Here is a 288,358-nt window from a genome sequence, read left to right on the forward strand (position 1 = left end):
AAAGCATGGGCGTGCACTATTGTACATGCGCGAGTGCCCACATCAATAATTCAATGCCTTGGAAGGGCAAAACAGCTTCCTATACCCGCTGGAGGCCCTTTGGAGGCTGGAAAGTTGTTTCCAAACTTCTGGTGGATCCAGTAGGCTCGTGTTTCACCCTCCCCAGGTTCCAAATCCTTCCCTGGAGCTGAGGGAAGGTTAAAAATGCCCTCTCCCATCCCCACAGAGACTCTCTGGAAACCAAACATGCCCTCCCAGAGTGTCTGTGTGAGACAAAAATATGCTGACCAGCACACACACACACATTGGAGCTGAGCTAGGACAACAGCTCGCGTGCCAGCAAATATGGCTCCACGTGCCACCTGTGGCACCCATGCCATAGGTTCACCATCACTGGTATAGCCCTTCGACTAGGCCACCCAAATCCAGTGACAAAATATTTTAATACATCCATTTTAACACTTTAAGCTCTGGGAACAAAAATAATTTTATGGTTGGCGGTCACCACAACCTGAGGAACTGTATTAAGGGGTTGCAGCATTAGAAAGGTTGAGAACATGCCAATAGTCACAATCTTTTTTTTTCCTGTTCAGTGACCAGCTTTCTCTGAAATTACTAGTGTATTGTAAGGATATTGTTTAAAGCACTTGTACTCAGTTCACATCATTCTTGATAGAGAGAAGGATTTAGGGGTAGTGATTTCTGACAGTCTCAAAATGAGTGAACAGTGCAGTCAGGCAGTAGGGAAAGCAAGTAGGATACTTGGCTGCATAGCTAGAGGTATAACAAGCAGGAAGAGGGAGATTATGATCCCGCTATATAGAGTGCTGGTGAGACCACATTTGGAATACTGTGTTCAGTTCTGGAGACCTCACCTACAAAAAGATATTGACAAAATTGAACGGGTCCAAAGACGGGCTACAAGAATGGTGGAAGGTCTTAAGCATAAAACGTATCAGGAAAGACTTAACTTAAAGAACTCAATCTGTATAGTCTGGAGGACAGAAGGAAAAGTGGGGACATGAGCGAAACATTTAAATATGTTAAAGGGTTAAATAAGGTCCAGGGAGGAAGTGTTTTTAATTGGAAAGTTAACATAAGAACAAGGGGAAGTTAGTTGGGGGAAAGATCAAAAGCAACATGAGAAAATATTATTTTACTGAAAGAGTAGTAGATCCTTGGAACAAACTTCCAGCAGACTTGGTTGGTAAATCCACAGTAACTGAATTTAAACATGCCTGGGATAAACATAGATCCATCCTAAGATAAAATACAGGAAATAGTATAAGGGCAGACTAGATGGACCATGATGTCTTTTTCTGCCCTCAGTCTTCTGTGTTTCTATGTTTCTATGATATGAATGTGGTATACAGGTAAGACCAAAACTGTTGCCTGCATGTGGTAACATTCAAAGATTGTTGAGATCAATAGATTTGAAATTTGTATTTGACTTTATTTTGAACATTTACGCCCTTCCTGTTTGACGAAGGATGTGCAGCACAAAGCTTTTATTATGCAATTCTTTTGTCTCTTTTGCAGTGTGTCTAAGTTCAGAGTTCTTACTTCCCTCCTGTTTTCCTATCGTCTTCTGCTATCTTATCTTTTTCTTTCCCCACTGGAAAAAATAATCAAAATGGGAAAAGTCGATAGCTAAAGGACGTCTTTTCACCAATAATGTTATGAGCGGTCCATCTGAAAAGACAGAGCTAATCACAGTGGTTAATGGTTGCATGGAAAGCAAAGCAGGATAATAAAATGATAAATACATTTATGGGGAATGGCTATAAGGTAAAGTGAGAACAAATTATTTCCATTTAGAATAAAGATTTGTGCCATCAGGGATTTAAAGAGAACCTTTGATAGCATGGCCAGTTTATATAACCAGTGTAGGATCAATTTTTGCCCCATTGTGGTGGGCTATGGGTATTTAAGAGGGAAAAGGCTTTATTTACTGGAACAAAGTAAATAAATACCATATTTTTCGGGGGTATAAGATGCACCTTAGTTTTTGGGGAGGAAAATAGAGAAAAGAATCTGCCTACCAGGTATTCATCTGGCTAGCGTCTTAGTTTGGTCAGCTTCAGCACATTATTTTATCCCCTGGTTAGGGCTTAAGAAAAACCTTATTCAGAGAGAGTAACAATGAAAGAGCTTGTAAGCCATTAAGAGCTAGGAACATCATTAGCATCTAGAAAGAAACAGTCAGAGCAAGTAGAGCAATGGGAAAAAAACCTGCAAAGACTCAGGGCTTGGAAAACATTCTTTGCAGACAGTAACAATGAAAGAACTGGCAAGTAGGTAAGAGCTGGGAACACCATTAGCACCTGGTTAGGGCAGTAAAGAAACATTTGGAGCAAGTGAGACCAATGGAAAAAACATCTACAAAGTCAGGGTTTGGAAAACATTATTGGCAGAGAGTAGCAATGAAAGAACTTGCAATCCCGTAAAAGCTGGGAACATTGTTAGCACCTGGTTAGAGTTGGAAAGAAACATTTGGAACAAATAGAGAATGAAAAAAAATCAAAGACAGGGTTTGGAAAATATTCCTCACAGAGAGTAACAGTGAAAGAGATTGCAAGTTGTAAGATCTGGGAACATTGTTAGCACCTGGTTAGAGCTGGAAAGAAACTTACTTGGAGCAAGTTAGAGCAATAAAAGAAAAACCCTGCAAAGACTTAAGGCTTGGAAAGCATTCTTCACAGAGAGAAACAATGAAAAGCCTACAAGGTAATAGCTGGGAAGATCATTAGCAGCTAGTCAGGGCTGGGTGGGGGAGCTACATTCAGAGTATAAGACACACCCAAATTATCAGCCTCTTTTAGGGAGGAAAATGGTACATCTTATACACCGAAAATACGGTAATAGTAAAAAAAACCACCCATATGTGGTCCCATCTACTCTAGGATCCTGCAAAAGAATTTAACGAAGCTCTTGGCCTCCCGGATATTACTTCACCTGATTTACAGTTTATATTATTATCCTGCATGAACCCCACAAATTACAAATTATTTTTCCATGTTGCAAAATTAAACAAACTGCAGGATGTACAAAGGCAAGCAACCCTGAAGCTGACATTTTAATGTGACAAAGGAAGATCTTAAAGTGAGCTGTTTGGTTAAGATGAACAGACAGTCTCCAGATAAAAGGGAGAAGACCTATTGTGGGCCTAAGGCAGTGATGGCGAACCTATGGCACCGGTGCCACAGGTGGCACGCAGACCCATATCTGCTGGTACATGAGCCATTGCCCTAGCTCAGCTCCAACATGCATGTGTGTGCCGGCCAGCTGATTTTTGGCTCACAAAGAGGCTCTAGGAGGGCGTTTTTGGCTTCCAGAGAGCCTCCAGGGCGGATGGGGGAGTGCGTTTTTACCCTTCCCTGGCTCCAGGAAAGCCTTTGGAGAGTGAAGAAGACGAAACCCAAGCCTACTGGGCCTAGCCTACAGATGTTTGGAAACAGGCCATTTCCAGCCTCCAGAGGGGTTGGGGAAGCTGTTTTCGCCCTCCCCGGGCATTGAACTATAGATGTGGACACTCGCACATGCATGCACACTCTTTCACCACCCGAGGAAAAAAGGTTTGCCAACACTGGCCAAAGGCTCTGCTATGAGAAATTCTTTCTTTAAAATCTCAAAATAAGTACTAGTTTTAAGGAGAAAAGGCAATGGTTTGTGTGTACGTAACAAGGTGCACTTCTTATTTCTAGAGATGTTACAACTACTAACCTCTACTTCCACCAGTCCTTTCTTTTTAAACCGCATGGTGTATTTTCAAGCTCTTGCTACACACTGTGTGGATGCCAGCTCACAATATGCAAAGCATGGATTGTGCGGATTAGTTTTTCCTTTAGTTGCTGGATAAAAACCACTGAATGTTCAAAATAGGAAGTTCCAAGCAAAGGAAGGAGAAAATGTTCCTCTTGTAAAAGAGCAATTGCCGAGAAGGCAAGCAAGTGCAGAGTTTTCTCAACAATGGTAAGTGAAGGATCTTATCTTTATTAATTTCACCGTAGCTGATTTTAAGAAGTAGAGAAAGTAAAAGAAGGGGAGTTTGACTGCGTGGCAAATTGTTCACAAATAGCTGGCACCTAAATTCGTTCAATTCAACCAGCCGCTACAGACTTTGAGCTGTTTCTTAATCTCACGGCTTTTGAACTTTGAAGCAAGTTGTGGAGAACTTCTCCCTGAGTATGTTAAATAATAGGACAATGACTAGGTTGCATTCAGCTTAAGTGACAGCAGCAATAGACAGAACTGGGAACAAACTGGTGGGAAGATCAATGTTTGGATTGCTATTAGAGGTGTCAACATTAAAATTCCTGGCTGCATTTAATTAATTAGATTTTTCAGTCTAATCTATCTTAGACCATTGCTGACAAGATAAAAATAGCAAACAATCATTCAAATTGCTTGAGGTTTTTGGAGGAAAAGTGAGTTTAAATGAAAACATTTTTTAAATTAGCAAAATTGTCACAGTTAATGAACTCAGTTATGACCTTTGGGAAATTGGTAGTTAAAAACAGTTGTAAGAGACAAAGACTACTGAAATATATTAAAATTATATCTGCACATCAATCTCTGCAATTTTCACATTGGGATGTCTCTCAGATGTTAGAATAGAATAGAATAGAATAGAATAGAATAGAATTTTATTGGCCAGGTGTGATTGGACACACAAGGAATTTGTCTTGGTGGATATGCTCTCAGCGTACATAAAATAAAATATACATTTGTCAAGAATCATGTGGTACGACACTTAATGATTGTCATAGGGGTCAAATAAGCAATAAAGAAGCAATATTAATAAAAATCTTAGGATATAAGCAACAAGTTAGTCATACAATCAACATAGGAGGAAATGGGTGATAGGAATGATGAGAAAAACTAGTAGAATAGAAGTGCAGATTTAGTAGAAAGTCTGACTGTTGAGGGAATTATTTGTTTAGTAGAGTGATGGCGTTCGGAAAAAACCTGTTCTTGTGTCTAGTTGTCTAGGAAGTTGAAAAAAGAATAGTAATCAACTGGTTGCATGATTTTGGTCTCTCTGCATTATGAGACCAAAATATGACTTCATCCTTTACGTAAGATAAATATTATTTTCAGTACAGTGGTACCTCTACGTAAGAACGACTCTACTTAAGAACTTTTCTAGATAAGAACTGGGTGTTCAAGATTTTTTTGCCTGTTTTCAAGACCCATTTTCTACTTAAGAACCCAAGCCTGGAAAAATTTCCCAGGAAATTTGAGAGCAGCACAAAGCCCCTGCCAGTTTCCTGCCATTCCCCCTTTAATCCCGGCCATCTTGGACTTTTCTGGGCTGCCAGGGGAGCCTTTTAGTGGCACTTAAGGAGGCTTTGGCAGCCCAGAGCGAACGGAGCGTTTTCCTTTCTCTGGGTGCTGTCTCAGGGTCCCTCTTTTTTCTTTTAAGCCTTAAAGTTTTGGATTTTTTTGATTCCCCTCACCTCGCTTTCTTGCTTCAGCAGCAACTATCTTCCTCTTCTTCCTCCTTCTCCTACCCAAATTCCAAGCTTTTATTTCTTTCCTACTAGGTTTGCATGCATTATTTGCTTTTACATTGATTCCTATGGGGAAAATTGCTTCTACTTAAGAACGTTTCTACTTAAGAACCTGGTCACAGAACGAATTAAGTTCTTAAGTAGAGGTACCACTATACTTTGTTACTGTATGTTATAGTCTTTTTTATACTCTATGCACTGGACAGAAGGAAGAAATCAAAAAGGGAAAAGTGATGATAGTTGGGGGGAAATCCTATTATCAAAATTACAACATAATTCTATACACATTTACTAAGTATGCCCCATTGATTTCACAGTAACTAATTTCCATATAAGTGGTCATAAAATTACAACTTTATTTTTTTTTAAAAAATTTTTTTTAATTTTCAGAATAAAATACATGACATGTCGAACAAACATAAAATAGACATATTTTATTTATTTATTTATTTATCAGATTTGTATGCCGCAACTCTCCGCAGACTCGGGGCGGCTCACAGCAATAATGATACAATGTAACAAATCTAATATTTAATTAATTAACATAACATAACATAACACATAACATAAAAAGGAGCTACAATTGCTCCGCTCAGTATTGAAGTCTTCTTAATACAAAAAGGGAAAACTAATTATAGTTTAGATCAATTCAGAAAAGTAAACTTTTCTAAAAATATATTTATATAATATATTCTATATAGTAAATTTAACAATTTAACTCTTTATTTTAACATCTTTAAGCATTTCTTTTATTCCACCAAGTATAGACCTTCTGCCAAGTTTTATACAATTTTGTTTCTACTTGGTTATTCAACCGCCTTGTCATCATATCTAATTCTGCGCATTCCCTAATCTTACTAAAAACCTCTTAATCTTTGGGGATTTCCATTTCTTTCCATCTTTGTGCGAAAACAATCCTTGCAGCTACTAAAATGTGAATTATTAGATAATATATTTCTTTTTTATATTTATTATTTGTGATACCTAATAAAAAAAATTCTGGAGTCTTCCTAATTTCTTGTTCTGTTATTTCTCTTAGCCATCTTTCCACCTTATTCCAAGATTATGATTATGATTATGATTATGGTTATGGTTATGGTTATGGTTATGGTTATGATTATGATTATGATTATGATTATGATTATGATTATGATTATGATTATGATTATGATTATGATTATGATTATGATTATGATTATGATTATGATTATGATTATGATTATGATTATGATTATGATTATGATTATGATTATGATTAATTAGATTTGTATGCCGCCCCTCTCCGAAGACTCGGGGCGGTTCACAACAGTAATACAAAAACAATATAACAGTGAGACAAATCTAATATTAAAATAAAACATATCTAAAACCCCTACAATTTAAAACCATACAACACATACATATCAAACATAAAATATAAAAGCCTGGGGGAGGATGTCTCAGTTCCCCCATGCCTGGCGATAAAGGTGGGTCTTGAGTAATTTGCGAAAAACAAGGAGGGTGGGGGCCGTTCTAATCTCTGGGGGGAGATGATTCCAGAGGGCCGGGGCCGCCACAGAGAAGGCTCTTCCCCTGGGGCCCACCAAACGACATTGTTTAGTCGACGGGACCGGAGAAGGCCAACTCTGTGGGACGTTATTGGCCGCTGGGATTCGTGCGACGGAAGGCGGTTCCGGATGTATTCTGGTCCAATGCCATGCAGGGCTTAAAAGTCATTACATGTCCACCATAAATGAAAATATGTACCAATTTCTTTTTTACATTGCCAACAATTGGGCGATGTACTTGGGAACATCTTTGAAATTCTATTAGGTGGCAAATGCCATCTACAAAACATCTTAATTTGATTTTCTTTAAAAGAAACCGATTTGGTTATTTTCCAATTGTATGTCCAGACCTATTCCCATGTATCTAAATCTATTTCTTTTCCTAAATTTTTACAACAACTAATCATATTGTCTTTTAAAATCCAACCTATCATCCTCTAATAAACTTTAATCAATTTACAGTTCTGCTGAGAACATTTTTTTAAAATGAAGTAAATGTATTGCTCTTTAATGTAAATTATCCAAACTTTAGATATGTGTGTGCAGGGGTGGTCTACTGCCAGGACCAGGGGGGAGGGACGCAGTGGGGTAGCAAAAATGGAGCTCCACCCCAGAGCACCCAATTTGTACTAAAAGATATTGAAGGAAAATGCAGGGTGTCCTGCATAAGCCGCGCCCAAAATGTGGTAGTAAAAATTTTGATAGCCCTTCACTGGGTGGGTGTTTTTGAGAGAGAGGAGGTAGGGAGGGAAAGAGGTCTGTAAAGCTAAGAAAAGCTGAATTAAGATCATAAACACAATCACAGTTTTGCAGTTCTACTTAACGACCTCTTTGTTTAACAACTGACTTGCTGTCCCAGTTGTGGACATATAACAAGGACTACTTGTAGATAGGTAGACTTTATACAAGCCATTTCAGTCCACCCCAATCTCATCAGTTGGCAAGAAATTCCAAGAACTGTAATCCCAGCATCAAAGAATGAGGAAAATGCTTCTCCTGATGCTGCTCAGCTGACCAATATTGAGCATGAGTTTAATTCCTGGAGTAAATAGGAGCAACTGAACTGATGCAAGACGATTGAATGCATCTATCAAAGATCTTATTCTTTTTTTCCTTCCTTTGAAAAATTCCAAACTGCATTCTCAGAATTTTTCAGCTGTTATTTTTAAACCTTGGGAATGCTATTCCTATGTCTAGTTTAGAGATGTTTTTGAACTTCTAGTAGAATTGTTAACATTTAGACAAAATAAAGAAACAAAATAGAATGTATATTCTGAAGAATAAAGTTGATTACATTTGCATTGGGTGTGGACTAAAAACTCCATTTTCATGCATTTGTATATGTATCTGGGAGCAGAGAGGAGAGGTTTTTCCTGTTCTTATCATCAACGTTGACCAATTGTTTGTGCTGTACAATAGATCAGGACATAGTCAAGTCCTGAATCAGAATAATCTAAACCAGGAGTCAAAGCTGGCTGAGGAACTCTGGGACTTGAAGTCCACAAGTCTTAAAGTTGCCAAGGTTGGAGACCCCTGATCTAAACTTCATTGCCAAAGTACATGCAGGGCCTTGCTCATGACCAAAAATAGATATGTTGTGGCTGAAGCTGAAGTAGTTGTTGACAGGTAGGACATTGTAGCAGACAATTTTGTGTACTATGCTTAGGTCGGACTGTAGGCGGTGTAGTTCCAGGTTGTCCAACCCCAACATTTCGAGCCTGGTGTCATAAGGAATCTAATTGTGGGCAAAGGAGTGAAGTACTCTTCTTATGAAATACCTCTGGATCTGCTCAATTGTATTAATATCTGATATTCAGCATGGATTCCAGGCAGATGAGCTATATTCAAGGATTGGTCTGGCAAAAGTTTTGTATGCCATAGTTTGCAGTACAATGTTACAGAGAAGAAGCTTCACAAAATTAATTTAACAATTCTTAATGCCTTTTTGGCAATGCTGTTTGAGATGAGTACTCCTAGGTCCTTGACAGAGTGAGGGTCGTCTACAAGGTCATATGCACCCAGCTTGTATTTGGTGTTATGATTTTTGTTGCCAATGTGTAAGACAGTGTTAGAATATTCATCTGGGAGAGCCAGTGTTAAGAAGGTCAGCCAATGAATAGGCATAGCAACTAAGTCAGCCAATGGGAGATAACCACTTCTGAGTCTGTGCAGAGAATCAAAACTAAAACTTAAGCTTAAGGCTGGGTATGGCTCCAGTCCTTTCCGTTCTCTCTCCTCTCTGTACTCTCTGCTGAAATGAAACTAACTCCTGTTTGTATTTACTTGAAGAAATAATCTGCTAAAGGTATTATAAATTCATTTGTTATTATGTTTATAAAGAAGTTATTGAATCCAGCTCAATCAATCATCTATATGCTTCTGGTTTTGATTTTGCAACAACTTTAATAGGTCATGAATCCATGGTCTATAGCACATGGAAAGACTGCATTGTGTTTTAAGAAGATCAAGGCAGAGAAAAATTGCAGGATGACTGCTGTTGAATTTAAAGAGTGCTCTGTGCCTCGTTTGGGGCAGAAGAACTATATAATTTGGGCTGCAAAGATGGAATTTGTCCTGAAGGATAAGAAGCTGCGGTACATGATAGAAAATCCACCACAAATTTTTGCAGCTGAAGATCAGAAAAATCATAATGAATGTAGCTGATTTAAAGACTGCAAATGAGGTCTTGCTAAAATTAAGAGCTGTGCATGTGAATATGCCAGTATGCAATATTCTGCAATTATCAAGCAAAAGATATGTCTGCAACCAGGTTAATCTGTGGAAAGACATTTATTGCAAATGCAAACTCTGTTCAGGGAATTGGAACAGTGTGGAATGAATATTCCTGAATCCCAAAAGGTGTTGTTAGTATTAAACAACCTGGGTGAAACCTTGGGTGTTGGAGGCCCAAGGAGCAGAGACAGAACAATGGACGTTTCCATAGATTGAAAATGTTCAGCCAAGGGATCAGATTACAGCATTGCTTCATTTGTGATGAAATGTCACATTTAAAGAATGATGTTTGGAAAGAAAAAGTTATTTGGAAAAAAAATTATTTGCAAGGTGGACAATATACTGATGGACAAATTGTTGCAAAAGTTGGTTACTGCAATAGCAGAGACAAATGGTTGATAGACAGTGGGGCAAGTCAACCTATTGTTAATAATTCTAAATTGTTGTTCAGAATAGTTCCAGCTGCTTGAGATGCAGTAGCCTTGGCAAATGGCCAGAAGGCTAAGGTCATTGTAAGAAGCACTGTGCAAATTCCATATCTGGAAATTGTGTTTAATGGTGTATTATGTCTGCCTGAAATGGAGCAAAATTTGCTGAGTGTCTCTAATTTAGACAAGCCAGGATTTGAGACCACATTTGTAAATGGGAGGTGTCTCATAAAGAGAGATGGGATTGTATGTCCACAGGGCATAAAAGAGGATAATCTTTTTGTGCACCTGCCACTGTTACTACCAGTTTGGAGAACCGAGCTGAACCAGGAGCAACCCATCACTGGTTATAACCTGACTGATTTTAAGATCAAGCCTGCATCATGTCTTTACAGTGGAATAGTGTCTGATAAGAGCCACTTTCCCTACCAGATACATTGAATTATAATTTCTGAATTATAATTGGTACGGAAGGTTTGCCTATTTGCCGATGACTCTAAAGTGTGCAATAGGGTTGATATTCCTGGAGGCGTCTGTAATATGGTAAATGATTTAGCTTTACTAGATAAATGGTCAAAGCAATGGAAACTGCAGTTTAATGTTTCCAAATGTAAAATAATGCACTTGGGGAAAAGGAATCCTCAGTCTGAGTATTGTATTGGCAGTTCTGTGTTAGCAAACACCTCAGAAGAGAAGGATTTAGGGGTAGTGATTTCTGACAGTCTCAAAATGGGTGAGCAGTGTGATCGGGCGGTAGGAAAAGCAAGTAGGATGCTTGGCTGCATAGCTAGAGGTATAACAAGCAGGAAGAGGGAGATTGCGATCCCGCTATATAGAGTACTGGTGAGACCACATTTGGAATACTGTGTTCAGTTCTGGAGACCTCACCTACAAAAAGATATTGATAAAATTGAAGGGGTCCCAAGCCAGGCTACAAAAATGGTGGAAGGTCTTAAGCATAAAACGTATCAGGAAAGACTTAATGAACTCAATCTGTATAGTCTGGAGGACAGAAGGAAAAGGAGGGACATGATCGAAACATTTAAATATGTTAAAGGGTTAAATAAGGTCCAGGAGGGAAGTGTTTTTAATAGGAAAGTGAACACAAGAACAAGGGGACACAATCTGAAGTTAGTTGGGGGAAAGATCAAAAGCAACATGAGAAAATATTATTTTACTGAAAGAGTAGTAGATCCTTGGAACAAACTTCCAGCAGACGTGGTAGATAAATCCACAGTAACTGAATTTAAACATGCCTGGGATAAACATATATCCATCCTAAGATAAAATACAGAAAATAGTATAAGGGCAGACTAGATGGACCATGAGGTCTTTTTCTGCCGTCAGACATCCATGTTTCTATGTTTCTATCTTATACTCTGAAAAATATGGTATGTTTAATTTCAACAAGTGATAAGTGTGGCATTTCAGTAAATGTGAAATGAGGAGCTGTACCTATTATCTCTGGAGAAAATCTTATGGTGAGCATACTACCTAGGTAAAATTTCTCAATTAAGTGGTTTCAGGCTCTGGTCTGACTGCACACTCTGCTTAACTGTTGGGAGTCATCTCCTTAAAAAGGAAGGTCCATAAGAGGTCTTCCTCCTTTAGTTGAGCCTTATGTAACTCATACAAAAGTGTACTTGCTTAACCTTTGTAAATCTTAATCCTGCTGGCTTGTCATCTCGATTTTTTGCCAACAGTTCAGCCCAAACAGGAGCATTTTGTTTGGTTCAAAGAATCATTTTGGATAGTCAGGTGGGCAGCAAATTAATTAATTAAACTGAACAGTTTTATTAACTATGGATTACTGACATCAAAGTTTAGGACAGGGGTCTCCAACTTTGGCCACTTTAAGACTTGTGGACTTCAACTCCCAGAACTCCTCAGCTAGCTTTTTCTGTGCAGTTGTCTGTACAGTGCTTTTTCTAATGCAGTTGCTGCAACCAATTCTTTAGGAAACAGTTTTCCCCACCCTGCTTCTAACAAACAGGAAAAAACAAGAAGGATTGGTTAAGTGACAATCAATTGTCTTGGAGAAGGGCGTGACCAATGCCACGGCACCATGGAGTTTCCCCTGGCTTCATAGGGGAACTCCACGTGCTGTTTGGAGACCTGGTTCATCCAGAACCAGGTCAGAACCACCCTGTAGAGGTAGGGAACAAAAAGAGCACTTGCCGGTGGACTGGGTGTGGAGGTGACATCCCCCCCACCCCAGGAGCTGGCTCAGTCTCCTCGGATGGTGGCAATGGAAGACAACTTTTAAATGTTGTCTTAGCTGCGGCAGTCACTTCAAAAGGGTTGAATTGAGTCAGGTACTGGAGAGGTGAAGAAACTGAGGCAGGTGAGTGACATTGCCAAATGGAAAGCTAAAAAAAGCATTTTATTATTATTATTATTATTATTATTATTATTATTATTATTATTAATTGGATTTATATGCCGCCCCTCTCCGCAGACTCGGGGCAGCTAACAACAATGATAAAAACAGCATGTAACAATCCAATTAATAAAACAACTAAAAACCCTTATTATAAGACCAAACATACACACAAACATACCATGCATAACTTGTAATGGCCTAGGGGTGAAGGAATATCTTAACTCCCCCATGCCTGGCGATAAAGGTGGGTCTTGAGTAATTTGCAAAAGACAAGGAGGGTGGGGGCTGTTCTAATCTCTGGGGGGAGTTGATGCCAGAGTGTCGGGGCCACCACAGAGAAGGCTCTTCCCCTGGGGCCCGCCAAATGACATTGTTTGTTTTAAGGGGAACAAAAGGACCGGAAATTAAGAAGCAGCTACTTAACACATGGATACAAAGGAGTAACGAGATTAAAGGGATCTACAACTAAACCCCAATTATCAAAGATTGGGAACTGTGTTTTAAAAGATTGGAGAAGGCATAAGAAATTTGGATGATAAAATTTGGAGGAAACAACTTGAAAATCAGACTTGATTTAAAAAATAATGGAAAAATTAAAACAGGAAAGGCAGAGCTGGGAGGTCGGAACAGAGGATACCATCTGGTGGTTAGAGGAATTACTGCAATGATTTAATAGCTTTATGGAGACTTGCCCAGCTGCTGACCTTGAAAGATTTGAAAGCCTAAAAATGGGGGAAATTTAAAAACAGATTTAAAGTTGTTATTGTTGGAGAGAAAATGATTGGAATGTTTTGGATAAGAATGGACTTGAATAGATATCGACAGCAAAAGGAACAGAAGGACTTGAATTTTTAACTGGATTTTTCTTTTTGATAAAAAGAAAATTTACAAACTATAAAAGGCTGTGGAATTGTTAGCAGCTGGATGGATTGTGACAATTTAGTGATTTGTGACTTGGAGGCATGGAGACAAGCTTGTAGTTTGTGTTCTGATTCCCCCCCCCCCAATGTGTAGGACAGAGCATTTGTTGGTTGAGATTTGGAGTTGCCAATTGTTTGGCCATTCTGGCACGTAGTCAAGATCTTTTTGTAGGGCAGAAACATTGTCTGTGGTGTTGAATAGTTTTACATCATGGACGAAGAGAGTGCAGTTGCTTCATGGATGTTTCACGTTTGTGCTTAGACGGAACATCTGCTTTGCTCCTACTCCCTCTTCACAAAAGATGCATCCCTATAGCAACAGTTCAAACACAGATGCACATTTTAGCTAAATACTTCCATATCTAAAGATCCAAACGCAGGTGTGCATTTTCAATGTCTTAAGTGCAATGCCAAAATCATAGGGGAAGGTTTGGTAGGGAAGGTTTGCCTATTTGCCGATGACTCTAAAGTGTGCAATAGGGTTGATATTCCTGGAGGCGTCTGTAATATGGTAAATGATTTAGCTTTACTAGATAAATGGTCAAAGCAATGGAAACTGCAGTTTAATGTTTCCAAATGTAAAATAATGCACTTGGGGAAAAGGAATCCTCAATCTGAGTATTGTATTGGCAGTTCTGTGTTAGCAAAAACCTCAGAAGAGAAGGATTTAGGGGTAGTGATTTCTGACAGTCTCAAAATGGGTGAGCAGTGTGATCGGGCGGTAGGAAAAGCAAGTAGGATGCTTGGCTGCATAGCTAGAGGTATAACAAGCAGGAAGAGGGAGATTGCGATCCCACTATATAGAGCACTGGTGAGACCACATTTGGAATACTGTGTTCAGTTCTGGATACCTCACTTACAAAAAGATATTGACAAAATTGAACGGGTCCAAACACAGGCTACAAGAATGGTGGAAGGTCTTAAGCATAAAACACATCAGGAAAGACTTAATGAACTCAATCAGTATAGTCTGGAGGACAGAAGGAAAAGGGGGGACATTATCGAAACATTTAAATATGTCAAAGGGTTAAATAAGGTTCGGGAGGGAAGTGTTTTTAATAGGAAAGTGAACACAAGAACAAGGGGACACAATCTGAAGTTAGTTGGGGGAAAGATCAAAAGCAACATGAGAAAATATTATTTTACTGAAAGAGTAGTAGATCCTTGGAACAAACTTCCAGCAGACATGGTTGGTAAATCCACAATAACTGAATTTAAACATGCCTGAGATAAACATAGATAACATCCTAAGATAAAATACAAAAAATAGTATAAGGGCAGACTAGATGGACCATGAGGTCTTTTTCTGCCGTCAGTCTTCTATGTTTCTATGTTTTTAAAATCAGATTTTACATTATCAAGCAGCTGCTGAGAAATACAGAAATGCAGTATATCCCACCGCTAACCCTTCCTTGCTGGTTTTGCTCCATGATCATTAGCTCTCTCCAAGCATAAAAGTACTCCATGCTGAGTTGGGACAAGAATTCAAGTGGAATCAATTACGTAAATATGTGCTTGTTTATATGAATACAGTATTATATGTTTGCCTTTAAGCTGGATTGCACTGACGTCATCCTGAAGAATGGAATTCTTGAGACATTGCCAATTGCCGCCTATCCGTGACTCATTGAATACAGAACCTATGCCTTGAGATTCAATGGTGTCTGTTCCAGTGAATTCTTATCTCTTCTTCCTTTCCAGTAAAGTCCAAGGACAGCAAAGTAGGAAACCAATCAGAGCTTTGGCATTCATAACAAAGCTGATATGTCTCATGGTAATGTTTTCACAATGTGAAGCATGCTCCTAGGTGTAGCAATCTCCAGTCCTTGAAAAGGAGCATGGGCGTCTATTTTTGTTCTGCTTGATTAACAGTTTTAATGGCTGGATGCCATAAATTAGAGCCCATTTCCATTTGCTGGAATTGTATGAAAAACACCTTAACTACAGACAGACTTTCTTTTTCTCTTCAGCTTGTCACATGCCAAACAATGAGGCTCTATGCAAAAGCTGGATGGCACACGCATTGTTTGCGACATAATGGCTATGTTGTTTTAACTGTAAAACAAACTGAGCTATGCAAAGTTATTACAATGGCAATCGCTAGGACGATGCAATATAGTTTGGCACTGAAAGATTCTGAATTTATGAAAGCAGAATAAAAGGCACAGAAAGGCTCTGTGACCTGCTGTGTATGTATCACAAATAAAAACACAGTGGTACCTCTACTTAAGAACTTAATTCGTTCCGTGACCAGGTTCTTAAGTAGAAACGTTCTTAATAATGGGGTTTTTAAAATGTTTTTTAAATTTATTAGATTTGTTGTGAATTGTTCTATTGTATGTTGTGAGCCACCCCAAGTCTACAGAGAGGGGCAGCACTCGTCATCTTCAGGCTGGTGTTTCTGTCCTTGTTCACCCTAGAACAAGGATAGAAACACCAGCCTGAAGATGACGAGTGGGACCTCGTCGAAATGTCGCCAGAAATTTCCAAATTTAAACCCAAATATACCAAGACCATCATATATATATATATATATAAACAAACAAACAAACAAACAAACAAAAGAAAAACATTTGGGTAGCCCTTCAATGAGTGCCGACATCCATAATGCAATACCCCTCCTTCATGTTCTGCCCCTTCATATATGCACATGACTCCCTGTGCATACACTCATGCCACCCCATTTTGGCATCACAACCAAAAATAGTGGTGGGAGGAGGAAAAAGCCTCCCATCCAGAGATGGGCAGCAGGCAGGACAGGGTGGAACGCAGTTCCACTGGCGGAAATGAAGATGCGCGTACAGCTCCAGCTGATCGGCGGCTGTCACTTCCTGGATTACTGGTCTCGGCTCAGTTCTCCTTTTTTTCTCTGCTGCTGCTTCTGTGGCGGCATCTGGGCTCCTTGCTTTTTCCTCTTTCCTCCTTCCTGGCCTCAGACGAACTTCTCTCTCTCCTGCCCATCTCCACTTCAGCCTCACGCAGTCACCTCCCGCCTGAGGTGCAAGAAGGTGCGGGCAGCATTTGTGTTTCTGGCAGCACTCGTTCACCTAGCTACCCAGCCTGAGGTGGGGGGGTGACCCAGGAAGGGGAGCGTGGGAAACACAAAGCAAATTATCACCCCAGCGAGTGACACTGGTAAGGTTATAAGTCGAGGACTTAAAAGTTCACTTGGACGATGATGATTGTTCAAGCCATTCCTACCCGATCACATGACCGGCAAGCCACTCCTACCCAGTCATATGACCATTAAGCCACACCCACAAAATAAGCTGCACCCACAGTGTGGCAATAAAAATTTTGGCTGCCCATTACTGCTCCCATCACCAAATGGAGGTGTGAGGGGAGAAGCCAAACAACACTGGGGCAGAATCTCCAGAGATCTGGGAAGGAAGGAGCCGCTGAAAGTGAGGAGAAAGCATGCTTGGGTCCAACCCAAAAATTAGCTGGCCAATGAGAGACATGCTTACATGCACAGTAGAGCTGAGCTGGTCAACGGCTCACATGCCTGCCAAGAGAGCTCTTCATGCCACCTATGCATGCCTGCCTGATTTTAGAGGGTTGGGGCTGCCACAGAGAAGGCTCTTCCCCTGGGTCCCACCAGATGGCAATAGCATCTAGACCAGTGGTTCTCAACCTGGGGGGCGGGACCCCTTTGGGGGTCCAACGACCGTTTCACAGTGGTCACCTAAGATCATGGGGAAAGACAAATGTCCCATGGTGTTAGGAACTAAAGCTTCTATTCTGGCACCTTGGAACATATTTTTACAATCCAACCAATCAGGTGTTTACAGTGGGCGTGTCCCTCTGACTTTCCTGCCAATCAATTTAAAGCTCTGTTGAAATAATTGGCGCTAGACTTATGGTTGGGGCCACCACAACACGAGGAACTGTATTAAGGGGTCGCGGCATTAAAAAGGTTGTGAACCGCTGATTTAGACTTATATACCACTTTATAGTGATTTTACAGCCCTCTCTAAGCAGTTTACAGAATCAGCATATTGCCCCCCGACAATCTGGGTCCTCATTTTACCCACCTCGGAAAGATGGAAGGCTGAGTTAACCTTGAGCCAGTGGGGAGATTTGAACTGCTGAACTACAGCTGGTAGTTAGCTGAAGTAGCCTACAGTGCTGCACTCTAACCACTGTGCCACCCTGCCATCACAGATCTAGAATGTATCCTCTTTTTTGGGGGACGCTTTCTACTTTGACAGTACAATTCTTTCTCCTCTCACTCTCTCTAACCGCAGCTTCCTGCTGGAAATGACAATTTTCAAGGTTTAACTGGTATTTTAAGACAGGGCGCCCAGAAAAGCTTCCTGTATAAAAACGTATTTGAAATGCTAGCTCTGGTTAGGGTCTTTTTCAGTCAGAACTATCCATATTTTATATACCTTTCTTAGTTTGATTTGGTGTTTTTTTTAAAATATATTTTTATTGTTTTTTGCACACTGAAATTAACATAAACAAACATAAAACGGTGCACAGTGCATGTGCCCATCACCCGACTGACAATTCTACCACCACCAATTGCGGAGGGTTCAAATATTACTAGTTTATATTCTTTTATTTCCTTAGCTCTACTTTGCATTTGTTCATTATTGAAAGAGTGATTGGAGTTTATTTTTCACATTTTCGTCACAAATTCTACTCAGCATATAATCTTTCACCTTATTCCATCGTACCATCAGCTTCTCCAATTTATTTTCGTCAAAATTGTTTAATCTTATTTCCATGATTTCAAAATGAATATGATCCACCATGTACCAGTACCAGTTCTGTAATGTCCATTTTATAGATTCTTTCCAACCCAATACCACTACCACTACCCACTATCGCTTGAGCGCTTTCCAATGCTGCAGTTTTTATTTCTTTGAAGTCTCTTAATTCTCTTTGTTTAACTAATATTGCTATTTCTTTTGTAATTATCCACTTAATATTTAACATTTTATTTATTTCATTCTGCACTTCCTTCCAAAATTTCTGAACTTCAACACACTCCCAGAACATATGCATGAAGATTCCTTTCTTTTGGCAACCATGCCAACAATTACCTTTCCCTTTCCTCTGGAAGTGTGAAAGTTGTGCTGGTGTATAGTGCCATTTATGTAAAATTTTCCTTCTCATCTCTTTAACTCTTGTATTCTTAGTTTTATATACATTTTCTACTATTTCTTTCATTTCTTTTTCATCGATTTGTAAATCATTTTGCCAGCATCTTGTCAAACCTTTTGTTACTCCCTCTTCTGCTTTCTTAGTTTGATTTGTTGAATGAATTGTTAATGGAAGTTTTTTTTTTAATTAGAATTTTTAAGGATTGTTTTTAATGTATATTAATTGGATTGTTTACTACTGTCGTTTTTATATGCTGTGAGCCGCCCCGAGTCCTCGGAGAGGGGAGGCATACAAATCCAATTAAACCTGAAACTTGAAACATGCCTTTTGCTCTATGAGTCAGCTGCAGCTGGTTGACTTATATGTAGTGATGGGCTCCTATGGGTACGGTCAGGTACATAGTACCGGTAGCAAAATTTTGGTTTATTTTTTTTTCTTTTTTTCCCTTCTGGGCTCTGGGTATGTTTTCCCTATCACAGTAAATGAGGTTGAATGTGTATAATTTTAGAAGAGCTGTGCGTGTGTGTGTGTGTGTGTACATACACTTTATATAGTAGGTAGTCAAGGGTGGGCTACTGCCCGGATGTGGGGGAACGCAGTGGGGTAGCGAAAATGGAGCCACCCAATTTGCACTGAAAGATGTTGAAAGAAAATGCATAAGCCGCGCCCACAGTAGTAAAAATTTGGTAGCCCATCACTGCCTTTAAGCCACCCTTGCCACATGATTGTCAAGCCACTCCCACCTGGTCACATGACCGGCAAGCCAGTCCTACCCGGTCATATGACCATCAAGCCATGCCCACAAAATAAGCCATGTCCATAGTGTGGTGGTAAAAATTTTGGTAGCCCATCACTGCTTACATGACATTTCTATCACCAGCTACCCGTGTAGTTTCACTGTACTTAGTTTCTTTAACAGATATACCAGTATAAACATGGGATTATTTTTTAAAATAAAAATTCAAAAAAACCCAAAACCAAATAAAAATACAGACCAAAATCTAGGACAGATTGTGAACCTTTTTTGGTTCGTGTGCCAAAAGAGATGTGTTTGGCTGTGCTAGCATGCGTGCATGTGGCCACACCCCTTCCCTCCCCCCCCCATGCATGTGCACACCCCCTGCACTGCTTCCCCCCCGCGAATATGCCTTAGGCCAGTGGTCCCCAACGTTTTTTCCACCAGGGACCAGTTTCAGCAAGACAATTTTTCTATGGCCCAGTGCGGGCGGAAAGGGGCATGGTTGGAGGCGGGATTAAGCATGGGGGTGCTGGTCCTCCCCGCCCCTCTTTCCCGCCATCGTCCTGTGGCCGGCAGAACCTGCCTCCCAGGCCCTCTTGCCCAGCGGGAGCTAAGCGCTGGAGAGAGGGGGTCAGGCTGGCCCTCCTGCCTCCCCCCAGCCAAAAACGCAAAAGCGCCCCACGGCAGAAGCCAAAAGAGGCTTGAGCCTCTCAGTCCTTCCCGCCCCTCTGTCCCATCCATCATCCTGTGGCCGGCAGAACCTGCCTCCCGAGGCCTCTTGCCCGGCGGGAGGCGAAGCGCTGGAGGGAGGGGGTGGCGGCATGAGGGCCAGCAGCTGCTGACTCCACGGACCGGTGCAACATGCCCCACGGCCCGGTACTGGTCCGCGGCCCGGTGGTTGGGGACCCCTGCCTTAGGCCATAGGCCTTTCTGAAGCCTGGTAGTTAGTCCAGAGAGCCCCATCGGTATGAACCAGGGTTGGGCAGCAGGCAGGACGGGATGGAACGCAGTTCCACTGGTGGAAATGAAGCTGTGTGTCCAGCTCCAGCTGACCATCCCCCACTCCCATCCTCCTCCTCCTCAGAAAGTGGCAGGGTGACCAGCACCTGCAGGAGTTATGGGGGGGGGCATTTCCTCCCCCCGCTTTTCTCAACAGCTGATTGGCACCCATTCACCTAGCTACCCAGCCTGAGGCAGAAGGCGACCCAGGAAGGAGAGCACGGAAAGGTCAAACATAATAGCAATAGCATATAGACCAGTGATGGAGAATCTTTCTTTCCTTGGGTGCCGAAAGGGTGTGCGTGCATGCTATTGTGCATGCATGAGTGCTCGCACACATAGTTCAATGCCTGGGGAGGGCGAAAACAGCTTCCCCCGCCCCCAGAGACCCTCCGTAGGCCAGAAGCGGCCTGTTTCCCAACTTCTGGTGTGCCCAGTAGGCTTGTGTTTTGCCCTCTCCAGGCTCAAAAGCTTTCTTAGAGCCGGGGGAGGGTAAAAACGCCCTCCCCCATCCCCCCGGAGGCTCTCGGGAAGCCAAAAACACACCTCGTGTGCCAGCAGTTATGGCTCCGCATGCCACCTGTGGCACCTGTGCCATAGGTTCGCCATCACTGATACAGACTTACATACCACTGTGCTTTAGAGCCCTCTCTAAGCAGTTTACAGAGAGTAAGCATATTGCCCCCAACAATCTGGGTCCTCATTTTACCGACCTTGGAAGGATGGAAGGCTGAGTCAACCTTGAGCTTACTGAGGTTCGATCTGGCAGCCGGTGATCAGCAAAAATAGCTTGCAGTGCTGCACCCTAACCACTGCACCGCCGAGGCTTTTAACCCTGATGTAGCCTTCAATTAAATCAAGTTTGATGCGGGGGTGGTGGTTAAAATTGAACTGAATTGTAACAAAAGCAATACATGAATCCATATTTGAGTTAAAATAACTAGCCAGTTGCTTAACATTTCACTTACTTCCCAAAGGGCTTTGTTACTCAAGCTGGTAGATAGAAAGTAGAACGAAAAGGAAGTTTCTCATTTGTCCTTTTTTAAACAGAAGTAATTTTTTTTTTAATCATTTCGTAGTTTGTGCTACTATAAAGCCAATGATAGGCAACTTCCTGAATAATTCAGTCCTGGGACATAGTCCTCAGCATGCAAAATAATTAAATGAAGAACAATAGCTGCTGCTTCTCCTTTCAGAGAAGTCACATGGGCCCAAAGTTTATTCCCAGGCTATCAAATTGCAAAGAGTTTACTTCCTTATTCTGTTCCCTTTCTTGCCATTCTTACCCAATACCTGCCAAATACAGTAACAGAGTCTCCCTTATCTCTGTGCCCTTAAAATTCACGACAGCAAATGGAAGTTTCGGTTTCAGAGAAATGGGGAATTTTATGCAAGATAATGCTTGCATAATACGTAGATTTTGACCATGGGAATGATCGAAACATTTAAATATGTTTAAAGGGTTAAATAAGGTCCAGGAGGGAAGTCTTTTTAATAGGAAAGTGAACACAAGAACAAGGGGGGCACAATCTGAGGTTAGTTGGGGGAAAGATTAGAAGTAACATGAGAAAATATTATTTTACTGAAAGAGTAGTAGATGCTTGGAACAAACTTCCAACAGACGTGTGGTGAATACACAGTAACTGAATTTAAACATGCCTGGGATAAACATATATCCATCCTAAGATAAAATACAAGAAATAGTCTCAGGGCAGACTAGCTGGACCATGAGGTCTTTTCCTGCCATCAATCTTCTATGTTTCTATGAAGTCCACACACAAGAATGTAAAATGTCGATGGTGTATGCTCTGTTTTCTCAAGAATGTACCTAAGAGAATTTACTTCCTTTATTCACAAATAAACTAAGAGAATAAAATGAAAGGAAAACAGCAGACAAACCTGTGAGTTTTATTAATCCATCAGTTACATCAGTTATTCTTTGGACTATATACTTACAACAGTTCATTTAGTGACCATCCAAAGTTACAACGGCACTGAAAAAAGGGACTATTTTTCACTGTGACAACCAGTAATGGGTTGCTACCCAGTAGGCGCAGTCAGTGAAGGGCTACCAAAATTTTTACTACCACATTGTGGCCGTGGCTTATGCAAATTGGGCAAATTGGGGGTTCTGAGCTCCATTTTCGCTATTCCACTGCGTTCCCAACCCCAACCTGGCAGTAGCACACCCCTGGTACCAGTAGTGAAAATGGAGCTGCTTGCGCAGTCCGGGTAACCAGCGAGTGGGTGCACACATCCAAGTGAGATTTGGCTTCTACGTATACGCAGGAAGTGAAATCTCACGAGAGTTATGCATGCACGTGTAAGATTTTGGTGATTTTCAGTGATTTTTTTTTTGCTTCCGTACATGCCGAAATTGCCAAAATATAACACAGCTGAAAAAATTGCCAAAATCTCACATGGCCTCATGGCCTCTCGTGAGATTTTGCTTCTATGCATGCGCACATCAGGGTGGGCAGCAGGCAGGATGGGATGAAGTGGAAATGAAGATGTGTGCACAGTTCCAGCTGATTGGCAGCTGTCACTTCCTGGATTACTGGTCTCGGCTTGGTTCTCCTTTTTTCCCCTGCTGCTGCTGCTGCGTCTGAGCTCCTTGCTTTTTCCCTCTTTCCTCCTTCCTGGCCTCGGACAAGATTCCCTCTCTCCTGCCCGGCTCCCCTCCAGCCTCACGCAGCCACCTCCTGCCTGAGGTGCAAGCAGAAGACATGGGTGGAAGCGTTGCTGGCAGCATTTATGCTTCTGGCAGCACCCGTTCGCCTAGCTACCCAGCTTGAGGTGGGGGGCGACCCAGGAAGGACAGCACAGGAAACATGAAGCAAATTGTCACCCCAGCGAGCGACACTGGTAGGATTGTAAGTTGAGGACTTAACAGTTCACCTGAACGATGATGATCATTCAAGCCATTCCGACCGGGTCACATGTTTGGCAAGCCACTCCTACCCAATCACATGAGCATTAAGCCACACTCACAAAATAAGCCACACCCACAGTGTGGCAGTAAAACCTTTGGCTGCCCATTACTTGCGCACATCACATCTGTAGCGTGCGGTAAGCACATTACGTCTGTATCATGCAGTAAGTTGACGACAACCCATCATAGTCTTGTGATCACAATTCAAGTGCTTGGCAACTGGTTCATGTTTATGACTGTTGTTCTGTCCCAGAGTCATGTGATCACTTTTGGCAACCTTTCGAGAAGCGCAGTCAATGGGGAAACCAGATTTACTTAACAACCATGTTGCTAACTTAACAACCGCAGCGATTCACTTAACAACTGTGGTAAGAAAAGTCGCAAAATGGGGCAAAACTCAATAACAAATGATCACTTAACAACAGAAATGTTGGGCTCACCTGTGGTCTTAAATTACCTGTACTATAGGTCCAACATAGTTAAGAAAGTTTAGTTCTAACTCCAGCATGATGTGCAGCCCCAGAAAACAGTGTTGTGGTTGGATCACAGCCAGCTCCTTTAATCACAGACTCTGAAGAGGAGAAACTGGGTCTGTCTGAGCATCAGAGGCCTGTGTGGCTATCAGAGGAGTCTGATAGTGAAGGTGAGGAAGGGATGGAGATTGAGGATCCTGCAGAGAATATAGAACACCCAGTTAGGGCTTTGTCTGGGTCTGATAAGGAAGGGGAGATTGTGGATCCTATTTTAGATGAACGGGTGAGAAGACTGCATGGGAGACAAGTGCAGTTACACAGATATAGAGGGAGGCCTTGAATACTGCTGTGCACAGTTTGTAAAAGGGGAGCAGACTGGGAGGTTCCCTTTGCAGGAAATCAATGTTTCTAATTACAAGAGGGAAAGAGCAGTTTTCCCCCTCTCAAATATTGCTGCAGTCTTGAAAAATAAATAGTTTTGAGAAGTCTGTGAGTATTTCTGCTTCAGCCAAGTTAAAGGTTTTAAGTTACAACTCTGTTTTGGAACAGTCTTTATCAGTTTTGCTGCTTGCTTTGAATTTTGACAGTCAACAGATTCTTTGCTTTAATTTGTGGTTTTCAACAAGTTTGCTTGTACAAAAGACTATTATACTCCCCAACTCTGTATTTGATGTTAAGTTGCTGTGAGAAGAGCAGCATAGAAATCAAATGAATGAATGAATGAATGAATGAATGAATGAATGAATGAATGAATGAATGAATGAAATGTAATTGCTGGCTGGTTGTCAAGTCAGACAGAACAAACAGGCCAGGTTAGAGGAGAGCAACTCCTTTAACACCAAAGTTAAAGTTCATTTATTATGAGTATTATGAGTAATCTCCACTTCGGTCTTAAAGGCTATCAAGTTATACATTGAGTTGTATAACAACTCAAACTAGAACTATTAAACGTTCGCTACATTTTCACAAGGAAGCTGTTAACATCTCTTTGGCAATGCAGCTAAAGCTACACTGATTAATGTGCACTGCAGGGCGTGCTTATTTTTGATGTGAGAAAGTTGCTTACCACTTCAGCCTTGAAATTCATTCTTATTTCACTTCTGAGCAAGCTTTGAGCAAAGCAGTTCAGACATTCCTTGGCACGGTCTCCTATTTCAATGAAAGGGCACGGAGGCAGTTAAGCCCAGGTATTAAGCATTAATATTCCAAGATTAGGTCATATTTTCTAGTCTTACAAAAAGAAAAAAAACATAAAGGTAGCATAAATTCATGGCTTATTATCAGGGCCAGTTCCAGAAAAGTGCTGGGTGTTTTCCATTTTTGGACCACCCTGAATCTCACTTCATTTACGCTGCTTCAGGTTGTGAAAACAACATCTTCATTTAACCTAAACCCAGCTGCTTAAACCACAGACTTCCAACCATGTTATTTTAAGGAATAAAAGCAATTTATCTTTTAAATTGCTTTTATCCCCTTGGTGCTGAAATAAACCTAGGCTATAGTACCAATCTTTCCAGATCAGAAATGTTCATCTCTAATATGCCATAGTTTGTTTTTTTTAATCCTAACATTCTGGCCATGGGCCTATACCCAAATAGGCAGATAAAGTGGTACCCCTACCTAAGAGCCCCTCTACTTACAAACTTTTCTAGATAAGAACCGGGTGTTCAAGATTTTTTGGCCTCTTCTCAAGAACCATTTTCCACTTACAAACCCAAGCCTCCAAAACTATAGCCGAAAAAGACAGGGAGAAGCCTCCGTGGGCCTCTCTAGGAATCTCTTGGGAGGAAACAGGGCTGGAAAAGGCGGGGGGAAGCCTCTGTGGGGCCTCTCTAGGAATCACCTGGGAGGAAACAGGGCTGGAAAAGGTGGGGAGAAGCCTCTGTGGGACCTCTCTAGGAATCTCCTGGGAGGAAACAGGGCCAGAAAAGTTGGGGAGAAGCCTCCATGGGGCCTCTCTAGGAATCTCCTAGGAGGAAACAGTGCCTCCACCCTCCCTGTGATTTCCCCAATCGCACACATTATTTGCTTTTACATTGATTCCTACAGGAAAAATTGCTTCTTCTTACAAACTTTTCTACTTAAGAACCTGGTCACAGAAAGAATTATGTTTGTAAGTAGAGGTACCACTGAAATCCTAAATTTATAGCCATAACGGAGCCTATCCATTGATAGTCACAATGGTATGTAACAAAAATCAGGTGACCGACCTAATTTTTATGACATTTTTGCAATGGTCATTAAAGGAGTCACTACGGTTATTAAGTGAATCCATAGTTGCTATAGATGTTAAACAAACCCATTGTTTGCTATGGGCATTTTTTCCAAAAAACCAGAAACAAATGCCAATCACTGGGTATCAAAAACTGACCCGATGATACTAATAATCAGGACTTATAACAATAATAACAACAACAGAGTTGCATGCATACATACTAGACCAGTGATGGCAAACCTATGGCACAGGTGCCACAGGTGGCATGCGGAGTCATATCTGCTGGCATGTGAGCTGTTGCCTTAGCTCAGTTCCAATGTGCATGTGTGTGCCAGCCAGCTGATTTTTGGCTCGGACAGAGGCTTTGGAAGGGCAAAAAGACTTATTTATAACCGATTTATTATAACGTATGGGAAAAATGGTATCAGTGGATTGAACTTAGAAAGAGAAAAAGGGAAAGTTTAAAAAAGCATAGAAAACTGTAAATATTGTAAATGTATTGTGAATGTAAACATGATGAATGAAATAAGATTAAATGTAATGTATTGATGTCTTAACGAAAGTTGAACGCTGTGACAATGTAGAAATGCTCAAAGATTTATTGTAACTGCTATTTTAAAGAAAAGATTTGAAAACCAATAAAATGTGTTTTTTAAAAAAAAAAAACACACCACTGTACAGTTCTGAGGTTGATAATTAAACATCTCATTGGTGCCAGTCCTCCCAAAAGTTTTGCAGCCATTCAATCTCCACGTCTTCTAGCATTACCAAGTCAGCAATTGCAGATATCAATGCAAGCCACTCCTTCCCCCTTTTATCTGATAACTCCACTGCATACATATGACTAGGAACTGCCTAGCTGGCTCAATACCAAGCAGTTGTTCTCAGCTAGTTGGAAGGTATGTACCAACTTTGTGTGTCTCATTCATTTGATTTCTATGCACAGTTTATGTGTCTGTATGATTGATTTGATTTGATTTGGTTTGATTTGATTTACTTACAGCAAGTATTTGTGCTTTATTTGATTTACTGTATACAGCTGCCCATCTTATACAAATGACTCTGCTTACAAAATTAAAACAAGCAAGATTTCTTCTCTGGTGGTTTGCTCTCCTTAGTTGCAAATACCGGTAGTCCTTGAGTTACAACAGTTCGTTTAGTGACCGTTCAAAGTTACAAAGTTATGATCATTTTTCACACTTATCATTGTTGTATGGTCAGGTGGTTTACATTTGGATGCTTGACAACTGGTTCGTATTTATGATGGTTGCAATGTCCAGGAGTCCTCTGATCAACCTTTGGGACTTTCTGACAAATAAGGTCAATGAGGAAGCCAGATCCAGATAACAACTGTGTTACTAATTTAACAGAGAAATCGTAAAAGGGGGCAAATCTCACTCAACAAAGTTCTCATTTAGCAACATAGATTCTGGCTCAATTGTAGTCATAAGTCTAGGACTACCTATAGTAAGTCCAAAATTTCCTGGAATTGATTTTTTCCAAGGAGATAACCTTCCTCCTCCTTGGTGCTATTACATCCCCTGCAGTAGGTAGGTAAGAGCTGGGGTAGTGGCATGGTTAGAGTGCAGCACTGCAGGCTACTTCAGCTAACTGCTAGCTGTAGTTCAGCAGTTCAAATCTCACCACCGGTTCAAGATTGACCCAGCCTTCCATCCTTCCGAGGTAGGCAAAATGAGGACCCAGATTGTTGGGGGCAATATGCAGATTCTGTAACCTGCTTAGAGAGGACTGTAAAAGCACTATGAAGCAGTATATAAGTCTAAAGGATTTTGCTATTGCCATTTTTTTCTGTAAAGTAACAATGGAGAAAATAGCTCAGGAATAAACGTGCACAATTTTAAAAATAAATCTCAGCCACTGTTATTTCTCATCTATACACCGCATTCCAATAAAATGAATATCCACACAACTTTATATTAAAAAAAAAATCCCTGACCACTCAACCCAATACAGCACAACCAACACAAACCCTAAACAGAATTACACTGCCACTCATAAAGAATATGTCAGAAACCACAGACTACTACAACCACATGGGATCAGTATAGCACACAACTAAAGCCCTTCAAAACATCCTAAACAGACCAAAAGACACAGCAACCTAAGAAGGGGTCCTGTACCATGTGCCCTGGCACTATGCCATCCTATTTAGGTACGTTTTCACACTACGTGCAAGCATGAGTAAAGTACATGCGCAGAAGGCCATGTGTTAGAATTTCACCTCTAAAATTAAATGAATACATCACCCCTGATGTACCATATACAATGTAAGAACTGCAACAACCATTATAGAACAGAACCGAATTATTTATTGGTCAAGTTGATTGGACACACAAGGAACTTGTCTTGGTGCATATGCTCTCAGTGTACATAAAAGAAAAGATACATTTGTGAGGTACAACACTTAATGATTGCCATAGGGGTCAAATAAGCAATGAGGAAACAATCAATCTTAATATGTAGAACAAACTGGAAGTTCAGAATGGAGACCACATTTGGAATACTGTGTTCAGTTCTGGAGACCTCACCTAAAAAAAGATATTGACAAAATTGAACGGGTCCAAAGACGGGCTACAAGAATGGTGGAAGGTCTTAAGCATAAAACGTATCAGGAAAGACTTCATGAACTCAATCTATATAGTCTGGAGGACAGAAGGAAAAGGGGGGACATGATCGAAACATTTAAATATGTTAAAGGGTTAAATAAGGTCCAGGAGGGAAGTGTTTTTAATAGGAAAGTGAACACAAGAACAAGGGAACACAATCTGAAGTTGGGGGAAAGATCAAAAGAAGCATGAGAAAATATTATTTTACTGAAAGAGTAGTAAATCCTTGGAACAAACTTCCAACAGATGTGGTTGGTAAATCCACAGTAACTGAATTTAAACATGCCTGAGATAAACATAGATCCATCCTAAGATAAAATACAGAAAATAGTATAAGGGCAGACTAGATGGACCATGAGGTCTTTTTCTGCCGTCAGTCTTCTATGTTTCTATGTTTCAGAAAACACACTTCTGGTTTGCCCATTGTGCTGTTTTTTGCATTCCGGGGCTTCAGGAAGCTTTACTGAACCCTCCGGAGTGGGGGGGGGGGAGAAGCACAATAGCAACCCGGAAGTGCATTTTTCCAAACTTCTGGTTTGTCCACTGGGGGATTTATTTGCCCCTGGGGCTTTCCCAAGGCCAAAAATCAGCTGGAGCTCCAGCACAGATGTACGCTGGAGCTGAAACATAGCAAAGTCTTGTATGCCCTCCGATATAGCTCCATGTGCCATTAACAATGCTAAGAGGAATAGCAAAACACAAAACCTATTCTCAAATGGGAGAGCTAGCAAATCTGCTTCCATGACCTCCTGAATATTTTTTATTTATTTATTTATTTATTTATTCATTTGTCCAATACACAATACATATGGAAGAGAATAGACATGAAGTAATATATATAAAGATAATATGTAAAAATAGAGGAGAAGATATATGAAAGGAAGAAAATATATATATGAGATAAAGGAAAGACAATTGGACAGGGGACGAAAGGCACACTAGTGCACTTATGTACGCCCCTTACTGACCTCTTAGAAACCTGGAGAGGTCAATCGTGGATAGTCTAAGGGAGAAATGTTGGGGGTTAGGGGTTGACACTATTGAGTCCGGTAATGAGTTCCACGCTTCGACAACTTGATTGTTAAAGTCATATTTTTTACAGTCAAGTTTGGAGCGGTTAATCTTAAGTTTGAATCTGTTGCGTGCTCTTGTGTTGTTGCGGTTGAAGCTGAAGTAGTCATTGACCGGTAGGACGTTGCAGCATATGATCTTGTGGGCAATACTTAAATCGTGTTTTAGGCGCTGTAGTTCTAAGCTTTCTAGCCACAACCCCCCTCCCCCCAAGAAAACCCTAACAGCCTAATATTGAATGCAATGCCTTCCATTGGAAGTCTTGTCTCCATTATCACTTTAGATTGCACTTCCTCAAAAAGAGAGAAACCCAGATCTCATACCAAAGCTCTTTGCTCATCTCTCCTGGAATGTCCCTACAATCAGAGTTTATATTTACATTTCGATAGTTCCTGAAAGGGAGTACTGAGGAAGAGTTCTTAATTATAACTCATCTTGACTTGACTGTAAAAAATATGACTTCGGTAACCCAGGTGTCAAAGCGTGGAACTCATTACCGGACTCCATAGTGTCATCCACAAACCCCCAACACTGTACCCTTAGATTATCTACGGTTGACCTATCCAGATTCCTAAGAGGTCAGTAAGGGGTGAGTACAAGTGCACTAGAGTGCCTTCCGTCCCCTGTCCTAGTGCTCTCCTATATCTCCTATACCTTTCTTCTATTCCTACATCTCTTCTTCTATTCTTTCATTGACATATTCTATTACTATATCTTCTCTTCTCTTCTTTCTTAGATATATTTTACTATGTGTATATATATACATATATATACATATATATATATATGTAGATTGTTCTGAGTTCGGGTTTTGCCCTGTGTAATATTTTGCATGTCTATTCGACGTTTCAGTGAAATCACATTCACCATCATCAGGCTGAAGTTTTAAGCTTCGTGTTGCTGTAAATATGGAATGTTTGTAACTGCCATTTCTTCCTTATATATAGTGTTGGAGGTGGAGATTTGGTTTGAATGTAGCAAATAGATTGGGTGACTATGTTTTAGTGATTTGATTGGTTGGTGGAATCACACTTACTTGAAAGATTGATATGGTGATTATTCTGATATGTTTTTTTGTTTAAGGCTGGTTTCTAAATCTCTGGTAGGCGGGACGTATCATCTCTTTTATTCATGCATAGGGGGCGTTTCTCAATCTCTCTCTCTATATATATACCCACTAAAACTCTCATTGTGTATTGGACAAAATAAATAAGTAAAAAATAAAAATAAATCTTCTGAAGCAGTTCAGCTGCAGAGGCTTTTAGTATACCACAAACTGATTACTGAATTGTGGAGTAAATGTGCAAGTGCAAGATATTTCAAACCTAATTCAACTACATCAGCAAAAAAAAAATGTGGCATGTTAGGGGAGGAGACAATAGCAAAGGAAGTGGAAAGTCTCTGGAGAGCAACCTACGCTTTTAAAGGTATATGGCATATTATTTTTCAGTCAGCCATGAGGTTTAAGTTTTGTAGGAAGTTAACAGCCACCCCTCACCTAGAAAATGAAATATTTTAGGAAATATTAAAAAGGCAGAATATTATGTTTCCTTGGATGGGAGAAACATTTTTCCAGGCAGGAATTAGATTCACTCTTAATAGCCCCCATCTTTGTCAATGGACCATTATGGACAGAACCCAGCTCACTCATTCACCCCAATGGGCAGACCGCACAAACCCCAGTGACCGGTTAGGTCCCACAAAGTGGGCCTCCTCCGGGTCCCATCAACAAAACAATGTCATTTGGTGGGGCCCAGGGGAAAAGCCTTCTCTGTGGTGGCCCCGGCCCTCTAGAACCAACTCCCCCCTGGAGATTAGAATTGCCCCCACCCTCCTTGCCTTTCGTAAGCTCCTTAAAACCCACCTCTGCTGTCAGGCATGGGGGAACTAAGATACACTTTTGCCCTAGGCCTTTACAATTCATGTATGGTATGTTTGTACGTATGGATGTTTGGTTTTACAATAAGGTTTTTTTTAGTTGTTTTAGTATTGGATTTACATGCTGTTTTTTGTTACTGTTGTTAAATTTTGAAAGGTGGTGATATACTGTATCACTTTTCCTTTACTTCCTATCACATACACACTCACACCTTTCCCCCCCTCCCTTATGTTCAATAATATGTGGTTCTTGGAGAGTGAGTGCACATATCCCTGCAGTATTTTGGCAAGTTTTTTTCAGAAATGGTTTGTTAGAGTTCCTAGGGTTGAGAGAAAATTTTTGGCCTCATGCAGTGACGGGCTGCCAAAATTTTTACTGACACACTGTGGGCGTGGCTTATTTGTGGGTGTGGCTTCCTGACCATGTGACTAGGGAAAGTGGCTTGACAATCATGGGATCAGGGGTGGCTTAAAAGTCATGTGACAGGGTGGGAGTGGCTTACCGACCAAGACAAGTTTTCAAATAGGTGCTTGGACTCTTTTTTAATTGATGAAGTCACATTATTTGAGTAGCCACAAAAAGGACAAATGATAGACAGCATTATTTGTTGAGGGGCACAGTAATATATAAGGTTTTGTACTGAATCCTCAAGGTTCCTTATGACAAAAGATTAGGCAAGTAGCTCAATTTTCTTCAATTGCTATAAAAGTTTAATTCTAGATAATGACATAGGCATAGAGATATAGACAGTGAAGGGCTACCAACATTTTACTACCACACTGGGTGTGGCTTATGCAGGAGGCTCTGCATTTTCTTTCAACATCTTTCAATGCAAATTGGGTGCTCTGGAGTGGAGCTCCATTTTTGCTACCCCACTGGGTCCCCCCCTGTCCGGGCATTAACCCAAACCTACATATACATATACATATACATATACATATACATATACATATACATATACATATACATATACATATACATATACATATACATATACATATACATATACATATACATATACATATACATATACATATACATATACATATACATATACATATACATATACATATACATATACATATACATATACATATACATATACATATACATATACATATACATATACATATACAATTCAATTTGTTAGATTTGTATGCTGCCCCTCTCCGAAGACTCAGGGCGGCTCACAACAACAATAAAAACAGTATAACAATGGAACAAATCTAATAATAAAATTACATTAAAAAACCCCAACAATTTAAAAACCATACAACACATACATACCAAACATAAAATATAAGAAAGCCTGGGGGAGATGTCTTAATTCCCCCATGCCTGGCGATATAGGTGGGTCTTGAGTAACTTGCGAAAGACAAGGAGGGTATACACATACACATACACATATACATATACATATACATCAATAATGTCTTAGCTTCAGTCTAAACCAGGGGTCACCAAACTTGGCTACTTTAAGACTTGTGGGCTTCAACTCCCAGAATTCTCCAGCCAGCTGTTCTATGCTGGCTGGAGAATTCTGGGAGTTGAAGTCCACAAGTATTAAAGTTGCCAAGTTTGGTGACCCCTGGTCTAAGCAGTGTTATATAGCACGTTCCGCAAATATAACAGGAAGAGTGAGATGTTACGGTAGACAAGGCAAGGAAAGATCTAGTCAGCAAAACGATACTTGTCTGCAATCAACGTCTTGAAATCCTCTATCACCACAAGTGTGAAGCAAAAAGTTGAACATTGTTAGCCATACAGGAAGCTGAGCACTGAGTTATCTCTAACCGGAGACCAGAAGCCTCAAACCAGGAAAGCCTTCAAATTAGCTGCAGCGTTTGTGAACGCTGCTGCAAAAAAGGACCTGCCTGAATCTGCTTTCTTTTTACTTTGTTTGCAGGATGGCAAGGCGAATGTGAAGTCCATCATGGCGAAGTTTAATAACAACGCAGCTGAGGATGTTCATTGCCATCAGGTCAGAACTGGGGGCCACCCTGCTTTGGCTAAAAAAGCAGCCTTTGAGAAGTTCGCCCAGCTTGAAAACGCTGGTCTGTCTTCCAAACCCAACAGCGTGTACAAGCCTTCATCGATTAAATTGCCTCCGACCACAAAACCTGGTGTCCATGATGCATCAGGCAAGGATTTTAAAACGCCGCTTTTGCAAAACAGCCCTGTGGCAAACAAGGTGAAGATGCTAGCCGAGGCTGCTAGCCGAGAAGCTAATGAAAAAACAACCTATCCAAAGCCTATGGTTCCCAGGATTTCCGAAGGACCAAGAGAAGAAACCAAGCCAGTGTTCCCAAAAATTCCTGAGAAGAAGCTAATTGGCCCTCCTCCTCCGAAGATTGAACCGAAGCCTTTAGAACAGAGAGGGTTCAAACCCGAACCCCGAGGAAGTGAAGCGAAACCTGTCTTTCCCACAGTGGCTGGTGCGAAAGAAAAATTCAACAGTGCTACGCAGGAAAGCAACTCCAAGCCTCCTTTTCCAAAGCCACCTTTTAAGCCAAAACCAACTCAAAGTTTTCCCCAAGGTGAAGACGTTTCCAACAAAATTGCTGGTTTCAATCAGGTGTCACCGGGTTCCAGTGGCCTCAAGCCGAAAGTTGGTTCCATCCGACCCCTCAAAGACCCACAGGACAAGAACAGAAATGAAATTAATCCCATCAGCCCTTTCCCACCTTTGAAATCTGTCAACAGCCAAAACAACCTGCCTCAAATCCCCCCTAAACCTACTGGGCAGCAGAACGAAGCGGTAAAACCAAAACCCATCAAGAATGTTTTCCTACAAAACAAACAAGAGGATTCTGGATCTGCTTCTGGTACCGTTGCTGCTAAATTGGCCAATTCATCTCGGACGGTTAAAGTAGGACCTTGGGCCAATAATACCGGAAAAGAAGAGAAAGACCAAGACAAAAATTTGCCCAGACGAAAAACACTACCTTCAACAATTACATTGGGACCAGCCCCACAAAAGCCTAACAGACCTCCAACAGTTGACCTGGAAAAATTCAAGAAACGTCACGGAGAAGGTGTGTAATGTTTCTGGATTTATAGTTGATTTTATGCTTGGCAAAATCTTTTCTGTGCTTAATGATCATCTGTGAGCTGGTCCTATGATTAGTCTGTCTGTCTGTCTGCCTGTCTGTCTGTCTGTCTGCCTGTCTGTCTGTCTGTCTGTCTGTCTGTCTATATTTTGTCTTGTCAGGTACGTATTGGTGGTATACAGAGATATAACAATATTTATATACATGATATTAGTAAAAAAAAAGCATTAGGACAGGCGATTGAAGGCATGCTGGTGCATTTATGCACGCCTCTTACTGACCTCTTAGGAATCAGGAGGGGTCAACAGTGGATAGTCTAAGGATAAAGTTTTATTTATTTTATTTATTTATTTATTCATTTGTCCAATACACAAATACATAGGAAGAAAAATAGACATGTAGTAATATATATAAGGGTAAAAGTAAACTTAGAAGAGAGGATATATGAAAGAAAGAAAATATATATAATAAGTGAGAGAAAGTAAATACAATTGGACAGGGGACGAAAGGCACACCAGTGCACTTATGTCTGGCCTCTTAGGAACCTGGAGAGGTCAATCGTGGAGAGTCTAAGGGAGAAATGTTGGGGGTTAGGGGTTGACACAATGAGTTCCACGCTTCGATAACTCGATTGTTGAAATCATATTTTTTACAGTCAAGTTTGGAGCGGTTCGTGTTAAGTTTGAATCTGTTGCGTGCTCTTGCGTTGTTGTGGTTGAAGCTGAAGTAGTCATTGACCGGTAGGACGTTGCAGCATATGATCTTGTGGGCAATACTCAAATCGTGTTTTAGGCGCCGTAGTTCTAGGCTTTCTAGGCCCAGGATTGTTAGTCTATTTTCGTAGGATATTCTGTTTCGAGTGGAGGAGTGAAGGGCTCTTCTGGTGAAATATCTTTGGACATTTTCAAGGGTGTTGATATCTGAGATGTGGTGTGGGTTCCAGACAGATGAGCAGTAGTGTAGGATGAGTCTGGCAAAAGTTTTGTAGGCTCTTGTGAGTAGTGTGAGATTGCCTGAGCAGAAGCTGCATAGGATCAGGTTAACAACTCTAGAAGCTTTGTTGGCGATATTGTTGCAGTGGGCTTTAGCACTTAGGTCATTCGATATTAGTATTCCAAGGATTAGTGATTATACTGCAGAGTCTGGTAGTGAGTTCCATGCAACGACTACTCGGTTACTAAAGTCGTATTTCCTGCAGTTGAGTTTAGAGCAGTTTACTTTAAGTTTGTATCTGTTGTGTGTTCGTGTGCTCTTGTGGTTGAAACTGAAATGGATTGTACATCTTCAGGATTTGCAGCCTTAAATATTTGAAGGCATGTGGTTGGGGTGATTATTATTTGCTATTAGATGCTGCTGGGATTCTGTTTCAACTTGTACTGAAATATGGACAAAGTTCAAGAAGTATGACAGTTTTGAGAAGGTCCAAGAAGATTTACAGAACTTAATGTTCTTCAACAGCCATTGTCTTCTCACAAGTCCTTCTTTCATTTTCCCTGCTCATTTTCTTGCTTTTTGAGCTCCGTTTCATAACCAAGTAATGTTATGAAGGTAACTTGGAGCAACAACAATGTGACCACAATGTTGCTAAGCATTTCCTTTTTTCTCCCACCCCACATTTTGTGAATGTCACAACATTGTTGTACTGAAAACTGGTTTACTGCTCCTACAGTAATAGTCCATATATTTATTTTATTTTATTTATTTTGTCAAGCATGTATAAGATAAGATTTTGTCAAGCATGTATAAGATAAGGAAATTTTGTCAAGCATGTATTTTCTCAAGCATGTATAAGATAAGGAAAGAAAATAGAATGCTTGGCTGCATAGATAGAGGTATAACAAGCAGGAAGAGGGAGATTGTGATCCCGCTGTATAGAGCGCTGGTGAGACCACATTTTGAATACTGTGTTCAGTTCCGGAGACGTCACCTACAAAAAGATATTGGCAAAATTGAATGGGTCCAAAGACGGGCTACAAAATTGGTGGAAGGTCTTAAGCATAAAACTTATCAGGAAAGACTTAATGAACTCAATCTGTATTGTTTGGAGGACAGAAGGGAAAATGGGGACATGATTGGAACATTTAAATATGTTAAAGGGTTAAATAAGGTTCAAGAGGATAGTGTTTTTAATAGGAAAGTGAACACAAGAACAAGGGGGCATAATCTGAGGTTAGTTGGGGGAAAGATTAGAAGTAACGTGAGAAAATATTATTTTACTGAAAAAGTAGTAGATGCGTGGAACAAACTTCCAGCCAGTTGGTAAATCCACAGTAACTGAATTTAAACATGCCTGGGATAAACATATATCCATCCTAAGACAAAATACAGGAAATAGTATAAGGGCAGACTAGATGGACCATGAGGTCTTTTTCGGCCGTCAATCTTCTATGTTTCTTTGTTTCTAAGATAATAGATTTAATTATAAACATGGTTATGAATTCCTGAATGGATACAAATAAATGCGAACATTAGGACAGGAATGGTAGGCATTTATGATTCTTGATGAACATCTTTTCTTTTATGTACACTGAGAGCATATGCACCAAGACAAATTCCTTGTGTGTCTAATCATACCTGGACAATAAAAAATTCTATTCTATTTTATTATTCTATTCTATTGTATTCTACTCTATTCTACTCTACTCTATTCTACTCTACTCGCACACCCCTTACAGATCTCTTAGGAATGAGGTGAGGTCAATAGTAGACACTCTAAGGTTAAAGTTGTGGGGGTTTGGGGAAGAAACCACAGAATCAGGTAGTGCATTCCAGGCATTGACCACTCTGTTGCTGAAGTCGAATTTTATGCAATCAAGTTTAGAGTGCTTTAACCTTAAGTTTGCATCTATAGTGTGCTTGTGTATTGTTATGGTTGAAGCTGAAGTAGTCATTGACAGATAGGACATTGCATTGAGATAATCTCTATTCTCAAGCACAGGTAGAAACTCCATCTGTACAATAGGGATAAATTTTATACCAAGAGAAGATGCAATGCCATGCTCACTTCCTCCTCTATTTTAGCAGTATGGGGAAATACATGGTAGGTTGCTCCCAGTTCGGCCCAGTTCTTAGAACCGGTAGTGCCAGGAGTGGGAGGCTCCACTTAACCACTCAGGATGTTTCTGCACATGCGCATGTGCACGCAAACACGCATGCAAACTAGTAATAATTTTATACGTCTGGAGGACAGAAGGGAAAGGGGGGACATGATCGAAACATTTAAATATGTTAAAGGGTTAAATAAAGTTCAGGAGGGAAGTGCATTTAATAGGACTGTGTTCAGTTCTGGAGACCTCACCTACAAAAAGATATTGATAAAATTGAAGGGGTCCCAAGCCAGGCTACAAAAATGGTGGAAGGTCTTAATCATAAAACTTATCAGGAAAGACTTAATGAACTCAATCTGTATAGTCTGGAGGACAGAAGGGAAAGGGGGGACATGATTGAAACATTTAAATATGTTAAAGGGTTAAATAAGTGTTTTTAATAGGGAGGCGAACACAAGAACAAGGGGACACAATCTGAGGTTAGTTGGGGGAAAGATCAGAAGCAACATGAGAAAATATTATTTTACTGAAAGAGTAGTAGATGCTTGGAACAAACTTCCAGCAGACGTGGTTGGTAAATCTACAGTAACTGAATTTAAACATACCTGGGATAAACATATATCCATCCTAAGATAAAATACAGGAAATAGTATAAGGGCAGACTAGATGGACCATGAAGTCTTTTTCTGCAATCAATCTTCTATGTTTCTAATAAAGGTTTTTAAAACCAGCTAATGCTATGATCCAGGGTTTGTGAAGAGTCTGACACAACTTAGCAACTGAATGACCATAATATAAGCATAGTAACAAGCTGTCAGAAGAGATATGGTTATCCCATTACGGTTTCTTAGCACCTCAGAGAAAGAGTTATATCTTTCTGGGGTCTTCTTTTCCCTAATTTGTAGTTTTAGACTTAATAAATGCATGACCACATACATACAGACTGACAAGTGGAAATTATATGTTCATCCCACTTTCACATGTTGGAGAATCTCCTTATTTTATCTTCCCGTTTCACATTCTGTGAGAGAGAGCCATATCTAAGATTATCCAGTGAACAATGGCAGGGTAAAAATTATTTTGTTTTTCCCATTCCCATTCTACATCTTAAATGCTACACCACAATTGATTTCTTGATACCAAAACAGTTTAGGGTTGCTGACAAGACTGGGAGAAAAAGGATTTGGGGGAGTTTATACTTTTTGCTTACATACCATCTTTTAAAAAAGCACATGCCTATATGCACTATATAATGATATACACTGTATCACTGTTAAACACATAATTATTGTCTAGATTTCACACTTTTAATGATTTTCAGTTAGAAAAAAATTGTGCCTCTCCTAAATATTTATTCAAATTTCATCTTTTCCTTCTCGGTTCTTTATTGCTTTTAGTTAATGCTATGGTTTTTATTATGATTTTGGTAGAAATTTTCTAAAATTTGGAAGTCCTCCAAGAGTTCAACCAAATAGCATGAGAAATATGTGTTTATTGGGTTCCAGTCTTAGGGAATTATGAAAATAGCAAGAGCTGGTACTGCTGCTACCTGCCTTTAGTAGGAGGGAGTCTCAACTTCATCTCCATACAAAATTTGCTCAAACACCATTCCGAGAGGACATGTCGCAAGAAAATAGCATGAACAATGAAGCTTATTCCTTGTTGCTATTTGTAAGCTTATAATTATAAAAATGTGACAGCATATTTTGTGCTCACATTTCATTTAATCCGGGTTCTGTGAAAACTGTTATGAAAGCTATGCTTTTTATTCCATTTGGGTGGTATTTTACTTTTCTGTGGTTCTGTTCCTCTTGTATTTTTAACATTTCTGCTTGCTAAAACTCTTTTCAATTGGGTCACATTGATTGATCATGCAGATAGTCCTCAGATTATGACCAAAATTGAACTCAAATCATCCAAAATGCAGCCATGTGAGTGGTTATGGGCCTTCCAAGGCATACCCATATTTCACCATCACTCCATGGACTGCACTGGCTGTCGATTAGTTTCCGGACACAAATCAAAGTGTTGGTAATGACCTACAAAGCCCTACATGGCATCGGGTCAGATTATCTCCGAGACCACCTTCTGCCACACAAATCCCAGCGACCGATTAGGTCCCACAGAGTTGGCCTTCTCCGGGTCCTGTCGACTAAGCAATGCCGTCTGGCGGAACCCAGGGGAAGAGCCTTCTCTGTGAGGGCCCCGGCCCTCTGAAATCATCTCCCCCCAGAGATTCGCACTGCTCCCACCCTCTTTGCCTTCCGAAAAAGTTTCCTATTTTCTAAAGACCTATTTATGCCATCAGGTCTGGGGCCATTAGATCCTAGCCCCCTGACCAATGAATGTTTTAGTGTATTTATGGAGTGAATGGTGATGAATGTTTTTAAAATTATATTGGAGTTTTTAAGTTCCTTTAGTCATATCAATTGGATCTTTTGACATGTATACTGTTTTATTTATTTATTTATTTATTTATTTATTTATTTATCTATTTATCTATCTATCTATCTATTTATTTGTTTGTTTGTTTGTTTATTTGTTTATTTGTTTATTTATATGCCACCCCTCTCTGCAGACTTTGGGGTGGCTCACAACAATAGCAAAAACAATGCATCACAAATCTAATATTAAAAAGTATCTAAAAACCCCTTATTTAAAAACACAAGACACACACACACACACACACAAACATACCATTCATAAATTATATAGGCCAGGGGGAGATATCTCAGTTCCCCCATGCCTGACGGCAGAGGTGGGTTTTGTACTTTTTGATGTGTTGTGAGCCGCCCCGAGTCCTTGGAGAGGGGTGGGATACAAATCCAATAAATAAATAAATAAACTCCTCTTTTTTTGCTGCTAAGTGAGATATTTTTTACGTGAGTTTTGCCCCATTTTACAACTTTTCTCGCCACAGTTGTGAAGTGAATCACTGCAGTTGTTAAATTAGTAACACAGTTGTTAAGCGAAACTACCTTCCCTAAGGACTTCGTCAGAAGGTTGCAAAAGGTAATGACATGACCCCAGGCCACTACGACAGTCATAAATACGTTGCCAAGCATCTGAGTATTGATCCCATGACCATGGGGATACCGCAACAGTCATAAGGGTGAAAATCGGGGGCAGATTGCTCCTACTGCTGCTACCAATCCACTGTGCGCACAACTTCAGGTGTCTTGCATGCGTGCACATTTCTCCCAGTGTGTTTTTGCTTCTGCGCATGTGCAGGAAGCAAAATTTTATGAGGGGACACGCATGTATGTGAGATCTTGTGCATGCATGTGTCCTCCCCACGAGAATTTGCTTCCTGCTCATGTGCAGAAACAAACATGCAACTCAAGACACCCAAAGATACATGCGCCATTGAACTTTTACTATTGGTGTGGCGTCCTTTACTGTTCCAGTAGCAACCTACTATTGGTGAAGATGGCTATATGTCACTTGTTCCAGTTACTTTCTAACTCTGAAGGTCATTAAATGAACCGTTAGGGTTAGAATTAGGGTTACTTGAGGACTATCTGCATTGTTAGTAATTTATTTGATGTAGATCTCATTTTTCCAACATAGAAGATTGTCTTTTAGATTTGCATGCTGCCCCGAATCTTCGGAGAGGGGCGGCATACAAATCTAATAAACTTAACTAAACTATATATATTTAATTGATTTTATTATATAAAACGTACACAGAACATATAACAAGTGCTCAGTGATTAGTGCCCACCATCAGACAACATTCATACCCCTAAACCAAAATGGGGCATATTTTGTATATACCATTTTAAATCAAGAGCAATATGTCTATCTACATATTATAAAGGGAATCACTTTACAGCAAAGAAGATTGTCAAAAAATGTTTACTTTGAACAAAAACCTATTATTTGAAAAAGATACCGTGTTTCCCCAAAAATAAGACCCTGTCTTATTTTATTTTTTATTTTGGAACCTTGAAATAAGTGCTTTGCCTTATAGCCATACACTCAAAAGCCCAATTGGGCTTATTATCAGGGGTTGTCTTATTTTGGGGGAAAACAGGGTAGTTTAAAAGCAAAGTTCATATAATACGGTATACTATGTGAATAGTTGTAGCCATGCATTAATCAGCTCAGGTTGTGTATTAAATATATTTGAGCATGGGTTTTCTTCATTGCTACACCATTTGGAAATTTTCAATCCACTCACACATGACGTATGGATAGATATTAAATTCGTTGTCACATCATGTGATGATAACATTGCCTCAGGGACCATTAAAGATTAAGCAGATTCATGCATCTATCCCATATATTTACAATTTGATAACTTTTTCAGGCTACACGTACCATCAAATATTGCAAATGTTTGGAACTGAACTGGAAAGGCCCAGGTTCAAGTCCGTTGTTGATCATAGAAATTTATTGACTGACCTCTTAGCCCAACCCACCATAGGGAGTTGTGGGGTGAAATAATAATAATAATAATAATAGTTAATAATGAATATGATCATCGACATCGTAATCCCAGGAGACAGCAGAATTGAGGAGAAGCAGCTAGTGAAATTTGCAAAATACAAAGATCTGAAAATCAAGCTGCAATGACTCTGTCATAGGTCAGTGAAAGTGGTCCCAGTGGACCTTGGCACACTGGACGCACTGCCAAAGGATCTCAGCGGACATTTGAAAACCATTGGAATTGACAAAATCTCCATGTGTCAATTGCAAAAGGCCGCTTTACTGGGATTGGCAAACATAATTCGCCGCTACATCACACAGTCCAAGGTACTTGGGAAGCACCCAACTGGTGATGAAATACGAAATCCACATAATGATCTCATTTGCTGTGTTGTATTGTTAACAACAACAACAACAACAACAACAACAATAGAGTTGGAAAGGACCTTGGAGGTCTTCTAGTCCAAACCCCTGCTTGGGCAGGAAACCCTACACTACTTCAGACAAATAAACAAATACAATCCCTTATAAGTCACCTCCTGGAGAAAAAGTTGGAAATAAATCTAACAAATATTGCGTGACCTTATGAAATGCCAGCCATTCTGGAGATTGTATTAATTTTATTTGAAATTAATGTTAGAACCTTTTCTAATAATTGGATAATTGGAAAAATATCCTTCCAAGATATTTAAAACATCATTATTCAAACATATACCCTTCCAGCTCCATTACTATTGATCATTGTAGAACAATTATGAATGGACTCCTTAACAGATAATTTGACCTTGTTTTCTTTCAAAGTGTCTGAGAGAAATCCTAAGAATAGGATAATTTATTTGCACACCCAAAACAACTTATAGTGAGTATCCAGTGAAGGGCTACCAATTTTTTTACTACCACACTGTGGGCATGGATTATGCAGGACGCCCTGCATTTTCTTTCAACATCTTTGAGTGCAAATTGGTAGCTCTTCATTGCTCTGGGATGGAGCTCCATTTTCGCTACCCCCCTGCATCCCCCCCCCCCCGTCCGGGTAGCAGCCCACCCCTGTGAATATCAGAGGCACACTATGCATTGTTCCTCATTCAGTAGTTCAGATCAAAAGAAAAACGTCTGATGGTGTGATATACTGTCAGCAAGTCATGGGGCTCTTATGTTATCATAGCCAAGATAGCTTAAGGCAATCATGTGTAAAAATGATAAAGTAGGAAGTGACTCTTGTTATGGAAGCTATTTGGAAACATTAAAAGAAACGAAAGAAAAGTACGATGTGGAAACAAATACCTTGTAATACACACAACTTGGCAATGTTTGTTAAATATCCTTGTTCAAAAGGAGCTGAAAGTAGGAATGAGATTCTGAAAGGAAATAGTTCTCATATAAGAGAAAGAGAGCAGATATCAAGTAACAAAAGAGGAGGATTTGAAGCCCAAGAAAGAAAGCTTGAGAAGAATAGAGATGCTTGGCAGTTAAAATGGTTAACTTGGACTTAGCTCATTCCAATGACAGTTAAAGATGAATGTTGGTTTCATTTTTAAGAAAACTTGGCTAGGCAAAGTTAAAGGTTCCCCTCGTATATGCTAATCATTCCTGACTATAGAATAGAATAGAATAGAATTTTATTGGCCAAGTGTGATTGGACACACAAGGATGTTGTCTTGGTGCATATGCTCTCAGTGTATATAAAAGAAAAAGATACATTTGTCAAGAATCATGTGGTACAACACTTAATGATTGTCAAAGGGGACAAATAAGCAATGAAGAAACAATCAATATTAATAAAAATCTTAGGATACAAGCAACAAGTTACAGTCATACAGTCCTAAGTGGGAGGAAAAGGATGATAGGAATGATGAGAAAAACTAGTAGAATAGAAGTGCAGATTTAGTAAAAAGTCTGACAGTGTTGAGGGAATTATTTGTTTAGTAGAGTGATGGCTCTAGGGGGAGGTGCTAATTTTTGTTTCAAAGCCGAAGAGCCAGTGTTGTCCAAAGACATCTCTGTGGTCATGTAGACAGCATGACTAAATGCCAAAGGTGCCTGTAACGCTGTTACCTTCCCACCAAAGATGTCCCTATTTTTCTACTCGCATTTTTAACATGCTTCCGAACTGCTAGATCGGCAGAAGCTGTGACAAGTAACATGAAGTCACTCCATTACGTGGCGCTGGGGATTTGAACTGCTGAACTGTCAATCTTTTGGATCGACAAGCTCAGCATTTTAGCCACTGAACTACTACATCCCTAAAACATGGCTAGTGATCCTAAAATGCATTTTTAGGCAGTGGTTCAAAGCATCTAAGTCCAAGCAAGAGTGTTGAAGGAGAAAAAGCTTGGCACAGTTTGTTATTTGTTCATTACAGGAAGTCTCAGTGGGGTTGAAAATGACAGGAAAGAAGATTAAAGGTTTTACTTGTCACAAGCACAGAGTAGATCAAGGCCAACCATGAGTTACCGGACTGATCCAGAGAAGGATGAAATCTTGCCTCTAATATCTGTAATTCTTTTCCTAATGAAAAGAAAGAGTACAGGCAGAATTAGAAAGTGTAGAGGCAGAGGTAAAATTAGAATAATGTATAGAAGTTGACCTTAGATCACACTCTCTCTCTTTGTTTATATATACACTTAGAGCTTACTAGAGCTGAAACTTGGAGTTCAGAAAAAAATACTTTCACTTGCACTTTTGACGCTCTGTGTTAAGTGAAGGGGAGGAAGAAACGGTCCCTGTCAGGAACTTGGATTTGACAAACTTGGATTTATTCTTGTAAGCGAAGAATTTATACTTGTAACCTTTAATGCTTTAATTTAAGAGAGTGGCAATTTTTTATGTGTGTCAATTTGTGCTACTTTGTGTAACTGATGTCTCAATCAGGTTTGTCTGTAGTTTTTGTTCCTATTTCTGATTAGCTTATTTGGATTAGTTTGCCTATATAATATTATCTTAGATTGTTCCTTCCAATTGTGTTTGGTTTTTGCTTATCTACATATTAACTGCTGGGTAACTGTATATCAAAGTTATCTCAAACCGCAGCAAGTTACTTCAACTGCAAGATGCTACAGTTGCCCACACAGAAATAAAATCCTTCCAGAGCGTCTTAAGCCAACCCAAAAATCCAACAACTAAAGAAGACCAAAGAGGATTTATTTAAAATTTACAAGGCAAGGACCATCGAAGGTACTAAATAGCACAAACAGGCAAAGGTTTAGCAGCGTGTGCCCAGGAATACCAGCAGCGTCTTGGGATTTATGTTGGAAATTATTTATCTTAGCAATATACAGTGGTACCTCTACTTAAGAATGCCTCTACTTAAGAACTTTTCTAGATAAGAACCGGGTGTTCAAGATTTTTTTGCCTCTTCTTAAGAACTATTTTCTACTTAAGAACCCGAGCCCAGAAAAATTTCCCAGGAAATTTGAGAGTGGCATGAAGGCCCGGCCAGTTTCCTGCCATTCCCCCCTTTAATCCAGGCCATCTCAGGCTTTTCTGGGCTGCCAGAGGCTTTAGCAGTACAGAGCAAACAAAGCATTTTCCTTTCTCTGGGCGCTTGGAGAGGGAATAAGCCTCTGCCAGCACCCAAAAAAACCCTTTGTTCTAGGCAGCGACTGTCCTCCTCTTCTTCTTCTTCCTCCTCCTCTCCCCACCCAAATTCTGAGCTTTTATTTCTTTCCTAATTTGTTTGCACACATTATTTGCTTTTGCATTGATTCCTATGGGAAAAATTGCTTCTACTTACAAACTTTTCTACTTAAGGACCTGGTCAGGGAACAAATTAAGCTCTTAAGTAGAGGTACCACTGTACTGTAATAACACAAATGTAACCACAAATTCAAGTAGGAAAGTGTAGTCATTTTAGGTCAAGCCAAATTCAAAACTACTAAAGATTTCCTATAAGCCTGGCATTCTGATCAGTATCAGTTTGCAGCTGGTGCAGTCCAATATGGCGTCCTGGTAGCGAAAATGGAACTGCGCGCACAGCTCTAGCTGGCTGGTGGGTGGGTGCATAAGTGTGAGATTCAGCTTCTGCACATGCACAGGAAGCCAAATCACATGTGAGAATGCATGCACAAACAAGACTTCACCAATTTTCACCATTTTTTTGCTTTTGCGCATGCGCAAAAATATCGGCAAACATTGGCAAAACCCACCAAAAAACTCATACAAAATTTGGCTTCCGGTGCATGTGCAGAAGCCAAATCTCACACCAATGCGCATGTGTCTACCACCGGCACATGCAGCCGTCACTGGGAGCATTTTGGTAGCGCCGGCGAAGAGGAACCCCCACCTGATTCTGATGGATCCGTCATTAGTAGTCACATACTGCAGAGATAGAGAATAGTTTGCCAACTCTTCCAACGAGCAAAGACTCAAGTTAAAGACAAACAGCATGAAGCACAGTCTCCCTTATCAGATGCCCAGCAATCAATAGGGAGATAAGCATTAACCAACACAATAAGTGGAAATAATCTACACTGAAACAGCGCAGTTAGCCAAACCAAGATAACTTGATCAGAAACGGGCACAGAAACCACAAGAAGAAAAATAGGGCAAGCTAAGACGGGCTACAAGAATGGTGGAAGGTCTTAAGCATAAAACGTATCAGGGAAGACTTAATGAACTCAATCTGTATAGTCTGGAAGACAGAAGGAAAAGGGGGGACATGATCAAAACATTTAAATATGTTAAAGGGTTAAATAAGGTTCAGGAGGGAAGTGTTTTTAATAGGAAAGTGAACACAAGAACAAGAATCTGAAGTTAGTTGGGGGAAAGATCAAAAGCAACATGAGAAAATATCATTTTACTGAAAGAGTAGTAGATCCTTGGAACAAACTTCCAGCAGACGTGGTTGGTAAATCCACAGTAACTGAATTTAAACATGCCTGGGATAAACATATATCCATTGTAAGATAAAATACAGGAAATAGTATAAGGGCATACTAGATGGACCATGAGGTCTTTTTCTGCCGTCAGTCTTCTATGTTTCTATGTTTCTAAGCTTTCGCCTATAAAAAGCCAGCAAACTCCACTTCCCTAAATTGAAGCACTGACAAAGTTCACCCCTGGTTTAGGGCAACAATGGAAGAGAGGTAACACAGACTTTTTATCCCTAGCTTCAGTGAAGGGTCTCTCATCTTTAGCACTATCGGTGCACCCTCCAAGGTCGTGGCAGTCATGTCTGATGGGCACATGCGCCCGTCAGTGCGATATTTGGCTTTGCATATGCACAGCAAGCAAAATCTTGTGTGAGGACAAGCACACAAGCAAGATTTTGGCAATTCTGTATGCGCAGAAGCAAATAACTGAGTTGGAGGGGATCTTAAAGGTCTTCCTGGCCAACCCTTGCTTAGGCAGGAAACCATATACAATTTCTGACAAACGGTTGTCCAATCTCTTCTTAAAAATTTGGAGCAGCCACAACTTCTGGAGGCAAGTCGTTCCACTGATTAATTGTTTTAACTGTCAGGAAATTTCTTCTTAGTTCTAGTGTCTTCTCTCCTTGATTAGTTTCCATCCATTGCTTTTTGTCCTGCTTTCAGGCCCTTTGGAGAATAGGTTGACCCCTTAACCCTAACCCCTATTCTTTGTGGCATCTCCTTAGATATTGGAACACTGCTATTATGTCTCCCCTGGTCCTTATTTTCATTAAATTAAACATACCCAATTCCAGCAACCGTTCTTCATATGCTTTAGCCTCCAGTCTCCTAATCATCTTTGTTGCTCTTCTCTGCACTCTTTCTAGAATTTGAACATCTTTTTTACATGTTTAAATTTTTGACAGAGATGCCAATATAATAGTTAAGGTGCCCTTCTGTTCTCCCATTTGTCCTCTTTTCCAATTGTCTGTGCCTTCCATTAATCATTCAGCTATCTGGTAAGCCAGCTGGAAATCTCATGAGGTTGCCAAATACAGTGGTACCTCTACTTAAGAACTTAATTTGTTCCATGACTAGGTTCTTAAGTAGAAAAGTTTGTAAGTAGAAGCAATTTTTTCCCATAGGAATCAATGTAAAAGTAAATAATGTGTGCAAACCCATTAGGAAAGAAATAAAAGCTTGGAATTTGGGTGGGAGGAAGAGGAGGAAGAAGAGGAGGAGGACTGTCGCTGCCCAGAGTGAAGGGAGTGTTTCTTTTCTCTGGGCGCTGGCAGAGGTTTATTCCATCTCCAAGTGCCCAGAGAAAGGAAAATGCTCCGTTCGCTCTGGACTGCCAAAGCCTCCTTAAGTGCCACCGAAAGGCTCCCCTGGCAGCCCAGAAAACCCGAGATGGCCGGGATTAAAGCGGGAATGGCAGGAACCTTCGTGCCGCTCTCAAATTTCCTGGGAAATTTTTCTGGGCTTGGGTTCTTAAGTAGAAAATGGTTCTTAAGAAGAGGCCAAAAAAATCTTGAACACCTGGTTCTTATCTAGAAAAGTTCTTAAGTAGAGGCATTCTTAGGTAGAGGTAACACAGTATATGATTTCATCATTGTCTTCGGAGAGGGGCGGCATACAAATGTAATAAATTATTATTATTATTATTGTTGTTGTTGTTATTGCTATTATTGTTTTGTTGTTATTGTTGTTATTGTTGTTATTGTTGTTTTGTTGTTTTGTTGTTTTGTTGTTTTGTTGTTTTGTGTTGTTTTGTTTTGTTGTTGTTGTTGTTGTTGTTATTATTATTATTATTATTATTATTATTATTATTGTCACCCTAAATCTTGTTTGCTATTTTTGCTATAATTATTGTTGGTTAGCATGATATATATTGCTAAAAAGCAATGAGTTTAGAAGGGACTCTAACAATTAAAATGTGCAGGAATATGTTATCTATTAAAGACAAAATGAATTATGATTAGAATCACTCAGGGAAAGGTTAAGAGGGAGAAGGAGGAAGTAGAAAGGCAAGGGAGAAAGGAAGGGGTGGGGGTAAGTTGGAAGGGGGAAAGAAAGAGAAAGAAGGGAGAAGGAAGGAATGGAGATAGAGGGAGAGGAGTGTAAAGAAAGGAGGAAAAACAGACTGATAAATAACAGTATAACATAGGTGTAAAAATAAAATATTGATTTAGGATAGATTGGATAAAAATGTATAATTGTGTTTTTGATACATTTTACGGTTTATGCACAGAGAAACTGCAGAGAAAAAATTAAAAAAAATATTTTAAAAATGATATCTATTGCTAACGCCTGATATAGCACAGTATAGTATAATACAGATGTTAATCTTGATATAAAGTGTTGCTAACCCCTGATATAGTATAGTGTGTAGTGCTATACAAAATGCTGTAAAAATTGGGACTCAAAAGGGATATCTCCCTTGTCTTGTTGATATTCCCTCCCCCTCAAATAATTACGAATGAAAGACTCTCTTAGCTAGATTTCTGTAATATTTACTAGGTTCCAGAAATATACATTTCTTTTCTCTTTCATTGTCAATTGTCAATTTGCAGTATGTATATGTATCTGTATCTGTATCTGTATATGCATCTGCATCTGCATCTGCATCTGCATATGCATATGTATATGTATATGTATATGTACTGTATGTGTATGTGTATGTATATGTGTGTGTGTGTGTTTTCTGTTGGATAAGTAAGGGTATGGCTAGCTGATGAGGCCAGAACAAGGCTGAAATAGCACTATCCCAGTCTCTCTTAATTTTAAAAATTCAGCAAAAACATGTGATGCATCTATCTATCTATCTATCTATCTATCTATCTATCTATCTATCTATCTTAATATATATATATATATATATATATATATATATATATATATATATATATATATATATATATCTCAAATTAACTGCCTTGAGATGGCCCTGGGTTGGGCCTAGAGGCAAAAAGGAGCTATGACGTTCCTTCAATATAGCAGGGTGATCCAACAGAAAAAACATATATATATAATGTTTTCAGAGTTTCTTTGCTTTCTGGTGTACAGGAAAGAATGAAAGCATGCATGAACATACACATGGTAAACTGTAATTATTAAAATATGGCCAGTTTATCCAAAGCAGAAGTTATGCAAAAACATAATGGATTAATCAGCAACTGACTTGATAAAAATATGTGCCACGCAGGCCGCAGAGCTAGAGTAGCAATATGGAAAGGAATTGTGGTGAGGATTTCATATACCTTTTATTTATTTGTTTGTTTGTTTTGTCAAGTATGTATTGGTGGTATACAAAGATATAATAATATTTATATACATGATACTAGTAAAAGAGAAACATTAGGACAGGGGACGGAAGTCACTCTGGTGCACTTATGCACGCCTCTTACTGACCTCTTAGGAATCGGGTGAGGTCAACAGTGGATAGTCTAAGGGTAATGTTTTGGGGGTTTGTTGTGATGACACGAGAGTCTGGCAGTGAGTTCCATGCATCAACTACTGGGTTATTAAAGTCGTATTTCCTGCAGTCGGGTTTAAAGCGGTTTACTTTAAGTTTGTGCTTGTATCTTGTTGTGGCTGAAGCTGAAGTAGTCGTTGACAGGAAGGACATTGTAGCAGATGATTTTATGAGCTATGCTTAGGTCGTGTTTAAGGTGCCATAGTTCTAAGCTTTCTAAACCTAGGATTGTAAGTCTAGTTGCATAGGCTATTCTGTTGCGAGTGGAGAGCTCTCAGTAAAGTATCTCTGGATATTTTCTAGAGTGTTTATGTCCGAAATGCAGTATGGGTTCCAGACAGATCAGCTGTATTCAAGGATTGGTCTGGTGAAAGTTTTGTATGTTCTGGTTAGTAGTGTGAGATTACTGGAGCAGAAGCTACGTAGGATTAGGTTAACAACTCTTGAAGTCTTTTTGGCAATGTTGTTGCAGTAGGCTTTGGCACTTAGGTCATTTGATACAAGTATTCCAAGGTCTTTTACGGAGTGAGGGCTGTCTGTAAGGTCTTGTTTATTCAGCTTGTATTTGGTGTTCTGAGTGTTTTTGCCAATGTGTAGGACAGAATATTTTTTTGGTTGAGATTTTGAGCTGCCAGATGCTTGACCATTCAGACACAAAGTCAAGGTCTTTTGGGAGGGTAGCTGGGTTATTGGTGGTGTTGAAAAGTTTTAAATTGTCATTAAGTGCCTCTTGTTTCTGTTCCAGGTTCCAGTTCATCCAATTCAGCGGGTTTGCCTCCCCCACTTCCACCACCCATTCATGCCACACAGCCAACAAATTTATCATCACCGTCCCCTCCTCCTCCCCCTCCTCCAGGTTTGCATCCATCAACACAAACTCCTGCTCTCCCCCCAAGGGGCAACATCCCATCCAAGCCTGATTTCAGGTACATAGTTATTATGAATTATAGTCATTCTATCATATTTTCTTTTTTTCTTAAAAAAATGAGATGAATCTCTATACAGTGATACCTCGTCTTATGAACCCCTCATCACACGAACGTTTCGAGATATGAACCTGGGGTTTGAGATTCTTTTGCCTCTTCTTACGAACTTTTTTTACCTTATGAACCCACTGCCGCTGGGATGCCCCGCTTCTGGACTTCCATTGCAAGTGAAGCACCCGTTTTTGCAATCCTGGGATTCCCCTGAGGCTCCCCTCCATGGGAAACCCCACCTCCGGACTTCTGTGTCTTTGCGATGCTCTAGGGGAATCCCAGGAGGGGAATCCCAGGATCGCAAAAACGGGCGCTTCGCTGGCAACGGAAGTCCAGAAATGGGTTTTCCCAGCGAGGGAAGCCTCAGCGAAATCGCAGCATTGCAAAACCATGGAAGTCCGGAGATGGGGTATCGCACGGTGAGTAGATGGATGGATGGGTGGGTGGGTGGATGGATGGATAGAGATAGATAGATGATAGATAGATAGATAGATAGATAGACAGACAGACAGACAGACAGACAGACAGACAGATAAAGACAGACAGGCAGACAGACTAACACAGACAGACAGACATGATAGGTAGGTAGGTAGGTAGGTAGGTAGATAGGAGATAGATAGTCAGTCAGTCAGACAGACAGACAGACAGATTTACCATCTTTCTTATTATAAATATTTCAAAGTGACAAACATATCGAATACTCTTTCCTCCCATTTTCTTATGACAACAACCCTTTGAGTTGGGTTGGCTGACAGAATGATACTGCTCCAAAGTCACCCAGCTGGCTTTTAGAACTAGAACCCATGGCCTCCTAATTTCAAAATGTCCTGTTATGTATAAAATATAAGGCTGGATGGATCTTGTTTCAGTGTGGCTACTATGGCAGGCAGAATTGCACTAAGCATATATTTTTTTAGCAAGGAAATAATATGTAAAGTACTCCTTGTTCAATTTTTGTAAGTGCAAGTGTTAAAAAACATGAGAATCCTTCTTAGAAGAAAGAACCACATACTGTGATTAAAACATAAAAGCAGATTGCAGAAATCTTAGCGTAATTCCCTCTCACACACCAAAATAAAGATTTCCTATAAAACAGAATGGACTTTCACTTTAAAAAGAAAATGCATTTCAGTGGGCTTTCTCCTTTTTCTCAACAAATTCATTTTTGTTGTTTTGTAGAGGCCAAGAAACTGAAGAAAATTATGATGATGTTGGATTTGGTTCAGAAGGTAAGAACACCTATTATCATAGACAGAGGGCAAGTGAGAAGCATGCATGGGATCCATAACATATGAGAAATAAGCAGGGGTGGGCAGCAGGCAGGATGGGGTGGAACACAGTTCCACCGGCGGAAATGAAGCTGTGTGCCCCCTCCTCCCATCCTCCTCCTCTTCCTCAGAAAGTGGCAGGGAGACCAGCACCAGCAGGAGTTGCAGAGGGGGGGGGGGTTCCTCCTGCCTCTTTTCTCAACAGCTGATCGACACCCATTTGCCTAGCTACCCAGCCCTGAACAGTTTGGTGATCCAGTTGTTGGAAGAAAGCATTAGGGCGGAGGACCAGTTGTTAAATTATTTGAATTCCACCACTGGATGAAGCTTTCATAGAATTGTTGTGGAATATATAAAGAATATAAGAAGTATAATTTAAAAAAATAGTGTCATAGAATTGTATCATAAGTCCATCTCACTGGGCCATGCATGGAACATCTCGAAGCAGATCAAAAGAGACACAATTTGCATGGCTTCATTGCTTATATACACCCATCCCCAGATTCCCTTCCTTCCCACCTTGCTGCCCCCCAACCTCCCCATACACCACTAGCTAACAATACCCATGGCTTGGTATTTTGATTGCTGGATTGCAAAATAATGTAATACAAGTGGCCTTCTCTGGGTCCTCTTGGCTAAACAGTATCGGTTGGCATGGCTGCCAGTCAGAATGTAAAATAAATAAAACTCCGAGTCCTTGTTTTAAGGTTCAAGAGTGAATTTATCAAAATCAGAACTAGATGCATTGAAAGAAAAGCAATGTCTGAGAAAATGGCGCGATACAAGCATATATCAAAACTCCTTTTCCACCCCCTTTAGGGATTATGCCCAATCCTCATTGTCCATATCCATCAGGTGGCACATGTTAGCCCCCACGTCACTCTTCAGGAATGGTCTCCTCCTGGTACCTAGGAAAACGAAACTTAACTCTCTTCCGGTGCTCTTCCCAACCCCCCTTCTTCCTAACCCACCCCGTAACTCTATGACAACCAAGCGAAAGATTGCAGCAGCATAGCAAAGGTTGACAGGCCTTCTCTGTGGTAGCAGCGGCTTTCTGGAACTAACTAGCTGTGGAGATCTGCACTGCCTCCATCTTACTTTCCAGAAAAAGCCCTAAAAACCTGACTTTGCTGGCAAGCCTGGGGCCATGATCGATCGACACATCTCTAGATCCAGCCTCAATAAGAATTGTATGACTGTATTAATTGGGGTTTAAAAAAAATTTACATTGTTTTTTAGCTGTTGTAAGCCGCCCAGAATCCTTCAGGAGTTGGGCAGCATACAAATTTAATAAATGGATGGATGGATGGATGGATGAATGAATAAATAAATAATAAAGTACTTTGCCTTTTTATCCATTAGATACTGGAAATGCCGATGAAGTAAGTACACTGCCATATATATATAAACTACAAGCTTAAGAAGATATTCACTTTTTGGTGTTCTATTTTTTTAAATTGGTAATGAAAGCAGTAGAGGAATATGAATAGGATGAATTAATAAAAACGTACTAAATGATAACACTGAGTATATTAATATAGTGGGAAAGCCCTCACCAACTCTTGGGTTACGGAAAACCTTACTACAAAAATGTAATTGTATATTTTATAAATTAAACTTAAGGATTCTGGTTCCATATATAAAATCTATTTTCATAAATCTTTATAAAAACAGGACATTTCAAAATTGCAAGTACAGCTTGTAAAATATCATTAATGATTGAATTCAGGTTTATTTTACTATCAGATCATGTATGCTGAGTAAATTCATTCAATATTACATATCTAGAAATGAACAGTTTATCCACATAGAACAAGCAATATCCTCTAAGACTGGAGGGAGCAAAAATCTACAAATGTGTGTGTCAGTGTATACACTTCACTATTCTTAATTTTCAGTAAAAACTAAAAAATATACACTTTTCGCTATTTTTAATGTTCAGTAAAAACTAAAAACTTTTTTTTCCCTTTTCCTAAAATCAGAACAGCGATGGAGAAATGTATGAAGACATAAATGAGATGAGGTATGAAAATAAAGATATACAAAGTGGGCCCCTGCTCATATTGTAATCATTTCAGGTATTATTAAATCCTGACCACAATTAAAAGTTATTTGCAAAAAAAAAAAATCCAAAATAAAATGTAAAGTTCCACTTGAGTCATTCTAGGCATGAATTCTGGTTAACAATGTCCAATATACTCTGATCATCCATGACTTTTCTTTTCCTGGACATTTTAGAGACTTGTGCTCTAACCATGGATAAGTCAATTTGCTTTTAGCTATGTCAATATTTCTTGAATTAGAAAAAGCTGGAAGGAATTACATTAAATGGGCAAAAATATAAACACTCTATTCGATTATTCATTATCCATTTTCAGGTTGCACCAGTATTGTTTACTTTTAAAAAAATTCAGGAGAATTCATTGCTTTGTGAGAAGATTGTCTGCAAGCAGACTAATTTTTCCTGGCTATAATCTGAATTTAGGTTTTGTAGTGGGGTCAGGTCAGGTCAGGAATTTCTATTTACAAATGGAGGGGAGGTAATGGTGGAGTGTGATGATATGTGGGAATGACCTTGGGGGATAGAAGAAAGAATTGCAGCTTGAACAATGGTCTGATAAGAGGGAACATGGTTTGCAAATGGGGGAAATCCCGATAAGTGTTTCAAAAGGGAACCCCTCTGGTTTTCTGGAGACTAAAAAGAGAGGAAAATCCATAGTCTTGCAAGACTTAAAAATAGCCCAGACAAGAACCACAATCATGAGTATTTTTAATGTAAAGTTACATTAAACGGAATATTGCAAAGTTCTCCCTTCCTATCTCTTTGTTAAGTGTTCCCTATTTGAGGAACAACAGCTTTAAAGCCGACTGGAGAACTTGGCAATTTTATCTCTGAAATTTGATAGTATAATCAGAAGATTTTGATTGGATTGGATTGGATTTGTATGCCGCCCCTCTCCGTAGACTCGGGGCGGCTAACAACAGTAGTAAAACAGCATATAACAATCCAATATCTAGTTAAAAAACCCTTATTGTAAAATCAAACATACATACAGACATACCATGCATAAAATTGTAAAGGCCTAGGGGGAAAGAGTATCTCAGTTCCCCCATGCCTGGCGGCAAAGGTGGGTTTTAAGAAGCTTACAAAAGGCAAGGAGGGTGGGAGCAATTCTAATCTCTGCGGGGAGTTGGTTCCAGAGGGCCGGAGCCGCCACAGAGAAGGCTCTTCCCCTGGGTCCGCCAAGTGACATTGTTTAGTTGACGGGACCCAGAGAAGACCCACTCTGAGTGATCTAACAGGTCGCTGGGATTCGTGCAGCAGAAGGTGGTCCCTGAGATAGTCTGGTCCGGTGCCAAGATATTTTTGGGTCACCCAAAGGCAGCTAGGCCTTGGGATTTGGCTGGTTACACAATACTTGATTTGACCGACAATCAGGATGATTAAGAAAACAGATTGTTACTCAATTTACTCGTCTTTCCAGTAAAAGTGAGGTTGTAGACAGGAAATGTTGGCACAAAATCCCTTATTTAGAATATCAGAATAGCAGATGTAAGCAGTAGCAAGATTTACTAACTTCAGTAGGTTGGTAGTCAATATCCCTAAACCCCAAACACACACTTCCCATTTGAATGGACATTTTGGAAAATTCTTTCCACTGATGGCAACTTTTTCGTTTTCTAAAATGGCCCTTAGAAATGTTGATATGAGGAAAGTGAAGTGGTACATATCAGTGGTGAAATCTATTTATCTTCCCTACCGGTTTGGAAGCATGCATTTTGCTTTTTCACCTTTTGCACATGGGCAGAAGGCTTTGAGCATGCGCAGAGGATTTTTTAAAAAAATGGCAGTGTCTGGCCAGGAGGGCTGCAGCTGCTACCGATGCTCTGAAATCACGGCGGCTGCCGCTACCGGTTCGCCCGAATTGGGCCGAACCAATAGCACCTCTGGAACCAACTCCGCCCAGATATCAGAGTTGCCCCCACCCTCCTTGCCTTTCGTAAGCTCCCACCTCTGTCATCAGGCAAGGGGGAACTGAGATATTCCCTTCCCCCTAGGCTTATAAAATTTATGCATGGTATGTCTGTATGTATGATTGCTTTCTTAAACTGGGGTTTTTTACATTACTTTTAATATTAGATTTGTTCATATTGTCTTTTTACTGTTGTTAGCCGTCCCGAGTCTGCAGAGAGGGGCGGCATACAGATCTAGTTAATAGATAAATAAATAAATAAATAAATTTTGTTTATTTGTTTATTTATTGGGTTTGTACGCCGCCCCTCTCCGTAGACTTTTAATAATGGGGTTTTTAGTGTTTTTAAATTATTAGATTTGTCGTACATTGTTTTATTGTTGCTGTGAGCCGCCCCAAATCTACGGAGAAGGGCGGCATACAAATAAATAAATAAATCCCTGGTACATATCATCTGATCTTGCTAAGTCTCCCCCTTTCTTCAAAATTGTGATCTGCACCTAAAATAGAAACACATTTTTTAAAAAAAAACGTTTGGGGTCAATTCATCTTTACAGCTGAATTGCGTATTAAGTACCCTTCTTATTGTGCAGATTTACATCACAAGAAGAGGAAAAAAAGAAAGAGAAGGAGGAGAAGAAAAAATCTGATCAAAAGAAAGAACAGAGGGATAAGGATAAAAAGGAGCAAGAAGCCAGAAAGAAATTCAAGGTAAAAGGTCTTTCAAGAAGGTCATGCAAAGAACTGGAATCCCCCGCCCCTCTCTCCCCCTCTCTCTCTCTCCCTCTCCCTCCCTCTCTCTCTCTCTGTGCATATACTACTACTACTACTATTATGAATAATAATAATAATAATACTTATTATTATTATTATCATTATTATTACTATTACTATTATTATTATTATATCAATACAACACAGCAAACGAGATCACTATGGCCTTATCACAGGTTATCTAGCAAAAACTGCCATTTCATTTGTTCTTTTGATTTTTTAAATTGCATCAAGTCACTCCCAGATATTAATTAATTTGCTAATTAACTAATGAAACTTAATTAGTTTAATTTAAGCAGTTTAAATAGTTAAGTTAAACTTAACTAGCACATTTTCTTCATATTTATATCCTTAAAAAAATAAACAAAACCAGCTCATTCAGTAAAAGAGATAGATAATAGTCTTAGTCCACTGAATCAAATGCTGGAGCTTTTTGTCTTTATTATTCTATTGGAGGGGAGGAAACAACAGCATGGCCATGTGACTCCTTGACACTGTATGGTCACAGTCATTCTAGGAAGTGCTCCAGATCAACTTCTGAACAGAACCTTATACTTCTGTAAGCATGCCAGGTATTTTTATTGAAAAAACCCCAATATTATTATTATTACTACTATTATTATTATTATTATTATTATTAGTAGTAGTAGTAGTAGTAGTAGTAGTATGTCAGTACAACACAGCAAACAAGATCACTATGCTGGATTTCGTATTTCATCACCAGTCGGGCGCTTCCCAAGCACCTAGGACTGCGTGATGTAGTGGCAAATTATGTTTGCCGATCCCAGTAAAGCAGCCTTTTGCAATTGACAGATGGAGATTTTGTCAATTCCGATGGTTTTCAAATGTCCACTGAGATCCTTTGGTACTGCGCCCAGCGTGCCAAGTACCACTGGGACCACTTTCACTGGCTTATACCAGAGTCGTTGCAGCTCGATTTTTAGATCTTCGTATTTCACTAATTTCTCTAGCTGCTTCTCCTCAATTCTGCTGTCTCCTGGGATTGCGATATCAATGATCCATACTTTCTTTTTCTCCACGATCACAATGTCTGGTGTGTTATATTTCAGAATTCGGTCAGTCTGAAGTCGGAAGTCCCACAATATTATTATTATTATTATTATTATTATTATTATTATTATTATTATTATTATTATTATTATTATTTAGATTTGTATGCCGCCCCCTCCGAGGACTGATGGACTCATTCTCATAACACGCATTTAGTATTATAATATTTTGTATTATCTTTCAAGTTACGATTTGGTTTCCCTTTTCTCTCATTCTCCCTAAGTATTAAACCTAACTATGTATCTTCATCTTTTATGTAGCTAGAAGGTCCCATTCAAGTTATTCATCAGGCACGAGTTTCCACGGACTTTAAAGGAGGAAAGTATGACCTGTCATTCAAACAAGGGGACCCAATTGAAATAATTCGCGTCACAGACAATCCAGAAGGGAAATGGCTAGGAAGATTAAAAGGCTCGTGTAGGTATACTACAATGTGTGGAAATTAAGAGAATTTGTGCTAACATAATGAATTATCCCAGGAATATAATTCTTGCATTTGCTTCTATACGCATTACATTTATTTATGCACTACATTTATTTATTTGTTTGTTTGTTTGTTTGTTTGCTTTTGTTTTTTTGTTTTCTTGCTTGTTTGTTTGTGTGTTTGTTTAATATGGCCATCTATCTCACACATGGTGACTCTGGGCAGTGTACAATAAAACAATAACATTGAATTTTGTTATACAGTAAAACTATTTATTTATTTATTTATTCATTCATTTATTTGTTCCTTTATTCATTTATTTATTTATTGTTAGAGTTGAAAGGGACCATGCAGGTCATCAAGTCCAACCCCCTGCCTGAGCAGGCATCCTAAAGCACCCCAGCCAAATGGCAGTCCAATGTCCTCTTGAAAGTGTCCAGAGTTGGGGAGTTCACAATCTCCGCAGGCAGGTTGTTCCACTGGTTGATCGCTCTGACCGTCAAGAAGTTCTTCCTTACTTCTAGGTTGAATCTCTCCTTGGTCAGCTTCCAGCTGTTGTTCCTCGTCCGGCCCTCTGGTGCTCTGGAGAATAGAGTGGCCCCCTCCTCTCTGTGGCAACCCCTCGTATACCTATATACAGCTATCATGTCCCCTCTGGCCCTCCTTTTCTCTAGGCTATCCATGCCCAGTTCCCGCAATCTCTCTTCGTAAGTCTTGGTTTCAAGTCCCCTAATCATTTTGGTTGCTCTTTTCTGCACCTTCTCCAGAGTTTCAACGTCTCTTTTGAAGTGTGATGACCAGAACTGGATGTAGTACTCCAGGTGTGGTCGGACCAGGGCGTAGTAGAGTGGTATTAATACTTCCCTGGTCTTGGAGTGTATCCCCCTGTTGATGCAGCTTAGGATAGTGTTGGCTTTTTTGGCCGCTGCTGCACATTGCTGGCTCATGTTTAGTTGATTATCCATTATTCGGACCTGGGAAAATTGAGGGAACATTGTATACCTCTTGACAGTGCTTTATAGCCCTCTCTAAGTGATTTACAGAGTCAGCATATTGCCCTGACAATATGGATCCTCATTTTACTGACATTTACGGAAGGATGGAAGGCTTAGTCAACCTTGAGCATGGGGAGATTCAAACTGCCAGTTTTTCCTGTGATAAGCTTGATTTCCATATGCTATTCTTATTTATTTCTTTATGGGGGGAAAAACCATAAGCCACAGAATTGTGGTACTATCCAAAATCAGATTTATAATCTCATTGAGAGTAATCTGTAAATCAGAGCAATTATTTTTCTAATTCTATTCTGAATCAGAGGTGGGTTTCAGCAGGCTTTGACCAGTTCTGGAGAACCGGTAGTGGAAATTTTGAGTAGTTTGGAGAATTGGTAAATGCTACCTCTGACTGCCCCACTTTCGGCCTCCCGAGTCCCAGATGATTGGGAGGAAATGGGGATTTTGCAGAAAAGTTCTCTTGGACTGAGGTGGAAATGGGGATTTTGCAGTATCCTGTCATGCCGATCAAGCCAAGCCCAACAAGTCACACACACAGAAACAGCATTAAAAAACACTTTGAATCCCGTCACTGTTCTGGATGTGTTGAATTTTATTTATTTATATTTGTTTGTTTGTTTGTTTATTTAGTCAAGTATGTATTGGTTATATACAAAGATATAATAATATTTACATACATGATACTAGTAAAAGAGAAACATTAGGACAGGGGACGGAAGGCACTCTGGTGCACTTATGCATACCCCTTACTGACTTTTTAGGAATTGGGAGAGGTCAACAGTGGATAGTCTAAGGGTAAAGTTTTGGGCCTTAGGTGATGATACTACAGAGACTGGTAGTGATCTCCATGCATCAACTATTCAGTTACTAAAGTCGTATTAGCAGGATACTTCACTACCTATTTGTTCTATACCGCAATACATCTTGCATGGTGGTTTTTTTCAGTTCTTAGATGTATTTTTTTAATACCGAAGCAACCATATCACCAAATGATATTTGTTTTAGATGGCTACATTAAAACTGCCATGGTGGCAATTGACTATGACACATTAAAAAGGAAGCCACGGCCTCCCGTACATATTCAATCAAAGCATCCAGACAGTGATCAAGAAGTCTATGATGACGTTGGAGACCAGGACAGTATCAGCAGGTATGTCAAAAATTTGTGAACAAAGTGATGAGTACCATGTCTAACCCCTAAATACTATAACCAATTCTGTGTAATCCAACCTATTGTCCTGATTCATCCTTCCATATTTTTAGACAGTCCCCAACCTGTTTTTTTGCCAGAGTAACAACTATACAATACTGGTACCATTAAAATTTGCTTTTCAAAAAATAATAATACATGTTTTAATTCCAAATGGGTAATAAATGGGAAGCTGACATGCTGTAACATTGCTGTAAAGCATGTTTTATCCTTTGAATCCAGATTGTTGTATAGCCTTAGTTTACTACTCTGGAAAGAGTGCAGATAAGAGCAACAAAGATGCTTAGGGGACAGGAAGTTTAAACATATGAAGAACGGTTTCAGGAATTGGTTATGTTTAGTTCAATGAAATGTAAGACTAGGGGAGACATGATAGTAGTGTTCTAATACCTCAGGGATTGCCAGAAAGAAGAGGGAGTCAACCTATCCTCCAAAGCACCTGAGGGTAGAACAAGAAGCAATGGGTGGAAATTAAACAAGGAGAGAAGCAACTTAGAACTAAGGAGAAAATTCCTGACAGTTAGAACATTAATCAGTGGAACAGCTTGCCTCCAGAAGTTGTGAATGCTCCAACACTGGAAGTTTTCAAGAAGATGTTGGATAACCAATTATCTGAAGTAGTGTAGGGTTTCCTCCCTAAGCAGGAGGTTGGACTAGAAGACCTTCAAGGTCCCTTCCAACTCTGTTGTTAGTATTTATTATTATTATTTATTTATTATTATTTATTATTATTATTATTTATTAGATTTGTATGCCGCCCCTCTCCGTAGACTCGGGGCGGCTCACAACAATAACAAGAACAATGTAAGAACAAATCTAATAATTTAAAAAACACTAAAAACCCCATTATTAAAAGCAAACAAACACACAAACATTCCATGTATAAACTGTATAGGCCCAGGGGAGATGTGTCAGTTCCCCCATGCCTGACGGCAGAGATGGATCTTAAGAACTTTACGAAAGGCAAGGAGGGTGGGGGCAGTTCTAATCTCTGGGGGGAGCTGGTTCCAGAGGGTTGGGGCCACCACAGAGAAGGCTCTTCTCCTGGGTCCTGCCAAACGACATTGTTAAGTCGATGGGACCCGGAGAAGGCCAACTCTGTGGGACCTAACCGGTCACTGGGACTCGTGCGGCAGAAGGCGGTCCCGGAGGTATTATTAGTATTAGTGTTAGTGTCAGTATTTTAAGGAAATATGTTATATCTGATCCAATCGCTAAAAAAGCCATTGACTAGATTTGCATAGCACACTGGCTAAAATGTAGCCAGCTTTGTGCCAATAATTTGTAGAATAAAACCACGGATCAGTTAAATGTCTGTAAGCATGTTGTGCAACCCGTGACAGGTTCTTAAAATTTCTAAGATCACTATTGGTCCAGAAAATATTGTCATTCTTCTCAAGAAACAGTTATAGAGCTTAGCAACAGTATGAAAATAATAGATGAGAGTGATTAACCCTTAACATGACTTTGCATGTATGTGAAAACGTATCTGGTTTTCTTTGCATTCAACATTTCGTTTTCTCTTTGTTTGTTCTATGGGCAAAGTGGAAGTCAGAGTGCCATGGGAGGTGAGTTCTCCTTTTTATTAAAGCCTTGAAATAATAATTATCTCCAACATTGTATTGTTCTTTTGTGATGCTCTTTTTAACAATGGAAACTAGAGCTGATCCCTGTGAAGCATAATCAGTATTTCCAGTAGTGTCTTTGGGGGCCCCCACATAGATCCTAGAGCAGTAAGAGGGAGATTGTGATCCCCTTATATAGAGCGCTGGTGAGACCACATTTGGAGTACTGTGTTCAGTTCTGGAGACCTCACCTACAAAAAGATATTGACAAAATTGAACAGGTCCAAAGACGGGCTACAAGAATGGTGGAAGGTCTTAAGCATAAAACGTATCAGGAAAGACTTAATGAACTCAATCTGTATAGTCTGGAGGACAGAAGGAAAAGGGGGGGCATGATCGAAACATTTAAATATGTTAAAGGGTTAAATAAGGTTCAGGAGGGAAGTGTTTTTAATAGGAAAGTGAACACAAGAACAAGGGGACACAATCTGAAGTTAGTTGGGGGAAAGATCAAAAGCAACATGAGAAAATATTATTTCACTGAAAGAGTAGTAGATCCTTGGAACAAACTTCCAGCAGACGTGGTTGGTAAATCCACAGTAACTGAATTTAAACATGCCTGGGATAAACATATATCCATTGTAAGATAAAATACAGAAAATAGTATAAGGGCAGACTAGATGGACCATGAGGTCTTTTTCTGTCATCAGTCTTCTGTTTCTATGTTTCTAATAGCGAACCTCTGGCATGGGTGGCACAGGTGGCACTCGGAGCCATATCTGCCGGCACGCAAGCTGTTGCCCTAACTCAGCTCCAGCATGCATTGCGTATTGGTCAGCTGATTTTTTTGCTTGTCCAGAGGCTCTAGGAGAGCATTTTCAGCTTCTGGAGGGGTATGGGGTATGGGGTGGCAATTTTGCCCTTCCCATGCTCCAGGGAAGCCTCTGGAGCCTAGGGAGGGTGAAAAACAGGCCTACTGGGCCCACCAGAATTTGGGAAATGGGCTGTTTCTGGCCTCCAGAGGGTTTCCGGGGCGCAGGGGAGGCAATTTTCACCCTCCCCAGGCATTGAATTATGAATGTGGGCACTGGCGCAGGCGCGATAGTGTGTGTGTGCCCCCCCTTTTGGCACCCAAGGAAAAAAAGGTTCGCCATCACTGTCCTAGAGGCATTCTTGGAAAATAAAATAGTGGGTGGTTATTGTGCAAGGCTTTGTTTATTTTTAGGTATATGAGGAGATTGTGACTGACCAACCAACTATTGTTGTCCTCAAAAGGTTGGAAACCCTTCAGTTTTAGCGTGTTTGTCAGTGATTTCTACATCTGTTTGAATGTTAGACAAATCAATGATTTTCTTAATAATGACTGACAGAATTAACCCCAAATATCTGAATTCACACAAGATTCTCAACTATAAACAATGGATTACCAAGTAACTGGGGTAGTTTAGAATGGGACAGATCATCATAAGAAAGTAATCTCAAGATAAGATCTTATCAGCAGTCTTATTTCAGAGTAAAATGATGACTCACGTTTATAACAATTGGAAAATGACCTGTTTACACAAGAAAAAAAATCAATAAATTCATATATTAATGATCCCTTTACTAAGCAAATCGAAACTTCTTTCTCTCACTTCCTTTCACTGAATCACCAAGCAAAGTCCGAAAAGTTTTCCCGGTGATAAATGTTCAGGGTAAATACCTTTATTCTTTAAACAATGGGCATAAAATAAAACCTCAACCATTATCATCCCATTTACTTTTTTTAACAATAGCTGCAAATGGAGAGAGCTAATAATTACTGAATCTACAAGCTACAGTATATTACTAATTACTACTAAATAATAAATAATAATAATGCGATTAGGTTCTTCCCAGATATTTATTTAATGTGGCTTAATCCAGTATCAAATACAGTAATACCTTGTCTTACGAACCTAATTGGTTCCCGGGGGAGGTTCATAAGATGAAAAGTTCGTAAGACGAAACATTGTTTCCCATAGGAAACAATGTAAAGTCAATTAATCCGTGCAACAACAAAAAAAACCGCAAAAAAACGCCGCCGCCCAGCTGTCACCTTTTGAAACAGCCGGGGGGCTTCCCAGCAGCCTCCCGAACGCCGAACGCCAAACCCGAACTTCCGGGTTCGGCGTTCGGGAGGCCTCCGAGAAGCCCCCGGCTGTTTTAAAAGGTGACAGCCGGGCAGTGGGGCTTCTCGGCGGACTCCCGAACCCCGAACCCAGAAGTTCGGCAAAGGTTCGGGTTTGGGAGGCCGCTGAGAAGCCCCGCAGCCCGGCTGTCGTCTTCTAAAACAGCCGGGGGGCTTCTCGGAGGCCTCCCGAACGCCGAACCCGGAAGTTCGGGTTTGGCGTTCGGGTTTAGGAGGACTCTGGGAAGCCCCCCCGGCTGTTTTAGAAGATGACAGCCGGGCTGCGTGGCTTCATGGCGGCGGCGGCAGCGGGTTCGTAAGAAGAAAAAAGTTCGTAAGTAGAGGCAAATATTTTCTGAACCCCGGGTTCGTATCTCGGGTTGTTTGTAAGATGAAGGGTTCGTATCATGAGATACCACTGTATATCCAAGACATTCCATTGCATAGGGGAAGACCAAGGATGAGCTAATTCTTAATGGGCAACAAGATGCCCTCTTAGATTTCATTCCCATAAAAAAACAGCATTCTTTTTCTGAGTGGGAATGATGAGATCTGTAGTCCAACATGTGTGCAAAGCCCCAGCTAGCTTAGACAAAGGCTGGAACCAAAGAGTTCTTCAGTGAACAAAGATATCTGTCCAATTTACATCCGAACTCAGTAAGATCTACTTCTGAGTAGAAATGTATTGGATGCATGGTAAATAATCTTAAATGTATTAGGATATATGTATTTATATTTTGGGGATGCAGTGGCTCAGTGGCTAGGATGCTGATTTTGTCAATCGAAAGGTCAGCAGTTCAGTGGTTTGAATCCCTAGTGCTGTGTAACGAGTGAGTTCCCGTTACTTGTCCCAGCTTCTGCCAACCTAGCAGTTCAAAAGCATGTAAAAGATGCAAGTAGAAAAAGAGGGGCCACCTTTGGTGGGAAGGTAACAGGTGTTGAAGAGCCGGGGTGGCGCAGCAGGTAGACTGCTGTACTGCAGGCCACTGAAGCTGACTGTAGATCTGAAGGTCAGCGGTTCAAATCTCATCACCGGCTCAAGGTTGACTCAGCCTTCCATCCTTCCGAGATGGGTAAAATGAGGACCCGGATTGTGGGGGCAATAAGGCTGGCTCTGTTAAAAAATGCTATTGCTAACATGTTGTAAGCCGCCCTGAGTCTAAGGAGAAGGGTGGCATAAAAATCAATCAATCAAACAACAAACAAATAAACAAATAAATAAATTTCATGCACCTTTGGCATTTAGTCATGCTGGCCACATGACCATAGAGACGTCTTCAAACAGCTCTGGCTCTTTGTCTTAGAAACAGAGATGTGCATTGCCCCCTAGAGTCAGGAATAACTAGCCCATACATTTGTATTTCAACTGCTCTATTGTTGTTCCTAGAACCTATAAGCTCTTCTTGCTCCAAATTTTTAAACGAAAAGATGACTTGATTCATAAACTCCATATCTCCCTATTTCTTCCCCTGTCCCTTAAAACAGGGTTTCCACCTCCACCAGATGATATATATGATGGTGTAGAAGATGATGAGATTCCAGCGAAGTAAGTATGAATTACCCCAAAAGTGTTAGCTCAAGATATAAATGTGTTACAAAATTAACAAGTTACATACTGGATGAATTTTGGAGGGTGTTGAAAATGAAATTATAGACATGTTTATCCATAAATTGGTTTCTGAACTTAATCCTATGAATATTTCCTTCAGCAAGTCCCATGGAATTAATTTATATTTTTCCCTATGTATACAGGTTTAAGACTGGGCTAAAGCCATGTGTGATTTCTTCTTTGCTATTATTGCTGTTGTTGTTCTTGTTGTTGTTGTCATCTTTCCCCATTTCATGCGTTATAGAGCAATTAATCCCAATGTACTGTCATATTTATTTACTTATTTGATTGGACCTATATGCTGCCCCCCTCCGAGGACTCGGACACTCAAGAACATTACTTATGTTTCCAAATATATTTTAATGATCCACACATTATGTTGGGATGTACAGTGGTACCTCTACTTAAGAACTTAATTCGTTCCATAACCAGTGTTCTGTCGGGCTCTCTGGTAGACTCCTCCCAAAAATTCACAAATTTCAGACACACACACGTTTGAAAATTCAAAACAATGTTCTTTATAATGAAAATTCACTTAACCTAAGCCCTCTTTTGGTATAGCAAAGAGCACTTGTCTCCAAACAAACTGGTAATTTGAACAAGTCCCTTATCAGTTCTGTGATACTTAGCTTGCAGCTGTGAGTCAATTCACAGTCCTTCTTCTTTCACAAAGTGAAACACACTTTGCTCTGGTTTAGTTTCAAAGCGGGGAAAAATCAGCACACAAAAGGTCAAAGTCAGTAAAGCAGTCACGAAACACAACAATCAGATAATCCTCCACAATGGCCAAACCCACAGGCTGCTATTTATAGCAGCCTCACTAATTATCACAACCTCACCCAATCACAGGTGGCCTCATTTTCTTTGATAATAATCTCTCAGTTGTTGTTGCCTATGCATCGCTCTCCGCATGCGTGGCTGTATCATTAATGTCCTCGGAGAGGGGCGGCATACAAATCTAAATTATAAATAAATAAATAAATAAATAAATAAATAAATAAATAAATAAATAAATAAATAAATAAATAAATAAATAAATAAATAAATAAATAAATAAATAAATAAATAAATAAATAAATAAATAAATAAATAAATAAATAAATAAGTAAATAAGTAAATAAGTAAATAAGTAAATAAGTAAATAAGTAAATAAATAAATAAATAAATAAATAAACTCTTGTTCTGAATCCAAGGAGGAGCTAGATAATTGATCTCCTTATGAGCTGTCTGCCACACTCTCCTCCTCCCTGTCACTCATGTCTTCTTAGTCAGAGGAGCCTTCATCATCAGATTCCACCGGGGGCAAAACAGGCCTGCAGCATGTGGATGTCTTCCCCACATCCACAGTCCTTGGGGCAGGAGCTGGGCCAGAGCTAACCACAACAACCAGGTTCTTAAGTAGAAGCCATTTTTCCCATAGGAATCAATGTAAAAGCAAATAATGCATGCAAACCCATTAGGAAAGAAATAAAAGCTTGGAATTTGGGTGGGAGGAGGAGGAGGAAGAAAAGGAGAAGGACAGTCACTGCAGAAGGATTAAAGGGGGAATGGCAGGAAACTGGCCGGGTCTTTGTGCCGCTCTCAAATTTCCTGGAAAATTTTTCCAGGATCAGGTTCTTAAGTAGAAAATGGTTCTTAAGTAGAGGCAAAAAAATCTTGAACACCCGGTTCATATCTAGAAAAGTTCTTAAGTAGAGGCGTTCTTAGGTAGAGGTACCACTGTATACTTTAAACATTCCAGGCAACTATATTTCATTTAGCAAATTATGGTGTATAACACTGTTAATGTTAATGCTTTCCACATCAAAGATAATTAAGGCATGTTAACCATATTATTAAACACATGTATTCAGATATATTTATGTGCATGCACAATATTTGTACAGAGAGCAACTTTTTGATTTACCTCTGGGCAGAGTTGCCTAAAGTGCTAACTTTAAGTAAATGTTTTTCAAATTCTCCAACTTTAAGAGTGTATGGATTTCATCACCCAGAATTCCACAGAGAGAATTCCAGGTGTTGAAAATTCACACATCTTCAAAATTGCCATCGTTGTAAAACACTGCTCTAAATAATCTGCAAATAGATCCCTGTATACATATTTCAATTATTCAATTAACCCACTAGGCCAAAGTCCTTGCTAACTTTTTTTAAAAAAAATTCTACTATGTAATAATTGTGTGCATACTTCAAAGATCTGTGTCACAGGATGAAGAGAAGAGTGACACCTGGTCCAAGGGGCTTTTGAAGATGTTAAAGGGAAAAGATTACCAAAAGAAAAGTATGCGAGAGGCAGCATCAAAAGTCAATGTGACAGAAGATGAAAATTCCTTGTAAGAGACTGCTGTGAAAAGTAACACACGCCAAGCTCACTAAAGCTAATACCACGGATTCATTGATGATTCTGCTCTACTAACCACTTCTCACAGCAGCCTAATAAGCCACAAATCAAACATGCCTAAGATAACACAAGCTATGGAACTATCACCTGACTAAAAAAATCTGGGCTCTCTATTCTGTGGGTGACTTGATATCTTTTAACTATCATGGTTGTATGTTAGGAGAAGCGGTTTACTATGAAGCAAGGAGAGATGAATAACAGTGTTGAAGGGCCCTTATAGATCATCTAGTGACTAGTTCAACCCCCTGTTCAAGCAGGAGACCCTATATTTTATTATTTATTATTTATTTATTATTTAGATTTGTATGCCGCCCCTCTCCGCAGACTCGGGGCGGCTCACAACAAAGCGAAAACAATTTACAACAATAAATTTACAATATCCAGTAATGGGCAGCCAAATTTTTTACTGCCACACTGTGGGTGTGGCTTATTTTGTGGGTGTGGCTTAATGGTCATGTGACCAGGTGGGAGTGGCATGAAAGATCATCATCGTTCAAGTGAACTGTTGAGTCCTCGGCTTACAACCTTACCAGTGTCGCTCACTGGGGTGACAATTTGCTTCGCGTTTCCCACGCTCTCCTTCCTGGGTCACCCCCTGCCTCAGGCTGGGTAGCTAGGCAAACAGGCGCTCCAGAAGCATAAATGCTGCCAGCGCTGCTTCCACCCACACCTTCTGCTTGCCCTCAGGTGGGAGGTGTCCGTGTGAGGCGGGAAGGGAGACGGGCAGAAGAGAGAGAATCTTGTCCACAAGGCCAGGAAGGAGGAAAGAGGAAAAAAGCAAGGAGCGCAGATGCAGCAGCAGCAGCAGGGGGAAAAAGGAGAGCTGAGCCGAGACCTGTAATCCAGAAAGTGACAGCCTCCAATCAGCTGGAGCTGCACACACATCTTCATTTCCGCCGGTGGAACTGCGTTCCACCCCGTCCTGGTTGCTTCCCACCCCTGCCTATATCAGTGATGGCGAACCTATGGCATGTGTGCCATAGGTGGCACATGGAGCCATATCGGAGGGCACACAAGACTTTGCCCTATATCAGCTCTAGCGCATATGCGCGTACTGGCCAGTTGATTTTCGGCCTTGAGAAAGGCCATTTTGATGCTTCCCTGAAGCCTCTAGAGCAGTATTTTCCCATCTTGGTAACTTGAAGATATTTGGACTTCAACTCCCAGAATTCTCCAGCTAGTGAATGCTGGCTGGGGAATTCTGGGAATTGAAGTCCAGATATCTTCAAGTTGCCAAGGTTGGGAAACACTGCTCTAGAGTACAAAAGACAGCACTAGAGGCAAACCAGAAGTCCATTTTTCCAAACTCCCGTTTTGTCCATTTGGTCATTTTTCACCGTCCCAGGCTTCAACGAGGCCTGTGGGCATGTGTGTGGATGGGAAGAATTGTGTGCATGCACAGGGGCAGCATGGGGTGCGCATGCATGGGTGGGAGTGAATGAGTATGTGCATGCATGCTAGCACATGCACACTTTTGGCACACAAATCAAAAAAGGTTCGCCATCACTGCCCCATACCATTTCTGACAAGTGACTGTCCAGTTTTTTCTTGAAATGGTGAAGCACCCACAACTTCTGAGGGCAACCTGTTCCATTGGTTGGTTGTTCTCACTGTCAGAAAAATTCCTCCTTATTTCTAGATTGAATCTCTCCTTGATCAGTTTCCATTGATATTTCCTTGTCTGCCCTTTGGGTACTATGGAAAATAGGTTGTCACCTTCCCCCTGTGACAGTCCATCAAATATTGGAAACCTGCTATCATGTCACCCCTTCATTAGACTAGCCATGCTCAGTTTATTTATTTTTATTTATTTATTCATTTGTCCAATACATAAATACATAGGAAGAAAATAGACATGTGATAATATAAAAGAGGGTGAAAGTGAACTTAGAGGAGAGGATATATGAAAGGAAGAGAATATATAAGATAGGTGAAAGAAAGGAAAGACAATTGGACAGGGGACGAAAGGCACACCAGTGCACTTATGTACGCCCCTTACTGGCCTCTAAGGAACCTGGAGAGGTCAATCGTGGAGAGTCTAAGGGAGAAGTGTTGGGGGTTAGGGGTTGACACAATTGAGTCCGGTAATGAGTTCCACGCTTCGATAACTCGATTGTTGAAATCATATTTTTTACAGTCAAGTTTGGCGCGGTTCATATTAAGTTTGAATCTGTTGCGTGCTCTTGTGTTATTGCGGTTGAAGCTGAAGTAGTCATTGACTGGTAAGACATTGCAGCATATGATCTTGTGGGCAATACTCAGATCGTGTTTTAGGCGTCATAGTTCTAGGATTTCTAGGCCTAGGATTGTTAGTCTATTTTCGTAGGATATTCTGTTTCGAGTGGAGGAGTGAAGGGCTCTTCTGGTGAAATATCTTTGGACATTTTCAAGGGTGTTGATGTCTGAGATGTGGTATGGGTTCCAGACAGATGAGCAGTAGTAGTTCTTGTAACTGCTCTTCGTGTTTTAGTCCCCAGACCCCTAATCAGCTAGCTGGCTTCTATTGAAAATAGATTCTAGGATATCAATCTGGGTAGCAGAATTAGGAGCAGGCAGACCTGACCAACTGGAATCAAAATTTGGCCTTGCATAGCTCTAATTCACATTAGCTGGGTTTGTCCAGGAAAACATGCTAGTAGAGTGTGACTCCTAGTGGAACAATGACAGTGTGGATTTCACAGAATTCTACTGCTAAATAGAAAGCATTTCTCAGCATGCTCCTCCTTTAATTATATTGTTTTAATATATCAACTGCAACAATAATATATTGCATTTATGTAATACAATGGTACCTCATGATACGAACTTAATTGGTTCCAGGAGGAGGTTCATAAGGGGAAAAGTTCGTAAGATGAAACAATGTTTCCCATAGGAATCAATGTAAAAGCAAATAATGCATGCAAATCCTTCAGGAAAATCCCAAACTTTAGAAGGGAGGCGAACAGAGGGCAGGGAGGAGCAGCTAAAGGGGGCGGGTGGAAGAAGCAAGGCTAGGCTAAAGGGTGAGTGGGAAGGAAGAAAGGCAAGGGGGGCGCCCCTCCCTTTTCTTTCTTCAAAAGACACCCTTTCAGTGCTTGCAAACACGCTGTTCTAGTTATTTAAATGGAGTCTTTTCCCCCCTCCAAGCCACCCCTCCCTTTTCTTTCTTAAAAAGACACTCTTTCAGTGCTTGCAAACACACTGTTCTCCTAGTTATTTAAATGGAGTCTTTTCCCCCCTCCAAGCCACCCCTCCCTTTTCTTTCTTCAAAAGACACTCTTTCAGTGCTTGCAAACACGCTGTTCTCCTAGTTATTTAAATGGAGTCTTTTCCCCCCTCCAAGCCACCCCTCCCTTTTCTTTCTTAAAAAGACACTCTTTCAGTGCTTGCAAACACGCTGTTCTCCTAGTTATTTAAATGGAGTCTTTTCCCCCCTCCAAGCCACCCCTCCCTTTTCTTTCTTCAAAAGACACTCTTTCAGTGCTTGCAAACACGCTGTTCTCCTAGTTATTTAAATGGAGTCTTTTCCCCCCTCCAAGCCACCCTTCCCTTTTCTTTCTTCAAAAGACACTCTTTCAGTGCTTGCAAACACGCTGTTCTCCTAGTTATTTAAATGGAGTCTTTTCCCCCCTCCAAGCCACCCCTCCCTTTTCTTTCTTAAAAAAACACTCTTTCAGTGCTTGCAAACACGCTGTTCTCCTAGTTATTTAAATGGAGTCTTTTCCCCCTCCAAGCCACCCCTCCCTTTTCTTTCTTCAAAAAAAGGGGGGGAAAGAAACCCCTTCATCCCAGCAGCAGCGGCTTGGGTTCGTAAGGTGAAAATAGTTCGGAAGAAGAGGCAAAAAAATCTTAAACACCGGGTTCGTATCTTGAAAAGTTCGTTAGAAGAGGCATTCGTAAGATGAGGTACCACTGTACTTTGAAACTGTTTAAAGCCCTTTGAGTTATTTCAGGCCAAGGTATTAATTTCAGAGTGATATAATAGCTTGAGAAACAGGCGTCTAATTATAGCCAAGAAACAAAACCACGAAAAGTTCACGTGTGAAATAGGTAGAGGTTCTTGCTATTATATTTATAGATGTGTTATTTAATTATATAAAGCAATTATGGCTCTCTTGTTGTTCAACCTACTAACCTTAATCTGACAAAAATTCAAGATACTTGCTTTAAACTTTTGTATTTAGCCTCATATGATTTAAAGCTGACATAATGCCAATCCTTCCATATCATATATTAATTAAGATTGTTTCTAAATTTATTTCTAGAAGAAGTCCTTTAGCAAAACAAACGGGGAAGGGTAAGTCGTTGAATGAAATTCTTTGACTGTGCCTGAATTGAATTACAACTACTATATCTTGAATGCAGAAATCTGGATAATTATGAGATGGCAGCAAAGAGATCTAAAACATTGTAGCTGGCAGACGTGCCAACATGACAACTAATAAATTGGAACCTTGGGGAACTTCTAGACTTAATCACAATTTCACTTTGTTTATCATCATTTTAACTGTGAAGGGCACAAATAGGGCAGCCACTAAACAAAGCCAATCTGTAACACTATTAATGTTATATATAATTTGAGAGCAGAGACTGTTGAAAACATATTTTGGGGTATCTACAGTGACAAGGATAATACACCTTAGGCAACAAGTACTGACAAGCAACTTTGGGTATATCTTATATTCAGTCAATTATTCTGAAATGTGTTGCTGCTTCCAAGCAATTCCTACTTTCAGATTCTAACTCAATGAGATTAATAGCATCTAGTTATTTTAACATCAATTTAATAGCAAACACAGGACACAATCCAATCCACAAATATGTATTGCCCAGGAAGCAGAGTAACGATGCTGAGACAGTAGCTGGATTTAATAATTTAACTTTATTAATTAGCATAAATTTAAATAACGTCAATTTGAATAACATCAATTTAAATAACATAATTCGAACATTATAACAGTGTAAACAAAGGACCTGCAGAGGCCAAAACTAATGGGGCGGAATTTACCTGACATTACCATGAATGTCAAAAACATTCATGGCAACTTTGGGTGAACCTCCTTGCTGATCCAGCCACACCCATAAGCGTGTGGGAGGAGCTCACCGTCCAAACCCCGAGGGAAATTGGATAAGGTGAGTCCCATGGGCATCCCCTCTCCAATCCCTGAAGTTGTGCAAACCTCTAGTTCATGGGGAGAGGCGGCCCATCATCTTGAAAAGATGCCCGAAAGGAGAACGTGCAGTTGTTCCTACTGCCCATTTCCGCCCCTTACCTGCGAAACCCCAGTGACCAGAGGGAAACCAAATTAATCCAATGTATCTCTACATTGCGCCACACCCCCTAACCAGTCCATTCTTAACGACAGTGTGGAATAGGTGAAAAAACAGCCGCACCAAAGAGAGACCGCCAAAAATTCCTATTCGGCCCCTAGGCGACCCCATCCAGGCACACTGCATGATAGAGGAGGGCGGGCGGGTGTTCGCTTTTCAGGATAGCCGAGGGCAAGAGGAGGAGGTCCGCTTCGAGCCGCCCTTAAATAGGGCAGCTTAGGACCTCCTCCCAGGCCCAGGACGCAGCGTGCCTGCCTGGCGCGATGTCAAAAGCCGACCTCTGGTTTTTACCCGGAAGTCGGAACAGGACTGGCAGCGTCTCCCTGGCTCCGGGGGCAATTTCGGCTGGTGCTTGAAGGCACCGGCCGTGCATTATACCGTACATAAGCCAGTACTGCCCTGAAATGCATTAGCTAAGTCTTAATTAACTCAGTCAGAAGATTTCTGGACTGTTGAACATGTTGTTCTGTTAATATAAGAAAAATCACATAATAGCCTGATTTATATTTGTATGGCATACATAACACATACATTCACAGTTTCAACATATTACTCAATGTACCTGGCTAGGTTTACAGGACAAATGTTATGGTAATTTTTGCCCTTGTCTAAGCTTTATTTGAATGGCTAAACAATCCAGGAAACAAAAACTGGTTTATTTTTAAACTACAAAGTTACGTGTGAAACAAAATTTTAAGATAACATAAAGATAATGTCTTGGCTTAAAGCAGTGGTTCTCAACCTGGGGGTCAAGACAGTCAAGACAGTTTCATAGGGGTCGCCTAAGACCATGGGAAAAAACAAATTCCCCATGGTGTTAGGAACTGAAGCTTCTATTCTGACGCCTTGAAATATATTTTTATAATCCGACCAATCAGACATTTACAGTGGGGGTGTCCCTCTGACCTTCCTCTAATCAAGTTAAAGGGAGAATTGGCCCTAGACCTATGGCTGGAGGTCACCACAACACAAGGAACTATTTTAAGGGGTTGCGGCATTAGAAAGGTTGAAAACCACTGGTTTAAAGTATGGCTTTTGTCTAAAATTGAAATCCTAATTTTTTTATTTTTGTTCAAATTTGTAACCAAACTATATGTATAAACATAACCAATGATAATTATCTTTTTTTTCTTCAAATCTATGTTAGATTCTGGAGACAGTGATGTTTATGATGATGTTGAATCCACTGACTTCCCTGCTCCACCAAAAGAAATTAGGCAAGTTAAAATAAAATAAAGAGTTTGTTTGTTTTCAGGTCAACCAGTCCCCACTCCCCTAGTACAAAAATTGCAGTTGCAGCTACATATACCAATGAAACGCACTGATTTTTTTTCTTTTGTCCTAATGTATTGGTTTAGCCTCGGGAAAAATATAAAATCTTTGAATTTTGGGAGGGGCAGATCTGATGAACGTGATTCACAAAGGTTTAAGAAGATTGACAAAGAAGAGAAAGATTTTCGAAAAAAATTCAAAGTAAGTATTTGTTCGTTTGAGCATAAACATCAATATGTTAAATAAATATGTAAGCCCTTAATGCAATATCTGGTCATGATATAATTTCCCAGCTTCACAAGAGCCCATAACTATTGACAAAGGGTCCAGTTTCAACAAGATGCTGACCAGGGCAAAACAATAGATGCAATTTATATAGACGTCCATAAAGCCTTTGACTCAGTGGTTCATGATAAACTACTTCTGAAACTGAAATCCTATGGCATCTCTGGACCACTACATGACTGGCTAACTTCATTCCTCTCAAACAGACAACATATAGTCAAAATAGGGAGTACCCTATTTAATCCCGTTCCTTTCAACAACGGTGTACCCCAAAGCAGAGTACTAGGACCAACACTCTTTATACTCTATATAAATTAACTTTGTGATTACATTACAAGTGACTGTGTTCTCTTCACTGATGATGTAAAACTCTTCAACACTGACAACACTGCTACCCTCCAAAAAGACCTTGACTCTGTGTCAGAATGATCAAACATCTGGCATCTCCAAATCTCAACTAACAAATGTCCTGTACATTGGCAAAAAGAATCAGAACACAAAATACAAGCTGAATAAACAAGACCTTGCAGATGACCCTCACTCTGTCAATGATCTTGGAATACACATATCAAATGAGCTAACTGCCAAAGCCCACTGCAACAACATCGCCGAAAAGGCTTCAAGAGTTGTTAACCCAATCTTACATAGCTTCTTCTCTGATAATTTCACACTACTAACCAGAGCATACAAAACATTCACCAGACCAAACCTTGAATACAGCTCATCTGTCTGGAACCCACACCACATATCAGACATAAATACACTAGAAAGTGTCCAGATATATTTTACTAGAAGAGCCCTCCACTCTTCTATTCCCAACAGAATATCTTACACAACCAGGCTTGAAAACCTGGGCTTAGAAAGCTTAGAACTGTGTCGCCTTCGTCATGACCTAAGCATAGCTCATAAAATAATCTGCTACAAAGTCCTACCTGTCAACGATTACTTCAGCTTCAACCCCAACAATACACAAGCATACAACAGATACAAATTCAAAGTGAACCACCCCAAACCTGACTGTAGAAAATACAACTTTACCAACAGAGTGGTTAATGCCTGGAACTGGCATTACCTGACTCTGTGGTTTCATCACCAAACTGCCAAAACTTTACCCTTAGACTGTCCACTGTTGACCTCACCAAATTCCTAAGTGGCATAAGGGGCATGCATAAGTGCACCAGCGTGCCTACCATCCCTGTCCAATTTTCCCTCTTATCAGTTCCTATCTTATATATATAAACAATGTTATATCTATGAATGAGATATAATCTCGTATATTACAAATATGCACTTGACAAATAAAAAATAAATAAAAATAAAATAAAATAAATAGTCCCATACCAAACTGGCGAAATGGTAAAATGAGTCCATTAGGAGAAGGATTGCCTATAAATGTAAGTAGATAAGTAAGTAAGTAAGTAAGTAGGTAGGTAGGTAGGTAGGTAGGTAGGTAGGAAGGAAGGAAGGAAGGAAGGAAGGAAGGAAGAAGTAAAGAAGTAAGTAAGAAAGTAAGTAAGTAAGAAAGAAATAAGTAAGTAAGTAAATAAATAAGAAAGAAGTAAGTAAGAAAGAAGTAAGTAAGAAAGAAAAAAAGAAAGAAAGAAGTAAGTAAGAAAGAAAGAAGTAAGAAAGAAAGTAAGTAAGTAAGTAAGTAAGAAAGTAAGTACGTAAGAAAGAAGTAAGTAAGTAAGTAAATAAGTAAGAAAGAAAGAAGTAAGGAAGGAAGGAAGAAAGAAGAAAGAAAGAAAGAAAGAAAGAAAGAAAGAAAGAAAGGGGGAAAAAGAAAGAAGTTTGTGTTGTGCAAACCTAGCTCTTATGGCTCAGTGAATATTTCACATGACACATTTTTCTCTCTTTCAAGTTATAAGAGTTTTTTTATAATCTATTCTAATCTAATAATCAAAATCATAACTATGTACTCCAAAAGTCCATTAGACACTTCCATTTTCATTGAGTGGAGTTTATTTTCTGAAAGCAATAGTTAGGTTTAGTTAGATGCTTTAAAATCTTAATTCATGAAAGCGTACCAAAAAGCATTTCAGAAAAACTGCCTTGGAGAAAAATTACTTTTCTTTCGTTCCCCTGGGAAAAATGTGAAAGTGGTATATTTCCTCATTGAAAACACTCTTAGCAAAGCATTTTGTAGGTCTGATAGCAAGAGGAAGTCATTCGGTAGTCTCAGGGGAGCATTCAGGTTTTGATCCAGAGGATATGCAAATCTCTGAAGAACGTGATGTGTTGTTTGGTTTGAAATTCTCTGTGAATCAAAAAACTTTTTTAAAAGATGCAACTTTGTAGAGTGTTTCTGCACGATGTGTTTGCTTGCTCACCTATTCACTGCAGTTGCTCTTCTGTATTTGTAAAAACCAGTAAACATTGGAATGGATTACTGTATATGATTGATTAATTAAACAAGTCTTCTGATAAATCAGACTAAAGACTATCTAATTTCTTTTTTTTTTTACCTTGTTAAAACAAACAAACAAAAATCCCTGAGAGGATCATCAGGTGAATAGGAGGGCATTAGGAACTTTCCACTCGTGTTTCTTTTAAAAATTTATTATTTATCCAACTTCTATGCTGCCCAGTCCCGAAGGGCCATTTTATTTTGTCAAGTACGTATTTCAGGGGTGGGCAATTAATTTTGCCAGGGGGCCGCATGAGAAATTGGGATGGTTTTAGCGGGCCAGATTAATATAATTAACTCAGTTCTGCTGAATACTGTATATAGTATATACAGCATTGGGTAGAACTGAGTTAAATATATTATAATTATAAATTATAAATTACAATTATATATTATAAATGCTCATATACCAGGGGTGGGCTATTAATTTATAAGTATTATATAATTATAATATATAATATATAATATAATATACTGTATAAGCATATATGTGTGTGTGTGTGTGTGTGTGTGTGTGTGTTTATGTCGGATCACCCTGGTATATTTTAAGGAACGTCACAGCTCCTTTTTTGCCTCTAGGCCCAGCCCAGGACCACTACAAGGCAGTTAATATATTTTATAGCCGACAACTATATTCTGTACCAATTTCTCATGCGGCCACATGGCAAAATTAATTGCCCACCCCTGGTCTAAGGGTAAAGTTTTGGGGGTCAGTTCTGGGAGTTGAAGTCCACAAGTCTTAAAGTTGCCAAGTTTGAAGACCTCTGATCTAATCAAACAGTCTTGTATAGTATGCTTTGAGAAGGAAAATCAGATGAATTTCAGGCAATAGCTTGATCTCCTAATAAGACTACATTTTGTTCAACTGTACACAAAGCCTTGAGTATAATTTTAATTGATGTTTAATGTTTATTTATGAATAATTCATTTTATTTCCACAGTATGAAGGTGATATTCGAGTTTTGTATTCTACTACCGTATCAAACGCCCCACCCCTAAAGAAAAGAGGCTCCAAAGATTTGCAAGTCAAGCCAGGAGAATTGGTTGAGGTTATTCAAGATGTGGATGATACTAAAGTGCTTTGTAGGAATGAAGAAGGAAAATGTAAGTACTAACACAGAATGGAATAAAATAAGTTATGAAAAGCAGAAGTGGGCACTGTGACCATCCAAATATTGTTGAACTCCAACTTCCAATAGCCTTAATGCTTAGGGCCATACATAAGAAATTATGGAATTTATAGTCCAATAACAGTTAAAGGACAATAAAAGAAAACAGGATCTTTGTAGATTTAAGATCACCATGGGCCATACTGGCATTACTAGCAACAGCTCAATTGATTTTTTTTTTTACAGAACATAATTGTTTTGAATACTGCTGAATATTTTTAATTCTACCTTCTACCTGCCATCTACCGCACGAATCCCAGCGGCCGATAAGGTCCCACAGAGTTGGCCTTCTCCGGGTCCCGTCGACTAAACAATGTTGTTTGGCAGGCCCCGGGGGAAGAGCCTTCTCTGTGGTGGCCCCGGCCCTCTGGAATCAACTCCCCCCAGAGATTAAAACTGCCCCCACCCTCCTTGTCTTTCGCAAGTTACTTAAAACCCACCTGTATCGCCAGGCATGGGGGAACTGAGACACCTCCCCCAGGCTTTTACATTTTATGTATGGTATGTGTGTGTTGTATGGTTTTTAAATGATAGAGTTTTTAAGCTGTTTTTTAATATTAGATTTGTTTCCATTGTAACATTGTTATTATTGTTGTTGTGAGCCGCCCCGAGTCTTCGGAGAGGGGCAGCATACAAATCTAAGAAATTATTATTATTATTATTATTATTATTATTATTATTATTATTAACAATAAATAATATGTTCATACTAAGCTCCTATTGCCATATTTAAATTGAGACTATTCTATTGATAGTTAAAATAAACCCTTTCTAAGAGGAAAAATTGGTTTCAGAGAATATTTATCTATATCTGGAGGGAAGGGCTGGTTTCGTACATCACACTAAACCACAGCTTATTTAACCAAATTTTATACATTAAACTCCAGTTGGAGAGTTTTATTATAACGATTAGCCCAGCTTTACAAACTACGTTGATTCAATGGCCAAGGCCAAGCCAAACACGTCCTATTATTCACTTAGCATGATTCATGAATCTAGATATTTATGTGGTTCTCAGCCACAAATTTGGGGAATTGCTAGGTTCTGGGCCAGAACCAGCCTGAATACAATTTTGCATCTGACCTGCGGGCTGAGAGTTTGACCACCCTTTTCTTGTGACTTGCCCTGTGAGTGTTGGTGGGCGTAGTCTTGGAGAATCTTTGGTTGTGCTGTTTACTGTTAGATTGTTTGGCAGTTCCTTGATTGGAGTTTACTTTTGTTGTTGTTTACTTTTTTTGATTGTTGGTCTGGTGTTAATCCTGGAGTTAATTTATGCTCATCTGGGTTTTGATTGCTAGTGGGGAGATGTTTTGGTCTTTTTGTTCCAATTTTGGCTTGTTGATTGTCTCTTTTGCATAGTATGTAGATGGTGCTTATTTCTATGTACTGTTTCTAGATTTCATGCATTCATGCTTTCGAACAAAGGCAGAAGGAAGACCCCGAGATTAGTAGACTCAAAAGGCAAATGATTGGGTAAAGTGAAAGAAAAGGGGACACTGAGTGAATTGAAAAGCCAATGCCACTAAGTCATTCACTTTCAGTATAGTAACAGTAACAGTAGACTGTTCTGTATTGGAGATCTTCTAGTCCAATCCCCTATTCCAGCAGGGCACTCTACATTATTCTGGATAAATGGCTGTCCAGTCTTTTCATAAAGTCCTCCAGTGATGGGGCACCCAAAATTTCTGGAATAGAATATAGAATATAGAATAGAGAATAGAGAATAGAGAACAGAGAACAGAGAATAGAGAATAGATAATAGAGACTAGAGAAAATAGAGAATATAGAGAATATAGAATATAGAATATAGAATGAATATAGAATGAATATAGAATATAGAATGAATATAGAATGAATATAGAATGAATATAGAATGAATATAGAATGAATATAGAATGAATATAGAATGAATATAGAATGAATATAGAATATAGAATATAGAATATAGAATATAGAATATAGAATACAGTGATCCCCCGGGTATCGCGATCCCGATCATTGCGAACGGCTATATGGCGATTTTTCAACCCGGAAGTCAAAACACCATCTGCGCATGCGCGTCCTTTTTTTCTATGGCCACGCATGCGTAGATGGTGCTGGGCAGATCACCTGCTGGGCGGCTTCCCTGGGTCTTCCCCCTCTTGCTGGCGGGAGGGCGAGCGGCGGGCATCAGCGAGGAGTTTCCCCACCGCCCACGCAAACTCCTCGCTGCTGCCGCGCCCGCCGCTTGTCTTTTCCGCCCGCCGCTTGTCCGCCGCCTGCCTGCCCGCGCGCCCGCCGCTCGCCCGCCCTTCGCCCGCCCACGCCGTTCGCTCGCGCCGCTTCCCAGCTGAGTCCTGAAGCGAATTGGCTTCAGGACTCAGCTGGGAAGCGGCGCAAGCGAGCGGCACGAGCGAACGGCTTGTCCGCCGCCTGCCTGCCCGCTCGCCCGCCGCTCGCCCGCCCTTCGCCCGCCCACGCCGTTCGCTCGCGCCGCTTCCCAGCTGAGTCTTGAAGCGAATTGGCTTCAGGACTCTGCTGGGAAGCGGCGCGAGCGAACGGCGTGGGCGGGTGAAGGGTGGGCGAGCGGCAGCGAGGAGTTTGCGTGGGCGGTGGGGAAACCCCAATCTTCGGCTCCTCGCTGCTGCGGCGGAAGTAAAAACAGCATCTGCGCATGCGCAGATGGTGTTTTTACTTCCGCAGCGCTACTTCGTGAAAAACCGATCATTGCGAGGGGTCCTGGAACGGAACCCTCGCAATGATCGGGGGACCACTGTATAGAATATAGAATATAGAATATAGAATATAGAATATAGAATATAGAATATAGAATATAGAATATAGAATATAGAATATAGAATATAGAATATAGAATATAGAATATAGAATATACAATATACAATATACAATATACAATATAGAATATACAATATACAATATACAATATACAATATAGAATATACAATATACAATATAGAATATAGAATATAGAATAGAATTCTTTATTGGCCAAGTGTGATTGGACACACAAGGAACTTGTCTTTGGTGCCTATGCTCTCAGTGTACATAAAAGAGAATATAGATTTGTCAAGAAACATGAAGTATAACACAATGATTGTCATAAGCAATGAGGAAACAATCAATATTAATAAAAACCTTAAGGATACAAGGAACAAGTTACATTCATACAGTCATAAGTGGGAGGAAATGGGGGATATGAATGATGAGAAAAAACTAGTAGCAATAGTAGTGCAGACTTAGTAAATAGTTTGACAGTGCTGAGGGAATTATTTGTTTAGCAGAATGATGGCGTTCGGACAAAAAACTGTTCTTATGTCTAGTTGTCTTGGTGTGTGGTGCTCTATTGTGCTGCTTGGATAATATCAAGGATTTAAAAATCAATAAACATATTTGAGCAATGTTAATGAATGCACGCAGGGGAAATCTCCAAAACTCTGACTTGTTCTAGTAAAAGGAAATAATAATAAGGAGGCTGAACAAAGTTAGATGCATAAAGGTTTACAAATAGTTCTGAATGAATTAAGCCTCTGGGACAGGGGTGTCAAACTAGCATTGTCACGCCATCGTCACATTATGCATCACAACTTTTTTAATGCTAAACCGTGGGTGGGCATGGCCCACATGTGACGCATCTGGCGTAGGTTTGACTGACCCCCCCCCCGGGTCTAGGGAAAAATAAGGCAGGTTTGGTTGTCTGGAATGTTCTTATCCATTAACATGTGGCATGAGGAGGCATATCTGAGGGCACATGAGACATTGCCCTATGTCAACTCCAGGCTTCAGAAAAAAACCCTAAGCCCTGGGGATGGCGAAAAACAGCCCAACGGGCCAACTGGAAGTTTGTTGGGCCATTTTTCACCTGTCCCCAGGCTTCAGGAGTTTCCTGAACCCTGGGGAAAACGAAAAACAGCCCAATGGGCCTACCGGAAGTCCATTCTTTGTCAAATAGACCAATTTTCTCGAGCTCCTCAAAAAGCTTTGTGGAGCTCACAGGACATTTTGTCACCCTGTATTTAAAGGACTCTGAAACCTTGAATGTTTGGAATATGGTCATAAAATTTTGCACACCTCCTTTTTCTACCATAAGGAATATATGTGCAAAGTTTCATTGAAATTGAAGGTGGTCAAGTGGGGACACCTGGTCCACTTGACAAAGAATGACCCCAAAGACTTCAGTGAGGCCTATGCACTTGCACTGGGGGGGTGGCAGCACTGGGGGGGTTGTGTGCAGGATGGGGGTGAAGCGCAGGGGAGTTGCATGCATGGAGGGGCAGCATAGTGATTGTGCACATGCATGGGGGGCATTGCATTATGGTATGGGCACATCCGTGTGCGCTATCGTACATAGGCACACTCTTTTGGCATCTGAGCCAAAAAAAGGTTCACCAACATTGCTCTTATCCCTTCATTCTTCCAGACAAAACTGAATGCTTTTTATTTTATTTTATTTGTTTTGTTTTGTTTTGTTTTGCTTTGCTTTGTTATTTTATTTTATTTTATTTTATTTTATTTTATTTATTTTATTTATTTTATTTATTTTATTTATTTTATTTATTTTATTTATTTTATTTATTTTATTTATTTTATTTATTTTATTTATTTTGTCCAATACACAATAATACACAATGAAGGTAATAGGGGACACCTTCGAGGAAATAAAATTAGAGAAAGAATAGAAGAGAGAATATAGGATAAAATAAATCAATGACAGAATAGAAGAAAGATATATTAGATGCTACACTACAGATTAGCAACATTACAGATGACCGTAATCTTGAAATAGAATGATTCTAAGAATGATTTTTAAAACGTATTTTAAGGATCCTTATGAGCGGCAAGCCCTGTCTCTCTGTAAAACATCTTGTATTTCTCATTTCTATATAGGGATGGGGCAAGTGATAGGACAATAAATAATAGGGCAACTTTTTCTACTTTTGGGTCCTCCTGAACAAGTAGATTATGAGTCCAAATTCCCCAACACAACCTCCAGAATTCTGCTATGAATCACTCTCCAACCCATCTGGAGAGTCAAAGATTGTCACCAGCACAAAGAATAATCTTGAGGAACAGGAAGAAGAATCTCTATCAAAACAATAATCAGATTTTAAAAATCTGAGTTGGTTCAGAATTGTAACCAGAGTAAGTGTCCCAGACCGCACTCCCCTAGTTCTCATGAAGATAAAAGGGAGGGAAGTGAATTCAGACTTTCAAGATTCTGCTACAATAGTAGACTTAGCATGCATGATTTTAGCTTGAAGGTCGGACAAAAGTTTGGTAAATCTTTCATAGGAACGTTACATTTTACTCTTCGTTAGTTTGCCATCTTTGTGATATCATGGCTCATTCATAACAGTTTTTCTTTCGACATCTTATCACCCTTCTGATGCACGGATATTTCAATTCCTAAATTTTTTTTTTCAGCATTGTGTAAAATGCAGGAGTTGTAATCCTAACCCAGGGGTCGGCAAACTGCGACTCGCGAGCCACATGCGGCTCTTTGGCTCCTTGGGTATGGCTCTTCCTTTTTTTTGATGTTGGATAACCATCTGTCTGAAGTAGTGTAGGGTTTCGTGCCTAAGCAGAGGGTTGGAGTAGAAGACTTCGAAGCTGTTGTTGTTGTTATCATTGCTGAAATCATATTTTCTGCAATTGAGTTTAGAACAGTTTACATTTAGTTCGAATCTATTACGTGCTCGTGTGTTGCTGCGGTTGAAGGTGAATTTTGGTTTAAATAATCCTTAGATTTGATTAAGGAGTCCGAGATGATGGTGTTAGGGTCAATTGCTTTTTTCCAGCATCATGCTGAATGAATGGCAATTTTAACTTCCTTTTCCGAAGGCACCTGGTTCTCATGAATAAGTCCGTTTGTTATGCATCTCTTTCCTGGGGAGATATTTAACGCTTGGAATTTTAGGAATGCAGACTGCTGCTTGTGTGACCTTTCACTTTATTTCTTCTACAAAGCCCCAGATGCTGCACTACAGCTCTGCTCCTTTGCCTTTCCCCTTTAAATTCACAGCTCTTTAAACAACAGGGGATACTCCTAAATCACAGTGAGATTATATTATTTGCCTTCTGGAACCCAGATAATGTAGCCCATCATTCCTCCCTTCAAAGACATCTTTCACAAAATGATTTCAGTAAATAGGATTGCATGCCAATGTCCTAAAGCAGAATGTGGCAATACAGTGGTACCTCATGATACGAACCCCTCGCCATACGAACTTTTCAAGATACGAACCCAGGGTTCGGAATTTTTTTGCCTCTTCTTACGAACTTTTTTCACCTTACGAACCTGCCGCCGGCCACTGGGATGCCCCACCTCCAGACTTGAGTTCCTCCCGTTTTTTCCCACCCTGTCTTGCACCATTCTCCCCTCTGGATCTCCATGGGTTTCCCCCATTTTTTCCCACCCTGTCTTGCACCATTCTCCCCTCTGGATCTCCATGGGTTCCTCCCGTTTTTCCCCACCCTGTCCTGCCCCATTCTCCCCTCTGGATCTCCATGGGTTTCCCCCATTTTTTCCCACCCTGTCCTGCACCATTCTCCCCTCTGAATCTCCATGGGTTTCCCCCATTTTTCCCCACCCTGTCCTGCACCATTCTCCCCTCTGGATCTCCATGGGTTTCCCTCCCCCCACTCCGTTCGCCTCAGCTTCGTCTGCCGGCAGCTTTTTTTTTAAAGCCTTAATGTTTTGGATTTTCCTAATCGGCTTGCACGCATTATTGGCTTTTCCATTGATTCCTATGGGAAACATTGTTTCATCTTACGAACTTTTCACCTTACGAACCTCGTCCTGGAACCAATTAAGTTCGTAAGATGAGGTATTACTGTACTTTCGGTTCTCAGGGAGATTTCCTTTTAGCATTTCGTTCCTTCTGCATTTTATCCAACACATCATTATTTGGTCCACCCCAATAAAGCATAATCTGCAATGCAGGGCTTGCAGGAGGCTTGCCAGATTGTGTAAACCGTGTCGAGGGGCTCAAGAGTGGCTTCCTATGTCCCCCCACTCTGCCAAAGTTCTGTGACCCACCACCTGTCACCTGTTTTTGTTTCCTCCTCTATTCCTGCTTGAAGAAGACTGAAACAAATTACTGTAACTGTGCTGTAGCCATCAGAGGTATGAGAAAGGGGTTTGGTGCAGGAGTGGCTCCTAATTTTATTTTACTTCCAGTTCTGTGGGCATGACTTATTTTGTAGGCGTGGTTTGATGGTCATGTGACTGAGTGGGCGTGGCCAACTTGATGTCACTCACACACTCTCAGTCACATGACACCACCACCATGCCACGCCCACTGAATATTTTGCCATTCGGTTTCATTTTGTCATTCGGTTTCATTTACTTTTCTGTGCAATTTTGAATAAAATTCCTTTTGATTCTGATTTGCCGCAAAAATTCCTACTAACAAAAGTTTACCTTTTTCCATCGAAATTTCGACCATTAATATTCTTCCTTCTTTATCTTTATAAACTATTCTGGGATTTAAATATTCTTTAATGTACATAACAATTCCTTTTTTTTCTTACTTGCGCTGAAGCACAAAACATTTCCCCCAATTTTGGACATTCCAACAATTTATTGTAATTCTCTTTTATATGGGTTTCTTGCATATATACAACATCTAATTTCTGTTTACTTAAATCTAATAATACATGTTTTCTTTTAATCAACTAATTTAAACCATTGATATCTTAATTTTTTTTACTGCCGGTTCTGTGGGCATGACTTATTTTGTAGGCATGGTTTGATGGTCATGTGACTGAGTGGGTGTGGCCCACTTGATGTCACTCACAAGCTCTCAGTCACTTAACCCCACCACCAAGCCATGCCCACTGAAACTTTTGGGACTTTTTGCCTTTTTTGGGGGACACTCCGGCCCCATATCCAGGTCAGGATGCCATGGAGTGGTGGTGATCATCTCAGCTTTCCCTCCATTGTCCTTCCTGGCTGAAAAATACCTTTTCTTGCCTCTGGCGAGCCTTTCCTATAGTTGCAGATGGAGCGCTTCCTGGCGCTCTCCTGAACCCGAACCCAAACTTTTGCAAAAATTCGGGGTCGGTATACCGAACCACGTAGGTTCAGTTCACCCAACACTAGAGGTAATATTTAGAGAAGCATGGGAGACAGGAATATGCGAGTAACAGTGATACATCAAAGAATTGATTTAATACATGCTATAAATGTATCCAAGTGAAAACAGATGAAATGATTTGTAAAATTGGAAAAATGGTAGTACTGATGTCATAGGAGAAATGTCAAAATGTGGATGTGGCTTGCTTATGAAGTGGTTGTGTGATTTGTTTGCCACTTCTATGCCTGATAATTGGAAGAATTATTACTCAAAGCACAAATAAAGAATTCAGGGAGGTTTGTTTGTTCAGAGTGCCTGGGAAGGAGTTTAGCAAAATCCTGCAGACTGAAAGGATAAGTGTGGGGCAAATAAAGAACACATGCCAGATAATAATTCTACCAATTATTATGTGTGTGACTTTTTAAAGGGAAAATTGAAGGATTTGCAGAAAAGTAAATGAGCAAGTAGATACATGTTTATATCTTTGTAAATGATTAACTAAAAATGGAGAAACGGCTTAGCTAAGAGATGTATATAGTAAAATATAAAGTGATAGGATGGAGACTGAATGGATGATGAATCAAAGTTGATGCAAAAGGTTTCAAGGTTATATTTATCATAGATTTGCGCAAAGGACGAGCAACATCTATAACTAATACAGTGACTCCAAATTGGCATGTGTGTACATGAAGTAAATATTGCCCTTACATACTTGTATCCTAGTGCCTGATGCAAATACGTCAAGTGCATTATTTGAGGGATACGTTGTACATATTGTCATTTGTTTTACCCATCCTCCAAAAGAGATGCTTATGAAAACAAGTGTTATGCTAGCCTTAAATTATTTTTTTCCCTAATAGTCTACAACAGCCTCCTAATCCTGAACATTCTTGATATGTGTGAATTTTGGCAACATGCCATTACACTAGTATTTATTACTGAACATCCATTGCTTGTTTAAAAACATTATTTTGAAGCTATAATTTGCCACTATTTCGCGTGATACAGAATTATCAGCAATGTTGCCATATTAATAATATTCTAAAATATTGTCCTAAGCTAGTAGGATACCGCAAAATCCCCATTCCCACCCCACTCCAGGGGAAGGATACCGCAAAATCCCCATTCCCACCCCACTCCAGGAGAAGGATACTGCAAAATCCCCATTCCCACACCACTCCAGGGGAAGGATACTGCAAAATCCCCATTCCCACCCCACTCCAGAGGAAGGATACTGTAAAATCCCCATTCCCACCCCACTCCAGGGGAAGGATACTGCAAAATCCCCATTCCAACCCCACTCCAGGGGAAGGATACTGCAAAATCCCCATTCCCACCCCACTCCAGGGGAAGGATACTGCAAAATCCCCATTCCAACCCCGCTCCAGGGGAAGGATACTGCAAAATCTCCATTCCCAGCCCACTCCAGGGGAAGGATACTGCAAAATCTTCATTCCCAGCCCACTCCAGGGGAAGGATACTGCAAAATCTCCATTCCCACCCCACTCCAGGGGAAGGATACTGCAAAATCTCCATTCCCACCCCACTCCAGGGGAAGGATACTGCAAAATCTTCATTCCCACCCCACTCCAGGGGAAGGATACTGCAAAATCTCCATTCCCACACCACTCCAGGAGAAGGATACTGCAAAATCTTCATTTCCAGCGCACTCCAGGGGAAGGATACTGCAAAATCTCTATTCCCACCCCACTCCAGGGTGAAAGATACTGCAAAATCTTCTTTTCCTCCCCACTCCTGGGGAAAGGATACTGCAAAATCTCCATTCCCACCCCGCTCCAGGAGAAGGATACTGCAAAATCTCCATTTCCACCCCACTCTAGGGGAAGGATACTGCAAAATCCCCATTCCCACCCCACTCTAGGGGAAGGATACTGCAAAATCCCCATTCCCACCCTGCTCCAGGGGAAGGATACTGCAAAATCTCCATTTCCACCCCACTCTAGGGGAAGGATACTGCAAAATCCCCATTCCCACCCCACTCTAGGGGAAGGATACTGCAAAATCTCCATTCCCACCCCGCTCCAGGGGAAGGATACTGCAAAATCTCAATTCCTACACCACTCCAGGGGAAGGATACTGCAAAATCCCCATTCCCACCCCGCTCCAGGGGAAGGATACTGCAAAATCTCCATTCCCACACCACTCCAGGGGAAGGATACTGCAAAATCTCCATTCCCACACCACTCCAGGGGAAGGATACTGCAAAATCCCCATTCCCACCCCACTCCAGGAGAAGGAAATTGCAAAATCCAGGGTGAACGATACTGCAAAATCTTCATTTCCTCCCCACTCCTGGGGAAAGGATATTGCAAAATCTCCACTCCCATCCCACTCCAGGGGAAGGATGCTATAAAATCCCCATTCCCTCCCCACTCCAGGGCCAGTCAGAGGTTGTATTTGCCAGTTCTCCAAACTACTCAAAATTTCCTCTACCAGTTCTCCAGAACCTGTCAGAACCTGCTGGATTTCACCCCTGCCCTATCCTCTCTTACAAATAATGATGATCCGTTAGCTTCTACTGTGCTTGAAATTTCATCTAGAAAACAATTAATTACAGCATTTATCTGATTTTATTCCCACTATGTCTACAGCAGAGGGCAGCAGCAGCTAGCCAACCTTGTCTAATCGCAGGGGGGGGGGGGGAATAAGAGCAATTCTTACTGATTTATTTGATTCCTATTTCATTTTTATTTTACACAACTGGAAGTGGCATGCCTACTAGGCATTGCCTCCTCTTATTTTCCCTACATCCTGAAAAAAAATCCCATTTTTTAACAGTTACCAAGAAATAGACATGGGCAGATCAACGGAAGCTGAGCTCAAATTAAGGGTATCTTTAAGATATTCATGTTGAATGCTGTCTGGACTAGACTTGGTAATACCATTGATGCTTGGAGGCCTTTAAAGATGGTTCTGCAGTTGATACAGAGTGGAAGGAGTCAGATACTGATGAAATTGACATCTTTGAAATAGAGGACTTTTCTTTTGGAGCATTAGCAAGATCAGAAATTCAATACTTTCCAATGCTTTACAAATACAGATTGTCTTCTGGCACTTTAAGGTCTAATCCATTTGATTTTATTATCACTTAGATGTCTGTGCATTACAGTGAATTTTGTTGGATATGTGGCATATGGTCTTGACAGAAAAATATTGTGTATGTATAGTTTTCAACTGTAGAAGAAAAGAAAAGAAACTTACAATAGTGAGAAGATGGTCAGGGACAAAATTATTATGAATAGAATAGAGTAGAGTAGAATAGAATAGAATAGAATAGAATAGAATGAAATAGAATACTTTATTGGCCAAATGTGAGTGGACACACAAGGAATTTGTCTTTGGTGCATATGTTCTCAGTATACAGTATAAAAGAAAATATACATTGGACAAGAATCATGTGGTTTAACACTTAATGATTGTCATAGAGTTAAAATAAGCAATCAGGAAACAATCCATATTAATATAAATATTTAAGGGTACAAGCAACAAGTTACAGTCATACACTCATAAGTGGGAGGAGATGGGTATTAAGAACAATGAGAAAAACTAATAGTAATAGTAATGCAGCCTTAGTGAATAGTTTGACAGTGGTGATGGAATTATTTGTTTAGCAGAGTGATGACATTACAAGAAAAAACTGTTATTGTGTCTAGTTGTTCTGGTGTACAGTGCCCTACACCGTTGTTTTGAGGGTAGGAGTTGAAACAGTTTATGTCCAGGATGCGAGGGTTCTGTAAATATTTTCATAGCCCTCTTTTTGACTCGTATAGTATACAGGTCCTCAATGGGAGGCAGATTGGCAGCAATTGTTTTTTCTGCAGTTCTGATTATCTTCTGAAGTCTGTGTCGGTCTTGTTGGGTTGCAGAACCAAACCAGACAGTTATAGGAGTACAAGTGACAGACTCAATTATTCCTCTGTAGTGGATATAGAGAGAGAGGATAACCATTTCAAATTCTTGTTTTTGGCAGGTTAACTAAATCCAGCAGATATAGAATACTGTACATGCTGTATATTTTCTACATCAAAATACAATAAATAAATTGCCCTTTGAGCTTTTTGTTTTGAGGAAGTAGATTTAACATTGCAAAATGGAATGAAAAGAAGAGGGAGATTGTTTAGTTCAGCTGAAAATCATTACAAGACTCAACACCATTTTCAAGGGATCAAACATGCCATAATTTGTTACTAAATGTCACAAATGAGTGACATGTTTATTGAAACAATATTAATACCATATCTTCTCTTTGACATAGTTCCCCTTGCATCTTTCCCCCTTATCTTTTCCCTTGTTCCTTCCTCTCTCCTCCCCGCCCTTCTCCAGCGTCCTTTTCCAGGTCGAAAATTGATGATTTTCTCTAAAGGTTTTGTTTATGGCAAGGATTATTTTTAGATGAGAGAGAAAAGAAGATTAGAATACCCCAGATATGAGCTCATTTCCCCATGAGAGTCACGGTGAATTTGCAATCCTTCACTTAAGGGGAAGTCGCTCTGCCTTAAAATGAATGACAGGAACTCCCAATTTCAAAGGCCAGGGAGGGAGCTGTTTTATCAAACCTGGAATGTCTGCCTTGCAGTTTTTAAATCGAACTTGGAGGGCAGGAAGTTTGGGTTTTTCTTCATAGGGGAAACTCACCCACCAAAGCTACATCAAATAAGCACAACTAATTGGTGAATTATGTGCCGTCAGAATTGTTTTGACTCCTTGTGACCACACAGATAGCTTTTCTCCAGGATGATCTCTCTTAACCTGGTCCTTCAGCATTTCTAGTGATGCACTCATCGCTACTTAATTGGGTCCATCTGCCTTGCTGTTGCTGCTGTTCTCCTTCTATTTATTTTTATTTATTTATTTATTTATTTTGTCCAATACATAATGAGGGTTTTAGTGGGTATATATCTATATACACATAATAAAATACATGATGAAGGTTATAGAGGAGATACTCATAGTAAAATATATCTAAGAAATAATAGAAAAGAAGATTTAGTAATAGAACATATCAATGAAAGAATAGAAGAAGAGATATAGGAATAGAAGAAAGGAATAGGAGATAAAGGAGAGCAATAGGACAGGGGACGGAAGGCACTCTAGTGCACTTGTACTTGCCCCTTACTGACCTCTTAGGAATCTGGATAGGTCAACCGTAGATAATCTAAGGGTAAAGTGTTGGGGGTTTGGGGATGGCACTATGGAGTCCGGTAATGAGTTCCACGCTTTCCTTCCAGTTTTCCTTCCAGTTTTCCCAGCACTTAAGCCTTCTTTAGACAATAGGCTTTTGGATAATGTTATACAGTGTTCCCTCGATTTTCGCGGGGATGCGTTCTGAGACCGCCCGCGAAAGTCGAATTTCCATGAAGTAGAGATGCAGAAGTAAATACACTATTTTTGGCTATGAACAGTATCACAAGCCTTCCCTTAACACTTTAAACCCCTAAATTGCAATTTCCCATTCCCTTAGCAACTATTTAGATTATTACTCACCATGTTTATTTATTAAAGTTTATTAAAAAATATATTTAGTAAAGGCAGATGAAAGTTTGGCGATGACATATGACATCATCAGGCGGGAAAAACCGTGGTATAGGGAAAAAACCCTGAAGTATTTTTTAATTAATATTTTTGAAAACCCGTGGTATAGACTTTTCGTGAAGTTTGAACCCGTGAAAATCTTCGGAGAGGGAAGGCATACAAATCTAATGAATTATTATTATTATTATTATTATTATTATTATTATTATTATTATTATTATTATTATTATTATGAAGTTGTGTGTTTTGTTGAAGGATCTGTGACCATCAATATCGGGTACTTACCAAAACGGAGGGTGGGAGGAGAGAGAACGCCGCACCGGTAGCAGAAATGGAGCTGCACACGCAGCTCTGGGTGACCGGTGGGCGGGCATGCATATTGCAGCGAGATTTGACTTTTGCGCATGCACAGGAAGAAAAATGTTGAGAGAGGATGCACGCGAGTGAGAATCAGGGGTGGGTTTCTTCTCTTTCCGTGATTGCCGAAATCTCACGCACTCATGCATCTTCTCGCGATATTTTCTTCCTGCACTTGCACAGAAGCCAAATCTCGCTCCAAAGTGTGTGCATGCCCACTAGATGTATGCACACGCCAACCAGTGACCTGGAGCTGCGCACACATCAGCACCGGTAGCGGTGGCAAGTTGGAGCCCCCGCCTGGTGACCATCCACTTGTGAGGCAGTGATTTCGACGCCTTCTCAGAGTTCTGAGATTGGTAAAAATGAATGTATATGGGTTATCTTCAAATTGCTTTTTGTGGTGTTGAGAAGTGGAAGCACTGATGGAATTGGAGCATGTTTGGTAAAGAGCAGTTTGTCTCTGTGATTTTAGTGGGTCATCACTGAGTTTGGTTTCGATCCAGTTCAAAAATAGAGCAAGTGTTGTGAGAAAAAGCCTATTGTCTGATTTCTATAATAGGAGGAATTGGCTGGATTTTCAAATTCCATGCATGGACCATTTGTCATCATACAGCATACGGCCCTCTGGAATCAACTCCCCACAGAGATTAGAACGGCCCCCACCCTCCTTGTCTTTCGCAAATTACTCAAGACCCACCTTTTTCGCCAGGCATAGGGGAGTTAGGATATTCCTTCCCCTAGGCCATTACACGTTATGTATGGTATGTTTGTGTGTATGTTTGGTTTTTGTAATAAGGGTTTTTAGTTGTTTTATTAAATTGGATTGTTACATGTTGTTTTTTATCATTGTTGTTAGCCGCCCCGAGTCTGTGGAGAGGGGCGGCATACAAATCCAATAAATAATAATAATAATTCTTCATTGCACCAAAATACTAATATGTCTCATATGGTCTAGATCAGTGAATGCAAACCTATGGCACGGGTGCCACAGGTGGCAAGTGGAGCCATATCGGCTGGCACATGAGCCATTGCCCTAGATAAGCTCCAGCACGCATGTGTATGCCAGCCAGCACAGAGGCACTGGGAGGGTGTTTCTGACTTCCAGAGAGCCTCCGGGGGGGGGGGAGAGGGTATTTTTACCCTCCCCCATCTCCAGGGAAACCTTTGGAGCCCGGGGAGGACAAAACACAAGCCTACTGGGCCCACCAGAAGTTGGAAAAGAGGCCATTTCCAGCCTCCAGAGGGCCTCTGGGGGGCGGGGAAAGCTATTTTCGCCCTCCCCAGGCATTGAATTGTGGGTGTGGGCACTCGAGCATGCGCAATAGGGCTTACCCATGCTCTTTCGGCACCCAAGGAAAAAAAGGTTCACCATCACTGGTCTAGATGGAACTCAATGATAATAAATAGTATCATCTGTTGAGAGGGGCGGCATACAAATCTAATAAATTATTATTATTATTATTATTATTATTATTATTATTATTATTATATATTATAATTTTCTTCTGTCTAGATTCTCTTAGCTGAGATGTCAGTTTAAGCTGAAAATAATTATGTATATACGATTTAATTTTTCAGATGGCTATGTCCAAAGAAGCTGTCTCGTACAGGAGTAAGTGCAATAATTTCATAGTAAATCTTTCCCTGTCTCTCAGAATGTTCAAAGGATAGTTTAAAAATATTTATATTTGAAAGGAGGGGGGTTAGTAAAAAATTATATAGTGTTTCTTCTCAATTCCTAATGTATGTAAAGTAACTAAATTCATGTTTTCTCTTTCTCAATTTACAGTCACGAAGATATATATGATGATATTGCAGAGGGTAAGATATACAATACAAGTAGAATGGAATTCTAATGATTAAGAATGAAGGCAACTGAAATATTTTTTCTATAGGTTTGTTTTTAATTATAAGGATAGGAAGTTTTTATCCAAAACTGATTTGTTTTTCATTTTTCCCTCTTTCGTAGATTTATATGACAATGATTAGCCCCAGGCCTCAACTTGGCACAGTCTTCACCTTTTCTGATTGGTGGATACAAGAGAGAAAGTTATTATTCAGACTTAAGATTTATATGTATGTACAAAACGTTTGGTTAAGCTATCCCACAAGTCTCTGGACTGTGAAGCAGGTTTTATCACAGAAGCATGATAACATTACACAAATATGTTCTTGATTTGCAACTATCAGCCAAATCTTCAAATTGGGACGTTATTAAATCAATGTTGGGTGTGGGATAACTTGGCAGTTTTATTTTGCAAATCTCCCAACAGAATCCAAAATATTCTATTTAGCATGCTACAGATTAAATCAACAATTTGTACGTACAATACTCCTTCTCATATTCTTGCAATGGGCTTTGGAAATGTGCCCACACATGATATCTATCCATCTATGTTATTTTTATCTGGTCATCGGACAACAGAACCACAGAATTGGAAGCAGCCAACTAATTCAACCTGCTGTTGAACTTTTTTGTAATATTCAGGCAGAATCTACCTTGCTATAACTCAGAAATGGGCCACCAATATCTTGCAGTTGTGCCTCTGAAATTCAGTGGGAAAACAGCTAAATTTCAGAAGCAAAGTTTCAACTTGTTTTTTCGTTTTGTTTAAAATTTGGGTTTGTTTTAAGAATGAAAATGAAAAGGGTTTACCTCTAGGAGGATTTCTGTTTCCATTTCCACCCTTGAAATCTCCCCAAAAGCTAAATAATAAACCATGCCTCTTCTGGTAATGTCACATTATTGGATTGCCTCCTGTGGATCTTTCAGAAATTGAGATGTGCCTATTCTCCCTTCAAACATTGTTTATCTCCATTGGAAATTTAAGACAGGTCTTCCATTTTACACTAGGGTGATAGAGAGCAGAACCTGGCTTTTAAAAACTCAACAAACCTTCCAGTATTAGAACAATATAATTTCCCCCCAGTTTTTCCACAATCCCTCAGAATTGTGAAAGTTCTTTCAAAATTCTTATTGCCTTTTTATTCACCTCTCTACTAGCACTGATGATGTTATCTAGTTAGAGTAATGAAATGTCTACAAGAAGACAAGCAAGGATCCCTCAAACATATTCTAATCTAATATTCACTATATTTAGGAACTTTGAATTAAGTAAACCATAATTCAGTTATTCACGGGAAAGTGATCAGTGACTACTGTCTACTTATCGGGCAATATGGGGTACAATGAACCATACTTCACCTTTATCTTGAGAGCCACAAATTCTCTTATACTCAAACTTACTTGTTCAGTTGTATTAAGTTTAGGTTTATTGGATTTATATTTATAGTATAGACTGTATGTATATAATTCTAATAAATAAATGGTTATCTCCTTCCTCCACCACTAAGGGAATTATATAGTTCTAGGCATGAAGGGCTACCAAAATTTTTACTATCACACTGTGGCCGTGGCTTATACAGGATGCCCTGCATTCACTTTTAACATCTTTCAGTGCAAATTGGGTGCTCTGGGGTGGAGCTCCATTTTTGCTACCCCACTGCATTCCCCACAGTCCGGGGAGTAGCCCAACACTGATTCTAGGGCACTTTCACACAAGGGATGTGTACCCTGTCTGGACCAGCTCCAAACCTAGCTAGTTTCACACCATCATCTAGTTTGGGAAAATGAGTCAAGGTATTTCTGATTCTGCTGTTTTTCTTGAGATTATGGGCAAAGTGGCACAATATTCTTCAAATGGCCACATCACTACAAACCTAACAATGATTCTGTTCTTGTATCTGTCTCCTGAACTCAAACCAGTCATAACTTATTCCTCTATCCCAGAAGTGTCAAACTCGTGACCCGCCAGCCAAATGCATCAGATGCTGGCCACGCCCATCCCCATTTTAGCAAAGAAGGTTAAAGTCACGATATGTCATGTGACAATAATGTCACAATTTCACACCCTTGCTTTGCCCTATCCCTGAAGAAGTTCAGCACCCTATTCCTGGAGCTGATCTCTTCTTGTATGTTTAAAATATATTTTAGAACATTTTTTCCCTTGGTTCTCCAAGCCCCGCTGTCATTGGGGAAAGCAGCCAACCTCAAAATGGCCAGAATTATGATCACTGCACCCCACGTGTGTTTTTAAAATGTAATAGAGGAATGCAGGGGTGGGCTTCAGAAATTTTAGCAAGGGGTTCTCTGCCTGGTTTCTGGGTGGGTATGGCCATGATGGGTGTGGCCTAGTCAGCCTCCTCCATAAGGTGACCAGATTTTAATACAGTGGTACCTCGACATACGAGTTTAATCGTTCCAGATCCAAGCTCGTAAGTCGATCAACTCGCATCTTGAACGAATGCTTTCAGACTTTGTTTTTCGCGCCGAGATAACTGGAAGCAAGGAGATTCTTGCCCCACCTAGTGGAAGCTTGGCTCATATCCTGAATTTGAGCTCAGGTGTCGAACAGAAATTTCGCTCGCGTCACGGCTCGTAACTTGGAATACTTGCGTTGTGGCTCGTAACTTGGAATACTCGCATGTGGAGCAGCTCGTATCTAGAGGTACTACTGTATTGGTAAAGCAGGACAACATTGACCAGGGGGAGGGTTCTTGATTCTTGAGCCATCCAGAGCAAATAAAGTGTTTCCTTTCTCTTGGCAGTGGGAGAAGTTTATTCCCTCTCCCAGCACCCAGAGAAAGGAAGCGCTTTATTCACTCTGAACCATCCAGAGAAAATAAAGCATTTCCTTTCTCTCGGTGGTGGGAGAACTTTATTCCCTCTCCCAGTGCCTATAGAAAGGAAGTGCTTTATTCACTCTGGACTGCCCAGAGTGAATAAATGCTTCCTTTTTCTTGGCAGTGGGAGAAGTTTATTCCCTCTCCCAGCGCCTATAGAAAGGAAGTACTTTATTCACTTTGAGCCACCCAGAGTGAATAAAGCATTTCCTTTCTCTTGGTCATGGCAGATGTTTATTCTCTATCCCAGTGCCCAGAGAAATGAAATTCTTTATTCACTCTTGGCTGCCCAGAGCGAATAAAGCGCTTCCTTTCTCTTGGTGGTGGGAGAAGTTCCTTAGCTTGTCATGCATTTTTCTAAAAATTGGGACTTTTTAAAAATGCCACGGGACAAATTGTTAAAAATCAGGACTGTCCCACCAAAAGTGGGACGTCTGGTCACTTTACGCCTGCACCATGGTGGAGGGGGAGATTTTTGCCCTCCCTGGGCTCCCGAGGCTTCCCTCAAGCCTCCAAGAGGACAAAAATGGCCTCCCCAGGCTCCGGAGGTCCTTTGGAGGCTGGAAACAGGCTTGTTTCCAGCCTTTCCGAACTTCCAGTAGGCCGATTTTTGGTTACCCAAGCCTCTGTGCATGCCCTGCACTTACCTGTGTCCAAAATGGGCCTCGTGGGTACTTCTGGGAGGGGAGTGGCAGGATGGGCAGGGCCTGCTAGGAATGGCATTTGGGAGTGTTCTGAACCACACAGAATCTTAGCTAGAAGTTCCCCCAAACCAGACTAACTGCTATCACTGCTAGTGTGCTGCTTGCGCAGCTTCGAGTCTCTGGTGTGTGCGCATGTGCATCCCAGCAGGAGTTTGATTCTGAGCATGAGCAGGAAGCAAAATCTTGTGAGGAGATGCACATGCGTGTGAGATTTTGTCAATTTTTTTTTTTTTTGCTTAAGGGGCGTACATAAGTGCACTGGTGTGCCTTTCATCCCCTGTCCAATTGTCTTTCCTTTCTTTCACCTATCTTATATATTCTCTTCCTGTCATATATCCCCTCCTCTAAGCCCACTTTCACCCTTTTTTATATTATCACATGTCTATTTTCTTCCTATATACTTGTGTATTGGACAAATGAATAAATAATAAAATAAAATAAAATAAAATAAAATAAAATAAAATAAAATAAAATAAATAAAATAAAATAAAATAAAATAAAATAAAATAAAATAAAATAAAATAAAATAAAATAAAATAAAATAAAATAAAATAAAATAAAATAAAATAAAATAAAATAATAAAATAAATAAAATAAAATAAAATAAAATAAAATACAGCACAGAAGCTGTATGCCCACCGCATGCCAGAGACTCAAAGCTGTGCATGCAGCTCCAGTTTTACTACCGGTGTGGCCTCCTCATCCATTTCTTATCCATACTGGTAAGAAACCGCTACTGCCCCAAACCCCTGCAAACCCCCAGCAGCCCACCCCTGGAGGAATGCCAGTAAAACACATGGGAGACCTTTGGGAAAAGTTCGGTGTTTTTGTTTATGGGTTTAATGATCAACATTCCTTCATAATCTCCACAAAATGGAGATGAATAGATATACGTACTGAAAAGCACTGATGGGGGAAGAAGATACTTTTTTTTAATGTGAAACTGAAGCTCAAATGTTATTTGTCATTCAGCAATCAGGCAGCTGAGAAAAAGGGATGGTTGTAGAGGACCCTTTGCATCCTCTAATGCTATTAGTAAGCTAAAGGGAAAGGCACTAATTGAGTTGTGGTGTGTTGAATATGTTCTCTACATTTTAAAGTCAGCAGAAATGAAAACGAAGGTTAGATTCAAAACAATTTCTGAGGGACTTGGAATCGAAAATAGTTGTAGCACTGAAGTGCCTTGAGCATACAATTTATTTTCTTTCACAAAATATTTCTTTCTCTCTCTCTCTCTTCCTCACACACACATTACATTTTACATGCTTTCTACCTATTTCTCCAAAAGAAACAGCATAACAGCCAGTAGAATCTTAATTCCCTTTAAGAATGCCATTATCTCCGGGACTGCCTTCTGCCGCACAAATCCCAGCAACCAGTTAGGTCTCACAGAGTTGGCCTTCTCCGGGTCCCATCAACTAAACAATGTCGTTTGGCGGGCCCCAGGGGAAGAGCCTTCTCTGTGGTGGCCCCGACCCTTTGGAACCAACTCCCCCCAGATATCAGAGTTGCCCCCACCCTCCTTGCCTTTTGGAAGCTCCTTAAAACCCACCTCTGTTGTCAGGCATGGGATAATTGAGACTTTCCCTTCCCCCTAGGCTTATAAAATTTATGCATGGTATGTCAGTATGTATGATTGGTTTCTTAAATTGGGGTTTTTAAAATTAACTTAAATATTAGATTTGTTTACATTGTATTATTATTGCTGTTAACAGCTCCGAGTCTACGGAGAGGGGCGGCATACAAATCTGATTAATAAATAAAAAAATAAAAAAATAAATTAGTCTGTACCATTCCTTAGGCCTATATGTAAACATCAAATCTAGAATAAGCTTTTAGTTAGGACATTGAGGATGTCACTTTTGAATTCTTAGTGATACATTCCTGTAGTTTGTTTTCAATTTGTAAATAAGAGTGAGAATTTTGCTTCTCACCATGATTTCCCCCCATTTCTCACTCACTTCCTAAAAATAAAAAATCAGACCCAACCATTTCTGTGAAGAAAAAATTAACCCAAGCTTCTCTTCAACCTCATTTTCTTCCAATTTTTTTGTTTTCTTGGCATCTAACTGTCTAATTCAGTTGTAAATTGCTTGCTTTTGATCTATTTTAATAACCGTTTTAGCGTTATTGTTGACATACTTCTGACCTTCTCTGGTTTCTCCTCATTTTCAATTGGACAAGACTTCTTCATATTTTTTTTCAATGGGACACATTTTCCAAGAACAGAAAGGCTGCAGGATTGAGGGACTGAAAGTAATCAAACCTATTCCACGTGTCTTGTCAAACCATTCTAGGTGGGCTTTGTTTCAGGAAAAACATAACGCAAAAGAGTTTTTGTTGTTATGGAGTTTAAGCTCAATCAAAAGGAATCCCAGAATACTTTTATATCTAAGGCTGGCACATGCCAGCTCCTCTTTTCCCTCAACAGCTCCTAACACAGCAGATTGTAAAGAATGAAGCTGGCAAGGCAAGAACCAGCATAGAAATAAAGCTTGTGACCCTCTCACAAATCTGAGAGTTGTGAAGAAAACAGTCAAAATTACCTAAACTTGCAATAGAGACCTAGAGTTTAAAACAGAGAGCTTTCATTTCTGTGTACAGTACTGCATATTTTGAGCATATACTGTATTCCTGGTTCCCAATTTGATTTTTGAGGGAGGCAATTGGAAGCTTGTTTAAACCAAGTTAATGGCCTTTTAGTCTTTCTCCTTGTGAGTAGCAGTTCACTTTCTGAAAAGTAAGAATTATATGTCACGGGAGGGGGTGGGGAGAATCAGGATTTTAGAGATGCTTAGGTGGAGCATGGCCAAAAAAAGGTTGAGGATTATTCTTATTTGCAATCAAGCCATATCACATCAATAGTTTCTGCATTAAGCAAGTTCCCGAATGTAGTCTTCAGTGTCTGAAAAGCTGAGGTTTATTGGTGTGTCTGAAATAAAGACTGACGTCTCACCCACCCACCCCATCTCAAAATTTCCAGCACCAAACTCCATTTCCTCCACTCTGCCAATGTGCCCAAACAGTACAACAGTACTTCACCTTCAATCACAACAACACACGAGCACGAAATCGATTTAAACTAAATGTCAACCGCTCCAAACATGACTGCAAAAAATACGACTTCAGCAACAGAGTAATCAACGCCTGGAATGCACTACCTGATTCTGTGGTTTCTACTCCTAACCCCAAAACCTTTAACCTCTCCTCCTTTCTAAGAGGTCTGTAAGGGGCGTGCATAAGCACACCATTGTGTCTACCGTCCCTGTCCTATTGTCTACTTTTTATCATTACTTATCAAATGTTTTATATGTACAAATTATCACCCTATAATTGTTTGACAAATAAATAAATAAAAAATAAATAAATAAGTACAGCCTTCTGGCCTGCAACCTTCCCTAATATGAACATGTTAGTCCATGCACCAAAGAGAACAGCCCCATTTTAGTCTGAACATGACCCATCCAAAACTATTCAATGCGGCATACCCAATAGCAATTGGTTTCTAATATAAAATACAGCATATACAAATAATTGTACAAAGACTTACCATAAATGAGTCGAGGTGGCGCAGTGGGTAGAGTGCAGTACTGCAGGCCACTAAAAGCTGACTGCTAGATCTGCAGGTCAACGGTTCAGTTCTCATTACCGGCTCAAGGTTGACTCAGCCTTCCATCCTTCAGAGTAAATTGAGAACCCGGATTGTAGGGGCAATATGCTGGCTCTGTTAAAAAATGCTATTGCTAGCATGTTTTAAGCCGCCCTGCATAAAAAATCAAATAAACAAATAAACAAACAAACAAATAAATAACTCTATTAAAGTTTGTTGTAAAATAAAACCAGAAGCACACACAGATGACTGGTTCAGCTGGATTCAATAACTTCTTTATAAACACAGTAACATATATTTACAATACAGTGTTCCCTCGATTTTCACGGGTTCGAACTTCGCGAAAAGTCTATACCACGGTTTAAAAAAAATATTAATTAAAAAATACTTCACGGGTTTTCACCTATGCTATGGTTTTTCCCCGCCCGATGATGTCATACATCATCGCCAAACTTTCATCCGCCTTTAATAAATATTTTTTTAATAAACTTTAATAAATAAACATGGTGAGTAATAATCTAAATGGTTACTAAGGGAATGAGAAATTGCAATTTAGGGTTTTAAAGTGTTAAGGGAAGGCTTGTGATACTGTTCATAGCCAAAAATAGTGTATTTACTTCCGCATCTCTACTTCACGGAAATTCAACTTTCGCGGGCGGTCTCGGAACGCATCCCCCGCGAAAATAGAGGGAACACTGTACTATTTAGCAGAGTTCTTCTTCATTGTAGCAAGAGTTAAAAGTAAAACACAAGCAGCTTCTAGTTCAGAGTTCAGAGTAGAAGAGTACAGAGACTGGAGCCATTCCCAGCCTTAAGCTCAAGTTCCAGTTTCGATTGTCTGCACAGACTCGGAAGTGGTTAGCTCCCATTGGCTGACTGAGTTGCTATGCCTCTTCATTGGCTGACCTTACTGTTGGCTCTCCCAGTCCACGAATATCTTAACACACTCTTTCCCTTCCATCTCTTTATTCAACCCTCCTGATAAAGAGAAATGATTAAGCACTTGGAGAGATTAGATACAGGACTGGTGACTGGATGGCCTCTATGTCGTAGAATGTAGACTAAACGTTTCCACCAGGTACTGTATTTCAATCTCCTACTGGTAGATTACAACCATTAATTTAATGACAGCTCAATGGTGGTGAAAAAAGTGACATCCAGTCCTCGTTCATACACCCATTGTACCATCCCCAGTCACATGATCAAAATTTGAGTACTTGCCAACCAGAATATATTTAGGATGGTTGCAGTACCTGAGAATTATCAGCATTTCTGACCCTCCCAGCAGCTTCCAACAAAAGAGATCCGGGGTGGCGCAGCAGGTAGAGTGCTGTACTGCAGGCCACTAAAGCTGACTGCTAGATCTGCAGGTCAGCGGTTCAAATCTCATCACCGACTCAAGGTTGTTGACTCAGCCTTCCATCCTTCCGAGGTGGGTAAAATGAGGACCCAGATTGTGGGGGAAATATGCTGGCTCTGTTAAAAAGTGCTATTGCTAACATGTTGTAAGCCGCCCTGAGTCTAAGGAGAAGGGCGGCATAAAAATCGAATAAATAAATAAATAAAATAAAATAAATAAAGGTCGATGAGGGAAGCTAGATTTGCTTAGCAACCATGTGATTCACTTAAAAACTGCAATAATTCACTTCACTGTGACAAAAAGATAAAAAAATCAGGCATGATTCACTTAAAAATGACCTAGCTTATTAATGGAAATCCTGGTGTTTATTGTGGTTATAAGTGCCTGACATCCTTTTGAAAAGATTAAATAAAAGTAATTTTCATCTAATGATTCTCTGATAGCAGTGGCAAAGAATCCTCCTTAAATTGGGGTGGGGATAGAAACTGTTTTAACAGAAAAAGTAGGGAAATAGTAGTTGCCTATACACAGACACAGCCTGGCACAATGTTTAGAGACAGCATTGATTAAAGGAGAAACAAAGAGGGGATACTAGGCTTCAGTTTCTGATCCACAAAGTTATTGATCATAGGGAAATCCTACAGTTATGGATCGTGACACATAAAATGGTTCCAGCTTGCACAGCTGTTTCCAAGCTAAATAAATATAGATGTGAAAATCTTTAGCCTACAAATAGAATATGCCTTCCATAGAGAATTAATTAGTTTATCTGGTAGTTATAAGGGCAATTGGTATTTTAATGTAATTTATGCATTTTTTAACATTTTATATTTGGTTTCTATCCTTGGAACTCTTGACTTAATTATAATAGCATGTTGCTGTGGCAGACAGGAGTTTGGGGTTAAACGTTGTATTACATTTTTAATCTCTGTAGATTTTGTTCTTTAAAAAAATAAAGATTTCAAGTTTTCTATAAGGCGGCTTTCTATTTGTCATATTTCTTCATTTCAAATATCTTCATACTTACTCTTAAATAGGGCACCATGACTATCAGGCATCATTGCCACTAAACAGTTATCAGTCTGATTTTTAGAATACAAGGCATTATTAGCTGGAAGGAGGTCCAAGTTGCAGCTATAGAATAACTTTGTAATCATATTTGTTTGTGTTGCAAAGAAAATTGGAAGGTTATTGGGGTTTTTTTCTTTTTGTTCTTTTTGTTTGGTATGAGATTTTAACCTTTTAAAAACTTTAAATACACATTTATATTTTTTAAAAGAAATAACTTTTAGAGAGATGTGATATTGTAAAATTTTGAATTCTTTTTTTAGCTTAAAATGGTTAAATTTGATGATCCATGTTTGCACAGTAAACGGCATAAGAGTCCCTTCCATGGAGATTGATGGCTGTCAGGTTTGGCCACAAAAATACCGAGTTTTGATGTCTCTTTGAAATTTCATGAACTATACATTATAGAGCATCTTTCCCTTGAAGGAATCGACCTAGCTATCACTCTTGCGGCAAGATGGAGGGAAAATAAATTTAATAAATAATAATAATATGATGCTATCCATTCATACATCCAACATTTGGTGTTTCTATGGGCCAGGTATGTCCACATCTTCCAATCTTGAACTCTTTGAGTTGTTCTATGCTCTGGCTGGTGTTACTTGGAGGCTTGGTTTCAAATAATAATAATAATAATAATAATAATAATAATAATAATAACAACAACAACAACAACAACAACAACAACAACAACAACAACAACAAAAACAACAACTTCAACTTGTGCCGGAACTCCCATTTACCAGTGGCAAAGAACTGGTGGAATCATAAGCCCGAAAAAGTGGTTGAAAATGAGCAAGCAAAACTAGTGTGGGAGTTCTGACTTCAGACTGACCGAATTCTGAAGCATAACACACCAGACATTGTGATCGTGGAGAAAAAGAAAGTATGGATCATCGACATCGCAATCCCAGGAGACAGCAGAATTGAGGAGAAGCAGCTAGAGAAATTAGTGAAATATGAAGATCTAAAAATCGAGCTGCAATGACTCTGGCATAAGCCAGTGAAAGTGGTCCCAGTTGTACTTGGCACGCTGGGCACAGTACCAAAGGATCTCAGTGGACATTTGAAAACCATCGGAATTGACAAAATCTCCATCTGTCAATTGCAAAAGGCCGCGTTACTGGGATTGGCAAACATAATTCGCCGCTACATCACGCAGTCCTAGGTGCTTGGGAAGCGCCCGACTGGTGATGAAATACGAAATCCAGCATAGTGATCTCGTTTGCTGTGTTGTACTGACATAATAATAATAATAATAATAATAATAATAATAATAATAATAATAATAATAATAAATCAAAGCAATTTTAATCCAGCACACATTCTGCCCTTAATATTATTTAGCACTTTTATGATATCCTTTTAATTTTGTATAATAATTGTCTTGTAGCACAGTCAAGGCTTCAGGACTGGGACAAGCCATAACTATTGGAAAATAAATAAATAAGTGGTAATCAGAGACAATGGAATTGGCTGCAAATTATATTAATGAGTTCATACATTCAACAGTATTAACATATTCTGCTAAATTAATTGTAGGTTGTCTGTTTGCTTAACAAGGCGTACACTTTGTACAAACTAAGCAACTATGTTTTAACAATATATATATTTTAAAAATATGCTAAATGTTATATATACCGTTCATATTTCCCTCCCTCACCATCTCTCCACGCATGCACACAGAAAGACTCATTTTGCAGCATGTACTCTGGATGCTATACATAAAAATGTTCCTTACTGTAGTTAAGGCAAAATTATACAGAGTGTAAACAGGAAGCATTTGACATTTTTTCAAAGAAAAACCAGTCAATTTTCAGAGTAAAACCACACTTTCAGAAGTGAGAAACTTTACATTTAAAGTTATTATCAGTAGTGTTTTATGTTTTTAAAAACACCAATTACCATATGAAATATACTTTATGAACTGATAGTTTTTTTAAAAAAAAATGTTGTTAAACCCAATTACCATTTTTTCAAAGTTTAAGTTGTAATATTCATATAGTTCTAAATAAATGCATTCTAGTCCTATCCGGCAGATAGCATAAATCTAAGGTCAGGGAATAGGGTTTTTATCCTTCAGCATGAAATGTCATGAATATGTCTTTTTAAAAAAATTCTAGAGACTACCAACCTACCTAGTTCAGTAGATTTTCTTCAGTTAACTTCAGATTATGAGATTTGGTGGTGGTGGTGAGACATTAATAAGTAGTCATTTTTGCAGATCTGATGACTTTGATCCTTTGTAAAATTCTACAAAACACTAAAGGGACATCACAACGACATCTTATGGTTTATAATAATTGCTGTGCATCTCTGGAGATTCTAAATCATCCAGATCATAGTTGTCCCAAAGGGCTTTTTTAAAAATGCAACTGGGGTTTCTTGGTTTTTTCTTTGAATTATGTTGTTCCTTATCCAAGAAGGTGGAACAGAACTTCTTCAGTTCTGATCAGTTCAGTCCACAGAGCTGAAGCAGCGTCTTGGATGAAAATGAAACATTTCAAGGATGCTACAACATCCACCCTGTCAAGGACTACTTCAGCTTCAATCACAACAACACAAGAGCACACAACAGATTCAAACTTAATATTAATCACTCTAAACTTGATTGTAAAAAATATGACTTTAGTAATCGAGTTGCTGAAGCATGGAACTCATTAATAGACTCTGTAGTGTCATCCCTTAACCCCCAAAATTTTACCCTTAGATTATCCACGGTTGACCTCTCCCGATTCCTAAGAGGTCAGTAAGGGGTGTGCATAAGCGCACTAGAGTGCCTTCCGTCCCCTGTCCTAATACTTCTCTTATATTTCTACTAACTACATGTATATGTTTATGAATTCTAGTATTTCTTCCATTTTATTCCTATATCTCTCTTCTAATCTTCCATTTACTGTATATATTGTACTATGTTTATATCCTCTGAAACCTACATTATGTATTGGACAAAATAAAATAAAATATAAATAAAATATAAATAAAATATAAATAAATAAATAAATAAATAAATAAATAATCAAGTCCACTTCCCTTTTTACAAAAACACCTTTGAGACAATTAATAAAACTAAATCTTAGTTTGCATAATCAATGATTATTTTATTAGGGATTATTTTTATATGGAATAAGGTATTGTATATACTGTATACTGAAATCCTTTTACAGACTGGCAATTTTCTGAGTGGCTATGTTACCAGGATGGGAAGCTTCTTGGGCTCAGGCCTAATTAATACTTAAATGGAGAGCCCCAGGCTCAGTTTTAAATTACATTAGAAAATTAAAGAAACATTCCAGAAGAAACCTATGGCATTTTCCCATCCCCCATTCCCCACCCCCCCAAAAACCCTGCATGGACCTGTCTACAAAGTCATCAGGAGTTGAGTTCAACCCAAATGAGTCTTTACCTTTCATCAGGCCGCAGAATACCATATTTACTAATATGTATGGTAATAAAGATTACACCTGCAAATGTTGAGGCTTTTGACTTTTATCAGCTGAAATTAAACATTTGTTGGGTTGTAGAGATCTTATAGTATATTTATGAGCACCCATGTCTCACAAAAATGAGGTTCTGCCTATAGTACCCAAGAAGTCAACACTTATAGAACCATTTGGAGACAATACCTGACAGTATTATATCAAATATAAAATACCTGCAAAAGGGATTTCTGTAACAAAAACCAATACAGTGAAGAGGAATTACATGAACATTTTGTGTAAAGAAATATGACTATACGATGAATGTGTAAGTAAACGAGGGAAGTGTTTCAGGAGGGAAGTGTTTTTAATAGGAAAGTAAACACAAGAACACGGGGACACATTCTGAGGTTAGTAGGGGGAAAGATCAAAAGCAACATGAGAAAATACTATTTTACTGAAAGAGTAGTAGATGCTTGGAACAAACGTCCAGCAGACGTGGTTGGTAAATCCACAGTAACTGAATTTAAACATGCCTGGGATAAACATATATCCATCCTAAGATAAAATACAGGAAATAGTATAAGGGCAGACTAGATGGACCATGAGGTCTTTTTCTGCCACCAGTCTTCTATGTTTCTATGTTTCTAAACAATGCATCAAACTAGTACAAGAATGGTGAAGGTGAGCTTTTGTGAGAAACTTGACATTTAGGAATTACTGGAACTGGAATTATGGTATCTGTGTTTGTGTGTGTGTGTGTGTGTGTGTGTGTGTGTGTGTGTGTATATCTATCTCTCTATCAAAGATCCTAAATATGTCAGACTTCTCACACAAATGCACTTTGAGGGATTATCATCAATGACAACTGTTCCACAGTATTCAGGACCTCAGACTGGGCTGAAGGTTCACTTGCCAACATGACGATCCGAAACACACAATCAAGACAACACAGGAGCAACTTAGGAATAACTCTGAGTGTCCTACAGTGGCCCAGCTTGAGCCCTGACTCGAACCTTATCAAACATCTCTGGAGGGAGCTTAAAATGGCTGTCCATCAACAGTTGTCATCCAATCTGACTGAGCTTGAGAGGATTTGCAGAAAATTCAATTCAGGTGAGCAAGGCTTGTTGCCTCATACCCCAAAAGACTCAAGGTTGTAATTGCTTCCAAAGGTGCTTCAGCAAAGTACTGAGGGAAGCAGTAATGGGCAGCCAAAATTTGTACTGCCACACTGTGGGTGTGGCTTATGTTGTGGGTGTGGCTTAATGGTCATGTGACTGGGTAGGAGTGGCTTGTTGGCCATGTGACCAGGTGGGAGTGGCTTGAACAATCATCATCGTTCAAGTGAACTGTTAAGTCCTCGACTTACAACCTTGTCAGTTGTGTCACTCGCTGGGGTGACAATTTGCTTCTTGTTTCCTGCACTCTCCTTCCTGGGTCGCTCCCCCGCCTCAGGATGGGTAGTTAGGCCAGTGTTTCCCAACCTTGGCAACTTGAAGATATTTGGACTTCAACTCCCAGAATTCCCCTGCCGGCTGGGGAACTCTGGGAGTTGAAGTCCAAATATCTTCAAGTTGCCAAGGTTGGGAAACACTGAGTTAGGCGAATGGGTGCTGCCAGAAGCCTAAATGCTGCCAGCGCTGCTTCCACCCATGCCTTCTGCTTGCACCTCAGGTGGGAGGTGACCGCATGAGGCTGGAGGGGAGCAGGGCAGGAGAGAGGGAAGCTCGTCCCAGGCCAGGAAGGAGGAAAGAGGAAAAAAGCAAGGAGTGCAGATGCAGCAGCAGGAAAAAAAAGGAGAGCTGAGCCGAGACCAGTAATCCAGGAAGTGACAGCTGCCAATCAGCTGGAGCTGCGCACACATCTTCATTTCCGCCCCGTACAGCCTGCTGCCCACCCCTGGAATGAAGGGTCTGAATACTTATGCCAATGTCATATTTCAATATTATTTTTAAATAAATTTACAGAGATTTCTAAACTTCTATTTTCACTTTGTCATTATGGGCGTACTGTGTGCAGATTAATGAGAAAAAATATTTAATTTTAACAATTGTAGAATCAGGATGCAGCATAACCAAGCTGACAAAAGTGAATGGGGCATCTGAATACTTTCTGAACCCACTGTATATACAAGGAATACACACACACTATCTATTTTTATCACTTAGTCATTAAGTCACACCCATCTCTTCATGACCAACAAAGGCAATCTTTTCTTTAAAACTTCCAGTGTTGCAGCATTTACAACTTCTGGAGGGAAGTTGTTCTACTGATAGTTCTGTCTGGAAATATCTCCTTAGTTCTAAGTTACTTCTGTCCTTGATTAGTTTCCATCGACTGCTTCTTGTTCTACCCTCGGGTGCTTTTGAGAATAGGTTCACTCCTTCTTCTTTGTGGCAGCCCCTGAGATATTAGAACACTGCTATCAGGTCTCCCCTGGTCCTTCTTTTCATTAAACTAGCTATACCCAGTTCCTGCAACCGTTCATGTTTTAGCTTCCATTCTCCTAATCATCTTTGTTGCTTTGCTTTGCACGCTTTAGTCTTTTTTACATCACAGCGATCAAAACTTGATTCCAAGTGTGGCCTTACTAAGGCATTATAAAGAGAGATATTAACACTTCACGTGATCTTGATTCTAACCCTCTGTTAATGCAGCCTACAACTGTGTTGGCTTTTTTGGTAGTTGCTGCACACTGCTGTCTCATATTTAAATGGTTGTCCCCTATCCAAGATCTCTCTGTTACTACTATTTATTGTGGTTGGCTCTGGCCCAGCTCCTGCCCCAAGGACTGTGGATGTGGGGGAGACATCCACATCCTGCAGGCCTGTTTTGCCCCCCCCCCAATGGAATCTGATGATGAAGGCTCCTCTGACCAAGAAGACATGAGTGACAGGGAGGAGGAGAGTGTGGCAGACAGCTCAGAAGGAGATCAATTATCTAGCTCCTCTTTGGATTCAGAACAAGAGTTAATGATACAGCCACGCATGCGGAGAGCGATGCATAGGCAACAACAACTGAGAGATTATCAAAGAAAATGAGGCCACCTGTGGTTGGGTGGGGCTGTGGTAATTAGTGAGGCTGCTATAAATAGCAGCCTGTGGGTTTGGCCATTGTGGAGGATTATCTGATCGTTGTGTTTCGTGACTGCTTTACTGACTTTGACCTTTTGTGTGCTGATTTTTCCCCCGCTTTGAAACTAAACCAGAGCAAAGTGTGTTTCACTTTGTGAAAGAAGGACTGTGAATTGCATCACAGCTGCAAGCTAAGTATCACAGAACTGATAAGGGACTTGTACAAATTACCAGTTTGTTTGGGGACGAGTGCTCTTTGCTATACCAAAAGAGGGCTTAGGTTAAGTGAATTTTCATTATAAAGAACATTGTTTTGAATTTTCAAATGTGTGTGTCTGAAATTTGTACCTGTGAATTTGTGAGAGGAGTCTACCAGAGAGCTCGACAGAACACTATTGAGCAAGATACCACATATACCATACCTGTACATTTTGTGTCAGTAACCCTTATTTTTTTTTTCATGGCTGTAACTTGTTGCTTGTATCCTTACGATTTATATTAAGAGTTTCCCGATTGCTTATTTGTACCCTATGACAATCATGGTTCTTGGCAAATGTATCTTTTCTTTCCTATACACTGAGATCATATACACCAAAGACAAATTCCTTGTGTGTCCAATCACACTAGGCCAATAAAAATTCTACTCTGTTCTGATCTATTCTGTTCAATAGCACCTAATGTTCAAGACTGCCTCAATTATAGCATGCCAGTCTCCCCCTTTCTTTCAATGTTCTCCTGAATTTGGCCAAACCCATATTCATAGCTTCGACGACACTGTCTAACCATGTCATGGTTAGACAGAGAGTTATTGTTAACGGCGAGTATTCTGAGCAGAGTCAGGTTACAAGCGGTGTGCCACAAAGGTCTGTTCTGGGTCCTATTCTTTTTAATATGTTTGTGAGTGACATAGGGGAAGGTTTGGTAGGGAAGGTTTGCCTATTTGCCGATGACTCTAAAGTGTGCAATAGGGTTGATATTCCTGGAGGCGTCTGTAATATGGTAAATGATTTAGCTTTACTAGATAAATGGTCAAAGCAATGGAAACTGCAGTTTAATGTTTCCAAATGTAAAATAATGCACTTGGGGAAAAGGAATCCTCAATCTGAGTATTGTATCGGCAGTTCTGTGTTAGCAAATACTTCAGAAGAAAAGGATTTAGGGGTAGTGATTTCTGACAGTCTCAAAATGGGTGAATGGTGCAGTCAGGCGGTAGGGAAAGCAAGTAGGATGCTTGGCTGCATAGCTAGAGGTATAACAAGCAGGAAGAGGGAGATTATGATCCCGCTATATAGAATGCTGGTGAGACCACATTTGGAATACTGTGTTCAGTTCTGGAGACCTCACCTACAAAAAGATATTGACAAAATTGAACGGGTCCAAAGACGGGCTACAAGAATGGTGGATGGTCTTAAGCATAAAACGTATCAGGAAAGACTTAATGAACTCAATCTGTATAGTCTGGAGGACAGAAGGAAAAGGGGGGACATGATCGAAACATTTAAATATATTAAAGGGTTAAATAAGGTCCAGGAGGGAAGTGTTTTTAATAGGAAAGTGAACACAAGGACAAGGGGACACAATCTGAAGTTAGTTGGGGGAAAGATCAAAAGCAACATGAGAAAATATTATTTTACTGAAAGAGTAGTAGATCCTTGGAACAAACTTCCAGCAGATGTGGTAGATAAATCCACAGTAACTGAATTTAAACATGCCTGGGATAAACATATATCCATCCTAAGATAAAATACAGAAAATAGTATAAGGGCAGACTAGATGGACCATGAGGTCTTTTTCTGCCGTCAGACTTCTATGTTTCTATGTTTCTGTCATTCTCTTCCGTCTCCTCCTTTCGCCTTCAGTCTTTCCCAAAGTCAAGGTCTTTTTCAATTTATCTCCTTTTCTTATTTGGGGGCCAAAGAACTTGGGCTTCAGCTTCAATATTTGCCCTTCCAAATAAACTTTTATTTTATTTTATTTTATTGATTGATCAATTGGTTGATTGATTGATTGATTTGGGCTTATATGCCACCCATCTCCGAAGACTCGGTGGTTATAAATACATTCATACACATAGAGAACTAGACATATGTCTAGCTCAAACTGCCAAGGAGCTGCTGATACACAATTCTGCAGAGAAATCATTGAGTCTGTCACCTGCATCTCTATAACTGTCTGGTTTGGTTGTGCAACCCAACAAGGCCGACACAGACCTCAGAGGATAATCAGAACTGCAGAAAAAACAATTGCTGCCAACTTGCCTTCCATTGAGGACCTGTATACTGCACGAGTCAAAAAGAGGCCCATGAAAATATAGACTGACCCCTCGCATCCTAGACATAAACTGTTTCAACTCCTACCCTCGCTATAGAGCACTGCACACCAAGACAATTAAACGTAAGAACAGTTTTCTCCCAAACACCATCAGTCTGTTAAACAAATAATTCCCTCAACACTGTCAAACTATTTACTAAGTCTGCACTACTATTTCTACTAGGTTTTTTTCTCATCATTCCTATCATCCATATCCTCCCACTTATGACTGCATGACTGTAACTTGTTGCTTGGATCCTTAAGATGTTTTTATTAATATTGTTTCCTGATTGCTTTTTTGACCCCTATGACAATCATTAAGTGTTGTACCTCATGATTCTTGACAAATGTATACTTTCTTTTATGTACACTGAGAGCAAATGCACCAAAGACAAATATGCTTGGCCAATAAAGAATTCTATATTATATGCTGATATTGATAGATGATGGATAGAGTAATAGATATAAAAGACAAATCAACTTGCAGTGACTGGAAGCCACTCAGAGAAAGAAGTGCACTAATGAAGTTATCCACCTGTGCGCACATAAACTATAAATCCTGAGTCCTCACCACCATGGACTGCCAAAACTTTTACTGCCACTGTGGGCGTGGCTTGCAAGCCATGTCACCAGGTGGGAGTGACTTGACAATCATGTGACTTGGAGGGGTGCCTTAAAAGTCATGTGACTAGGTGGGAGTGGCTTATCGACCAAGATAAGTTTTTAAATAGGTATTTGGGCTCTTTTTTCAGTTGATTAAGTCACATTATTTGAATGGCCACAAAAAGGACAAATGACAAGACAGCATTATTTGTTAAGGAACCCAGTAACATTTTAAGGTTTTGTACCAACTGACAAGGTTCAGTACAAAAACAGATTAGGCAAGTAGCTCAATTTTCTTTAATTGCCATAAAATATCAGTTCTAGATTATGATTAAAACGATTCAAACGTTTATGGGTAAAAACATACTTCTTTAATTATTTCCTATTTAAAAAATAATTAAGGATCATACTAAGCTACCAGAGAAGGAAGGACAATGAAAAAACTATCAAATAAATAAATTGTAATTAAATAAATTGTGCAAAAACTTACTATCCCCCCTGCGTGTCCCAGGGGTAGGCAAAGTTGCTCTTCTATGACATGTAGATTTCAACTCCCATAATTCCTGAGCTAGAATGATTGGCTCAGGAATTCTGGGAGTTGAAGTCTACAGAGCCAATTTTGCCTACCCCGGCTCACACTATAGGGTGGTAAACAAGGCGATGCGGGTCCCACCACCTGGCTAAAGGAGGAACGGCGCCGGCGGTGCTGCTACCGCTTTCTACCCGCTCCTTGTTCCTTCCAGGCAGCCTCCCCTCGAGAGGCACCGCTGAATACGGGCGGGTCCTTTCCGCTCTTCCCCTCCCCGGAGCCCCCAGCAGCAACGTCTCCACTGCCTCCGCCGCTCCGACCGCCGGGCCTAGCGCGTCCAGCGGGCGGGCGGGCGAAACTCCAGCGGCGCCTGTACTCTCGCGAGATCGGGGCAAGGTTTCCGGTGTTGTGACTGCGGGACCGTAAACATGGCGGTGAGTCTCCGCGCCCGCTCGCTGAGGCACCTCCGCATCCGAGGTGAGGAGAACCTGGACTAGAGGCCCAAACCGGGGTCGGGCTGGGAAGGGGAGGGAAAAAACGGCGTGTCTCGGAGCTTTTCCGTCCCTCTTCGCTTGCCTCGGGCTCCGTTGCTCAGCACGGCCCCGGTGCGGCGGCTTCCATCACTAACTGAATCTCCTGCTCTTGTGTCTCCTTTCTCCCCTTTCCAGGCCGGAACGACAGCGGCGAGGAGAACGTCCCGCTCGATCTCACCCGAGGTAATTAACGAGGGCCTGCCGAAAGCCGAGCCGGGCACAACACATACACACACACGCCTCCTCCTCCTTTGAGATGCCGGCTCCCGTTTTCAGAATGGGGAGACTGAATGGGAGTCTGAGGTCGGAGGGTGGAGGCTTGTCGGGCGAGTCCTCCGCGGGGAGAGAAGAGGGAGGGTCGCCTCAAGGGCCCCTTGGGCAGCCGCTTCTGCCTTTCTTGGAGGCGGCGGCTCCCTTTTGCAGATGGAAAGGTTACCAGTAACACAACCGTCACCGCTGCCGCCTCCCTTGTTTTAAAACTAAGCTTATTTGGGGATGGTTGGACAACCCCCCCCCCTTTCCTCCCCCTCCTTCCTCCCTTATTTAAAACTACGCTTGGTTGGAGTGGTTTGACTTCCCTGTGAGTAATCATTTCATTCAGCCTGGGTTGCGGGATGTCTGAAAGCCGGACTTGTGGACTGAATTAGTTCCTCAATGGAAGGCCCGGCCTTTTTCCCTTACTGCCCTGCGTGTTTGCAAGAACACAAAATCAACTCTGAAGATATAAGCATTTTTCATACTCTGTGTGTGTGTGTGTGTGTGTGTGTGTGTATGTTTATGTGTTTATTTATTTATAAATTAATTAATAAACATGATAGATACATTCAGGTTTAGGAGGGAAGTATTTTTTTAATAGGAAAGTGAACACAAAAACAAGGGGGCACAATCTGAGGTTAGTTGGGGGGAAAATCAAGCACCGTGAGAAAATATTATTTTACTGAAAGAGTAGTAGATACTTGGAACAAACCTCCAGCAGAAATGGTTGGTAAATCCACAGTAACTGAATTTAAATTATCCCAGGATAAACATATATCCATCCTAAGATAAAATACAGGAAATAGTAAAAGGGCAGACTAGATGGACCGTGAGGTCTTTTTCTGCTGTCAATCTTCTATGTTTCCATTTGTTTTGTCAAGTGCTTATTGGTGGTATACAAAGATATAACCATATTTATATACATGACCCCACCCCGCTTTCTGCAATGCCTTTTTGTTCACCCTGCTTAAAATAAGTTGGTATTTGTTGAGCCTCTTGAGAAGGGAGGGGATGTGACCGCTGGGTTTGACAGGATGAAAGGCAAACCATCAAAAAAAAATCTGCCTTGGAAATAGTGAAAGTCAGTGCGTTTTATGGCAGGGTGATAAATGCAAGGGATGCTTCACTCTGGTGAGTTGCTGGCTGGGTTAGTCTTGATGTGGGAGGAGGACAAGAAGTAGCTACCTGGTTATTGACAAGTAGTGTATTCCTTCTTCTCTCCACCCGAGATTGTTTGTGCAATTTAACCTATTTCAAGGTTCCTTATTTAATCTCACCTACTCTTGATGGCTGTTAGCAGCCGTTAAGCGCCTTTGAGTGCTTATATTAGCACTATATAAATCTCAATGGTCTTTCTGAAGGCTTTCTGTTCCACTCCTACACTCAGCTTGCAAATTGATTTGGTGAGTCAGACTACTTGGAAATAGGCCTCTTTTGCGGGTAAGTTTGTTGATAAGCTATAAAGGCATCCCTAACTGACAATTTCCATAGATAGGCAAAAGCTGTCCTCTACCATCATTAGATGTGGCTATTTAGGCAAGGTGGCAGCATACTAACATTTTTGAAAAACTCAAAATTTTCAGAAGTGATTTATAGGAATATGTATGTTCCTTTTAAACTTAAAATGTATATAGTTGTAGTAAAATATATTATTGGCATGCTATCTAAACAAAACTATCTGCGCAGTATAACTTATTTCATTGCTTGTTATTTAGCATATTCAGTATTACATACATACTCCTTAAGGCAGTATCTATTATATTAAAATAATACAAATTACAATACAGTACAAGCAAAACTCAGAAGGTATATATTAGTCAGTCTCAGGACTGTTTTTACAGCAGCATGTTATTTCTGGAATAAATAAACTAGCTTATCTTCATTAGTCCAAATTGATGAACAAGGCTGTTTTTTTCTTTTTCTCTCATGTTATTTCTGGGCAGCAGAGTTGCAATTCGTCACTAGTAAATGGCAAAGTAACATTTGTTTTAGATACAGTTTTGGGTAGATAAAATAATAGATTCTAGTATACTGCATATTGGTATTTGCAAATCCTTTGTAAAGTGAGTGGAATATTTGGTACAGTCTTGTTTATCAGAAAAAAATTATAATAAGTGCATAAGCTTCTGACAGAATATGTAGTACAAAGGATAGCACAGGATAAGTTCAGAAGTGCACAATGAAATCCATAATTTTAGTCTCAACAGATGAAGACTAAATGACAAAATGCAAAAAGATACTGTTTATTGAGACAGAGCATAATATTTTTATGTTTGGACATTACTGCAGTGATTACTGGACTTCACTATGGACATCTTCATACTGCAGTTGTAAAATCTAAATTGGAGCGAAATTGTTAAAAGATGACATTCAATAGAGAAAATGTTCATTTAATTTAAATGCCACAGATTGTGTCTAGATACACATTTTGATACATTGTAACTCAAATTAATATACCACTTTTCTAGATTATTGAAAGAAAAATATACTGAAGTCTTCTCAAAGTCAAGTAGATTCTGGGGATCTTTTGACAACTTTTATGAGGTTACATTTTCATACATTTATGAAAATGTATTGCATGGGGATGTTTCTCTTGTGTATTGTTCTATTATTACTTACTTATTATAAATGTGTTTACTGCATAGTGTAATATGTTCTATTTCTTCAAACTTGCTTCAGTAACATAGTCCATGTTATATATGTTCAAGAAGGCAGTTCAGTTTAGTTAATAGTACTTAACTACCCTGTTTTCCCCAAAATAAGCATCCCCTGATAATAAGCCTAATCAGGCTTTTGAGTGCATGGCAATAAGGCCAAGCCCTTATTTCAGGGTTCAAAAAATATACTGCTTAAAATAAAATAAAATAAAATAAAATAAAGGGAACATTTAAACAACAGAATATAACTCCAAGTAAAGCAAACTTCTGTGAAATCAAACTGTCCACTTAGGAAGCAACACTGATTGACAATCAATTTCATTTTGTTGTCAGCACATTCAACTTTGTACAGAAAAAAGTATTCAATCAGAATATTTCATTCATTCAGATCTAGGATGTATTATTTGAGTTATGTGTTATGTGTTCTTTTTATTTTTTTGAGCAGTGTGTAAGAGGATCTTATTTTCAGGAAAACATGGTATGTCCCCTATGTTTGATTTTTTTACTTTGAATGATGAAAAAAGTTGAAGAAAGTTAGATCTGTTTAGCAAAATGTGATCAGAAAGAGAATGTCCATATTTTTAAATCAGGGTTAAGTAATACTAGCAGTATTAACTGCGCAGGTAAGTGTTTTTAAATTCCTTTACAGGTGGTGTAGAAGTGGTGCTTGTTGCATTGTTGCCTTTGTTCTGTGGGATCCTAATCTCTGGGTTTTTTATCAGTTAGATAGTACTGCCTCGTAGAACTCAAGAAGCCTACCTTCTTTGTCATAGTGCCTGTCCTATCAAATCATACTATCCCAAAGTAGATTAGATCCTATCTTACGGGTCTGTTTAGATCTAGGTATTTTCCCAGCCATGAGGAGGTGGGTGTGAAGTCAGAATTATAGAAATTGAAACCATATGTTGCTGATTTCCTTGGTTGTCATAATACGTTGTCCTTTAAAAAAAAATCAGTTATATATGGTTTTAACTTATCAGCTGCCCAGAGTTGTGTTTATGAGATGGGTGATTGAAATAAAGTCAGTCAATAAAACAGTTATGAGTAAGCTGCTTTAGTGATATGCTGTGTCTCTTCCTTTCCTGAGAAGGAAGACCTAAAAGAAGACCAAAAGAAAAATAGAGAAAGACCATGCAAACCTCTTGGATGGTTCTTTTCATTGTTACATATAATATGCAGGTCACCTACAATTCTTCTGAATAGGCTTTAATAACGTAGAACTCACCTGCTGAGTGTAAACCAGTAGTTAGTCATTAAAATCCTCAAATTTCTTGAAAATTGCAAATTTACTCATGATCAGTTGATGGGCTGGCAATAATTTGCTTGGATGATTAATTATTTTTTTACTCTACCTGTGAAAATTATAGGAACTTTTCTGTATGTAAAAATAGCTAAAAATATGCATGATATACTTACTTCTCCACCCAAATTACCATATTTTTCAGCATGTAAGATGCACCAGAGTATAAGATGCACCTTAGTGTTGGGAGAAGAAAATAGGGAGAAAAATCTAGGTATTCATCTGGCTAGTGAAACATTTAAATATATTAAAGGGTTAAATAAGGTCCAGGAGGAAAGTGTTTTTAATAGGAAAGTATACACAAGAACAAGGGGACACAATCTGAAGTTAGTTGGGGGAAAGATCAAGAGCAACATGAGAAAATATTATTTTACTGAAAGAGTAGTAGATCCTTGGAACAAACTTCCAGCAGACGTGGTAGATAAATCCACAGTAACTGAATTTAAACATGCCTGGGATAAACATATATCCATCCTAAGATAAAATACAGAAAATAGTATAAGGGCAGACTCGATGGGCCATGAGGTCTTTTTCTTCCGTCAGACTTCTATGTTTCTAGTGTCTTTAATCTGAACAGCTTCAGCACATTATTTTTATCCCCTAGTTAGGACTGAAAAAAATCTTCGGATAGAGTAGGAGTGCAAAAATTGTGCCAGCTGGGAAGATCTTTAGCACCTCGTTAGGGCTAGGGAAAAAAGCTTTGGAAAAGCTACATTTGGAGTATAAGACTCACCCAAATTTTCAGCCTCTTTTAAGGGGGGAAAAGGTGCATCTTATACTCATAAAAATATGGTAGATAGCATCACAAAATCAAATGCAGTTTCTAAGCTGCCTATTTTTTGTTAACCAAGAAAAATATAAAGTTTTTCTGTTAGTTTTTTGTTAAAGGACAAAGTCCTTGGATATTATTAAAATGGGCATTTACATAAAGTGACATTATTGGATGCCTGAAAAATAATGGATAGTATGGGAAATTTGTGTGTATAAGTTTAAACTTTTGAATATCTGTCACATTAGTAATAATGTGAATAAGTAATTCTGCATTGTCAAAAATGATTTTTGTTTGTGTGTTTCTATATATAGAGAGAGACATAATGAAATAATATTCTGTTTATTTCACTCTGAGCTTTATGGATTTTAAATTTTAAAACTTATATGATGGGTGACAGAAATAATATATGGCCTTCCTATTCGAGTATCATTAGGATATTTTGTAATGCAGAAACACCCCCCAGAACATCTACAAATATGATTTATGATATCTTTTTGGACACACCAAGATTTTGAAGAGGTAAGTAAGAAAAAAGGTTTTGTGCTCCTCGGCCCCCAGGAGCACTATGCAGGCCTCCCAAATCCTCTGCACACTCTGTTTTTAATCCATTTTTTGTGAAAAAGGGGCATGCAGAAGGTTTGGGAGGCCTGCAGAATGCTTCTCAGGGCTGGGGGAAGAAAAAAAATGCCTCTGGTTTTTGGGGAAAATGGGGGAGTTTTTGTCTTTCCTGAGTCCCCAGGAACACTCTTTATTATTATTATTATTATTACCGTATTTATTATATTTGTATGCTGCCCCTCTCCGAAGACTCGGGGTGGCCCACAACAACAAAAACAGTACAAATCCAATAGTTAAAACAGTTCAAAACCTTTAATATAAAAAACAATCAGACATCTCATACAAACCATACATAAAACAGAAACGGCCCAGGGGAATCAATTTCCCTATGCCTGATGACAGAGGTGGGTTTTAAGGACTTTACGAAAGGCAAGGAGGGTGGGGGCAATCCTAATCTCCGGGGAGAGTTGATTCCAGAGGGTCGGGGCCGCCACAGAGAAGGCTCTTCCCCTGGGTCCCGCCAGATGACATGGTTTTGTCGATGGGACCTGGAGAAGGCCAACTCTGTGGGACCTAACCAGTCACTGGGATTCATGCGGCAGAAGGCGGTCCCGAATGCTCTGCATGCCCCCCAAACCATCTGTGCCCATTTTTTTGTAAAAATGGGACATGGGGGCAGCGTCTCAGGAGGCCAAAAATTGATATATTTGGTCTATAAGATGCGCCAACATTTCTATCCTCTTTTGGGGAGTGGGGGGAAAGTGTGTATTATATTCTGAAAAATTGGTATAAACAATCACAGTCTAGGAATTTCTTTGACAATATATTCTTTATATAAGCACAAAGTAAGGGAACAAGGAGGCTGTCCCATGCCAGGATGTGGGAAACAAATCCCATGCCTCTATACAGTTACATGAATTCAAAGATTTAGGAATGAACATAGAGTCAAAACCTATTCTAACAGAATTATTTCGTATCGTGACTATTTTAATGGAAATCCAAATGAATTCAAACCTAAATATTTATCCGTTTAATCCTGTTCTGTCTTATTCAATTGGCAACAGTCTTGCAAAATTTTAATAAAATAACTGAATTGATGATGTAAAACTTATTTTAAAAAATTCTTTTAAAAATTGCATTTTTTAAAAAAAAATGTGAAGGGGATTTACTATAAGTTAGAACCTGGGGTTGTATTTAGAAGCTCTAGTCTCATAGTTTCTTTCTTAGTAATTTGATATTTCTCACTGTGGCCTGATATTTTATTCTCTCTTTATTTTTTACTCTTTTGCTATAGGAAGGGGGATGAAAGCTGCTCACACTCATGTTAATAAGCAACTAAGTCCCAGCATATATGTTATATTTTCTATCTCAGACTTCTATTGCCATATGAATAAAATACATTTTATGTATTTGTTAGATTTATATCTTGTTTTTTATTTAAAAGCTTAAATTACTGTCCTTTTCCTTCTATTTTTCTTCACTAAAATTACCCTATAAGGTGAGAGAAAGTTATTGATTCAAACCCAACTAGTTACCTTCCATGATTGAGCTTGGACTACAACCTGCTGCTAGTCTAGCATTCAAACTGCTATAGCATACAGAACTCTTTGTGATAAGAATTAAGTATATTGGCTGATATGGGATATGAATCTATGTGTATCTTCATATATAAATGATGGCTAAGAGTCTGGTTTATTTGCAGTAAATATTAAATAAAAGTATGATGCAACAAGATATATAGAATTGAAAATGAATATGACATACTAAAGTAATCTTGCTATAGCATTTTGAACCATTTGACATATTTGAGGAAAGCTATAGCTAGAGTGCATAATGGAATATTAGTGACTCAGTCTGAAATTTATAGAAACTGTAATAGCAGATGCAACAAACTTAAAAGCTTCTGGATTATGAAACAATCATTTCAAGCATTGAAATATTTTCTTTAGCAACAAAACAAGTGTAATGCCTTTGTTGTTATTTTTAAGATTCCATTATAGCTAATATGATCTCTCCTCTCAGCATAGACATGACTGGATTGCTGGGTTAGATGTCATTAAGTTGGTGTTTAACACTTACGGTAATTACATGAATTACCTTTTTTTAAAAAAAACCCTCTGCTTTCATTTGTTTCAATGAAGGTACAGGATGACAATTGCATAATTTCTGAATGGGGTTATCCATTAATTTATTTTATTCCATTAAATCTTTTTATATAACGGCTTTTCCTGTTTCATGCCCCGAGTCTGCGGAGAGGGGCGGCATACAAATCTAAATAAACAAACATATACAAGTGTTATACAATGGTAAACCTGTTAAACAAATGTTCAGGACTAGTTGCAATTTCAGGGCAACCCCATGTAAAGTGCATTTCAGTAGTCTAATTACTTGGTACAGAGGGAATACCTTACTATAGCTAGGTATCCTTGCAGTAAGAAAGACCGCAACTGAGCTAAACTTAAGTTTTTCTATTACCAGACTTTACGCAGAAGTTATAAATCCAGAATAATTACATTGTATAAGTAGCTATTCTATTTTAGGTGGGTTCAGATTTTCTCTCTTGTCTCTCCTACAAATCTTCACATGTTCCAGGTACTTATTTGTACACAGGTCCTTCTGTGAGGGAGAGGGGCAATTTCCAAATAAGATAACATCAACCACATCTTTCTTAGAGGCTGGGGTAGTAGTGTATCACTAGGATGCTATCACATCCAAAAATGTCAGATGATCTCCTCCATCAGTTTACTATACATGTTAAAACATAAGAAAGGGATAATTGACTCCTGTGGCACTCCACCCAGTAGTAGCTATTGGATCAATTTCTCCTCCCACCTGCTATGGCAGACTGAAATTGTCCATTGAGGAAGGAGCAGAACCATTGCAAAGCAATACCTCCTACTCCCAATTGCAGGTGGTCCAACAAGATACCAGGAACAATGGTGTCACAGTCTGCAGCCCAGTTAAGTTACTTAATTTCCAGAATATTTGGAACCATACTTCGTAATCAATGTACTTCTGCTTCTTGTGATATATCATACATGCCTTTTTCCCTATCACCTTTTTTTATTTTATAACCCATAACAATTCTATTTTCAATTAAACAGTGTTGTCTGGGTACAAGTAGTTTTAGGAAATAATAATAAAAATATTTACAACAGTGTTCATTGCATTAGTGTTGATTCTATAATAATAACAACTACTACTTCTGAATTGGTTGCTGATTGGTTTCAGAACACAATTAAAAGTGTTAGTTATGACCTATAAAGCCCTACATGGCATTGGACCAGATTACTTATGGGACCATCTTCTTCCTCATGTATCACAGTGGCCAGTCAGGTCCCACAGAGTTGGCCTTCTCCAGGTCCCGTCAGATAGACAATGTCATCTGTCAGGACCTAGGGGAAGAGCCTTCTCTATGGCAGCCCCAGCCCTCTGGAATCAACTCCCTCCAGAGATTTGCACTGTTCCCACCCTCCCCGCCTTCCGTAAGAGTTTAAAGATCTCTGCCAACAGGCTTGGGGCCATTAATTCCATTATCTTGCCCCAGTCGATGAATGAACATATAAGTTGATGGATTGAATATGAGTGATTTTTTTAAGAAATGGGGATTTTAGAAGGTTTTAATTTTAGATTTCTATGTGATATGTATTCACTTTTGTTGTGATCCACCCTGAGTCTGAGAAATAGGGTGGCATAGAAATCTAATAAATAAACAAACAAATACTTCACCATTTTACTATACCGCCCTTATATCATTGATCCTTTTTTTATATTTTCCTGTTTCTATTTCCTGTTTTTATCAGCTAACCATTGATAAAATAAAGCCCAGGTCAAAAATTATTTAGTTTCTTTCTTTTCCTTATTTGTAAGGACGTATAGCTTGACTACAAGTTTCACTTCCCCATTCTAGAGCTTAGAAGTTCATGACCTGTTTCAGACTGAAGGACACACTTGTTCTTTGTGGCAAGTTAGAAAGGGCTGCCCCAAAGAAGAGGGCAGGGATCCATCTATTCTCCAAAGCACCTGAAGGCACATTGTCCACATTATAATATTTTTTTAAATCACATTTTCATCTATTGGGATCTCCTCACTTTTCCATTGTTGTGCAAATTGTACAATTCTAGCTGCAGTCAATACATTTAAAATCAGATATGCATTCCCTTTATTGTACTTATTTGGTAAAATGCCCAACATAAATATTTCTGGTTTCAAATCAATATGTTGTTTTACCTTTTTTTCCAGCCAGTATTTCTGTCCAGTATTTTATTTTACTTTTTTTGCTTTTGGGCATGTCCACTACATATAATGATACGAACCAGGTGTCTGCCTTTACAGCTTTGTGACCAGAGGATATTTTACTACTACTTTGAGAAAAGGCAAATAGAACTGCATTTTGGCAGTTAATTTGATCAAGCTGGAATGTTTGTTTTGTGGAGCCTTACTGAGAAAGCACAGGTAGTCCTCATTTAGCAACTCTGTAGTACTGTGATTGCTCTCAATTATGAGAGTGATGAAGAAGTAACTTTGAAACCAGTTCTTGCATTTTTGACCTTTGCAGGTCTATAAAGCAAATGAAAGCTGAAGTTAAGATCATAGACATGGTCACAGTTTTACTTGGCAATCACTTTGCTTACTGGTTCAGTTGCTGGTCCCAGTTGTGCTTGCTAAACAAGGACTGTCTGTAGTTTGATTTATAATTTTTGCCAGTGAAATAAGATTTTCTCATAACTCTATGAACTTGCAGTTGAAATCTAAATTATTTTTATAGCAAAATTATTTGAATCTAGAATTAGAAATATTCTGATAAATGCTCAAAACAAAAGAATATACACCAACCATATTATATTGCTGATGGTTTTAAATTGTAGGACAATTATTTGTCCCATCTATTATGCATCCTTAAAAGTCAAAGATTATAATAGTTAGTGGTATTTTTATATCAATACTATTGGATACATCAATACTATTGTAAACTTTTTGTTAATCTCCTTTGTTTGTAGCTTTTGCTTTTTAAATTTTATAAAATATTTTCTCTTACTATTTTTTCTCTTCTCATTCTTTCATTTTTTAGAAGAAAGCACTATTCTCACTTTGTAAAAGAATCTTTGGAATTTCAAAAATGTTTACTATTTAGAAAATACTTTTATAGGATTCTCTTCCATCAAAATTTTTAATTTCACTTATTATAGCAGTAACGAAATAATAAGGATTTTTTATTCAATAACCGTGCAGTTTATTTTACTTTATTTATTTATTTATTTATTTATTTATTTATTTATTTATTTATTTATTTATTTATCAGATTTATAAGCCGCCTTTCTCCTGACGAACTCAGGGTGCCTACAACAATAAAATAACTACAAAAGTTAAAAATATCCCAAAATATATTACAAAAACAAATACAAAATTTAAAACCCAATATAAACAAACATACAACCATCCGTCATTCATACTACAGCCCGGAGCGGTATACAATAGTTCAACGGCCCCAGGCCTGCCGGTATAATATGAATCTCTGGGGGGAGTTGGTTCCAGAGGACCGGAGCCGCAACAGAGAAGGCCTTTCCCCGTGGTCCCGCCAGCCAACATTGCTTGGCCGACGGGACCCGAAGAAGGCCAACTCGGTGCGATCTAATCTGTCACTGGGACATGTGAGGCAGAAGATGGTCCCATAAATAATCTGGTCCTAAGCCATGTAGGGCTTTTACAGTGCTTTAAAGAAGGGGTATTCAACTTTGGCTTGGCCGGGAGTTGGGAGTTGTAGTCTACAAGTCTTAAAGTTGCCAAAGTTGGAGACCCCTGGTTTATAGTTTCAACAGCATGGGAAAAAGTAACAACCAATGTCCACTTGCAACCATTGTATCACTCCCGCACTTGCATTGCATTGCATTTTCAACAACCAACCCTCATTTATGATCCCGTTGCACTATCCTGTGGTCATGGTATTGTTATTTGCTACTTTTTTTGGTAAACTAAATAAATAACATTGGGTGTTTGCCAAACAGCTGCTGATTCACTTGACAACTGTGGTGATTTATTTCAAGATTGTAAAATTGCATCTGACTCACCTTACAACCACGCCATCTAACAATGGAAATTCTGGTCTCAATTATCATTAAACTGAAAACTATTTGTATTGGATTGATGATAGCCGAATATATAATATTGTTCTACACCATTGCAGTTTATTATAGGGTGTCTAACATAAAATAAAAGTGGTTATTTTTCAGTCTCCAAATCAGCTTGTACTTTGTCTTTTGGATCAGAAAAAGGCACACATTTATAAATAAATAACAAAATAATAATCTCAGTATAGAATAAATTGTATCAAAACATGACAGGAATTCTCAAAGATAAGTATTAAAATAATTATGGAGTTACACTGTGATCTAATTTTCATTGTTTTGGGAACTATATAGTTTATCTAACTCTATACCATATTTTTTTTGTAGACCCCTCAGATAACGTGAGGGAGATTCTTCAAAATGTGGCCAAATTGCAAGGGGTTTCAAATATGAGAAAACTTGGCCATTTGAATAATTTTACAAAGGTAAGAAATTTAGTGATTGTTACATTATTTTTTTTTTATTAGTGCATGAAATAATTGTTTTAGAAAAATTGTGGTTGAATGAAGTAGCAATGGGATGATAATGTCTTCAAGTAGTAATGGGTTGCTAGTTTTTTTAAAAAAATACATGGATATCCACAATTTTGCAGAGCTTGAACAAATATGTAGACTGCTGTAATAATGAACCATGTTGAAGAAGCATGTGCATATAACAGTATTTGATGTATACAAAACAATTCTGGATGTGCTTCCAGAAGAAGTACAGTATGTTCTGAATATATATGCTTTCTTGTGAAGACCTTGAAAGGGCCAACCGTCAGCTGAGCCTGTCACTTTTGGAGAATTTGTTAGCCATATATGAATACATTTTTAAGATAGAAATTGAGATGTTGGATATCTAGTCCTATTGACTAGGATTCTAGGCAAGGTAGAACATGTAGTAACTAATAAAATAACAATATATCATAATCCCAGATAACCCAAATTAATAAAAAGCATTCATCTGCCAGTGATTCTACATCAATCAGTTCTCAAAAAGCCAGTTGTTTACAACCTTCTGGCAAACTAAGAGCCGAGCCATCTGTGTTTTGGGATACGTTATTTCAAAGGAGGGGAATCTTACAGAGTACATTAGAATAGAATAACAGAGTTGGAGGTCTTCTAGTCCAACCCCCTGCTCAGGCAGGAAACCCTATACAATTTCAGACAAATGGTTATCCAACCTCTCCTTAAAAACTTCCAGTGTCGCAGACTTCTGGCTGACATCACGGCGGTATCAGATGTGAGGAGTGGGTCTCTCTGCTCCCACGCCAACTTCTCCTTGTTGGAGGGCTCCAAAAGGAACTAAAACTACCCTGTAGGTGTGGTGAAGAAAAGGGGGGGGGGCGCCCTGTATTAGGGGAGAGCAGCAACTCTCCTGCTGGACTCAGGGCTTCTTCCCTCGACAAAAAGAGGCAGCCATCATGGCTGCCACAAAGCTGGGGCAACTGAGGCAACAAAGAAATGTGCAGGAGTGATGCAGATGAATTGGAGCTGGGTGAGAAGATTCCTTTTTATTTAGACCCTAACCTTAAAGAAAAAAGAGGAAAATCTAGGAAAGGAGATTCTTAGAACTATTTTTTAAAGCGGTTATCTACCATAGAGAGAAAAATCTTAGACCCGAAAGAAAGGAACTAAAGGGAGAAAAGCAAAAGACCTTTTAAAACAGAAAATCTGGACTTTTAAATTGGGTAGCCGTTTTGGAAACTGTTGTACTTCCTACTTGAAATTACTTGACTAGTGGACTTTGTTCCAATAAACTGAACTAAATTTGGATTAATTATATTTATAAGACTTGAGAATATTAATTGTATCTATAAGACTATTCAGAAGAGGGGCTGTAGTGTTGTCCCCAAGGCTTTGATGCCCTAGCAGTAAGTCAATGTTTATTCAGACTGAAGCGTTCCCTGCTTATATACACTGTTCAAAAAATAAAGGGAACACTTAAACAACACAATATAACTCCAAGTAAATCAAACTTCTGTGAAATCAAACTGTCCATTTAGGAAGCAACACTGATTGACAATCAATTTCACATGCTGTTGTGCACATTCAACTTTGTACAGAACAAAGTTTCAATAAGAATATTTCATTCATTCAGATCTAGGATGTGCTATTTGAGTGTTCCCTTTATTTTTTTGAGCTGTATATTTTATATATATGCTTATTTTATCAACTTTCTTCACAAAAATAATCACATTTTCTTGCTGTTGTTTAATGTAGCTAATGACCTAATTTGGTATTGAAGAATGGAACTTTGGATAAAACAATAGCACTGAAGAAGGAAATTTGTTAAAGTAAAAATTAAGATTTGAAATGGAAACAGAAATTTCTGGAAAGAGGTTTAAACATTTCCCCCCGAAGTGTTGTGTGGTACAGAAAGAGACATTGAAGATGATCAAAGCCAGCCATGGGTGAATGATTGAAAAATTTGAGAACATGCACAGAAGTACTAGTGGTATTGAATACATTTAACTTGTGGGTATGTTCTCACTCCCCCCCCCTGCAAAAAAAACCCCAGAGAGACTCGTTTAATTTAATTTAATTTTTTTGCAAGACTCACAGAGATGTCTCAGAAATTGTTCGTGCCTGTATCCGCCTGAGTGTACAAATGCGGGAACTGGGCATGACTAGTTTAGTGAAGAAAAGGAGCAGGGGAGACATAATAGCAATGTTCTAATATTGACAAAAATTAATGACAATAATTCAACCAGGCTATTTCCTTCTCTTTTAATAATATCATGGAAAAATGTTCAAGTTGGTTAATTGGGAAGTAGTATAGATGTGAGGAAATGATTAGTTAAACGTGCTTATTGAAAATTGTTCCGTTGTTGAAAGTACTGAAATTTATATCTTGCAGCTTCTTTGTAATGCTGGTCATACTGAAGAAAAATTAGGTTTTACTTATGAAGATATCATCATATGGTAAGTCTTGTGTATTGTAAATAGTAATCTGATGATTGAAATTCTGGATTAAAGTAATATTAATTCTGGATTAAAGTAAAATTAAACTTTTTTGCTTTCGCACCAAAACACGGGCGCACCTAGGGCTCCGCGTGCGATTCTGCTACCTGCACAGCTGCAGTAGTAGAATTGTGCTGGACTCCGCTACCACTCAGAGCCATGGGAGCGAGCACACGTTACCGGTCCACCTTAGCAGCCTACCTCTGGTGCTATTTTAATACTTAAACAAATTTGACAAGTCCATTTTATATATACTGTATATATATTAATAAAAATATCTGTTAAAGATGTTAAATAGGTATTATTGACCTTGTATATATATCTCAAAATTGGACATATTTGACTAAAGAGTAACGTTATTCTTTATAATTTTAAAATTATATCATTGTATTTACTGGGGATTTTATTTAAGAATAATTTAAGCAGCTCCATTTTCTGAAAAGTCCTCTAGAATTTAATAGTATAAACTTAACTGTCTGCATTTAAGCATAGAAAAAAGCATAGTTCTTTTTAGAAACATGATTCCATGTGCTTTTTTACCCATTTTTGGCCATTCTTTTGACTTTCAAAATCTTAAATGTGCTAAACTGAAAATCTCTGGGTAAAATATACCAGCATTATGTTAAAAACATTTAGCTTTATAGTGATTTTTATCCCATAATTCTTTCACTTTTGATAATTCTGATAACTGCAAATGAATCCAGACAACTAGTACTTTTTAAGCGTAAAATTAATGGACCTTTACTGGCTAAAAAAAGGAATAGCCAAAGAATTTAAATCTTAATAATTTTTTGAAATGGTTCCCAAGGTCATCTAAAAACACATGAGGTGCATATCCTTAATTGAAAGCAGTGACTAATTAGCCTTTGTTTGTATTCTTGCAACTATAGAACTGAGCATTGGGAGAATTTAAACTCTTCAGAAAAAAAATAAGTAATTGAGATTGATGGGTTAAATTGTTAAAAACATTTGCAAATTTAGGATTATATAATTCCTTAAATTTTGCAGAGATGTTTTTCTGTGGTAATTCTGACTTAGGTTCAATAATTAATATTTACCCAAAGTAAAATGTTTTATGTTTGTGTCACTCTCTAGATTCATATTATTACTTTTAGATTAAATACATAAAACATTAAATATTTAACAATTTTTAAATCACATAGGAATTTATACATTAGCTTCTGTTGATGTAGATGTTGTAAAAACACATTTTGGATACTACAGTGTTAAAAAATAGACAAAGGAAGTTAATCACATAAATGGATTTGGGGAATATAGAATAGATATACTTTGATCATTGCTAGCCTGAATGACTTATTTATCATCACAGTTTGCGGTTAGCTTTATTAAATGAAGCGAAAGAGGTGCGAGCAGCAGGACTCCGAGCTCTTCGATATCTTATCAGAGACTCCAGTATTTTACAGAAGGTATTAAAACTGAAAGTGGATTACTTAATAGCCAGGTAATTACCAAAATAATACTACAGTAATGTGATTTGGAATTGCTTGGATTTCAAAAACATCTGTTGTTTATATGACCAATCAACAGTGTCTGTTTGTATTATTAAATTTGTAACTTGAGCCTCCTGCAACAGGAATCATGATCCTATCCTATATGTTAAGGGTCCCTGGCAGGCCACAGACCGATAATTTTAGGAATTGGGCTGCACAATTGGGCTGTGAGCAGGAAGCAAGTTAAGCTTCATCTTATTTGCAACCACTCCCCAGAACTAGTATCCCCACCCCAGATCATCAGGGATTAGATTTCCATAGGAGTGTGAACTGTAAACTCTGCATGTGTGGGGTCTAGGTAGTGTGCTCTTCTTTCCCTCACTCCCCATTCATGGAAAAGTTTTCTTTCACAAAATTGGTTCCTGTTGCCAAAAAGGTTGGTAATTACTACATTGTGTATATTCAGTGTTTGTATAGGATTCATGTATACAGTAATCCCTCTTTGTGGTTCAACTTTTGCGGATTTGCTACTTCACAGGTTTTCAAAAGGGGCTTAAATCCATTGGAAATTTTAAATCCATTAAAATCCATAAAATTCTTGCTACAGTATTACTGTACTCTATTAAAGAAACTGGTATGATATCACATGTAGTTCCAGCTGAGAAACATTATAGAATGACTGTTTAATGCAAAGGGTGGGTTTTAAAAGTCCAAATACTCGTTAAATACATTAAAAAAATATATTTCCTCTACTTCACGGAAATTCGTTTTTCACGGGTGGTCTTAGAACGCATTCCCCGCGAAAAACGAGGGATCACTGTATACAGAAATTCTGCTTTCAGTCACGTAAGCCAACACTAGAACATTAGCCACATGTTAGTCTAATAAAAACATCTACAAAGCCTGCTGTATGTTTTATAATTTGTGTGTTGTTTCTTCTGATGATATAATCTTGTTGATATTATGAGCTGAAGCAATAAAGCTGCAGTCACTTATAAGTGAATGGCCTGGAATAGATTATGATAGAAGCTTTGAGGCAAATGTAGGTAATTCTCGACTTACGGCTGGTTGTTTAACAACTGTTTAAAGTTAAGATGGAAAGGATGCCTTATGCTCTGTAAAGCACTTCTGTTCATTGTAAAATGTTGCCCCTCCTTCCCTATGGTCATGTGATTGAAATCTGGGTGCTTGGCAACGTGTTCACAATTAAGACCAGTATTGGGTTCCTACCTAGATTGGTGGGTGGGTGGGTGGAGACAGCATTCCAGTACTGAAAATGGAGCTGCATGCACAGCTCCGGATGACTGGCGGGTGCGGATCCCTGCACATGCGCAGAAGCAAAATCCTGCAAAATGCACGCAGAGCGCACCGGCAGCAGCAGAATTCGGCAACCCTTCACTGATTAAGACTGGTTGCCAAACACTTCACAATCATGTGATTGCCAGTCAAAATTTTCTCTACTGACCTCCTCAGAAAGTCATCAGAGAAAGTCACAAGCTTCTGTCATTGTCCAATGCGCTGTAGAATGGATAGATAGAAATCCATTGGACTGCAGAAATGAAGCTAAGATCTTTAGATCTTAGCTTTTTTGCAACCCACTGCAGCAGTTTCCTTCTGTGAATGGGAAGGGTGCTGGACTTCTTCATTCTATAGATATGAGCTTTGTTCCTCCAGCCAATCACAGACTTTCTCTTCCACATGGCGGGGAAGGCAATTCCTGTGGTAGCTGTGGCAGGCAACATTTTCACTTTGTCTGCTTAATGATTTAATGTTTGCAAGTGACTGAACTGGGATTGTGGTTGTTGAGCGAAGGGGTCATGTGGGCATCTTGCTTAAATAACCCTGTGCTTAACCGATTGTCATGTCAAGGATTATTTATTTGGATTACTTTTCCTCAGTAATATTTAGAAGTTGAATCTCATCATTATAGCTGATAAAATAATTTTGGGTTGATTTGAGCATTTTTAGCTACTTGTACTTTGGGAAGAAGTGAAAAACATATTTCTCGCTGGTTCTTTCTTCCCTATGCTACCCCTGTGCAGTCTTCTACACATGTATTGGATATGTAATCTTCTGAAAGTTGATTTTCAAAAAGAATAAAAAAATGTCTCCTGTACTATTTTTCCATCGAACGTATTCTACAGATAAAACTTTCATGGAAAGATGGAAGTCAAAGGCAAATTCTAGATCCAAACCAAGTAATACTGCTGGTTCTTTTGATGACTGAATCCTAAATATAAGAAATTAGTCCATCAAAATTTTAAGAAAATAAACCATGTTTTATAGATAGTTATAAATATAAATACATAAATATATATGTATTTAATTTTAGATGCATAGATATACAGCAAAGCAATGAAGTAGAACGAACCCAAGCACTTCGTTTGGTCAGAAAGGTATGTGAAAACTCACAATATAATATTGTTATTTACTAAATGATCCATCTCAAGTTTTAGAGGATTATAAAATAATATTGCAAATAGCTTGATTATTTAACATAGAAAACAATGTTGTTTAAGAAATTCGGTTAACATGGTATAAACAAGATTACAAGTACAAAACAAATATATGAATAAATATAACAGTTTGGTTGCGTATCTCATCCATGGTCACAGTTCTGAGCTATTTGTTAAATTTATTCATACCCATCTCACCGTTGGGTTACTATAGCCTACAATAATAAAATGGGGGGGGGGATGATTAACATGTAAAAATAACAATAGTAAAGGAATGAAACAATAAAAACAAATAGTGGAAGTACTATAATACGAAATTCAAAAGATGAGCAATGGGAGGACGAAGCGCAGGAGGAAAGTGAGGTTAGTAAGTTAGCCCAGCAACCATCTTCAGTTATGTATTGTCCCACTTAAGTTCCTTAGCCAACTGACAGCTATGTCTTCTGTCTCAGGCAGAAGAATAGGGAGAAAATCTCACTTGGGGGGGGGGGGGGGGGCAGGATGTTCCAAAGTGCTTGTACTACAGCAGAGAAGGCTGTTCCCCTGATCTTATCAGTCGGAGTTCCATGTATGAGGGCTCTTCAGCAGGCCACCTCTGCCAGCTTGAGTATGATGGGCTTTGCCTTATTGGGAAGAGATGGCTCATCAGATAGTCTGGACCTATGCCATAGAGGGCTTTAAAAGCCATAACCAAACGCTGGAATTGTACCTGGAATCAAACTGCCAGCGAGTGCAGCTTCAGAAGCAATGGTGCAACATGGGTCATTCTGTGGGCCCCAAAGACTGCTTGTGCTACTGCACCTTGTACCAGTATACTTCATGTGGTTCCTGTGGTTTTCCAAAGTCCATGGAATTTCAGAAAAAGCTTAATATAGGAAGGAGAAATATCAAATAAAAGAAGCATCAAATATCATTTAGGTCAGTTTAGCTGCTATACAGGGCTTCTAGTGAATAAATATGATGCATCAAGGGCTTCAATATTCAGGGCCACTTTTTGAGAGTCCGCTTAACCTTGATCAACTGTGTACCAAATGTTAAAGTCCCTTTAAGAATTGGAAAAAGCTTATTGAAAGTCAGGACATAGTTAGCTGCAACTAAACTCTGGTTCAAAATGTGTGTATACAGTACCATTCTACTTTCCTACCTTAGTGTCCATGATTTAAAATACCATCTCAGACAACCAGTCAAACTGGCCTCTATCCAAATCACCTATTTTTAATGAGGCATACAGGACTTCTAGGTTCACATTTGGAGCTGTATGGTGCTCTCATACCCATAGCTTTTCCATAGACATTATTTGTATGAACATTTCAGATGGAGAAATCATTGGGGCGTATTTCAGCAGATCTTGAAGTAGCTTTGGAATATGTTTTTGCTATTCAGTTTTTGTGTAAAGTGGATAAAAAGATCTTGATGCTTTAGCAGCAGTGTTTCTCTTTTTAGGGTTGCTTCTTTGTACGGTTGTAGTATAACAGTTTTGAAAAATAAAATTAAAAATTAAAACATTACTGATTAAGAACAGAATACCAAAACAAAACATTTAAACAGGTGAAATACTGTCTAATATGAATAAAGGAATATTTTGCATTGTTCCTTAATTGAGCCATGTATACAGCAATTACTTCCTTCTTTCTACATTTCTTTGCAGATGATTACAGTCAATGCTTCATTATTTCCCAGTTCAGTTACCAATTCTTTGATAGCTGTTGGGAATGATGGCCTTCAAGAACGGGACAGGATGGTTCGAGCATGTATTGCTATTATCTGTGAATTAGGTAAGCATTTTTAAAACTATTTCAGTTAAATATGAGATTTAGTACAGAAAAATATCGATCTCTTGGAATGAATAGGCAAATTAGCTGTGTAATTTTTATTGTATCCCTTCCCATATGTCTTTTGAAATAAATTTAAATCTGTTCTGATGTGTGTTTTTGAACAATTTGAAATAAGTCTTAAATGCAAGTTCTCAAAACTTTCTGTAAGGAGTGCAGCATGGATTGGTGAAGAAATTTGAAAAATGAATTTAAGACTAATTTAATATTAACTTTTAAATGTAAGATTTTTGTGGAAATGTAATTAGTTGTTAAATATTATTAAAAATTTTAATACTCTTTAAAATGGAATAATCTCTTTCAGCGATTCAAAATCCAGAAATAGTTGCTTTCCGTGGTGGTCTAAGTACCATTTTGAAAAATGTAATAGATTGTCAATTAAGCCGTATAAATGAAGCTCTCATAACGACTGTTTTACATCTTCTTAACCATCCAAATACACGACAATATGTGCGAGCTGATGTGGAATTAGAGGTAATTTTAAATATAATTGCATTAATTTACTTATTTGTTCTAACTTTGAATTGCTTAGCTACATGTAGTTTTAACTTAGCAACCCCAATTGGCAGCTGAGCTACCACTCTGTCAGTAAACAAGTCATCACATGTCCATGATAGACTTATTTCATTTCAATGGATGTTAAGGAATATATCAGATAGTATGATTTTACTGCCGGCTTTGCCATTGACTCTGCTTGTTGGAAGTACTGTAGACTGTGAATGTGCAAATGGCAATCACATAACTATAGCATGCTGCGATGCCAATAAGTGTGAGGTCTAATCCTAAAGTTATTTTTTGTAATTTTGTAACTTTGACTGGTTACTAAAAATGGCAGCCATTAAGCAAGGACTGTTTGTATATCACACTGGTAGGCAAAGTTGGCTCTTCAATGACACGTGGACTTCAACTCCCAGAATTCCTGAGCTAGCATGATTGGCTCAGGAATGCTGGGAGTTGAAGTCCACAAGTCAGAGAAGAGCCAATTTTGCCTATCCCTGGTATATCACATACAGTTTTTAAGCTTTGGCTTTTAATATTTTAATAACAGAATATTATTTATTAACATTGAAGTTAGATACTTCCATATATATATGTAAATTATCCTTCAAAATCAATTGATATTTATAAAGTTAGTAAAAAAAAAAACCTATAACATCTCCCAGTGCCTTTTCTTTCTACACAATTTACCTTAAAAATAGGAAATTAGATAATGACTTTAAATGCAGGGACAAGATATATATTTTCATGTTAAAAGCCCAGATCAACTGTATCATGCCAGTAATAAGTAAGAAGCTTCTGATTAACAAAACACATAGAAATATAGAAAAAGAGGACAAATTTTTGAAGAACATTTAAATAGATGTATATATGATAATAATACCCAGTTTCCACCCAAATAAGACATCCCCTCATAATAAGCCCAATCGGGCTTTTGAGTGCATGGCAATAAGGCCAAGCGCTTATTTCGGGGTTAAAAAAAAAAGTAAAGACAGGGTCTTATTTTCGGGAAAACACGGTTTATAAAATGGTAATAGGAATAACACCAATCTTCTTTATTATAGCGGATTTTAGCTCCATATACGGATTTTCACTACAGGCATAATCCAGACACTGCAGAAGGACAGCTCAAGTAAGTACACAATCATTCTCTGCTATTCTCAGATTCCTAATTTGTGGAATAAGATCTTTACAGCAGTAGCATTAAAAAACCCAAACATAACCGTCTTTACTATTGTTTTAACAGAGAAGACAGAGAAGCACGGCTTTCTGCTAGTAAAATGGGAATTGTGGCAGCATTTCGATCATGGGCAGGTAAGCTATTTGCTCTCACTTCAACTGAAGATAGTAAGTAGAATAATACATACATACACACAGACACACACGCCTATGCCCTCTCTTTTTGAAAATAGCCCATATGAAACTATTTAGCATAGCCAAACATCAGCACAGGAAGTGTTATATGGCATTCTATATTATGTCATAAACTGTTTAGCTCATGGTGAACTGTATAGCACACACATCACCCCAGGAAATATTTTGTGACATTTTTTATTATGTCATAAACTGCTTTATGGCAATATTTTATGTCATAAAATGTTTTCTAAAATTTACCAAATTTCATTTCCACAAGAATCTCAGATTATAAATGCTTTTTGTAAGTTAACCCATTTGGGGCACCATAGTCCATCCAGTTAAAGGTTACCTAATGTAGAGTTTTAGTAGTATATAGATGCTTTATACTGTAGATGTAAGTAGAATCACTTGTGGGCAAACTAGATTGGAAATTGAAATTTTAGGTAAGAAAGGATGAATTAAATGTTTGCCTTTCAGTGCAGAAAAAGAATAACATGCACTAGATAAGTAGATGTCACTACCTGACTCTTACTCCTTCTTCCCCGAACCCCCAAAACTTCAACCTTAGATTGTCTACTGTCAATCTCACCCCATTCCTAAGAGGCCTTTAAGGGGTGTGCATAAGCGCAACAGCGTGCCTGCTATCCCTGTATTTACTTTATTTATGTTTATACTTATACCCATATCTGCTATTTTGTACATGTTTGAGAAACAAATAACACAAAATAAAGTGTATTGATGCACTCATTTTTTTCTGATTTTCTTTTAACTTTATGATTTGTTTATAGGTAGCCTTCAACTTACAACTATAATGGAGTCTACCCATTATGGTCATAAGTCATGACAGTCATAAAATGAGTCACCCATAAAACTGACCTGATTTTACGACCCTTTTAAGTGAATAAGTCATTAAGTGAATGCCATGGTTGTTAAGTGAATTAATTGTTTACTATGGGCTGGTTTTACCAAACACCAAAAATAGATGCTGAGTTTTGGACAAAAACACCGTAAAAGAATTATATGAGTGTGGGGTGTTGTTAATATCTATAATGCAGGCCTATTGCCAAGTGCCCAAAATGTGGTCATATAACTACCGTTATATAATTATGCCTTTCATTTTGTTTTCAGGTATAATTAGTTTATGTAAGCCTGGGAATTCTGGGATCCAATCTCTTATTGGGGTGTTATGTATACCTAACATGGAAGTGCGGGTATGTTTTCAACTTCTGCTATTAAAAATTGTGAGATTTGCATGTTCTTCACAGGCCACACTCAGCTCTCACAGTACTGTTAATCTAGGAAATCAATAACATTCATTTTCTTAGGCATCTATCTTCTATATGAGGACATGTCAGAGTCACTGCCAGGCGTTGCCATCAGTATTTGTTGGGATTGCTTATATTAAGTATTTTTTAAAGGGGTTATAAATCACAATTTGGTTTAAAGTTCAGCAAAATTTAAAAACTTAATGGAAACATGAGAATTGCTATCATATTCATAAACTTAGTCTACACATTTTGGCATGCTGTATACATTAGCTGCCGTACATTTTTTAGTGCAATGCAGATTGTTTATTTTTTTCATTACAAATGTTTTTCTAGAGCGTCTATTTACAAAGCACGCCAAAGCAATTAATTATAATCATTTTAAAAAATCAGAGTAAAACAAAATAAAAGTAGTTGAATAAATCTAGAGATACTGTAAGTTTAATTGCTGGAAAAGACCATTATACTGATGGCTTTATTAAAAAAGAAAAAACTCCTAAAACATGGTAGCATTGATGAACATCGTATGCAATCTAGTGTTCGCCTCTCTTTATAAAAACAAAAGTTAATCAGATTGGTACCAAGTATCCTGGCAGAGGGAGCCACATTTGCCAAGTCACATTCTTGTAGCAGTTGTTACTTTAGATGTCCTACCAAGTTAGCCATTTTGTTATTGGGCAACACCATCCCAAGACAGAGTGTCAGTAGATCCATCACATGTTCTCATCACAAATCTACGGAGAGGGGCGGCATACAAATCTAATTAATCATCATCATCATCATCATCCCAGGAGACAGCAGAATTGAGGAGAAGCAGCTAGAGAAATTAGTGAAATACGAAGATCTAAAAATCGAGCTGCAACGACTCTGGCATAAGCCAGTGAAAGTGGTCCCAGTGGTACTTGGCACGCTGGGCGCAGTACCAAAGGATCTCAGCAGACATTTGAAAACCATCGGAATTGACAAAATCTCCATCTGTCAATTGCAAAAGGCCGCTTTACTGGGATCGGCAAACATAATTCGCCACTACATCACACAGTCCTAGGTGCTTGGGAAGCGTCCGACGGGTGATGAAATACGAAATCCAGCATAGTGATCTCATTTGCTGTGTTGTACTGACATAACAACAACAACAACAATAATAATAATAATAATAATAATAAATTCATAATGTGCCCACTGCTTAAAAACTAATTTCCTGCTTTAAATGTTTAATAAACAGTTAAAATTTTGGCAATTATAGCAGGACATCAGCTATATCCTGAAGATAGTCCATGTTTTTTTAATGTATAAATTGTATTTCTTTGATATTAGCTTCATATAAATATATTTCTACTCATCTTTGTTATCCTATTCCTGTTTATGTTACAGCGAGGCTTGCTTGAAGTTCTATATGATATATTTCGCCTTCCTCTGCCTGTTGTGACAGAAGAATTTATCGAAGCACTTCTCAGTGTAGGTTAGTATTGGACCTGGGGAAATGCTCCGTTATATTTGCTGGGAAGATCCAAGAGCATTTCTTTATCTGGTGCTATATTGGGAACTTTAACCACAGCTGAATTGTAATAATTATCTTTCTTGGATAAACTTGAATTGTGACATACAGCTCTAAGCAGTTTTTTTATTTATGGCATACAGTCTAAAAGGCCCCTCTGAAGGAAATCATTTGTTGTCTGAGTTGCTAATAGATGAGATGCTTTTTAAAAATAATTTATATTTCAACTATCATGCATGAAAGATTTTAAAGTTAAGATGTTTTATGATGTTTGCAAGACAAGCATGAACTCTCCCCCAGCACTGCAGAATAGGAGGAAGAACTGTTATGGAAACAGTGAGAAATAATAATGCCGCACCACTTTGAGAAATGCCATGTCCTAATTTTACTGGATTTTCAGCTGCCCATCTTTACAATTATTTTTCACATTTTTATTTGTGTAGATCCAAGCCATTTTCAGGACAGCTGGAGACTTTCTGATGGCTTTGTAGCTGCAGAAGCTAAAGTTATATTACCTCACCGAGCCAGATCCAGGTACACACACACCAGCAGAATACTGTATACATTTTTGCCTCACTTTAATAAAGAAATAAATTGAAATAGATTTTTCTTTTTAAAAAAGTCAATGCAAAGGTTTGTCATTTTTTATTTTATCCAGACCTGACCTCATGGACAATTACTTGGCCCTGGTTCTCTCTGCTTTCATTAGAAATGGACTCTTAGAAGTAAGTTCAGATTTTAAATTAAATTTTAAAAAACCAAATCAGTTCTTTAGTACAGTATGTCCGTTGTTAAGCATCATTGGTGTCATATATGCACCACATATATAGAATTTTATTTCTTAATTATTCCAGGGTCTAGTTGAAGTAATCACAAGCAGCAATGATCATATATCTGTCAGAGCAACTATCTTACTGGGGGAACTTTTGCATATGGTAAGAAAAAAATACTTTCATTAGCTGCTATTCAGTTTAATAGGCATTAAATGTTGGATTTCATTTCCAGTAGTAAAAGAGAAAGAAATAATGTTGACAACTTAAAAAACGATGCCAAGGTACATTCAAGTTGCTGTCTTACTTTAGCAAAAAAGATAGATGGTAACAAAAATAATTTTTCCTTCCCTCTTTCTATATCTGAAAATATAAGGGTTTACTGGATTTGGTCTACAAATCAAAGTTGCTTTGTCTGTAAAATATGGGGAGTTTACAGAAAAATCCATGTTTGTTTTCAATCCATTGCTGATGTTGCCTAAATCCCTCTCTTCTTGGTTTAAGACAACACAGTTAAGTTTCTTTTTTTAACTTGAGATCTCCCTCTACTAAAGTAACATTATCAGGTCATAATTATCATTTCAGCAAGTTGTCCATTTTTTATTAGGATTGATCAATTGCTTATTGCCTGCTTTAGTTAATACGTAATATTTTGTGAATGACTTTACCATGAGATCCAATAGATTATTTCCTTTGCTACAAGCAATGCAAACGGTTAGAAAAGAGTATTTTCCAATAATTTTCTCCCCAATTCAGTATTTTTATTAATTATGTATGGTCTTATAATAAATCAAGCTGTGCAAGGGAGTTAGAGTGAGTACATGGAATAAATTGGACTTTGTTTCAAAACCTCTAAAGCTTTTTCCGTTTTTCAGGCAAACACCATTCTTCCACATTGTCACAGCCATCATTTACACTGCTTACCAACTTTAATGAATATGGCAGCTTCTTTTGACATTGTAAAGGAGAAGAGACTGTAAGCATAAATGTTAATAACATGCATATGTTGAATGCCAATTGGCCTTTGAATAAGTGCTGCTGCTGTAGAAATATGCCAAATAAACTTTATTAAAGATGTACAGTTTAGACAAATTCAGTGAATTCAGAAAGCATCTGACCCCTTTCACTTCTGTGAATTTTGTTATGCTGTAGTCTGATTCAACTGAACTAAAATGTTTAACTAAACATAAACTAAACATAAACTAAAATATTTGATAAGTAAAATGTATTCTGATGTGCATGAAAACTGAATGCATAAACTTAGTGTTTCTCTTTTTTCTGTTTATGGCCAGAGAGCACTATTGGTAGTGAGATGGTCCTCAATTTACAGCTGTTCATTTAGTGACCATTCAAAGTTGCAACAGCACTGGAAAAAGTCACTTATGACCATTTTTCACACTTTCAGCTGTTGCAGACTCCCCATGATCATGTGATCAAAACTGAGAGGCTTGACAACTCATATTTATGACCATTGCAGTGTCATGGGATCACTTTTTGTGACAATGTGGCGAATAGTACAGAACAGAATAGAATAGAATAGAATTCTTTATTGGCCAAGTGTTTGGACATAAGGAATTTGTCTTTCATGAATATGCTCTCAATGTACGTAAAAGAAGAAAAGATAACATTTGTCAAGAATCATGGGGTACTACACTTGATCGTCATAGGGTACAAATAAGCAGTTAGAAAACTATTAATATTAATATAGTAAATGGGGAAGCCAGATTAAATTAACAACCATGTTGCTTACTTTACAACCAAAGTGATTCACTTAACAACTCTGACAAGGAAGATTGTAAAATGGTGCAAAATTCATTTAATTGTCTCAGTAACACAAATTTTGGGCTCAATTGTGGTCATAATTCAAGGATTTCCTGTATTTGATAATTACTTATCTCTCTGGCGACTCCAGCTCACTGGAACCAGCTTCCTCGGGAGATCCGCACCATCCCCACTTTCTCAGTCTTCTGGAAAGCCTTAAAAACCTGGCTCTGCCAGCAGGCCTGGGGCCTTTGAGCTATAACATCCAGCTCTGGCCCAGAAGTATGAATAGTTATAGGTTATTAGATTTGTATGCCGCCCCTCTCCGAAGACTCGGGGCGGCTCACAACATAGCAATAATACAATACATTACAAATCTAACAATAAAAAATTAGATCCATTTAAAAGACATTAATAACATAATAAAACCCCTAGCTATGCAGTCACACACATTCAACCTAATCTATCATGTAGTAAGGCCAAAAATATAATAAAAATGGGAAAGATGGTAATTATCCCCACGCCTGGCGACAAAAGTGGGTCTTGAGCATTTTACGGAAGGCGAGGAGGGTGGGGGCTGTTCGAATCTCTGGAGGGAGTTGATTCCAGAGGGCCGGGGCTGCCACAGAGAAGGCTCTTCCCCTGGGTCCCGCCAGCCGACATTGTTGGGTCGACGGGACCCGGAGAAGGCCCACTCTGTGCTTTTATTAATGGGGTTTTAACTGTTTTATATTGTTTTATATCTTTTCACCTGTTGTACGCTGCCCAGAGTCTGAAAGGAGTTGGGTAGCTGACAAATCCAATAAATTAAATCAAATTAAATTACTTGTTAATGAAATAAATGAAATGATCTAAAGCCTGCATATTTCAGATTATCAGGGCAATATAATTGCCATTTCATGTAAACTCCTTAAATGGGATTTGGTTTGTAGTGGATTCAAATCAATAATCTTTAAAGCCATTTCAGCACAAAAATCTCTGAGGTTAACCGGATATGCCAATACTGTCAGATCCTTATTAAGTATAGTAATTGTATTATCATGTTCTTTTGCTAGACGGGCCAGTGCTGCACTGAACTGCTTGAAACGCTTTCATGAAATGAAGAAAAGAGGGCCTAAACCTTATAGCCTTCATCTAGATCACATTGTCCAGAAAGCGATGTCAACCCATCAGCGAAGAGATCAGTATCGTGTGCAGAAAGATATCTTTATTCTTAAGGTAGACTTATCTAGGTTCTTTGTCATCAAAAGAACAGTACTTACATAATTTTTAACCTAAGTCTTCCTTCTATAATGGGTAGTAATTCTAAGATAACTTTTTTTCATTTGCATGAGAGTCTATCTCACTAGTTGCTATCTCACTATTCGACTCTGAGGTTTCTGTTTTAATTGCTTGAAAACACTTTTTTTTTTGTATGGTTAATTTGAAATGTAGGATTAACTTATTTTTCTTTTCCTTTCCCTGCTGCTGAAGGATACTGAAGAAGCACTATTAATGAATCTGAGGGATAGCCAAGTTCTTCTTCACAAAGAAAATCTGGAATGGAATTGGAATCTGATAGGGACCATACTTAAGGTAAGATATACAGTATGATGATATTACAATCAGCATTTAAGAATTGGAATGCAAGAAATTAATTGAAATAATTCTTACCATGCTTTATATTTGCTGTTTTTTAGTGGCCAAATATTAACTTAAAGACTAACAAGGATGAACAGTTGCACAGGTATGAAATTCTACTATATCGATAAAAACAAATATAAAAATATTTTATTTTGTCTTGGGCTTTTTTAGTTGTTCTTATAACATTTTAGCCAGCAGTTGATACATTAGAAAAAAAGAAATTATATTATCTTTTCCTCCAATAATTTTGAATTTAGCTTCTTGTAAAGGAAACTATTTTCAGCTATTTTAGAACCAGAAAGAAACATAAATCTAGTGTGGCATCCACATAAGAAGGAAACTTAAGGTGTAAACAATTATTTTCAGATGCTGAACTACCAGCCCTCTGTAATGGATACGGGATATAACAAATGATTCTTAAGGGTGTTGAATAAATAGATAGGTTTTGAAAGTAAAATAATTATACTATTATCTTAGGCACTGAGTTTGTGAGATCCTGTCACAGACTCTGTCATTAAAAAGGATCTATATAATGCTTCCAGTTATATAAGTACAGTGAACCCTCGAGTTTCGCGTCCTCAAGCATCGCGAAAGGGCTATTTCGCGAGTTTTCAACCCGGAAGTAAACTCCACCATCTGCGCATGTGTGCCTTTTTTTCTATGGCCACGCATGCGTAGATGGTGGAGTTCCCCAGCTGGGAAGCTGGGCGGCTTCCCTGGGTCTTCCCCCTCTTGCCCCGGTAAGACCCCAGCGGCGGCGCGAGCAACGGCGTGGGCGGGCGGGCGGCACGCGCGGGGACACCCCAACTCTGCTGCCCAGCTGGGAAGCGGAGCCGGGGTTTCTCCAAGCGCGCGCGCGTTGCTGGGGCCGCTCCCCAGCTGGGGAGCGGAGCCGGGGTTTCTCCAAGCGCGCGCGCGTTGCTGGGGCCGCTCCCCAGCTGGGAAGCGGAGCCGGGGTTTCTCCAAGCGCGCGCGCGTTGCTGGGGCCGCTCCCCAGCTGGGGAGCGGAGCCGGGGTTTCTCCAAGCGCGCGCGCGTTGCTGGGGCCGCTCCCCAGCTGGGGAGCAGAGCCGGGGTTTCCCCAAGCGCGCGCGCGTTGCTGGGGCCGCTCCCCAACGCGCGCGCGCTTGGAGAAACCCCGGCTCCGCTCCCCAGCTGGGGAGCAGCCCCAGCAACGCGCGCGCGCTTGGGGAAACCCCGGCTCCGCTCCCCAGCTGGGGAGCGGCCCCAGCAACGCGCGCGCGCTTGGGGAAACCCCGGCTCCGCTCCCCAGCTGGGGAGCGGCCCCAGCAACGCGCGCGCGCTTGGGGAAACCCCGGCTCCGCTCCCCAGCTGGGGAGCGGCCCCAGCAACGCGCGCGCGCTTGGGGAAACCCCGGCTCCGCTCCCCAGCTGGGGAGCGGCCCCAGCAACGCGCGCGCGCTTGGGGAAACCCCGGCTCCGCTCCCCAGCTGGGGAGCGGCCCCAGCAATGCGCGCGCGCTTGGGGACACCCCGGCTCCGCTCCCCAGGAAACCCCAGGCGCGAGCAACGGGGTGGGCGGGCGAAGGGCGGGCGGCGGTGGAAGTAAAAACACCATCTGCGCATGCGCAGATGGTGTTTTTACTTCCGCACCGCTACTTCGCGAAAAATCGATCATCGCTTGGGGTCCTGGAACGGAACCCTCGCGATGATCGAGGGTTCACTGTATATGTATAATATATATATACAGTGTTCCCTCGATTTTCGCGGGGGATGCGTTCCAAAACCACCCGCGAAAATCAAATTTCCGCGAAGTAGAGATGCGGAAGTAAATACACTATTTTTGGCTATGAATAGTATCACAAGCCTTCCCCCTTAACACTTTAAACCCCTAAACTGCAATTTCTCATTCCCTTAGCAACCATTTAGATTATTACTCACCATGTTTATTTATTAAAGTTTATAAAAAAAAAATTATTAAAAGCGGACGAAAGTTGGAAAAACTGTGGTATAGGGGGAAAAACCGCAAAGTATTTTTTAATTAATATTTTTGAAAAACCGTGGTATAGCTGTTTCGCGAAGTTCGAACCCGCGAAAATCGAGGGACCACTGTATAGCCTCCCCAAGTCTACAGAGAGGGGCGGCATATAAATCTAATAAAAAATAATAATAAAAAATAATTGTCAGAAGCCTTTAGTTGTGTTTTAATTGTCTCATTCTTTTGTTTGATGTTAGATTTGTACGGCGGCTGATGTATTTTTACAAGCCTAGCAGTAAATTGTATGCCAATTTAGATCTTGATTATGCAAAGTCAAAACAACTCACAGTTGTTGGTTGTCAATTTACTGAATTTCTCCTTGAATCTGAAGAGGTAACATTTATTTATTTATTTAGCTATAATTAAAGACTGGCAGATTCTTGTTTGTTGTATTCTAAATGCAAAATCATAGATTTTTTTAATCTGGTTAACAAAACTTTTAATATTTCAATGGAATAATATAATTCTGAACCTTTACAATTAAGTAGGAAATATAGCTTAATTTGAGGGCAAAATCAAATTCATAAATTATATTGCCTATCCTGGATCATAGAACATAAAATAGAAAATAAATAAATTAAATTTATTTATTAAATCAAAACATTACCTATATCTTTTATATAAAAGATATTGGTAATATTTTGCTGTAGTAAATAAATTTAAAATTAAATGTGGATGACATGAATACAATTCTTTGAAATGATTATTCCTCTTGTACTTTGCACTACAAGGGAATATAAAATGTAATTGAATGTAGATTTTCCACTTAGTCTGACTGCTTGTCAAATAGTAATGCCACACCTTTTGTTTAAATATCTGAGGCAGCATGATATTTTGGAACAATCACATTAGATTAGTTATTTAAAAATAATTAATGCACACAACCAATTTCAAAGTTTATTAATCAAAACACATTACACATAAATTGTAATCAGTTCAGAAACAAATAAAATGCTAGTTATATCTCCTAGGTCTTGCCTTAGTTGATACATTAGTCAAGAAACTGTCTTTCATTCTTAGAAGATGTATTTTAAGAGAAAATTATTCATTTAGAAATTAAAACTTAAAAGGGAGTATGCACTGGCCTGATCTGCTTCAGAATATTGAGTGGAAGTGATACATGAGCCAATCAACATGCCCTTTTGCCCCTTAGGAAGGAAGACAGGAAGGAAAGAAGGAAGGAAGGCAGGTGCAACAAAAGGTAGATACAGACTTAACAATTATCTACAATGTCTACATGTTCACCTTTTGCATTCCTAACTTTCTGTGATGAGCAAAAGGTAAATCAGAATTGTTTGTTCCAGTTCCTTTTTCTTTTTGCTTGATTTTCTTTGACAAAACTCAATGTGTAGAAGAAAACAGCAGAACATTAAGTTCACTTTTGCCAAAACCTGGTCTTGACTTGGCACTTTCTCTTTCCATTGTTAGTTTTGGAAAAAAGCGTGTATTGCCTGTGGATTGTTTATGTTTGTTGCTGCCCTAATTCCCATAGGAATGACTTTCGGTTTATGTGAAAATCATTTGAGGCATTATCAAGACTGACTGTCTCCACATTTCACATGTAAAGTAGATTACTTAAAAACAACTTCCCAGCATTGTCGCATAGACTTTTTTTTTGGTATTTTCTCTGTATTATATATCGTTCGATTTAAACACAGATTTTTTAAATGTCATGCGTTATATAAATTATATATGTACCTTTTGTTTTGCTTTTCTAGGGAACTCAGCAGTTGTTTGTTTTTTATACTCCAGAAAAGTTGAAAATGTATTGTTTTCATTAAGCAAGGAAAATTTGTTAAAAGTAACCTGAACATAGTTTTTTGTTCTTTCTTTTTAAAGCAGGATGGGCATGGCTACCTCGAAGAGTTAGTAAGAGATATTGTGCACTGGCTTAACATTTCTTCAGGATTGAAACCAGAACGCAGTCTCCAGAACAATGGTTTACTTAACACGCTTAGTCAGCACTACTTCTTATTTTTTGGTACCCTCTCCTGTCATCCCCACGGAGTGAAAATGCTTGAAAAGTGTAATGTATTTCAGTGGTATGTATTTAGTTTTTGAAATGTTGAGGTTCCAGAAACTTAAACATAGAAATTATCTTAATGTGTGTCATCATTAAATGTGTGGTAAACTATAGTTAGCTGTGACTAGTTGACATTAACTTTTTATTTTTGAAAAAGCAATGTTGTTTTAGATTTTGTTTGTAAAAACGTTGTACACAAATTATCAGCAATTTAAAGGCTATTGTTGAAGAAGATAAATATATTCTTAATGTTTTCTGAATAAACATTTTGTATTTATAGAATATAATGTGAGCTAAGCATTTGTCATTTCCACTAGAAAAATGGTGGAAAAAATCAATATGTATTGTTTAAATGCCATAATAATATACAGTGATCCCTCGGGTTTCGCGAGGGTTCCGTTCCAAGACCCCTCGCGAAACTCGATTTTTCACGATATAGCGGTGCGGAAGTAAAAACACCATCTGCGCGTGCGCGCCCTTTTTTTCATGGCCGCACATGCGCAGATGGTGGAGTTTGCGTGTGGGTGGCGGGGAAGACCCAGGGAAGGTTCCTTCGGCCGCCCAACAGCTGATCTGCTCCGCAGCGCGGCAGCAGCGAGGAGCCGAAGATGGGGTTTCCCCGTTGCCTGGGCAACGGGGAAACCCCATCTTCAGCTCCTCGCTGCTGCCGCACTGCGGAGCAGATCAGCTTTTGGGCGGCCGAAGAACCTTCCCTGGGTCTTCCCGCCGCCCAGGCAAAGGGGAAACCGCAAGATCGCTTGCCGCTTGCCCGTTCACCCGCCCGCCCGGCTGCTCGCTTGCCCGTTCACCCGCCCGCCCAGCCGCTCCGCTTGCCCGTTCACCCGCCCGGCCGGCCGCTCCGCTTGCCCGTTCGCCCGCCCGCCCGGCTGCTCGCTTGCCCGTTCACCCGCCCGCCCGCTCCGCTTGCCCGTTCACCCGCCCGCCCGGCTGCTCACTTGCCGCTCGAGAGCAAGAGGGGGAGAGATAGAGAAAGAGAGAGAAGGAAAGAAAGAGATGAGAGAGGGAGGAAGAGAGTGTGAGAGAGGAAGAAGCAAGATAGAGAAAGAGAGAGAGAAAGAAAGATGAGAAAGGAAGGGAGTGACGTCATCGGGTGGAAAAATCGCGATATAGCGTTTCGCAAAGATCGAGATCACGAAACTCGGGGGATCACTGTACTCTTATATGTTTTATGATGTATATTGCCCAGAATCATTTGTTGAGATGGGCAGCTATAGAACTCAGATAAATAAATACATAAAAATTATTGGAAAGTAACCTAGGCAAAGTTATTGTTTGGCCCAAGTAACTTCAAAATTCAAAAATAGCCGAGATATCAATGGAAGAACAGGAAAATAAAAGAAATTTAGGTAGAGATTGCACTGCTTTTCTTAACTAGGAACATATCTTTTTAGATTCTGTTTTAGTTATAAGTGTATATCCATATCTTATTAGAATTCTATTCATTGTTCATTTTCCCCCCAGTCTCCTTAATCTGTGTTCCTTGAAGAATCAAGATCACTTACTCAAACTGACAGTTTCTAGCTTAGACTACAGCAGAGATGGTTTGGCAAGAGTCATCCTTTCTAAAATCCTAACAGCATCAACCGATGTAAGTGAAAGGCAGATTATCTTATTCATGTTTTTAATGGTATGGTATAGAAGCTAAAATGATGAACTATGTTTGAATCCTTTCTCAGACATAAGCTTGAAACTAACTGGGTGACCTGAGTCAGCCATTTTCTTTCACCCTTCATACCCTTATGAAGGAATGTCCTGAAAGATGGTAAGAGATAAATACATCATAATACTGTAGATAAACTTATAACTGTAAGCTATTTATTTGCTTTTAGCCATCTCTCAAATTCACGGCTACTCAGCTACATAATGCCGACATAGTAATAAAATCATATAACTATAACCCATTTCAAGTAAATTTAGTTACAATTACAGTGAATCATGCTAAATAAAAGAAATAAAAGCCATAGAAAAAGATGAATTTATAAAACTGTGTTATATGTGGTCAGATTATACATTTCTCAGGGAATTCTTTACTGTCAGTTACCATTTCTGCTGTGGTGTACTTTACCCATTTACTCAAGTTAAATTAGATTAGATTTATGCAGAAATATATACATTTAAGCATGTCATATTTAACTCCAAGAATGTGATTCTGAATTAAATATTTCTCCCCCACCCCCTTAAAAAAAAGCACTGGAAGGTTAATAGAACAAGTTTGTCTGTGTCTTTTACTGTAGTTACAATGAAACTCATGTTGTCTCTTCCCCCTCCCCATTTAAGGAGAATATTGGAGCAGGGGACCTAATCTTTCTTTTTCATTTTCTTTCAATTAAATATATTTGGGGAAAATGTTACATGCAGAAGCGAATAGATCAGGTAGACTCCAATCTTGGTTTTGATTTGAAATTAACATTAATTGTACAATGGCATGTTGTGTTGATAAACCCAATTGCAAATCATGTTACATTTTCTGATTTTCCAATGATCTGTTTGTTTGTTTTCTTTTCTTTCATAGAATTGTAGGTTATATGCTACAAAACACCTCCGAGTACTTCTGAGGGCCAATGTGGAGTTCTTCAGTAACTGGGGAATTGAGTTACTCGTCACACAACTTCATGACAAAAATAAAGCCATTTCTTCTGAAGCACTTGATATCCTTGATGAAGCATGTGAAGACAAAGTGAGACTTTTTCCTTGTTCTTTAGTTGAAGAAGAAATAAGCCTTATTTTTTATATTGATCCTGATTATATATTATATTAATGACTACATTGTTATTTTACCATATTAACTCTGTCCCTCTTGTCTTCTTTTTTTTTTAGGCTAATCTTCATGCCCTCATTCAAATGAAACCAGCACTTTCTCATCTAGGAGACAAGGGTATGCTCCTGCTGCTAAGGTAAACATTTACTGTATTATTTAGGTGAAAACAAGGTACCGTGTTTCCCTGAAAATAAGATTAATTCATTTCCTTTTGCTTGGAGGCAGCCACCGCCAACTTCCCCCTTCCAAGGAAAAGCAACTGATGCATGTCTCCCGAGCATCCTGACTACCCTAAAAAGGCACCGGGATTCGGTGCTCGGTTACACTGAGAGGCTGGCTTGATTACGAATAAATAATGAAAGCCCTCAATATTGGCAGGCGGAACACGCCGCCACTGCCCAGAAGGAGAAAAATGTGAGAAATGGGCTCTCACAATGCTTCCCCTCTCTCTTCTTCTCCTGAGCAGCAGCGGTGGATCCGGCTCACGAAATCTGGCCTTCTGATCTAGAGTGGCAGTGGCTTTGACCTGATCCTCGCTGGCAACACTATGGGCAAGAACCAGCCACACCGATCCCACTTTATGGCTGTGCAGATAGCCCACACCAGCAGCTCCTCGGAGCTCCAGCGCCAGTCCCCCTCCCCCCCAGTCCCATGTCGACAGGGCTATGATTGGCAAGAGTTTTTTTTACAGCCGTCTTTTTGCGGCTGGCACTTAAGAGGAAGGGCACGTGAGCCAGGGTTTGCACATGCATCTAAGTATTTGGGGAGGGGCTTATTCTAGTTCACGCTCGAAAGCCCAATTGGGCTTTTTATCTGGACAGGTCCTAGTTTCAGGGAAACACGGTAGTTAATTTGCATTTGCTCTGAATGTATTTTATAAACAATGGTATGTTTTGTTTTGTTCAGATTTTTATCAATCCCCAAAGGGTTTTCCTATCTAAATGAAAGAGGCTATGTAACAAAACAAATGGAGAAATGGCAGAAGGTATTTAATTATCAAATTGGAATCATTCCTTGGAACTCTGTTATATGTGTGTCAGCTATTATGCTGTGGCTTTACCTGAGCCTACTTTGTTACCCGCAAATATTAGGGACACAAGCGCTCATAAGGAAGACTGTGCATTGATTTCAGAATAATTTTAAATACATGTAGTGCTCACTTAACAACCATTCAGTCATAAACTGTTTGAAGTAATGATGACAGTACAAGGAAGAAAACAGCAGGCATGGAGAGAGATAGACAGGAGGGTGGCGTTTAAACAGGTGAGCATTGCAGGGCAGAAAACGCACAAGACCCTTGCCTAACAATAGTGCAGTTCTAGTCTGATGACCAAAAACAGCACTATTGAATATTCTGTCACTAAACAGTGTTGTAACTTGATATGTAGCTAAAAAACACATCATTTAAAGGATGAAAATTCTGGTCCTAGTTCTGTAAAGCAAGGGTGACCTGTACCAATTCATCTCCTTCCATGTGGCTTCTTGTGCTTAGAAGTGCTTCGGGAAATTATACTTTAAATTCTATCTTAGGTAATTAGTTTGAATAAACTAATAGTTTAGTGGGATTAACAGTATTCAAGTTAAAACTTTAAGAAGGCCATTTCTCGGAGGGTGATTGAGTTTGTACACAAGCTCAATTTACAAAGAGTATATAGTGCATACATGAAAATTTTGCCAAATCTTAAACAGTTTTAATTATACTTAGTATTTAATTTTTTATAAGAATGATTTTAAATGGTATTTTTAGAATATCATTCTTATAATATAATCATTTTTAGATCAGTATTTCTTAAAGTGTGGTCCTAGGACTCCTGCGGGAGCAAGACTTAGTGGTCCACAAAATCAGAATTATTTGCCAGCCCATGTTGAAAAGTAATATAGTATTAAAACTGTTTGAAGGTAAATCACATGTAATATTGTTTGGATGGAAGAAGGAACATCAGGGATTTAAAGACAAAGCAATTATTAAAAGTTATATTTGATCCCCATTCTCAAATTAGTCCTATCCAAAACTTCCCCTTTCATTAGAAGTGGTTGCTAAAACTAAATTAACATTTCCGCATAACTTGTGGAAGTATTGCCCTTCTGAAAGAGGCTATGTAGGTTTAATAGTAGGAATGCTTATTCTTTGACTACTTTCCTCGATGAACATCCTGGTGTAATGAAGGAATGGAGGGACATTACCAATTGGTTACAGAAAAATAAATTTATAACCAAATAGAAGAATTGTATAGGATAGTCTGGCTTTATTTAATTGTGAACCTGAACCAATGGGAATTGCATTGTATTGATCTTGCTCAATCTGTTTGTCTCTCATAGAGACATGATTTTAAAGTATTTTGATTATAAAATCAACTTCCCATGAGTATTTTGTCACATTAGTGTTAGGAAACATTTTTTTACCTGGGTTATTATGTAAAGTATTTGTAAACATAATTTATTGCTAGAGAAAATGTTTTTCTGAAGATCTCTGAATTCTATTATATCCTAGGAATACAATTTAAAATATGTTGACTTGATAGAAGAGCAATTAAATGAAGCACTTACTACATACCGCAAACCTGTTGATGGTGATAATTATGTCCGTCGGAGCAACCAAAGGTAAAATAACCTTGAATCATTTGTTAAAGTAATGCCTATAGTAATGCAGAGGGTTTTAAAATTGTTAGAATTAATTCACTGCAAACCGAGCGTTTTTCTTCCCCACAGATTACAGCGGCCACATGTCTACTTGCCAGTTCACCTCTATGGCCAGCTAGTACACCACAAAACTGGCTGTCATTTGTTGGAAGCACAGGTGATGTAATGTAACTGATTCAAATAAATTAATTTTAATTAAATATTGTATTATTTTCACTATCTTTAGCATTGATTTGCCTATTACTGATTCAGATGTATGACTCATAATCCACACTACAAGGCGAAATCACATATAAGGTGAAACAACTCCCAGAATTCATGTGTGCATTCTCTCCTTTTAACTGATAGGAATGATTGCTGTGGATTAATTTATAAGGCTAAGAAGAAATACTTCTTGCTACTTCATCCTTAATATTTTAATCCCTATTTCTTTAGTCTACAGAAATAGATGGCCGCCATTGCAGTGACATTGTTTCGCCTCTACAAGATGTCAAAATGTGATTAAAATAAATAAATATTTGTATTTTATTATTAGCACTGCTATCATATGAAAACAGAATTGAACAATTGATAAATAAATTAAATTGCACTGTGTTGTTGTTGCTGTTTCTGTCGTTTTTAGAGCATTGTTCCTGACCTGAGTTACACCATCCGTTCCCCTATGCTGGAAAAATGGGAGGGAATTAAGCAACTAAAAGCTGCTCTTTGGGCATTGGTTAGTTAAAAATATAAGTTTTAATATATATATATATACAACTAAGTATCAGTTGGTGATCACCAGTATGCTTCTGTTTTTAAATGTTTTTAAATATTTTTTGTAAAATTGCTATAGAGGGGGTGAAATAACATAGTAGACTTTGTATTCTGTACCTTTTAAACTAAAAATGATGCTTAAAGCAGCCAGTAATAACATGTTAAATAATTAAGATAAATTCTCAGTGGAATTTATAAATAATATATTTGTATTGAGACAGACAAATGAACTAAGAAGAAGGCAAATGCTTTCTGAATGAAAATACAATTGTCAGCAGAACTGTGTTATATTTCTAGTTTAGAAGATGTGCTGGAAGGATTTAGGAGTGTGAAACAGTAATTAAAAGATGGCTTTTTATGTTCCTCTAAGAGGAACATGAAGGAAAGCAGGCAAAATATTAAAAATAGAAGCAAATATTTTGTGACAAGAATTCATTTTAAATTATGTCTGGCATCGAAAGCTGCAGCCTTTATGGTTTCTCCTTTTTTCACTATACAAGTTTAGAGATTGCATTGATCTATGTCTGTTAAACCAATAAATAAAGATTGTTGAAGTTTGGCACAAGGCATTCTATATTAGTAACCATGTGTCATGTTTGTTTCCAGTAGGAAAAATGAAAGGTTCCTTTAGCTTTCAAACTGGTTTAACTTACTTGAATCACAAAAAAACCACTAGGACAATATTGCAAACATCTCCTGAAAATAAAATAAAATAAAAAAATATGCTGTAATTGACTGCCAAAATTATTTTGCATCATCACAAGAAGCACCTTTTTTTTTTCTTGGTTAATAAGTCATGGATATCTTACTCTGTTATCAAATTTATGATTTTATCCACTTGGTTGTTAATCCAAGAAAGAAACTGTTGATGTCAAGGTTAAATGTTGAGTATTATACATGGTATCCTGTGGGTTGAATCCAATGGTTCCCATTATTCCTACAAAGGAAGACCCTTTAGTACAAGGGAATTTTACAAGTCTGTAACATTAACCACATTAACCATATTTTTATTGGCTTATTGGATTAAGCGGATTTTAAAAAGCATATTCCTCGTGAAGTTGAAAATTAAATAATAAATGGAATAATGCCAACATTTTTAATAGAATATCCTTCAACTGCTCAAGTAGATACCTATATAAGTAGAAAAAGTATACCGGTTATGCAAAATCTGTTTTGAGTTTATAAATCAATGTTTGTCAAACATTCCTTGATTTTCTATTTATTGATATTTATTTATATTTAAGGGAAATATTGGATCTTCAAACTGGGGATTGAATTTGCTTCAGGAGGAAAATGTGATACCTGATATAATGGCACTTGCCCAGCATTGTGAGGTCCTTTGTATTAGAGGGTAAGTATAACTTGAAAACTGGAAATGGCATGGTAAAACATCTGTGAACAGTTTATTTTGCCTGAGCATCAATATATTTAGAATTTTTTTGACATCATAGAACTGAAAGGGACCTCAGAGATCTATCTTCTGTCAATGCAGGAGCTAGTAGAACATCTCAAATATATGACCATTGCTCACATTTCAATTAAAATGCTGTTATGGCTTGAGACCATCACCATGGAGAACTAGCTATTTTTTTTGTTCCACGGCTGACTATTTGTATAGTTGGGAATTTCCTTTTGATGTCTAGCATCAACTTGCTTCCTTGCAGATTTAATCCATTGATTCTGGCCCTGCCCTCTGAAGCTATAGGAAATAAGACATCAGCAGCATATATTAATTTGCCATAGGCAGAGATGTATTAATGTTTATCATCAGTGTACTGAGGGTACACTGGTGACAGATTAGTTAAGACATTGTCTTCCTATAGATGTTTTTAAAAAGTAGAGAGAGATTATTGAATCCTACAGTACCCCACAGAGAAGGAGGCTGTTGGCAGGGTCTCTTCCCTCCCAGACACCACCATCTACAATGCCATCCACTCATAATTTCCAGAGTCACTCAGAAGGCTTCCATGATTGATGCTATTGAAAACCATTGACTAGTCAAACCAGACTTGGATGAATGCACCAGCCGGGTAGCAATAGCAATAGCAATTAGGCTTATATACTGCTTCATAGTGCTTTTACCATAGTGCTCTCTAAGTGGTTTACAGAATCTGCATATTGCCCCCAACAATCTGGGTCTTCATTTTACTGGGAGGATGGAAGGCTGAGGCAACCTTGAGCAGGTGGTGAGATTTGAACTGCTGAACTACAGCTAGCAGTTAGCCGAAGTAGCCTGTCGTGCTGCACTCTAACCACTGCGCCACCCTGGCTCCCTGGGATCATCTAAATGTACAACCAATGCCATTTTTATTTTTTGCTCTCCTCTTCCCTCTGCTGCTCTGAGGTAGGCCTGGATCTTAGTAAGAGTAGCTACCCAGATACGGCTGCTCTCATTACCCTTAACTCCACAGCTCCAGCCATTTTATGCTCTTCTACTCCAGCCGTCTTTTTCCTCCATATGCTGATGAGGCATGCCAAACCTGGCCTTCCTGGGGTAGCTGCTAGCTGTATAGTCTGGAGGACAGAAGGAAAAGGGGGGACATGATCGAAACATTTAAATATGTTAAAGGGTTAAATAAGGTCCAGGAGGGAAGTGTTTTTAATAGGAAAGTGAACACAAGAACAAGGGGACACAATCTGAAGTTAGTTGGGGGAAAGATCAAAAGCAACATGAGAAAATATTATTTTACTGAAAGAGTAGTAGATCCTTGGAACAAACTTCCAGCAGACGTGGTTGGTAAATCCACAGTAACTGAATTTAAACATGCCTGGGATAAACATATCCATTAAATACAGATAAAATACAGGAAATAGTATAAGGGCAGACTAGATGGACCACGAGGCCTTTTTCTGCCGTCAGTCTTCTATGTTTCTACGTTTATATGCAAGGCTTCTTCCCAAGGTCTTATGTGGTGACTTCAATCACAAAAAGAATGGTTATTAAGCAAGGTTATCTATACCAAATAGTTAGATCTCATGTTTTAACTGTAACTTGAACATAAAATTTCTGTAGTAATTAGTCATTGGTCATTAAGGTTGCACAAAATGTTATACTTTGAAGTGTCTCAAAGAAGTAAAATTACTTAAGCATCCTTTCCTAATGCAAAACAGAATGCTTTAAGCAATTTGGAAGGTGTTGGAGCTTAAGCACAGTTTCTCTGTTTTATGTTCAGATAGCTTAAAGTAGCCCATTTCATGCTTAGAACATTGGGTAAAGTTTGGCCCTTGAATTTTTAAAAAATGAAATATTTTGTAAACTACTTGTGGTAATCCCTATGCACTTTAAATCTTTCTTGGTGTGTTATTGTTTCTTGTTGACCATCTATTCCAGTCTCCATAATAATATACTGAAGTCTAGAAACCAAGTGGTAAAACAGTAAATAGTTTAAAAAGTTATTCAGGTGTAATTTGGCAAGGAAAAAAAATGAAATGCATTAATTAAAACTGTTAATATTATTCCCCATATATTTAGTAGTTCTGTATTTTGGTTGCAGGGGTGTGTGTCATTCTGATTATTTTGAAAATCTCTAGGCAGACCTGGGACAGCAAATTTAAAGGAAACAGAAAGCATTTTTCTATAGCTCAACTGCATTGCATTCCCACTTAATTTAACTTTATAATAGATTTTCATTTGACTTTTATTTCCTAAATGCAGGACCTGTGTCTATGTGCTTGGCCTAATAGCGAAAACAAAGCAAGGCTGTGATATTCTGAAACATCAGAATTGGGATGCAGTAAGACACAGTCGAAGGCAACCTTGGCCAGTAGTTCCCGATGATGTGGAGCAACTCTGCAACGAACTCTCTTCTATTCCCAGCACTCTTAGTTTGAACTCTGAATCTACCAGTTCAAGACATAATAGTGAAAGTGAATCTGCACCATCAAGTAAGCTATTTGGCAGCACTAGTAGCTAATAAATTTTATTTTATTTATTTTTATTTATTCATTTGTCCAATACATAAATACATAGGAAGAAAAATAGACATGTAGTGATATATATAAGGATAAAAGTGAACTTTTGGGAGAGGATATATGAAAGGAAGAAAATATATATGAAAAGCGAGAGAAAGGAAGACAATTGGACAGGGGACGAAAGGTACACCGGTGCACTTATGTACGCCCCTTACTGGCCTCTTAGGAACCTGGAGAGGTCAATCGTGGATAGTCTAAGGGAGAAATGTTGGGGGTTAGGGGTTGAGATGATTGAGTCTGGTAATGAGTTCCACGCTTCAATAACTCGATTGTTGAAATCATATTTTTTACAGTCAAGTTTGGAGCGGTTCGTATTAAGTTTGAATCTGTTGCGTGCTCTTGTGTTGTTGCTGTTGAAGCTGAAGTAGTCATTGACCGGTAGGACGTTGCAGCAAATGATCTTGTGGGCAATACTCAAGTCGTGTCTTCCTTTCCCCCCCAAAAAAACATAGATTAGAGGGCTGATCTTTTTTTTTACATATACTTCATAAAGTAAAATATAGGTTAGGTCATGCTACCTCATAAATCTTTTTTTGCTTTCCTCTTGTTGAGCAGAGGAAGCTTAGAATCATTTTGTAAACCAGCAACAAAGTGCTTTAAACCTAATTAATAATTTTGGTTTATTGTGGACAAGGAACATAATTCCAAATTATATTAAGGTTAATAATGTTAATTTTAATTAATGTTAATATGTTTATGTCAGTATGTTTATCCAGTAATAATTTAGCATAATAGTGGGCAAACTTTATTTTTTTTTTTGAGATCTATTTGTTGGCGAATTTAGTTCGCTTGTTTTGCTAGTAGCTATCAGTGGTTTCTTAGCCAGAAATACCTAGATATATACTGTGAACTGATTTTTGGAAAGGATTATTTACTTTTTTCAAGATCTTGAGATCAACATTAGTGCAGAAACCATTCATATAATTAGCAGTTGCTTGCTTTTTAAGAAAGAAATTGCAAATCTCTGGCAGATCCAAATTGGGACCATGATACAGGAGCCAATGGGTCTTTTAATTCATATTGGGATTCATTTGAATCGTAATTTATATTTGGGGGAAAAAAAATCTCTTTTTTTTTTCATTTCTTAATTGTATGATCAATGTCAATAGTACATGAAAATGTAGATCTAAAATGCATGCTTAAATAAGAACACATGTAAAAATTTAAATTGGTGAAGACAATTTTATAAATCATTCATTTTACTTCATTTAAATATCATTAACATGCTGAGGTGAAATCCAGGTTATTCTATCACTAAATTTGAGGGCAAAGTTTCCTAGACTAAAGGCCTAATTGTAAAATAATATTGGTAAAGATTTTCTTTCATCATAATACTCTTCTGACTTTTAGAATATGTAAGAAGTCACCCTGTACTTGTGGCTTTCATTTAATGTTCAGCTTCTTTGCAGAAGTAGCCTTAATTACCCAAACCTTTGAGGATCCAAAACATGAACCTTTGTTTTCATTTCAGGCATGTTCATCCTGGAAGATGATCGGATTGGCAGCACTTCCACGAGCACATTTTTCTTAAATATCTCAGAAGATGCAGAACAGAATCTCTATGACCATACCGGGCCCGTGAAGGATAAGGACCGCAACCCCTTCCCCTTTTTCTCCTCCCGCAGACTTGTCAGGAATCGCATCTTGAATTCTCTTACTCTACCCAATAAAAAGCTGAGGAGCAGCAGTGATCCCAAAGGAGGCAAGCTGTCTTCCTTGGAGAACAAGATGGGCTTAAGGCGAAACCGGACAGTAACAGAACCTTGCAGCAGCATGGATTTTACACGGGGAGATGACTTTAACCCGGTGTTCAAGGTTCCCAAAATTCATACTCTGAAACTAGAAACTTCATTTGTTGGGAGCAAGCACAATGAAGATGCAGATAGTACACCAAGTATTGGTGAGAATGATCTTAAGCTTCCCAAAAGTCTTGGCCATGAAAATCACAGAGAAAACTCCAGTCGAGAGAGACTCATAGAAGTTTCCACGCAGGCTCATTTCAAGAGTCGTAGTTTGAGTTTCAATACAGACACCACCACAAGTGGCATCAGTTCAATGAGCTCCAGCCCCTCCCGAGAGACAATGGGAGTGGATGCTACCAATATAGACACTGACTGTGGGAGCTTAAGTACTGTGGTGAGTACCAAGACCATTAAAACAATTCAGTGTTCCACCCCACAGTCTAACCACCTCCCTCTGTCAAAATCAAACTCTGTCTCCCTGGTACCGCCAGGGTCTTCACACACGCTTCCTCGGAGGGCACAGTCACTAAAAGCTCCTTCCCTCGCTACTATAAAAAGCCTGGCTGACTATAATTTTAGTTACACCAGTTCTCGAGATGCGTTTGGATATGCAACCCTGAAACGCTTGCAACAGCAGAGGATGCATCCCTCTCTGTCACATTCTGAAGCTCTGGCTTCTCCAGCAAAGGATGTACTCTTTACAGACACAATAACAATGAAATCTGGTAGTCTAGACTCTCGACTAACGCCCAACCGGTAAGTAATATCGCCTTTTGTTTTTCGTCATTAAAATTATCATGGGAAAGGTACTGTGTTTTAAAATAAATATTGATGTCTTTATTCTCCTGGTACATTTTAAGCAGGGGTCCTCAAACGTGGCAGCTTTAAGACTTGTGGACTTCAACTCCCAGAATTCTCCAGTTGAAGTCCACAAGTCTTAAAAGTTGCCAAGCTTGAAGACCTCTGATTTGGAGGAATATCTGTTTTCGAAGAAGACTTTGATCTTACTTTTACGTCTGCTAAAACAACTGTAGGGATCAAGATGTGAAGGGGAAATTAGCACTGTTTAAACCAGATAGAACATGGCTGTCAAATTTGTGGCCCATGGGCCAGATTTTCATGCTCTGGCCACACCCACGCCCGGTTCAGTGAAGAGGTAAAATGTTCTGATATGTCACGTGATGCCGCCATGACGAGGTGAGTATGACACCCCTGAGATAGAATAACTGGGTAATTATGGACAGGTGGATTCTAGTTTTAAAGCTGGGGGGAAAAACAGTCAAAAGTTCATTGGTTTAAAACAGTGAAAAGAAAAGGTTAAAATTCAAACATCTAGGGAAATTGATGTCTGTGTTTGTTAATAGTAGATCTTATGTATGTTTATGCAACTTTTATTCCTTGTAATTAAATTACTTATCTAGCAGTATGAAATCCTTTAAGGTACTGCTGCTATCTATTTCCTGAACATTTCTGGAAAAATCAGAGATTTGTAGTTAAAGGGGATCTGAAATCGCTTTAATCAGTGAATTAATAATTTTATATAACTTTACATTTAGCTATTCTCTGACCATCCGAGGACCCAGATGGTTGGGGACAATATGCTAATTCTGTATAACCACTTAGAGCGGGCTGTAAAGTACTGTGAAGTGGTATATAAGTTCAAGTGCTATTTCTATTGCTATCTTGTTTTTTTGTTAGTAACCTATGATTCTCAATAAATGAAGAGAGAGAGAGAGTTAGAGAAAGAGAATCACATACAAAGGAGTGTGGCTTGGTTTGTGCTGCTATTATAGCCACACACACACCCCTAGTTTTCATACCCCTAACAGTTCCAGCTTCTAATAGACAGCATGATACTATTCAGATTCAGGAAGCATCACAAATTCTATTTTATTTAATCAAGACTAGATAAATATTAAGCAACATATTGATTTTTAACTTTTGGGGTGATCCTTCAAGTCTTGATGACAGCATTGACTAGTCCCTGTAATTATCTTGGCAAGATTTTTAGAAGTCACTTGCCATTTTCTTCTTCTAGGGCTGGGAGAGAATGACAAGGTCACCCATCTGGTTTTATACCTAAGGCAGGATTAAAACTCATGGTCTTTTGGTTCTAGCCAGGTGCCTTTACCACTACACCAAACTGGTGCTTGAACTAAAATTAGCCATGGTATATTAAAATATGATACTCATAATAAAACCAGCGCTGTTATTCTCAATATGCTCCTTACAGGTTCATGAGAGCTTTGAGCTATGCATCATCCTTAGATAAAGAAGATTTATTAAGCCCTATAAATCAAAATACACTGCAACGTTCTTCTTCTGTTCGTTCTATGGTGTCTAATGCTACCTATGGTAGCTCAGATGATTACATTGGACTTGCTCTCCCGGTTGACATCAATGAAATATTTCAGGTATGTGGACAATACTTTTAACTTAAGTGAGGGAATTAGTGAGACTGAATATTGTATTGTTATTCTGCATCAAACACTTAATTCCCTAGCAATATATAGAGAACATACTGCAATTTATTACACTTACTGGAATATTGTTGAATGTTAAATACTTCACATTGGAGCTACTCAGTGTTTCCAGAAATAATGACTATTTTTAAAACTTGATCTGCATAATTTTTTGCCTTAAAATATTTCAGGTAAAAGAAACCCCATATTTCCAGAAGAAAACTTTGCTTTCGTATGATGATCGGGGCAGTCGAGTCTTTGCCCAGGATGCTTCAGGTATGCTTTCTATTCTCTTTTAACTTACAGGGTCGCCTGCCACTTTCCCTAAACTCTGCATCTCCTTCTTTAGGGGAAAAAAAGTCTTTATTCCCAACTGCTGATTTCTAAGCCCTGTGATCTGAAATATGACAGTCATATTTCATAGCACAGATTCCAGGACTTTCATTTCTGAGAGTATATTCAAAGCAGTGTGGCCAGAGGTGGGTTCCTCGCAGTTTGAAATGGTGGTGGCAACCCGCTGGTGATGTCACAATGACATCACGGAACCGGTTCAGTTGGTGCCGGTCCATGGATATTACCTTTTTTGGGGTGGGGGGGGGGGGAGTTAATTTTTGTGTAAAAAAAATTCTGGGTATTGTTTTCTTCTGCACATGTGTAGAAGCCAAGTTTCTGGCACTGCACATGCATCACTATCTTATTTCCGGCTTTTAAAAAATCTGTATTGGGCATGTGGGTACATGCGGCGTGGGAGGAAGTGAACCGACAGCGAGGTAAATTAGAACCCACCCCTGATTGTGGCTTATATTGTGCCCTACATTCAGAGGGAATTACCTTCATACAGCCAAAAAATGAGATATAGGGAGGCAATCCATGGTAGGACATTACTTCACAGCATCTTAATTTTGCATTTCTCATAAAGTCAGTTTTATGTTATACTATCACAGGTCTGGGCATTTTATGGCCCACAGGTCACATCTGGACCTCAGATGATCACAATCTGGCCCATGGTTGCAGTTGGATGTCAGCAGTGGTGCAGAATTGGTAGTGTGCATCAGGCCACGGTGGAAGAGAGGCCCACCAAACAGTCCACTTCTCATGTGGCCTCTTGAGCAAATAAATTGTCCACCCCATAATAATATGCTCCATAAAGGACTGGATCACCCCAAATGTTCTCTGGAATCACTTGATAAATGAAGCATTGACAACATTTTTATAGTGTTGGGCAAGACACAGGGAAACAGACATTTATTACAGTGTGCTAACTTTATGTCTGCGGAGAGGGGCGGCATACAAATCTAAATAATAATAATAATAATAATAATAATAATAATAATAATAATAATAATAATGTGGCTATAGCAGAGTTCTCTTAAAAATTGAAATATGTGGGGTTATTATTTTATGTGCCTTAAATGAAACATAGGAATTTATTTATCTATTTTTTAACTATATTTGCCGCCCATCTCATTTTGAAGCAACTCTGGGCAATTATTGCTATTGTATTGTTTCATTATTTTCTATTTTCTGTTGCTTAACCAAATTTTCCAGATTTGTCCTGTGAGTCTACTGAGCTTGTAAAGAGTCCGTTCCAGATGCTTCGTCAGCAGATAAGTCTTACGGAGATCATGAACACAAGCCGTTCAGATGCCTCCCAGTTCCTAGAAAACATGGAAGACACTGGACTCCAAGAACACACTGAAGATAATTGTCTCTATTGTGTTTGTACACACATCCTCGATTGCCAGCATAATAACAAACTGAACTCTGCATTTAGTCACCCAGGTTAGTGCTGCCAGCTCTGCATCAGGCAGACAACTTGAATCTGATCTGCAATAATTAGAAGACTGGAAGCCTTGTCGAGTCTGCTTCTATTTTCTGATGCTGCTTCAGACAGAATTCCCAAATTTATTTCATAATCTTGAAAGCTAGAAACCTTCATTGAATGTTTAACTTCTCAGGGTGGCAAATCCTGTGGAAATTAACCTTTCCCATTGTTATTGTTGTTTTGAGAACCAACAATAGTGCCTGCCTCATAAATTCATCATCACAATACTTTTCCTTTATTACTGCATTGTTATCAAAATAGTAAAGTTCATGTTTGGTTGAATTGTTCCTAAGTTATTCAGTTCTGTATCATGCTGTTTTTTCTTTCTTTCTTTGTAAATTATGTATATCATGCTGGATTTTTTTTTCTATGTAAACTATTCCATCTATCTTATATCAAACTTTATCAGAATTTTCAGACATTCCTTATTCAGACTGGTGTGGAAAGGCTATGCATAATCATTTGGATGTGGTTTCACATTCCTCGAAGTTTTCTGGAATTTCAGGATGTAGTGATGCTGTATCCCATGGATCAGCTAGTAGTTCCAAGAGTACTGATCTCATCATAGGTGAGTCATTTTTCATAAAGGCTGCTTCTGATGCTTCTTGTTGCTTGGCTGCTGGAGGCTTTCATCAGAAATCCCAGCTTTGCACCCTGCTTCTTAACACTGGAATAACCAAGATGATTATTGATTATCCAGTCATTACTAACTTTCCTACTTTTTGCACAATTTTTGTTTATCTTTTCCCAATATTTATTTATTGATTTATTAAAAGTATGTGTCACCCATCTTCTTGGAGATGACCCTAGGCAGCTTACAAATATTAAAACTTGTATACATTAAAATAATAAAATAATAAATAACAGTTCAAAGCATTATATAACTCAGAATGTTATAATACCTGGCAAAGATGATACAATTGGATGGAAAATAAACTAAAAACAGTGATACAATGTGAAAGTACAAAAATAAGAATTACGCAAAAATGAACAGTATATGTAAATAATGTAAATATAAATAATGACAGCAATTTATAGTATAAGACAGTGATTTTCAACCTTTTTTGAGCCATGGCACATTTTTTACATTTACAAAACCCTGGGGCACATGGGGGGGGGGGGGGGCGCTAAAAAAAGTTTGGACAAAATCTTTTTCTCTCTTCCTCCCTTTCGCTCTATTTCTCTCTCCCTCCCTCTCTCCCTCTTTCTCTCCCTTCTTTTTTCTCTCTCCATCCCTCTTTCTTTCTCTCTTCCTTCCTCTCTTTTTTGCTCTCTTTCTCCCTCCCTCCCTCCATGTTTTTCTCTCCCACCTTCCCTCTCTTTCTCTCTCTCTTTCTTTCTTTCTCTCTCTTGCTCTCTCTCTTGCTTGCTTTCTCTCTCTTGTTTTCTTTTTCTCTCTCTCTCTTTCTTTCTCTCTCTTTCTTTCATTCTTCCTCTCTCCCTTGCTTTTTTTCTCTCTCTCTCTTGCTTTCTCTCTTTCTTTCTCTCTCGTTTTCTTTCTCTCTCTGAGCTTCGCGGCACACCTGACCATGTCTCACGACACACTAGTGTGCCGCGGCACACTGGTTGAAAAACACTGGTATAAGAGATCGGTTATGATCTGTGCAAAATTATTGCAATGTTTCTTTTAAAAATTAAAAAATTGAATAAATAAAATTTAAAATAAAAAAGCACTGGGACTGGGAAAAAAAACCCAGACGTAATAAATATCATTAAAAGATGGGTGAGGAGGGGACCGTGAAGCACATGAGAAAGGTGGAGTTTTTTCCTAATCCCGTAGTGACCTCCAAAAGAGTTCAGGGGTGAAATTCAGCTGGCCCCATCCGGCTCGCATGATACAATAGGGTCAAACTGCACAAAGCCCCGCCCACCCAGGCAGACATCATGACATCCCTTTTTTGTGATGATTTCAGTATCTGCGCATGCACAGCTCATATACATTTGTGAGCCGATAGGGAAGGTAAGTGAATTTCACCCTGGAATAGTTCATTCCCGTTTGGGAAGAGCTATATATGTTTTGGGCTTTTGATTGGGATTTAGATCATTCTACTTGTTTTTCCACAATCCCTTTATGTGTAAGTAATGCCCAGTTGAACCAGAAAAAATAACATTCATACTTGACAATTACTTTTATGCCCATTGGCCTGCATCTTTAAAATATGTAGAACAGACTGTCAATGTTATCCAGTGATATTTCAGCCAGTACAAATAACATACAGTTAAATTTCTTTTTCTGAAGGCATGAAATCAATCCCAGATGATACTCCAGTATGCCGCATACTACTGAGAAAGGAGGTTTTGCGATTAGTAATCAACTTGAGTAGCTCAGTAGGAACGAAAGGTCATGAAACGGGGCTCTTGACGTAAGTAAAACTTCTCCCATTATTTTTAGCTTTTACAAGTAATATTACTTTTATCTTTCAATAGGGAATGGGATTGTTCTCATATTGCACACAAATCAGTTCAAGTTCTTTATATAAATGTACATATTCTGGCACTCCTTATGTTGCATCTCAAACGAGAACTCACAATAATATGTTAGAAATAATACAGTTGAAAGGACTAAGTTGATTGTTGAGGATTAGTTGCCTCAAGCACCAGGTTTTGATCATATGACTCTGGAGGGGGGAAAGAGTTGCAACAGTTGGAAGTATTTTACAGATCACTCTACATCGTTTCTGAGGCTGCCATTAATAGGAACCATCAATATGTTGAGTCATATGTCAAGAGCACCCTATACAGGGAATCCTTGACCTACAGCAGCTCACTTAGTGATTCAAGTGACAACGTCCCCAAATTCAGCATCCCCAAATTCAGACACTTAGCAGCTGACCCATATTTATGATGGTTGCAATTGTCCCAGAGTCATGTGATCACCTTTTGCAAACTTCTGGCAAGCAAAATCAATGAGGAAGCCAACTGTGTTACTCACTTAATAACTGCAGTGATTTACTTAACAATTGTGGCAGAATGGTCATAAAACAGACAGACCTCTCTTAATAAATGTCTCATTTAGCAACAGAAATTTGGAGCACAGTTGTGTTCACAAGTCGAAGACTACTTGTATTTAGATTAGGTTCCTTAAGTTTAGTATGCCTAAATATCAGATCCATGTCTCAAGTTTGATGAAACATTTTAAAAATGTGTTCCCTTTGTTCTTTATGTTCCAGAATTAAAGAGAAGTTCCCCCAAGCATTTGATGATATATGCCTTTACTCTGAAGTATCCTACTTGCTAGCTCACTGCACTTTTCGATTGCCATCTAGACGGTTCATTCAAGAACTCTTTCAAGATGTACAATTTTTGCAGGTGAGTAGAATTAAAATCTAATGAATGCTGGGAAAAAGGGGGCACTGAGTTGGTGCCCTGTATAGGTTTCCTTGAAAAAACTGCACATGCTGTTTTCTTCTAGATGCACGAAGAAGCGGAAGCTATTTTAGTTTCACTGTCAAATCAACAAACAGATAACCCATCAACTGAATCCTGACCTCTTGTTTTCCATGATGTGATAAATGTGAAGTTACTAGTCACATTCAATAACACCTAACTGACTGGGCAACAGAGAAGTGCCATCTTCCGAATTGTTCCAGGAATTCTGGTACATGAAATTGGATGCTCAGTTGTAGAATTTTTCTTCGAGGAACTTGCTTCCAAAGCCACCTGAGCCCTGAGGGGAATTGTTAAAACAACGAAGGTAACAAGATATGCAAGGAGAATGAAGCACCAGACACTTATGCAGGTTTTCATTTCACTTATTTTTAAATACAATGTCACAAAAATATAGGACAAATTACACGGGACCTGGTTTACATGACTTCCGTTTTGGACAGAGTTGATGTCTTGCTTGTTTACCCTGGATTTGAGAGACATGGTATCTTAAGCTGTATCCCATTGTCATCGATGGAGCATGCTACAAACATGATATCAGGGGATTAATTAGGGGATTTCTTTGATATATTTCTTAATTTTTGTGAACACTACTTCGACAATTTCTGCTCTCGGAGAATCTTCAGTAGGTTTGGGAGTAACCTTAACTTATTTTATTGTTATAATATTAGCAGTCTGTCCAGTTTTGTTGCAGTTTCGTGTAATTATGTTAAACTGAACCAATTAATGAATTTCACTACAGTTTTGAGTTTAGGAAAAAACAAACAAACCACCATTCCCCTGGAATTAGATTTACCTCCATGTAATGCATGCATTGTAATGAGGTGTTCTACATTAATGTTCATCCAGTAATTGATTGATTGTCTAAATGTAGATCTTCAAAAACAATAATTTATGTCAGGTAAATCAAGTAAAATTAATAGTTATTGCTGCTTTTTATCAAGAAAAATGCAAAATAATAATTTCACATTCCATTGCTTTAAATTTGCTCCTAATCATTTGCTTCAATCCTAAAGAAAAAAGATTAATGGCACGATAATATCAATGATTGTAGTGAAAAGCCTTAAATGTGCAGTGTTGAAGTGCTTACATTGCTATAATTCAGAGGTCTTTTCGATAAAATTAGCACAAATTATGTAGTAGTGATGGTATGTAGTTCCATTCTCTCCAATATCAAATTTATGCAAGTATGAGATTGAAACAATTGAATTTATTTCCAAATTGAAAAGTCTCTTCTAGAATCAAATGACATTTACCTGGAAACGTGTACATACAAATTTGTATAATTGTTTTGTTTACAAAACCTGTAGGGTTATTTGGTCGTTTCTTGTGTACGGAAATAATTCAGGTAAACTGTACTGGGAATATGTCCATCAAAGCTTATCTCTCCTTAAAAGTATGCAAAGGCATATACATGTGGATTTGTTATGAAAGCTAGCAATGTCTAGGTTCAGTACATTGTCATATCAAAATATGATTTTGTTCTCCAGTTCTAGAAAACAAACACCATCATTAGTCATACCATTGGCTAAGAAAGATGAAGCAAGAGTTTATCTGTAAATTGAATCTTCAGGACTAGTAATCATAAGTAAGATCTCATAGTTGAAGAAACAGGATTGATGGTTCAATCCTGAATTATTTGTTAGGGGGAAACATTTTTTTCCCCTCTCACACCCTGAAATGGCCAGGTAGGACATCTGGAGTTTAAGGCATCAGATCGCTTAAAAAAAAATATCCTCACAAGAATTAGGCACCAATTCCCAAATCCTTAGAATAAATCTGAAATTCTGTTCCTGCCATTTTGTCTGGAGCTTTAGTAAGTGACCCACAAATTTAAGTACTACTGGCTGGGATACTTTCCAGGATGATATTTTTCTAAAGAAACAGAAAACTTAATGAACAAGAGAGCCAGTTCACTCTGGTCCATATTTATAATTCCCCAAAAGAAAGTTACCTTTAAGATACCTGACCTAATTTGTATTCTAACTTCTAATTTATCTCAAGAACAGGTTATTCAACAGATCAGAAACCACAAACCAGGTAAAGACATTCTACATAAGAATATGGGACACAGTTATTTTGGATGAAGCATTTTCTTCCTCTTCCTAAGACCTTTTAAAGAAATGCATGTCTTCTACCTCCAAGCAGAAGTTTACATTATCTCATTATACTGCTTAGAACAGTCTAGGTGGGAGATACATCAGAATAATATTTGAGTCAGTCTAATCCTCTTTAAGGTATAGAGGTATATTACCTTGATACATAGACAATGCAGTGTGGATAACCCAGAGAACTGTTATAAGGAGTTTTACCAGTCACAGCCAGAGCTGAAGGATCTTTAGGGGAGTTCATAATGTTTTGCTGTTACATTTCTAGATATGAAATTTGAGTGTCTATTGAGAATATTATTATTATTTCTCTACTTTAGTGACCACTTAGAAACTGAACAACTGAGGAAAGGAGCAATTGGAGAGGTTTCAAATAGTTAATCTCAGGTTTGAAATATCTCTTTAAATACAGTATTTTAAGATAGTTAGGGGTTTCTTTTTTCCCTGTTCTTTCAGGTTTTTAGTTTAGAGCAGTGTTTCCCAACCTTGGCAACTTGAAGATAACTGGACTTCAACTCCCAGAATTCCCCAGCCAGCATTCGCTGGCTGGGGAATTCTGGGAGTTGAAGTCCAGTTATCTTCAAGTTGCCAAGGTTGGGAAACACTGGTTTAGAGACTACAGGAGGGAATGGGGTGCTCTCTGTTTCCTGTTGGTGTAGTAGTTGTTTCTGAACCATTGATAAAGTTTATGTTGGGAATAGAAGCAGATATAATCCAGAGAGAAGCGTGTACCACTGAGAGTATAGATTTCACCATCTTCTCGTCTCATGACTGGCAAAACTGCATAACCATAATTTAATGTAACAACTGGGGAGCCATGAAGTTACAGTAGTTCACTGATTTCTATGAGAATCTCCTGAGCAAAAAATAGGAGGCGGAGAGAAGTGGGTCAGGAAAAAAATAAAGGAAGGGCTTCAGCTTGTCATGCAGGATTCATTAATAATTTTCCATCAATATACAGAGATGCTTTGCTCATAGATGAAACTCCTACAATAACATTCTTGTGCAGAACCAAAATGGCAGCCACAGTATAGACCAAATGGTGGTATAAATTCCAAAGGATTCGTACAATACTTCCAGTAAAAAAAAAAGTAAATAGTCGATTGTACATAGTAGTTATGAATGCTACCTCAGTAATGATAGAGTATTAAGATCTATAGATCGATAACTCTTAAGTGATATTAATTCATTTGTTCTTTACATTTTTTTAATTTCAAGGCAAAAGTAGATGAAAAAGTTATCTTTAAAACAAAGATAGTTCAGCTTTCAATTATAGTTGTTACTGAAAAAACAGTTTACTTACAGTGGAAAATGAAAAAGTAAATTCAGCTAAATGTACTAATGTATCCACTTAAATGATAATACATAGGTATAACTTTTTGATATTATAAAAAAATAGAGTTTGGCTTCTGTTCAGAATACTGCCCAAGATCAATTGACCTTAGCATTGCCAAAAGTTGTAAAATAACATTACGTTGATTTGGGGTTTTGCATTAAAATACAAATCAATGATGGCTGTAGTATCTGAACCAATATTGCATCTATATGATGTTATACTTATTTTGTTAATCAATTTGTTATAACAGAACATACCTGGATAGAAACTCATATATTATGAATTTGTTTTACTTACTGTCACATGACCAGTCATTGACTTCTTACATTAATGAACCTATTTGTACCCATAAAACTACATAGCGATGAACAGCTTCTACACTAGGCAAGTAGAACAAAAAGATATATGGAGTTGGGTGATGGGTTGCTTTCAGCTTAGATACTTCTCTGAAGCAATTCCTCCTTGATCACTAAACCCAGAATTTGGAGTAAATATAGTACAATACTCAAGGAGTCTACAGTTGCATTATAGAGTAGGAGTTTGATGAAATGGTATCAAGGCTGTATTTGCTGTAAGGTATTTTGGCAAAAGCATTTGTATCCTCACATAAGGGTAGCAGCCATGTCTTTTTTCAAACTTCTGCTTTTAAGAGTGAAAAACACATTAAAACATCAGCTTGTTGTTGTAGTAGTAGTAGTAGTAGTAGTAGTAGTAGTAGTAGTAGTAGTAGTAAAGATGCTAAGAGAAGTTTTAATTAAGAACCAGGAAGTGCTGTGCTTAAATCTGTATGGCATGGGTGTCAAACTTGATCATGTGACGTATTGTGACATTTTTTGCTTAGTGGAGCTGGGATGGGCGTGGCCTGTATGTGACACATCTGGCTCGCGGGCCGCCAGTTTGACACCTGTGTGGGATTCACAACACTTCTTTGGAATTAATTTTCAAATGATGCACAGCCCTGATATCCTTGTTATTCTGGAAGGCTTGGATGGTTTAATAGAGAAATGTTATAGGGGAAAAAATTCTCCTTCTCATTATTGAAAAGATGAAATAATTTGCAAAGATGTTTAATTTTTGCGACTGCTTTGGAATAGATCCTCATAACATGTAACTGTATTTTGGAAACCTCACTCTGCCCACTTCCCTCAGCAACAAACACTGGCAGTTATTTGTACACAGGATACTGTATTTAAAGAGACCTTCTTGGAGTATTTATGGTGGGAGAAGGCGAATGAAGGAGGTAGCAAGTTATGAATGACAAAGCTTGATTGTTATTTTCTATCTTCCTTACGATGCATTCCTGGAGGGAAAGGATAAACAGTGTGAATAATCAAACTTGCAATTGATGCTTCACATTCAGCATCTCCAGTGACACAAATCCCAAAGTACCTTGACTTTAACATAAGCTTACGAAACAACTTTTCCTTATTTTGTATTTTGTCTTGAATCTTGTCTTTGATCAAGTCAAAGCACCCAATTTCTACTAACTCCCTTCTCCCACTGTAATCTTTCCTATAATTTCCAAGAGCGCTTCAGATTACATATTGTAGAGGAGTGTCAAAAGTTCCATTTTTTAATGTTCCACTCACAGAATGATCCTAGGTCCTATAACCACAGCAAGATCAAGAACGTAAAGATGTCACATTACTAAAAGATAGATTTAGATATTCATCTGTGGGGACATAAAATGCATACATTGGCCTCCAACCTTTGCCAAGCTCTCTGCAAGCACATCTGATCTGTACCCATACATTTTGGGACCAATTGCATTTAAGTTGTTACCTGACTAGCACCATTAGGAACTTAATTTTACTAAACAGGTTCTATCAACTGTTGTGAATCAACAAAAATGCTCTTCAGAAATGACATAATTAGAATTGCCCACACAGCTCAGTAGGCTTCTTGAACTTGATCATCCTCAATAATAGTGGATAGTATTCCTCATCCCCTACCCTCATGTGCAATAGTTGAGAATGGGTTACAGTTTGTATCATGGAAATATTATACATGGTATAAAAGTGATACAAGATGACAAAAACAAAGCCTTTCCAAAGTTAATAACCAGTTTATAATGTGACCATTAATTCCAGATAGATGAGGCATAATCCAACTAATGACAGCATTTCCAAGATTAGGAATGCTTAAGTTGAATCTTGCCTTGAATATGTTAATCCTTTCTGTTTAATCATGGGAAAATAAAATGTCCCTTGAATAATTTCTTTTGCAATAATCCTTTGATTTTGAATGTGTGTGCGTGTGTGCTTTGCCATTTTGAATGGGGTAATGCGACACTGTAAATGGACAAAGTTTCCCCTCCCCATTAATATACCTTATCTGTTTCTAATACATATCCCTGTTAGAAATTAACAAGCAATGATAGCCTTATCTTGAATTTTTTTTAGAACTTTAGTGAGGATTACTGTATATTCTTAAAACTCCAGATTTGCTTAACAAAAAACTTTTTTGTTAACTTTTTACTTTCAGTAAAAAGTAAAAAATGTGGTTTTCCTTAGGACTATTTTTGTAAAATAGCTGGACAGCAATGCTACAGCATGCAGAAAGTGCACTTTTTTTGTCTGACTTGCTTGTAAAATAGACACTATTTAATTTTGGGGGAAATATAATTTATGCCAAAAAGAAAAAGGTATCTTGCTGCCATTTTTGCGACTGCGTAGGTTAGAGTAGCACAGAACACGAGGATGGCGAGGTAGATGGGTGGGGGACACAAATTTGTAAATATAATTATTGTGAAAAATGGGAAAATACTCTTTAGATAATAGATGCCAATAACCCAAATGATGCCTGGGTTAGAAATTATGTAAATTAGTCATTCGGAGAGGGTGGGGGAGAGATTATGAAAAGACTCATTTTCCCTATCCCATACAGTCAATTTTCCATATAAGTTAACAAGCTGCTACATATTTGGAGGTTCTATTGTTTGTAGGTCATTGAATGAACTTTGAAATCTGATTTATATTATATACCTGTAACATAGAAAGAAAAAAAAGTATTTATATATTTTCTGTATGAGAAGTTCATGAGCTATGTATAATTTTAAAAAGGCTTTGTCCCAAAAAGGTTCGGCTCACCTTGATTCTTTTTTTTTTTGTTGTTTTCATTGGTTTGGAAATTTGTTTTGTTTTGTATAGTGTGTACAGTTCATGTCTATGGATATTACAGGCCTCCTAAAGCATTATCTTCCTATCAAAGGGATACATTGTTAATAAAATGGACTTTAAACACCTTACAAACTTGTGTTGTTGTTTGTCAAATGTTAAGTTTGTTTCCCAAAGTCCTTTCACATTGAATGTTGAATTTAAAAAACCTTTAGTTTCTACCATCGGAAATGGTTATTCCTAGATAATTTAATTTTGAAGTACTGTAGACTGTTTTTAATAAATTTTCGGCTTCATTCATTATGGCCTCAACCCTGAGTAATCCCTGAGGATTACTTTGTCATTATAACCAACATGAGTCACTGTCATTTATGAGCTATAAGAGGAATCTATGAAGTTCTTCATTCAGATTCTTACTCTCTAGTTGTTTTCCCTGAATTGAGCCCTGGTGTATGGTGGCGCAGTGGTTAGAGTGCAGTACTGCAGGCAACATCTGCTGACTGCTGACTGCCTGCAAATCTCATCAGGCTCAAGGTTGACTCAGCCTCAGTCTGGAGATGCAACAGACCCTGGTTAGCTTTCAGTCTCTGACCCCACATTCTTTCCAACCCCCTTGTTATCAGATTTGGGGGCCAAGTATTCTGTCTAAGCTATAAGCCTCCAAGAAATGGGTCCACACACAACTGAATTGTCCAATTTCTCAGCATATATTTTTAAAAGCATCATAGCAGAAATAGTTAACTGTAGCAAAAGATAAGAGCAAACTCCGGGCAGCATTCCATGAACAATTTACTGACTGTTATCACAGTCTCGGGCCAGAAGCCAAAAAGTTATTAAATTGTTGTCTTAGAAGCAGTTTGTAATCACCACACTCACAGTACTTTGGCAGGAATCCTGGAAAGGCAAGTTGCTGTTTCCACATGCTTTATTTTAGCAGAAAGAGTTCTCGATCATCATTTGTAAACCATCTTTAGTCCAACGTTGATGTTCACAAAGAGCTCGTCATAAGACACCTCCTTATATAGCCCCAAGGCGTGGCCAAGTGTTCTACAGAGCTGTTCAGACACAGATCTCTTCCTCTTCAAATATTCCTGCCTGCTAATACTTCTGCGCACTCTTGCATCTAGAAGGGGTTCTTCATCGTCTCATGAGTCACTCGAGAGCACCTCTGAAGATGCAACAGTACCTGATTGGCTTTCAGAATCTGACTCCACATCCTCTCAAACCTCCTCGCTCTCAGACTCATGTGCCAAGGACACAGGGCTAGGATACCAAAACACCCCTGTCTCTTGATCTTCAGAATCCATGATGAGCTGTGCATGATGTGGACGGTCCATAACACCTTTCGAGTTGGGTAAAGTGAGGACCCAAATTTTTGGGGCCAATAGGCTGACTCTAAACTGATTAGAGCTGTAAAGCAATATATAAGTCTTATGTGCTATTGCCCCTCACATCCACAGCTGACTTTGGAACATCATCTTTCAGCTGTGGCAAGGAGGGGCACTTGCCCAGGTTGTCATAAGCTGTTTTATTATTGTTGTTAGCCGTCCCGAGTCTACAGAGAGGGGCGGCATACAAATCTAATAAATAAATAAATATTAGATTTGTACCACTGTTTATTGTATTATTGTTGTGAGCCGCCTCAAGTCCTCGGAGAGGGGCGGCATACAAATCTAATAAATTATTATTATTAATTATTATTAATTGTATGAGGTATGGTTAACCTCATGACAGCCTTGGGATTCAGTTGTTCAGTTCCACTGCCAGCCTAGTTGCCATCCCTCTCTGGGTCTTCCTTGCCTCCAACCCACCAGCATATCCTGCTTTGCCAAAGTCAGATACATTTCTTTGCAGCCACTAATTGTTGCTAATTTATTTATTTATTACTTAGATTTGTATGCCGCCCCTCTCCTACCTAGATATTTGCACTTTTTTTTTTCAAAATTTTATTAAGGTTTATTATCACATCAAATACAATAAAAATAAATATTAAAAAGGGAAAAGAGTGCAGGATTTAAAAAGCGAAGGAAAAAAAGGTGTTACTTCCAACTTTCCAACACAGCAAAATACTAATACAATTATGACCTCAACTTTGTACTTCATAATTATTACAAGTCGGTTCTATACACAGTTATCAGGTATGTTTCCCCAAAGATGGGGAAATAAAACTGCAGTTCCTTGGTATCCACAGCAAACCAACACACCAAAATAACAACACATAACTGCTGCAATTTTATACTTGGTCCCAACTTGTAGTAAAAGTAGTTTTGGGGTGATCTGACATGTTTTGTCATTTGTCCACCGCCACTTCACCCTGGACTCCAAAAGTACGCATTTTTAATCTAGTTGCATCATAAAATCTCGTGTGGCTGTTCCGTCACTGGAGGCTTTCAAAAGAGACTGGACAACCATTGGTGTGAAACGGTATAGTGCAGGGGTGTCAAAACTGGCAGCCAGATGCGTCACGCACATACCAAATCCACCCCAGCTTCATGAAGGCAAAATTCACGATACATCACATGATGTGGGGTATAGGGCAGTGACGGTGAACCTTTTTTTCCTCGGGTGCCAAAATAGCATGGGCACATGCTATTGTGGATGCGTGAGTGCCCACACCCATAATTCAATGCCTAGGGAGGGCTTAAAAAAGCTTCCCCCAGCCCTTGGAAGCCCTCCAATGAATACAAATGGCCTGTTTCCCAACTTCTGGTGGGTGCAGTAGGCTTGTGTTTTGCCCTCCCCAGGCTCCAAAGGCTTCCCTGGAGCCAGGGGAGGGTAAAAATTCCCTCCCCTATTCCCCTGGAGGCTCTCTGAAAGTAAGAAACACCCTCCAAGAGACTCTGTGCAAACCAACTATCAGCTGGCCAGCAGACACATACATGTTGGAGCTGAGCTAGGGCAATGGCTCAAGTGCCAGCAGATATGCCTCCATGTACCACCTGTGGCACCCATGCCATAGGTTCACCATCACTGTATATGGTCTCTTGCTTGAGTAGAAGACCTCCAAGAACCTTCAAGAAAATTCTGGGAGTTGAAGTCCACAAGTCTTAAAGTTGCCAAGTTTGAGGACCTCTGGTGTATATCTGTTTCACATTCATGGGGGAGGTTCTTTTTCAAGTGCGCAATCCCCTTTTTACCGCATGTCATGTCCACATTCGGTCTAGAATAGCTTGGTTCGTCAGTCGGTACAAAAGATTGTCCCATCTTTTCCTGTCCGGAATTTTCCCAACTTCACTAGTTGACGTTCAGATTGTTTTAATGCCCAGCAAACACCTGTCCTGTTTATTTGGAAGCTGCTCACAGTCTGAACTGAAATGAATAAACCCGTAACAACTGATATGGATAGTAGTCTAATAGTCCGAATTTCTTCTGGAAGAGGTGCTACGCTGAGGTCTGTAATCTAGAAAATGTACAGAACAAGACAAATCAGTTCCTTGGATCAAAGAGGGAGGCACGTCCATTTGGTAGAGGTAATTCAAATTGTCTTTTGAATAGAGGGATGCATCTGGGGCGCAGGGTTTGGGGCTGATTGTAAAACCAAAGTCTTGCAGAGGTTTGTAGGATGTGACATCTGAGTTGAAGTTCTGGTTTGTCCTCTCTTCTATTTGCACTTCCGGGTAATAGGTGGATTGAGAGTATGTCATATTTTCTAATAGTATCCCCAAAGTAGTTTGTTTGGGACGTAATTCCTGAGGCTTGTCCAGCATGACTAATTGGTTAGGAACCATATCGTTTACTTCTGTTATTCCAAGACTCATCTGCATGTGAAAAACAACTGAATTTTAAAAAGGCACATAAAGAGCAAATAGGATGCAGAGTGAAAAACAGACACAGTGGTACCTCTACCTAAGAATGCCTCTACTTACGAACTTTTCTAGATAAGAACCGGGTGTTCAAGATTTTTTTGACTCTTCTCAAGAACCATTTTCCACTTACAAACCTGAGCACTCAAAACTGTAACCAGAAAAGGCAGGAGGAAGCCTCCCTGGGGCCTCTCTAGGAATCTCCTGGGAGGAAACAGGGCTGGAAAAGGCAGGGAAACGCCTCCGTGGGGCCTCTCTAGGAATCTCCTGGAAGGAAATAGGTCCAGAAAAGGTGGGGAGAAGCTTCCATGGGGCCTCTCTAGGAATCTCCTGGGAGGAAACAGGGCCTCCACTCTCACTCGTTTCCCCAATCGCACGCATTATTTGCTTTTACATTGATTCCTATGGGAAAAACTGCTTCTTCTTACAAACTTTTCTTCTTACGAATCCAGTCATGGAACGAATTAAGCTTATAAGTAGAGGTACCACTGTATACATAGATATAACACTGCTTATATACATGATATGGATACTAATAAGAGAGAAACATTAGGACAGGGACGGCAGGCATGCTGGTGCGCCTATGCACGCTCCTTAATTAAAATTCTTTTAATCTGTTGTCATACACTATCTTCAAAATGTTTAGGGCAGTGCACAGATTTGTTTTTGCCAAAGCTATCCAAATAAGCTGCTTTTTATCCTCATGTTCCAAGATGTCTACTACTTTCATAAAAATGAGGAATGCAACATTGCACCATCGGGATACAACTTCTGTGCCCTTTACATCCATTTATGCAACATCAGAACTAAAATTGCAGAAGAGATAGACTTTGTACTGCAATAGTGTGATGCTGTTTTTGTGCCCTCCCTTGGCTGCCTATACCGATTAGATGCATTGTATCATCCATGAATCTCAACTCCCACATCCTGGATAGGAACTCCAGCAGTTGCATTGTCAGCACATCTCAAGGGCACCAGAGAAAGGGACACTAAATGCCATTTCTTAACGATATAACCTTACCTTGAAAAATGGAGTCACTTTAGGTTGGGGTATTGCAGGACACAAACAGTTCCTTACGCTGGGGGGAATAAAGAGAGGGGATATTACCTTTTTTCTTCGTAAAGTGTTTAGTTTTATAAACAAAACTCAGTTTAAACATAGGTACTTAAGACTCAGTTCCCACGTTAAAAAATATCAAGGGCAACCAAACACTTAACAATGTCTGCACAATTGCCTAATTTGACAAAGAATGCTTGTCAAAATAGAGCTGGAAGAGACCTTGGAGGTCTTCTAGTCCATCCCTTCTCAAGCAGAAGACCCCTATACCGGTGATGGCAAACCTAGTTTGGTTCGGGTGCCAAAAGGGTGTGTGTGTGTGGGGGGGGGGTGCTAGCATGTGTGCGCGTGCCTACAACCCTTCACCCCACCCTGCACAGGCACACAGGCCTTACTGAAGCCTGGAAGGTGAAAAAAAAACGTGCAAACCAGAGGTTCGGGAAAAAGCACTTCCAGTTGGACTACGGAGGGTTTAGGGAAACTTCTAAGAGCTCCAGAGTGCAAAAAATAGCACAACGGACAAAACGGGAGTTCGGAAATTGCACTTCCGGTTTGCCCATTGTGCTGTTTTTTGCACTCTGGGGCTTCAGGAAGTTTCCCAGAACTGTCTGGAGTGCAAAAAAAAAAAGCACAACGGCAAAAAGGAAGTGCTTTTTCCCGAACTTCTGGTTTGTCCATTGGGTGATTTTTTTTCTTTGCCTGCAGGCAAAGAACCATATCCTTTACTTCTGTTATTCCAAGACTCATCTGCATGTGAAAAACAACTGAATTAAAAACTGAATTTAACCTTCCAGACTCTGAAGTGTCTGGAAGGTGAAATAACCTTTTCCAAGCCCAAAAATCAGCTGAGCAGTGCGCACAGGCACGCTGGAGCTGACACTGGGCAAAGTTTTGTGTGCCCTCCAATATGGCTCCACGTGCCACCTGTGACACACATGCCATAGGTTCGCCATCACGGCCCTATACAATCTCTGAACAAGTGACTGTCCAGTCTCTTCTTAAAAACACTCACTGATGGAGCATCCACGATTTTTGAAGGCAAGCTGTTCTACTGGTTAATTGTCCTCACTGTTAGAAAGTTTCTTTAATTCCAGATTGCTTCTCTCTTTGGTTAGTTCCAACCATTATTTCGTGTCCTGTCCTCTGATGCTTTGGAGAATAATTTGACACACACACACCCTCTCCTTTGTGGCAGCCCGTCAAATACTGGAATACTGCTGTCAGGTCCTTCTTTTCTGTAGACTAGTCATATACAAATCCTGCAACCGTTCTTCATGTTTTAGTCTCCAGGCTTTTAATTATCATAGTTACTCTTTAATTTTCTTATTTTACTCTTTCAGTCAAATAATATTTTCTCACGTTGCTGCTTTTGATCTTTCCCCCAACTAACTTCAGATTGTGTCCCCTTGTTCTTGTGTTCACTTTCCTATTAAAAACACTTTCCTCCTGAACCTTATTTAACCCTTTAACATATTTAAATGTTTCCATCATGTCCCCCCTTTTCCTTCTGTCCTCCAGACTATACAGATTGAGTTCATTAAGTCTTTCCTGATACGTTTTATGCTTAAGACCTTCCACCATTCTTGTAGCCCGTCTTTGGACCCATTCAATTTTGTCAATATCTTGTTGTAGGTGAGGTCTCCAGAACTGAACAGAGTATTCCAAATGTGGTCTCACCAGTGCTCTATATAGCGGGATCACAATCTCCCTCTTCCTGCTTGTTATACCTCTAGCTATGCAGCCAAGCATCCTACTTGCTTTTCCTACTGCCCGACCACACTGCTCACCCATTTTGAGACTGTCAGAAATCACTACCCCGAAATCCTTCTCTTCTGAAGTTTTTGCTAACACAGAACTGCCAATACAATACTCAGATTGAAGATTCCTTTTCTTCTATATTTTTATGTCTTCTATAGTTAGATTTTTCATAGGTTGGGCTATAGTTTGTTTTTTGCATGAAGACTGATGCAAAAAAATGAGTTAAGCAGCTCCGCTTCTTTCTCTACTGGTTGTTATGCTTATGTCTGCTGTGTGTTAATCTCTTACAGTGATATATTGGTTGCTGTGCACTTACCGATTACTTTTACTGGCACACATACACATCAGTATTAATGGGATAAGCAGTAGTAGATAAAGTAGATAGAAGAGCCATTTTTCTGTTGGAAAGAAAATCAGGTACACATGTATTTAAATGCTTAATTGTAATTCTTCAACACAATAAGACAGATTTCTTAGGCTAAGCTTAAAAAAATGATTTTTCAATTACCGTAATTTGTAGGAAAATAGAAACATAAAATTAGTAACTACCTATTTCTTAATGAAGAATTGTATTATTTTACTGATATAAACTGGAAAATGCCAGGAAGAATTAATTTTTAAAATGTGGTTGTCAATGACATAATTTATGTCTGTCTGTCTGTCTGTCTCCATCTGTAAATAGTATGCTTGTTTTCATAACTTGGTAAATCTTAACTCTCTAATCTCTGACCAAAGTAAAGGCAAAAATGCATTGAGTTTTTATTCTCTCTTGCTCAGGTTCATGAAGGCTGCACTACCAATATAACAGATCCACACCTGGTGCTACTTATTTTTCAGCAGTCTCTAGGTAGAAGCAATAGTAGGGAACATTTGGTACTTGACATCCAATAAGCTCCTAGCATTCCCGGGACAATTGAATTTGTCAGTGGTGGTGATAATAATAATAATAATAATAATAATAATAATAATAATAACAACAACAACAACAACAACAACAACAACAATAACAACAACAACAACAGAGTTGGAAGGGACCATGGAGGTCTTCTAATCCAACCCTCTTCTAGTCCAACCCTACACTACTTCAGACAGATAGTTATCTAACATCTGCTTAAAAAATTCCACTGTTGGGGCATTCACAACTTCTGGAGGCAAGCTGTTCCACTGATCAACTGTTCTGACTGTCAGGAAATTTCTCTTTAGTTCTACGTTACTTCTCTCCTTATTTAGTTTCCACCCATTCCTTCTTGTTCTACCCTCAGGTGCTTTGGAAAATAGGTTGACTCCTTCTTTGTGGCAACCGCTGAGATATTGGAACACTGCTAGCATGTCTCCTCTGGTCCTTCTTTCCATTAAACTAGCCGTGCCCAGTCCCTGCAACCGTTCTTCATATGTTTTAGCCTCCAGTCCCCGAATCATCTTTGTTGCTCTTCTCTGCACTCTTTCTAGAGTCTTGACATCCTTTTTGCATCATGGGGACCAAAACTGAATGCAGTATTCCAAGTGTGGCCTTCTAAAGTGATATCAACACTTCACGTGATCTTGATTCTATCCCTCTGTTAATGCAGCCTAGAACTGTGTTGGCTTTTTTGGCAGCTGCTGCACACTGCTAGCTCATATTTAAATGGTTGTCCACTAGGACTCCAAGATCCCTCTCACAGTTACTACTGTTGAGCAATGTACCACATATACTATGTCCTTGATTTATGATCATAACTGAGCCTGAAATGTATGTTGCTAAATGAAACCATTGTTAACAGCTTGACCAATTTTATTCCTTGCCACAGATGTTAAATGAGTCACTGCAGTTGTTATGTTATTAAGTGAATCTAGCTTCCCTGTTGACTCTGCTTATCAGAAGGTGGCAAAAGGTGGTCACATGACCCGGGGACACTGCAGCCACATCATAAATATGAACCAGATGCCAAGCATCCACATTTTGATCATGTGACCATGCTGCAACATTTATGTGAAAACCACCGTAAGTCACTTTTTTTCAGTGCCATTGTAACTTTGAACGGTCACTAAATGAACTATCGTAAATGGAGGACCTCCTGCACGGAAGCCTTGGGTTACATCACGGTAAGATGTTATCTCAGATGTAACTGGTAGAACCCTCCTTGAAGAGTCAGAAAACTTTGATTGGTGAATAATGAAAATCTATTTCATTTATCATGAATTTCTTCTGAAAATGGGTACAAGGTAACCCCTGTATTAAAACTGCATTTTTTTAAAAACCAATTGGCATCGGATCAGAATACCTACAGGACAGCCTCCTGCCGCATGAATCCCAGCGACCGGTTAGGTCCCACAGAGTTGGCCTTCTCCAGGTCCTGTCAACTAGACAATGCCAGTTGGCGGGGCCTAGGGGAAGAGCCTTCTCTGTGGGGGCCCCGGGCTTCTGGAATCAGCTCCCCCTGGAGATTCATATTGCCCCCACCCTCCTTGCCTTGCGCAAGAGTCTCAAGACTCACTTATGTCACCAGGCTTGGGACCATTACATTCTTGACCCCTGGCCGATGAGAAGAGAAACCGATTGAATGAGAATGACTGGTTTTATAGGGTTTTTAGTGTTAGATTATATATTTAATTAATTGGACCTGAAATGTTATGTATTGTTTTATTATATGTTATGAGCCGCCCCAAATCGAGTGGCATCATAAAAGTCAAACAAACAAACAAAGTCTTGAAATAATAGCAAACTGTTCACACACAAAAAAACCCCTCTGAAATAATCATGCAAGGTTATCCGTGCATTTCAGAATGAAAAATTCAAGGTTTTAAAAGTTTAATGTCCACTTATCTCAGAAACTGCTTTATTGGTACAACATTATCTGGATATTAAGTTTGATGGAATGACTTTTTAAAAATACATGCTTGCTCAGCATTCTGCTTATTCCACAAAACTTCCACAAATGCTGAACTAATATTCACAATATTGTCCTTTGCAAGCATGGTTTTTGGCCAGGTTTAATTTATTTTAATTGGTTAATTTTTAGACTATTAGCCATCTCCTACATGCTACAGGTGGAGAGGGGCAAGATGGCTCAATGATTAAAAGTGCTGAGCTTGTCAACTATAAGCTGACAGCCCGGGTTCAAGACCCATATGCTATGAGATGGAGTAAGCTTCCATCCTTGCCCCATCCCTTCTTAGCAATTCAAAACCATGCAAATGGGAGTAGATAAATAGGTACCACTTTGCGAGAAGGTTACGGCATTCCATGCACCTTGGCATTTTAGGCTATGTGACCATGAAAATGTTTTTGGACACTGATGGCTCCCTCTGCTAAGAAATGGAAACATTTACCTTTACATGCTATGTGTAGAATTTAAAATAGAATAGAGCTGGAAGGGGCCTTCAAGGTCTTCTAGTCCAACCCCCTGCTCAACCAGGAGAATCGATACTATCTCAGGCAAGTGACTGTCCAGTCTTTTCTTAAAGCATCCACGATTTTTGAAGGAAGCTGTTCCACTGGATAATTGTCCTTACTGTTAGGAAGTTGCACAGGTTTGCCTCGTGAACCAATTGCAACCCTACTTGGATCAGGAGGCTCTTCTCATGGTCACTCATGCCCTTGTCACCTCAAGGTTAGATTATTGCAACGCGATCTACATGGGGCTACGCCCGAAGAGTGTTTGGAGACTACAGCTGGTCCAGAATGCAGCCGCGCGAGCTGTTGTGGGTACACCTAGGTACAGCCTCACTACACCAATTCTCCGCAGACTGAATTGGTCCAAGCTGTTGGTCATTACCTTTAAAGCCCTACATGGCTTAGGGCCAAACTATCTTCAAGACCACCTTCTGCTGCATAGCTCCCAGCAACCGATAAAAGAGTCCATAGGGTTGGTTTTCTACGAGTCCCGTCAGCTAAATGGCTGGTGGGCCCGTGGGGGGAGGGCCTTCTCTGTGGCTGCTCCAACTCTGAAATCAGCTACCTGAGATCCGGACTACCTCCACCCTACTGGCCTTCTGGAGAGCTGTAAAGGCCTGGCTTTTCTGGCAAGCCTGGGGTCGTTGATCTGATGGTACAGTATCGGGATCCGGCCATTAATGATATGTATGGTTTTTAACTGATTTAATTGTTTTTAATTGTTGGTTTTAAATTGTTTTAGATTGTCTTTTAAGGGGTTATAATGCTACAGCGTATGTTTTGTTCCTTGGTTGGGAGCCACCCAGAGTCCCTTGTATGTCCCATACAAATCCAATCAATCAATCAATAAACAAACAAACAAATGAATAACTGAATAGAAACATAGAAACATAGAAGTCTGACGGCAGAAAAAGACCCCATGGTCCATCTAGTCTGCCCTTATACTATTTTCTGTATTTTATCTTAGGATGGATATATGTTTATCCCAGGCATGTTTAAATTCAGTTACTGTGGATTTATCTACCACGTCTGCTGGAAGTTTGTTCCAAGGATCTACTACTCTTTCAGTAAAAGAATATTTTCTCATGTTGCTTTGATCTTACCCCCTGAATGAATAAATCAATAAATACATACACACATAAACAAACAAAGTTTCTCCTTAATTCCAAGTTGCTTCTCTCTTTGATCAGATTCCAACCATTATTTCTTGTCCTGCCCTCTGGTGCTTTGAAGAATAATGTGACCCCCTCTTCTTTGTGGCAGCCCCTGAAATACTGAAATACTGCTATCATGTCACCCCTAATTCTTCTTTTCTTTAGAGTAGCCAAAATGTTCAGCTGTTCTTCCTATGGTTTAGTCTCTAGCCTTTGAAATTCTATCAGTTCGGCCCGGTTCGGGCAGAACGGTAGTGACAGCCGCCAGAGGTTTGGAGGATCTGTAGTGGCTGTGCCCATACAACTGGATGTTGTATGGCTGTGCCCATACAACTGGATGTTGGCAATTTTTGTGTGTTTTTAACCCTCTGTGCATGTGCAGAGGGTGAAAAACCGTGTGTGATGGTGCCGTGCGCGCTCCCAAACCAGTAGGGAAGGTAAGTAGATTTCACCGCTTCTTTGATCATCTTATTCACTCTTCACTGAACTTGCAATATGCTGCAATGGTTGCTGCTACACATAGAAATGTGTAGAAATGACATTATATACAAAATAAATGAAAGATACGGATCCAAGCACACAAGCTGCCAAATTTCAAAAGAAGTTCCATGTTTAGTAAATAAATACAAACGAGCAGGACTTACCATCATATCGCGTATTCACTGTCTTAAAGACAACACCATCAGTATAATTAGGATTGACAGCATAAGCCTGAACTGCAAATAAATATTTGGTACTGGGTTTCAAATGTTCCACGGTGAATTCAGTTTGGCTTGGTTTTTCGATTTTGTAACTGCATATTATCAGATTACCTGCATTCAAGAAGAAAGTTTAGGTCAGAAACAAGAGTCTACCTTGCTCTCTGCAAATACTGATTTTATTGTTAAGATGAATGGCTCTTAGCATCCCCTTCACTGCTACTTCACAATCACGCTTAAAAACCCATTCCTGCTTTTCATAATCAAGCATTTCTCAATGTTGTTCGCTTTTATGTAGGTTCATAACACTCATTATTTGACGACTGAAGCCTCAAATGTGGCTTAACAGTCAACAACACGAATATGAGCTGATCAACAATGTAAGGTGTGTGCATCACACACACAAAAAAACAGGAAGTATTAAGGATTCTGGTTTACCCACGAATGAACAGGACTGTAAACATGCACAGCTCAATTCCTGCTTCTGGGTTCCTTTTTCCCAGCAGTACAGATGAACAAGCATTGAAACTCCTTTCTGAATTACCCCTTTTCTAACAATTAAAGCTAGAAGCTACATTTTGTGCAGCATTTCTTAGCTCTAACCCAGTGGTGGGCATGGCCAATTAGATGTCACTTCATGTCAGAGATGCCTGTGGCGGGCCGAGCCCTCTGCCAGAGAAAACAGAGTTTCAGTTGGGGTGGCCCTCTGCAACTGGCTAAATGTGTAACACAACAATATTCATTTTAAAAAGAAATATAAATGCAATTAAAAGAGATTTTTTTAGCCATAGGCTGTTACTCCTTTTTGAAGATCTGCAGCATTTTTTAAAATTCTTAAACAATAAAGAAGTTGCTGAAAGCAAGCTAACGTAAGGAGGAATGGAGTGAAAATAAAGAAAAGTCTGTATCAATCAACCAACACTCTTGAAGAAAAAAACCAACCTTCATAAGTTGGAGGCATTCAGAAAAAAACCAAGTGCAGAGTATTTCCAAATTAAAATATACTTCTGGTTTCTCCACACGGTTTTTCCTCCATTGTAACTCTCTAAAGTAGTACGGTGATACCTCGTCTTACGAACTTATTTCGTTCCGTAAACAGGTTCGTAATATGAAAAGTTCATAAGACGAAGCAATTTTCCCCATAGGAATCAATGTAAAAGCAAATAATGTGTGCAACCCCATTCCAAAAGTCACCCCTTTTGCCTTGCGCCGCTGGAAATCCCTGCCTTCGGACTTCCGTTGCCAGCCGAAGCGCTATGATTTCCCTGAGCCACCCCTCGCTGGGAAACCCCACCTCCAGACTTCCGTTGCCAGCCGAAGTGCTAGGATTTCCCCTCGCCTCCCCTCGCTGGGAAACCCCACCTCTGGACTTCCGTTGCCAGCCGAAGAGCTGGGATTTCCCTGAGCCTCCCCTCGCTGGGAAACCCCACCTCCAGACTTCCGTTGCCAGCCGAAGCACCCGTTCTTGCATTGCTGGGATTTCCCTCAGGCTCCCCTCGCTGGGATTCCCTTCATTTTTGCCGGCGCTGCTTTGAATCCCAGCAAGGGGAGGCTCAGGAGAATCCCCGCACTTTGGCTGGCAACGGAAGTCCGGAGGCGGGGCATCCCAGCGGCGGCAACTCGGATTCGTAAGGTGAAAATAGTTCGGAAGAAGAGGCAAAAAAATCTTAAGCACTGGGTTCGTATCACAAAAAGTTCATATGAAGAGGGGTTCGTAAGACAAGGTATCACTGTATTTCTCAACCTTTGCAACTTTAAGAGGTATGGATTTCCACTCCCAGAATCTTCTAAGTCCAGACAACTTAAAGTTGCTGAGGTTAAGAAATACTGGTTTAGACCTTGACATTTTTAACTTTGTTTTTCTTCTTGGATTATCTTCATTTATTTATGAAAAAACCATGATTTATGAACAATGTTTCATCTTATTTTGTGCTTTACAAGTACTGTCTACCAATTTCTACATAAAGCTCAGTTTTCACTTGGATATATTATTCTGGAGAAAAAGGATCACTTACCTGGATGTATTAATGGTTTGAATCCTTTTACTGAACAGTTTTGATTATCCATTTTCATGTAAAGCATGTAGCCTCTAATAAAACCATATTTGAATTCTTGACCATATTGGTTCCAAGTGACTTTAAATGAATTTGCAGTGATTGAACTTATATTACATGGGAGGTCATGAGATGGTGGTTCTGGAAAACAAAAAATTGACAACTTTTACTATGTATTGGGTTTAATCCTTGTATCTTTACACATTATGGTTAAATTACCATTTGTGCTCAGTGCAAGACTTTATTCTGAGAACCGATCATCACAAATTTTGAAAATAAAAATGGAAATAAACTAACCTATCTAATTAAGGTCTGCTGACCAGACTTTCGTTACTCATCTACATGACTAAAGATCATGTAAATGAAAACGTTACTCCAGAGAGATCTGTTAGTTTACAAACAGCATTAATGAAGGAAGTCGTGCCAGTACAAGCAGGAAGGCATTCCAAAATGGATTCACAACTTAGTATCTGTTGTGGTTGGCTTCAGGCCAGCTCCTATGGCTGCTGATTTTGACTCAGAGGAGTTGGAGCCATCTGCTCACAGAAGAACCGTCTGGTTGGAGAAGGAATCAGATAGTGAACCAGAAGGAGAAAGGGATGAGGAAAGGGTTGGAGTCGAAGAGAGGGAAATGGAGCCGGTCATATCTCCAGCCAGAGTTTCATCTGAGTCAGACGGGGATGAAATAATGGACAATCCTATTCTCAATGTCCAAGTAAGGAGAATGCTGGAACACCAAGACCAGCTGTACAAATGAAGAAACAGATTCTAGGTCACAGGCGTTAAGAATTAATGACACTGCTGCAGCCTTGAAAAAGGGGAGGTTTTGAACGGTGTGGGAGTTTATCATTCAGTTTTTGGAGAAAGACTTTGATGAATTGTGGTTTCGTGTTTGCTGTGGATATCTTTGGACATTCTGACATTCAAGTCGTGAATTATTTGGCTGACGTAAGCCAGATAGGCTTTTGTGTTGACTTGAGTGATTAACTCTGACCTGTTGGGCTCATAAAATAACATTACTCCGGCAGACGCCGAGGCTTGCAATTTTCTGTACATAAAGAGAACCTCTTTGCTTCCTTTTTACAAGCCTGCAAGTGTGTGTGTTTGGTTAATTACTTCATTTCTGGGTGGCCCACAGCCAGGCAGAACAGTATCCCGGGACTACGCAGTATGAAAACAAAGGAGGAATCCACACGCTGATATTTCAAATCAATGTTTTTATATAGAAAGCATCTTTTATACAAGCCAAATTCAAGAATGTGAGTTCATCTTGGCAGCTTCTCAGAGAGAGGAGTTAAAAGATAACAGTCCAGTGGCTAGGCTGCTGCCAAAGATCAAAGCTAATTGTGTATTCCTTTATGAGATAAAGGCAGAGTTAGCACCCCACTGCCATCCATGATGCAACTCCATTAAAAATTCAAGCAGTATCCGGACATCTTACAGCCAGCTACTTCACCAATAAGAGGAGGAATAAAAGACTTTTATCTTACTCCTACCATCTGGTCTGGATAGGCAGATAGAACTACTGTAAATATTTACAATAGACATTCAAGATTAACCCTCAAATGTATCTTTAAGAATGGTGAATATCTGTCTTTTCTTATGCAAAATAATAATAATAATAATAACAATCTGGACTGATAATGAGAATAAAGACCTAACGAACGGTTCCATCATATTTCCTTTTAAAGAATCTGTGAATAAATCCTGTTTTTGCTGAAGCACAGTAACTGGGAAGCAAACATGAATTCCCACAGAGGAAACACATTACCCATAGCTCTTCAGTGTTCCACTTTTGCAATGAGACAAGTTACAGAATAAATCAAATCGCTGCTGAACAGAGATCACAGTACAGCAAAACTGCAGTCTACAGCAAATTCTGCACTGACATAAAGGCTGTGTGCTATACACCAATAGTGGGTTCTAAATCCCATTGCTACCTGTTTGCACGCATGCGCCACGCACCATGTGCAGAAGTGTCCCGGGCGGGTAGGTGGAGCCTTCTGCCATCACCGCTACTGCTTCGCCAAACCAGACAAACCAGGAGCAATCCACTGCAGCTATACATGTGCATAGCAAATTGCAATCATAGTCCAATTTGACATATAGAATTTTAGAGTAACTTACCCATTTCTTTGAGATATTTAGCCTTCTTTTCCAATAAATGACTTCTATCATCTTGTATTCCATACACATTAAAAGTGTATCTTACCCCAGGTTTGAAGGCATCTAAAATACATTTCCAGAAATATATCACAAAGTTAGGAATATAAAATGTACTAGCATGCCTTCCATCTCCTCCCCTAATGTTTCCCTCTTACTAATATCAGGTATATAATCATCATCATCACCATTATTATTATTATTATTATTATTATTATTATTATTATTATTATTATTATTTATTAGATTTGTATGCCGCCCTTCTCCGAAGACTCGGGGCGGTTCACATTGTTATCTTTGTATACTGCCAATACTACCATATACAGTTTATGCATGGTATGTTTGTGTCCATGTTTTGCTTTTTAATAAGGGTTTTTTTAGTGACTTTTAATTATTAGATTTGCTATACATTGTTTTTATTATTGTTGTGAGCCGCCCCGAGTCTACGGAGAGGGGCGGCATACAAATCTAATAAATAATAATAATAATAATAATAATAATAATAATAATAATACCACCTATATCTGCAGTTTGAATCTTATTTCTGCCATGAACATTCCCAACCTTGATAATAATAATAAATAATTAATAAATATGTACTTGAAAAAACAAACAAATAAATAAATAAGTGGAAACTAGTGATGATGTTTGGGAAAGTTGGAAATATTGACTTGTAAGAACTATATGGAGCCTTTGATTTAATTTATCTTTTCAAGTGTCATGGGCGTTATTTATTTATTTTATTTATTTATTTATTCAATTTTTATGCCGCCCTTCTCCTTAGACTTAGGGTGGCTTACAACATGTTAGCAACAGCACTTTTTAAACAGAGCTAGGCTATTGCCCCCACAATCCGGGTCCTCATTTTACCCACCTCGGAAGGATGGAAGGCTGAGTCAACCTTGAGCCGGTGATGAGATTTGAACCGCTGACCTTCAGATCTACAAGTCAGCTTCAGTGGCCTGCAGTACAGCACTCTACCTGCTGCGCCACTCCGGCTCTTTACCACAAATGTAGTTGTCATGAGATGAAAAATGAAAATGGCTGCCATTGTGCTTATGTACAAAAGTTGGACAGTGATAGAAAGTAAATCGCAGCATCGCAAAAACACAGAAGTCCTCGAAACCCCACCTCTGGACCTCTGTGCTTTTGTGATGCTGCGATTTCACTGAGGCTCCCCTCGCTGGGAAACCCCACCTCTGGACTTCCGTTGCCAGCGAAGCACTCATTTTTGCAATGCTGGGATTTCCCTGCTGGGATTCCCCTGCAGCATCACAAATACACGGAAGTCCAGAGGTGGGGTTTCCCATGGAGGGGAGCCTCAGGGGAATCCCAGCAGCGCAAAAATGGGTGCTTTGCTGGCAACGGAAGTCCAGAGATGGGGCATCCCAGCGGTGGCGGTGGGTTTGTAAGGTGAAAATACTTTGTAAGAAGAGGCAAAAAAGTCTTAAACCGCAGGTTTGTATCTCGAAAAGTTTGTATGTCGAGGCGTTTGTAAGACGAGGTATCACTGTATTCAAGAAGAAAACAAGGGCTAATAGTTTCTATACTGCTCTAAAAAATAAAGGGAACACTCAAATAACACATCCTAGATCTGAATGAATTAAATATTCTCATCGAATACTTGGTTCTGTACAAAGTCAAATGTGCACAACAGCATGTGAAATTGATTGTCAATCAGTGTTGCTTCCTAAGTAGACAGTTTGATTTCACAGAAGTTTGATTTTCTTGAAGTTATATTGTGTTGTTTAAGTGTTCCCTTTTTTCTTTTTTTTTGAGCAGTGTATATTGCAGCCAAGGAAGCTATACAGATTTGCCCATAAAATTACTCAAGAAGACTTCATTGCTACGGTAGCTTTAACAACCAGAGAACAATGATCTCCTCTGGAATTATTCATTAACGAATTTAAAATGTTTCTCACCAGATGCAATATGATCACTGGACTTGATTTGCCCATATTTCTTCCACTGAAAATCACACGAAGGACTTGTGGGCTGGTTGCACCAGTCAATAACATACTGACTGAACTTGCTTTGATGCTTCCAAGCAATATAAATTTTATGTGCTTCATTGTTGTCTGTGGTCTCCTCGCTATAATGCACTGTACCTTAAAAAAATGCAATAATTGTGAAGCATCAGTATCAAAATTTTTAAATGTCATTCACAATATTTATCCTTCTCTCACAGTGTTTTTTGGAGAGACTTATACAAAAATGCAAAGGTTCTGTTGATCCTCCAACAATATTTGTCAAGCTTTGGTAAACATGCATTCTCATTTACCATGAAGTGCAGGCGATGTTATGGAGACATTCCAGAAAAAAATGTTTGCCTGCCTTATTTGAACTGTAATTAAGTGTAACCAAGAACAAGCCCTAGATATACAGGTAATAAATAAAACAGTAAAATCGGTTGTTTTGTTTTCTGCTGGCAGAGAAAAGACTCTTACATTTCACGATGTGCTGCTGGCCTGCTTGTTTTAAGAATTCAATTAAAAAAACTCTTGTGTTGTAACTCTTGTGTTTTTTCATTCTGCGGAATTTGAGTGAAAAGCCCAACCCCAATCACAAGAAAATATATCCTATGAAATTAAAATAGGATTTATTTTTTGATATGATTATGCTGTCAACTCTGTAGCACAGAGTTGGAACTTCTCTTATAAAAATAATAAAGCCAGGATATAAGTAAATGAGATTTATTTATTTATTTATTTATTTATTTATTCATTCATTCATTCATTCATTCATTCATTCATTCATTCATTGGATTTGTATGCCGCCCCACTCCGTAGACTCCTATACAATAGCAGCAGAATCTTACTATGTAATCATGGAAATTAATTTTAAAAATCTCTGGAGCTGTGATATTTCACATTGCTTCCTGGTTCAGAAAAGGAGGATTCATTGCAGTAACATGTTTGAATGAACACACACCGTTTCTCTCTGTTGCTGGGATGATGATCACAGAGGGAGACGATGTAGATACGCTGTTCTGTGCCCAAACAAGGATTTTGTATGAATGGTTGCCAAGAGAAATGGTGTAACTCTGTGACGCAGAAACTGAGTCATTGTGACGCACAGAAGGGTCCTCCAAATTTTCCCAGGATAGGTGATATTTTTGGATCTTTCCATTAGCATGAAAATCTGAGGATTCCTATGGGCAGGGAACCAAAATTCTCTCAAAAAACAGTTCTCATCAATGCACCTTTCTAGAATAGCACAATTTTGGAAAAATGAAAATATGCCAAACGAACGGAATTTAATTAAAAAAATGTTAGATTGTGCTGAAGCAGATAAATTAACAATGGAACTAAAAGAAAAAGAAAAAACAAAATACTACCAAATATGGGAAGAATTTTACATCTGGTTAAATAAAAGAACATCTCTTTATAGTGCTGTGAGATAAAGAAATAGCATAAAGAACAATCTTATTAAACAACCAAGACAATTTTAGTTTTGTTTATTTGATAAGAATCTATAACATAAGAACTCAACTACAACAATATACAACTTAAACCACTGGTCTTAACACCGCCAAGAATTTTTTTTAAAAAGAGAGGACGTTGTCAACAGTCCCCACTACCGGAAGAGAGAAGAACATATCTCTTGCTTGTTTTTTTCATTTTTTATGTAAATGTATCGTTTGTCGTTATTGTCCTATTGTATATATGTAAATAAAAATTATTTTTTTTAAAAAAAAGAAAATATGAAGATATATCTCTCACCATATAAATGCTGTTTCAAACAAATCTAAATGTCAATTTAAAAATTCTAAAAGCACTCATTCTAAAGTCATTCAAATTTCTGCTAGGTTTTTGTGAGGTTCCCTCCATTTTAAAGTTTAGCAATACTTAAACAATTTTCTTTTTCAATTTTATAAAGTGTTGAATTGACATTGTATATTTAAATACAGATTTTAATAAAGCTTTCTGTTTTATTTGAAAAAAAATAAATAAAATAAAATTGTTTTTCATTACAGACCTCATCAGTTTTCTCACTTTGCGACCAATAGCATAAAGCTACATCTCTTCTACAATGGCTTATAGCAGTGATGGTGAATCTATGGCACGGGTGCCACAGGTGGCACGCAGAGCCATATCTGCTGGCACGTGAGCCGTTGCCCTAACTCAGCGCCAACGTGCATGTGTGTGCCGGCCAGCTGATTTTTGGCTTGCACAGAGGCTCTGGGAGGGCGTTTTTGGCTTCCAGAGAGCCTGCAGGGGGCTGGGGGAGGGCATTTTTACCCTCCCCTGGCTCCAGGGAAACCTTTGGAGCTTGGTGAGGGCAAAACACAAGCCTACTTGTCCCACCAGAATTTGAGAAACAGGCTCTAGAGAGCCTCCGGGCAGGGGGCTGTTTTCATCTTCACCAGGCATTGAATTATGGGTGTGGGCACTCGTGCATGTGCGATAGCATGCACACACACTCTTTTGGCACCCGAGGAAAAAAAGGTTCGCCATCCCTGGCTTATACAATATAGACATCTTTGTATTCAAGACTTGGGTCTACAGAATCTGACACTATTCTTTCCTACACCCTGAATGAACCCTGATTTATTTACTGTATTTATTGTGTGCAGGTAACAGAGTAAACTATGCAGTAGGTCAAGCAAGTAGGTGAACTATTCATGATTGTGTTGAACACTTTCATAAGAGGAAATGTTTTCTCATTCTCTTATATTCTTTTAACAGAAAAGACTTCCTCGGTTGTTTTTAATGTGACGGATCAATCCATTAACAGTGAAAATGCTGCTCTTCCATTTTGCAGAATCTATTACACAGTAATTTACTATATGGGGAAAAAAATCTCACAACCAAAGAAATGTCATTTAATAGTGTGCAAAGTTTGTAGTACAATATCCCATATAATTCTACTTCACAAATACTATTGCTGTCTCATATTTATTTTTGTTAAAAGCAGAATATTATCTCATAATTTTATCATCCTCTATGAACTTTTCTATGACCACTAGGCTTTATCATTAGTACAGAATGTTGTCTGAAACCAAGGATGATACCATTCTTTGTCTTTCTATAAAGCATTGTATAGACAAATGATCATATCTCAGATGGATGGAGAAAGTCAATATTTATGGACCATCTGTTGTCCATTTTTAGTCTATTATCTTATTGATTGCTTGTTTCTTACAATTCTTGTTATCTTTCTGTACTTAGCATAGGAACAATGTGTTGACTATACATTAATATACATTTCTATATGTCCTATCAGTTTTATATTGTATGTATGCCCAGGCTTACCCTCCAGAAGACAGTTACATCACGTTGCCCCAAGCCCGAGTTAATATGTCTCCAGATATCAAGCAATCCTGTTGGAGCTGAAAATCAAAGCATATAAAACAGAATGGAAGCAGATCTGGTGATCAACTGGAAAGATTATAATTATATAAATATACTGTTATATTAATAGCATCTTCTACACTTTCACAAGTCACAAGCACCTTAAGATGAACACCTGCACTCTTTGAGAATGCTTTCAAAATTTTCATTCCGATAACCATTTCTTTCTTACTTTAATTGTCTTTGTAAAAGAGCTATTCCTGAAATAAGAATAAAGGATATAAATTCACAATACAGTATTAATTCTGTAAATATCCAACTGAGTTCAGGTAAGAATAGAATCTCTCATTTGTGAGGAGAAAAGTGACATTTTTTTTACATTTTAGGACCAGTTGTCTATTCACAAAGAGAAAAAGAGATGATATTCTCAGACAATATATATTCTCTCCTTTATATATATTCTCTTCCTATCTACTTCTCTTCTTTTTTACTTCCTATCTTTATATATATTACTTATTGTCTATTCTCTTTCATATGTATTGTATATTGGACAAAGAATAAATAAAATAATAATAATAAAACAATACAGAGCCATCTTTCACCTATTCCCCAAAGGAGGAGGATTAACCATAAAAAGACTTATATTAAAAGAAAGTTTCGAAAACTGAATAACAATAACCACTGAGCAAAATGTGCCACCCTTCTAGAAATTTATTTTGCCCTCCATTCCAATTCTGCCCGATCTTTGGCTCTAAAAGTCCACCAGAAGAGCCCTTCACTCCTCCTCTCGAAACAGAATACCCTATGACACTAGCCTTTCAATCCTGGGCCTAGAAAGCCTAGAACTAAGACGCCTTAAACATGATCTAAGTATTGCCCACAAGATCATATGCTGCAACGTCCTGCCTGTCGGCGACTACTTCAGCTTCAACCACAACAACACAAGAGCACACAATTTAGATTTAAACTTAATATTAACCGCTCCAGACTTGACTGTAAAAAATATGACTTCAGTAACCGAGTTATCGAAGCGTGGAACTCATTACCAGACTCCATAGTGTCATCCCCAAACCCCCAACACTTTACCCTTGGATTATCCATGGCTGACCTATCCAGATTCCTAAGAGGTCAGTAAGGAGCGAGTACAAGTGCACTAGAGTGCCTTCGGTTCCTCTCCTATTGCTTTCCTATATCTCCTATACCTTTCTTTTATTCCTATATCTCTTCTTTTATTCTTTCATTGATATGTTCTATTCCTATAACTTCTCTTCTATTCTTTCTTAGATATATTTTACTATGAGTATCTCCTCTATAACTTTCATCATGTATTTTACTATGTGTATACCCACTAAAACCCTCATTGTGTTATGGACAAAATCAATCAATCAATAAATAAATAAATAAGTTTTCTTGGCAAGGATTTTCAGAAGTGGTTTTGCCATTGCCTCTGTCCTAAGGCTGAGAGTGCGTGACTGGCCCAAGTCACCCAGATGGATTTGTGCCTAAGGCAGGACTAGAGCTCACAGTCCACTGGTTTCTAGCCTGATGCCTTAAGCACTAAACCAAACTGATTTTCTTCTGGAGATTCCAGGAGATATATATGTGAGTAAAAGAGGCATAATGAGATCAGGCACCAGGCTGGTAAAGTGGACCGCACAATAAGCTCTATTTTCCCACGAGATAGCGAGTGTCTTATATATTCTACCACTGGAGTATTATTATACCTCTTTCACTAACGTAGAAGGCAGAGCATGAAATCTAGCAACCAGAAGTTTCTCAGAAAACTCTTGAGATATTATTTAAGTATCTAATCTGGAAGTTTGGGGGAAATCACTAGATATATCTCGAACTAATTTACCAAAAGCTCTTAAGATTCTTCAGGACAAAATACAAATAAAGAACGTCACTGTTGGATATATTTATGGCAAGTAGTACCTCTACTTACAAACTTAATTTGTTCCGTGACTGGGTTCTTAAGTAGAAATTTCATTAGAAGAAGCAATTTTTCCCCATATGAATTAATGTAAAAGTGAATGTGTGTGATTGGGGAAACCACAGGGAGGGTGGAGGTCCTATTTCCTCCCAGGAAATTCCTAGAGAGGCCCCATGGAGGCTTCTCCCTGCCTTTTCCGGTCCTGTTTCCTTCCAGGAGATTCCTAGAGAGGCCCCACAGAGGCTTCTCCATGCTTTTTCTGGTTACCGTTTCAGCGGCTCGGGTTCGTAAGTGGAAAATGGTTCGTGAGAAGAGGCAAAAAAATCTTGAACTCCTGGTTCGTATCTAGAAAAGTTCGTAAGTAAAGGCATTCGTAGGTAGAGGTGCCATTGTACTTTCTTTGTCTTTCAAAGAACAATGGTTTTGACTAAACTCTTTCCTTATTTATGCCTTGATATTTAGTACTTGCCCAATATATTGCCCTGCACTCTTTCAACAGTCTGTCTGTGCTAGCTGGAGATGATAGAAGTTATAGGCCAATACTTGGAGGACACCAGATAGGGAAGACAACATACACTCTAGGTTCCATGTCCCTTAAACTTGTCTTCCACAATAGATTGCTCACCAGCTTCAGAGGTCTCAGCTGATATACTCTGTGTCCAGTTACTCCATTTCCAGAAGGGCCTGACATCTGCAGCGCAGCGTACTTTAAATCTATATTTTGTGGCAGGCTGCAGTCCACCCAGTTGGAAGAGGAAATGAGACTTTGAATTGGACTGCGCTGTGATATTGTACTGCAAAATAAAAAGAATGAACCTGTTAAAAGGCCAAATACTATCATTCACTGGAATAACTTTTGTTTCTGGAATGTAACTACAGATGGCAGAATGTAAGAAATTTTGGCCTATCCCAAAAAGCTAAGCAGGATCAGATCTGTTTTGCGCTCGGACTTGAGTCCATCAGAAAATCCAGAACTGTAGACTACACTGAAAAATCTAAACAATGAATCTTGAAAGAAAGCAACTGCAAGTCACATCTATACTGCCTTCAAGAAACATACACACAGTCATGGGCTCCTCCCACCATGAGGGGGGATGCCGTCCAGGAAGTGGAAATGGCCCAGGAACGGCACGACCAACAGATTTCCAGCGAAAATCGTCGGGTTTTTGCTTCTGCGTGGAAACAAAAATACCGGTGAAAATAGCCGAAATCTCACTTGATTTCATCAATTTTTTTTTGTTTTTGCTTCTGCACATGCAAGGAAGCAAAAATATCAGCGAAAATAGCTGAAATATCATGAGATTTCGCTTGCTGCGCATGCGCAGAAACCAAATCTTGTGCGGGGCGCATGCACGCATGTGTCAGGCACACCCACATCTGCTGCCAAGGACCATCCAGGTAGTGAGGTAAGTGGAAGCCCACCACTGCCTACACAGACATATCTATGAAGCCACCAAGACTAGAATTTGAGCTAAAGGAATTGTTTCCATTATTTAATACTTTAAAAATGTACCTATCCACCTTTCCAATCAACTTAAACTCTAAAAAATTTAATTTACATATTGAATCCCAATGTTTGCCCAAAGAGTGTCTCTCATTCTTTGGAAAAGACAACGTAACATTAGATTCACCAACCATTTCTGGGCAACTAAGAGGACACCACTGAATATAATCCACTATTTGGTGTCTTAGCAAAGCATGGCACTTAGCAATAGCATTTAGACTTATATACCGCTTCCCAGTGCTTTTACAGCTCTCTCTAAGCGGTTTACAGAGTCAGCATATTGCCCCCAACAATCTGGGTCCTCAGATGGATTTACTGTTTATGATAAGATCAATTGTGCCATGATTAGCCGCCCCAAATCTTCGGAGAAGGGTGGCATGCAAATCTAATAAATTAAATTAAATAAATAAATAAATAAATAATAAATAAATAATAATTAAGATTGAGATTTGGGTTGGAGTGTGTCTAAAGGTTAGAGTTTGGCCAGTTTTGCAATTATAACATAGAAAACTAAAATGTTTTAAAATTAAATAAGACACATGTAAACAACCAACTCTGACTTCTCGTGCAGGGTTTATAACAGGATGGAGAGAGATGCTATTACTTTATATAGATATTGATGCATCTCACCTTATTCTCACCAACATTGATCTGGCATAGCGATGACAGGTTTGCATCTATTGGTTTTATCTGCCAAGATAACTGGATGAAAGTAGCGTTTAGATGACCTACTGATGGCTTAACGATAATGACAGGCCGAACTAGTTGAAAAGAGAAAAATGAAGGAATATGAGGATTCTTGGGAAAAAAAGTAAATCAATACCTTAGAACAGTGATGGCAAATCTATGGCATGGGTGCCACAAGTGGCACACTGAGCTATATGTGTTGGCACATGAAATGTTGCCCTAGCTGAGCTCCAACATGCATGTGTGTGCCGCCCAGCTGATTTTTGGCTAACCCAGAGGTTCTGGGAGGGTGTTTTTGGCTTCCAGAGAGCTCCAGGAAGATGGAGAGGGCATTTTTACCTTCCCCTGTCTATTTCATACTATTAAGACTACGACAACAGGATGAAATGCAAAATTTAGTAAAGAAAATCAAGCCTTACCTCTGTTCATTACATTAAAACTAAGCTGCTCTTCTTTCTGTCCAAGGCAATTTCTGGAGGTTAAGTTTACATTGTATAGAAACTGGTTGTCCCTCTTGAATGAACAAGCGTAATTTTGGAACTTTGTACTGCAATATGTTTTTGTAGAAGAGCTTTCAAAAAATAGCATGGGAAAAAGAAAAGATAGTATTAATTCCAGTTGCAGACAAAAATAATGCATTAAAGAAATTTCACCATAGCCTACAAGTTCAAGATTTATCCTGAAGCAAGATTTATCTCTAAGCCACTATAAATTTCATCTATTTTAAAATAGATAACATATATCTATTTTAGTACAGGCATGCAATAACCGTAAGCAAAATGTCAAGAGTTTCCTCCATTCAAGTGAAATATGCAAATAGCTGGTTTGTTTTAACTTTCTTATAGTCATCAGTCTCTTTTATACAAGACAAATTTCGTCTCCTAGCATTAAGTTCTTCAGCATCCCTAAATATTATTTTCTAAGGTACTCCATAAATCCTGATGCAACTTAGCCTAAGCTCCTTCGTATTATGTTTTGGATTGACTTTGGAAGATTGATTTGAGAATACTCACACATCAGACAAATTAAACTCCATTGGACAGACTTTGTCAATGTAATCTTTTTCCACTACATATCCAGGTTCCCAAGTACATCTAATATTAATCATGTCTTCAGTTTCACAGCTCAGGTTTTGAGGTTTATCAGGCTGCCCTATTAAAACAAGTTTAGATTCATATGTTATTTTCTTATATATTTCCGCTACACAATTGCTTTCCAAAAAAATCTTGTTTCCCACTAATCCCAATTACCAGTAGAAAGTTGATCAATGCAAGCATTGGGTACAGATACTTTGCCACTTTTATTCAAGGGGGTTTCCAATGGCATTGGCCCATAAAGATTATAGAGTTCTGGAGTTTGCCTGTTCCTGCTTTATTCTGAAAGGGAAATTGGCTCACCCAAGTACAGTGGTACAATAATAATAGTAATAATAACAACAACAACAATAATCCACTGGAACTTGTGCCGGAACTACCATTTACCAGTGGCAAAGAACTGGTGGGATCATAAGCCCGAAACAGTGGCCGAAAATGAGCAAGCAAAACTACTGTGGAACTTCCGACTTCAGACTGACCGAATTCTGAAGCATAACACACCAGACATTGTGATTGTGGAGGGGAAAAAAGTATGGATCATTGACATCGCAATCCCAGGGGACAACAGAATTGAGGAGAAGCAGCTAGAGAAATTAGTGAAATACGAAGATCTAAAAATCGAGCTGCAACGACTTTAGCATAAGCCAATGAAAGTGGTCCCAGTGGTACTTGGTACGCTGGGCGCAGTGCCAAAGGATCTCAGTGGACATTTGAAAACCGTCGGAATTGACAAAATCTCCATCTGTCAATTGCAAAAGGCCGCTTTACTGGGATCGACAAACATAATTCGCCGTTACATCACGCTGTCCTAGGTGCTTGGGAAGCGCCCGACTGGTGATGAAATATGAAATCCAGCATAGTGATCTCGTTTGCTGAGTTGCATTGACATAATAATAATAATAACAATAATAACAATAATAATAATAATAATAATAACAACAACAACAAACAACAACAACAACAATAATTTATTAGATTTGTATGCCGCTCCTCTACGAAGACTCTACCTAAGAACGCCTCTACTTAAAAACTTTTCTAGCTAAGAACCGGGTATTCAAGATTTTTTTTGCCTCTTCTCAAGAACCATTTTCTACTTAAGAACTTGAGCCCGGAAAAATTTCCAAGGAAATTTGAGAGCGGCATGAACGCCCAGCCAGTTTCCTGCCACTCTCCCTTTAATCCTGGCCATCTCGGGCTTTTCTGGGCTGCCAGAGGAGCCTTTTGGTGGCACTTAAAGAGGCTTTGGCAACCCAGAGCAAATAGAGGGAGGCGCATGCTCCTCCTTACTGCCTCAGAGTCCTTTTTTTTTTTTAAGCCTTAAAGTTTTGGATATTTTTTGATTCCCCTCATCTCACCTTTTCCTTCAACAGCGACTGTCCTCCTCTTCCTCTTCCTCTTCCTCCTCCCACCCAAATTCCAAGGTTTTATTTCTTTCCTAATGGGTTTGCACACATTATTTGCTTTTACGTTGATTCCTGTGGGAAAAATTGCTTCTACTTACAAACTTTTCTACTTAAGAACCTGGTCACAAAACGAATTAAGTTCTTAAGTAGAGGTACCACTGTATTTCTATTTCAAGAAACTGGTGCACCAGTTGCGGCCCTATCTGGATAGGGAATCACTTCTCACAGTCACTCACACCCATTGCAGTCACTACTGCAATGCTCTCTACATGGGGCTACCTTCAAAGAATGTCCAGAGACTATAGGTTGTGCAAAATGAAGCTGCGCTATCTGTCATGGACCTTCCAAGATATGCCCATATCTCTCCAACACTACGCGAGCTGCATTGGCTGCCGATTGGTCACCAAACACAATTCAAAGTGTTGGTTACAACCTATAAAGCCCTACACGGCTTTGGACCAGATTACTTCCGGGACCGTCTTCTGCCTCATGTATCTCAGTGTCTGGTTAGGTCCCACAGAGTTGACCTTCTCCAGATCCCATCAGCAAGACAAAGTCTGGTGGGGACTAGGGGATGAGCCTTCTCTGTGGCGGCCCCAGCCCTCTGAAATCAACTGCACCCAGAGATTCGCACTGCCCCCAGCCTTCCGCAAGGTATAACAACTCACATTTGGGAAAAGACTTGGGGTCATTGAGTTTTAACATCGAGCCCCAGCCGATGACTTAATGTATAATGTATGATAAGGTGAAGGTGGATGACTGGTTTTAAGAATCGGGGGTTTAGAATATATTTTAAGTTAGATTTCTTATATGGTTTTTTTGCATTTATTTCTGTTGTGAGCCGCCCTGAATCTGCAGAGAAGGGCGGCATAGAAATTTAATAAATAAATAAATTTCATTCACTTTTGATTAAATTTATATTCTGCCTCTTCATTGGGAATTCAGAACAGCATAATAGTGCTTCATTATTATTATTATTATTATTATTATTATTATTATTATTATTATTATTTATTAGATTTGTATGCTGCCCCTCTCCATAGACTCGGGGCGGCTAACAATAGTAATAAAACAACATATAACAAATCTAATATTTAAAATAACTAAAAACCCTTATTAAAAACCAAACATACACACAAATATACCAAGCATAAATTGTATAGGCCTGGGGGGAATGAATATCTCAATCTTGTCTTCATCCAGAATGTCAAGCACAAGGAGCCAGAGCTACTTACAAATACACTGCTCAAAAAAATAAAGAGAACACTCAAAGAACACATCCTAGATCTGAATGAATGAAATATTCTCATTGAATCCTTTGTTCTGTGCAAAGTTGAATGTGCACCGCAGCATGTGAAATTGGTTGTCAATCAGTGGACAGTTTGATTTCATAGAAGTTTGATTTGCTTGGAGTTATATTGTGTTGTTTAAGTGTTCCCTTTACTTTTTTGAGCAGTGTATTTAACATCAGCAACTGGTGGGCTGTATGGGCCACACTATAATGTGGTAGCAGAAATCTTGATGCGCACGCAGTTGTGCGTCCCCAATGCATGTACACGCGCTCCTGTGCGAGATTCAAGTTCAGCAAAAGCGCTGCAAGTGAAATCTCGTGTGAGGACACGCGAGAGAAAGAGATTTGGCGAATTTTTGGCATTTTTTTGCTTCCACGCATGTACTGAAGCAAAGAAATCACCTAAAAGTGGCAAAATCTTGTGCGTGCAATTGTTCTCGTGTGAGATTTCGTTGACGACACATGCACAGAAGTCAAATGTCGCAGCGGCATTCCAACCTGCTATTAACAGCAGGGAACTGATGAGCATTAAATCATCAATGAAGGAACTAGATTACATTTGCTTCCAAAAGCAGCCACCGGAAAGTAATGATCACTTCTGCTGGCAAGCAAACCTCCCCCACCCCCCAAAAAGCCCCCTCATTTTTGTGTGTTTTCTAGAACTACCTATGGTCCAAGCACTACTTTAGGGTATGAAATCATTCAGTATTGCAGAAAATTCAGCAAAATCCCAAAAACCCCAAGGCTGTGTACTCTCACCACTTCTCTTCTCTCTATACACTAATGACTGAATCTCAAACGATCCATCTGTTTAACTACTGAAGTTTGCAGATGATGCAACAGTGATCGGACTCATTCGAGACAATGATGAATCCGCATACAGATGGGAGGTTGAACAACTATCCTTGTGGTGTGACCAGAACAATCTAGAACTGAACACACTCAAAACCGTGGAAATGGTGGTAGACTTTAAGAGAAACCCTTCCACCCTTCCACCTCTCACAATACTAGACAACACAGTATCAACAGTAGAGACCTTTAAATTTCTAGGTTCTATCATATCTCAAGACCTAAAATGGTCACCTAACATCAAAAACATCACAACAAAGAATGTTTTTTTAATCAGAACTGCAGAAAAAACAATTGCTGCCAACCTGCCTTCCATTGAGGACCTGTATACTGCACAAGTCAAAAAGAGGGCGGGGAAAATATTTACTGACCCCTCACATCCTGGACACAAATTGTTTCAACTCCTACCCTCAAAACGTCGTACAGAGCACTGCACACCAAGACAACTAGACACAAGAACAGTTTTTTTCCGAACGCCATCACTCTACTAAACAAATAATTCCCTCAACACTGTCAGACTTTCTACTAAATCTGCACTTCTATTCTACTAGTTTTTCTCATCATTCCTATCACCCATTTCCTCCCATGTTGACTGTATGACTGTAACTTGTTGCTTATATCCTAAGATTTTTATTAATATTGCTTCTTCATTGCTTATTTGACCCCTATGACAATCATTAAGTGTTGTACCACGTGATTCTTGACAAATGTATATTTTATTTTATGTACGCTGAGAGCATATGCACCAAGACAAATTCCTTGTGTGTCCAATCACACTTGGCCAATAAAAAAATTCTATTCTATTCTATTCTAAAAAAAAGACAAATTTTAAGATTAAAATCCAAATCCGTCCTCGTTAAAATAATCCTATTCTCTCCAGCAGAGGAGAGCAATGTGGGATCCCCCTTAATGTTACTAGATCGTAATTCCCATAATCTCTGTTTACTGATCATGTTGGCTGAGATTACTGTCAACTGAAGTCCAGGCCCTTTGAAACAACCCAGAATGTCCATTGTGACAAGCAATGAGACTGAACATTTTCTGCTTACTGTTGGAGTAGATATAAATTGAATCACCACCACCACCACCAGTAAATCCACAAGCCAGTTGAAAGCGAGCAGGGAAGGAAGAATTAGTCTTTTTAGTCTCAAGTATTCGTCGCTGGTGTGTAACGTTGCGATTCTCCCCGTCAAATGTAAAACTAGTCACAGATTCATTTTCCTTCGCAATGCAGCAAAATGTGACGTTGGAACCTTCCTCAGATACTTTTCCTTCAGGTAAGATGTGATGTTTTTCATTACTGAGAGCATCCGGCCCTGCACCAAAGTTACAGAGAAAAAGAAAATTACATTGTCTTCATTTAATTACTTTATTGTTCAAAGGGTTCTTTGGATATTTTTCATCAGAAAAAATATTATTATTATTATAGAAACATAGAAACATAGAAGACTGACGGCAGAAAAAGACCTCATGGTCCATCTAGTCTCTCCCCTTATACTATTTCCTGTGTTTTATCTTAGGATGGATATATATTTATCCCAGGCATGTTTAAATTCAGTTACTGTGTATTACCAACCACGTCTGCTGGTAGTTTGTTCCAAGGATCTACTACTCTTTCAGTGAAATAATATTTTCTCATGTTGCTTCTGATCTTTCCCCCAACTAACTTCAGATTGTGTCCCCTTGTTCTTGTGTTCATTTTCCTATTAAAAACACTTCCCTCCTGAACCTTATTTAACCCTTTAACATATTTAAATGTTTCGATCATGTCCCCCCTTTTCCTTCTGTCCTCCAGACTAGTTATAAATAAACATTTTCATTAAAAAAAAAAAGAATTGGGATTTGTACTGTTTCTTGTTGTGAGCCGCTCTGAGTCCTTGGAGAGGGGCGGCATACAAATCTAATTAATAATAACTAATAATAATAATAATTATTATTATTATTATTATTATTATTATTATTAATTAGATTTGTATGCCGCCCCTCTCCAAGGACTCAGAGCGGCTCACAACAAGAAACAGTACAAATCCAATTCTTTTTTTTTTATGAAAGTGTTTATTTACAAAGATACAATAAATACATTTACAGTGATCCCTCGATTTTCGCGATCTCGATCTTCGCAAAACGCTATATCGCGATTTTTCCCACCCGATGACGTCACTCTCTTCCTTTCTCATCTTTCTCTCTCTCTCTCTTTCTCTATCTTGCTTCTTCCTCTCTCACACTCTCTTCCTCCCTCTCTCATCTCTTTCTTTCCTTCTCTCTCTTTCTCTATCTCTCCCCCTCTTGCTCTCGAGCGGCGGGCGGGCGGGCGAGCGGCGGGTGGGCGGGCAGCAGCGAGGAGCCGAAGATCGGGGTTTCCCCTTTGCGTGGGCGGCGGGGAAGACCCAGGGAAGGTTTCTTCAGCCGCCCAGCAGCTGATCTGCTCGGCAGCGCCGCAGCAGCGAGGAGCCGAAGATCGGGGTTTCCCCTTTGCGTGGGCGGCGGGGAAACCCCGATCTTCGGCTCCTCGCTGCTGCGGCACTGCCGAGCAGATCAGCTGCTGGCCGGCCGAAGAAACCTTCCCTGGGTCTTCCCCGCCGCCCACGCAAACTCCACCATCTGCGCATGCGCGGCCATGGAAAAAGGGCGCGCATGCGCAGGAGGTGTTTTTACTTCCGCACCACTATATCGCGAAAAATCGAGTATCGCGAGGGGTCTTGGAACGTAACCCTCGCGATACTCGAGGGATCACTGTAATTACAATTAACAATATAGACATGTCAAAATACAGGGGAGAAAGGAATACAAGAAATGGGTAGTTGGAGATTAAAACAATAATTATGTCGAATTATAGTCTAAACAATATGCATTTGACAATTCACAGAAACAAATAAACAAAAAACGTTGACAGACATACAGAGAGAAAAGGAAGAAAAGAAGGAAGAGAAGAGTGAAAGAAAGGAAAGGGTGGGCGGGTGTACGATAGATCTGGACTAAATTGGGAACTAGATATATTTTCAGTAGCTCCTTTCCTTATATCTAATATTTTAAGATTATAGATAAATAAGAGAAAGTGTTGAATAAATCAAGATAAAGAGATTTTAAGAAAGCCAGTCTAATTATAGCATATATATCGATGTCTCGTACATCCATTTGAAAAAAGAAAGATTTGATACCAGATGTGTATTTGTATATTAGTACAAATCCATTTCTTAAAACAATTTAAAACCCTTAATATAAAAAACAATCATACATCTCATACAGACCAGTATGAGCCCAGGGGAATCAATTTCCCCATGCCTGACGACAGAGATGGGTTTTGAAGAGTTTACGAAAGGCTAGGAGGGTGGTGGCAGTCCTAATCTCCGGGGGGGGGGGTGTTGATTCCAGAGAGTCGGGGCCGCCACAGAGAAGGCTCTTCACCAAGAATTCGGGCAGTTGCCAGTCCCAGAACATCTGGAGGGCACCAGGTTGAGAAAGATGCCATAGAGTTAGTTGCTATTATTATTATTAACTGGGAGGCTGAGTTGAGAGGTAGACGAACTATTTTCTGTTCAAAGTTGGGAATGCTCATGGCAGAAATAAGATTCAAACTGCAGATATAAGTATGCTATGCTGCTTATCAAACCAGGAAGGAGGACTCTTGTGCTACATTTGACCAAATGCTGTTAGGCCTAGGTCGGTGGTCCCCAACCTTTTGGGGCATCAGGGATGCTGAAAGGAGTTTTTACATGGGCCTGAGGGAATGTGGTTTAGTGTGAGACCTTCATCACATGGATGAGTCTTCACCTGTTTGTACAACCCAATTTGTGGCATAAGGTAGACCGATGCTGGTCCATGAACTGGGGTTGGGGACCCCTGGTCTAGGTTATTGTAGAAACATGCATGTGGACCAGCTGAATTGCACATACAATAGCACGTGCGCAGATTTACAACCAGGAGTTCTTATTGAGAGGAGAATTCTGATCATCCCCATTGTTCCTTTTCAAACAAAACATAAACTACAGTTGGTCCCTATTATCCCAGAATACAGGTAGGTGAATTCTGGTTGAATGCTATAGGGAAAACCTGATGGTTTCCCTAGGGGGGTTGCAAAGCGATGCCGAGGGGGGCATGACCCTGGGGAACATGCTTTTTTTTGCCATAGGGAGTAGGGTTTTTTTGCAGTAAACAACAGCACATAGCACAGAGCAGGAGTTGTGAACTGCATATAACTAACCTTAAGAGACACCATAGAAAAATATTTATCAGGGATGAAAAAAAGGAGGAGAGAGAAGGAGATGATGAGACAAACATAAATCTCCCGAAAGCTAGCATTTGGCTTCACTGTAACTATGGTGGGAGACGAGGAAAGACCGGTATGTTTACTATGCCTAAAAATGTTGGCAGCAGACAACATGAAACCAAATAAATTAAGGCATCACTTAAACACACTACACCCCAATCACACTATGTCACTTGAGGTTTTTCAGTGAAAACATGCTGAATATTGCAAATAATTGTCCCGGGGGAGAGTTGGGGAGGGGTGCAAAATGTTTACTTCTTCTTAATGGGGTGTAACAGAAAATAATTGAGAAACACTGCTCAAGGCCCAGAATAGGTGATTTATTAAATCTGTTAAATGAGCCTAATTACTCATCTACCTCACATTTAAGCATGGACTATGGACAAATGCCTCTGAAGAAAACTTCCAAGAAGAAAACAGCTTTTGCAATACAGTGATACCTCGTCTTATGAACTTAATTGGTTCCGGGATGAGGTTTGCAAGGTGAAAAGTTTGTAAGACGAAACAATGTTTCCCATAGAAATAAATGGAAAAGCGATTAATGCGTGAAAAGCCCAAAACTCACCCCTTTTGCAAGCCAAATCGCCCATTTTTGCGCTGCTGGGATTCCCCAGAGGCTCCCCTCCATGGGAAATCCCACCTCCGGACTTCCGTGTTTTTGTGATGTTGCAGGGGAATCCCAGCAGGAGAATCCCAGCAGCGCAAACACAGGCGCTTCGCTGGTAACGGAAATCCGGAGGTGGGGTTTCTCAGCGAGGGGAGCCTCAGCGAAATTGCAGCATTGCAAAAACACGGAGGTCCTCGAAACCCCACCTCCGTACTTCCGTGTTTTTGTGATGCTGCGATTTTGCTGAGGCTCCCCTTGCTGGGAAATCCCACCTCTGGACCTCCGTTGCCAGCGAAGCACCCGTTTTTGCGCTGCTGGGATTCCCCTGCAGCAACGCAAAAACACAGAAGTCCGGAGGTGGTGTTTCCCATGGAGGGGAGCCTCAGGGGAATCCCAGCAGCGCAAAAATGGGTGCTTCGCTGGCAACAGAAGTCCGGAGGTGGGGCATCCCAGTGGCGGCGGCTTGGGTTTGTAAGGTGAAAATAGTTTGGAAGAAGAAGCAAAAAAATCTTAAACCCAGGGTTTGTATCTCAAAAAGTTTGTAGGATAGGGGGTTTGTAAGACGAGGTATCACTGTACTTCAAAGACTGTTGCTCTTAAAGCGCTTGTGGTTCTCAAGGGGCATGTCCAAATCTTCAAAACCTGATATTTTAGTGGGGGGGGGGGGGGGGAATGAGGCATAACTATTCTTGAGCCTCAAGTTGCTCAATGTTACCCTACATCTTGTGGTTGCTCAATGTTACCCTACATCTCAGATGATGCCTGTCCTAATAGTAAGGTAATTATTTGTGAAGAGTCTCAAAGGTACTTTTTCAAGAGGCAACTGGACTTCTTTGAATAGATGGGGTGGGGGATACATAAAGTAAAAGGACTATGCAAATATCAATACAAATGTACATGGATTTTGAGTATACAGTTGTAAATCGGAATACACCCTTACATATAAAAAGAGAAAGCAAATCAAGAAAAAGAAAAGGTGTAGAAGACGGGAAAGGAAGAGAGAAAAGAAGAAGTAAATGAAGTAAACGAAAGAGAAAAAAAGAAGAAATAAATTCATATCTATAAATGTATCAGGTGTCATAGATGGTGTCAACTTCTCTGTTGACCCGATTACAGCTTTTAAGATCTTTACTATCAGTATACATAGGGATTATGAGTTTCTAAACTTAGCTTAGAGTTAAGATTTTTATTGTTTTGAATTATTTATCCTTTTTCATTGATTCCTGTTGTTGTTTTGTACATTCGTGAGATAGTTGTTTGGATGGAAGTTATGAAGATCATGTGAAGTTATTTGTAGACATCTTTGTTTTTCTTTGAAGATGTTTTGCTTTTCATCCAAAAAGATTATTCAGCTCTGATTAGATGGTGGAGACTGGAAGGATTTACAGTGCTCCCTCAATTTTCGCTGGGGATGCGTTCCGAGTCCACCCGCGAAAGTCGAATTTCCGCAAAGTAGAGATGCGGAAGTACGGTATATACACTATTTTTGGCTATGGACAGTATCACAAGCCTTCCCTTAACACTTTAAACCCCTAAATTGCAATTTCCCATTCCCTTAGCAACCATTTAGATTATTATTCTCCATGTTTATTTATTAAAGTTTATTTAAAAAATATTTATTAAAGGCGAAAAAAAGTTTGGCGATGATATATGACGTCATCAGGCAGGAAAAATCGTGATATAGGGAAAAAAACCACAAAGTATTTTTTAATTAATATTTTTGAAAAACCGTGGTGTAGGCTTTTCGCGAAGTTCGAATCCGCGAAAACCGAGGGAACACTGTACATGCTTTGCAGATGGCTGGTCATTTGCATTCTTTACACTACTCGGGTGAACCTGAGGACAAAGATAAACCTCCAAGTGGCCTCAACTCCTCTCTAAAAAGAATGCAAATGACCAACTGTCTGTAAGGAATATAAATCCATCCATTCCCCACCATCCAGTCAGAGTTGAAGAAGCTTCCTAGATGAAAAGTGAAATGTCTTCAAACAAAAACCAGAATGTTCAGTTGCCTCTTGCAGAAGCATCTTTGGGACAAACCATGACTTGGATGACAGACATATTTGTGAAGAGGAACAAAAAACAGGAACAGAAATTATACATGTTCAAAAAAGGAGAGCTGCATAATGTGGTACATCGTGCTTTTAACTGGTAAGTGGACTTTACCATATGCTGATGCTACCCAATGAGTCCAACTGCTCCAAATTTCAGAAGACGTCACTTTGCTCCTTATTCTGGCTTCATGAGTTGCACACTCCAAGGGTACCTCAGAAATGAAACTCCATTGATATTGCCTTGATTTATTGAGAACTGTTGCATAATTCTCCTAAAAGTACATCATAAGAGAGAATCAAATTAAAAAAGGAACCCAAACCAATGAGACAATAGACTTTGGGTCTTCTGATTTCACTCTCTGCAAAAGAACATAAGAACATAAGAAGAACCATGCTGAATCAGGCCAAAGCCCATCGAGTCCAGCATTCTGTGTCACGCAGTGGTCCACCAATTGTACATGGGGATCTTGAGCAGAAAGAGAAGGTAAGGCCCTCCCTTTCCCCTGACCCCCAACAAATGGTACTCATGGGAATCCTGCCTGCCTCAACCAACCTAGAGGTGGCACATGGACATCCGTTTCAATAACCACCGATACACTTGGCATCCATGAATCTGTCTAATCCTACCTTGAAGCTATCAAGGCTGACAGCTGTCACGACCTCTTCTGGAAGTGTATTCCATAAACCAATGACCCTCTGGGTGAAGAAATATTTCCCTTTATTTGTCCCCACTTTCTTACCTATGAGCTTTAGGGAGGGCCCCCTTGTCCTACTATTTTGTGATAGAGAAAAGAATTTTTCTCTATCCACCTTTTCTATCCCATGCATGATAGAGAAAAGTCTAGTACTTGCCATGTTATCTTCCCCAAGCAGAATCAGCTTAGCCTATACATGTGAACACAAGATATATGCTGGATAACCTTGCTAGAAATTAGAAGGTAATATTCATAATAAGATCTCAGTATGACTGCTCCAGTATTAAAGAATAGTTAACCCCTGAACAGGATGCTTTCCTTTTTATGTTTTCAGAATTCAGTCAAGGTTGGGTTGGCTCACTGGGTATTTGAGGTATAAGTGTCCAGAAATACAGAGCTACACAGCAGGACTTGTCAAGATACCAGAATTTATATTGTGGCAATTTAGGAACCAGTGCAGAGAAATAACGAAGACACTTTTGTAGAAAAACAGTAGTAAACAGTTTTACTCTTCAGTGCAAGCAAAATATCTTCTGTCTTAGTCTTCCATTTAGAAGAACAAACTTTACTTTAACTATATGCAGTAAAGCTTACTTACATGTAGATACTTAACCAATCCAGGTTTTTATTTATTTATTTTATTTATTATTTAGATTTTTATGCCGCCCCTCTCCAAAGACTCGGGGCGGCTCACAACAGAGTAAAACAAATCATAAATAATCCGAGTAAGTTTAAAATATTTAAAGATTTAAAAACCCCATATACTAACAGACACACACACAAGCATACCATGTATAAATTAAACATGCCCAGGGGGAGATGTTTCAATTCCCCCATGCCTGATGGCAAAGGTGGGTTTTAAGGAGTTTACGGAAGGCAGGAAGAGTAGGGGCAGTTCTAATCTCCGGGGGGAGTTTCTCCATATCAACACCGCCCCGAGTTTTCGGAGAGGGGCGGCATACAAATCCAAATAATAAATAAACACTACAGCTCTAACTCAGTAATTAATTCATGCTCAAAACTGCTCCAGCCAGCCAACTAACAATATTACCAACAGCCAACAATCATTGCAAAGTTGCTTTGCATTTTATAATGCTCTGGCCCAATCAGGTTGCAGTTTACACCATATGACTCAGCATTCATTACTATTTAACATGCTTACATCCTTCTTTTAACCTTATATGGTAACATAATGGAACATCGCCTAGGATTGGACTAATTCTTGACAATAAGGGTATGTATTTTTTTTTAATGATGGTCCCCAGATGCCATGAATTTTATGAGAAATAAAATGTCTCTCTCTCTCTCAATCATCTATCACTCTGTGTATATGTATATGTACTGTATGTATCTCTGTGTTATATAGACCAGAGGTCCCCAACCGCCGGTCCGCGGACCGGGACCGGGCCGTTGGGGCTTTTCAGCCGGTCCGCGGCGCCAGGGCCCCCTCGGCCTTTCCGCACCACCAGCGGCGCTCCCCCCGCCAGCCAGCCAAGCCCCGCGCCCGCCGGAACCGGCTCCTCGCTCTCCCCCCGCCGCCCGCCGCGTTTGCAGGAGGTGGGGAGGGTTGGGCGGCCCGCCAAGGCCAGGAGGGACGCCGCTGCCCCCCCTTCCCTCTCTCCGCCCGCCGCTGCGCCTCCTTGACGGCGAGAGGAAATGCCGGCAAAGGCTTTCCTCAGCGGAGGCCGGCGAAGGTAATATTGAATGTCGGGGGAGAATGGGCGGTTGCACGCGCTTCCTATCTCCCTGCTAGCCCACTCGGAATATTCAAAATAAGAAAAACCTTTGCCGGCGAAGGCTTTTCTTATTTTGAATATTCCGAGTGGGCTAGCAGGGAGATAGGGAGCGCGTGCAACTGCCCGTTCTCCCCCGACATTCAATATCACCTTCGCCGGCCCCGCCTCTCCTGCAAACCCCCTTGCTGAGAGCCCGGGGCGAAAGTGCTCTCGCAAAGGTGAGGCGGGCAGGGCGTGCGCGCGTCATCGCTGAGAAGAACGGAGAGAGAACGAGAGTGAGTGAGAGCAACAGACAGCAAGATAGAGAGAAAGTGAGAAAGAGAGAGTGAGAAGGGGGGGAGAGAAAGAGATAGCAAGAGAGAGAACAAGAGAGAGAAAGAGCGTGAGAAAGAAAACAAGAAAGAGTGAGAGAGAGAGAAAGCAAAAGAGACAGAAAGAAAACAAGAGAGAGAAAGTGAGAAGAAGAGAGAGAAAGAGGGGGAGAGAGAGAGAAAGAGGGGGAGAGAGAGAGAAAGAGAGAGGGGGGAGAGATAGCAAGAGAGGGAGAGAGGGAAAGGGGGAGAGAGGGGGGAGAGAAAGAGAGAGGGAGAGAGAGAGGAGATAAAGGAAGAGGAGAGAGAGAAAGGAAGAGAAAGAAAGAAAGAGGGATAGAAAGAGAGAGAGAGTGAGAGATGCTCAGTGAGCCTTTCTTTGAAGTTGCCTCTTTCTTTCTCTTTCTTGCTTTCTTTCTTGCTCTTTTTCTTTCTCTCTTTTACCTTCCCTTCCTCTATTTCTTCTTTTCTTTCTCCTTCCTACCTTCTTCCCTTACTCTCCCCTTTCATAAGTTTCCTTGCTTCCTTCCTATGTTCCTGTCCCTTCCCCCTTTCTTTCTTTCTTTCCTTCCTTTCCTCCCTCCATTTCTTGCTTTCCTTTTCCTTCCTCCCTTCTTTCCTCCGTCATTCCCTTCTTTCACTCCTTCCTCTATTACTCTCCCCTTTCACACCTTTCCTTGCTTCCTTTGCACCCTTCTTTTGTTCCTGTCCCTTCCCTCTTTCCTTCCTTCCTTCCCACCCTCCGTCCATTCATTCACCCATTCCTCTCTTGATCGCCCCTTTTACGGCGCCGCTGACAGCTAGCTCCCCCCCCCCCACCGGGCCATGGAAAACTGGTCTAGCTTAAAGCCGGTCCCTGGTGCAAAAAAGGTTGGGGACCTCTGATATAGACTATCAAATTCTTATTTTACTTCCTGTTTCAGCTTCTGGAACTTGCTTTTTAACAAGAAAAAGAAGAAGTGAAAGCTTCTTAAAGAGCAGATAAATAATCCCCACTATTTATATGCATGCATCCAGTTTGGATTTAGCTTGAGTTTTAATATTTATTTCCCACCAAATTAGAATTGGATTCAAAAGAAAGATGATATAAATAACTAAGCCTAGTTTTCAGAATGATACTTACATTCGCAAGAATTCTTTCTTCTTCTCTTAAACGAATTTCAATGTTAAAAACAATGTTTATTTTGGAATTATATGCTTCAGAGTCATCACTGACATCCCATTTCAGTATCAGTTGCTGAAGAGACTTATCTGAGTGAATCCTAAGGTTTCTTGGTTCAAACACCCACTTGTCTGATGGAAAAAAGAATGAAAAAAATGGGAAAATAATCTTATTTATTTCTGTATAATATTTTCCATAATATGAAGTTTCAATTTGCATGTTAATTTTAATTAATATGCTCTTTAGTTAAGAGGCAAGAATTTGCGTTTGGCGGCCATGAATCTGATTCAGGTTGGATTCTGGTCTTGCTTTTTACCCACTCGCTTAGAGTGATAAAACAGGGAGAAAAGATTAAAAACAAGAGTTAACAGTATGCACCAACTCAGAAAAATACCAACACTTATCATTATCTCCCAAATTATTCATTCATTCATTCATTCATTCATTCATTCATTCATTCATTCATTCATCCATTCATCTATTCATTCATTTCATTCATACATTCACTAACTAACTAACTAACTAACTAACTAACTAACTAACTAATTAATTAATTGTATATGACCGACTATCTCAAATTGTTGATTTTGAGTAGCAAGCAATCATAAAATCAATTACAATCAAATTGCAATCATAAAAAGAAAATTACCATATTTTTCAGAGTATAAAATGCCCCAGACTATAAGATGCACATTAGTTTTGGGTGAGGAAACAAGGGGGGGGGGGGGGAGATCTGCCTCTGCCTCCCAGCAATTTGCTTCCTAGCAAACAACACTGATGATATACATTATTTGCTGTGTATTTCGGGACATGTGTGTCTGACCCATGTACATTATGGCAGTATATGAATGTAGTCACACTAACTCCTCCCAATTATTTAAACAGATTTACTCCAAATCTGACTAAGTCAGGATTTAACTCAGATACCTTAATACTAAACAGGACACTCTTACATTTCAGATTATACTTGTACAGATGCTGTTAAAATTGATGTGGCTTTCTTGAAGTAAACATTATTCCCTGCTATTTAGAAAAAGATACAATAGCACTGGGCCTCTTCAGATCAAGCATTTATTTTTAAAAGCTTTTTCATTTTGTTAAGTTGTCAAGAACAATAATAAAGCAGTCTTTAAAAAATAAGTCTAATAATTTGAACATTCTATAGACATTTATAGTTATTGACTTACCTCCTTGCATGTGACTCATTGGCACAAGAAAATATAATTCTGCCTCTGCCTCCCAGCAATTTGCTTCCTTGAAGTTTTAGTTTCACTTTCATTTTAGCATGGGTTTGCCTGCAGCCTCAATCAGCTGTTGGTCGGGAGACTGATAATCAGTTGCTTGTGCTAATCAGTCTCTGCCCTGTTTGCTCCAAGGAGGTAAATTGCTGGGAGACAGAGGCCAAAGGGTGGTGGCAGCTGGGTAGGGCTACATTAAGTGTATAAGATGCACCCAAGTTTTCACATCTTTTGGGGGGTAAAAATGTGCATTTTATACTCTGAATAATATGGTAAACTGACAAAATGATAATCCATAAATTTTCCCCAGATCTATCTTTTTTGTTACTTACTGTTAAATTTAAACTTATTGTTAAATTTATAGGAAAGAAGGTTGTTCTTATAGTTTTGGAACGTGGCATTTATTTATTTATTATTTATTAATCAGATTTGTATGCCGCCCCTCTCCGCAGACTCGGGGCGACTAACAACAATAATAATACAATGTAAACAAATCTAATATTTAAGTTAATTTGAAAAAACCCAATTTAAGAAACCAATCATACATACTGACATACCATGCATAAATTTTATAAGCCTAGGGGGAGGGGAAAGTCTCAATTCCCCCATGCCTGACGAAAGAGGTGGGTTTTAAGGAGCTTACGAAAGGCAAGGAGTGTGGGGGCAACTCTGATATCTGGGGGGAGTTGGTTCCACTGGCTGGCACTCTCAGGTCTTTCTCTAGATCCACAATCACTTTTGCTCCTCTGCTCTTACGGTATTTCCAAGTCTCCAGTCCCTCTGCAGTCTTATATGATTTTAATACAAACTCCATGTGGTCTCAGTAGGATGAGGATATATTTAGGGTCATAGTTCCCTCTAAGCTGAGCAGTGAGCAATCGCTCACTTAAAAATCATCATCAACTCAGAGTTTTCCAAACCTGCCCAGAAGCCGAGAGGGAAAGAGTGAGAGGGAAGGAGAGAGAGAGGAAGAGAGGAAGAGAGAGAAACAGATAGAAGAAAGAGAGGAAGGAACAGAGAAAGAAAAAGAATGGGAGTAAGGAAGAGAGAAAGAAAATCAAAATCTAGTTTGAAACTAGCTCAACTATTTAAGTGGCATTTTGATATTGATAGAGTTGCCCTATTATGAGCTCACTGTTATAGACACACAGTACAGTATTTTATTTTGAAATTCTCTGAGGCAAAACACGGTGAGTTTTTTGTTTGTTTGTTTGTTTGTTTGTTTGTTTGTTTATTTATTTATTTATTTATTTATTTATTTATTTATTTATTTATTTATTTATTTATTTATTTATTTATTTATTTATTTATTTATTTATTTATTTATTTATTTATTTATTTATTTATTTATTATTTCTGTGCCGCCCAGTCCCAAAGGGACTGCCGCTCAGATACTATACTTTTCCGCCCACCCCCCAAAAAAAAAAATTAGAGGGAACACTGTTTAGGGTGGTGGAATCTGACTTGATTCCACGGTCATCTCCTTCAAACCTAATCTAGAGCTGACTGCCACACTATTTCTTAGAAAGGGAGAAGATTCTAGACTATGTTTCTTCAGAGGAAAAGGTTTGGGATAAAGTAGAGCAAGAAAGACAACGGTCATATCACTAAAGATTCTTGCAATATTATAGTGTAATGAATATAGGGGATGGCCTTCAAGGACAAGAGAAAAATAGGCTAACAAAGCAATAATCAGATAAACAAAACTTGAACCCAAGCCAAGAAATTGGTTTGCACGAACCTCTCAGATAGCACTTTATCTTCCCTAATTCTCATGAAGATAAAAGAGAGGGAAAGGAAACATGTTGCAAAATTCAGTTCAAATAAAAGAAGTGGTCTTCAGGGTGTCTTTCTTTGTCTGGTATCTTAGAAAGTTCACATGGAGCCACTCTGGCTTTGACAGACCACGCAAGTTGTTCGAAAGGCACTGAAAACACATTTATGTCGGTAGGCCTGGGGCCGTTGAGCGGTAGTTCTCCGCTCCGGCCACTAGTATGTATGGGTGATGATTGTGTCTTTCTATCTGTACTTATTTTATGTATTGGGGCATTTTAATTTTTGTAAAGATTTTAAATATGCCCATGTCACACCAACACTCCGCAGTCTGCATTGGTTGCCGATCAGTTTCCGGTCACAATTCAAAGTGTTGGTTATGACCTATAAAGCCCTTCATGGCACCAGGCCAGGTTATCTCCGGGACCGCCTTCTGCCGCACGAATCCCAGCGACCAATTAGGTCCCACAGAGTTGGCCTTCTCCGGGTCCCATCAACTAAACAATGTCGTTTGGCGGGACCCAGGGGAAGAGCCTTCTCTGTGGCGGCCCCGGCCCTCTGGAACCAACTCCCCCCAGAGATTAGAATAGCCCCCACCCTTCTTGCCTTTCGTAAGCTTCTTAAAACCCACCTCTGTCCTCAGGCATGGGGGAACTGAGATATTCTTTCCCCCTAGGCTTCTACAATTTATGTATGGTATGTTTGTATGTATGATTGGTTTTAAAATAAGGGTTTTTAGCTGTTTTAGTATTGGATTGTCGTATGTTTTTACCACTGTTGTTCGCCGCCCCGAGTCTACGGAGAGGGGCGGCATACAAATCCAATAAAACTAAACTACTGTTGTACGCCGCCCTGAGTCTACTAGGAGAAGGACAGCTTATAAATTCAATCAATAAATTAATCAATAAATAAATTCACAAGAACTTGTCCTGCACCCTGAAAGTTATCTAAACTCAAAGTTCAGCCATTGAATCATAGCAGATGTGTTTTGTTGGAATATTCATGAGCTTGGAAGAGTCATGTGGCAGCTCCGTCAGCCAATAAGAGTTAAGTGCTACTAAGCACATGCAGGGAACTAGGCTTGGAGCAGTGTGGTCTCCAGTCTCAGCTCGGGTTCAGTCTCAGTTAAGCTCCAACTCAGCTCCAGTTATGTCGGTATTAAGTCTCCATGAAGTATGATCTCTGTAAGGTATCTGCTCTCAACCTACTGTAATGAAGAATATATGGTATTGTAAATATTTTTGATATGATTATAAATAAATTATTTGATTCAGCTAAAAGCCGTCGGTTGTGAAAGCTTCTGTTTTATTTCTACAACAGGAAGTAAATTCTCTAACACAGTGATGGTGAACCTATGGAATAGGTGCCACAGGTGGCACACAGAGCTATATCTGCTGGCACGGGAGCTGTTGCCCTAGCTCAGCTCCAACGTGCATGTGTGTGCCGGCCAGCTGATTTTTGGTTCACCCAGAGGCTCTGGGAGGGTGTTTTTGGCTTCCAGGAAGGCTCCGGGGGTGGGAGAGGGCGTTTTTACCCTCCCCCAACTTCCTGGAAGTCTTTGGAGCCTGGGGGAGGGGGGCGAAACATGACCCTACTGGGCCCACCAGAACTTAAGAAACAATCCGTTTTCAGGTCCCATCGACTAAGCAATGCAGGTTGATGGGGCCGCAGGGGAGGGCCTTCTCTGTTGCCGCTCCGGCTCTATGGAATCAACACACACACACACCAATGTCCATACTGCTCCCACCCTGCTGGCCTTTGGCAAGACTGCAAAGACCTGGCTTTGCCGGCAGGCCCGGGGGCCATGAATTGACATCTATTATGGCTAAATTGTGTGAAGGATATGCACGTATGCTGATTGGATAGTTTAATCGTGGGTTTAAATTGGTTTTAATTTATAGTTTGACTTCTTTTTTATTGTATTTGTAATTGTGTAGTGTTGTAAGCCGCCCTGAGTCCTTCGGGATTGGATAGCATAGAAGTCTAGACAGAGAGAGAGAGAGAGAGATTGAAAGATAGATTGAGGGCTACTTCCTGGACAGGGGCAAATGCAGTGGGGTAGCAAAAATGGAGCTCCACCCCAGAGCACCCAATTTGCACTCAAAGATATTGAAAGAAAATGCATAAGCCACGCCCACAGTTTGGTAGTAAAAAATTTGGTAGCCCTACACTGGATGGATGGATGGATGGACGGACGGACGGACGGACAGAGAGAGAGAGAGAGAGAGAGAGAGAGAGAGAGAGAGAGATACCTTGACTGTGAACCAGACCAAGACATAATGGTATGCAGAGAAGTATTGTGTGGAATATACAATGGTCCATCTGTTACTCCTGAAAGATATAAGCAAAAACAGAATAGAGTTCCTTTTGATCAATCAGGTTGTCCACTTCTTCAGCAATCTCACACTAATTTTCATGCCACTTGAAATAAACATATATCAAAACAGTTGGTGGATCTTATTCAATGGGGTTGGCCAGTCCTCATACATGGCTTCTTAACATATTGGGATACAATATTTTCCCCGATCAGCATTACTGAAAAGTACAGAAATTGTAGCCAAATTATCTAAAGCAGTGGTTCTCAACCTGGGGGTCGGGACCCCTTTGGGGGTCAAATAATCGTTTTACAGGGGTCACCTAAGATCATGAGAAAAGACAAATTTCCTATGGTGTTAGGAACTAAATCTTCTAATTTGGTGCCTTGGAACATATTTTTACAATCTGACCAATCAGGTGTTTACAGTGGGCGTGTCCCTCTGACCTTCCTGCCAATCAGCTTAAAGCTCTGTGGGGAGAATTGATGCTAGACGTATGGTTGGGGGCCACCACAACATGAGGAACTGTATTCAGGGGTCGTGGCACTAGAAAGGTTGAGAACCACTGATCTAAAGGGAGGTATCAGGTTTGGAAGGCTTTCATTAGTATTTTTTGAATTTGCCACTTCAGGATGTGTGGACTGTGGCTGCTAGAATTCCCCAGCATGAGCCAGGGTGGTGCAGTGGTTAGACTGCAGAACTGCAGGCTAACTGCTAGCTGTAGTTCAGCAGTTCAAATCTCACCACTGGCTCAAGGTTGACTCAGCCTTCCATCCTTCCGAAGTAAGTAAAATGAGGACCCAGATTGTTGGGGGCAATATGCTGATTCTGTAAACCGCTTAGAGAGAGGGCCGTAAAAGCACTATGAAGTGGTATATAAGTCTAAATGCTATTGCTATAAATGCAATGGTTCTTGAACACTTTGGGGGTACAATCCATCAAAATACATGGCACTGTGAAAATATTTTTTTTTTGGGGGGGGGGAGTGATTGTGCATAGTTCCCCCTCACCCATTGACAATTAAAAAAAACCATTTAATGTATTCAAACCAACATGAACCTTTTAGTCATTATATTTAACATAAAATAGGAAATAATAATAATAATAATAATAATAATAATAATAATAATAATAATAATAGTTTATTAGATTTGTATGCCGCCCCTCTCCGAAGACTCCCAGTTGGCTGCTTAAGACTCCAGTTTTATTGCAGTATAGTCCAACTCACTGGATTCATGAAACATCAGTGCGTATGTGTTTTAACATCATCATCTGGTGTTAAAACACATGCATACTGTTGAGTAAGAGGAAAAGATAGCAAATAACTAACCTCAGAAGGGAAGGAAATACAGCAAGTAAATTGAAAGCCACATTAGCAGCAGTAATGATAATGGTTTATATAAAAGTTGTTGATAAGATTTTGCATAGCATAATCTGATGTAAAATAAAATATCTACATTCAATTTACAAGAGGAATCCATGATCTTCCTTCCTTCCTTAATGAAGCAACCCAAAGTTGCAAATGGACCGTTACTGGCTTGGGTCCTAAGTATAAATTATCTCATCTTAAGATCTATACTGCTTCTTTTATTTCAAACCTGATAAACCAGCCCTTCTCTCATTTGGAGCTGCACAAAATATTGCCCCCGAGGCACCAATGTGTAATCCCGTAGACTCTTCCATGCTATCAGAAATCTGTCAATCTTTTGGGTATCACTACATTATATCATCTCAACAACTTGAAAATGTGTGGATTTCAATACCCACATCCAGCATGCTGCCTATGGAATGCACAGAGTTGAAGTCCATAGTTCTTCTGTCATCTGCACCTCTATAACTGTCTGGTTTGGTGCTGCAACCCAACAGGACCGACACAGACTTCAGAGGATAATCAGAACTGCAGAAAAAACAATTGCTGCCAACCTGCCTTCCGTTGAGGACCTGTATACTGCACGAGTCAAAAAGAGGGCGGGGAAAATATTTACTGACCCCTCACATCCTGGACACAAATTGTTTCAACTCCTACCATCAAAACGTCGCTACAGAGCAGAGCACACCAAGACAACTAGACACAAGAACAGTTTTTTTCTGAACGCCATCACTCTACTAAACAAATAATTCCCTCAACACTGTCAGACTTTCTACTAAATCTGCACTCTATTCTACTAGTTTTTCTCATCATTCCTATCACCCATTTCCTCCCATGTTGACTATATGACTATAACTTATTGCTTATATCCTAAGATTTTCATTTATATTGCTTCTTCATTGCTTATTTGACCCCTATGACAATCATTAAGTGTTGTACCACAGGATTCTTAACAAATGTATATTTTATTTTATGTACGCTGAGAGCATATGCACCAAGACAAATTCCTTGTGTGTCCAATCACACTTGGCCAATAAAATTCTATTCTATTCTATTCAAGGTCTTGAATTTGAGAAACACTACACTAGATTGCTGAAACTAGGGGTTCCTAGTGGCTCAGCCCATCATCCCCCACCCAGAGGGGAAAGTAGATGATATGAACTCACCAAAGGGATAGGTCCCTTTTGCAAGTGTGATGGTGGGTAGACACACCACTCTGTTCTAATCATTACAAAATAACACAAGGGTCAACCTCCTCAATTCAGTATCACAAGAGCTTTGGGGGCAGCCTGAAAGAAAATTCAACCCTATATTTCTTACTCGGACAGAAGCTAAGCAGTGATGGTGAACATTTTAGACTTTGGGTGCCCCAACTGCATGTGTGCATGACCAAACTGAAAGATGAGTGCACGCATGAATGGACATCCATGCGCACATGCATGGACATGCAGCAGAGATCCAAAGACCAGCTGGCCTGTGGAAGGTGGGGCATCGCAACACTGGCAAGCGGTAAGATCTTCTTCTTTCATGAACTTCTGTTTCATCATTTGCAGGGAAACAGAAGCTCACGAAAGAAACGCCAGGGACATCTGACTTGGGGTGATGGCATGCGTGCCAGCGGAAAGGGTTCTGCATGCCACCTCAAAAATTGAATATTCTGGCCCTCTGCTCCCCCACTCCTCCCGCCTCTACAGCACAAGGCAACTGGTCCTTCCATTCATAACATTCATCCCAATCATACTCTCCATCCAATCATCCGTGCTTAGAAGCATAGAAACATAGAAGACTGACGGCAGAAAAAAACCTCCTGGTCCATCTAGTCTGCCCTTATACTATTTCCTGTATTTTATCTTAGGATGCATATATGTTTACCCCAGGCATGTTTAAATTCAGTTACTGTGGATTTACCAACCACGCCTGCTGGAAGTTTATTCCACGCATCTAGTACTCTTTCAGTAAAATAATATTTTCTCACGTTGCTTCTGATCTTTCCCCCAACTAACCTCAGATTGTGTCCCCTTGTTCTTGTGTTCATTTTCCTATAAAAAAAAGTTTTTTTAAAAAAAATAACCACCCCCTATAATTAATTTAAAATAATTAATTTACCCCCCTTCTCACACAACGTAGGCCCCCATAAAATTACATAATTTTTAACTAAAATCAAGTCTCTATAAAGGTTCGCCATCCCAGACCTAAGCTATTAGCAGCACTTAAATATAGATTAAAATTCCTTCATCCAAAGAATATCAGACAGATATTGAATAAAGTGAACGTATTCAGAAACACATACGAAACAAATGAGAAAATTCTGGACTCACACTCTAAATAATCTCTTATAATCTGTTTGGCAAGCCCAGCTAACAATGGTTTACTCAATAAGCGATTGCTAATTGTGTGAACCTAGTCTGAGACAATAGAGGGCTGTTGAGACAGGGCTGCAATGGAGCAAACGTAAAACGTAGAGACATGCCCTTGACCTAATGGAGAAGGAAATGGGAAGATTACAAGAGAAGGGAGCACAAATATTTACCGGTTCCAGAGATATTATGTGATCTGAAATGATGAAGTTCTCAGCATGGGGTTGACAGGTTGTCCTGTTGCGATTCTGGTTCACGGAGCTCTTGAACCCTCAAACGTTCCAACGCTGGAAAAGAACACAAATAAGAGGGGTGGGAAAAAGCCCAGTGACACTGTACACTGCTTAGTAGCCCTGGATAGATCAATAATAAATTTAAGAAACGTGAATGCAGGGAAGGGAGACCAGAGAAAGAATGTGGGGTAGAAGCAAGGTTAAACTGCAGATAGGAGACTAAAGAAAGACAAATGCAACTCCCCACCACAAAGAATCAGTTTGAAAACTTTATCTGAGAAAATGATTAACGATAAAAATTGAATTGATAACAAGGGAAGGCCTGCTATGCTTTATAGCTGCAGATGGTTTTTTGCTGCCCCAATGTTTATTATGCTTTCTCATCTAAGAGCTTATGAGATTTTGGACGGTAATTTTTAAAAGGTGGTTACTGTAAAAGGATTTTTCAATCCTACTTATTAACGTTCAGTCTTTTACCTCTACAGCCTGCAGGACACATAGAGCACTCCATAAAACGCAATTATCGGAAGGCCAGGTGCCTCCTTTAAATCTTGGACAAAAATTGGTTTCTTTCATACCCCTTAAATATGCTGTGGCTTTATTATTTAAACCTTTTATAGTTATAAATATTTACTGACCCCTCGCATCCTGGACATAAACAGTTTCAACTCCTATCCTCAAAACATCGCTACAGAGCACTGCACACCAAAACAACTAAACACAAAAACAGGGTTTTTTGTTTTTTTTATTATTATTGTTATTGTTGTTGTTGTTGTTGTTATTATTATTATTATTATTATTATTATTAATTGGATTTGTATGCCGCCCCTCTCCGCAGACTCCAATACGAAAAAAGCAGTTAAAAACCCATTATATAAAGACCAATCATACATACAAACATACCATACGTATAATTGTGAAGGCCTAGGGGGAAAGTGTATTTTAGTTCCCCCATGCCTGGCGGCAGAGGTGGGTTTTAAGCAGCTTACGAAAGGCAAGGAGGGTGGGGGAAATTCTAATCTCTGGGGGGAGTTGGTTCCAGAGGTCGGGGCCGCCACAGAGAAGGCTCTTCCTCTGGGTCCCGCCAAGCGACATTGTTTGGTAGACGGGACCCAGAAAACACCATCACTCTGCTAAACAAATAATTCCCCCAACACTGTCAAACTATTTACAAAGTCTGCACTACTATTACTACTAGTTTTTTCTCCGCATTCCTATCACCCATTTCCTCCCACTTATGACTGTATGACTGTAACTTGTTGCTTATACTCTTAAGATTTTTATTAATATTGTTTTCTCATTGTGTATTTGACCCCTATGACAATCATTAAGTGTTGTACCTCATGATTCTCAACAAATGTATCTTTTCTTTTATATACACTGAGGGCATATGCACCAAGATAAATTCCTTGTGTGTCCAATCACTCTTGGCCAATAAAGAATTCTATTCTATTCTATTCATAGAAACATAGAAGTCTGACGGCAGAAAAAGTCCTCATGGTCCATCTAGTCTGCCCTTATACTATTTTCTGTATTTTATCTTAGGATGGATATATGTTTATCCCAGGTATGTTTAAATTCAGTTACTGTGGATTTATCTACCACGTCTGCTGGAAGTTTGTTCCAAGGATCTACTACTCTTTCAGTAAAATAATATTTTCTCATGTTGCTTTTGATCTTTCCCCCAACTAACTTCAGATTGTGTCCCCTTGTTCTTGTGTTCACTTTCCTATTAAAAACACTTCCCACCTGGACCTTATTTAACCCTTAAATATATGTAAATGTTTCGATCATGTCCCCCCTTTTCCTTCTATTTTCCCCACCCTCCGAGGGGCGGCATACAAATCTAATAAATTATTATTATTATTATTATTATTATTATTATTATTATTATTTTTCCCCAGCAGGGCTCCAGGCTGACAGATACAGAATCTGCAGAATAGCCTGATCAAAGATTCAAGAATTTACCCATTCTGCATGCTGTTTATGAACGAACATCATTTCTTGACTTCATTTGGAATTTATTTTCACTGCTCACTTAGTCAGCCTTCCAGGAAAATAAAAGTAGACAGAAGAGATCATACGTCAGAATACCCTTGAGTTTCACATGAAGAGAAGTCTTGAACCTGGTTATTTAAAGTGGCTGCTTAAAGTTCAACTTTGGGTTTTTCTGCTGAATATAGTCTCATGTGGTGGAAGCTGATGTAATGGAAACTTCAGAGGTTCCTTAATGATTTCTTCCTCCCTTCTATTGTTGTCCTGCCAGGAATCAGAAACAAAGGTTTGGGAATACAGTGCCTAAGATTTCCAGGCAGACTGAGTTGCCTGTGAATTATGACAGTTGTGATATGACAAGAGATTTCTGATCAGGGAAGGCTTGATTAGAAGGCTGAATATGATAGGGGAAGATATCCCCAAAAAAGAGGAGGTAGTTAAAAAAATTCTGGAGTGTGCAGAGATGGATATGATGACGAGAAGGCTGAATGATCAAGAAGAATCTGACTTTTATATTATTTGGGATAAAGTTTATACATGGATAGATAAGAATAAACTTGAAAATAAGGTAATGAGAACGGTATGAATATAATTAAATGTTATTGATATTTTTATTGTTTTTAGTGTTGTTGGCTTTTCTATTTTATCAATTTAACTTTATGTCTATTAGAATATGTAAACAATAGTTCTTCTTTTCAATTAGAATATTAGTTTGATTTAAAGATTTAAGCTTTTATCCTTTTTTCTGTATTAAAAATTGAATTCAAGAAAAGAGGGGTAATTGTAACCCCTAATATGTGTTTAAATGTTTGTAAGTTTGTATGTCTTTTTTAATTGAACATTAATAAAGTTTATTTTTTTTTTAAAAAAAAGGCTGAATATGACCAGTGTGAATTGACTGGTGTTCCTCTTAGCCCAATACAGGAATCTCATCAGCTGTGGGAAGCCACCACCATCCCTCCTAGCAGAATGAAATATTTTGAGGAATATTTTTAAAAAGCAGGATGAAATATTTCACCTAAAAGAGAAATTTTAAAAAATCCTAAGGAGGCCTAGCCCCCAAGCAGATCCTGAGCTGGAGCAGCTTTTAGAAATACAGATTTGATCATCCATTACTTCCTGCAGCAAAAAATCTGAACAAAGGCAGATTAGCCCTCACCCAAGATGATGATGATGATGATGATGATGATGATGATGATGATGATAATAATAATAATAATAATAATAATAATAATAATAATAATAATAATAATTGCAAAAGGCTGCTTTACTGGGATCGGCAAACATAATTCGCCGCGACATCACGCAGTCCTAGGTGCTTGGAAAGTGCCCGACTGGTGATGAAATACGAAATCCAGCATAGTGATCTCGTTTGCTGTGTTGTACTGACATAATAATAATAATAATAATAATAATAATAATAATAATAATAATGATAACAATAGCAATAATAACAATAATAACAATAATAATAATATGCCATTAAGGCAAAGCTGTTAAGCCATTAATGAATGCCAGAATTCCCCAGCATGAGCCAGGGTGGCACAGTGGTTAGAGTGCAGGCTTAGCGCTGCAGGCTTCTTCAGCTAACTGCTAGCTGTCATTCAGCAGTTCAAATCTCACCACCATCTCAAGGCTGACTCAGCCCTCCTTCCATCCTTCCGAGGTGGGTAAAATGATGACCCAGATTGTCGGGGGGCAAGATGCTGATTCTGTAAACCACTTAGAGAGGGCTGTAAAAGCACTATGAAGTGGTATACTGTATAAGTCTAAATCAGTGATGGCAAACCTTTCCCCCCCCCCCGAGTTCCAAAAGCACATAAGTGCATGCTAGGGTGCCCATGCAAGTGCCCACCAATACCCATAATACAAAAGTCCCCTGAGTATGCACATGTGATTCCCCTTGCTGCCTCGCCCCCTCTGCATGCACACACAATCCTCCCGCTCCAATTTTTGACTTCAGTTGGGCCTGGTAGGCCCATTTTTTACGCTATCCAGGCTCCAGAGTCACTCTTGGAGCCTGGTAAGAGCAAAATGGATTCTCTGCCTCTCCAAAGGCCCACCGGAGGCTGAAAATGCCTTAATAGAGCCTCTGCACAAGCCGAAAATCAGCTGGCCATCATCCAGATGTGCACTTCTGATTCATTACGGCAGCGGCTCGAGTGCCAGCAGATATGACTCCGGATGCCATCGCTGGTCTAAATGCTATTGCTATAATAGGAATTATTGCATAACCCTCCAAACTTCAACTAAACGTAGCACACACACGGGGTTTGTACCTTGCCTGTAGAGCCAGCGATGACCCCTACATAACCCCTACATGGCCCCATGGGAGTCTGACATCAGCCAATAGAATACATGTTCTTGCACAGGAACAGGAAGCTCAAGTGCAAAGCCTAAGAGAAGATGTAAAAAAAACCCCTTACTCTCAATTGCATGGGGTCAGTCGCACTAGGACCATAAACATGTAGTCCTGTTCACCAGTAAATGGATCCTCTTTCCAAGCAGCCTCCATTTCATCTCCAGTGCTTTTCTTCCAGCTTGGAACTGAACCAGATGGATACCGTATTTTTGGCGTATAAGACACAACTTTTCCCTCCCCTAATGAGGCTGAAAATTCAGGTATGTCTTATACTCTGAATGTAGCTTTTTCAGCCCTAACTAGGTGCTAACGATCCTTCCCAGCTCTTACCTTGCAAGCTCTTTCATTGTTGCTCTTTGCAAAGAATGTTTTCCAAGCCCTAAGTCTTTGCAGGGTTTTTTCCACTGGTCTACTTGCTGCAAATGTTTCTTTCCAGCCCTAACCAGGTTCTAATGATTTTCCCAGCTCTTACCGGCTTGCAAACTCTATTATTGTTGCTCTTTGAAAAGAATGTTTTCCAAGCCCTAAATCTTTGCAGGTTTTCCCCCCTTGGTCTAACTTGCTCCGAATGTTTCTTTCCAGCCCTAACCAGGTGTTAATGATTTTCCCAGTTCTTACTGACTTGCAAGCGCTTTCATTCTTACTCTCTCTAAAAAAAGTTTTTTTTAAGCCCTAACCAGGGGATAAAATAATGTGCTAAAGCTGACCAGACTAAGGATGTTAGCCAGATAAATATCTGGTAAGCAGATTCTTTTCCCTATTTTCCTTCCCCAAAATTAAGCTGCGTCTTAAAACTCTGGTGTGTCTTACACTCCGAAAAATGCGGTATTTCTTCCAGCACAGGTTAGCAGTGACGGTAAGAATAAAAGTCTTTCATTGCTAATCTGATGAGATTCATGAAAGTACGGAGGATTTACACTGATCAGTGTGAATCCTCTGCACTCAATCGTCAACTCGTCAGTCAATTCACACTGATCTGAAAAAGGCTTTTTAAAGCACTTTAGTCTTCTGAAATAAGGAGCGGACCTTGCCATAGTGTGGGGAATATTTGTTTTATTTATTTATTTAATTGGATTTGTATGCCGCTCCTATCCGAGGACTCACAGCATGTACAGAAAACAGAAAATAACAACCCAATTAATAATACATTAAAAGAATCTTTAAAATTCTAATTAAAAAACTATCATTACCATTCATTCGATAATCATACTAAAAACATTCATTGGTCGGGGGGAAGATCTAAAAACCCCAAACCTAGCAGCAAAGATGAGTTTTTAAACTCTTTCGGAAGGCAAGGAGGGTGAAGCTGATTCCAGAGGGCCGGGGCCCTCACAGAGAAGGCTCTTCCCCTAGGTCCTGCCAGCAGGCATTGTTTAGTCAATGGGACCCTAAGGAGACCAACTCTGTGGAGCTCTCCGGTCGCTGGGATTCGTGCGGCAGAAGAATAATGCTAGGAAGAAGAAGAGTCTTTCAAAATGAGGCTGCCCATTATCCCTTTGCTGGCCCTGGTGAATTAAGAGCAGGGGGACAAAGCTAATCACAGCCGTAAAAATGCGTTGAGTAATTCGAGGAAATTGCTCCTTCTTAGACCAACTTCCCTCACAAGACAGGGCTTGTAAGGATGAAATAATCTGCACATAAAACACGCCAAGTCCTGAAGAAAGACAAGACATAAATCTAAGTAACAACAATACTTGAATTCCTGGAATACTACTAGAAGGCACTGCCAAACTTCAGTAGCTTCACTTTTCCATGGTTTGGGGGGATGAAAAATTACACAACAGGTTTGTGTGTATAAGATTTTTCTTGCATTTTATTATTTCAATCTTTGGAAGCCATAGATGAAAAGATAAAGTTACAGCAAGCATTTCTCTCTCAACCCCCACATCCACTATTTTGTTTTTCTACCAACGACAAAAACATTGTGGTTTCCCAGTATTACACAATTTCTCGATCTATTATGACAGACAAACAAACAATCATTTACGTAGAGACACTCGAAGCTATCTGGGATGCAGAAATGAGGCTAAGAGATTTGAGGAGTCAGTATGCACATACCTCATCTGTCTACACAACAGTCAATGTGTACACAATTAAGCACTGTGTGAATCAGCAGACATGAATAAACGCATCAGTAAAATACAGTATTAGAATGAATCCAAATGCCACACTGTCCGCCTACAGAGAGAAGCTGGATTCTTCATCAGTGATCTGCAACAAACTCACACATATATTCACCAGTGTATTATTGCACATCCTTTTCTAATCTCTATCTAAAAAATCTAAACATGAATCCAGGGTTATTCCAATATAAATTCCATTAGAGAACCATCTTTCAGCTCTGGCGAGGGGGACGTTTGCCCAGGTTCGCCTGGTGCACCAGTTGCGGACCTATCTGGACCGGGAGTCACTGCTCACAGTCACTCATGCCCTCATCACCTCGAGGTTCGACTACTGTAACGCTCTCTACATGGGGCTACCTTTGAAAAGTGTTCGGAAACTTCAGATCGTACAGAATGCAGCTGCGAGAGCAATCATGGGCTTCCCTAGGTATGCCCATGTTACACCAACAGTCCGCAGTCTGCATTGGTTGCCGATCTGTTTCCGGTCACAATTCAAAGTGTTGGTTATGACCTATAAAAGCCCTTCATGGCATCGGGCCAGAATATCTCCGGGACCACCTTCTGCCGCACGAATCCCAGCGACTGACAGAGTTGGCCTTCTCCGGGTCCCGTCAACTAAACAATGCCGTTTGGTGGGATCCAGGGGAAGAGCCTTCTCTGTGGAGGCCCCGACCCTCTGGAACCAGCTCCCCCCAGAGATTAGAACTGCCCCCACCCTCCTCGCCTTTCGTAAACTCCTTAAAACCCACCTTTGCCGTCAGGCATGGGGGAACTGAAACATCTCCCCCGGGCCTATACAGTTATGTATGGTATGCTTGTATGTATGTTTGCTTTTAATAATGGGGTTTTTAGTGTTTCTTTTAAATTATTAGATTTGTTATATATTGTTTATTATTGCTGTGAGCCTCCCCGAGTCTACGGAGAGGGGCGGCATACAAATCTAATAAATAAATAAATAAATAAAACTGCTTTAAACAAAACAATTTTGAATTAAGGTTCAACTACCTCATATATTCTGTGCTTTATATATATAAGAAAATAAATTTAAAAAATAATGCAATTGTAAAGATTTACAAGTTTATTAGTTTCTTGACTGTTTTAATTAAAGGAAATAATTTATCTAATTCTATTTCTATTTGGACTTTTGAATTCAAACTGAGAAAATGAAACTTTGTTTTTAGCCTTTGATGATTAGAATGGTTTGGGAATTATAGAAATCACTAGAAAAGAGAAATGTAAAGCAAAAAGGTTAAAACGGTATTATTTTTGTAATCTGCATTGAAGAAAAGTAGACGTCATTACTTTTTTCTTCTCTATCTGCTATTTTCTCTTTCTTTTTCTTGTTTTTCTACCTTTGTTTCTTCTATATTTATGCTTCTGGGTGAAGGAATGCAGAGAAGTACTCAACCTACACCTAGTTATTTAGTGACCACTCAAAGTTACCACACCACTGAAATAGAGCCAGTCTTCACACAAACAACCAGTAATACAGCATCCCATGATCATGTGATCAAAATTTGGTATGTACAATGCTTGCAACATCCTGATGTTTTTTCTTGTTGATTCTGTAGCAGTTGTAATGATTTTTTTTACAAGGACGGGTTACTAGCCCCACACCTAACCCTCTTCCTTTCTGATCTGGACTTCGAACTGGCAATGGTGGAGTGACGATGATGCCAAACAATATGACGAAGGAAATTCCTGGAAGATTTAAAGAGACTAAACATCCCGTGGAAGGAAAGACGTTGAAAGATTGAAAATGACCTCTTGCTGCCCAATAAGCTACAATGCATGACAGGACATAAGGCATGGGCATCAAACTCACTGGGTTACGTTGCCTTCATTTATTTATTTATTTATTTATTTATTTTATTTATTAATTGGATTTGTATGCCGGCCCTCTCCGCAGACTCGGGGCGGCTAACAACAGTAATAAAACAGCATATAATAATAATCCAATACTAAAAACAGTTAAAAACCCATTATTATAAAAACCAAACATATATACAGACATACCATGCATAAAATTGTATAGGCCTAGGGGGAAAGAGTATCTCAATTCCCCCATGCCTGGCGGCAGAGGTGGGTTTTAAGCAGCTTACGAAAGGCAAGGAGGGTGGGGGCAATTCTAATCTCTGGGGGGAGTTGGTTCCAGAGGGCCGGGGCCGCCACAGAGAAGGCTCTTCCCCTGGGTCCCGCCAAGCGACATTGTTTAGTTGACGGGAGGGACCTAACTGGTCGCTGGGATTCGTGCAGCAGAAGGCGGTCCCTGAGATAATTTGGTCCGGTGCCATGAAGGTCATAACCAACACTTTGAATTGTGACCGGAAACTGATCGGCAACCAATGCAGACTGCGGAGTGTTGGTGTAACATGGGCATATTTGGGAAAGCCCATGATTGCTCTCGCAGCTGCATTCTGCACGATCTGAAGTTTCCAAACATTTTTCAAAGGTAGCCCCATGTAGAGAGTGTTACAGTAGTCGAGCCTCGAGGTTATGAGGGCATGAGTGACTGTGAGCAGTGACTCCCGGTCCAAATAGGGCCGCAACTGGTGCACCAGGCAAACCTGGGCAAACGCCCCCCTCGCCACAGCTGAAAGATGTTTCTCTAATGTGAGCTGTGGATTGAGGAGGATGCCCAAGTTGCGGACCCTCTCTGAGGGGGTCAATGATTCTCCCCCCAGGGTAATGGACAGACAGATGGAATTGTCCTTGGGAGGCAGAACCCACAGCCACTCCGTCTTGTCTGGGTTGAGTTTGAGTTTGTTGACACCCATCCAGGCCCCAACAGCCTCCAGGCACCGGCACATCACTTCCACTGCTTCGTTGACTGGACGTGCCATGTGATGTGCCATGACGTTTTCCTGTGGAGCTGGATGGCTGTCAGTAGTGGGTTGTAAATCCCGTTGCTTCTGGTTCATGCGCCCAGAACTAGGCCGAAACGGGAACAACCCACTGCTGGTGGGCATGGCCTGCACATGACACATTCTGTACAGATATGCAGAGTAATGCAGGAGGACTAGATAAGATATCAGAATCTATTGTGGCAATTTAATGAACCAGATAAATGACGAGGACATATTTGTATAAAACAGTAGTTTACTCTTCAGTGAAAAATATCTTCTATATACAGGAACTTTACATCAGTTATATTCATCTTACTTACAAGTAGATATTCAACCAATCCAGGTTACAAGTAGATACAAAACCAATCCAGGTTTCTAGATACCAAACCAACCCAGGTTTCTTCGTATCACTATCTCAGTTCTACTCAATATCTAACTCACGTTCAAACTGCTCCAGCCAGCCAACTAACAACCACCATCAAGAGCAAATTACCACACCAATCACAAGTGATCGCATCCTATAATTTATATTTTTAGATTTTTAATTAGTTAATTGGATTAAGATATTGTGCATTGTATATTTTATGTGTTGTGAGCCGCCCCGAGAACTTGGAGAGGGGCGGCATAGAAATCCAATAAATAAATAATAATAAATAAATAAATGCCCTGGCCCAATCAGGTTGCAATTCACACCCAGTGACTCAGCATTAGCATGCTTACATTCTACCTTTTACTTTATATATACATTCTACTTTTTACCTTATATGGTAATGCAATGAAATATCACCCAGCATTGCTAAGCCTGACACATTCGACCTGTGGGCTGCTAGCTTCACACCCCTGATCTAATGTAATACTAGACAACACAGTATCAACAGTAGAGAGCTTCAAATTTCTAGGTTCTATCATATCTCAAGACCTAAAATGGTCACCTAACATCAAAAACATCATCAAAAAAGCACAACAAAGAATGTTCTTTCTGCACCAGCTCAGGAAGCTCAAACTGCCCAAGGAGCTGCTGATACAGTTCTGCAGAGGAATCATTCAGTCTGTCATCTGCACCTCTATAACTGTCTGGTTTGGTGCTGCAACCCAACAGGACCGACACAGACTTCAGAGGATAATCAGAACTGCAGAAAAAGTAATTGCTGCCAACCTGCCTTCCATTGAAGACCTGTATACTGCACAAGTCAAAAAGAGGGCGGGAAAAATATTTACTGACCCCTCACATCCTGGACACAAACTGTTTCAACTCCTACCCTCAAAACGTTGCTACAGAGCACTGCACACCAAGACAACTAGACACAAGAACAGGGGTTTTTTCCCGAACGCCATCACTCTGCTAAACAAATAATTCCCTCAACACTGTCAGACTTTCTACTAAATCTGCACTTCTATTCTACTAGTTTTTCTCATCATTCCTATCACCCATTTCCTCCCATGTTGTTGCTTATATCCTAAGATTTTTATTAATATTGCTTCATTGCTTATTTGACCCCTATGACAATCATTAAGTGCCGTACCATATGATTCTTGACAAATGTATATTTTATTTTATGTGCGCTGAGAGCATATGCACCAAGACAAATTCCTTGTGTGTCCAATCACAATTGGCCAATAAAATTATATTCTATTCTATTCTATCTAATAGAATAAATGCAGTATCCTGAGTGTTCTATCCTGGGCTTTCACAGTTTTAAAATAAAGGAGGAATCCATGCATTGATATTTTCAAATCAATCCTTTTATAGATAAAGTTTCATTTTTACAAGCCAAAGTCATGCATGTGATATAATCTTGGCAAGTTTCTCAATTAGGTAATTAAAATATGTGTCAGGCTTAGCAATGCTGGGTGATATTTCATTGCATTACCATATAAGGTGAAAAGTAGAATGTATATATAAAGCCGCCCCGAGTCTATGGAGAGGGGCGGCATACAAATCTAATAAATAAAATAACAGTTCCGCGGATAGGCTGCTGCCAAAGATCAAAGCTACTTGCATTCCTTCAAGCGATAAAGATTCTCCAGTTTCACAGACTTACTTTTATAGCTTCCCAGGATCTCAGCAGACAGGGCAATTTTTTCTCCAAGGATTCTTAGCAGAATCTAGCAAAGGTTCCAGATCTTCCTTTTCCTCCCCTAAGTCAGACTCTACTGTCATTGGCATATCTGCCACCTCTGGCAGTCCCTAAGGTTCATCCAGGTCTATTTTTTTCTCACTCTCACTTTCTGCATCAGTTGGCAACACCACTGGCCCAGGGTACCAAGATGGGCCTGGCTCATCCTGCTCAGAATCTATCATTACCAGAGTTGGACGAGGAGCATTTACAACACTGACATCATGTGATCACATTTGTGCAACCTTCCCAGCTAGCTTCTGTTATGCCAGGCTTCACGTTACGAGCCCCAATTAAGTCTGAAGTGTAAATTCAAACACACATACTGTTGTAAAGTAAACAAAGAGTCAGTTTATCAAAAGAAAAATATTGTACACACGCACTGTGCTCTCCCACAAACCATGAGCCTGGAATGCTGTGAAAAGCAGAAACAAAAGCAGAGCAGATAAAGGCAGCTGTGAAGACGTCACAGCTATCCCCCTTCAAGAGTCCTCAAGCTGTACTTAACTGTGAAATATTCAAAAAGTCAAATAAATGAATGAATGAATGAATGAATGAATGAATGAATGAATGAATGAATGAATGAATGAATGAATGAATGAATCCTGGAGCAGTCCAAAATCAAACATCACTCGTCTCTCACCAAACGGATAATCTCCCACAGACGCTCTCAGCGGACGCTGGCAATTTATCAGCAGCCTCATTAGCCTAATTGCCCCAGCCACTGGTATCCTTATCTTCTACAGACGCTCTCAGCGGACGCTGGCAATTTATCAGCAGCCTTATTAGCCTAATTGCCCCAGCCACTGGTATCCTTATCTTCTATGATACTTGCACAGTTGTTCCCTTCTTGTCATAAACCTGCACCTGCGAGCATCTATGAATCCCTCTTCCTCATAGTCTAATGATGATGACTCACTAATGAAGTAATTAGCTAATGGGCTGCCTGTAACTACCTCATCATCCGATCCTGCTTCACTCCCAGAGTCTGCCCTTGACACAGAATCTTCACTGTCTGAAGCTGTTGGCAGTAAAACCGGTCTCTGAGAACGTGAGGATTCTCCCAAACCAACACCCACAGTCCTCGGAGCAGGAGCTAGCCCAGAGCCAACCACAACAGCTTCCAGCAAGCAAAGTCAATTGTCAGAGCTGGATTTCCTTAAAGAAGGCATGATCCATTTAACAGATGCAGTGATTTGCATACAAATCTTATTATTATTATTATTATTATTATTATTATTATTATTATTATTAATTAGATTTGTATGCCGCCCCTCTCCGTAGACTCGTGATGGATCCATCACATGATGAGAACATGTGATGGATCTACTGACACTCTGTAGCAAACTAAAAGGTTGTAAAATTGGGTGCCATTTGGTTAATAACCGCCTTGCCATAAACAATCGAAATTGTTGTAACTACCTGCATTGAATTGGTTCCCTAGCATTTTCTTCCCCTCTTAGGTCCACTTCTCCAAATAAGTTACGGGCTTCTTTGGAAATGCTTAGCTATATTTCTACCAGCCTGAGAAGGTCGAATAGCAGCTGTGGGAAAGGTCAGCAGGCTAGAAAAATTACAAATTCCCCTCACCAAGAGGAGAAGCGGGTTACGGAAAACCTTTAAAATATAAACATCAGCTCAGCTGACACCCATTTCTGCCCCCGCCAAAAATACAGGCAAAAACAACAACAGAACAGAAGTTTAAAATTCGAACAATACATGGCAGCGCGAACAAATTTGTAAAGAAAACAAAATAGCAGCAATGCATTTTCCTGTTATTTGTGTGCATAAGTTCTTGCAAATTTCCTTCTATTTCAGTGTTTCTTAACCTCAGCAACTTTAAGGTAGGTGGACAATGCATGCTGCCTGGGGAATTCTGGGAGTTGAAGTCCACCCAATATAATTCCTCACCCAGCTGCGGAATTCTGGGAGTCGTAGTCCACCCAGCTCCAAGTTTCTGGAGTCAAAAAACCCTGTGTACATGATGGATCATTGTCCTATTACTAAGTTGCATAGGAAGAAAAAAAGTACACAGTCAGGAAAGAGGAAGTTGAAAAAAATGGGTTGGCAAGATGCCAAAGACAGAAAATACGGTAAATTACCCAGAGAGGGAAATGGGCCTGTGCTAATTACAGTTCTCATATTTGGGAGGTGGTAAAGTAACACTTCTCCCTATTTGGAAAAGAATATCTAAGAAACAGATTTATTGTAGTTTACACTAACTGGAAATACAGTGGTACCTCTACTTACGAACTTAATCCATTCCGTGACCAGGTTCTTAAGTAGAAAAGTTTGTAAGAAGCAATTTTTCCCATAGGAATCAATGTAAAAGCAAATAATGTGTGCGATTGGGGAAACCACAGGGAGGGTGGAGTCCCTGTTTCCTCCCGGGAGATTCCTAGAGAGGCCGCACAGAGGCTTCTCCCCGCCTTTTCAGGCCCTGTTTCCTCCTTGGAGATTCCTAGAGAGGCCCCACAGAGGCTTCTCCCCGCCTTTTCAGGCCCTGTTTCCTCCTTGGAGATTCCTAGAGAGGCTCCACGGAGGCTTCTCCCTACCTTTTCCGGTTACAGTTTCAGAGGCTCAGGTTTGTAAGTGGAAAATGGTTCTTGAGAAGAGGCAAAAAAATCTTGAACACCGGGTTCTTATGTAGAAAAGTTCGTAAGTAGAGGCATTCTTAGGTAGAGGTACCACTGTAGATCGAGGCCAAGATAGATTTTGAGGAATGACCTACCACAGGTCTCATTCAAGGCTATCCAGAGGGATCAAAATGTCACCACAATCATGTAATAATAATAATTTAATAATAATTTATTAGATTTGTATGCCGCCCCTCTCCGAAGACTCGGGGTGGCTCACAACGATAATAAAACAATGTTACAGTGGAACAAATCTAATATTAAAAGAGAAAAAGACATATAAAACCCTATCATTTAAAACCAAGCAACACATACATACCAAACATAAAGTATAAAAGCCTGGGGAAGGTGTCTCAGTTCCCCCATGCTTGGCAGTATAGGTGGGTCTTGAGTAGCTTACGAAAGACAAGGAGGGTAGGGGCAGTTCTAATTTCCGGGGGGAGTTGATTCCAGAGGTGTAGTGACATGCCTTCTTCTTTTACATACATGTAAACTTGCATCAACCCAACTTTTTGCACGCTTTCCTTATGTATACCTAAACGCACTTTGCAATCAAATAAGGGTTGTAAAATAGCAATGCAAATATAGTTTTGATACTAATGAAAATCCCCCCCCCCACAAGAAATCAGTTATTTGGGAGTAAAATGCAAGCCCAAATTATCATAGATTTTCAACTTATATAGAAGAGAGATACAGAAGTCATTGATATACCCAGACTTGGCTGATGTATAGTGCCAAGTCAAAATTATTTTTATGGAGGCTTGCCAAAACCAACCTTTGAGGCTTGGATTACAAATAATGCTAGTATTATTAGCATACTGCATTTAAGTCTAATAGGATCATAAAACCCTGCAATTTAGCATGGTCTTGTCCATTATAACTTGTGTAATACACACCTACTGTAGATTTTTTAGGTGGGGGAGGGCTGCATTTAGACTGCAGCGGGCTTGCTAGCTTCGCAAGAAAATAAGTCAGAACTAGGACATGGATAAAACTAGGACAGAAAAAAAGTTTTGGTTTAATTTCAAATAGTTAATGCAAATGTTTTTATTTAATAATTTTCCCTTCTCTCGTATGAGAGTTCATTAACACTGGTTTATAGCCTAGTGCAGTGGTTCTCAACCTGGGAGTCGGGACACCTTTGGGGCTTGAACGACTATTTCACAGGGGTCGCCGAAAACAAATTTCCCATGGTGTTAGGAATTAAAGCTTCTATTGTGGTGCCTTGGAACATATTTTTACAATTCGACCAATCAGGCGTTTACAGTGGGGGTGTCCCTCTGACATTCCTGCCAATCAGCTTAAAGCTCTGTTGGGAGAATTGGCGCTAGGCTTATCGTTGAGGGTCACCACAACACTGTATTAAGGGGCCACAGCATTAGAAAGATTGAGAACCCCTACTGTGAATTATATGGTGGGATTATTAGTGGAATTCTAAGTTTTAAAGGAGCAATTCCATGCTTAAAGCAACAGTAAAGCCACAAATTTAAACTTATTATCATGCCATAGTGCTGTTTACAGTTTGTATTCTTGAATTCAAGGAGGAGGGTATATAGCTGGCTGTAAGGGGAAATTTCTTTGGCTGATAGTGTTATTGAATTCAAGGAGGAGGGGATATAGCTGGCTGTAAGGGGAAATTTCATTGACTGATTGCGTTATTGAATTCAGGGAGGAGGGGACTAGATTGGGAAGTATAAAAGGGTCAGAAAAGCCATTTTAAACTGCACTTTCAGAACACAGAGGAAGAGGAGAGGAAAATAGTGGCCCGTGCGCCTGGCGGCGCGCGAATTATATAACTATAAACCAAAATCAGCAAAGTTTGGTAGCAATAGGGGTTCATTTTCTTGCTAAGTACCTGTATTTCAATACATTCTTAAGATGATTGGCTTGGTACAGTGTAACACTTGTTTGGCTGTTGTGTTCCGTAGTACCTTGTGGAACTTGGGGTACTGCCCTCTTTGCATTAGGACATCTAGGTTAGATGGCGAGATCTCTAGATTGCAGTCCTTAGTTTGTAGCTTGCAGGCAGAAGTGGAAAGATTGTCCCAGCCACGTGCTGTAATACAGCCATGTGTGCAGCCTCCACTTCCACAGCGCCCCCCGAGGAGGAGGGCTGTTTGGACAACTGTTGGTTCAGGAAGATTACGTGCAGTTGAACAAAAACATAACAATTTTGGTCTCTCTGTATCCAACTCCTATAATGTTCTTGCGGATTTAAATAGTAAGGATGTTGTAGATATTAGCAAGGCCCCTCAGGCGGAGAATGAGGGGATGTTCAAAGGAGAAGTTGTTGTAAATGAGGAACATAGTGTCACCAAACCAAGTCCAGTTAGTAGAAATAAAGAGAGGACACATGTTCTTGTGGGTGACTCGATTGTCAGAGGTGTTGATTTGGGACAGAGGAAGGATGTGGTGAAGGTGATGAGGTGTCTTCCAGGAGCCACTGCCCACAGGGACAGGAGGCGGATTACAAACATTGTCAGGGCTGTGAGTAAAGGTAATAAAGTTGATGTGGTGGTGCATCTTGGCACAAACGATCTGTCCCAGAGAAATGTTAATGTAGTAAAAAGAGATTTTCAAAGTCTAAGTGTGGAGCTGGGTAAAATAACTGATTCAGTGACTTTCTCAGAGGTGTTACCGGTTTGTGGCCAGGAGGGTAAAACAAGTTGTATCAGAGAGTTTAATGTGTGGTTAAGGCAGTGGTGTAAAGCTGAAGGTTTTGGTTATGTAAGTCATGATGTCAGTAGATGGTCTAATAGGGAGTTGTTTAAGAGGGATGGTTTGCATCCATCATACAGAGGTACCCAGGTGCTCGGTGAGGAATTCAGAGCTTTTTTGGACAGGCATTTAAACTAGGTAAAGGGGACAGAGATGTACCAGATGTGGAGGATTTCTGTCCCCGACCAATGAGGATACATCAGTTTCTGGAAGCTTATGAAAAGGGAGCTGAAAATAAAATAGATGTAGTTGTTGATGATAAGGGGCAAACTAATAATGAAAATAATGTTCTTCGGGTAATGTGCACGAATGCTCGAAGCTTGAGCAACAAGCTCTGTGAGTTAATGGCCATAATATCTAGAGATAATTTGGATCTGGTTGCCATAACTGAGACATGGTTTAAGGATTCCAATGAATGGGAAATATCCATACCAGGATATACACTGTATAGGAAGGATAGAATAGAGAGAAGGGGAGGTGGAGTAGCCATTTATGTTAAAGAAAGTCTAAAAACAATACTAATTCAAAATACATGTAAAGATCTGGAGACCCTCTGGATTTGCATGCAAAATAAAGACGGTTCTGTCATTAGAATTGGGGTGATCTATAGGCCTCCAGGGCAATCTGAGGAACATGACAACAAGATGGTGGATGAGATTACCCTAATGGCAGTAAAGGGAGATATTGTGGTTATGGGTGATTTCAACATGCCTGATGTTGACTGGAATATCCCCAGTGCCCTTACATGCAAAAGTAAGAATATAGTAGAGGCCTTTACAGGAGCAGCTATGGCACAGCTAGTTAAGACACCAACTAGAGGGGAGAATATTCTAGATTTAGTTTTTACAAATGGGAATCGGGTTTCAGAGGTCAAGGTGGGAGAAAATTTAGGTTGCAGCGACCATCTATGTTTGTGGTTTGATGTAAAAACTGATTGTGAGCAATCCTATACTGCAACCAAAGTATTGGATTTCAGAAAAACAAATTTTAATGCAATGGGGGAATATTTAAATAATGAATTAAAGGGGAGGGATAAAATGGCAGGAGCGAGCACCCAGTGGACTGTATTAAAAAAGGCCATCTTAAAAGCCACAAGACTTTATGTAAAGCAAGTAACTAAAGGTAAAAGGAAGAAGAAACCGCTATGGTTTAGCAATGATGTAAGGGCTATAGTCAATGAAAAAAAGGCTGCCTATAGGAGGTATAAAGAGTCTGGAAGTATAGCTGATAGAGAGGTGTATAAAATGAGACAGAAGGAGGCGAAACAGATAATATATGCTGCTAAAGCCTCAAAAGAGGAAGAAATAGCAAAATCTGTAAAGAAGGGGGATAAAACCTTCTTCAGATATATTAGTGATAGGAAGAAGAAAAACTGCAGCATCACAAAGCTTAGTACCGGGAATAATACATGCATTAATGGGAATAAGGAGATCGCTGACCATTTCAATAGCTACTTCTGTTCAGTTTTCTCAAAGGACACCTTACAAAATAATACTATAGAGGGATATAGCATTGCTTCCAGCTGTACGGATTCAGCTCCAGTGATCTTAGAAGCCGATGTCTTAGAAGAACTTGAAAGATTAAAGATAAATAAGGCAATGGGTCCAGATGGCATCCATCCCAGAGTTCTTAAAGAACTCAGATCTGTCATTGCTACCCCCCTGACTGATTTGTTTAACCAATCCCTGTTAACAGGAGATGTTCCTGAGGATTGGAGAATGGCCAGTGTTGTGCCTATCCACAAGAAGGGCAGTAGAGAAGAAGCTGGAAACTACAGGCCAGTTAGCTTGACATCAGTTGTAGTTAAAATGATGGAGACTCTACTCAAAAAGAGGATAAATCAGCATCTAAAAAATAATAACTTATTGGACCCAAATCAGCATGGCTTTACTGAAGGCAAATCGTGTCAGACTAATCTCATTGAGTTCTTTGACTATGTCACAAAGGTGTTGGATCAAGGTGGTGCCGTGAATATTGCCTATCTGGACTTCAGCAAAGCCTTTGATACGGTTCCACATAAAGAGCTGATAGATAAATTAGTGAAGATTGGACTTAATCCCTGGATAGTTCAGTGGATTTCAAGCTGGCTGAAGCATAGACATCAGAGAGTTATTGTTAATGGCGAGTATTCTGAGCAGAGACAGGTTACAAGCGGTGTGCCACAAGGGTCTGTTCTGGGTCCTATTCTTTTTAATATGTTTGTGAGTGACATAGGGGAAGGTTTGGTAGGGAAGGTTTGCCTATTTGCCGATGACTCTAAAGTGTGCAATAGGGTTGATATTCCTGGAGGGGTCTGTAATATGGTAAATGATTTAGCGTTACTAGATAAATGGTCAAAGCAATGGAAACTGCAGTTTAATGTTTCCAAATGTAAAATAATGCACTTGGGGAAAAGGAATCCTAAATCTGAGTATTGCATTGGCAGTTCTGTGTTAGCAAAAACTTCAGAAGAGAAGGATTTAGGGGTAGTGATTTCTGACAGTCTCAAAATGGGTGAGCAGTGTGGTCGGGCAGTAGGAAAGGCAAGTAGGATGCTTGGCTGCATAGCTAGAGGTATAACAAGCAGGAAGAGGGAGATTGTGATCCCCTTATATAGAGCGCTGGTGAGACCACATTTGGAGTACTGTGTTCAGTTCTGGAGACCTCACCTACAAAAAGATATTGACAAAATTGAACGGGTCCAAAGACGGGCTACAAGAATGGTGGAAGGTCTGAAGTATAAAACGTATCAGGAAAGACTTAATGAACTCAATCTGTATAGTCTGGAAGACAGAAGGAAAAGGGGGGACATGATCGAAACATTTAAATATGTTAAAGGGTTAAATAGGGTTCAGGAGGGAAGTGTTTTTAACAGGAAAGTGAACACAAGAACAAGGGGACACAATCTGAAGTTAGTTGGGGGAAAGATCAAAGGCAACATGAGAAAGTATTATTTTACTGAAAGAGTAGTAGATCCTTGGAACAAACTTCCAGCAGACGTGGTTGGTAAATCCACAGTAACCGAATTTAAACATGCCTGGGATAAACATATATCCATTCATTGATCTGTCTATCTGTGTGTGTGCGTGCATGCGCACATTCACGAGTGTGTATGTATGGATACTATATATACTGCTCAAACAAATAAATTCCACAGATTTCACAAAGGTTTGATTTAATTGGAGTTATATGTGTTGTTTAAGTTTTCTCTTTATTTTTTTGACCAGTGTATATAGTACTGTGCAAATGTTTTTGGCAATTGGTCCTCAATGTTGCCCTTTCTTTGTGCTTCTTCAAAAGAGCTTGAAAAATATCTAGAAACCCATTGAAATCTTTGCCTGGGAGAGATAAAGATTGTAAAGTTCTTGTAACTTGTTCCTGTGCTCAGTTTTGTCTTGGTACCTGACCTGTAACATGAAACACTCTTCCATAACCTCACCTTTTAGTAGCAGAGTTTGGCTGTTCCTCACTCAGTTTTAAGTCTCCAACATGGTTGTTTCAGTTTCAGTTAATAATTGTCTTTCAACCTACCTATGAAATGGATGATCATTAGCACCTGCTTGGTATAATTGGTATACCACACACCTGACTCTATTCTTACACAACCCCTGTCTTTGTAGGAGTGAAAGAGAGGGTGTTGTTTTGAAGGCAAAAGACGGTCATACGGAATTCTGAGTTGATCTGGATTTCTTTTTGGTTAGTTTACTTTCGATTTTGCTAATTGATAAAAATAAAGAAATTATTAACACATATTTCTGGAAGGTTGCTTAATTTACAGGATTTTTACACAACTTCCTAACACTCTCCTATTTTCTCCAAAATAAGGCATCCCCTCATAATAAGCCCAATCGGGATTTTGAGTGCATGGCAATAAGGCTGAGGGCTTATTTCAGGGTTCAAAAAAGTATAAGACAGGGTCTTATTTTTGGGGAAACACGATAGGAAGCATTGTATACTTGTACATACTACTGTATACTCGTACATACTATATGAGCATGTATGGAAGCTATATATCCTAGATAGATAAATAGATGGAGGGAGGGAGGGAGGGAGAGAGAAAGAGAGAGAGAGAATACATACTCACTTAGAATCCTTTAGTGAGCCACCAATAAAGAATTCTATTTTATTGTGTGCTATTCTTTTTAAGAACTGACTCATAAAGTAGAAACATTTTAAAGAAGGAAATTACAACACATTCTTGTATTTTTAAACTTATCCCAAGCTGTCTTGAATCTATACAAACTAAAAATCTGTTTAAATCAGGTAGTCCTCGACATACGACAATTGAGCCCCAAATTTCTATTGTTAAGTGAGACATGGGTTAAGTGACTTTTGCCCCATTTCATGACCTTTCTTGCCCGAGTTGTTAAGTGAATCATTGCATTGATAAGTTAGTCACCCCGTTGTTAAGTGACTCTGGTTTCCCCATTGACTTTGCTTATCAGAAGGTCGCAAAAGGTGGTCCACATGATCCCGGAACACAGCAAGTATGTTAAATATGAACCAGATGCCAAGCATCTGGATTTTGATTATGTGATCATGGGGATGCTGCAAAGGTTTTTAACTCTGAAAAATGGTTGTAAGTCACATTTTTCAGTGCTGTTGTAACTGAGCAGTCACTAACTGAACTGTTGTAAGTCGAGGACTACCTGTAAAGGCAAAATACATACTCACAAAGCTACCTTTTTAGCACCTTCTTTATAAAAGAGAAACATTTAAACCAGAAAAGCACAACATGATCTTGAAAAAAGAAAAGAGTTACCCTAAGCTGCCTTGAATCTTTCTACAACCAAAAACCTGTTTAAATTTTAAAATAAATATATAAATAAAAATCTCCTATAGCCACAATTGCTGAACTTTCTTTCAATTTCTTTCCTTTGGGTAATTTTTCTCTCTCTCCACATACCTTCATACAATACAGTACTGTATACCTTCTATTTTCAGTACAATAAAAAGCAATAGAGTATTAATAAGTCATATACAATGAAAATATTCTTAATTCAAAAAATTTCTATATAAATCATTTCTCCTCACTGCCAACATTCTAATTTTGTCAACCAGATATCCAATTATCTTCTAATTAAATTTCACCGTTAATGTTCCTTCAAGTATTTAATACAAACAATATCTCTAACATCTTAAACACTAAGCCGTAATGCCTCCTTCGTCTCTTTATACGTTTTTCTAAAAACTAAAAACCCTTATATAACTTCTATTATTAAACTCTAAGGAAACAAACAAAACAAACAAATTTCAATCTTTTTCCTTCTCCTTGGTGATACAGTATATATTTACTAATTGCCCATTTAAAATTTTACTCCAAATCCAATTAGCATTCAACCAACTAACACTTATTAATTCAGTTCAACATTTCTTACTTTCTTATACTGTCAAATTCTTTCCTTTGAATGCAGGAAATACATACAAACTGGAAGTAAGCAAAATCTCCAAAGGCCAAGCCTTTCCAGAGGGGGCACTTCCCTCCAAATTTGGAGAGAATGGACAATTCGGGGAAGAATTGTCAGGGGTATTTCCTGCTTTCAAGTCTTGAAACATTAGCAAGTGAAGAGCGCAACTTTGCAAAGATGCCTTTTGCAAAGTAAGTGCCTATTCTGTTTTTCCACTAATTTGCTACCGAATGTGTTTACAACCTCATTTCTCTATTTTTAAGGTTGTAGCCTCAGAGGATTGGAGCACTTCCCTTCCTGGGATGCCTGCAAGACCTGGGCAACAACAGCGCCTGTTAGGCTGGAGGAAGATGAAGATGAAGATGAAGGGCAGGACAGGAGATGAGCAAAGCATCAAAATCGGGGGGGGGGGGGAGGAGCTTTACAGAATTGTAGTCCCAAAGCAATTGTTTTGACTCCCCTCGACCAAAGTTTCTCAACCTCATCAAATGTTTAAAGCTTCAAACTTGGTAACTTTAAGACTTGTGGATTCCCAGAAAGCTGGGAGTTGAAGTTCACAAGTTTTAAAGTTGCCAAGTTTTAGATTTATATTATTATTATTATTATTATTATTATTATTATTATTATTATTATTATTATTATGTCAATACAACACAGCAAACGAGATCACTATGCTGGATTTCGTATTTCATCACCAGGCGGGCACTTCCCAAGCACCTAGGACTGCGTGATGTAGCGGCGAATTCTGTTTGCCGATCCCAGTAAAGCGGCCTTTTCCAATTGATACATGGAGATTTTGTCAATTCCAGTGGTTTTCAAATGTCCGCTGAGATCCTTTGGCACTGCGCCCAACGTGCCAAGTACCACTGGGATCACTTTCACTGGCTTATGCCAGAGTCGTTGCAGCTCAATTTTTAGATCTTCGTATTTCACTAATTTCTCTAGCTGCTTCTCCTCAATTCTGCTGTCCCCTGGGATTGCGATGTCGATGATCCATACTTTCTTTTTCTCCACAATCAAGTTGTCTGGTGTGTTATGCTTCAGAATTCGGTCAGTCTGAAGTCGGAAGTCCCAAGTTTTGCTTGCTCATTTTCGACCACTTTTTCGGGCTTATGATCACACCAGTTCTTTGCCACTGGTAAATGGTAGCTCTGGCACAGGTTCCAGTGGATCATCTGTGCCACAGCATCATGTCTATGCTTGTTGTTATTATTATTATTATTATTATTATTATTATTATTATTATTATTATTATTTAGACCTGTATGCCACCCCTCTCCGAGGACATGGAGGGGCTCACAACATGCAATGCAAAACAATGTGCATACAAGTCTAATAGATAAAACAGTAAACTAAAAATCCCATTATGTTAAAAATCAGTCAATCTACTCAATCACATCCACACATAACATTTAACGGTCAGAGAAAAATGGGGCATGGTCTAGCTGCCCCATGCATAATGACATAGATGGGTCTTTAGGGTCTTGCGAAAGGTGAGGAGGGTGGAGGCAGTGCGAATCTCTGGAAAGAGCTGATTCCAGAGGGCCGGGGCCGCCACAGAGAAGGCTCTTCCCCTAGCCCCCCCCCCCCCAGACAACATTGTCTGGTCGACGGGACCTGGAGAAGGCCAACTTTGTGGGACCTTATCGGCCGCTGTGATTTCTGCGGCAGAAAGCGGACCCGTAAGTAATCTGGTCCGATGCCATGTAGGGCCTTATAAGTCATCACCAACACTTTGAATTGTGTCCAGAAACCAATCGGCAGCCAATGCAGGCCACAGTGTGTTGGAGTGACATGGGTGTATCTGGGGAGACCCATGACGGCTCCTAAGGCCACGTTCTTTGCCCTTGCTCGGCTCTAGCATGAATCTGTTTACCAGTCAGCTGATTTACGGCTAATGTGGAGGCTCTGGGAGGGCATTTTCAGCCTCCGGAGGACCTCCAGGTGACAGGAAAGTGCATTTTTTCCCTCCCTAGGCTCCACAAAAGCCTCTGGAGCCTGAGGAGGGTTGAAAAACTGGTCTATCAGGCCCACCAGATGTTGGGAATGGGGGGGGCATGGGGGATATTGATTTATGGATCTGAGCATACACGTGCATGCCATAGCACCCATGCTTGGACTTTCGGTGCACGATAAAAAAAAAGGTTCGTCATCATTGCCCTGGCGAACCTTTTTCTCCTCGGGTGCCAAAAGAGCATGGGCAGGCGCTATCGCACGTACGCAAGTGTTAACACCTATAATTCAATGCCTGGGGACGGGCAAAAAGAGCTTCCCCCACCCCTCTGGAGGCCGCAAATGGCCTGTTTCCCAACTTCTGGTGGGCCCAGTAGGATCACGTTTTGCCTTCCCCAAGCTCCAAAGGAGCTTGGGGAGGGTAAAAACACCCTCTCCCATCCCTCTAGAGGCTCTCTGGAAGCCAAAAGTGCCCTCCCCGAGCCTCTGTGCAAATTAAAAATCAGCTGGCTGGCACACACATGCACATTGGAGGTGAGCTAACGCAACAACTCACGTGCCAGCAAATGTAGCTCCATGTGCCACCTGTGGCACCCGTGCCATAGGTTCACCATCACTGCCCTATACCATTTCAGACCAATGGCAGTCTAATCTCTCTTTGAAAGTCTCAAATGTTTGAACTCTCACAACCTCCACGGGCAAGCTGTTCCACTGGTTGATCGCTCTCACCCAAGTTTGGGGACCCCCTGGTTTAAAGAGATGGCGAAACTCCAGTACTTGAGATGGAAGATGACCAAGGAGAGATTCAAGCTGGAAGTGAGGATAAACTTTCTGACGGTGAGAGCGATTAACCTGTGGAACAGCTTGCCAGCGGAGATTGAGAGAGCACCAACTCATCATCATCATCACAGTGTAAATTATATGGAGGAATTATTAGTGGAATTCTAAGTTTTAAAGGCGCAATTCCCTGCATAAAGCAATAGTAAAGTCACAAATTTAAATTTATTATCATGCCATTCATTGTGCATGTGTGTGCATGCACACACAAGTATGTATTAATATGTCACAAGTATGTATTAATATGTATGGTCTAACATATAACAACAATAACAATGCAATGCAAACCAGAGCCGACAGCTGGCGCAATAAAGCTTTGCATGGGCAGTTCTTCGATAAGAGAAGATAAGAAGGAAAAGTTGATAAGGAGAAGACCTGGTTATGGCTCAATAACGGAGCACTGAAGAAGGAGACAGAAGGTTTGATTCTTGCAGCCCAGGAACAAGCAATCGGAACAAATGCAATCAAGGCCAGGATTGAAAAATCTGCTGATGAACCAAAATGCAGACTTTGCAAGGAAGCTGATGAAACAGTTTATCACATCCTCAGCGGCTGCAAGAAAATCGCAAAGATGGACTACAAACAGAGGCACAACTACGTGGCTCAGATTTTCCATTGGAACCCGTGCCACAACTACCATCTACCAGTGGTAAAGAACTGGTGGGATCATAAACCTGAGAAAGTAGTTGAAAGCAAACATGCCAAAATACTTTGGGACTTTCGAATTCAAACTGACAAGGTTTTAAAACACAACACACTAGACCTCACGATTGTGGAAAATAAAAAATTGTGGATCATGTTGCCATACCAGCTGAATTGATGAAAAACAACAAGAAAAACCTAGCCGATATCAGGATCTTAAAATCGAACTACGACGACTCTGGCATAAACCAGTACAGGTGGTCCCAGTAGTAATTGGCACACTGGGTGCTATGCCAAAAGACCTCAGGTGGCATTTGAAAAAAATAAACATTGACAAAATCACATTCTGTCAGTTGGATCTGCGCATATCATACGAAAATACATCACACAGTCCTGGATGCTTGGGAAGTGTTCGACTTGTGATATTGTGATACGAAGCCCAGCATATAAATCTCCTTTGCTATTACTGGTTTTTGTGAATAAAATAACAACAACAAGAACAATAAAAGAGTTAGAAGGGACCTTGGAGGTCTTCTAGTCCAACCCCCTGCTTAGGCAGGAAACCCTACATTACTTCAGACAAATGGTTATCCAACATCTTCTTTAAAAATGCCAGTGTTGGAGCATTCACAACTTCTGGAGGCAAGCTGTTCCACGGATTAATTATTCTAACTCTCAAAATCTTTTTCCTTATTTCTAAGATACTTCTCTCCCTATTTAGTTCCCCACCACCACCCATTGCTTGCAACCTTCAAAGAGAGACTGGACTGCCATCTGTCTCAAATGGGGCAGGAACTCCTGCTTCAGCAGGGGGTTGGACTAGATGACCTACAAGGTCCCTTCTAATAACAAATCTATTGGTAAATCTAAATCTAAGTAGCAGCCCTCTCTCTCAAACCAAAGCAGGACATTGATTCCCCTTCCAATTTTAACCAGGCTAAACCAAAGTTAGGAAAAGAGCTCGCTCTTAAACCCTGACCTATACATAAGCTTGCTCCTTATAATTAAAACCTAGTAAGGTTTAGCCAGCCTTCAGCGGTCTTTGATCAGTTACTAGCTCTCCTTAGGCATCTCTCTCCCATAAAAGAGAGAAGACTTTACATTTTGACCCTGCAGCTTAAAGACATGGGAATCCCACCAGAAAACCGAAAAGCTCACCTGTACAAAGAAAAAAAATGTTTGTTTGTTTGTTTGCTAGGTTTCTAAGCTGCCCAACTCCTGGGCTCTGGGCATTGTACAACAATTTAAAAACAATTTAAAATTCAATGGTGAAAAAAGTAAGGTTCTACATTTAGTCAAGAAAAACAAAACACACAGGTACAGTATATATGTGGTACCTTGCTCAATAGTAGTAACTGTGAGAGGGAAGTTGGAGTCCTAGTGGACAACCATTTATATTATGAGCCAGCAGTGTGCAGCAGGTGCCAAAAAAGCCAACACCCTTTAGGCTGCATTAACAGAGGTATAGAATCAAGATAATGTGAAGCGTTAATACCACTTTATAAGGCCTTGGTAAGGCCACACTTGGAATACTGCATTCAGTTTTGGTCGCCATGATGCTAAAGGGATGTTGAGACTCTAGAAAAAGTGCAGAGATGATTAGGGGACTGGAGGCTAAAACATATGAAGAACAGTTGCAGGAACTGAAAAGAAGGACCAGGGGAGACATGATAGCAGTGTTCCAATATCTCAGGGGTTGCCACAAAGAAGGAGTCAACCTATTCTCCAAAGCACCTGAGCGTAGAACAAGAAGCAATGGATGGAAACTAAACAAGGAGAGAAGGAACTTAGAACTAAGGAGAAATTTTCTGACAATCAGAAGAGTTGATCAGTGGAACAGCTTGCCTCCAGAAGTTGTGAATGCCCCAACCCTGGAAGTTTTTAAGCAGATGCTGGATAACCATCTGTCTGAAGTAGTGTAGAGTTTCCTGCCTAAGCAGGGGGTTGGACTAGAAGACCTCCAACAACTCTGTTGTTGTTGTTGTTGTTGTTGTGATTGTTATTAAAAATAATCCAAAACAATTAAAACCTCTAAAGATAAATTAGGGGTTTTATAAAATTATACTGCTCAAAAAAAATAAAGGGAACACTCAAAGAACCCATCTTAGATCTGAATGAATGAAATATTCTCACTGAATACTTCGTTCTGTACAAAGTTGAATGTGCTGACAACATATGAAATCGATTGTCAATCTGTGTTGCTTCCTAAGTGGACAGTTTGATTTCATAGAAGTTTGATTAACTTGGAGTTATATGGTGTAGTTTAAGTGTTCCCTTTATTTTTATTTTTATTTTTTGAACAGTGTACAGTATAAATATACATTTATATGCCATCCCCGGGGAGGGGCGGACTATAAATCCAACTAATAAATAATAAGTAAAGAAATAAAATCCGGGGAAGGGGCGGGGGAGAGAGGCGGATTCAGTCTCAGATACTCACGTCTTCCGTCGTCGAAGATGCTCCCGGTGGAGAAGAGAGAGAGGTCGGAAGACCCTCGCCGGGTCCGTTCCTACGTTACCCCGAGTTGAACACGCGTCGAGGGAGGGGGAAAAAAGGCAAAGCGCAAGAATCGCAATCTCCGTTTGGCACCACTCGGGTTCCCCACCCTGAATGGGGGGACGACTTTCCGAGAACGATGTGTGCGTGTTTGTTGCGGGAGGAGGAAATTGGGAAAGAGGAGGAGGAGGAGGAAGAGTGGGAAGGAAAGAAAGCGCGAACGTCGAGCCAAGGTCCTCGGTGAGGAAAAACAAAAACTTTTATTAACCGTTTTCCCCCTTTTCCCGTAAATATTGCGGGGATAAGTTACACGGAGCTCCTCCTATCTTCCTCCTCCTCCCCCCATCCCTCCACCCCGGTCCCAGCTTGTGTGTCTGAACCCTCCCAACTTCAGCGGAAACCGCGGAGGAACTGCCATTGCGAAAGTTGGTCTTCCACCGCTTTTCCTGGAGGCCCCGAAGCTTGCTTGGAAGGATCGACTCGGGACTCTGTAAGAGCCGCCGCTAAAGGTTGGCCTGGAAACTCCCCGCGAGTTTGAAACAGGCTCCTCTTCGAAGCCAATTATTATTATTATTATTTTATTTTTTTCTAATCGCGGAGCGATTTGTTTCTCGCTTTTAAAAGTGAAGGTCCCGGATTTTTCTTTCTTTTCTTTCTAAAGCGTTTCGTTCTCCGTTGCTTCCGCTTGTTTGAAATATTTATTTTGGACACAAGATGAGTTTTCCCCCCTGATAAAACCAGTGTTTCCCAACCTTGGCAACTTAAAGATATTTGGACTTCAACTGGGGAATTCTGGGAGTTGAAGTCCAAATATCTTTAAGTTGCCAAGGTTGGGAAACTCTCTGCTAAACAATTAATTCCCTCAACACTTCAAACTATTTACTAAGTCGGCACTACTATTACTACTAGTTTTTTCTCATCATTCCTATCACCCATTTCCCATTTTTATTAATATGGATTGTTTCCTCGTTGCTTATTTGATCTCTATGACAACCATTGAGCGTTTTACCTCATGATTGTTGACAAATTTGTTTATTTGTTTGTTTGTTTATTTAATTCGACTTCTATGCCACCCAATCCCAAACGACCTAGATTTACAACAATATAAAATACAAAAACAATTAAGAAGAAGTCAAATATACAATTCTAACTATAAAATAGATCTATGTACACTGGGAGCATATGCACCAAAGACAAATTCCTTGTGCATCCAATCACAGTTGGCCAATAAAGAATTCTATTCTATCTTATTTTTTAGGGAGGTGATCTCTTAAATCCCTCTACAAAGTCCTCCAGGACCCTAAAAAATTGGCTTTGGAGCTCAATAAAGGGAATAAATAGATATATATTTATATTTAATTGGATTTGCATGGGGCCCCTCTCCAAGGACTCAGGGCGGCTCACAACATAGACAAAAACACAATAGAATAGTAATCCAATTAATAGCCATAAAAATAAACTTTAAAATAATCTTTAAAAATTCTAACTTTAAAAACTTTCATTAGCATTCATTCAATAAATGCTTGGTTCCCGATGCAAATTGTTTTCTCTCTCTCTCTCCCCCTTGAACTCAATGGTGCACCGAATTGGCAGTTGGCTGCTGGGGAAAAGTTAACTTCATTATTGTGCTACCTAATAACTTTTCTAATTGGAATCATCTGACAGATTTCAAAGCCCAAACCGCAAACTTCAGAAATGGGTGTCATAGAAATTCTACACCAGGCACAGCCAATGATTCAGGAGTATTGTGTAATTCAAGAAACTTTGCCCATCTAAAATTCTAAGAGAGAGAAAGACTGAAATTAGCATTAGCATTTAGATTCAATGAAGCATTGAGATCATGTTTACTGGCAATAAATCAGGAGATGAAGACTTAAAGCTGGAACAAGTAAAGACAACTTTACCCAGTGATGGGATTCATTTTCCCTTTTTACTACTACTGGTTCTGTGGGTCTGATATGGCAGGGAAAGATTACTGAAAAATCCCCATTTCCTTCTGATCAGCTAGGACTTGGGAGGCATAGAATAGATTGGGGGGGGGGAATAAGAGCAATATTAGTCAGACAGGGCATGTGAAAATGATTGATGGTAGAATAAGCCCACTAGCTTCATTGGTAAGTATTTTAATTGCAAGTAGTTGGATAGTGCTGGCTTAATTGGTACCAATTACAATGATATGCAAGAATTAAAAGTGGTAATAATTATTATAATAATAACAACAGAGCTGGAAGGGTCCTTGGAGGTCTTCTAGACCAGTGTTTTTCAACCAGTGTGCCGCGGCACACTAGTGTGCCATGAGACATGGTCAGGTGTGCCGCGAAGCTCAGAGAGAGAAAGAAAACAAGAGAGAGAGAAAGAGGAGAGAGAGAAAGAGCAAGAGGGAGAGAAAGCAAGCAAGCGAGAGAGAGAGAAAAAGAAAACAAGAGAGAGAGAGAGAAAGAGCAAGAGGGAGAGAAAGCAAGCAAGCAAGAGAGAGAGAAAGAAAACAAGAGAGAAAGAAAGCAAGAGAGAGAGCAAGAGAGAGAGAGAGAAAGAGGGAGGGAAGGTGGGAGAGAGAGACATGGAGGGAGGGAGGGAGAGAGAAAGAGCAAAAAAGAGGAAAGAAGGAAGAGAAAAAGAAAGGGATGGAGAGAGAGAGAAAAAAAAGAGGAAGGGAGAGAAAGAGGGAGGGAGAGAGAAATAGAGCGAAAGGGAGGGAGAGAGAGAGAATTTTTTTGTCCAAACTTTTTTTAGCCCCCCCCCTCAATGTGCCCCATGGTTTTGTAAATGTAAAAAATGTGCCGCAACTCAAAAAAGGTTGAAAAACACTGTTCTAGACCAACCCCCTGCTTAGGCAGGAAACCCTACATTACTTCAGACAAATGGTTATCCAACATCTTAAAAACTTCCAGTGTTGGAGCATTCACAACTTCTGCAGGCAAGCTGTTCCACTGATTAATTGTTCCAATTGTCAGGAAATTTCTCCTTAGTTCTAATTTGATGTGCACCAAAGATCTTGGTCAGCCTTAGATTACAAAATGGAGAGGATGGCCCTGTGGCGAGAAAGTCCAGAAATTAAGCCGGCAACCATGCAGTTTGAACTCCAATTTGAAATGAGAGTTATCAACTTAATGCAGTTTTGTTAATGGCAAGGATAACTTTCAGGGGCCAAGCAATGGAGGCACCGCAGACTCTGAAAACAAAAGGAATCTGCTTCTAGCCATCTACGTGGCTGGAACTTTCTTAGTTTGAAGAAAAGGAATGAAATTTGCAGAAAGTATCATGCAAAATACAGTGGTACCTCTACTTATGAACTTTTCTAGATAAGAACCGTGTGTTCAAGATTTTTTTTGCCTCTTCTCAAGAACCATTTTCCAGTTACAAACCCGAGCCTCCGAAACTGTAACCAGAAAAGGCAGGGAGAAGCCTCCGTGGGGCCTCTCTTGGAATCTCCTGGGAGGAAACAATGCCGGAAAAGGCGGGGAGAAGCCTCTGTGGGGCCTCTCTAAGAATCTTCTGGGAGGAACAAGGCCTCCACCCTTCCCGTGGTTTCCCCAATCGCATGCATTATTTGCTTTTACATTGGTTCCTATGGGAAAAATTGCTTCTTCTTACAAACTTTTCTACTTAAGAACCTGGTCACGGAATGAATTAAGTTCATAAGTAGAGCCTCTGTGTGAGCCAAAAATCAGCTGGCCGACACACACATGCACGTTGGAACTGAGCTAGGGCACTGGCTCGCGTGCCAGCAGATATGGCTCCGTGTGCCACCTGTGGCACCTGTGCCATAGGTTCACCATCACTGACCTAGAGCACTATGTATGCAGCTTATTATGTGTTTCCAATTACACACATACATGTATATATAAACAACATGAGTTACCACTGCAAGATAAATATGCATACTAATTCAACATAAACACCCCTGTCCTGAATAGACGCTCACACTTTATCACACCCAAATACATGTTCAGAGGCACAAATATTAATCAATCCTAACTAGAGTCACACAAAAACACATTTCTTCATGTCACATAACAAAATTCGATGATGTATGTATGGCCCCTGCTCCTTAAATAATAATTTCTGCTCTGGGAACGTCCTCATCTCGTTTTTTCTTTCCAACATGACAGCTTCCCAGAAGTTGAAAATATTATTACTAAATTTGGTATGGGGCAATGAAAAGGCAATGAAAAGTTAAGTTTAAAAATGGGCCAGATCAGGCAGGAAGCTGCAGAGAAAATAAACGGGAGGTGATGGGGAATATTCACCATGCATCACTCCAGAAGTGGCAGTTCACCAGGCTGTCAGGGGCTCCATCCATAAGCCCAACTATTTCAAACTTGGTACTTGCCCCAACCACAAGCAGCACGTGCGGTGTATAAATTGTTGAGTGCATACTGAATTTTATCATCAAACTCATCCACTTCCCTTTTATTGCAACAGTGGTTGGAGCATAAACTTAGATAGCCATCATATCGAGGATGGCCTGCAAAGTCTAACTATTTGGTCAATGACTTTCTTTCTTTCTTTCTTTCTTTCTTTCTTTCTTTCTTTCTTTCTTTCTTTCTTGCTTGCTTGCTTGCTTGCTTGCTTGCTTGCTTGCTTGCTTGCTTGCTTGCTTGCTTGCTTGCTTGCTTGCTTGCTTGCTTGCTTGCTTGCTTGCTTGCTTGCTTGCTTGCTTGCTTGCTTTTTGTATGTATGTATGTATGTATTTATTTATTTATTTATTTATTTATTTAATAATAATATATAATAATATATATATTAGATTAGATTTCTATGCCGCCCTTCTCGAGGCGACTCGGGGCGGCGTACAACATTAAATATAACAATATATACAAAATCTAAATGACTATAAAATATGAAAATTTACTAAAACATTTTAAAAGACCCCATTCATCCTATCCAATCATATCTCGTATTGGACGGAGACAGTCTCATCACTCACAACCCCCATGCCCGCCGGCAAAGGTAGATTTTTAAAGCTTTACGAAAGATCAAGAGGGAGGGAACAGTATGTATGTCTGGAGGGAGTTTGTTCTAGAGGGCCGGGGCCACCACAGAGAAGGCTCTTCCCCTAGGCCCCGTCAGTCAACATTGTCTGGCCGACGGGACCTGGAGAAGGCCAACTCTGTGGGACCTGGGGTATATGAGGCAGAATTATTCATTTATTTATTGGATTTATATGCCACCCCTCAATGCCAACGCTGCATTGTTCCTGACTGAAAAGAAACCCGTTTCTTTTCATTTTTTTTGTACAGTACGTATCTATACTGTTCAAAAAATAAAGGGAACACTTAAACAACACAATATAACTCCAAGTAAATCAAACTTCTATGAAATCAAACTGTCCACTTAGGAAGCAACACAGATTGACAATCAATTTCATATGTTGTCAGCACATTCAACTTTGTACAGAACCAAGTATTCCGTGAGAATATTTCATTCATTCAGATCTAGGATGTGTTCTTTGACATAGAAACATAGAAACATAGAAGTCTGACGGCAGAAAAAGACCTCATGGTCCATCTAGTCTGCCCTTATACTATTTCCTGTATTTTATCTTAGGATGGATCTATGTTTATCCCAGGCATGTTTAAATTCAGTTACTGTGGATTTATCTACCACGTCTGCTGGAAGTTTGTTCCAAGGATCTACTACTCTTTCAGTAGTACTGTTCCATTTATTTTTTTGAGCAGTGTACTATATATTATGATCTTTTGACTGGAAGTGCAAGCCAGTTCCAGTACAGCTTTGATACTTTGGATTTCAACATTTAGTCAATTCATTTCCTTTTTCAGTGTGTTGAATTTTCCTGCTTTTCATATTTCATTTTCCTGTTCTAATTCTGTTTTTACAGCATCAGATTTTCTTTTTCTACATGCAAGATTGGAAATTAGACATCCTGAAGGCTTTAATCTAGCTGCATGATATAATCTCGTGTGGTTCTTCCACCACTGGAGGCTTTCAAAAAGAGACTGGACAACCAGTACAGGGCAGGGGTGTCAAACTGTGCAGGCCATACCCACACAGCTTCTCGAAGGCAAAGGTCACGGTACGTCACATTCAGTAACGGGCAGCCAAATTTTTTACTGCCACACTGTGGGTGTGGCTTATTGGTGGGTGTGGCTTGATACTCATGTGACTGGGTAGGAGTGGCTTGCCGGCCATGCGCCCAGGTGGGAATGGCTTGAACGATCATCATCGTTCAAGTGAACTGTTCACCAGTGTTGCTCGCTGGGGTGACAATTTGCTTCATGTTTCCTGCGCTCTCCTTCCTGGGTCGCCCCCTTGACTCAGGCTGGGTAGCTAGGCGAACAGATGCTGATCAGCTGCTGAGAAAAGAGAGCGGAGGAAAAGGCCCCCCTGCAACTCCTGCCGGTGCTGATCTCCCTGCTGCTTTCCAAGGAAGAGGAGGATGATGGGAGGGGGGATTTAAAAATATTGGAAAGCTGAGGAGGTTACATGGTTATAATTGCTGCATGATGCCTTTTCATCTCAGCTGCGGGCAGAGTGAGAACTTTATAAGGGGATAAAGACTGCAGCCCAGTCTGCTTTGGCGCGGTGTGGCTCTCCTTTTCCCTGCTGCTGCTGCTGTGTGCTCCTTGCTTTTTTCCTCTTTTCTCCTTCCTGGCCTCGGGAGGTGGCCACGTGAGGCTGGAGGGAAGGCGGACAGGAGAGAGGTAAGCAGACGCAGCAGCAGCAGGGGGAAAAAACTTGGGCATCCTCCTTGATCCACAGCTCACATTAGAGAAACATCTTTCAGCTGTGGCGAGGGGGGCGTTTGCCCAGGTTCACCTGGTGCACCAGTTGCGGCCCTATTTGGACCGGGAATCACTGCTCACAGTCACTCATGCCCTCATCACCTCGAGGCTCGACTACTGTAATGCTCTCTACATGGGGCTACCTTTGAAAAGTTTTCAGAAACTTCAGATCGTGCAGAATGCAGCTGCGAGAGCAATCATGGGCTTCCCTAGGTATGCCCATGTTACACCAACACTCCGCAGTTTGCATTGGTTGCCGATCAGTTTCCGTTCACAATTCAAAGTGTTGGTTATGACCTACAAAGCCCTTCATGGCATCGGACCAGAATATCTCCGGGACCGCCTTCTGCCGCATGAATCCCAGCGACCAGTTTGGTCTCACAGAGTTAGCCTTCTCTGGGTCCCGTCAACTAAACAATGTTGTTTGGTGGGACCCAGGGGAAGAGCCTTCTCTCTGGCGGCCCCGACCCTTTGGAACCAACTCCCCCCAGATATCAGAGTTGCCCCCACCCTCCTTGCCTTTCGTAAGCTCCTTAAAACCCACCTCTGTCGTCAGGCATGGGGGAATTGAGACTTTCCCTTCCCTCTAGGCTTATAAAATTTATGCATGGTATGTCTGTATGTATGATTGGTTTCTTAAATTGGGGTTTTTAAATTAATTTAAATATTAGATTTGTTTACATTGTGTTGTGATTCAGCCTGAGGCTCCTCAAAGAACGGCTGGAACTCTGCCGGATCCATGCTCAGAGGGGGAGGACGATGAACAGGAGGGGGAGGACCAGGCAGATGGAGAAGAGGAATGTCAGGAAGAGGAGGAGGGAGAGCAGCCTGAGACCCCCGGGGGGGAGCTCTCCCCAGCGAGTAGCCTGGAGTCATTAGATGAAAATGCACAGGCTATCATAGATATGAGGCAGAGAAGGGCAGCCCAAAGAAGGGGCCAATTAGCAAGGTATTTCCATCCATAATAGGCAACAGCTGGGTTGAAAAGGCAGGCCCGCCCTTCCTGTATTGTGGAGAGTTATCAATTGGGAGTCCTGTGACCTTGCTTCGAGTCTTGACGTCTCTGATCCTGGCTTGTGGCCTAGAAGGCTGAAAACTTGGGGGAGGCGTGGGTTTTATTATCTACAGTGGTGTTTTTGCCAGCAAGAATCCTGTTGTATTGCCTGGCCGTCGTGAAACCTCTGTGAAGCTTCATAGCATTCCAGTTTGTAAGAACAGTTTTTGTTACCTGTGTTTGCTTTCAAATATATAAACTGCCTTTGCTTTATTACCAGTGTGTCTGGCTACTCTGGTTAGTTGATGTTGGCGTCTGGGGGGACCCAGACAGAACACATTGTATTATTATTGTGGTTAACCGCCCCAAGTCTATGGAGAGGGGCGGCATACAAATCTGATAAATAAACAAACAAACAAACAAACAGAGTCCAGCCGAAACCAGTAATCCAGTAAGTGACTGCTGCCGTTCAGCTGGAACTGCACATGCAGCTTCATTTTCACCAGTGGAACTGCATTCCACCCTGTCCTGCCTGCTGCCCATCACTGGTCACATTACATCAATGTGACACGGTGAGTTTGACACAGGTTATAGGGCAGTGATAGCAAACCTTTTTTGGTTCGCATTCCAAAATGGTGAGTGGAGTTATGCTAGCATGTGTACATGTGCCTACACCCCTTCCCTCCCCCCATGCATGCGCACTCCCTCCTGTGCTGCCCCCTCCACCACCCCCACCACCCCGGTGCATACACCCAGACCTTACTGAAGCCTGATCGATGAAAAAATGCCCAAACAGGCAAACCGGAAGTTCAGGAAAACACACTTCCAGTTTGTCATTGTGCTGTTTTCTGTCCTCTAGTCTAGAGGGTTCAGGGAAGCTTCCTGAAGCTTTGGAGTGCAAAAAACCGGAAGTTCAAAAAACTCAAATTAAATTCATAATAGATGGTAAAAAAATCATAGATAGATACAGGAAATAAGAGGCTTCCAGACAGAATATACTCCAGAGTTATTTTTGTGAGGGGTTGCCCAAAGGAAATATAATAAAAGAACCATATGTACAGTATTACATTACATATAATAATAGCAGCAAGTACAGCATTTGCACAATGCTGGAGACAAAACAATATACCTTCCAAAAGCTTAGCAATAGTGAAAAAAAATGGATTGTGCCAAAATGGACAAATTAACAATTGAACTGAAAGGACAAATGGATTTGGAATATTATGCAATATGGAAGAAGTGGTATGATTGGATTGAGAATAGAAAAATAGAAGAAGAAGAGATAAAATACAAGTAGAAATAAAATCTATACTTAAAGTGTATGGAATATATTTGAATTTCAATGTAATGGTATGAGAATAGAATAGAATAGAATAGAAACATAGAAACATAGAAGTCTGACGGCAGAAAAAGACCTCATGGTCCATCTAGTCTGCCCTTATACTATTTTCTGTATTTTATCTTAGGATGGATATATGTTTATCCCAGGCATGTTTAAATTCAGTTACTGTGGATTTATCTACCACGTTTGCTGGAAGTTTGTTCCAAGGATCTACTACTCTTTCAGTAAAATAATATTTTCTCATGTTGCTTTTGATCTTTCCCCCAACTAACTTCAGATTGTGTCCCCTTGTTCTTGTGTTCACTTTCCTATTAAAAACACTTCCCTCCTGGACCTTATTTAACCCTTTAATATATTTAAATGTTTCGATCATGTCCCCCCTTTTCCTTCTGTCCTCCAGACTATACAGATTGAGTTCATTAAGTCTTTCCTGATACGTTTTATGCTTAAGACCTTCCACCATTCTTGTAGCCCGTCTTTGGACCCGTTCAATTTTGTCAATATCTTTTTGTAGGTGAGGTCTCCAGAACTGAACACAATATTCCAAATGTGGTCTCACCAGCATTCTATATAGTGGGATCATAATCTCCCTCTTCCTGCTTGTTATACCTCTAGCTATGCAGCCAAGCATCCTACTTGCTTTCCCTACCGCCTGACTGCACTGTTCACCCATTTTGAGACTGTCAGAAATCACTACTCCTAAATCCTTTTCTTTTGAAGTATTTGCCAACACAGAACTGCCAATACAATACTCAGATTGAGGATTCCTTTTCCCCAAGTGCATTATTTTACATTTGGAAACATTAAACTGCAGTTTCCATTGTTTAGACCATTTATCTAGTAAAGCTAAATCATTTACCATATTACAGACGCCTCCAGGAATATCAACCCTATTGCACACTTTAGAGTCATCAGCAAATAGGCAAACCTTCCCTACCAAACCTTCCCCTATGTCACTCACAAATATATTAAAAAGAATAGGACCCAGAACAGACCCTTGTGGCACACCGCTTGTAACCTGACTCTGCTCAGAATACTTGCCATTAACATTAACTCTCTGATGTCTACGCTTCAGCCAGCTGCAAATCCATTGAACTATCCAGGGATTAAGTCCAATCTTCACTAATTTATCTATCAGCTCTTTATGTGGAACCGTATCAAAGGCTTTGCTGAAGTCCAGGTAGGCAATATCCACGGCACCACCTTGATCCAACACCTTTGTGACATAGTCAAAGAAATCAATGAGATTAGTCTGACATGATTTGCCTTCAGTAAAGCCATGCTGATTTGGGTCTAATAAGTTATTGTTTTTTAGGTGCTGATTTATCCTCTTTTTGAGTAGAGTCTCCTTTTGAGTAGAGAATAGAATAGAATAGAATAGAATAGAATTTTATTGGCCAGGTGTGATTGGAAACATAAGGAATTTGCCTTGCTGCATATGCTCCCAGTGTATATAAAATAAAGGAACTTTTGTAGACTCAGGTGATGTAACAAAGCAATATAGAAAAGGGGAAGAGCTTGTTTCACAACGGTAAGATGCTACTTTTGTTATTTTCCCACGATCTGCCCTCTGGACTGCATTCAAAGCAAATAGAATAGAATAGAATAGAATTCTTTATTGGCCAAGTTTGACTGGACACACAAGGAATTTGTCATGGTGCATATGCTCTCAGTGTACATAAAAGAAAAGATAAGTTTGTCAAGAATCATAAGATACAATCCTTAATGATAGTCCGGGTACAGATAAGCAACCCAATCATATTAGGGACCAGTCAATACAAATTGTAAGGGTACAAGCAACAAAGTTACAGTCACACAGTCATTTGTGGGAGGAGATGGGTAGATTTAGTAAATAGTTTGACAGTGTTGAGGAAATTATTTGTTTAGCAGAGTGATGGTATTCAGGAAAAAACTTCTAATGTCTAGTTGTCTTGGTGTGCAGAACTCTATAGTGTCGTTTTGAGGATAGGAGTTGAAACAATTTATGTCCAGAATGTGAGGGGTCAGTAAACATTTTCACGGCCCTCTTTTTGACTCATGCAGTATACAGATCCTCAATGGAAGGCAGGTTGGCAGTAATTGTTTTTTTCTGCAGTTCTGATTATCCTCTGACGTGTTCTGTTGGGTTGCAGAACCAAATAAATAATATGTAAATGAGCAAAAATTATGAATATTTGTTTAATGAGAAGAATACAGTAAAAAAATCTATTTAAAAAATAAGTCTCAAGTGCTATTGCTATTTTATATCACCATGCCATTCAAGCCAAATAGCTAAAAAATCAATGAGGGTGGGGATGGGGGTGGAAGTCCTTTAAAATATCACTAGGTGGCAGTATAGGTTAATGCATTACACTTCCTTTGTCACAGGTTTCTTATACACTGAATTCCTGGAACTTTCCCTGCACAATAGGATGGAACAATTGTTTTCTCATGGAGTAGTTATTATATAATGAACACAGCAAATAAAAGATTGCAATTCCATGTTTCACACACACACATACACACCTGTTTGCATTATTCATGGCAGTGGTGGGTTTAAAATATCTTGCCATTACTGTAATTCGCACACACATGACGCTTCCGCACACTTACAAATGGGTACAGTAGGCGGAGCATCCCAGATAGGTGGGTGGAGCCTCCCACCACAGTGCTACTTGTTCAATGAACTGGTCCAAACCAGGAGCAAACCACCGCTGATTTCTGAACATTATTCATATTAACATGTATAAATTCTCTGCTGCTACCTTCTTTATTAGAATAAAATAGCAAGTAGGTTGAGAACCAGATTGATGTCATGGTTAGAGTGTCCGGCTAGAAACAGGGAAGCTATGAATTCGAAGTTGACTCAGCTTTCCATCCTTCCGAGGTGCGTAAAATGAGGACCCAGATTGTTAGGCCATTATGCTGATTCTGTAAACTGCTTAGAGAGGGCTGTAAAGCACTGTGAAGTGCTTTTTTGTTCAGGGGCAGACAAAAAAATGGAAACACCTTGCAACTCTTCCATGGAATCCAGATTTGTGAAGCTCCCTTCGAACAGTTTTTGTAGAAACTGGGTTCTGTATGTGTCTATTGAGCTCTGCAGTAATTTTAGGAGCTGTGGTCTTGCGATCCGCTCTAACAATTCGCTTTAGAGTCCGACAGTCTCTCTCAGACAACTTCGACTTTCGACCACACCTGTGCTTGGCTGAGGACATTTTCCCTTCTCTTTCAAAAGCAGTCATTACTTTTGAGACATTACCCCTTGAAATGCCAAACATTCAGGCACTTTCTGTTACACTAACGCCTGCCATTCGAGCACCAACAATTTGGCCTCTTTGAAAGTCTGAGAGATCTGCCATTTCTAGAAGGTTATAATCAATTTCCTTAAATTTCTGTAAAAAAAAAAAAGGTAGTTTTAAAAACATATAAAATAACAGAATTTTTTTAAAAACCATTAAAATATGTCAAGCTTTGATTGATTTGAACATGTTCAATGCATTATGATGCCAAAAAGTCAAGGGTTTTCCTCTTTTTTGTCTACCCCCTGTAAGTCTAAGTGGCATTGCTATTGTACTCCCATAGCACTATATTTCATAAAATTAGTTCATTGCTTTATTTTAAGATAGCCCTCTGTATGTGTATGACTTTTTGAATAGTCTTATTTGAAACTCTTACATTACTAAGAATCATGTTGCAATCGAGAAAAATAACCATTTTTTGTTTCAACATGCATCCTATTCTGCAAATCAGGCATTTTAAGGGAGCAAGTGAACCCAAACATTACTCAAAGCAGTTCAGGAAGAAATGCATTTTGCATTACAATGCATCATAGTTTTATATTTCCCCCCAACTTAATATGCTTAAGAAAAGACAACACAAGATATCTGCCAAATGGGATTGTTTTCCCAACATCTCACCTGGTGATGAATGAGATGAGTGCTTTGGAACAGGGAGATGTAGGGACTTGTCCACTTGTTCATTTCTTGAGAAGATTAAATGTGAATTTAAGTTTCACTTTCTATAAAATAACATATTAAAGAATATTGTTAAATTCTTGACAAAACACAATCACGTTACATCACTTTTAACTTACCATTCTAATGCATGGTCAGCAAACTTCATTTTTGGGGTGTTATTTTTATTGAAGCTTAACTTTTTGCAACTCGCTATATCCTCAGCTCTGTAACGCTTCTGAGGCCGTTGACAATTCTACATTCTTCACTTTATAACATGGCTCACACTTCTGCTGGCTAATAGCAAATTGATTTTCTGGTGTTTTCTCATCTCCAAATAGCACCATCTGCATATGTCATACAGCATCAAGTTCACAATGTCATTGCCAGGGGCGCTTCCATTCAAAGTCCAGGAAAGAAAAAACTCAACTCCGTGTTGATAGAGATAAGTACTTTCACTAGGCAAGAACCGATTCTTGTCGGTTCTTGTCTAGCAACAAGGAAAACAAGCTCTGAGGCAAATGGTGCATAAATGCATGGAATCCCCAAACCCTCCCTCACAACTCCCACTGCACAATTCATCCAATTCCCATGTGCCGAGAGGTCAGGTTGGTGCATTGGCCGTTTGGACTTCCACATCTGGTCTGTCAAAGCCGTTGACCTTGATCAGGCTATAAACATATCTATGTAGCCTGGTAGATCGTGATGAGAACTTTCCTCCCTAACTTCCTAATCAAACATAAACAAAGACATGTCCAGCAGCTTCCCCATCCCCCACCCAAATACCCAACCATCCCTCCCCTCCCCTCATTACTATGGCAGCCAAAGCAAGCAGGCAATATGGAGGCTGATAGTCAATGATGGGCTCCTACAGGTACTGTCAGGTACGCAAAACTGGTAGAAAAATTTGATATTTTATTCTCTTTTTTCCCCTTCTGGGTATATTTTTCCTATTGCAGTAAATGAGGTTGAATGTGTACAATTTTAGAAGGGCTATGCGTGTGTGTTTGCGTGTACATACACATACAGTTTATGTTGTGGTTCAGCCTGAGTCAGATCAAAGACCAGCTGCGTCTCTGCTGGCTCCGTGCCCGGGGGAGGATGAGAGCGAAGAGGAGAGTTCTGGGCAGTCGGACAGGGGAGATTACAGTCAGGAACGTGATGAGGAAGAACGTCCTGGGAGCCCTGGGGAGGGGCTCTCTCAAGCCAGTAGCTTGGAGTCTCTGGAGTCATTGGATGACGAAGCACAAGCTATCATTAGTATGCGACATAGACGCATAGATCAAAGGAGGAATCAATTGAAGAAATATTATCAGCATTGAATGAGGAACACCAGGGGATTGGGTGTGGTCCTCATTAGCAGGGAAGGATTTATAAGGCAGGCAAACTCCTTCGGCAGTGTGGAGTGTTATCAGAGTGGAGTTGCTGTAATCTGCATTGTCTCTCAGCGTTTCTGTTCCTGGCTCGTGGCCCAGCAGTCTTGAAGACCCGTGGGAGGTGTATTTCTGTTATCTACAGCCTCGTCTTGGCATCAAAGATCCTGTGTTTCTGTATGAACAATTGCCTTCATGTATTGGAGTTCCAGTGTTTTCCTGATTTGTAAGGACATTTTCTGTTGGCTTCTTTTCTCTTTACCATTATAAAACTGTGTTTGGATTCTACCGGTGTGTCTGGCTTATCTTTTTGGGTTGGTCATAGCTTCAGGAGTGACCCAGACAGAACAAGTTTATATACTGCTCAAAAAAATAAAGGGAACACTCAATAACACATCCTAGATCTGTATGATAGGAATATTCTCATTGAATACTTTGTTCTGTACAAAGTTGAATGTGCACAACAGCAGGTGAAATTGATTGTCAATCAGTGTTGCTTCCTAAGTGGACAGTTTGATTTCACAGAAATTTGATTTACTTGGAGTTATATTGTGTTTAAGTGTTCCCTTTATTTCTTTGAGCAGTGTATATTTTCACGTGCCTGTGTGTAGTATGTATGTACACAAATGCAGTGATGGGCTGCCAAAAATTTTACTACCACACTGTGGGCGTGGCTTATGTATTTTGTTTCAACATCTTTCAGTGCAAATTGGGTGCTCTGGGGTGGAGCTCCAAATTTTGCTACCGGAACTGTGTTCCTGACTGTTCCTGTAGGAGCCCATCACTGCACATATGGCATATATACATAGAATTAAATAGTATATTTTGGATGTTCAGTAATAATAAATAGATAGGGAAATTGTATCTCTTTGAGGCGAGGAAAGTCCAGGCACCCTAACTCTAACGCAAAACCTTGATGTGAGTGACATCAAGTTGGCTACTTTTAAGCCAGTCACATGATCTTTAAGCCACCACCATCACCTCCCGGTCACATGATCACCAAGCCACTCCCACCTGGTCACATGGTCAGAAAGCCACACCCACAAAATAAGCCATGTCCACAGTGTGATAGTGAACATTTTTGCAGCCCTTCACTGCTGATAGTAATTTTTTTAAAAAGAACTGAGAGGCACCCAATATTTTACTTCTTTAGATTAAATTGGCCACAACCCTGCTGGCTTTTTGCAAAGCATTGAAGACCTGGATGTGGGAAGTTAGATAGCCTCTGAGATGAAATGTTGCCCTATTGGTAAGTGTTTATAGCAGGGATGTCAAACTCAATTTCATTGAGGGCTGCATCAGCGTTGTGTTTCACCTCGCGGAGGCTGAATGGTCATGGGCATGGGGCATGGCCATGGTGGGCGTGGCCAGCTCGATGTCACATGTTGCTGATTGGTCTCCAAACACAATTCAAATTGCTGCTGAATTTCCTCCATGTGCCAGAGGGAATGCCTAAGTGACCTTTGGAATGTTATGACCTTTAAAGCCCTTCATGGCATTGGAACAGAATATCTCTGAGACTGCCTCCTGCCGCATGAATCCCAGCGACCTATTAGGTCCCACAGAGTGGGCCTTCTCCGGGTCCCATCAACTAAACAATGTCAGTTGGCGGGCCCCAGGGAAAGAGCTTTCTCTGTGGTGGCCCCGACTCTCTGGAACCAGCTCCCCCCAGAGATTAGAACTGCCCCTACCCTCCTTGCCTTTCGTAAACTCCTTAAAACCCACCTTTGTCGTCAGGCATGGGTGAACTGAAATATCTCCCCTGGGCCTATACAATTTATGTATGGTATGCTTGTATGTATGTCTGCTTAAGAATGGGTTTTTTTAAATATCTTAAATTGTAAATTATTAGATTTGTTATAAACTGTTTTTATTGTGTTGTGAGCCGTCCCGAGTCTATGGAGAGGGGCGGCATACAAATCTAATAAATAAAATAAACAAATAAATAAGTAAGTAAGTAAGTAAGTAAATAAATAAATAAATAAATAAATATTAATATCATTAGTATTAGCAGAGTTCAGCTGGCTTAACTTGCAACGGATTCAGCATGACAAGAAATCAATTGCGTGGCTTAGAATCTCATTTGTTAGCAATGAATGGTCACTCCTTCATAAAGATGAAATAAACTGCAATCTTTACTTACAACTCTGTTGATTCATGCATTTACAGAATGCAGGAATAACTGCTTATATTCCAGTACATATTAATAACTTCTGGATACTTCCATGTGTGAGGATGCCTGCAGATTGATCTCACACATGTGTCCTCAGCCGAGGACAATAGAGCACACAGGAAGATAGAAGGAGGTGGAAAGAAAGCTCAGCAGGGCCGAAAAGGAAAAAAAGGGGAGGAGTCATCTACTCTACACTGTTTCTATCTCAAACTTGCGGCCCGCGGGCCAACTGCGGCCCTAGGGACAATAGTTTGTGGCCCCCACCTCAATATCAAAGTTTATTTATTTATTTATTTATTTATTTTGCAGAGTGAAATACTTTCTTTTATTAAAAATAAATTTTATTTACATATATTTAACACATATACACAAATTATATACAGAAATATCAAAGTTTAATGTTGGTGCGGCCCGAGTTTGATACGAATGGCACTTTTCAGTGTTGTGTGTGGAGTTGAACGTGGTTTTTTCAGTCTTCTATATCTGCTGTATTATTATTATTATTATTATTATTATTATTATTATTATTATTATTATTATCATTATTATTACTACTACTATTATTATCATCATCATTTTCATTTTATTTATATATTACTGATTTATTTATTTATTATGAATTTGTTAATTTATTTTTATTTTTTAACACAAAATAAGATGAAAAAATAAAGACATTTGATAACATTGGAATGTTTTTATAAGAGCTTTTCTTGTGAAAAACCTGATGCGGCCCAGCCTCACCCAGACTCTACGTCCAGCGGCCCCCGAGTAAATTGAATTTGAGACCCCTGGTTTATATAGTCTGCAGAGTACAGGCCCTTTTTGTCATCACTAGTCAGTTAATTTGTGACCTGACCATAGAAATGTGTCTACAAGACAGTGTAAGCATGTGTTAGAGTGGTGAAACCCAACAGAGAAGGCAGAGGAGGCAACAAAATGGATGAAGGAAATAGGGCCACTGCACAATCGATTTTCAAGTTCAGAGAAGGAAGGGGGAAACATGAGAAAGAGATTACGAGTAACTTTGTCTTAATAGGCTATATGTTGTACCGAATAATTGTTTCAATGAGTCACGTATCCATATTTTTGGAGCCCAACTGAAAAATAAGGCCATGAACTCCGATAGAAAACAAATCATAACTTCAAGTGGTAGGTTGTAATTTAAAAAAGGACTTTGTTGTCATTTCCTGTCATAAAGAACCTCAAGCTAAATGCAGCCTAAGCATGGAAAACACTTGGGTAAGTCACAAACGAGGTTAAACGTGGGAGCAAGCCAGCTTTTAGTGCTTTCCCAGGCAAAATAATTCTAGTGCTAAAACACTTTAATAACATGCTCAGAACTGGCCTAATCCCGCAGACTGAAACACTAGTTAAGAAAGACCCAAAAGAAATACAGAGATCTCATGGTAATTCAATTTTTTAAAAAGTCCTTGTGGTGATGAGATTCATCCTAGACTCTGAAACAACATGATGAATAGATCTTCCCATTTTTCTCAAACATAGCTCTTTCACCTGCCCCATAAAGATAGATTTATAAATATTTGCTCAGTGTCCTTTTCTCTCATGATCAGCCAGAAAGCCTATTAGACAAGGGACAATTTATTTATTTTATTTATTAATTGGACTTGTATGACGCCCCTTTCCATAGACTTGGAGACATAAGCCCGAAAAAGTGGTCGAAAATGAGCAAGCAAAACTACTATGGGACTTCCGACTTCAGACTGACCGAATTCTGAAGCATAACACACCAGACATCCTGATTGTGGAGAAAAAGAAAGTATGGATCATCGACATCGCAATCCCAGGGGATAGCAGAATTGAGGAGAAGCAGCTAGAGAAATTAGTGAAATATGAAGATCTAAAAATCGAGCTGCAACGACTCTGGCATAAGCCAGTGAAAGTGGTCCCAGTGGTACTTGGCACGCTGGGCGCAGTACCAAAGGATCTCAATGGACATTTGAAAACCATCGGAATTGACAAAATCTCCATCTGTCAATTGCAAAAGGCCGCTTTACTGTGATCGGCAAACATAATTCGCCGCTACATCACGCAGTCCTAGGTGCTTGGGAAGCGCCCGACTGGTGATGAAATACGAAATCCAGCATAGTGATCTTGTTTGCTGTGTTGTATTGACATAATAATAATAATAATAATAATAATAATAATAATAATAATAATAATAATAATAATAATAATACCTGACCATACCGGTAGGAGCCTATCACTGGACTCAGGGCGGGTTACAACATATTGATACATAACAATGGAAGAAATCGAAATTTAAATAAAACAACACTATAAAACATCATAAAAAACATCACTATTCTTCTTTAAAACCTCCAATGAAGGAGAGAACCTACAACTTCTGAAAGCAAGCCATTCCACTGTTTAACTGTTTTCCATGTCAGGAAATTTCTAGTTCTAGGTTGCTTCTCTCCTTGATTAGTTTCCATCCAATGTTACTTGTCTTTCCTTCTGGTGCTTTGGGAAATAGGTTGACACCCTCTTCTTTGTGGTAGCCCCTCAAATATTGGAACACTTATAATCTCACCCCTAATCCTTATTTTCACTAGACTAGACAAACCCAATCCTTATAATCATTTTTCATGTTTTAGTCTCCGGCTCCCTAATCATCTTTGTTGCTGGTTTCGTACTCTTTCCAGAATCTCTACATTTTTTAAAAAAATAATATGGTGACTGGATGGTAAACTGGATGCAATATCCTAAGTGTGGTTTTGAAATTGCTGGACAAACAACAATGTTTCATCTGGTTTTCCATGTTGCCAGCTCTTGGCTCTTGTACCTTCTGATCTTTTGATACCATTTCCAGTCTTCTGTCTCCTTTTTTCTTTGTGTCTCCAGACTTCTTTTTTCTACTGTATTGCCCACATACTTTGTTTTTCTTCTTCACAACAACAGTTAACAGCTACAATCACATTCACCATCATCAGGCTGAAGTTTCCAAGCTTCTGCTGTTGTAAAATGGAATGTTTGCAACTGTCATTTCTTCCTAGTATATAGTGTGGGGGTGGAGATTTGGTTTGAATGTAGCAAACAGCCTTAAACAAAAAACACTTCATAAAAATCACCATGTCAATCCTTCTAATAATTATGAATTTGGAATTTTGAAATTTGGAAACCAGCCTTAAACAAAAAACACTTCATAAAAATCACCATGTCAATCCTTCTAATAATTATGATTACACCAACCAATCAGATCACTGAAACATAATCACCCAATCTATTTGCTACATTCAAACCAAATCTCCACCCCCACACTATATACTAGGAAGAAATGACAGTTGCAAACATTCCATTTTACAACAGCACGAAGCTTGGAAACTTCAGCCTGATGATGGTGAATGTGATTTCACCGAAACGTCGCATAAACATGCAAAATATTACACCGGGCAAAACCCGAACTCAGAACAATCTACAAACATATACCCGTGAAAATTTACGAAAACAAATATATATATATATATATATATATATTTTTCTTATGTCGGATCACCCTAATAAGGCCGAAATGGATCTATCCTAGTCTCCCTTAATTTTAAAATTCCAGCTAAAAACATTTAACATATATATATATATATATATATATATATGTGTGTGTGTGTGTGTGTGTGTGTGTGTGTGTGTGTGTGTGTGTGTAGATTGTTCTGAGTTCGGGTTTTGCCCTGTGTAATATTTTGCATGTCTATGCGACGTTTCGGCGAAATCACATTCACCATCATCAGGCTGAAGTTCCAATCATTGTGTTGTTGTAAAATGGAATGTTAGCAACTGTCATTTCTTCCTAGTATATAGTGTGGGGGTGGAGATTTGTTTTGAATGTAGCAAATAGATTGGGTGATTATGTTTCAGTGATCTGATTGGTTGGTGTAATCATAATTATTAGAAGGAATGACATGGAGATTTTTATGAAGTGTTTTGTTTAAGGCTGATTTCCAAATATAAAATTCTAAATTCATAATTATTAGAAGGATTGACATGCTGATTATTATGAAGTGTTTTTTTTGTTTAAGGCTGGTTTCCAAATTTCTGGTAGGCGGGACGTGTCATCTCTTTTATTTATGCAAAGGGGTCTCCTCTCAATTTCTATAGCTTCTAGAGAAATTCTTCTATATAAATTCTCTGTTTTGTGGAGTAATTTAGTTTTTTCAAAGTCAATTTCGTGCCCTGTTTTTTTAATGTGCTGGACAAGGGAGGAGGTCTTTTCTTCTTTTTTGACTGCATTCACATGTTCTGCTATGCGTTGGCTCACTCTTCGGTTAGTTTGTCCAATGTATGTGGCTGCACATGTTTTGCAAGGGATTTCATAGATTCCTTGGTATTCCAATTGGATTTTATCTTTGGGGCTCCTTAGGATATTAGATATTTTTTGGTTAGTGCAAAATGAAGTTTTGATGTTATGTTTGTGCAGAATTTTACTAATTTTATCCGTGGTGCCTTTGATGTAAGGAAGGATGGTGATGCCATTGTCCTGTTCTTGATCTTGTTTTTTGGGGGGTGTCTCTTTTTTGATTAGGTTTGTTATTGTTTTCTCTTTGAATCCATTAGAAATTAATACATCTTTGAGTTTGTTCAATTCAGTTTTTAAGTGCTCATGGTCAGCTAAGCGTTTGGTTCTGGTGATGAGAGTTTTGGCCACTGAGGTGATTTGTGCGGGGTGGTGGTGTGAGTGTGCATTTAGATAACGGTTGGTATGGGTTTTCTTTTGGTAGATAGTATGTCCTAGGCTGCCATTGGGTTTTTTATAGACCAGTACATCTAGAAAGGGAAGTTGATCATTGATTTCTGTTTCCATAGTAAACTGTATTTTGGGGTGTAGGCTGTTGAGATGTATGAGGAAATTGTCTAGTTTTTCTTTACCATGTGGCCAAATTACAAAGGTATCATCAACATATCTCAGCCAAAGTTTGGGTTTGTATTTGGCTTGCTCTAATGCATTATTTTCGAAATATTCCATATAGAGGTTGGCTATGACAGGTGATAGAGGTGATCCCATGGGGGCTCCCTCTATCTGTTTATATCTTTGTTCATTATAGATGAAGTATGTATTGGTCAGGCAGTGGTTGGTAAGGTCTAGGATATATTTGGGGGGTTTGTGTTTGTCCTGGATAGCTGTCAAGGCTTCTTTAATAGGTATTTGTGTGAAAATTTATGAAAACAAATATATATAGTCAAAAAACAAGAAAAGACCTCATCCCTTGTCCAGCACATTAAAAAAACAGGGCACAAAATTGACTTTGAAAAAACTAAATTACTCCACAAAACAGAGAATTTATATAAAAGAATCTCTCTAGAAGCTATTGAAATTGAAAAGAGACCCCTTTCTTTAAATAAAAGGGATGATACCTCCCGCCTGCCAGAGATTTGGAAACCAGCCTTAAACAAAATAAACACTTCATAATAATCAACATGTCAATCCTTTTAATTATTATGATTTTAGAATTTTACATTTGGAAATCAGCCTTCATAAAATCTTCATAAAATCTTCATGTCATTCCTTCTAACAACTATGATTACACCAACCAATCAGATCACTGAAGCATAGTCACCCAATCTATTTGCTACATTCAAAGCAAATCTCCACCCCCACACTACATACCAGGAAGAAAAGTCAGTTGCAAATATTTCATTTACAGCAACACAAAGATTGGAACTCCAGCCTGAAGATGGTGAATGAGATTTCACCGAAACGTCGCATAGACATGCAAAACATTACACAGGGCAAAACCCGAACTCAGAACAATCTACATACATATACCCGTGAAAATTTACGAAAACAAATATATATATATATATATATATATATATATATATATATATATATATATATATATACTCTCTCCCCCCCCCCCCTCAAGTTACCTCATGACTCTCTTCTTTCTGGAACCAATCCTGTCTCATCATCAAAACTATAAATCACAAGTTCATTTTTACACAAAAAATTCATAATGGGTTTCCATTTGTCAATAAATGTGTTTCCACCTGTATCTGCGTGCCTGGATACATATACTGTAGGCCCCATCGATGAAGTATCCTATATCATTGCTAAGTTGCCTGGTTCTTTTTTTTTAATCAACAGGCAAGTTATACATGTACCACAGAGGTAGGAAACTTTGCTCCATTTAAGACTTGTGACCAACTCAGGAATTCTGGGAGTTGAAGTCCACAAGTCATATAAGGGCCATAGCTCCCCATCTCTGGATACAAACAATGCTAAACTGAGGGTGGTAAATAAATAATTTGAGAAGAGGAAATTTCCTTTTGTTCACCTCCTGCGTCTGGTCATTTTTATAGTCCAGAAATGCATGACGGAATAAAGGAAACCTTTATTCCCCCCCCCAACCTATTGTTAGCATATAGTATGGAAAAAGGGAATAGAATGTTTTGAGAGAGCTAATTTGCATATTGGTATGTAAATCAGTTTTTGGCAGTTGGAAGATAGAATTCTAGGAATTCGTATGCTGACTGTTGGTGAATCTGAATCATAGAGAGCAGGTGTAGAGGGAAATATAGTTATACTCTCAAGTTGTTTATTTGTGTAAATATAAAACCAGTTCAATGAGAAAAGAAGAAATAAAAGCATAAGTTTTATATTGGAGTCATTGTATTTGTGTAGCCAATATATACAGTATTATAGCACGGTTCTGCTATGAAGAGACTCTGTTGGATGAAGTGAGGAAGATCACTTAAAACCATAAATCACATTGAATTCCAACACCTATTTGCTTCTGCATCCTTTATTTTTTTTATTTTGTCAAGCATGCATTGGTAGTATACATAGTCTCTAGTATACAAAGTCTTCTCTCTTTTGTTTATAAATTTTTTAAATTAAATTTTTATCACAACAAACAAACAAAAAAATCTTAAAGAAAAAGTGCCCAACACCAATAACCCCTCCACCATTTAGGGGGTTAAATTATTTACAGTAAATTTCAATTTCTTCCTTGGCTCCGGTTTACATTTCTTTACATACAAAGAGTGATTGGAGTTTATTTTTCACATTGTCGTCATATATTCTACTTAAGATATAATCTTTCACCTTATTCCATCGTGCCATCAGCTTCTCCAATTTATTTTCATCAAAGTTATTTAATCTTATTTCCATAATTTCGAAGTTAGGTCCACCATGTACCAGTACCAATTCTGGATTGTCCATTTATTGCTGTCCTTCCACCCTAATACCACTACTGCTTGAGCGCTTTCCAAAGCTGCTGTTTTGATTTCTTTAAATTCTCGTAATTCCCCATGTTTAACTAGTGTTGCTGATTCTTTCGTGATTATCCAATTAATGTTTAGCATATTGTTAATTTCATTGTACAGTGATCCCCCGCTCGTTGCGGGGGTTCCGTTCCAGGACCCCCCGCAACGAGCGGGTTTTCGCGAAGTAGCGCTGCGGAAGTAAAAACACCATCTGCGCATGTGCAGATGGTGTTTTTACTTCCGCAGCGCTAGCGAGGAGCCGAAGATTGGGGGCGGCGCGGGTGTTTTAAAACGTCGCCGCCGACATGGGGGGCTCGCTAGCACCCCCCCGAACCCCCAACCCGGGTTTGGGGGGGTGCTAGCGAGCCCCCCATGTCGGCGGCGACGTTTTAAAACACCCGCGCCGCTTTCCAATGAGTCCCGAAGACAAACGCGGAAGTTTGACGTTTGTCTTCGGGACTCATTGGAAAGCGGCGCGGGTGTTTTAAAACGTCGCCGCCGACATGGGGGGCTCGCTAGCACCCCCCCGAACCCCCAACCCGGGTTTGGGGGGGTGCTAGCGAGCCCCCCATGTCGGCGGCGACATTTTAAAACACCCGCGCCGCTTCGCAGCTGTCTCCTGAAGCCGAACGTGGAAGTTAGCGTTCGGCTTCAGGAGACAGCTGCGAAGCGGCATGCGTGTTTTAAAACGTCGCAGCCGGCCTGGGGGGGCGTTCCAGCAACCCCCAAGCCCAGGTTGGGGGCTCGGGGGTTGCTGGAAAGCCCCCCCAGGCCGGCTCCAATCGTTTTAAAACAGGCGCGCCGTTCTCCGCTGACTCCTGGCGAACTTCCCGGGCGAAGGGCGAAGGGCGGGCGAGCGGGTGCTGGGGGGGCTTCGCCCTCCCGCCAGCAAGAGGGGGAAGACCCAGGGAAGCCGCCCAGCAGCTGATCTGCCCGGTGCCATCTACGCATGCGTGCCCATAGAAAAAAGGGGCACGCATGCGCAGATGGTGTTTTGACTTCCGGGTTCAAAAATCGCAAATTACCCTGTTCGCAATGGTCGGGGACGCAATAACCGGGGGATCACTGTACTTCCTTCCAAAATTTTTGAACTTCAACACATTCCCAGAGCATATGCATAAAAACTCCTTTTATTTGGCAACCATGCCAGCAGTTTCCTTTTCCTTTCCTCTGGAAGTGTGCTAGTTTTACTGGTGTAAAGTACCATTTATGTAAAATTTTCCTTCTCATCTCTCTAAGTATACAAAGTCTTCTCTAGTCCATGATTCCCTCTTCAGCTGGACTCTTTGGACCTGAACACCAGGGAAAGAAAAGAAAAAAACAGAATGGGACCAGCAGGAATGTTATGTCTTGGGATTTGAATATTAACAGGGTGTTTCCATCCTGGTCCACTCTTCTGAGCAGGAGAACATTTGAATCTGATTGGTACATGCAACCTGCGGGGTCTTTCTATATAAATCAGAGCTGACTGCCTAGTCTTTTGCTGGAGTTTTGCTGAAGTTCACTGTACATAATAAAGAGCTGTTGTCACTACTTTTGTCTCCTGACACTTCGGTATGAGAACCTAAAAAGGAACATGGATTTTCTCTTTGCACCCTTCCCTGTCATGTGTATACAGCAGTGGTTCTCAACCTTTCTAATGCCGTGACCCCTTAATGCAGTTCCTCATGTTGTGGTGACCCCCAACCATAAGTCTAGCACCAATTCTCCCAACAGACCTTTAAGCTGATTGTCAGGAAGGTCAGAAGGACACCCCCACTGAAAACGCCTGATTGGTCGGATTATAAAAATATGTGAGTGAGATCATCCAAGGGCATGGGGTGAGGTATCATCAATATGCTGATGATACCCAGTTATACATCTCCACCCCATGTCCAGTCAACAAAGTAGTGGAAGTGATGTGCTGGTGCCTGGAGACTGTTGGGGCCTGGATGGGTGTCAACAAACTCAAACTCAACCCAGACAAGACGGAGTGGCTGTGGGTCTTGCCTCCCAAGGACAATTCTATCTGTCCATCCATTACCCTGGGGGAAGAATCATTGACCCCCTCAGAGAGGGTTCGCAACCTCCTCGATCCACAGCTCACATTAGAGAAACATCTTTCGGCTGTGGCGAGGGGGGCGTTCGCCCAGGTTCGCCTGGTGCACCAGTTGCGACCCTATTTGGACCGGGAGTCAATGCTCACAGTCACTCATGCCCTCCTCACCTCGAGGCTCAACTACTGTAACGCTCTCTACATGGGGCTACCTTTGAAAAATGTTCGGAAACTTCAGATCGTGCAGAATGCAGATGCGAGAGCAATCAGGCTTTTCCAAATATGACCATGTTACACCAACACTCCGCAGTCTGCATTGGTTGCCGATCAGTTTCCAGTCACAATTCAAAGTGTTGGTTATGACCTATAAAGCCCTTCATGGCACCGGACCAGATTATCTCAGGGACCGCCTTCTGCTGCACGAATCCCAGCGACCAGTTAGGTCCCACAGAGTGAGTCTTCTCCAGGTCCCGTCAACTAAAAAATGCCGCTTGGCGGGACCCAGGGGAAGAGCCTTCTCTGTGGCAGCCCCGGCCCTCTGGAACAAACTCCCCCTAGAGATTAGAATTGCCCCCACCCTCCTTGCCTTTCGTAAGCTACTTAAAACCCACCTCTGCCGCCAGACATGGGGGAATTGAGATAACCTTTCCCCCTAGGCCTTTACAATTTTATGCATGGTATGTCTGTATGTCTGTTTGGTTTTTATTATAATGGGTTTTAATTGTTTTTAGTATTGGATTATTGTTATACGCTGTCTTATTATTGCTATTAGCTGCCCCGAGTCTCCGGAGAGGGGCGGCATACAAATCCAATGAATGAATGAATGAATGAATGAATGAATGAATGAATGAATGAATGAATGAATGAATGAATGAATGAATGTTCCAGGCGCCAGAATAGAAGCTTTAGTTCCTAACAACATAAGGAATTTGTCTTTTCTCATGCTCTTAGGCAACCTCTGTGAAATGGTCATTCGACACACACACCCCAAGGGGTCCCAACCACTGGTATACAGGATAAGTAACAATTACAACACATAACGTAGATACATTATAACAAATATGGTTGGAAAATATAACCTCTATCTTAGTAATATTATCTCCCTAGTTAAAGGACAAGAGATACAGCTATCTAAGTTATTTGGAAAAGTATGCCAAACTTCAGAATAACTGTTTCACTAGCACTGTCTCCCATATTCAACACAAAATTAAATGTCTTTATAGTTCAGCCAAGAAGAAGTAATAATAAGGGTGAGATGTGATCTGTACGTAGATTCAGTCAATAGAGTGGATCTAAAATGAATCTATATAACAAATCAACTGAAATTTCTGAACACTTCCCTAAGCAACACTTCATGTTCATGTTATTAAGTGAACCCATTGTACTCAAAAAAAGCTTTTTTTAAAAAACAAAAAATGAAACTGAAAATTGGTCTCTTCCCCATCCAGGGGTGGGCTACTGCCCAGATGTGGGGAAACGCAGTGGGGTAGCGAAAATGGAGCTCCACCCCAGAGCACCCAATTTGCACTTAAAGATGTTGAAAGAAAATGCAGGGTGTCCTACATAAGCCACGCCCACAGTGTGGTACTAAAAATTTTGGTAGCCCTTCACTGTTACCATCCCCCCAAAAATCATGGTCACATGACTGCAGGGTGATGCAAATTGATGTTAATATGGGTCAGTTGTCAACATCTAAAATGTGATTATATGACCATGGGGGGGACGGCACTGTTAGAACTTCAAAATTGGGATGTAAATAGCTCTGGAGATGTCTGTTGTAAATTCTAACAGTTTATTTATTTATTAATTAAATATGGATGCCGCCCCTCTCCGCAGACTCGGGGCGGCTCACAGCAACAACAGAAAACAATACATAATACAAATTCAATAATTAGAAAGCTAAAAACCCATAATTTTAAAAAAAAACATGCACACAACGTACCATACATAAACAGTATAGGCCTGGGGAAGATATTTCAGTTCCCCCATGGCTGACGGCAGAGGTGGGTTTTAAGGAGTTTGCGGAAGGCAAGGAGGGTGGGGGCAGTTCTAATCTCAGGGGGGAGCTGGTTCCAGAGGGTTGGGGCCGCCACAGAGAAGGCTCTTCCCCTGGGACCCGCCAAACGACATTGTTTAGTCGACGGGACCCGGAGAAGGCCAACTCTGTGGGACCTAATCGGTTGGTCAGACACTGGTCAGAAGCTGAGGACTAGGGTTCAACTCCATCATAGGTGGAAGCAAAGATTCATACTTGTAGCTGATCCACCATTTTATTCCTCTTGGAGTCCAATTGCAGCACTCTTGGGAGAAAAGTTAACCTTTAATAAACACTGCCTTTTTTTTAGTGACTTACTATTTTTACCTCAATGTGCCCATGAATTATGCAGTCTCCAGGGCTTTGAGAGAAACAAAATTATGTTAGGATCTCTGGGAAGAGAGCTGTGATGCTGTGGTTACCATTTGAGGCAGCAGCAAAACAAATCTAAAGTGAAGAAACAAGAAAGGACTCAGCCATTGCAAAAGCAACTTAAAGAAGTTGTGGTCATGACTGAATTGCTGGGTTAACACAAATATGCAGCTAAGCCATAATGCAGCTGGCCTGTTTATAATTTGAGGTGTTGTATGAATTGACCACTGTGATTTAGGAGGTTCTATAAATCCATTTGTATATTGGAGGAGGGAGGGTGTGTAAATCATGATTAAATGAATATATTGTATATATACTGTTCTGTCGAGCTCTCTGGTAGAATCCTCCCGAAAATTCACAGATACAAATTTCAGACACACACACGTTTAAAAATTCAAAACAATGTTCTTTATGCGGAAAATTCAAATAAACGAAGCACTCTTTTTGTATAGCAGAGAGCACTCGTCTCCAAACAAACTGGTAATTTGTACAAGTCCCTTATCAGTTCTGTGATACTTAGCTTGCAGCTGTGAGGCAATTCACAGTCCTTCTTCTTTCACAAAGTGAAACACACTTTGCTCTGGTTTAGTTTCAAAGTGCGGAAAAATCAGCACACAAAAGGTCAAAGTCAGTAAAGCAGTCAGGAAACACAACGATCAGATAATCCTCCACAATGGCCAAACCCACAGGCTGCTATTTATAGCAGCCTCACTAATTACCACAGCCCCACCCAACCACAGGTGGCCTCATTTTCTTTTATAATAATCTCTCAGTTTTTGCTGCCTATGCATCGCTCTCTGCATGTGTGGCTGTATCATTAACTCTTGTTCCGAATCCAAGGAGGAGCTAGATAATTGATCTCCTTCTGAGCTGTCTGCCACACTCTCCTCCTCCCTGTCACTCATGTCTTCTTAGTCAGAGGAGCCTTCATCAGCAAATTCCACCGGGAGCAAAACAGGCCTGCAGCATATGGATGTCTCACCCACATCCACAGTCCTTGGGGCAGGAGCTGGACCAGAGATAACCACAACAATATACATATAAACATAACTGGATTAGATCAGCCTCTTTACAAGCTAATGATCAGTGCCAATTCTAAGTTCAGTCATTTTAATCTTTGGGCTGGTGTATATAAACCAAAACCAGACATTTTTGTCCAAATTCTTTTTGCTGTGATGAGTCTTAATGCAACCACCAATGTACAAATATTGGAATCCTTACATAAGACAGTGGGAAGACCATATATGAGAGTGGTGTTTGGCTGTGGTTGACATTTTTTAGAAGGGTGAAGGAAAATTGGACTTGGCTCATAAAAGGGCATTTAGGTTGGTCCAGGAAACAGAAAACACACACTGTCTACTCTTAAAGATTATAAACCGAAGGTGGACACTCTGTCTCCATAAATAGAGTTGTGGCATGAACATCAAACAAAGTGAAAACCACTAATATTAAAAGACAATTATTGGCTTGAAACCAAGTGCACAAAAACAGGACATAAGTAAATTTAGACTGGAAAATGAGCTCTTTTTTTAGCTATTACCCTCTGGATCAAGCAGATGGAAGTGACTTGAAGTCACTTGTTCAAAGAAAGAGCAACATTATTTAATGAGAGCCTTATTTATTAAAAGTTTGATATCCATTCAACTGGTTTCAGGACTACCTAGGACCAAAAAAGAGAGAAACTGATGAAAACAGAAAAGAATTAGGAATATGCTTCAACATAGAATTGTAAGAAACTTTCTAATGCTTGGATATTCGTTTACTCCCTCTCATTGTATAAAACTTGGTCCTTTATCATTAGTTCATTTTAATCAGAATAAACACAGAGGTTTTCATTCAAGGACCCAGTGAACAACCCATTTAACTCATCAAACAGAAAATGTTACAGAATATGGTAAATCTAGTTCTTTTTGGAAAATTGTCAGAAAATTATCAGTGGATTATAGTAGTTGGCCAAGCATACTGGGTGAGTATATGAGCATGAATATGTAAGATAGTATGTAGTAAGATAGTAAGATGAGAATGGCATGTTTGTGTGTATGCTTTTTATATAATGGGGTTTTTAGGCTTTTAATGTAAAATTGTTATTTTAGACTTTAATATTAGATTTGCTATTGTATATTGTTTTATCACTGCTGTGAGGCTGTCCCGAGTCTGCGGAGAGGGGTGGCATACAAATCTAATAAATAATAATAATAATAATAATAATAATAATAATAATAATAATAATAATAAAGATACTATATATAGTGGTTAATATAGATAGGTGCAGTGAAGGGCTACCAAAATTTTTACTAGCACAATGTGGGCGTGGCTTATGGAGAGCGCCCTGCATTTTCTTTCAACATCTTTCAGCGCAAATTGGGTGCTCTGGGGTGGAGCTCCATTTTTGCTACCCCACTGCATCCCCCCCATCCGGGCAGAAGCCCACCCCTGAATAGATGTGTGTGAGAGAGAGAGGGAGGGAGGGAGAGAAAGAGAGAGAGAGAGAGAAAATGCATGTACAGTGGTACCTCGACATACGAGTTTAATTCGTTCCAGACCCGAGCTCGTAAGTCGATCAACTCGCATCTCGAACGAATGCCTTTAGACTTTGTTTTTCGTGCCAAGATAACCAGAAGCAAGGAGATTCTTGCGCCACCTAGTGGAAGCTCGGCTCATATCCCGAATTTGATCTCGGGTGTCGAGCAGAAATTTCGCTCGCGTCGCAGCTCATAACTTGGAATACTTGCACGTGGAGCAGCTCGTATCTAGAGGTACTACTGTATATATGTGTGAATGTGTATGTGGGGATAGATCAGTACTGGGCTGCTCCCAGTGTGCCTGGGATCACCAATCTGATAGCAGAAATGGTGATATGTGCACATCTGCGCATCTCTGCCTCACCCCTCTGCAAGAATTTGCTTCCACACATGCGCAGAAGCAAAGAAATCACCGAAAAATCCTGAAATCTCATGCATACAGGCATGAGATTTTGGCAATTTTTGGCAATTTTCTTGCTTCCACGTGTGTGCAGAAACAAATTTTTGTGCAGCGGTGCGCCCGCCCGCTTGCCCCCGTGCCAGCCTCCAGGACTGATCTGGTAGGGAAAGATAAGTGTGGCCCTTCAGTGGGGTGGGTGGATATGTGTGTTATCTTATTTAGCAGTTTAACTTTTAGTGAGCCAGCTTTTGGGTAGTTTATTCTTGAACACTTTAACTTAGGAAACCACAGCACAACAGCTTTTTCCCCCCGGTTTAGTCCAAACTGCATTGAATCTTTATGCAAACCAAAAATCTGTGGAAATGTTAGAATAAATACTAAATACTTGTGAGCCACCCCGAGTCTCTGGAGAGGGGTGCCATACAAGTCTAATAAACTATTATTATTATTATTATTATTATTATTATTATTATTATTATTAACAATAAAAATAATAATAAATAAAAATAATAAAAATAAAAATAAAAATAAAATAAAAATAAAAATAAAAATAAAAATAGATTGGTGGTTTTCTGAAACCTCCTGCAGTTCCATTTGCTGAAACTCAGTGGCAGTAGTTTCTTCCATTTGGATGCAGAAAAACTGGAATTAAGCGAAACCTCCAAAAGCCAACCCCATCCCCAAGGCCAAGGTGTGTCAAAGCCTCCTCAGGTGGATTCTTCCCCTCCCAAACTGGAAAAGGTGAAGAAAGGCACAAGAAGAAGATTCTGCATTCCCTGCTTTCAAGACATGAAAGGGTTGTAAGTGCTGAGTGGAGTCTTATAGATGCTTGTAGCAACTCTGGGGTGATTCTCCTCAGCGGCGTGTTCTTCCCGATTTGTATGGTTTGCCCAAACTGGTAGCAGTGCCGGTCTGTGGGCAGCACCATTTTTTGAGGGGAGAATTTTTTGTGTGAATTTTTTGTTTTAAAAGTGCACAACGTGCACTTCCGTTGCGATGCTGGCTGAGGAATTATGGGAGTTGGAGTCCACAAGTCTTAAAGTTGCCAAGGTTGGACCCTCCTGCTCTAATCCAGTGACCCCCACAATCTTTCAGGCAACAGGGACCGGTTGCATGGAGGGAGTTTGCATCCCCAGATAGAACTTTGCTTGTTTGCACAGCTGCCATGCCACAGAATAGAATAGAATAGAATAGAATTTTATTGGCCAAGTGTGATTGGACACACAAGGAATTTGTCTTGGTGCATATGCTCTCAGCGTACATAAAAGAAAAAGATACATTTGTCAAGAATCATGGGGTACGACATTTAATGATTGTCATAGGGGTCAAATAAGCAATGAAGAAGCAATATTAATAAAAATCTTAGGATATACGCAACAAGTTACAGTCATACAGTCAACATGGGAGGAAATGGGTGATAGGAATGATGAGAAAAACTAGTAGAATAGGAGTGCAGATTTAGTAGAAAGTCTGACAGTGTTGAGGGAATTATTTGTTTAGTAGGGTGATGGCGTTTGGGGAAAAAAGACTTGTATCTTTGTAGGGACCAGGGGTTGGGGTCCCCCACTCTAAACCTAGGGGCACCGATCCCATTAGCACCAAAAATAATCTAAACTAAAACTTATAGATATACCACCTGGCATTGCAAAGATCTTCCTAGTCCTGTGTCATGGGCTACAGCTGCTGTTTTAGTCATGGGAAAATAAAAATAGTCTACCTTAGTAGAAAGGGTCATGGAGTGCAACCATATGATCCTTGGCCAAGATAATGCTTTAATTGGGATAGCTTTGACCACAAATCTTCCCCCTCCAGACCAGCATGGCACCACATAGCTCCGGTTATAGTTACAGATGGCATTGGCCCAGATACAGCCCCATTACAAGATTCCTATGTGAAACTTTCTCTGAAGTATGTGGTTCCTGTGGGCTTGATCCAAAACGTTTCATATCATGGCTTTTAGAGAGCTGGCCATTTCAATGTCACTCTCATATTAAGAATGGGTGATGGATTTCTAAGATACAACCATGCCAACTTCCTTATAAAATTAAAAGCATATGTGTATGAAAGTGTACTACACAGCGAGTGACTTTAAGACATGTCTGGCTGGGGAATTCTGGGAATTGAAGTCCAGTTGTCTTAAAGTCACTAAGGTTGAGAAATACTACTATAAAGACAAACTTTTTTTTAACTTTTAACCTTTTCCCCAGAGTGTCAAACCTCATCCCGCCTTATCAGCATGATTTTTGAAAGCCCTTCATTACAACATCCGAATCTGTAAATATTTATACCTCACAAAATTTCAGGCGTCCGCAAATGCATTCATTAGTAATGAATGTAACCCCACAGTCTCAAAGGGTCTGTTCTGCGATAACATTTTGGCACCAGTAGGAACAGATTTTGGCAAAGGAATGTGAGAAATGCCTTCCCAGAATAAGGGGGGGAAATCTTACTCAACAATGGCCAAGAACAAATTGATAACAGCAATAGCATTTAGCATTGGTTGGCGGGCCCCAGGGGGAGAGCCTTCTCTGTGGCGGCACCGGCTCTCTGGAACCAACTCCCCCCGGAGATCAGGACTGCCCCTACTCTTCCTGCCTTCCGTAAACTCCTCAAAACCCACCTTTGCCGTCAGGCATGGGGAAACTAAACATCTTCCCCTGGGCACGTTGAATTTATATATGGTATGCTTGTGTGTGTGTGTATGTTAGTATAGGGGTTTTTCTTAAATTTATAATATTTTAATTAATTGGATTATGTATTGGATTGTCTTTTCACTTGTTGTGAGCCGCCCGAGTTTTCGGAGAGGGGCGGCATACAAATCCAAATAATAAATAAATAAATAAATAAATTTAGATAGCACTTAGATTTATATATCGCTTCACAGTGCTTTACAGCCCCCTTTACAGAGAGTAAACATATTGCATATTGGTTATTGATCTGGGTCCTCATTTTACCGACCTTGGAAGGATGGAAAGCTGAGTCAAACCTTGAGCCTACTGAGATTTGATCTGCCAAACTGTTGGCAACCGGTGATCAGCAGAAGTTGCTTGCAGTACTGCACTCTAACCACTGCACCACCAGGAGTGGTTCTTTACCTGGCTCATAATAATAATCCAGAAGTGGAAAAACCTGACATTCAATTGTTTTTTTTTCTAACACTGATTTATAGTTTTGTCTGAAGGGCAAATGCTTTCCAGGGATTCATATCTTGTTATCCTATTTCCTCTTTCTTACTTCCTTCTGCCCAAACCTGTTTCACCTGGAAGCATCAAGCACTGCCATCTTGGCCCGTGATAGGCAACTGCCAGAACCTGCTTCCATAGCGATAGTCGTGTTATATCTGTAGCTCAATCAAAAGCACATATTAAACATGCACGATACTATCTCCAGCACTCCTGATTGAAAGAGTCACGAGGAGGGTTATTGTGCTGTCAGAACATGTCGAGAATATTGCAAAAACCCATTTTCCCCATCTGGTGCCATCCCAGATGTATTAGATTTCAATTCCCACAATTCGTAAACTTCATAGTTGGAATCTGTTCTGCTCTGGCACACTCACAACTGAATCTGCTTGATGTCAGAACATGTTAAAAAAAAAGAGTTTTCCATATCTGGTGTCATCCAGGTGTATTAGATTTCAGCTCCCACACTTCTCATGGTAGGAATCTGCTAGATGTTGTCTGAACATGTAGAGAATGTTGCAAAAAAATCTAGTTTTGCCAATCCGATGCCATCCAGATGTATTAGATCTGATCTCCCATAATTCTTAACCTTCATAGTTGGAAGATTCCTAGCATTCTGAGCAAAGTGGTGACGGAGATAATGACACTGAAAAGAACCTTTATAAAGAAGTTATTCATGAACATGAGTCTACATTCTCTACACTTTAAGTTGCAACCAACCTGCCTTGGGGTTTTGGTGGACAGCTCAATGAAAATGTCAACCCAGTGCTCAGCAGCAGTTAAAAAAAAAGCAAATTCCATGCTTGGCATGATTAGGAAGGGAATCGAAAATAGGTCGGCAAGTGTTATATTGCCTCTGTACAAATTGGTGGTGAGACCACACTTGGAGTACTGTGCAAAGTTCTGGTCACCGCACCTCAAGAAGGATTTAATGGAACTGGAAAAGGGGCAAAAAAGAGGCAACAAGAAAATGGAGCACCTCCCTTATGAAACCAGGTTGCAACACCTTGGTCTCTTCAGCCTTGAAAGATGGCATTTAAGGGGTGACTTGATCGAAGTGTATAAAATCATGCATGGGATAGAGAAGGTGGATAGAGAAAAATCCTTTTCTCTATCACACAATAGTAGGACGAGGGGCCCTCCCTAAAGCTCATAGGTAAGAAAGCGAGGACAAATAAAGGGAAATATTTATTCACCCAGAGGGTCGTTGGTTTATGGAATTCACTTCCAGAAGAGGTCCTGACA

The 288,358-nt window shown here is 39.6% G+C and overlaps 3 protein-coding genes across 8 annotated transcripts; 2 read left to right on the top strand and 1 right to left on the bottom strand.

Moving 5' to 3' along the window:
- Window positions 1-3,903: 3,903 nt before the first annotated feature.
- Window positions 3,904-96,036, top strand: FYB1 (FYN binding protein 1). Of its 5 annotated transcripts, none has more exons than XM_070743415.1 (19): window positions 3,904-3,972; window positions 33,478-34,606; window positions 51,170-51,350; window positions 52,581-52,630; window positions 54,032-54,051; window positions 54,652-54,692; window positions 57,231-57,354; window positions 58,749-58,905; window positions 60,931-61,075; window positions 62,681-62,703; window positions 66,335-66,395; window positions 68,654-68,791; window positions 73,104-73,135; window positions 75,317-75,386; window positions 75,528-75,642; window positions 79,075-79,237; window positions 94,869-94,902; window positions 95,080-95,111; window positions 95,260-96,036. In XM_070743415.1, the coding sequence occupies exons 1-19, from the start codon at window positions 3,970-3,972 to the stop codon at window positions 95,277-95,279; spliced, it is 2,538 nt and encodes an 845-aa protein (XP_070599516.1). In that variant the 5' UTR covers window positions 3,904-3,969; the 3' UTR covers window positions 95,280-96,036. The 5 variants fall into 5 exon arrangements, with proteins under 5 accessions (XP_070599516.1, XP_070599517.1, XP_070599518.1 ...); XM_070743416.1 differs by having other exon boundaries at window positions 73,107-73,135; XM_070743417.1 differs by having other exon boundaries at window positions 57,237-57,354.
- Window positions 96,037-115,020: 18,984 nt separating this feature from the next.
- On the top strand, window positions 115,021-171,504 carry RICTOR (RPTOR independent companion of MTOR complex 2). The gene is made up of 40 exons (XM_070743420.1): window positions 115,021-115,130; window positions 115,322-115,369; window positions 127,181-127,278; window positions 129,695-129,759; window positions 131,129-131,260; window positions 133,582-133,645; window positions 135,354-135,480; window positions 135,842-136,011; window positions 137,100-137,167; window positions 137,282-137,349; window positions 138,520-138,602; window positions 140,028-140,115; window positions 140,595-140,685; window positions 140,810-140,876; window positions 141,006-141,086; window positions 141,797-141,897; window positions 143,738-143,900; window positions 144,156-144,257; window positions 144,362-144,408; window positions 146,499-146,634; window positions 147,455-147,502; window positions 148,141-148,343; window positions 149,807-149,933; window positions 150,858-151,022; window positions 151,163-151,239; window positions 152,010-152,088; window positions 153,595-153,704; window positions 153,813-153,900; window positions 154,366-154,458; window positions 155,741-155,847; window positions 158,152-158,381; window positions 159,940-160,966; window positions 162,444-162,624; window positions 162,864-162,948; window positions 164,221-164,454; window positions 164,907-165,065; window positions 166,737-166,860; window positions 167,668-167,806; window positions 167,910-170,448; window positions 170,586-171,504. The coding sequence occupies exons 1-39, from the start codon at window positions 115,082-115,084 to the stop codon at window positions 167,982-167,984; spliced, it is 5,199 nt and encodes a 1,732-aa protein (XP_070599521.1). The 5' UTR covers window positions 115,021-115,081; the 3' UTR covers window positions 167,985-170,448; window positions 170,586-171,504.
- Window positions 171,505-176,373: 4,869 nt separating this feature from the next.
- On the bottom strand, window positions 176,374-253,133 carry OSMR (oncostatin M receptor). Of its 2 annotated transcripts, XM_070743421.1 has the most exons (19): window positions 252,733-253,133; window positions 224,617-224,730; window positions 220,655-220,733; window positions 215,353-215,522; window positions 211,600-211,759; window positions 205,609-205,875; window positions 200,936-201,074; window positions 200,342-200,493; window positions 199,866-199,996; window positions 198,357-198,525; window positions 195,760-195,836; window positions 193,436-193,655; window positions 192,427-192,612; window positions 190,469-190,570; window positions 188,303-188,482; window positions 186,234-186,401; window positions 181,379-181,460; window positions 179,269-179,326; window positions 176,374-178,202 (listed from the first exon to the last, which is right to left on the bottom strand). In XM_070743421.1, the coding sequence occupies exons 3-19, from the start codon at window positions 220,722-220,724 to the stop codon at window positions 177,795-177,797; spliced, it is 2,739 nt and encodes a 912-aa protein (XP_070599522.1). In that variant the 5' UTR covers window positions 220,725-220,733; window positions 224,617-224,730; window positions 252,733-253,133; the 3' UTR covers window positions 176,374-177,794. The 2 variants fall into 2 exon arrangements, with proteins under 2 accessions (XP_070599522.1, XP_070599523.1); XM_070743422.1 differs by lacking the exon at window positions 252,733-253,133 and having other exon boundaries at window positions 192,427-192,606; window positions 224,617-224,699.
- Window positions 253,134-288,358: the final 35,225 nt, after the last annotated feature.

Source organism: Erythrolamprus reginae, chromosome 2, assembly GCF_031021105.1.
Source record: "Erythrolamprus reginae isolate rEryReg1 chromosome 2, rEryReg1.hap1, whole genome shotgun sequence".
Classification (NCBI taxonomy): domain Eukaryota; kingdom Metazoa; phylum Chordata; class Lepidosauria; order Squamata; family Dipsadidae; genus Erythrolamprus; species Erythrolamprus reginae.

Bases quoted from the DNA above. Each gene is read 5' to 3' on its own strand.
- FYB1 (XM_070743415.1), top strand. The intron at 54,052-54,651 runs GTAAGTACACTG...TCCTAAAATCAG, and splicing joins ATACTGGAAATGCCGATGAA to AACAGCGATGGAGAAATGTA. The intron at 75,387-75,527 runs GCAAGTTAAAAT...GTATTGGTTTAG, and splicing joins GCTCCACCAAAAGAAATTAG to CCTCGGGAAAAATATAAAAT.
- RICTOR (XM_070743420.1), top strand. From the start codon at position 115,082: ATGGCGGTGAGTCTCCGCGCCCGCTCGCTGAGGCACCTCCGCATCCGA. The intron at 138,603-140,027 runs GTATGTTTTCAA...TTTATGTTACAG, and splicing joins TACCTAACATGGAAGTGCGG to CGAGGCTTGCTTGAAGTTCT. The intron at 144,258-144,361 runs GTAAGATATACA...GCTGTTTTTTAG, and splicing joins TGATAGGGACCATACTTAAG to TGGCCAAATATTAACTTAAA.
- OSMR (XM_070743421.1), bottom strand. From the start codon at position 220,724: ATGGACCATTGTATATTCCACACAATACTTCTCTGCATACCATTATGT. The intron at 205,876-211,599 runs GTAAAGTCCACT...ACTTTGGTGCAG, and splicing joins TTGGGTAGCATCAGCATATG to GGCCGGATGCTCTCAGTAAT. The intron at 195,837-198,356 runs GTGAGCAATCTA...TTTGATTTTCAG, and splicing joins AGCTGAGACCTCTGAAGCTG to CTCCAACAGGATTGCTTGAT.